A 288,358-nucleotide genomic window follows, 5' to 3' on the forward strand; every position below is an offset into this window, starting at 1 on the left:
TCTGTTGGCTTGGAAAGAGGGGGCCAGCCAAGCAGCATTCCTGAATGTGAAGAAGAGGGAGTATGCAGTGATGCGCAACTTCTTTGTCCCTCTGAATCTGAAGAGGCGAGTGGGCCAGTGCCTATGGTCAGCACACCTCAGTACGCATCAGATGATGACGAGACTCAGTTGCCACTTTCTGGTGCGTACGGTGCTGGCGAGACAACCCCGGAGAAGCAGCTGTTTGAAGAGGGGAGGGAAGATGATGAGGTCCTTGACCCATCATGGCGTGAGGAACAGGAAGGTGGTGGGAGCAGCTCGGAGGAAGAGATTCCCCTACCGGCCAAAACAGGAGGCAGAGGGAGGGGGAAGACCTGGTTGCCTGTACCCTCCACTTCGGCACCCGTTAGGAGCATTCCTCATTCCAAAGGCAAAACGTTCGCTCCCAAGAGTTGCAGTGCGTGGTCCTTTTTTGACACAGTTGCAGATGACATTTGCTTTGTCAAATGCAAGCTGTGTCATCAGATAGTCAAAAGAGGGAGAAATGTCAGCAACCTCAATACCACAAATATGTGGAAACATGTGCGCACCAAGCACGAGTTGGAGTTGCAGAGACACCCTGAAGACGTAGGCCAACGTACAGCACCACCTACCACCTCTTCAGTTCGTGTTGGGGCCTCTTCCTCCAGCTCACACACTGCTGGTTCGGCTTCCTCACAGGATTGCCAAGGAAGAACCTCTGCCACTGTTGTCAGGAGACCCTGTCAGATTCCACCCATAGCAGCACGTTCCCATCCATCACAGCCATCGGTAGCACAGGCATGGGATAAAAGGCGCCCTTATTCGGCAAACCATCCCCGAGCACAGTCTCTGAATGCTGGCATTGCCAAACTTCTGGCAGTTGAAATGCTGTCATTCAGGCTGGTGGACACTGACACCTTCCGGGACTTAATGGCATTGGCAGTCCCCCAATACAACGTGCCCAGCCGCTTTTATTTCAGCAGGCGAGCCGTCCTTGCCCTGCAGAAACATGTTGAGGGCAAAATAAAACATGCGCTACTAAACGCCGTTAGTAGCAAGGTCCACCTGACCACCGATGCGTGGACCAGTAACCATGGACAGGGACGATACCTTTCCCTCACTGCCCACTGGGTCAATGTTGTGGAGCCGGGTACAGATCTGGAGAGTGGCTCTGTACGTGTTCTTCCAATGCCACGGATTGCAGGACTCCAGTCTGTACACATAGACTCCTCCTCCTACTCAAGTTCCTCAGAAACAGCAGAGCAGGAGCCTGTTACGACCGATATGAGCACAGCCGTGGCCAAACGTCAACAGGCTGTACTCAAATTAATTTCTTTGGGGAATCGAAGCCACACAGCGCAGGAGCTCTGGAATGCTATCAAGCAGGAGAGCGATGTGTGGTTTGGGCCAGCGAATCTCCAGCCGGGCTTGGTAGTGTGTGACAATGGCCGAAATCTGGTGGCAGCTCTTGGCCTAGGCAACCTCACACACATCCCATGTCTGGCACATGTGCTTAACTTGGTCGTGCAGAGCTTTCTGAGGGACTATCCGGATCTTGATGCACTGTTGCACAAGGTCCGCATAGAGTGCGCTCACTTGCGGCGTTCCAGCACGGCAAGATCGCGCCTCGCTGCTCTGCAGCGACGATTTGGCCTTCCGGAACATCGCATCATATGTGACCTACCCACCCGGTGGAATTCAACGTTACATATGTTGGAGCGGTTGTGTGAGCAGCAGGCAGCAGTCATGGAGTACCAGCTGCATCAGGCGCAAACAAGTCGCACTGTGCGCCGTTCACACTTCAGCACCATTGAGTGGGCCTCTATGAAGGACATCTGCCTCGTTTTGCGTGCCTTCGATGAATCCACGCGGATGGCGAGTGCAGATGATGCACTAGTCAGCATGACTGTCCCCCTTATCTGCCTGCTTCAACAAACACTGCAAGCACTAAGGGATGAGGTTTCGGAAGAGGTGGAGGATGAGGAGTCCCAAATGCCATCTGCTTCTGGACAGTCTGCGCTTTGTGAGGAGGATGAGGAGGAGTCAATGGAGGAGGAAGACATCTCTCCAGAGGAGGGAGGTACACAAACCTCTACTCAGTATGTACAGCGAGGGTGGGGTGATGCAGAGCAGGCCGAGGTCACGCCTCAAACAGGGGACAGCGGTTCTTTGGCAGTTGGGAGTCTGCAGCACATGGTTGATTTCATGCTGCAGTGCCTGAGAAACGACCGCCGCATCGCCCACATTCTCATCTCGGCTGATTATTGGGTGTACACCCTCCTAGATCCTCGCTACCGGGACAGCGTACAAAGGCTCATACCAACGTTGAACCGGGAGCGTAAACTGCGGGAGTACGAAGAGTCACTGGTGCAGTCCATAATGTTTTCCATTCCACCTGACAGCATTGTTGCTAGTGCTTTACAAAGCAGCTCTGTGCGTCGAGGCAGTGGAGGAAACTCTGCACAAAGAGGGAGCAGAGGCAGCGCCACAGCACAAGGCAAGATCACTATGGCCCAAATGTGGCAAAGTTTTGTGTGTCCACCACAATTGTCTACACCATCAGCGACGCCTCGAGTCAGCAGGAGGCAACGCTTCCGTCAGATGGTGTCAGACTACATGTCTTGCCCTGTCACTGTACTCCCAGATGGCTCTTCCCCCTTCAAGTTTTGGGTCTCTAAGCTGGATACATGGCCAGAGCTTAGCCAGTACGCATTGGAGGTGATGGCTTGCCCTGCTGCCAGTGTATTATCGGAACGTGTCTTTAGTGCCGCAGGTGGTGTACTAACAGACCGTCGCACGCGACTATCTTCCGATAATGTTGAACGGCTGACTTTTCTGAAAATGAACAAGGCCTGGATCTCCAAAGACTTTGCCATTCCTCTTACACACTAAATTAGTGGTTGGCAACTGTATCCAGGTCTGCTGGTGTGTTCATTTTTCTACCACCTGAACTATAATCCCTGTGCTTCAACACAGCCAGTTGTCGCTCAGATGTGTCGTCTGCACAGAGAAACACACTAGCTCCTGTGTTAGTGGGGTTCAGTAACGCCAGCTGATCCCCTGCTGTGTGGACGGCAAAGTCACCAGCTCATCAACATTCAAACCACTACTGATTTTTAACCGTGCCCAACTTAGGTCTCTGGCTCCACTGTCTCTACTATTTCCCCTGACCTCCAACCCCGCCATCTACATCTCTGAAGTGGCGTCAGCACAATCTACACTTGTTCCTGTGTTCCTGTGGCTCAGTCCCATCAGTTTATCCCCTGATGTGTGTCCGGCAAGGTCTCCTGCTCTGTCCACATTCCCATAACCAGTAGTGGGAATGAGGACAGAGCTGGCGAACTTGCCGGACAAACATCAGTGGATCAACTGACGGGACTGAGCACCAGTAACACAGGAACAAGTGTCGATTGTGCTGACGCCACTTCAGAGATGTAGCTGGCGGGGTTGGAGGCCAGGGTAAATAGTAGAGACAGTGGAGCCAGAGGCCTAAGTGGAGCATGGTTAGAATCAGTAGTAGTCAACAACCTCCATAAAAACCGCTGCCCATTGGCCTCTGCATGCGGCATGCGTAATCCTGGGCTCCAACAGCGTCAGTTGGTGTTCAGAAGTGTCATCTCCACAGAGCCAAACACATTCGTTCAAGTGTTAGTGGGGTTCAGCACTGCCAGCTGTTCCCCTGCTGTGGAGATGGCAAGTCTCCTGCTGCCTACACCTGCCATAATCCAGTAGGCCCCAGCCTGCTCCACGCCTGATCCTGGGCTCCAACAGCGTCAGTTGGTGTTCAGAAGTGTCGTCTCCACAGAGCCAAACACATTCGTTCAAGTGTTAGTGGGGTTCAGCACTGCCAGCTGTTCCCCTGCTGTGGAGATGGCAAGTCTCCTGCTGCCTACACCTGCCAAAATCCAGTAGGCCCCAGCCTGCTCCACGCCTGATCCTGGGCTCCAACAGCGTCAGTTGGTGTTCAGAAGTGTCATCTCCACAGAGCCAAACACATTCGTTCAAGTGTTAGTGGGGTTCAGCACTGCCAGCTGTTCCCCTGCTGTGGAGATGGCAAGTCTCCTGCTGCCTACACCTGCCAAAATCCAGTAGGCCCCAGCCTGCTCCACGCCTGATCCTGGGCTCCAACAGCGTCAGTTGGTGTTCAGAAGTGTCATCTCCACAGAGCCAAACACATTCGTTCAAGTGTTAGTGGGGTTCAGCACTGCCAGCTGTTCCCCTGCTGTGGAGATGGCAAGTCTCCTGCTGCCTACACCTGCCAAAATCCATTAGGCCCCAGCCTGCTCCACGCCTGATCCTGGGCTCCAACAGCATCAGTTGGTGTTCAGAAGTGTCATCTCCACAGAGCCAAACACATTCATTCAAGTGTTAGTGGGGTTCAGCACTGCCAGCTGTTCCCCTGCTGTGGAGATGGCAAGTCTCCTGCTGCCTACACCTGCCAAAATCCAGTAGGCCCCAGCCTGCTCCACGCCTGATCCTGGGCTCCAACAGCGTCAGTTGGTGTTCAGAAGTGTCATCTCCACAGAGCCAAACACATTCGTTCAAGTGTTAGTGGGGTTCAGCACTGCCAGCTGTTCCCCTGCTGTGGAGATGGCAAGTCTCCTGCTGCCTACACCTGCCAAAATCCAGTAGGCCCCAGCCTGCTCCACGCCTGATCCTGGGCTCCAACAGCGTCAGTTGGTGTTCAGAAGTGTCATCTCCACAGAGCCAAACACATTCGTTCAAGTGTTAGTGGGGTTCAGCACTGCCAGCTGTTCCCCTGCTGTGGAGATGGCAAGTCTCCTGCTGCCTACACCTGCCAAAATCCAGTAGGCCCCAGCCTTCTCCACGCCTGATCCTGGGCTCCAACAGCGTCAGTTGGTGTTCAGAAGTGTCGTCTCCACAGTGCCAAACACATTCGTTCAAGTGTTAGTGGGGTTCAGCACTGCCAGCTGTTCCCCTGCTGTGGAGATGGCAAGTCTCCTGCTGCCTTCACCTGCCAAAAGCAACAGGCCCCAGCCTGCTCCTCGCCTAATCCTGGGCTCCAACAGCATCAGTTGGTGTTCAGAAGTGTCGTCTCCACAGAGCCAAACACATTCGTTCAAGTGTTAGTGGGGTTCAGCACTGCCAGCTGTTCCCCTGCTGTGGAGATGGCAAGTCTCCTGCTGCCTTCACCTGCCAAAAGCAACAGGCCCCAGCCTGCTCCTCGCCTAATTCTGGGCTCCAACAGCGTCAGTTGGTGTTCAGAAGTGTCGTCTCCACAGAGCCAAACACATTCGTTCAAGTGTTAGTGGGGTTCAGCACTGCCAGCTGTTCCCCTGCTGTGGAGATGGCAGTCTCTCCTGCTGTCTCCGCATTCCAAAGACAGTAGGCCTCTGCCTACACCCTCCTATTTCCTGGGCTTCAACACAGCCAGTTGTAGCTCGGAAGTGCCGTCCACATGGAAAGAGACACTTGCTCCCGTGTCTCAGTGGGGTTCACTAACGTCAGCTGATCCCCTGCTGTGTGGATGGCAGTCTCTCCTGCTGTATCCACATTCCAAATACAGTAGGCCTCTGCCTACACCCTCCTATTTCCTGGGCTTCAACACAGCCAGTTGTAGCTCGGAAGTGCCGTCCACACGGAAAGAGACACTTGCTCCCGTGTCTCAGTGGGGTTCAGTAACGTCAGCTGATCCCCTGCTGTGTGGATGGCAGTCTCTCCTGCTGTCTCCACATTCCAAATACAGTAGGCCTCTGCCTACACCCTCCTATTTCCTGGACTTCAACACAGCCAGTTGTAGCTCGGAAGTGCCGTCCACACGGAAAGAGACACTTGCTCCCGTGTCTCAGTGGGGTTCAGTAACGTCAGCTGATCCCCTGCTGTGTGGATGGCAGTCTCTCCTGCTGTCACCACATTCCAAATACAGTAGGCCTCTGCCTACACCCTCCTATTTCCTGGGCTTCAACACAGCCAGTTGTAGCTCGGAAGTGCCGTCCACACGGAAAGAGACACTTGCTCCCGTGTCTCAGTGGGGTTCAGTAACGTCAGCTAATCCCCTGCTGTGTGGATGGCAGTCTCTCCTGCTGTCTCCACATTCCAAATACAGTAGGCCTCTGCCTACACCCTCCTATTTCCTGGGCTTCAACACAGCCAGTTGTAGCTCGGAAGTGCCGTCCACACGGAAAGAGACACTTGCTCCCGTGTCTCAGTGGGGTTCAGTAACGTCAGCTGATCCCCTGCTGTGTGGATGGCAGTCTCTCCTGCTGTCACCACATTCCAAATACAGTAGGCCTCTGCCTACACCCTCCTATTTCCTGGGCTTCAACACAGCCAGTTGTAGCTCGGAAGTGCCGTCCACACGGAAAGAGACACTTGCTCCCGTGTCTCAGTGGGGTTCAGTAACGTCATCTGATCACCTGCTGTGTGGATGGCAGTCTCTCCTGCTGTCACCACATTCCAAATACAGTAGGCCTCTGCCTACACCCTCCTATTTCCTGGGCTTCAACACAGCCAGTTGTAGCTCGGAAGTGCCGTCCACATGGAAAGAGACACTTGCTCCCGTGTCTCAGTGGGGTTCAGTAACGTCAGCTGATCCCCTGCTGTGTGGATGGCAAAGTGTCCTGCTGCCTACACAGTCGTACTACTACTGATTTTTAACCGTGCTCCAATTAGGCCTGTGGCTCCACTGTCTCTCGTATTTCCCCTGTCCTCCAACCCTGCCAGTTACAGCTCCGAAGTGGCGTCTGCACAATCCACACTTGTTCCTGTGTTACAGGTGTTCAGTCCGGTCAGTTAATCCCCTGATGTGTGTCCGGCAATGTCGCCTGCTCTGTCCACATTCCCATAACTCCCATTGTGCAGACGCCACTTCGGAGCTGTAACTAGCGGGGTTGGAGGACAGGGGAAATACAAATATCAGTGAAGCCACAGGCCTAAGTGGAGCTTGGTTAAAATTAGTAGAAGTCTACAACCGATCTTAAAATTTCTTCAATGCAGCCTCAGCCTGCTCCGTGCTTGTCCCTGGGCTTAAACACAGCCAGTTGTTGCTCGGAAGTGCCGTCTTCACAGAGTAAAACACTAGCTCCTGTGTTTGTGGGGTTCAGTAACGTCAGCTGTTCCCCTGCTGTTTTGATGGCAATCTGTCCTGCTGCCTCCCAATTGACAGCACATCAGGCCTCAGCCTGCTAAGTGCTTGTCCCTGGGCTCCAACATCGCCAGTTGCTGCTCATAACTGACTTTGGCACGGGTACTCAGCCCAGCTTGGTTCCAGCCCTGCCTGCTGTTTCCGGGAAGTGTCAATGTCAGTTTGCCACCCCAAGTTGCCATGTCGTGTTGCGGTTGGGTTAGCTGAGGCTAGGGTGCCAGCAGTTTAGGTGCTTCCTATGTGGACTGCGGGTTCTGGTAAGAAAGGCTTGTTCCGTAGTGCCAGTAGGACAAGCACCCCCTGTAGGACTGTGTGATTCGGTAACTGCGGCCAGCTTGCGGCATGCCAACTTTGCTTTTCAGGGGTAACTTCAGCTGCCCCTCCGGGTTCCAGCACCATCAGCTGGTTCTCGTCAGAGCCTTTGGCCTAGGTGCCTCCATCTCGGTATCCGAGTTCCGGCAACGTCTGCTGGTCCTTGGTAGTGCTTTGTAGCACAGGTACCTCCTGCTTAGTAACCGGGTTCCAGCACCGTCAGCTGGTCCTCGGTTGTGCCATTGGCTCTTATTCCTTCTGCTGCCCCTCCGGGTGCCAGCACTGTCAGCTGGTCCTCGCTATTTCAATTTGCTCTTGCAGCTTATGCTACCCCTCCGGGTTCCAGCACCGTCAGCTGGTTCTCGTCAGAGCCTTTGGCCTAGGTGCCTCCATCTCGGTATCCGAGTTCCGGCAACGTCTGCTGGTCCTTGGTAGTGCTTTGTAGCACAGGTACCTCCTGCTTAGTAACCGGGTTCCAGCACCGTCAGCTGGTCCTCGGTTGTGCCATTGGCTCTTATTCCTTCTGCTGCCCCTCCGGTTGCCAGAACTGTCAGCTGGTCCTCGCTATTTCCATTTGCTCTTGCAGCTTATGCTACCCCTCCGGGTTCCAGCACCGTCAGCTGGTTCTCGTCAGAGCCTTTGGCCTAGGTGCCACCATCTCGGTATCCGAGTTCCGGCAACGTCTGCTGGTCCTTGGTAGTGCTTTGTAGCACAGGTACCTCCTGCTTAGTAACCGGGTTCCAGCACCGTCAGCTGGTCCTCGGTAGTGCCATTGGCTCTTGTTCCTTCTGCTGCCCCTCCGGGTGCCAGTACCGTCAGCTGGTTCAAGAGGACAAAGAACAGGAAGACAACCACCAAGATGCAGAACAACAAGAGAGAGAAGACAAAGAAGCATAAGAAAACAAAGCAGAAGAACATTAAGCATAAGACTAATACTCTGAGCAAATGATATTATCTTATTTATAAGCAGAAGAAGACTAAGCAGTGTATGGGGGTGAGTCCGTTCCTCCTCGTGGTGCCCCTGGAAAAGGCCTGCTGCTGCAGGCCAAACTGAACGCGGACAAATCCTGTTGTAAATCTTTTGTGACAGGCAGAACGGAAGGTGTAAACTTCTAACTTTTCTAGATAACAACTACAGGAATGCCTGACACAAACAAGAATATGATGAAGAAGATGAAGAAGTTGAATATGTAGAATAATAATTGTTGAATATGAAGAATGTAAGAAAAGGAAGAAGAATGTAAAAAAAGGAAGTAGAAGAATTTAAAAAAAGGAAGAAGAAGAAGAATGTAAAAAAAGGAATAAGAAGAAGAATGTAAAAAAAGGAAGTAGAAGAATGTAAAAAAAGGAAGAAGAAGAATGTAAAAAAAGGAATAATAATAATAAGAAGAAGAAGGTAAAAAAAGGAAGAAGAATAAGAAAGAAGAAGAAAGAAGAAGACATACATGTCTGGCAAAATATAAATGAGGCTAACATAGTCAATATCTTTGTAACTCCTAACGTCTTTAAAAAAAAAGTTTAATTCCTGCTATTCCATTTGATTGGGCTAAACCTCTATGGCTTTAATGTCTCCTCCACCTCCCACAATACATTCTACATTATTCTTAGTTGTTTTTCTTCATGTAGAATTAACCTACAAGGAAAGAAAGGTTTGTTTTTAATTCCGATATTTTGGCCCCATTGACTTGCATTGGTTCCCGGTATCGGAATCGGCGATACCGATACTTTTTTTTAAGATCGGCCGATCCATTCCGATCCGATATTTTCAAGTATCGGCTGGTATCGCTCAACTCTACAAATGACCCTATTTTGGAAACTAGACCTCTCTAAGAATGTAACTAGATGTGGGAGGGCACCTTGAATCCCCAGGTGCTTCACAGTCATTTATAAACTAGAGCTGTGAAAATAAAAAAAATCACATTTTTTTCTGCAAAAAATGTTCTTTTAGCCCAAAATTTTGCATTTTCACAAGGGTAATAAGAAAAAATTCACATTACAATTTACTGAACAATAACTCCTGAGGACACCAATACTCAATATCTGGAGCAAAACTACTGTTTAGGTGCACAGCAGAGCTTGGAAGGGAAAAGTGCATACATTTTTCTGTCTGTAAGGCTGTGTGCACACGCTGCGGATTTTGCTGTGGTTCCGCAGCAGTTTTGGCCGATGCGGACCCGCAGCAGTTTTTGCTGCGGTGTACAGTAGCATGATTCCCTATGGGAATCAAAAACCGCAATGCAGATGGTGCGGAATTTTCCGCGTGGATTATCTGCGCTTTTCAATCCGCAGAAAGAATTGACATGTCAATTCTTTCTGCGGATTCTGCTGCGGTTTGCCATCTCCTCCACTTAGGAGATGAAAAAACGCAGGGCAAAACCGCAGAGCAATCCGCAGGTAAAACCGCAGGTATTTTGACCTACGGTTTCACCTGCGGATTTTACAAAATGCGCGTGGATGAATCCGCACCTAATCCGCAGCATGTGCACACAGCCTTAGGGTAAGTGCACACGTAGTTTTTAGGTTGTGCGGATTTTGATGAAAAATCCGCAAGTCCTGCGGTTTATCTGCGGATTAGCCTGCGGTTTTGCCCTGCGGTTTCACACCTCATAATGGATAGGTGTGAAACCGCAGCGAAATCCGCACAAAGAATTGACATGCTGCGGATTGTAACCCGCAGCAAAACCGCGCGGAAAAATCTGCAGCATGTGCACTGCGCTTTTTTATTTCCATAGGAAATAAAGGTACTGTACAACGCAGCAGAATCTGCTGCGGACCCGCAGGGCCAAATCCGCTGCCGATCCGCAGCAGAATCTGCAGTGTGTGCACATACCCTTAAAGCATGGGACATGAAAAAAACCTTTTTTGCAAATATGCAGAGGCACCAATTAGGATACGAAGGGGTTGTAAGTAGAGTTGAGCAAATTTGTTTGGGTCTCAGCTTATTCGACAAGCTATAGTACTTACCGAATAAACTACAGCGGGAACCCGGATACATGGAGTGCGCCAGCTGATCAGCGCCGATCCGATGACTAACCAGCGCGCTCCATGTATCTGGGTTCCCGATGTAGCTTATTCGGTAAGCACTATAGCTTGCCGAAAGAGCGGGGACCCGAACAAATTTGCTTAACTCTAGTAGTAATAACCCATTTTAAATGTTTTTAAACATGATGGGCATGGTTTATAAGGTGTAAAACTAGTGACAGGTTCCTTTTATTCCTAGGAACCATCATTCATGGTCATTGATCATCGACCACTGTAAATTGAATAATGAATCGATGTGTTCCCTCCCAAGATCTGACTGGGTCCCGGCATCTGCTGTGTTAACCCAGTGTGCCGTCAGTGAGATTTACCATCCCTGCCCACAAGGACTTGTCCACGTGTGGTTAGGTGGACTTTCCCAGTAACTGCATTGTTGAGGGCACAGCTAACATTGTGGGACAGGTGCTTGTGTAATGTGGGGATGGCACACCTGGAGAAATAGTGGAGGTTAGAAACCAAGTACAGAGGTACGTCCGCCGTCATCAGGTTGTGGAAAGCTTCCATGTCCATGAGCCTGAAAGGCAACATTTCGAGCGCAAGCAGTCATGAAACATGGGAATTTAGTAGTGTGGCCTGTGGGCATTGGCTACGTATTTGCGCTTGCATTCCAAGGACTGGGGTATGGACAACTGAATGCTGTATTGGGACAAGTAAGTGGATGTGCTTGCTGATGGTGCTAGTTGAGTGTGTGCAACAAGTGCAGGGCAGGAAGCATCTTAGCATGCACCATGGACAGGGGATTGGCTTCCACGCACAACAGTAGAAGAAGCAGTGATGTCACCCACAGACACTGTTCGTGGACCCTGGGGTTTGGCCCACAGAATCGGGTGCTTTGCTGCCATGTACCTGATCATGCTGGTGGTGGTCAGGCTGGTAGGTTTGCTACCCCTGCTGATTCTGGCCTGGCAGTTGGTACAAATGGCCTTTTTGTGGTTATCGGCAGTGTCTTTAAAAAACAACAAGACTCAGGAAGCCCTAACATTTGTACTGGCAACTTCCGTTGCATTGGTGTTGAGAGGAACAGTTGCCTACCTTCTATCTGCAGCCACCACACTGCTTCTTCCTGCCTGCTGGGGTGCTATGTCTCCCTCCCCCTGCATGTTCTGCTGTCATCGCTCTGCATGTCCTCCTGCCAGGTTAAGTCAGTTACTATATCATCCACCACCTCGTTTTCCACTTCCACACTCTGATCCTCCTCCTGACTTTCTGGCAATTGTGTCTCATCATCGTCCATCTCTTGTGACACTTTCCCACTGTTGCTTTTGTGTGACCATAGCTGCTCAAATATTTGTGCATTTCTACATGCAAACTCGTCTTTGCAAACAAAAGAAAACGGGAGTACAAAAACCCATAAAAAATATAAATTTTATTTCATAATAGATACTCAATCCAAAATAGTAAAAATATTAAAAATTACCATATACATATTCCAAAGTGAAGGACTCATGACATGACCTTAAATCTGACACATTTACAGATTTTGTATAGACCTGGGATTCAGAGATTATAAAACTTTCATGTCAATATATTCCATATATATACCTATTATAACACTGTCATAGTGCTGGGCAATCAGAGAGATCACTATGGGTATTGTCAACTCCAATTTAATTATATCTCCATAAATATGACCCCATATACATCCTAATAGTTGCCATAAAGAGCACACCAAGCACATAAAAGAATCTCACCCAAATTGTTCCCGGTAAAAGGTCAGATGGTGCAGCCCCAACGTGCATTTCACGTGGACTTCCTCAGGGGGCTGTGCACAGGTTTGCGAATTCATCTCTCTATATATACCCCACACAGCTGTCCCTAATTGCGGACATAATGAACGGCGCATGTGGATGAAGCGTGCAGGGCCGGATGTGACTTCACCCCCTGGCCTCCTATGCGATGGGCGAATACAGGAGCCGCCACCATGGCAACCCCTATACACACCCACCGCACTACGGACACCACGAGGGACGATCCCGCCCATCCACATCATGGACATGCGCACATATCCGAAGAAAATCCGGCATCAAAACAAAATGAGTCACAGCGGGTCATGTGACCGGAAGTGACGTGTAACCCCAGTCTCCGCCGGGATGCGCTGAGAAGCCATTACCATAGTGACCTCAGCCCCAATGCGGCGTGATAAAGAGGCGTGGAAAAGGAGCACAGATAAACCATGTCATAGATATGCGCAGACATAACATATATCCACAATCGCCGCCGGGATAAGTTGAGAAGCCATCACCATGGCAACATCAGCGCCAACATATCACAATAAGGAAACATGGAAAAAGCACATAAATATTCCATATCATGGATATGCGCAATACCATATCAAAAACCAGGGTGGCAAACAATCGCATCAATGGATCAACTACTATTTATGTAACAAATGACTATGTGCAAAATAATTAAACTAAATAAGAACTCCAAAAATATGGAGTAATATAACACACATAAAGTGATAAGTGCAAACAATGAATAGTGTATATCAATAAGCACCATACAATTTGTTATAAAATAAACAGTTTACAGTGTAAATAATTACATAATGCAATATATAGTGAACAAAAATGTGAACAAAATTATATATAATATATAGAATAAATTTCATTATTCTTGATCCATGGAAACGATGATAGTCCAGTTTCAGTCCATTATGGGGCTGCACATCTGACCTTTTACCAGGACCAATTTGGGTGAGCTTCTTTTATGTGCTTGGTGTGCACTTTATGGCAACTTTTAGGATGTATATGCGGTCATATTTATGGAGATATAATTAAATTGGAGTTGACAATACCCATAGTGATCTCTCTGAGTGCCCAGCACTATGACAGTGTTATAATAGGTATATATATATATGGAATATATTGACATGAAAGTTTTATAATCTCTCAATCCCAGGTCTATACAAAATCTGTAAATGTGTCAGATTTAAGGTCATGTGTCCTTCACTTTGGAATATGTATATGGTAATTTTTAAAATTTTTACTATTTTGGATTGAGTATCTATTATGAAATAAAATTTATATTTTTTATGGGTTTTTGTACTCCCATTTTCTTTTGTTTGCATAGTTCTATTTGGAGTACACCTTTTTAGTGGTGAATTTTATTGATTTAACCCCTTTTTTTCTGGATTTTTATTCATGCAAACTCCTCTTGCCTCGCTTCAAGTGGACCGTGAGAGAGGTCTGAATCTATAAATGGAAAAATAAACATCTCTTCGGAGTGTCCAAGTGTGGGATCAGATGTCTCCAGGCACTCGGCATGGTGGGTGGAAGGAGGATCAGGGTGAGGAATATGCGGTCCAGACTCACGGCTACTGAGACTTGACTGTGTGGAAGACAGGGTGGTGGTGGTGGCAAAGTAACTGGAAGCATTATCCGCTATCCAACCAACAACCTTTTGACACTGCTCTGGGTTCAATAGTGGTATGCTGCGGTTCCCTAGAAATTGGGACAGGAACGTCAGGCAAGAAGATATAGGTGTTTGTTGTGGCACAATTTCATTTGGCCTCTGCCTCTGCATGCACTATCACCATTACCATGATGTCCACTTCCCTGTCCCTTGCCATGTGCCTTGGCTGTTTTAAATGAAGGACAATATTTTCCACGTTCACTACAAATGGTTTTATTTTGAGCAAAACTTTTATGTGATCCGTGAGATGGAAAACCACCGATTTAAATAACTGGCCTGTAGTTAACTTTTTAACAGTAAACTGATGTCAATAACTTCGCTAACACATTGCAACAAAATTTAAATGGAGGCCAGAAATGGCAGAATTTTGAGCGCACTTATATGTGATCCATGTGACGGACAAACCACAGTTTTAAATACATGGATTTCTAGTGCTATAATATGGAAAGGATCTTGCTTTATTCTGCAGTGCCAACAAGTAAATGGAGTGGAAAAACAGTGTTCTCTGGATTTGCTTTTATGCAAATAATCAGGATTATATATAAAAAAATATTCCTGTCCCCTGATACCTGGGGCTATGTCTAGAAATATCTGTAAAAGCAGCAGCAGCAGAGACACCTTGAATGGAACTTCTTGCTTTATGCAGTGCAGTCTGCCACATACAATGCCTGCCTAGCACTGAATTCTATGCAGCTGGATTGGTCCTCAGAATGACTGTTAGTTGAGATAGATATGTGTATAATATACTGTATTGTGGCATACCTACACTAACTTAGAAACAAGCAAATCTCTCCCTAGCTCTACAGCTACTCTTACTACACTGCCTAATTCCATAGTAGACTGTGACGATCATGGCGGTGTAAGGTCTGATAAAGACCTGATGATGCTTTGTGGCCAGCCGATCATTGTAATGCCACATGGCTGTGGCATTAAAGTGTGTGGCAGACAATCCTTGCATGTTCATTGGCTCTCTAAAGAGCACCAAACATGCAGGGAGGGGACCCAAACTCCCGCTGAGCAACCACGGAAATACTCGGCGAGCTCCAAGCATCTCGAGCAGTGAGATGCTCGGGCAAGTACTGAGTAGTGTTGAGCATGCTCGCTCATCAATACTGCTGATTTGACAGATGTCCAAAAGGCAGTCACTGACACATGCTACAAGAAGGGTGAGCCAGAAAAGGTCATTGCTAAAGAAGCTGGCTATTCACAGAGTGCTGTATCCAACTATTAATAAAAAGTTGACTGGAAGGAAAAAGTGTGGTATAAAAAGTTGCGCAAGCAACCGGGATAACCGCAGCTTTGAAAGGATTGTTAAGAAAATGCCATTAAAAAATTTAGTGAAGATTTACAAGGAGTGGACTGCAGCTGGAGTCATTGCTTCAAGAGCCACCACAAACAGATGTATTCAGGACATGGGCTACAAGTGTCGCATTCCTTGTGTCAAACCACTCATGACTGATATATAATGCCAGAAGCGTCTTACCTGGGCCAAGGAGAAAAAAAACTGGACTGTTGCTCAGTGGTCCAAGGTGTTGTTTTCAGATGAAAGTACATTTTGCATTTCATTTGGAAATCAAGGTCCCAGAGTTTGGAGGAAGAGTGGAAAGGCACACAATCCAAGCTGCATGAGGTCTTGTGTGAAGTTTCCACAATCAGTGATGGTTTGGGGAGCCATGTCATCTGCTGGTGTAGGTCCACTGTGTTTTATCAAGACCAAAGTCAGTGCAGCCATCTACTAGGAAATTTTAGAGCTTTTCATGTTTCCCTCTGCCGATAAGCTTTTTGGAGATGAAGATTTCATTCTCCAGCAGGACTTGGCATCTGTCCACACTGCCAAAAGTACCAGTACCTGGTTTAAAAACAACAGTATCACTATGATTGATTGGTCAGCAAACTCACCTTACCTTGACCCCAAAGAGAATCTTTGGGTTATTGTCAAGAGGAAAATGAGAGATACCAGACCCAAAAATGCAGACGAGCTGAAGGCTGCTATCAAAGCAACCTGGGCTTTCATAACACCTCAGCAGTGCCACAGGCTGATCGCCTCCATACCATGCTGCATTGATGCAGTAATTGACACATAAAGAGCTATAACCAAGTATTGAGTGCATTTACCGAACATACATTTCAGTAGGCTAACATTGTGGATTTTAAAATCATTTCTCAAGCTGGTGTTATAAAGTATACCAATTTACTGAGGTAATGACTTTTGGGTTATTATTGGCTGTAAGCCATAATCATCAGCATTTACATAAATAAACAATTGAAATAGTTCACTTTGATTGTCATGACTCTATATAATCTATGAGTTTCATTTTTGTATTGAAGAACTGAAAGAAATTAGTTTCTTGATGATATTCAAATTTTATGAGAAGCACCTGATTAATATATATACGCGTACAAACTGCATACCGCTATTTCCGGTGCCATACTTACATACTTACCAGACCGGGAGGAGCGTTGCCGCGGTGCTTCTCTTCAGCCAGAGACCGAGGAAGGAGTTCAAACGGAATTGCGCATGCGCATAGTGCGATCATGGCACCATTTTACTGAAGACACATTTGCAGTGTGTCTTCAGCAATATGGTGCCGGACAGTGCTATGGGCATGCGCGTACTCCGGCGCAACACTCTTTCCCCGGCCTCCAACAGAACGTGACAGCGCTGGAGCACAGAAAAGAAAGGTGAGTATAAATGTTTCTTTTTATGTGTGTAGTTTAATAGGGGTGAGGGGGACCATGCATATCAATCAATCAAATCAATCAAATTTATTATCGCCAAGTACATATTACATATATACAAGGAATTCTTTGTGGCAAAGAGGCAACATAATATATAACAACAGATACAACAAGTAACATGTAACAAGACAGATACAGTATATAGTCTACACATGACGATTTAATTGTTGAACAGAGAGTGGATAGAAGCTGTTCATATGGCGGTTGGTGCTGCATTTGGGGACTCTGAAGCGACGTCCTGAAGGGAGTAGTTGGAATGAGGAGTGTCCCAGGTGAGAGGGATCGGATGAAATTTTCAATGCATGGGATCGAATACTCTTATCATAAAGATCCTGGATTTTAGGCAGGGGGGAACCTATAATTCTCTCTGCTGTTCTGAAAGTCCTTTGTAAGCGGAGTTTGTCATGCGCAGTGGCTCCCCCATACCAGACTATCAGAGAGGAACAAATCACAGATCTGATGACAGCATTAAAGAATAAGATCAGCAGATTCTTAGACAAGCCATATCTTTTCAGCTGACGCAGGAAGAACTTCCTCTGTTGTGCTTTTCTTATAACAGCATCCACATTTTTCCCCCATTTAAGATCATGAGAGATGATAACACCAAGGAATTTGGTCTCTGTGACCCTAAGAACTACTTTGTCATGGATGTAGATTGGAAGTATCTCATGTTGATCTTTCCTAAAATCCACAACCATCTCAGCAGTTTTTTTTAGTGTTGAGTACAAGATTATTGGCTTTACACCAGTCACATATTCTTTTCACCTCACTCCGATACAAGTCTTCAGCATTTCCCCTGATGAGACCAATCAGTGTCATATCATCGGCAAATTTCAAGATTTTTACTGAGTCTGCTGAAGAGATGCAATCATTCGTATAGAGAGAAAACAGTAACGGGGACAAAACACACCCCTGAGGTGCCCCGATGTTTGTGACCAAGGTGTCCTAATTGAATGGTCCAACTTTTACACTCTGTATCCTGGCTGTCAGGAAGTTATAAATCCACAAGCATAAGTTGAGAGGGACTCCAAGAGCTACCATTTTCTTATGAAGTAAATTCGGATCAATGGTATTGAACGCTGAGCTAAAGTCCATGAAAAGAATCCGGACATATGAGTGCAGTTCATCTGTATGATCCAAAATGTACTTCAGTGCCAGATTGACAGTGTCGTTTGCCGAACGATTCTCCTTATAGGCAAACTGAAGCGGGTCCCATAGCTTCTGCGTGAATTTTATCAGGTGGGACAACATAATTCTTTCGAAGACTTTCATAGCTACAGATGTGAGTGCTACTGGTCTATAGTCGTTCAACTCAGAGGATCCCACTTTCTTGGAGACAGGGATAATTGTGGAACTTTTCCAACACTGAGGTACAACGCACTCTTTCAGTGACACATTGTATATATTTGTCAGTATAGGGGCAAGCTGGGTAGCACATACTTTCAGAAACATTGGAGATACACCATCAGGGCCAGGTGCCTTTTTGACCTTAAGTCCCTTCAGGATGCGTATCACCTCTGCCTCGGAGATCACTACTTGGGTGATCTCCGAGGGTGATATCCTATATCAGGATAAAGGGGGTGAGGGGACCATGCTTACCAGGAAAGGGGGGTGGGGGGAACCATGCATACAAGGATAGGGGGGTGAGGGAACCATGCATACCAGGATAGGGGGTGAGAGGACCATGTATACCAGGATTAGGGGATGAGGGGACCATGCATACCAGGATAGGGGGGTGAGGGGACAATGCATACCATGAAAGGGGGGGTGAGGGGACCATGCATACCAGGATAGGGGGTGAGGGGACCATGCATACCAGGATAGGGGGGTGAGGGGACCATGCATACCAGAATAGGGGGTGAGGGGACCATGCATACCACAAAAGGGGGGTGAGAGGACCATGTATACCACGAAAGGGGGGTGAGAGGACTATGCATACCATGAAAGGGGGTGAGGGGACCATACATACAACGAAAGAGGGGTGAGAGGACTATGCATACCACGAAGGGGATGAGAGGACCATGCATACTACGAAAGGGGAGTGAGGGGGCCATGCACACCACAAAATGGGGATGAGGGGACCATGCATACCATGAAAGGGGGGTGAGCGGACCATACATACAACGAAAGGGGGGTGAGAGGACCATGCATACCATGAAAGGGGATGAGAGGACCATACATACAACAAAAGGGGGGTGAGAGGACCATGCATACCACGAAAGGGGATGAGAGGACCATGCATACTACGAAAGGGGAGTGAGGGGACCATGCATACCAAGAAATTTGAGTAAGGGGACCATGCATAACACAAAAGGGGGGTGAGGGGACCATGCATACCAGGAAAGGGGAGAGAGAGGACCATCCATACCACAAAAGGGGAGTGGGGGGACCATGCATACCACAAGAAGGGGAGAGGGGACTATGCATTCCACGAAAGGGGCATGAGGGGACCATGTATACCATGAAAGGGGAGTGAGAGGACAATGCATACCACGAAAGGGGGTTGAGGGGACCATGCATACCACGAAAGGGGGGTGATAGAACCATGCATACCACGAAAGGTGGGTGATGGAACCATGCTTACCACAAAAAGGGGAGTGAGGGGACCATGCACACCACAAAATGGGGATGAGGGGACCATGCATACCACGAAAGGGGAGTGAGGGGACCATGCACACCACGAAAGGGTGGTGAAGGGACCATGCATACCACGAAAGGGGGGTGAGGGGATCATACATACCAGGAAAGGGGAGAGAGAGGACCATCCATACCACGAAAGGGGAGTGGGGGGACCATGCATATCACAAAAAGGGGTGAGGGAACTATGCATTCCACGAAAGGGAATGAGGGGACCATGTATACCATGAAAGGGGAGTGAGAGGACCATGCATACCACGAAAGGGGGTTGAGAGGACCATGCATACGACGAAAGGGGGGTGATGGAACCATGCATACCACAAAAAGGGGGTGAGGGGACCATGCATACCAGGACAGGGGGGTGAGGAGACCATGCATTCCAGGAAAGGGAAGTGAGGGGACCATGCATACCAGGAAAGGAGGTTGAGGGAGACCATGCATACCAGGATTGGGGGGTGAGAGGTAGCATGTATACCAGGATAGGAAGGTGAGAGCGCCATGCATACCAGGATAGGGGGTGAGGGGACCATGCAAACCAGGATTGGGGGGTGAGAGGACCATGCATACCAGGATTGGAGGGTGAGGGGTAGCATGCATACCAGGATTGGGGGGTGAGGGGACCATGCATACCAGGATTGGGGGATAAGAAGACCATGCGTGCCAGGATTGGGGGGTGAGAGGACCATGCATACCAGGATAGGGAGGTGAGAGGACCATGCATACCAGCATAGGGGGGTGTGAGTACCATGCATACCAGGATAGGGGAGGTGAGAGGACCATGCATACCAGGATTGGGGGGTGAGAGGACCATGCATACTAGGAAAAGGGGGGTGAGAGGACCATGCATACCAGGAATGGGGGTGAGGGGACCATGCATATCAGGATAGAGGGTGAGAGGACCATGCATACCAGGATAGGGGGGTGAGAGGACCATGCATACCAGGAAAGGGGGTGAGGGGACCATGCATACCAGGATTGGGGGTGAGGGGACCATGCAAACCAGGATAGAGGGGTGAGGGGACTATGCATACAAGGATAGGGGGATGAGGAAGCCATGCATACCAGGATAGGGGGTGAGAGGACCATGTATACCTGGATTAGGGGGTGAGGGGACCATGCATACCAGGATAGGGGGGTGAGGGAAAAATGCATACCATGAAAGGGGGGGTGAGGGGACCATGTATACCAGGATTAGAGGGTGAGGGGACCATGCATACCATGAAAGGGGGGTGAGGGGGCCATGCATACCAGGATAGGGGGGTTAGGGGACCATGCATACCAGGATAGGGGGGTGAGGGGACCATGCATACCACGAAAGGTGGGTGATGGAACCATGCTTACCACAAAAAGGGAAGTGAGGGGACCATGCACACCACAAAATGGGGATGAGGGGACCATGCATACCACGAAAGGGGAGTGAGGGGACCATGCACACCACGAAAGGGTGGTGAAGGGACCATGTATACCACGAAAGGGGGGTGAGGGGATCATGCATACCAGGAAAGGGGAGAGAGAGGACCATCCATACCACGAAAGGGGAGTGGGGGGACCATGCATATCACAAAAAGGGGTGAGGGAACTATGCATTCCACGAAAGGGGCATGAGGGGACCATGTATACCATGAAAGGGGAGTGAGAGGACCATGCATACCACGAAAGGGGGTTGCGAGGACCATGCATACGACGAAAGGGGGGTGATGGAACCATGCATACCACAAAAAGGGGGTGAGGGGACCATGCATACCAGGACAGGGGGGTGAGGAGACCATGCATTCCAGGAAAGGGAAGTGAGGGGACCATGCATACCAGGAAAGGAGGTTGAAGGAGACCATGCATACCAGGATTGGGGGGTGAGAGGTAGCATGTATACCAGGATAGGAAGGTGAGAGCGCCATGCATACCAGGATAGGGGGTGAGGGGACCATGCAAACCAGGATTGGGGGGTGAGAGGACCATGCATACCAGGATTGGAGGGTGAGGGGTAGCATGCATACCAGGATTGGGGGGTGAGGGGACCATGCATACGAGGATTGGGGGATAAGAAGACCATGCGTGCCAGGATTGGGGGGTGAGAGGACCATGCATACCAGGATAGGGAGGTGAGAGGACCATGCATACCAGGATAGGGGGGTGTGAGTACCATGCATACCAGGATAGGGGAGGTGAGAGGACCATGCATACCAGGATTGGGGGGTGAGAGGACCATGCATACTAGGAAAAGGGGGGTGAGAGGACCATGCATACCAGGAATGGGGGTGAGGGGACCATGCATATCAGGATAGAGGGTGAGAGGACCATGCATACCAGGATAGGGGGGTGAGAGGACCATGCATACCAGGAAAGGGGGTGAGGGGACCATGCATACCAGGATTGGGGGTGAGGGGACCATGCATACCAGGATTGGGGGGCGAGGGGACCATGCAAACCAGGATAGGGGGGTGAGGGGACTATGCATACAAGGATAGGGGGATGAGGAAGCCATGCATACCAGGATAGGGGGTGAGAGGACCATGTATACCTGGATTAGGGGGTGAGGGGACCATGCATACCAGGATAGGGGGGTGAGGGGAAAATGCATACCATGAAAGGGGGGGTGAGGGGACCATGTATGCCAGGATTAGAGGGTGAGGGGACCATGCATACCATGAAAGGGGGGTGAGGGGGCCATGCATACCAGGATAGGGGGGTTAGGGGACCATGCATACCAGGATAGGGGGGTGAGGGGACCATGCATACCAGGATGAGGAATAGGGTGCCATGCATACTAGAATTGGGGGGGTGAGGGTACCATGCATACCAGGATAGGGATGAGATGTGCAATGCATACGAGGATAGGAGGGGGGCAGCACATATCAGGATGGAAGACCATATACCAATAAAAATGCTCACCACCCGGCCATAGAACGGGTTCATAGCTAATATATATATATATATATATATATATATATATATATATATATATATATATATACAGTACAGACCAAAAGTTTGGACACACCTTCTCATTCAAAGAGTATTCTTTATTTTCATGGGAACTAAAAAGGATGCTGGATGCACTACAATATGATCACTAAAATTTACAAGGTGCCACCAAATGCATGGAAACAAACCTGGGGAACATATGCAAAAAAAGACCATGACATGCAATCAGTGCACACTGGAATATCCATAAACGTATGATTTTATTAACATCACAAAAAACACTCAAGGGTTAAAAACAATTAAAACAAACAATCCGTGCCCATGTCCACTAGGGGACAGCTGTGAACTATACTCTATGTGCAAACTATACATGTATACACATCTGATGAACACTTCTCAATTGAAGAATACCATAAACTTGACTTCTATGTGCAAACTATACATGTGTACAGATAGATAATCTATTGAACACCTCTCAAGTGCAAAAATATCATGTTGCTATACATGAATACAGACAGATGGCTGTCGAGGGCATCCCCAGAGACAGCAACACATTAATTAAAGAGGGAGTAATGTCTATAAGAGCGCTAAATGGTCCCCTACATTAATTCTCACTAGCAGACAAAAAACGGCTAAAATAGCCGGAAAATATGTAGAAGGTATAGAATATAGCTGTATGCAGGAGAATCCCCCCAGAAAATGTCCCAAGTGGGACAAGAAGATAGCAGCACAAGGATATGATTAACCCCGCGCAGTCCAGGCCAAAAATAATAGAGGAAAAAACCCCATATGAGTAAAGAGTCCTGAATGGGATTACCAAAGTGAAGTTATCGCTTGGAAGTACCGCCTGGTGGGGGCACGGGAGGTGGAGGAACAGGGCACAGGAGAGCCCCACACGTATCGCTGCCGCACTGCAGCTTCGTCAGGGGAAGCTGCAGTGCGGCAGCGATCTTCTTGATTATGTTCATTAGATTATGCACAGTATGTGTATACATGTATAGTTTGCACATAGAAGTCAAGTTTACAGTGTTCTTCAATTGAGAAGTGTTCATCAGATTGTGTATGTGTATACATGTATAGTTTGCACATAGAGTATAGTTCACAGCTGTCCCCTAGTGGACATGGGGACGAATTGGTGGTTTTAATTGTTTTTAACCCTTGAGTGTTTTTTGTGATGTTAATAAAATTATACGTTTATGGATATTCCAGTGTGCACTGATTGTATGTCATGGTCTTTTTTTGCATATGTTCTTTATTTTCATGACTATGAAAATTGTAGATTCACTCTGAAGGCATCAAAACTATGAATTAACACATGTGGAATTATATATTATATATATTAACAAAAAAAGTGTGAAACAACTGAAAATATGTCTTATATTCTACGTTCTTCAAAGTAGCCACCTTTTTCTTTGATTACTGCTTTGCTCACTCTTGGCACTCTCTTGATGAGCTTCAAGAGGTAGTCACCGGAAATGGTCTTCCAACAGTCTTGAAGGAGTTCCCAGAGATGCTTAGCACTTGTTGGTCCCCTTTTGCCTTCACTCTGCGGTTCAGCTCACCCCAAACCATCTTGATTGGGTTCAGGACTGGTGACTGTGGAGGCCAGGTCATCTGGCGTAGCACCCCATCACTCCTTCTTGGTCAAATAGCCCTTACACAGCCTTGAGGTGTGTTTGGGGTCATTGTCCTGTTGAAAAATAAAAGATGGTCCAACTAAATGCACACCTTTGAATGGGAAGGTGTGTCCAAACTTTTGGTCTGTACTATATATATATATATATATATATATATATATATATAGTATATGCATTCACATTGTAAACAATTGGTCTAACATTGAGACTCTAATGTTATTATGCGCATGTATTTATCCCATATTTATTTATCTATATATATCGTTTTGCGACCTTAACACCTATGCACCTCAAATTTCTATTCTGAATTATATTTCTGTACTTGGCAAACAGATGGAGGGCATAGATGGCACATGGGTGACAGATGGTGCACATGTACATGTGGATGTCCCACAAAAAGTCACACAGATAGTAAAAATTTACCCTCTCAAGCGTACTTTTTTATGCTGTAAAGAGCCTAAAGCTCGGTTTAACAGGCCACCATACCCTGAGATCATCTGATGACCTCATTGTACAATGGCAACTATCAGCACCCACAAATACGATCGCAGAAGGTCAATAGTGTTAAAGGGGATATTTTAATTGCCTTTTAACCGCTTATATGCTGCTTTCCAATTGCCAGTGGCATTTGAGGGGGTTTATCGGCCCTGATAGGTTCCAAAACTGGTCAGCATCAATATCACAATTTGATATAAAGCTGTCATTCGTGGGATTTTCACTTATTTCTCACCACCATTTTAAAATGGCGCTGAGGAATGAGGTCACTTAATAGCCGGCATTCGAATTGTAGCTGCCATTGTTAAGGAGTTAAGAGACCGTTTATTTCTGTGCAACTACAACGTGCATGCATATAATAATGTGGGAGGGGGTTAAAAGATGAATGCATCTCTTAGTACAAATAATAAATGCTAAACACATTTCTATGACCTGTAGGTATCACTGCATCTCTATGAAGTTATATTGCTTTATTATGCTCAGTTGATAAATAAGTCCTTGCAATATGAGGAAAAAGATAAAGGTGGAATACAAAGTCACTTGCTAATTAATACAAAATCACATTGTGGTATTTTATAGTATAATGCAGTGCTGTGGCGACAATAATCATCCTTACGCTGCATTGTATTTAATGTAAAGACAAGCAGAAAACTATTTATAATTTCCTTACCTCCAACCTAACACATTAATGAATAATAATGAAACCAGCATTTTCACATCCAAGGTTACATGCAGATGCCTACACTTCTTTTTTGGCAGTAAGTCTGGAATATGATGTATTTCTCAAATACTAAGAATATGTTGTATAACATCTTTGAATAATTTTGAGACTGCTACTCTATATTCAGTCTGAAAAATAATTCATTTTATTTCGATCTGAAGTAATACATGATTTGTTAACACTGTGCACAGCCTTCACTTCTATAACAGAGATGGAATATTATTGTAAATCATACCCTGGTATAATTAAATTGAATATTGATGTATTAATGGGTCTTGGCAAGGTATCAACAATAAAGAAAATCTTTTTTCCCCAAAAAATATTTACTAGATTTACTCAGTTTTATATTTAAGAAGAAAATGTAATATATTCTTACTACTAATTGATTCAAGACATGGCCACTGAAGCATACATCCTCTTCTTCCAAATCAGACATATCACTTTATGCAACAGTTAGGCTAGGGCTAGGAGGTGACAAATAAAACTGAACTTGCAGTGACACATAACATAGTAACATTGTCAGCAAGGCTGAAAAAAGACATTGATCCATCCAGTTCATCCTATATTCCATTAGAATAAATCCCCAGATCTATGTGCTTCTAAGGAACCTAATAACTGTAAGATACAATATTGTTACTCTCCAGGAAGACATCCAGGCCTCTCTTGAACCTCTCAGATGAGTTCACCATCACCACCTTCTCAGGCAAAGAATTCCAAATTCTCACTGCCCTAACAGTATAGAATCCTCTTCTATGTTGGTAGAAAAACCTTTTCTCCTCCAGATGCAGAGAATGTCCCCTTGTGACCATCACCTTCCTTGGTATAAACAGATCCTTGGAGAGATATTTGTATTGTCCCCTTATATACTTATACACAGTTATTAGATCGCCCCTCTGTTGTCTTTTTTCTAGACTAAATAATCCTAATTTTGCTAATCTCTCTGGGTATTGTAGTCCCCCATCCCCTTTACTAATTTTGTTGCCCTTCTTTGTACTCACTCTAGTTTCATTATATCCTTCCGGAGCACAAAACTGTACACAGTACTCCATGTGCGGTCTAACCAGGGATTTGTACAGAGGCAGTATAATGCTTTCATCATGTGTATCCAGACCTCTTTTAAAGCACCCCATGATCCTGTTTGCCTTGGCAGCTGCTGCCTGGCACTGGCTCTTCCAGGCAAGTTTATCATTAACTAGTATCCCCAATTAATTCTCCATTTCAGATTTACCCAGTGTATACCCATTCAGTGTGTAATAATGATATTGATTCCTTCTTCCCATGTGTATAACCTTACATTTATCATTGTTAAACCACATCTGCCACCTTTCAGCCCAAGTTTCCAGCTTATCCAGATCCATCTATAGCAGAATACTATCTTCTCTTGTATTGACTGCTTTACATAGCTTTGTATCAACTGAAAATATCGATATTTTACTGTGTAAACCTTCTAGTAGATCGTTAATAAATATTTTGAAGAGAATAGGTCCCAACACCGACAACTGCGGTACCCCACTGGTCACAGAGACCCAGTTAGAGAATATACCATTTATATCCACCCTCTGCTTTCTATCACCAAGCCAGTTATTTACCCATTTATACACATTTTCCCCCAGACCCAACAGTCTCATTTTTTGCACCAACCTCTTGCGTGGCACGGTATCAAACACTTTCGAAAAATCAAAACATACCACGCCCAATGACTCACATTGGTCAAGTCTATAGCTTACCTCCTCATAAAAGCTGATCAGTTTGGTTTGACAAGAGCGATTCCTCATAAACCCATGCTGTTATGGAGTTAAACATTGAGTTAATCCAGAATAACATCTGTCAGAAACCCTTCAAATATTTTCCGAACAATAGAGGTTTGACTTACTGGCCTATAAATTCAAGGTTCACTTTTAGAGCCCTTTTTGAATATTGGTACCATATTTGCTATGCGCCAGTCCTGTGGAACAGACCCCATCATCATAGAGTCCCTAATTATAAGAAATAATGGTTTGTCTTTTACATTACTTAGGCTGGTTTCACATTTGCGTTTTTTAGCGCTGGAAAAAAACGCATATGTGCGCATGCGTTTTTCCCCTATATTTAACATGGGTGCGCATACCTGCGCGCTTGTAAGCGCATGTATGCGATTTTCATGCGCTGCTTTTTTTGGGGTGTGCGTTTGTATTTTCCAGACGCAGCATGTTGCATTTTTTGGCCCTGCAAAAAAGCGCATGCGCACATATGCGCACGTTTTGCGTTAAAAATGGCCATTATAGCCTATGGATGCGCATATGTGCGCACTGGCATGCTCATGTATGCGTTTTTTTGCATATGCGTTTTTTTTTTTAACCATGGAATTTAGGGGTTTGGGTTAGAGTTAGGGTTAGTTAAGGGGGTTTAGGGTTAGGGTCAGGGTTAGGGTTGGGGTTTGGGTCAGGGTTAGGGTTAAGTATGGTTTTGGTTAAGGGTTAGGGTCAGGGTTAGGGTCAGGATTAGGGTTAAGTATGGTTTGGTTAAGGGTTAGGGTCAGGGTTAGGGTTAGGGTTAGGGTCAGGGTTAGGGTTAGGGTTAGGGTCAGGGTTAGGGTTAAGTATGGTTTTGTTAAGGGTTAGGGTCAGGGTTAGGGTTAGGGTTAGGGTTAGTTAGGGTTTAGGGTTTGGGTTAGGGTTAAGTATGATTTGGTTAAGGGTTAGGGTCAGGGTTAGGGTTAGGGTTAGGGTCAGGGTTAGGGTTAAGTATGGTTTTGTTAAGGGTTAGGGTCAAAGTTAGGGTCAGGATTAGGGTTAAGTATGGTTTGGTTAAGGGTTAGGGTCAGGGTTAGGGTTAGGGTTAGGGTTAGGGTCAGGGTTAGGGTTAGGGTTAGGGTTAGGGTCAGGGTTAGGGTTAAGTATGGTTTTGTTAAGGGTTAGGGTCAGGGTTAGGGTTAGGGTTAGGGTTAGTTAGGGTTTAGGGTTTGGGTTAGGGTTAAGTATGATTTGGTTAAGGGTTAGGGTCAGGGTTAGGGTTAGGGTTAGGGTTAGGGTCAGGGTTAGGGTTAGGGTTAGGGTCAGGGTTAGGGTTAGGGTTAGGGTTAGTTAGGGTTTAGGGTTTGGGTTAGGGTTAAGTATGATTTGGTTAAGGGTTAGGGTCAGGGTTAGGGTTAGGGTTAGGGTCAGGGTTAGGGTTAAGTATGGTTTTGTTAAGGGTTAGGGTCAAAGTTAGGGTCAGGATTAGGGTTAAGTATGGTTTGGTTAAGGGTTAGGTTCAGGGTTAGGGTTAGGGTTAGGGTCAGGGTTAGGGTTAGGGTTAGGGTCAGGGTTAGGGTTAAGTATGGTTTTGTTAAGGGTTAGGGTCAGGGTTAGGGTTAGGGTTAGTTAGGGTTTAGGGTTTGGGTTAGGGTTAAGTATGATTTGGTTAAGGGTTAGGGTCAGGGTTAGGGTTAGGGTTAGGGTTAGGGTCAGGGTTAGGGTTAGGGTTAGGGTCAGGGTTAGGGTTAGGGTTAGTTAGGGTTTAGGGTTTGGGTTAGGGTTAAGTATGATTTGGTTAAGGGTTAGGGTCAGGGTTAGGGTTAGGGTTAGGGTCAGGGTTAGGGTTAGGGTTAGGGTCAGGGTTAGGGTTAGTAAAGTCATGGTTTGGGTTAGTGTGAGGGGCCACCTAATGTTGGAAAAAAACGCAAACACGGTAAAAACGCACTAAAAACGCATACAAACGCATAAAAACGCTGCGTTTTTTTCATGCATGCTCATAAAAATGCTTGAAAAAAACGCAGCAGTTGTATGCTTTTGTATGCGTTTTTTCAATGCGTTTTTTTGCGGGAAAAACGCGCTGCAAAAAAAAGCAAGTGTGAAACTAGCCTTAGTTAGTTTAGTACTCCTTGGTGTATGCCATCTGGATCTGGAGATTTATCTATTTTAATCTTATTCAGACGATTTCACACTTCTTCTTGGATTAGATTGGTGACACTTAGAGTTGAACGAAACGGGTCGGTCATATTCAAAAGTCGCCGACTTTTGCTGAAGTTGGGTTTCATGAAACGAAACCTGACCATAGCGTGAGGTCGGCCATGAGGTCGGTGACCAGAGCACCAAAGTCGCGTTTCAAAACATGCTTCCAGCGCCCTTTTTCAGCCAATGATGGAGGATGCACACTGTTGGCAGAGCGATGACATAGGCATCGGTCACCACTATCTTTGAGAAGGGCATGCAAGTGATTGGCTGGCTTTGTGTGGCATCACAGGGGCTATAAAAGGGCGTGAACGCCAACCGCCATCTTACTTATGCCGATCTTAGCATAGGGAGAGCTGCTGCTGCTGATTCTGTAGGGAGAGCGTTAGGCAGGGAAGAAGAACCAAAAAAACTGCTTCTGCTGTTAGCGATTTCCACATACCACACAACACTTTGTGTACAGTGACAGGGGAGACTCTATTTTTGTGCATCAGCTCCCTGATAGCTGCATTGCTGTTTGCACACTGCTGTGCAAACTGCTTTTTTAAAAGCAAAAATACTTTTCTTCCTCTTTTCTGCACAGTTACCAAGCGTTCATTTTTCCACCCTTTTGTGTGCGCACTGTGCAGCAGTCCTGCTTATTAGGCTGCCTGCGTCCATACTTGGACTGAGAGCATCATTGTCAGCGTCCTCAAATCTATAGTGAGATTCAAAATCTCACCAATCCTATAGACACCCTCCACCTTGTCATTCACCATCCAATTTCAGCCTGTTACATTGAGGTGTAATCTCTACTGGGCCAGAGACAATAGTTTAGCGTCCTCAAATCTATGGTGAGATTCAAATTATCACCAATCCTATAAACACCCTCCACCTTGTCATACACCATCCAATTTCAGCCTGTTACATTGAGGTGTAATCTCTACTGGGCCAGAGACAATAGTTCAGCGTCCTCAAATCTATAGTGAGATTCAAAATCTCAACAATCCTATAGACACCCTCCACCTTGTCATTCACCATCCAATTTCAGCCTGTTACATTTAGGTGTAATCTCTACTGGGCCAGAGACAATAGTTCAGCGTCCTCAAAACAATAGTGAGATTCAAATTCTCACCAATCCTATAGACACCCTACACCTTGTCATACACCATCCAATTTCAGCCTGTTACATTGAGGTGTAATCTCTTCTACTGGGCCAGAGACAATAGTTCAGCACCCTGACATCTATAGTGAGATTCAAAATCTCAACAATCCTATAGACACCCTCCACCTTGTCATTCACCATCCAATTTCAGCCTGTTACATTTAGGTGTAATCTCTACTGGGCCAGAGACAATAGTTCAGCGTCCTCAAAACAATAGTGAGATTCAAATTCTCACCAATCCTATAGACACCCTCCACCTTGTCATTCACCATCCAATTTCAGCCTGTTACATTGACGTGTAATCTCTACTGGGCCAGAGACAATAGTTCAGCGATTATGCCTTGCAGATCCTAAAAAGGGACCCCCGCATTGCCAAAATGATGAACGATGATGACTACTGGTTGACAAATTCCAAAACATCATGCCACAGGAGAACCTAGAGCTAATAATGGCTAACAAACAAGCAACTCTGGCAAACCGGTTGGTTGAGGCATTCCCAGCACACAGCAGCAGTGATGTTTTTCCAGTGAGCTGTAGGGGCAACATGGAAGAGGTGTTCGTGGTGCACACAGCTGAAGTGGCGTTGGACACAGGGGTTTCATGACAATGTTGTGGACTGATTTTTCAAGTACTGCTCACACGACTGGTAATACTGCATCGATCGAAAGTGACATGAGACAGCAGTTGTCAACTATGGTAACAAACTACTTCTCCTCCCATATCGATGTTCTCCCTCACCGGTCATTCCCCTTTGACTATTGGGCCTGTAAACTTGATACCTGGCCTGATTTGGCACAATATTCCATACAGGAGCTTGCTTGCCCTGTGTTATCTGAACGAGTCTTCAGTGCTGCTGGATCAATCCTGACAGAAAAAAGGACCCGTCTGTCGACCCAAAATGTTGATGATCTAACATTCATTAAAATGAACCATGCATGGGTTTCAAAGGATTGTGTCCCACCCTCCCCTGCTGACACGTAGGTTGCCAGAAAAATGTCTTGCTTTTGTCCTCCTCTTCCGCGGACTTCTCCAATTACTCCATTTGCAGATGCTGAATGTCCAACATCAACATATGCCAATTTTTCCACCTCCCTATCTGGGCTGCCTCCCCCCACAGGGCTGGGGTCACCACCTGGCGCACGCACCCATCCGAGTGCCATTGCCCTGGACAGGTGGGTGGGCACACTCTTTGACAATGGCACTGGCACAAGGTCCCTCATAGTAGAATCAAGTGTCTCTGATGGTGGGGGTGCTCACCCGCTGTCAGGCACACCGGCATACTATGAGGGGCCCTGTGCCAGTGCCGTCGCCAACAAGTGGGCCCCCCCTGCTTGCTCAGGATCACAGCACTTGCAAAGTTGAAATACTTACCTCTCCCTGCTCCACCGCTGTGACGTCTTCCGTGTTTCCTGACAGTGAGATTCTGGTCAGAGAGCGCGATGACATCATGTCTGTACGCCCTCTGCCTAAACAGTTCAAGTGCAGTGAAGTGGAAGATGGGGACGACGAGGAGTCCAGACTAGTACAGGGATTCCCTAGCGAGGAGACTTATTTAATTATTTTCAATGTTGGGACAGCTATTTTTGGGGAGCACTATACTCTGGAGAATGATATATGAGGCCCAGCATACACTGGAGCATTCCAAAGGTGGACATCAGACACTGGAGCAGCATTTACAGGGCCCATTATGCACTGGAGCATTAAAAATGGGGCCCAATATATATGGAGCATTATTTGTGCCCATAACACAGTGGAGCTTCATCTATGGGGACCAACATATACTGTAGCATTATGTGGAGCTCATCATATACTGTTTCAAACATTACATGGGACCAATGATTCTGTATGGAGAAATATATCGGCGTCATTACTCTGTATAGCGCACTATGCGTGGCCATAATACTGTATGGAGTAATATACTGTCCGTTTTTGGAGCTATTGGAGAATTTAAAATGGATATCAGTCATGTGATGAAAGAAGTTAAGTATTTTTCATTGTACTATAGCGCTATTTCTCTGCCGTATCAGAGGATCATGAATTATGGCATGTGTTAAAGGAGCCCATTGACACTCTTTGGCCCTGGGCCCATGAAAATCTGGAGCCAGCCCTACCCCCCCACAACTTTAGCCAAATAACCCCCAGTTTTCAATGCCTAACTATTATTATAAAGTAAGTTAAGGTTGACGAGCTTAAGTAATAAGATTTGATGTTTTTGGCTTTAAAATGGGCACTGTAGGCGTGTTTCCTGTACTCCACTCCCTGCCGACCTTGGTTCCCCATTGACTTGCATTGGGTTTCGTGCTTCAGTCGGCCTTCGAATTTTCACGATAATCGGCCGATTTCGTTTGACCCGACTTTTGAGAAAGCCGGGTTTCATGAAACCCGACTCGACCTGAAAAAAGGCGAAGTCCCTCATCTCTAGTGACACTTAATACAATGTTTTCTTTGCCTCTCAGCATGTCACCTAGCATTTTATTTTCCAAAGTGAATACCATGGAGAAGAAGGTGTTTAATATTTTAGCTTTTTCCTCTTCATCTACAACCATTCTTTCCTCACAATTTTGTAAGGGGCCTACACTTTCACTTTTGATTCATTTACTATTCATATAGTTGAAGAACAGTTTGGGATTAGTTTGGCTCACCTTAGCAATGTGTTTCTCTGTTTCCTTTTTGGCAGCTTTAATTAATTTTCTAGATAAAGCATTTTTCTTCCTATAGTTTTTAGAGTTTCAATGGTACCATCTAGCTTTAGTTGTTTAAAATGCTTTCTTTTTACTGTTAATTGCCCCTCTTACTTCTTTGTATAGCCAAATTGGGTTTTTCCTATTCCTTGTCCTTTTATTCCCACAAGGTATAAACCGCTTACAGTGCCTATTTTGGATGTTCTTAAACATTTCCCATTTCTTATCTGTAATCTTATTTCTGAGGACATTGTCCCAGTCAACCAGATTAAGGGTATCGCTAAACTAGTCAAATTTTGCCTTACTAAAGCTCAGTGTTTTTCTGACTCCCTGACAAGTCTCCCCTAGCAAAGTACAAGTGAAAATGTACAATATTGTGATCGCTGTTTCCGAGATGACCAACGACCTGCAGATTTGCTATTCTGTCAGGTCTATTAGACAGTATTAGGTCTAAAATTGCTGCTCCTCTCAATGGATTCTGCACCAAATGTGAAAGATAATTTTCTTGGTTATTAGCAGAAACCTGTTGCCTTTATGGGTTTTGCAGGTCTCTGTTTCCCAGTTAATATCCGGTAGTTAAAGTCCCCCATAACATGGACATCATTATGGGTTGCAGCTTCAACTATCTGCCTCAGTAGTAGACTTACCATGATTTCTGTTATATTTGGGGGTTTGTAACAGACCCCAATTACTATTTTGCTACTATTTTCCTCTCCATGTATTTCAACCCATATGGACTAGACATCCTCATTCCATTTGGTAATATCCTCCCTTAAAGTGGACTTCATACAAGTAGGGATGAGCGATATTGCCCGATATTGTATCGGAATTCCGATTTCCGATATTGAAAAAATATTGGATATCGGAATTTCCGATATCAATGCAAGCCAATGGGAGAAAAAAATCAGAATTACAAAATGACCACTACAGTGCTATATAATGGATAAAATGGAGGGGAAACACCTCACGATAATGGGGCAGGAGTTTGCAGAGGCAGAGGAGCAAAAAAATCGCTAGAAAAATGCACAGAGCGAAAGCTGTAGCAGGAAAACATCTTATTAACAACTGTGTTTTTTCTTTGGGTTAGGATTAGTTGGGGTAGGGTTAGGGTTTATGGTTAGTAGGGTAAGGGTTAGGGTAAGGGTTAGGGGTTAGGGACAGTTAGGGTTAGTGATTTTACATTATTAAATTAAAACTGCTGGTAGTGGTGTCAATATGCCTTTTGATTGACATGTGTCCGCGTTCAGCTCACCTTGCTTTGCAGGGAGTTTCCAGGAGCACCACGTGGAGGAACGGATACACTCCCTTTAAACCATGCTTAGTCTTCTTCTGCTGATTATATTACTGTTATTCAGTAATTCTGCATATTGATATTCTGCTTTTGGTTCATGTACATCTGCTCCTACTGCTTCCTAAACCTCTGTCTATGGCTATCCTGCTATTGGCTGGTCGCAGCACAGGAACTTGAGAGAACCAGCTGGTGAGTCTGGAACCCGTATAGGCAGCAGAAATCAGCATAAGAGCCAATGGAACCAACAGGCACCAGCTGACGTTACCGGAGGCCGATAACTAAGCAGGAGGTAACCTGTGCCAGAATGCACTACCAAGGACCAGCAGACGTTACTGGAACGCGGATACCACAAAGGAGGGACCTAAGCCATTGACTCTACTGAGAACCAGCTGACGTTACTGGAACCCAGATAAGCAGCAGAAGGTAAAAGTGCCAGTAGCTGTACTGGGCAACGGCTGACATTACTGTAGCCCGGATACCACAATGTAGTAGTGACATAAGCCAAAAGCACTGTCGAGAAGCCCCAAAAAAACCCACAAAGACGAAAGTTCAAGAGCAAAAAGACAGGAGTCCGGGGACATCTCCATCTGTCTTCTTGTCTTGGGTCTTCTGCATCTGTCTTCCTGTCTTGGGTCTTCTGCATCTGTCTTCCTGTCTTGGGTCTTCTACCGGAGTAATGTCTTCTCAGCAGAAGGTGCAAGAGCCACATTTGCCCCCGCAACCCGTACACAGTCTTCTTACTCCGCAGTCGCAGCAGGGGAGGAGGAGGGCCTACTGGCACTGTCGAGACCAGCCTTGAGTGCCCGGTCCCGGAGTCCACGTAGGGGGCTCCTACACTGCCGACACCACGGATAACAGCAAACTGAGCTGGAATGATGTATGGCGGGGGCGTGGACCAGTGCAGCAGACACAAATATGTAATGGCGAGCGTTGTCGAAACACGGTTTGAAGCAGGAGGTACCCGTGCCCTTGGGCACTCCCTAGAACCAGCTGGCGATGCTGGAACTCGGTTTACCCAGGACGCACTGAGGTGCCTGCTAGTGCACGTGCATCACTGCTATGCGGTGGAAAAGAGTACATGAGTGAATTAACTAGTGCATCTTGGTACTCCTGCATTTTACGCGCCCAGTTCAATGGTGTAATTAGGCTTTGAAGGCTGTCCCGGTAACGTGGATCTAAGAGGGTGGCCACCCAGTAGTCATTTGTGTGGAGAATACGAGCCACGCGTGGGTCATTTCTCAGACACTGCAGCATGAAGTCACTCATGTGCTGAAGGCTGCCAACTGGCCATGCATCGCTGTCACCAGCTGGAGGAATGTGCTCTGGCTGCTCTGCATCACCTCATCCACGCTCTATCTAGTGACTACTAGTAGAGCGCTGTGTACTTTCCTCCTCTGGCTCATCCTCATAGTCCTCCTCATCCTCCTCGCTTGCTGTGTCCTGCCTGGACCTTTGTGAGGCACCCACAGAGCTTTGTACCAACCGGGCCGATGAAGATTGCCTGGTTGGTGCAAGTGTCTCATCACACTCCTCCTCCTCCTCCAGAGAAACCTCATCCCTTAGTCCTTTAAGTGATGATTCTATAAGGCATATAAGGGGAATAGTCAGGCTGAGTAGGGCAGAAACCGCGCTCACCATCAGAGTGGAGTCCTCAACGCACTTCAAAATGGTGCATATGTCCTTCATGGATGCCTACTCTGTGGTTGTAAAGTGGGAGGGCTGAGATGTGTGTCGCCTACTTTGCGCCTGCTGCCGCTGCAACTCCATAATTGCAGGTTGCTGCTCACACAACCTTCGCAGCATATGCAAAGTCAAATTCCACCTGGTGGGGAGGTCAACAATGATGCGGTGCTCGGGAAGGCCCAATCTGCGCTGCATGGCTGAAAGGCACGATGCAGCCATGCTTGAACGCCGCAAATGAGAGCACTCATATCTGACTTTGTGCAGCAGCTCCTCAAGGTCAGGATAGTTCCTAAGGAAACTCTGCACCACCAGGTTTAGGACATGGGCAAGGCATGGATTGTGAGTCAGACCACCTAGGCCCAGAGCCACGACCAGGTTTCGGCCGTTGTCACACACCACCATACCTGGCTGGAGGTTGAGCGGCGCAAGCCACATGTCGCTCTGCTCCTTGAGCGTGTTCCACAGCTCGGTTGTGGTGTGGCTAACATCACCCAGATAAACCAATTTCAACACGGCCTGTTGATGTTTGGCCGATGCAGTGCTGAATTCGGTTGTTGTGGTACGTCTGGGTGCAGACGAGTCTGACGAGGAGTATGAGGCGGAGTCAATTTGTATGGAGGAGAGGCCTGCAATCCGTGGAGGTGGCAGGACCTGGGCACTTGCACTGTCTACTTCAGTTCCAGGCTCAACTACATTTACCCAATGGGCGATGATGGAAATGTAGCGTCCCTGGCCATGCTGACTGGTCCACGCATCGGTGGTCAGGTGAACCTTGTTACTAACTGCATTTTGTAGTGCATGCTTAATTTTACGCTCCACATGCTGTTGCAGGGTGGGGATGGCTTGCCTGCTGAAGTAGAAGCGGCTGGGAACGCTGTATTGTGGGATTGCAAACCCCAACATATCGATAAGGGCTGGCTTGCTCACCAGCCAGAATGGTAGCATTTCCACTGCAAGCAGTTTGGCAATGCAAGAATTCATGCCCTGTGCTCGTGGGTGGTTTGCCGAGTACGGGTGCCTTTTCTCCCACACCTGTGTGACAGATGGCTGCACACTGGATTGGGAGGATGCCAGCAATTGGGATGCTGATGCTGACGAAGTACAGAAAGTGTGCCGCTGCACAACACTGCCTGCAGATGCACCCTGGCATTCTGGCGAGAAAGCGGGAGCAGCTGTTTGAGAGCTGGAGTAAGAGGTGGCCACTGTGGCTGAAGAGGTGGAAGGTGGGGAACCAGCTGCAGGTGGCGAATCATCTTGGATGTAATGCTGCCACTCCACAGGGTGCCTCTTCCTGACATGCATCAACATATTGGTGGTATTAAGGTTGCTGACATTCTTCCCTCTCCACACAGTTTGCCGACAAAGCTTGCATCTGACTACTGTAACGTCATCTGCAACTTGGTCGAAAAAGGCCCATGCACCACAACTCTTGGGCGCACCCCTTGTGTTCTTTAAAAGAGCCCTGCTCCTAACGGGTGCTGAAGTTGAGGAAGCTGACAACCAATTTTTCCCTCTTCCTCTCCCACGTGGATGGTCACGCTGCGCCACAGCTGCAAGCTCTTCCTCTGAGCTATCCCCACTTGCTTGCTGCCCCTCAGCATGCCATGATGGGTCAAGGACCTTGTCATCCAATACACTTTCATCAGCAGAAACTGGCAGCTGAGTTTCATCATCATCTGCTGACTGGGGTCTGGTCACTGTGGGCACTGGCCCACCCTCCACTTCTTCCTCAGACGGACACAGTGGTTGCGCATCTGTGCACACTACCTCTTCTTCAGCTGCAGGAATGCTGTCTGGATGGCACACAGATTCCAAGCCAACAGATTCTGAGAAGAGGATTAAGGTTGGCTCCTGACCCTCTGAATGTCTGGGCAAATTAGTGGGCGGTGAACAAGCAGATGGGTGCTGCTCTTCAGTGGCCTGACCCGATGTGGTGGAGAGGTCCTGGGAGGATGCTGTGCTCATTGAGGTGGATTCCTCAGCTGCCATCCAACCAACAACGGTTTCTACTTGATCCTCTACTTGATCAGCCTATGGCCCTGCGCTCCTAACAAGCTGCGCATAAATGCCTGCTGCCGGGTGAAAGTAGGTGCTGAGTGACTTGGGCCTGCTGCTTGCTCTGGATGTGCATCATGTCTAGCTGCTGATGCACCTCTTCCACGGCAGCCGCGGGGACATCCCTTAGCCTTCTTCATCTCTATCGATGGATTCAGAACGGCAAGAAAGTAATTATTAGGAATTAGTGTGCTTATTCCTGTAGGATTACAAACAGGTATAAGAAACACTAATGGCACTGTATGATGATGGTGTGTCTGCTACTCTTTATTTGAATCTAGTGTGGCATGCACAAAGAGTAACGTGTGTTTGTGGTATTGGTGTACACGTTATGGTCGGATGTCACAGCGCAGTAAATGACACTGCTGTGATACCAAAAAAAAAAAGGATTCTACGGGACTGGGCCAGGTGCTGTGTGGCACCAGCCACAGAGGTTGTTTGGGTCCCTCACAGCACAATCCCTATATAGTGTTTAACTTTTAGGAAAAAATAGGGGAAGGGGATTTAAGGGATGAAAAGAAAAGGCAGTGAGACACACACCACACAGTGCTGCAGCAAGAGGAGCTGCAGCAGCTGCAGTGAATGTGCTCTGCACTGTCTCACTAAGCACCTCACTGAGAGCCTGCACAGCTCAAAAAATGAAACTGAGCGGGGTGAGGAAAAAGACTGCTTCTGTAACACACAGGGGCTGCTACAGTCGCTGGAAAACAATTTGTATCGCTATTAGATCCGAGATCTCTCCCTATCTCCAACAGCAACCTATCCCAATCTGCTTTTCACAGTAGAGTGAGGTTAAAATGGCAGGCGCAGCCTTTTATACTGCCTGATCACACCATCCAGCCAGCCAATCGCAGCGCAGCCCCTAGCTAGCAAGTTTGGACGCCTCCTACCGAGCTTAGGGGAGTTACACAATGTTGTCAGCAATTCTTCAGCTCCTGATTGAGCGCTCCGTGGAGCCAGAGGCTGAAGGATTATGGGATTTCCGATTTCCGATGTGAAAAAAATATCGGAATCGGAAATCGGAATTCCGATATCGCAAATATCGGGCCGATTTCCGATATTTCAATATCGGAAAGCTCATCCCTACATACAAGACTTTACATAAATTCAAATCCTTCCTCCTCTCCAATTTTTATGATCCTTCATAACAGACTATAACCCTGTAAGTTAACTGCCCAGTGTTAGTTTTCATCCAACAATGCCTCGGTTATTCCCATTATGTCATAGTTACCTGTAGATATTTCTGCTTCTAGTTCTTCCATCTTGTTTGTCAGGCTTCTGGCATTTGTGAGCATGCAGTTTAGAGGATTTTGTTTTATTCCAATCTCCTCCCTGTGGATTGTTTTAGAAATTCTCTTACCTCCCTTCTGCATACGTTGTCTTGGGTCTTCTTTGCCGCACCTCATATCCTTCATCAGTATATTTTCTGGTTTCATGTTCTAGTCTAATGTTTTGCTTCCCGTCCCCTCTTCTTTTAGTTTAACACCCTCCTGATGAGTGTAGTGAGTGTTCTGGTGAATGTGTGTTTCCCCGGTTTGTTGAGGTGTAGTCCGTCTCTGGAGAGGAGTCAGTCATACAGTTAATTCACACCGTGGTCCATGAACCCAAATCCTTGTTGTCTGCACCATTGTCTTAGCCAGTTGTTTGCATCAAGGATCCTGTTCCAACTCCAGGTGCCATGCCCGTCTAATGGAATGATAGAAGAAAAAACTAATTGTGCATCCAGTTCTTTTACTTTCTTCTCCAACTCTTCAAAGTCCTTGCAGATTGTCAGTAGGTCCTTCCTTGCCATGTCATTGGTGCCAACATGTATCAGCAAAAATGGGTGGAGGTCCTTGGAACTGATGAGCTTTGGTATCCTATCAGTCCATCCTTGATCTTCACACCTGGGAGGCAGCATACTTCTGTTGCGATTATGTCCGGTCTGCAGATGGCTGCTTCTGTGGCTCTCAGTAGTGAGTCTCCCACCCCAACCACTCTTCTTCGCTTCTTGGCTGTTTTTGTTGTTACTTCTGGGTGTTGCTGTGTGCCCTTTTCTTCTTTGCTTGCTGGTAGTGCCTTATCCTTATGTGTGCCATCTTTGTCCTCCACAAGGTCTTTGTATTGGTTTCTCAGTTGTCTGGTTGGTGATGTCTCCATAGTCTCCTTACTTCTTTTGATCACATGCTTGTACTCGTCTGCTGTTGGAGGTTCTCTGACACTTTCTTCACCTTCTGTGACCAGAAGAGATGCTTTTGTTCTGTCTAGGAAGTCTTCATTTTCTTTTCTTCTAAAAGGGCCAGTAGTCTACACTTCTGGCAAGTGAAATTGGATTCTTCTTCTGGTTGATCTGTGAACATGTAGCACATGTTGCAGCTCACCATGTAGGTTGTCACATCTGCCATGTTGCTCCTAGACCCTGCTGACTTGCTGTGTGTCTTCCTTCCTTTCTAATCTGCTGTGTTTTTTTCTTTCTTATATAATCTACTCAATCAGCAAAGCTTTCTTGCAATAATGTCCTAAAAAGCAAAAAGTAAAACCGGCGTGCGGTTTGGCGATGCTTTCCAAGCAGCTTGTCCCGGCTGTACTCATTGATCTTCTTGCTGAGGCAGACTCTTCGCTTTTCCCAGAAGGCACCTAGAATATGCAAATTGTTCTCCTCAAGCTTCAATCCCATAGAATCATAGAATCGTAGAGTTGGAAGGGACCTCTTGGGCCATCTGGTCCAACCCCTTGCTCAAAGCAGGATTCACTAAATCATCCCAGACAGATATCTGTCCAGCCTCTATTTGAAGACTTCTATTGAAGAAGAACTCACCACCTCTCATGGCAGCCTGTTCCACTCATTGATCACTCTAACTGTCAAAAAGTTTTTTCTAATATCTTATCTGTGTCTCCTCCCATTCAGTTTCATCCCATTGCTTCCCATTGCTTTCCTTGTGCAAATGAGAATAAAGATGATCCTTCTGCAATGTGACAGCCCTTGAGATTTTTGTAGACAGTTATTAAGTCTCCTCTCAGTTTTCTCATTTGCAAGCTAAACATTCCCAAATCCTGCAACCTTTCCTCATAAGACAGGGCTTGCAGACCGGTCACCATTCTGGTCACTCTTTGCTGAAGTTGCTCCAGTTTGTTGATGTCTTTTTTAAAATGTGGCGCCCCAAACTGGACACAGTATTCCAGATGAGGTCTGACCAAAGAGGAGTAGAGGGCAATAATGACTTCACGTGATCTAGACTGTATGCTTCTGTTAATACATCCTAGAATTGCATTTGCCTTTTTTACTGCTGCATCGCACTGTTGACTCATATTCAGTCTGTGATCTATTAGTATACCCAAGTCTTTTTCACATCTGCTGTTGCTTAGCCCTATTCTTCCCATTCTGTATATGTTTTTTTCATTTTTATTGCCCAGATGTAGTACTTTGCATTTTTCCCTGTTAAAAACCATTCTGTTAGTTGCTGCCCACTGCTCCTGTTTATTTACATCTTTTTGAATCTTCTCTCTCTCTTCTCTAGTATTAGCTATCCCTCCTAGCTTTGTGTCATCAGCAAATTTAATCAGTTTACTCTCAATTCCTTCATCTAAATCATTGATAAAGATGTTGAACAATACAGGGCCCAGGACAGAGCCCTGTGGTACCCAATTTGAGACATTCTTCCAACTGGATGTGCAGCCATTTACGACCACTCTTTGGTTCCGATCACTAAGCCAGTTATGAATCCATCTAACAGTTGCCTTGTCCATTCCATACTTAGTAATTTTTTCAATAAGGATTGTGTGAGATACTTTGTCAAATGCTTTGCTGAAGTCAAGATATACTTTTGTCTACAGCATTTCCCTGATCCACCCAATCAGTGATTCTGTCATAGAAGGAAATTAAGGAATACAATTATTTACTATGGTGTCACATTGCAACCTACAACATTCAGAGACTGAGGCAAATAGTTGCATATTTTTCCAGTAGTGCAACCATAGAAGAGTTGCCTTGTCGTGTCTGTTGGGCACATGAATTGGCTTATTGTTGTGTCAAGTACCTTCATGTTATGAGTATATTTATAATGCAGTAATGTGAAATAAATTTCATATAGTCAATGTTTGCATACACTTTAGGTTATACAGAGTGCTGCAGCAATCTTTTGTTTGTTTGTTTCCAAATGTCATAGATTTTTTGTCGCTTGTTGCAAGGTTCACATTGTAATCATCGTGTACTTACAATTGCTTATTTTTCACCTTCTACCCAGCTAATTCTTCTATTTTCTCTGTATTATGTAGAAACAGGAAGTCCCTTGTTCCTGCATTTATCATTCCCATCTTTAACTCCTGACCCAGCAGCTCCTTCTTCCCACTGCCAGGGACTTTTGCAGTGAATTTTGACTCATACGGGGAAAATTGCTCTCCTGTTTCTATATAGAGCTGTTATGAATGAGTCACCGAGGAGGAAAAACAAAAACAAGCTAAGCCACAGAAAACCAGAGAGGTTGGTAACTAAGCGGATTGCAGACCCCTGATCCTATCCACACAACTAGCTGTAGCCGTGGAGCGTACCTACGATAATCCTAGATGCCGCGTCACAGCCGGAGAACTAAATAAGCCTAAAGCAAGAAAAGGGGAAATCTAAACTGCCCCGGAGCAGACCCCAAAGCGATAGACAGCCCCCAAACATGTATTGTCGGTGAGACAAGATGAAAACACAAACACAGATAGAAAAATAGGCTGAGCAAATGATGGGGCCCACACTAACTAGAAAGGACAGGAAAGGAAAGATGCTGTCTGCAATCATGCACAAAAGCTTGCCAAAAAATGTCCAACACTTTCTGATAACAAAAACACTGAAGTCGCTAGACTCAATTCCCTATTTCAGCACTCAGGTATATTCTGAAGAAAGAGCAAAAAGAGACCAATCTGATCAGGGACAAAAAGCAAACTTGCATAAACAGAGACATAAGAATGGAAATTCAGCACAGCCCCAGCAGGGGCTGGCTGACCACAAAATCTGAGTAAACCAGACCAAATCTCATGTGAAAAAATAGCAGAGCACACTTAGCTTGAGAAGGCAGGAACAGAAACTGGAAACCAGAACCTCAGGGCAGGAAAAAATCACCAGCACAAAATTAGGGAGTCGGCTGTCTTAAATACAGTCAGAGACTCCTGATATCCACTCACAGTCCTCCTCCTCAGGTGGCAGGGCTCTGCCATTTTGATCAGCTTCATTACCTACTGTCACCACTAGAGGGAGCCCGGATAGAGAACTCACGACTCCTCTGTCAACACAGCCAGCTCCACCACCCTCACCAGAAGCCAGAGGTAAACCAGAAAATGAGTTCACAACAGTACACCCCCTTGAGGAGGGGTCACCGAACCCTCATCCACACCACCAGACTGATCAGGATGGGCCTGGTGAAAAGCACGAACCAATCTATCGGCATGAATGTCAGAGGCAGAGACCCAAGAATTGTCCTCCTGGCCATAACCCTTCCACTTGACCAAATACTGGAGTCTCCATCTAGCCAGACGAGAATCCAGTATTTTCTCTTCCTCAAATTCCACATTACCTTCAACAAACACAGGGTCAGGAGGTGCCATCATAGGAACCACTGGCTCAACAAACCTCTTCAACAGAGACTTATGAAACACGTTATGGATCTTAAACGTAGCTGGAAGAGCCAATCGAAAAGAAACCAGGTTAAGAATCTCAAAATCCTTTAAGGTCCAATAACTCTTGGCTTGAACTTTGGAGCCGCAACCTTCATAGAGTTATTTTTTGATGATAACCAAACCATATCACCCACTTTAAACCGGGGACCAATGGTCCTATGCCGGTTGGAAAACCGCTGGGCCTTTTCTTGAGAGAGGGACAACTTATCCACCACTTGGTTCCATATCTGCTGCATTCTCTCTACCACAGTGTCAACACCTGGGCAGGCTTAAGATTCCACTTGCCCTGAAGAAAATCGAGGGTGAAACCCAAAGTTACAGAAAAAGGGCGACATCAATGTGGCAGAACTAGCTCTATTATTTAGGGTGAATTCGGCTAAGGGCAAAAATGAGACCGAATCATCCTGATCAGCAGATATAAAACATCTCAAATAGGACTCCAAAGTCTGGTTTGTTCTCTCAGTCTGCCCATTGGTCTGTGGGTGAAACGCAGAGGAGAAGGATAACTGAATTCCCAGCTTGGAACAAAAAGCTTTCCAAAATCTGGAGACAAACTGGACTCCTCTGTCCAACACAATGTTCTCAGGAATCCCATGCAACTGAACCACCTGTTGTAAAAACAAGGGCACCAACTCTGAGGAAGATGGCAGCTTTGGCAGTGGTACAAGATGGACCATCTTAGAAAATCTATCACAAATCACCCAGATAACAGTCATTCTCTGAGAGACAGGAAGATCAGAAATAAAATCCATTGAGATATGGGTCCATGGCCTCTTGGGCACCGACAAGGGCATCAACAACCCACTAGAACTAGAACAGGGTTTAGACCGGGAACAAGTCCCACAAGACTGCACAAAATTCCTGACATCACGATATAAGGCGGGCCACCAAAAAGACCGACTCATCAAATCTCTGGTACCAAAAATACCTGGATGACCAGCCAACGCGGAGCAATGAACTTCAGACATCACTCTCTTCCTCCACTGGTCAGGAACATACAATTTTCCCATAGGACAACGCTCAGGTTTGTCCTCCTGAAATTCTTCCAGGGCTCATCTCAAATCGGGCGAGATGGCAGAAAGAACTACCCCCTCACCTAGGATGGTAGTAGGTTTGGTCACAATAGGAGAATCAGCAAAGAAACTCCTAGAAAGGGCGTCTGCCTTAACATTCTTAGTGCCCGGAAGAAAGGAGACCACAAAATCAAAACGCGTGAAAAACAAGGCCCACCTAGCCTGTCTAGGATTCAAGCGTTTGGCCGACTTCAGGTAAATCAAATTCTTGTGGTCAGTGAGGACCACAACTTGATGTCTAGCTCCCTCCAACCAATGTCTCCACTCCTCGAATTCCCACTTCATGGCCAACAATTCCCGATTCCCCACATCATACTTGCGTTCAGATGGGGAGAACTTTTGGGAAAAGAAGGCACAGGGATTCATTTTAGAAGTCACTGGATCTTTTTGGGACAAAACAGCTCCTGCATCAATCTCAGAAGCATCTACCTCTACCTGAAATGGAAGAGAGACATCAGGTTGCCGTAAAACCGGAGCAGAAGTGAACCTCCGCTTCAGCTCCAGAAATGTCAAAACAGCCTCTGGAGACCAATTCAGCACATCAGCCCCCTTCTTGGTCAGGTCAGTCAGTGGTTTGGCAATACCAGAAAAATTAGCTATAAATTTACGATAAAAATTAGCAAAACCCAAAAACTTCTGGAGAGCCTTCAAAGAAGTGGGCTGAACCCAATCATAAATGGCCTGTACCTTGGCCGGGTCCTTTTCAATAGTTGACAGAGACAAAATAGATCCCAAAAATGAAATCCTCTGTACACCAAAAAGGCATTTCGATCCCTTAACATACAGGGAATTCTCCCTCAAAATCCGGAACACAGTCCGCACATGTTCCACATGAGACTCCCAATCACTGGAAAAGATCAGAATATCATCCAAATAGATGATCAAAAACTAATCCACAAAGTCCTGGAAAATATAATTCATGAAGGTTTGGAAGACAGAAGGGGCATTAGTGAGCCCAAAAGGCATCACCAGGTACTCAAAATGTCCCTCCGGAGTATTAAACGCCGTCTTCCATTCATCCCCATGCTAGATGCGAATAACATTATACGCCCCCTGAGGTCAAGTTTAGTAAACCAGCAGGCACCTTTAACTCTGGAGCATAAATCAGAAATCAGGGGTAAAGGATACTGATATTTAACAGTAATCTTGTTAAGGGAACGATAGTCAATACAAGGCCTTAATGAACCATCTTTCTTAGCTATGAAAAAAAAAACAGCACCTAAGGGTGAAGAGAATGGTCTAATATGACCCTTCTCCAATGACTCCTTAATATAAGATCGCATAGCCTCGTGTTCAGGTACAGATAAGTTGAAAAGCCGACCCTTGGGAAATTTACACCCTGGCCTCAACTCAATTGCACAGTCATAACACCTATGAGGAGGCAGGGATGCAGACTTACTCTCACTAAATACATCATAAAAATCAGCCAAATAGTCAGGAACATCATGAGACTGGGGAGAGGTGGAGAAAACAGGAGTGTCACCAAGAACACACCGACAGCCCCAACTCACCACAGACACAGATTTCCAATCCAAAACTGGATTATGGATTTGCAACCAGGGAAAACCCAGAACAATAGTATTATGCAAATTATGCAGTACCAAAAATCTGCAGTTTTTTTGGTGGTCTGGGGCGACCCGCATTATCACCTGGGTCCAAAACTGAGGTTTATTCTCCGCCAAAGGAGTAGCATCAATACCCCTCAAAGGAATAGGCGTCCGCAGGGGTATCATGGGAAAACCACAATGTTTAGCAAAATTTAACAGATTCAAAGCTACTCCTGAATCCACAAAAGCCTTGGCAGAAAATGTGGAAAAGGAGCAGATCAGAGTAATTGCCAAAAGAAACTTAGGTTGTACGTCACCCACTGCAAATGTGTGTGCAAAACGTTTCTCTCGTTTAGGGCAGACAGAAATAATATGAGAGGCATCTCCACAGAAAAAACACAGCTTATTACGCCTTCTATACTCCTGATGTTGCACTCTAAACAAAACTCTATCACATTGCATAGGTTCAGACATTTGTTAAAAAGGTGGCAACACCTCTCGTGTAGTTTTATGTTCATGTTAACGCCGATCAACTTGAATGGCTAATGACATAGAATCGTCAAGACCAGAGGGAATAGGAAATCCCACCATAACATCTTTTACGGTCTCTGATAAACCCTTCCAAAAGAGAGCTGCCCATGCACTATCATTCCATGTAGTAAGGACCGCCCACTTTCAGAATTTTTGACAGTATAACTGCAGAATCCTGGTTCAATGCCAATAGGGCTTTCTCAGCTTGATCAATAGCATTAGGTTCAGCATACAACAACCCCAAGGCTTGAAAAAATGCATCCAAATTAGTCAGAATAGGATTTTCAGGTGTCAAGGAAAGCGCCCCATCCAGGGGATCGCCGCGCAGCAAGGAGATGACAATTTTAACCTGCTGCGCAGAGCTCCCTGATGAGTTAGGCTTCAAGGCAAGAAATAATTTACAACTATTCTTAAAATTCAAAAATTTAGACCAATCCCCAGAAAACACATTAGGAGTAGGGGTCGTTGGTTCAACAGCATGTGATTGAGCGAGATAAGTGGAAATTCCCCGCACTTCAGGAGCGAGCTGCTCCACACGATCAGACAATTGCTTAATCTCCATTAAGGAAAAAAAAATCCTCCTACGGCCACAGAGAAAAAGAGGAAAAAATACAAATATAAAAAAAAATTCTGACACTTTTTTCTTTTTTTTAACAATTTTTTTTTCCTGCTTTTGAGTACCCAAGAATCTGCGGTATGGCTGGTGATTCTGCTATGAATGAGTCACCGAGGAGGAAAAACAAAAACAAGCTAAGCCACAGAAAACCAGAGAGTTTGGTAACTAAGCGGATTGCAGACCCCTGATCCTATCCACACAACTAGCAGTAGCCGTGGAGCGTACCTACGATGATCCTAGATGCCGCGTCACAGCCGGAGAGCTAAATAAGCCTAAAGCAAGAAAAGGGGAAATCTAAACTGCCCCAGAGCAGACCCCAAAGCGACAGACAGCCCCCAAGCATGTATTGTTGGTGAGACAAGATGAAAACACAAACACAGATAGAAAAATAGGCTGAGCAAATGATGGGGCCCACACTAACTAGAAAGGACAGGAAAGGAAAGATGCTGTCTGCAATCACGCAAAAAAGCCTGCCAAAAAATGTCCAACACTTTCTGATAACAAAAACACTGAAGTCGCTAGACTTCAATTCCCTATATCAGCACTCTGGTATATTCTGAAGACAGAGCAAAAAGAGACCAATCTGATCAGGGACAAAAAGCAAACTGGCATAAACAGAGCCATAAGAATGGAAATTCAGCACAGCCCCAGCAGGGGCTGGCTGACCCCAAAAACTGAGAAAACCAGACCAAATCTCATGTGAAAAAATAGCAGAGCACACTTAGCTTGAGAAGGCAGGAACAGAAACTGGAAACCAGAACCTCAGGGCAGGAAAAAATCACCAGCACAAAATTATGCAGTCGGCTGTCTTAAATCCAGTCAGAGACTCCTGATATCCACTCACAGTCCTCCTCCTCAGGTGGCAGGTCTCTGCCATTTAGATCAGCTTCATTACCTACTGTCACCACTAGAGGGAGCCTGGATAGAGAACTCACGACTCCTCTGTCAACACAGCCAGCTCCACCACCCTCACCAGAAGCCAGAGGTAAACCAGAAAATGAGTTCACAACATAGAGCTTAAAAGGAGTCATCTAGTCTGATTTTAATCACATGACATCATAGACTTAATAGAAAAGAGAAGAGTTAACTGGGTAGAAGAGCAAAATTAGTAGTTGTAAGTACACAGTGCTATATAATATGGTAATTGCAATATATTAAAAGGATAGACTTTTTGTTGGGGTTGCTTCTTTATCTTTAACTCACCCAAGTAATTCTGTTTTTCAATACATACTGAATTTTGTGAAATGTACTCTTAGAAGTTTCCTACAATTTTACATTAATGAACTGAAGACTGGATTAGGAAGAATCGAGACAGCAGGGTTTCAAAAGGAGGGCACCATGAATGTTGTCAATACGTTGTATATAGCCAAAGGTCTATAGTTTACAAAAGGAAGCCAGAAAATAAAAAAAATGCAACCAAATAAACCAAATGGGAGTCATTCCCTTTTCAGCACTGAATTATGCTAAAACAGTCATGGATTTGTCCTAATTATGGTAGAAGAATGTGCTTAAGCTATAGATTACACTAGGTAACAATTTTAAAATTTTTTTGTTGAGTTTGACTTTTCTTCTGATGTAGCCTAAAAGTGACATGCTGGTTTCAAAGCTGTGGTTAGGAATAATATCTACTGGAAATGCTGTATTACATTAATATAGATAAATATGCTATCACTGCTGCTAAAAGTCAATGTTCTAGCAGTCCAACAATTGATAATTCACTTGGGAGCAATTTTGAACATTTTTGTTGAGTTAAATTTTTATGCTTATTTAGACTATAAAAGAATGCTGATTTCAAAATTGTAGTTAGTTTTCTTCTATCACATCAGTTTTTTTCTAAAGTTTATCTCAATGCAATTACTATAGGCTGGATCGAGGGTAGTACTAGTGCTCTCCTATTGACTGGCAACAAAGGGTCTAAGGGCCTTTTACACATAGCAATATCGCTAAAGCGTTACGGATTTTGTGATGCAACAGTGATATCGCTAGCGATCTCACTACATGTGACACTTACCTCCGACCAGCCCCCCACTGGATATCGCTGATCACGCGAGAACGTCCTGGGCCGTTTTCTTCTCGCTGGCGTCCCACTGGTGCCGACAAGCGACGCATGGATGCAGGTGGAAGTCGTCATCATTGCTGCGTGTGACAGGTAAGTAACGAACGCCAAGCATCGCTGCGTCACTGGTGAGGTCTGCCTGTTTGGCAATGCACCAGAGATCCTGACCGGGTCGCATCGTTGTCGGGATCGCTGGTGCATCGCTAAATGTAAAGGGACCTATAGAGTGGGGAGAGGTTTTGGATGACCTTGGCGACCAGCAACAGGTTGTTATTTGTCCAGGTTAATTCAGTTACATGTAAGACAGTGTGGTGAGAGGTTGTGTACTGCTCTATACTGTGGAGCATAATTCAAAATTCTGTATAGAAATTATTATGCATATTTATTTTTTACTTTCACACATACTTTCTTTCCTTTCTTTCAGATCGTATCTAAACAGCCCTAATTCCTTTTGTTATGTCTAAGGCAGTATTGTCATTCCCAATTAAAGGAAGAACATCAGCACATTTGTCAAGCAAGCCAATTTTGCATATTTTAAAGTAAAACTTGGTGTTCAAGTTAAGTATTTTGCCCATAACAAAGTGTGCAACCATTGTGTCAAGAGTTTACGGATGTGGACCTGATAAGATGCAATTTGGTATACTTATGGTTTGGCAATACACATTCCAGTGACTGTTTCTTTGGTAAATTGAAAACTTCAGAATATCACAGGAAAAATAAATATAAAACAGAGTCTATCATCAGCTATATGACCAGCGCCTTGTTCAGTTGAAATCCCAGTTTCAGTTTTCCTTGAACAACCCTCTTTACAAGAACAGCATTATTGTGAAGAATAGAGGTGAGCGATCACTAAAATGCTCTGATGATCGTTACTCGAACCAAGCCATTCCCAATGCTCGAATGCTTGCTTTGAGTAACAAGTATAATTTGAGTCAATGGGAAATTAGGGTATTTTTACAGCAGACCCAACAAGGACGTCTGGGGGCAGTGAAAATGTTGAAATGAATGGAAAAATGGCTGAATTGAAGAACAATATGGGGAAGACCCATGGAAGCATCTCTGACTTCCAGATCACTGCTGAGAAAAATAATGTCACACTTTCACTTCACTTTAAGGACTGACAATAAATCATTCAAAATTGACTAGGAATTGGAGTTTACATAAAAAAAAATTTAAAAATTCTTTCCTGTATAATGACTTGCAAATTTGAAAAAGGATTTCAAAAAAATAATAATTTAAGTAAGCCAAAATTGAAATTTGTATTAAAACATTGGAAATTTTAGTGTTATTTCTGAAGGAAGCAATATGTACCAAAATATGATGGAAGAGGGACTCAGATACACCCTTATTAACAATAAAGGAGGGCCTCATACACATTCTGTTCAAAATGTCTTGTAGTGGTACTCTTAGACTTATAAAGGCTATACATGAAATGCAAAGCCTGCCAAAAATTACAAGCAGAGTCATCCATACACTCTTGAAGGCATTACCTGTAGTACCTCATTCAAATATTGTGACCAAAGCATACCTGTGGTAATGCTACACAAAAATTCTGCATTGTGCAAAGCCCACCAAAAGTTACAAGCAGTTTCATCCATACAACCTTGAAGGCACAAACTGGAGTGCCTCATAACAAAACTAAGAAAGTGTAGTTGGTAGTTTAGGCACTTCTATACTCACAAAGTCTCTGCACAAAGTGCAAAGCCATGAAAAAATGTCTAATAAAGTGATCCATAGATCCTTGAAGTCAACAACTTTTGGACCTCATAAAAATATTTTTAAAGTGTAGTTGATGTATTCCTACACTCCTAAAGGCTTTGCACAAACTGCAAAGCCAGGAAAAATTAGAAATACGGTCATCCAGTCATACATAGATCTTTAAAGGCAATAATTGACAGGCCTATTGAAGATTAAAACACTATATGTGCTGCTATCATCTGGTGGTGTGGAAAAATTGAGGCTAATCCAAGCTATGTTTATGTTTATCAGAGCGAACCTGTTAGCACTTTCTGTTGACAGACGAAAGCGCCTCTCTGTTCCTCCCCAGGGTGCACTAAAAACCCACACAGACAAGGCACTACCGGCAGAGCAGCACAACACCCCCAAGGCACAGACTGACAGCTCAAGCCACAGGTCCAACTTTGAGATCTAAAAGCAGAAGGTAGAAGGTCACAGAGGAATTAGAGAGAGTATTAGTTTTGTTGGCCAGGTATTGTTTCACCATATTTTAAAACGTTTCCCACCTTGTAAAAAAATACCCAGTCATCATGACCTGGACGCTGGGAAGGTTTCATTAAATTGTCCTAGGCTTTTGACAGTGTACTCCTGATGCTGCTGTACCTAGTGTGTATCTACCTCATCTCTCCTCCTTGGTTGGGCAAGGAAGCTTGCCCCTGTCCATGGGTTGCCTGAGAGAAAATGTTTCAACATAATTTCCACAGTAGTTTTCTGCTATAGCCCAATTTTGCAAATAAAGCCCAATTTTAGCAGACCTCTCCACCTAAAGAAATAAACATGCAAGGTTCTCCTTGTAGCATGATTTTAGCAGTGTGAACAACCAATACTCATTCTTAGCCAAGATGAATGTAACATGAGGGTATGGGAAAGGAAAGGCAGCAGTACATGTTATGTGGCAAGTTCCTTACATTCAACAGTTTCCAGTCTCCACCATGATGACTACTCTCCATCTCTTCCTCCTCATTCTCCTCCTCAGCCCATCCATGTAGGAGAGACTGCACAAAGCTTGTGTGAGTACTAGCCTCTTTTGCGCTCAGCCAGCTTCTGTTTCTCCTCCTCTTCCTCAGTCTCTACCTCCCCATTATTACCTAATCTGTGCTGAGCAGATGAGATGAGGCTGTGCTGGGTAGTCTCTCCCTGTCTTAGGTCTTCCTCCATCTCCACCTGGTCTGCACGCAAAGCTTCATGTTTAATTGTGAGCAGCAACTGTTAAAGCAGGCACAGAAGTGGGATTGTTGCATTGACTATGGAGTCATCGCTGCTCAACATCTTTGTGAAGTCCTTAGTCTTGGAGAACTGCGCAATTGTCAGATATCCATGCCCACTCTTTAGTTGTTATGTGTGGAGGCTGACCAGAATAGCAACAGATATGTTGGAGCTAGTATTCCACAACTGGCTTCTACTGCTTACAATGCCTTGCCAGCATGTGCATTGTGGAGTTCCAGTGTGTGGTGATGCCATAAACCAGTCAGTGAGCTGGCCCTTGCATGTGCTGCAGTATTGAAAGAGCAGCAGCAGCTGTAGATGACTTATGGAAATGGATACTGATACATTGATCAGTAGTTCTGGCAAATCTGGGTAGGTTTCAGAAAACACTGAACTACCAAGTTAAGCACATGGGCCAAGCATAAAATGTGTGTGAGATTGCCAAGTTTCACAGCAGCCATCATTTTAAGGCCATTATCAAACACTTCCATGCCTGGTTGGAGGTTCAGGAGCAAGAGCCACAGATCAGTATGGTCTGTTATTCCTTTTAATAACTGCTGCGGTGTGCAAATTGTCTCCTAGGCAAATTAACTTCAGCAGAGCCTGTTGCCACTTTGCTGAGGCAGTGCTGCAGAGCTTCCATCTGAGATGGAGGATGAGGATGAGCAGGAGAGGTGCAGGAACTAGTAGCGGAAGCCATGATAGAAGTAGGACCAGCAATCCTCGGCATTGGTAGCACATGTGCCGTGCCAAGGGTGGGACTCGACCCTGGCCTCTACAATTTTAATCCAGTGTGAAGTCAGGGAAATGTAGCATCCCTAGCCCCAAGGGCTTGCCCACATGTCAGTCTTGAAATGGATAAACTCAGAAACCATGTTGGTAAGGACACAGGTGATATTCCTGGACACTAGTGTGATTTAGAGATGATCTGCAAAGAGGAGTGGACCAAAATTTCTCCTGACATGTGCGCAAACCTCATCATCAACTACAAAAAATGTCTGACTGCTGTGCTTGCCAACAAGGGTTTTGCCACCAAGTATTAAGTCTTGTTTGCCAGAGGGATCAAGTATTTAATTCTCAGTGCAAATGCAAATAAATATATATAATTTATACATTGTGGTTTTCTGGATTTTATGTTTGATATCCTATTTCTCAATGTTAAAATTAACCTACCCTTAAAATTATGTCTTTGTCATTGGGCCAACTCACAAAATCAGCAAGGGATCAAATACTTATTTCCTCCACTGTACATGACAATAGTCAATTTTTGAACAACAAAATGTGTACACCTGCAGCAGGCCAATTTTACTTTTTTATTTTAAACCAACAAAATTTCACACAAAGAAGGTTATACAGTATGTATGAGCATAATCAACTTTTTGAACAACCAAATTTGTACATTTGCAGCAAGTCGATTTTGTTTTTTATTTCAAATCAATGAAGTTTCACACAAACTAATTTCTACAGTATATTTAACAATAGTAAATTTTTGAACAACCAAATTTGTACACCTGTAGCAGGCCAATTTTGTATTTATTATACATCAACAAAATTTCACACTAAGCAGATTTTACAGTATATATGACAATGGTCAATTTTTGGAACCAAAACATCTTGTGAACTGTACCAGTCCAAGCTGTTTTTAAAAGATGTAACACACCGTATTTTTACACAAAGCATGTTAAACTGTGTGGATGACTTATTGAATCCAGAAAAAATGTTGGAACTTTTTGTAGTTTTAACTACGACTGTAATGTAACAATAACCATGTTAAACTGTATGGCTGACTAATTGGCAAACCTTTTTAACTAATTTACCTTGACAACTATGAATGGCAGACTGATATTGTGGCATACTCCTGCATTTTGCTTTTTGTATAAGTGCCTACTTATCTAGTATTTTTTCTTACAAGTGCTGAATAATTTGGGTTGAAAAAATGGCAAAAAATAACTATAGTGTTAAAGAATATAAAATCTCTTACCATATCTAAAAATATACTGTTACACACTTAACATTATGTCTGGTCCATACAATCAGGGCAATTGTTACCACCCACCTTTCGTGTCCACCTTTTTCCTCATAGATTGTAAGCTTGCGAGCAGGGCCCTCATTCCTCTTGGTAGCTGTTATGATCTATGAGATTATTGTTATGCTGTAATGTCTATTGTCTGTACAAATCCCCTCCGAAATGTAAAATGCTGCGGAATGTGTTGGCACTATAGAAATAAAATGTATTATTATTATTATTATTATTATTATTATTAATGTGGGAGCCGTTAAAAACAACAGAACCACCACAGCCTGTTGCCGACAACGGTTGCCAGTTTTGCAGAACTGATACAAAATACAATGACATTACAGAACAACCTCTAGTTGCCCACAAAATACTTAGATATCGCTATGAGGTCTCTTAGGTGTGGATTGAATCTTTTTGGAGTGCCATAGTGCAAACAAAGCTTTTTTAAAATTCATATGAACTCAATCTTTCTTGCTAGGGGAAAGCGAACGGTAGTGCTTAACCATACCATATCATGCTAGACCATGTGTGTTCTCACTCAGTCAGCACAAAGAAGATGTGGGACTGGCATGGCTGTTCAATGGCAGAGGCAGATGCCGAAGCTGTGCACTAGAAAATTATGATGGGACATTCAAGTAGATGTCTGACAATTTAAGGCCATCAATGGCAGCACTGTCAGTAGCAGTGCAGTTTGACACTATAGAACACAGTGAGCAGCAAGGAGATGAGTAGCAAGCATTGCTTTCAGGCATGGTGGGAGCAGTAAAAGCAGAACAGAAGAGAATTAGGAAAGATCAGGTAAGGAGATATGTTGCAATGGGAGCCCTGGCAGCAGCAGTACAGTTTACAAAAAAAAACATAATGGCCAGTCAGAAGATGTATGGCTAGCATGGCTAAGCAATGAAAGTGCCAAAATCCTCATGGTAGAGAGTTACTATGGGCAGGCAAAATGTCTGACAGGGTAGAGATAGTAACAGCAGACTTTACAGCATCAGCATTGACTAGCATTGTAAAAAGAGTGGGAAATCAGAGGATGAGTGACTAGCATGGCTCTTTAGTGGCATTAAAAGCAGCAGAAATTGGTAGTCTAGAGCCAGTAGCGGCAGCCCTAGCAACAGCAGTAGGCATCCAGAGGATGTATAGCTAGCATGGCTCCATAGTGAAAGTGGCAGTAGCTGAAGATGCAAGGTAGAGAATTAGGACGGGGTAGACAATAAGATGTCTGACAATGTGGGGCCAGGAAAGGCAGTTGTGGCAGCAGCAGTACTACAGTATATATAACATGACAGAGAGAGAATAGATACGTGGCTGAGCATGAGCCACTTGCACTGGTGGCAGCAAAATGGTGCACAAAACAGACAACAGATAGTCAGGTGGACAAACTGTATATCCGATTAAAATATTGGCATCAGCCATACGTGAACAAAAGTCAGCACTGATGCATGATGATGTATGCAGGATTGATTTTGACAATTGTTGGGTTTTTCATGCTTCTGGTAGATAACCTGGTTCACTTGGGTGTGATGAATCCACTGCCAGCACTAAACACCCAGTCTGAGATTACACTGGAGGCTATACATGACAATATATCAATACCAAATTGGGCAACTTCTTGCCATTGATAAAATCTGTTGGCCCAGAAGTCCGTGGAAATGGGGCTCAAGGTATTTGCTTGAGATAAGACTGATACTGGCTGTTAAGCTGGTGCATTTCTGTTTGCTGACCTGCTTCTGTATTTTCCAATGGTTGTCACAACATATGGCCCATCATATCAAACATACCGTAGTTCATGAGGAACTTATTATCTAGCGAGTTTCAGCAAAATACTCAGCAGCAAGTCATCTGCCTTATGTATTTTCTTACTCTGGCTTTAACCCCTTCGCCCCCAAGGGTGGTTTGCACGTTCATGACCAGGCCAATTTTTACAATTCTGACCACTGTCCATTTATGAGGTCATAACTCTGGAATGCTTCCATGGATCCCGGTGATTCTGACACTGTTTTCTCGTGACATATTGTACTTCATGGTAGTGGTAAAATTCAAATAACTTGCATTTATTTGTGAAAAAAATGGAAATTTTGCAAAAATGTTGAAAATTTTGCAATTTTTCAAATTTGAATTTTTATGCCCTTAAATCACAGAGATACAGCACACAAAAAACTTGATAACTAACATTTCCCACATGTTTACTTTACATCAGCACAATTTTGGAACCAAAATTTTTTTTTGTTAGGAAGTTATAAGGGTTAAAAATTGACCAGCGATTTCTCATTTTTGCAACACCATTTTATTTTTACGGACCACATCACATTTGAAGCCACTTTGAGGGGTCCATATGATAGAAAATCCCCAAAGTGACACCATTCTAAAAACTGCACCCCCTAAGGTGCTCAAAACCACATTCAAGAAGTTTATTAACCCTTTAGGTGTGCCACAGGAATTTTTTGAATATTAAAAAAAAATGAACATCTAACTTTTTTTCACAAAAAAAATATTTCAGGTTCAATTTTTTTATTGTACCAAGGGTAACAGGAGAAATTGGACTGCAAAAGTTATTGTGCAATTTGTCCTGAGTACGCTGATACCTGATTTGTGGGGGGGAACGACTGTTTCGGCGCATGGCAGAGCTCAGAATGGAAGGAGCGCCGTTTGACTTTTTAAATGCAAAATTGGCTGGAATTCTGATCGGACGCCATGTCATGTTTGGAGAGCCCCTGATGTACCTAAACAGTGGAAACCCCCCACAAGTGACCCCATTTTGGAAAATAGACCCCCCAAGGAACTTACCTGGATATGTGGTGAGAACTTTGAACCCACAAGGGCTTCACAGAAGTTTATAAAGTACAGCGGTACAATTAAAAAATCATATTTTTTCCACAAAAATGATCTTTTCACCCCCAATTTTTATTTTCCTAAGAGTAACGGGACCCTAAAAGTTATTGTGCAATTTGTCCTGAGTATGCTGATACCCCACATGTGTGGGTAAACCACTATTTGGGTGCATGGCAGAGCTCGGAAGGGAAGCAGCGCCATTTGACGTTTTTGGCTGGAATTGAGATCGGACACCATGTCGCGTTTGGAAAACCCCTGATGTACCAAAACAGTGGAAACCCCCCACAAATGACACCATTTTGGAAACAAGACTCCCTAAGGAACTTATCTAGATATGTGGTGAGAACTTTGAACCCCCCAGTGCTTCACAGAAGTTTATAACGCCCGGGCGTGAAAATAAAAAATTCGTATTTTTTCCACAAACATGATCAATCAGTCCCCAATTTTTTTATTTTCCCAAGGGTAACAGGAGAAATTGAACCCCAAAAGCTGTTGTCCAATTTGTCCTGAGTACGCTGACACCCCATATGTGGGAGATAACTACTGTATGGGCAGACGTCGGGGCTCGGAAGGGAAGTAGTGATGTTTTGGAATGCAGACTTTGATAGAATGGTCTGCGGGTGTCATGTTGCCTTTGGAGAGCCCCTAATGTACCTAAACGGTGGAAACCCCCACAAATAACCCCATTTTGGAAACTAGACCCCCTAAGGAACTTATCTAGATGTGTGGTGAGCACTTTGAACCCCCAAAGGCTTCACAGAAGTTTATAATGCCCGGGCATGAAAATAAAAAAATCGTATTTTATCCACAAACATGATCAATTAGTCCCCAATTTTTTTATTTTCCCAATGGTAACAGGAGAAATTGGACCCCAAAAGTTGTTGTTCAATTTGTCCTGAGTACACTGATACCCCATATGTGGGAGAAAACTACTGTATGGACACATGTCGGGGCTCGGAAGGGAAGTAGTGATGTTTTGGAATGCAGACTTTGATGGAATGGTCTGCGGGTGTCATGTGCGTTTGGAGAGCCCCTGATGTACCTAAACTATTGAAACTCCCCACAAGTGTCCCATTTTGGACACTAGACCACCCACAGAACTTATCTAGATGTGTGGTGAGCACTTTGAACCCCCAAGTGCTTCACAGAAGTTTATAACGCCCGGGTGTGAAAATAAAAAAATCATTTTTTTCCACAAAAATGATATTTTTGCCCCCAATTTTTTATTTTCCTAAGGGTAACAGGAGAAATTGGACCACAAAAGTTGTTTTGCAATTTGTCCTGAGTAGGCTGATACCCTACATGTGGGGGTAAAACACTGTTTGGGCGCATGGCAGAGCTTGGAAGGGAAGGAGCACCATTTGACTTTTTCAACTTAGAATTGGCTGGAATTGAGATCAGACGCATTGTTGCATTTGGAGAGCATCTGATGTGCCCAAACAGTGGAAACCCCCAATTCTAACTCCAACTCTAGCCCCAGCACACCCCTAACCCTAATCTCAGCCCTAACCCTAGCCCTAACCCTAACCCTGGCCCTAACCCTAGCCCTACCCTAACCCTAGCCCTAGCCCTAGCCCTAACCCTAACCCTAGCCCTTGCCCTAACCCTAGCCCTAACCATAATGGGAAAATGGGGTTGATAACAGGGGGTTTGATTTACTATTTATAGCGGGTTTTTATGTTTGGCAGCTGTCATATGATAAAAGATGCTTTTTATTGTAAAAATAGTTTTTGCATCACCACATATTGAGAGCTATAATTTTTCCGTATTTTGACCCACCAAGTCATGTGAGGTCTTATTTTTTGCAGGACGAGTTGACGTTTTTACTGGTACCGTTTTTGGGCACGTGACATTTTTTGATCGCTTTTTATTCCGATTTTTGGGACGCAGAATGAACAAAAACCAGCGTTTCTTGAATTTCTTTTGGGGGGGTGCATTTACACCGTTCCGTGTGTGGTAAAATTGATAAAGCGGTTTTATTCTTCGGGTCAGAACGGTTACAGCGATACCTCATTTAGGTCTTTTTTTATGTTTTGTCGGTTTTATGCAATGAAAACTATTTTATATAAAAAATAATTATTTTTGCATCGCTTTATTCTGCGAGCTCTAACTTTTTTATTTTTTCGCTTATGATGCTGTATGGCAGCTCATTTTTTGCGGGACAAGATGTCGTTTTCAGCGGTACCATGGATATTTATTTGCGTCTTTTTGATTGCAGGTTATTGCGCTTTTTGTTTGGCGGTATGATAAATCATTATTTTTTGCTTCGTTTTTTATTTTTATTTTTTAAGAGGTTCGCTAAAGGGATTAACTAATGGGACAGTTTAATAGGGCAGGTCGTTACGGACGCGGCGATACCTAATATGTGTACTTTTATTGTTTTTTTTATTTCCAAAAAAATGAATTTATTGGGGGATTTTTTTTCTTTTTTTTCTAATTTATTTGGCGATTTTTTTAAAATTATTTTAATACTTTTTTTTAACTTTATTACATAGTCCCAGGTGAGACATCACTGTCCTGTGACAGATCGCTGATCTGTCACATCACAGATCATTGTGACAGATCAGCGATCTGTCACAGGCACTGCTGCAGACTTCCTCATGCCTGCGCTTTGCAGGCACTGAGGAAGTCAGCACCCTGCAGGCCCCCGTCACCATCTTGGATTCGGGGGCCTGCAGGGAAGGAGCCCCCCGCAGCAGCGCTGCACATTGTGCTGCCGTGGGGGGCTCAGGGAAGCACGGAGGGAGCCCCCTCCCTGCCGATGCATCCCTTTAACCCCCGGTACACCGCGATCATGTTTGATCGCAGTGTGCAAGGGGTTAACGTGTCGGGGGTGGTCCATAACCGCCCCTGACTAGTGTTGAGCATTCCGATACCGCAAGTATCGGGTATCGGCCGATATTAGCGGTATCGGAATTCCGATACTTAATTCCGATACTTTTGTCATATCGGATTCCGGAATCGGAATCGGAATAGGAAGTTCCCATCATGCTATGAGCCTGCTTGCTTTGATTAAGCCAATGGGAATCCTCCGAAGTGTGGGCACATCCTGTTAGGCATGTAGGCATGTTAACTATTGGCATGGCTGTGATTGGCTGCCGAAATGATGTCATGATGCACTATAAAAGCCACCGCAGCCGCCATTTCTGGTCACTCTGCTGTGAATTCAGTTAGGGACAGGCTGCTGTAGAAGACTGTGAGGGACAGTTAGAAATAGCGATTCCACCAAACATCTAGTGCTTTACCCAGGCTACATAAACCACCACTGTAGCCTTCTTTGCCCTAGCAGCAGTGTTCACAGCTGTCTGCAAGGGCTGTGTGAGTGCAGCTCACGCTGTGGAGTGGGTCCTGCAGCCACGTCAGGCTGTAGGCCACCCAGTGTGATCACTGCTGCCTCATACATCTTTTATTTTTTGAGCTGCATTTTTTACATAATTTCAATCTAGTGTGCTTCCATCCGTATCCATATATGTTGGTTGCAAACACTAGTGGTAGACAGCGGAGCCTTTCTGCAGCCTTTCAGTGCTAGTGTCCACTTTGCTGCACTGTTCACGGCTGTCTGAGAGGTCTCTGACTGTGTGTGAGTGCAGCTCACACTGAGTAGTGTGTCCTGCAGCTACGTCTGGCTGTAGGACGCTCAGCGTGCGTCAGTGCCTCACACATATTTTTATTTGAGTGCAGCTCATTTTTTCTTCTATTAGTGTGCATCCATCCGTCTCCATCTACGGTGGTTGCAAACACTATAAAGGAGTACACAGCGGAGCCTTTCTGCAGCCTGTCAGTGCCAGTGCCCACTTAGCTGCACTGTTGACGGCTGTCTGAGAGGCCTCTGACTGTGTGTGAGTGCAGCTCACGCTGAGAAGAGTGTCCTGCAGCTACGTCTGGTTGTAGGACGCTCAACGTGCGTCACTGCCTCACACATATTTGTCTTTGAGTGCAGCTCATTTTTTCTTCTCCTATTAGTGTGCATCCATCCGTATCCATCAACATTGGTTGGTTGCAAACACTATATAGGAGTAGATAGAGGAGCCTTTTTTTCTGGCTTGTGCCCTGCCGGCGCAGCCAGATTAGTATTACCCAATTTTTTTGGAGCCTCATCTTTTGCATTGTAGGTTACCTGCCTGCATTGTAATAGCTCCAAAAAGTTGGTGATACTATCAGTTTCAATTCTTTGTTCACATACTTTGAGTTTGTTTCCAACAAAGAAACCACAAAAAAAGTTCACCAAACACTACATTTGGAACTTGTGTAGGCCACATCAGCTCCTATTAAAGTCTAATCCACACACACACACACTTCATAAAATTAGTGTTTCTTGTACCTGTAACCAGCTGTTCAGGAATAAGCACACTAAGGCCCCCCTTTGTACTTTTTTGCCTATCTTAAGCAGTCTTGCAAGATGAAGAAGGCAGGGAGTAAGGCGCGTGGGCGTGGGCGTGGGCGTGGAGTTTCAGCAGGGAGAGGACGTGGGGATTCTGCAGGGAGAGGACGTGGGGATTCTACAGGTAGAGGACGTGGGGATTCTGGGCCTGCTGCGGGCACCAGTAGATCAGCATCCCCCAGTTTTAGCAGGCAACAGTCCTTTATGCGCAGCTTTGTAGGACCTCAACGTACCCCACTGCTGCGGGAGGAACAAATTGAAGCCGTTGTCGGATGGATGGCAGCTAACGCATCGACTTCAATTACTTCCGCATCCTCTCAGGGTCAGAGCACCGAAGAGCAACCATCTGTCTCTTCACCACCTGCCAAAGTGCCCAGGCAGTCAGAGAGACATGGACAGGAGCCATCACAGTCTCTACTTCTGTTCTCGGAATCTGTTGGCTTGGAAAGAGGGGGCCAGCCAAGCAGCATTCCTGAATGTGAAGAAGAGGGAGTATGCAGTGATGCGCAACTTCTTTGTCCCTCTGAATCTGAAGAGGCGAGTGGGCCAGTGCCTATGGTCAGCACACCTCAGTACGCATCAGATGATGACGAGACTCAGTTGCCACTTTCTGGTGCGTACGGTGCTGGCGAGACAACCCCGGATAAGCAGCTGTTTGAAGAGGGGAGGGAAGATGATGAGGTCCTTGACCCATCATGGCGTGAGCAACAGGAAGGTGGTGGGAGCAGCTCGGAGGAAGAGATTCCCCTACCGGCCAAAACAGGAGGCAGCGGGAGGGGGAAGACTTGGTTGCCTGTACCCTCCACTTCGGCACCCGTTAGGAGCATTCCTCCTTCCAAAGGCAAACCGGGCGCTCACAAGAGTTGCAGTGCGTGGTCCTTTTTTGACACAGTTGCAGATGACATTTGCTTTGTCAAATGCAAGCTGTGTCATCAGAGAGTCAAAAGAGGGAGAAATGTCAGCAACCTCAATACCACAAATATGTGGAAACATGTGCGCACCAAGCACGAGTTGGAGTTGCAGAGACACCCTGAAGACGTAGGCCAACGTACAGCACCACCTACCACCTCTTCAGTTCGTGTTGGGCCCTCTTCCTCCAGCTCACACACTGCTGGTTCGGCTTCCTCACAGGATCGCCAAGGAAGAACCTCTGCCACTGTTGTCCGGAGACCCTGTCAGATTACACCCATAGCAGCACGTTCCCATCCATCACAGCCATCGGTAGCACAGGCATGGGATAAAAGGCGCCCTTACTCGGCAAACCATCCCCGAGCACAGTCTCTGAATGCTGGCATTGCCAAACTTCTGGCAGTTGAAATGCTGTCATTCAGGCTGGTGGACACTGACACCTTCCGGGACTTAATGGCATTGGCAGTCCCCCAATACAACGTGCCCAGCCGCTTTTATTTCAGCAGGCGAGCCGTCCCTGCCCTGCAGAAACATGTTGAGGGCAAAATAAAACATGCGCTACTAAACGCCGTTAGTAGCAAGGTCCACCTGACCACCGATGCGTGGACCAGTAACCATGGACAGGGACGATACCTTTCCCTCACTGCCCACTGGGTCAATGTTGTGGAGCCGGGTACGGATCTGGAGAGTGGAGCTGTACGTGTTCTTCCAACGCCACGGATTGCAGGACTCCAGTCTGTACACATAGACTCCTCCTCCTACTCAAGTTCCTCAGAAACAGCAGAGCAGGAGCCTGTTACGACCGATATGAGCACAGCCGTGGCCAAACGTCAACAGGCTGTACTCAAATTAATTTCTTTGGGGAATCGAAGCCACACAGCGCAGGAGCTCTGGAATGCTATCAAGCTGGAGAGCGATGTGTGGTTTGGGCCAGCGAATCTCCAGCCGGGCTTGGTAGTGTGTGACAATGGCCGAAATCTGGTGGCAGCTCTTGGCCTAGGCAACCTCACACACATCCCATGTCTGGCACATGTTCTTAACTTGGTCGTGCAGAGCTTTCTGAGGGACTATCCGGATCTTGCTGCACTGTTGCACAAGGTCCGCATAGAGTGCGCTCACTTGCGACGTTCCAGCACGGCAAGATCGCGCCTCGCTGCTCTGCAGCGACGATTTGGCCTTCCGGAACATCGCATCATATGTGACCTACCCACCCGGTGGAATTCAACGTTACATATGTTGGAGCGGTTGTGTGAGCAGCAGGCAGCAGTCATGGAGTACCAGCTGCATCAGGCGCAAACAAGTCGCACTGTGCGCCGTTCACACTTCAGCACCATTGAGTGGGCCTCTATGAAGGACATCTGCCTCGTTTTGCGTGCCTTCGATGAATCCACGCGGATGGCGAGTGCAGATGATGCACTAGTCAGCATGACTGTCCCCCTTATCTGCCTGCTTCAACAAACACTGCAAGCACTAAGGGATGAGGTTTCAGAAGAGGTGGAGGATGAGGAGTCCCAAATGCCATCTGCTTCTGGACAGTCTGCGCTACGTGTTTCCTCACAAAGGCCTAGGCAGGGGACACTTTGTGAGGAGGATGAGGAGGAGTCGATGGAGGAGGAAGACATCTCTCCAGAGGAGGGAGGTACACAAACCTCTACTCAGTATGTACAGCGAGGGTGGGGTGATGCAGAGCAGGCCGAGGTCACGCCTCAAACAGGGGACAGCGGTTCTTTGGCAGTTGGGAGTCTGCAGCACATGGTTGATTTCATGCTGCAGTGCCTGAGAAACGACCGCCGCATCGCCCACATTCTCGTCTCGGCTGATTATTGGGTGTACACCCTCCTAGATCCTCGCTACCGGGACAGCGTACAAAGGCTCATACCAACGTTGAACCGGGAGCGTAAAATGCGGGAGTACGAAGAGTCACTGGTGCAGTCCATAATGTTTTCCATTCCACCCGACAGCATTGTTGCTAGTGCTTTACAAAGCAGCTCTGTGCGTCGAGGCAGTGGAGGAAACTCTGCACAAAGAGGGAGCAGAGGCAGCGCCGCAGCACAAGGCAAGACCACTATGGCCCAAATGTGGCAAAGTTTTGTGTGTCCACCACAATTGTCTACACCATCAGCGACGCCTCGAGTCAGCAGGAGGCAACGCTTCCGTCAGATGGTGTCAGACTACATGTCTTGCCCTGTCGCTGTACTCCCAGATGGCTCTTCCCCCTTCAAGTTTTGGGTCTCTAAGCTGGATACATGGCCAGAGCTTAGCCAGTATGCATTGGATGTGCTGGCTTGCCCTGCTGCCAGTGTATTATCGGAACGTGTCTTTAGTGCCGCAGGTGGTGTACTAACAGACCGTCGCACGCGACTATCTTCCGATAATGTTGACCGGCTGACTTTTCTGAAAATGAACAAGGCCTGGATCTCCAAAGACTTTGCCATTCCTCTTACAGACTAAATTAGTGGTTGGCAACTGTATCCAGGTCTGCTGGTGTGTTCATTTTTCTACCACCTGAACTATAATCCCTTTGCTTCAACACAGCCAGTTGTCGCTCAGATGTGTCGTCTGTACAGAGAAACACACTAGCTCCTGTGTTAGTGGGGTTCAGTAATGCCAGCTGATCCCCTGCTGTGTGGACGGCAAAGTCACCAGCTCCATCAACATTCAAACCACTACTGATTTTTAACCGTGCCCAACTTAGGTCTCTGGCTCCACTGTCTCTACTATTTCCCCTGACCTCCAACCCCGCCATCTACATCTCTGAAGTGGCGTCAGCACAATCTACACTTGTTCCTGTGTTCCTGTGGCTCAGTCCCATCAGTTTATCCCCTGATGTGTGTCCGGCAAGGTCTCCTGCTCTGTCCACATTCCCATAACCAGTAGTGGGAATGAGGACAGAGCTGGCGAACTTGCCGGACAAACATCAGGGGATCAACTGACGGGACTGAGCACCAGTAACACAGGAACAAGTGTAGATTGTGCTGACGCCACTTCAGAGATGTAGCTGGCGGGGTTGGAGGCCAGGGTAAATAGTAGAGACAGTGGAGCCAGAGGCCTAAGTGGAGCATGGTTAGAATCAGTAGTAGTCCACAACCTCCATAAAAACCGCTGCCCATTGGCCTCTGCATGCGGCATGCGTAATCCTGGGCTCCAACAGCTTCAGTTGGTGTTCAGAAGTGTCGTCTCCACAGAGCCAAACACATTCGTTAGAGTGTTAGTGGGGTTCAGCACTGCCAGCTGTTCCCCTGCTGTGGAGATGGCAAGTCTCCTGCTGCCTTCACCTGCCAAAATCCAGTAGGCCCCAGCCTGCTCCTAGCCTAATCCTGGGCTCCAACAGCGTCAGTTGGTGTTCAGAAGTGTCGTCTCCACAGAGCCAAACACCTTCGTTAGAGTGTTAGTGGGGTTCAGCACTGCCAGCTGTTCCCCTGCTGTGGAGATGGCAAGTCTCCTGCTGCCTTCACCTGCCAAAATCCAGTAGGCCCCAGCCAGCTCCTCGCCTAATCCTGGGCTCCAACAGCGTCAGTTGGTGTTCAGAAGTGTCGTCTCCACAGAGCCAAACACCTTCGTTAGAGTGTTAGTGGGGTTCAGCACTGCCAGCTGTTCCCCTGCTGTGGAGATGGCAAGTCTCCTGCTGCCTTCACGTGCCAAAATCCAGTAGGCCCCAGCCTGCTCCTCGCCTAATCCTGGGCTCCAACAGCGTCAGTTGGTGTTCAGAAGTGTCGTCTCCACAGAGCCAAACACCTTCGTTAGAGTGTTAGTGGGGTTCAGCACTGCCAGCTGTTCCCCTGCTGTGGAGATGGCAAGTCTCCTGCTGCCTTCACCTGCCAAAATCCAGTAGGCCACAGCCTGCTCCTCGCCTAATCCTGGGCTCCAACAGCGTCAGTTGGTGTTCAGAAGTGTCGTCTCCACAGAGCCAAACACCTTCGTTAGAGTGTTAGTGGGGTTCAGCACTGCCAGCTGTTCCCCTGCTGTGGAGATGGCAAGTCTCCTGCTGCCTTCACCTGCCAAAATCCAGTAGGCCCCAGCCAGCTCCTCGCCTAATCCTGGGCTCCAACAGCGTCAGTTGGTGCTCAGAAGTGTCGTCTCCACAGAGCCAAACACCTTCGTTAGAGTGTTAGTGGGGTTCAGCACTGCCAGCTGTTCCCCTGCTGTGGAGATGGCAAGTCTCCTGCTGCCTTCACCTGCCAAAATCCAGTAGGCCCCAGCCTGCTCCTCGCCTAATCCTGGGCTCCAACAGCGTCAGTTGGTGTTCAGAAGTGTCGTCTCCACAGAGCCAAACACCTTCGTTAGAGTGTTAGTGGGGTTCAGCACTGCCAGCTGTTCCCCTGCTGTGGAGATGGCAAGTCTCCTGCTGCCTTCACCTGCCAAAATCCAGTAGGCCCCAGCCTGCTCCTCGCCTAATCCTGGGCTCCAACAGCGTCAGTTGGTGTTCAGAAGTGTCGTCTCCACAGAGCCAAACACATTCGTTCAAGTGTTAGTGGGGTTCATCATTGCCAGCTGATCCCCTGCTGTGGAGATGGCAGTCTCTCCTGCTGTCTCCGCATTACAAAGACAGTAGGCCTCTGCCTACACCCTCCTATTTCCTGGGCTTCAACACAGCCAGTTGTAGTTCGGAAGTGCCGTCCACACGGAAAGAGATACTTGCTCCCGTGTCTCAGTGGGGTTCAGTAACGTCAGCTGATCCCCTGCTGTGTGGATGGCAGTCTCTCCTGCTGTCACCTCATTCAAAATACAGTAGGCCTCTGCCTACACCCTCCTATTTCCTGGGCTTCAACACAGCCAGTTGTAGTTCGGAAGTGCCGTCCACACGGAAAGAGATACTTGCTCCCGTGTCTCAGTGGGGTTCAGTAACGTCAGCTGATCCCCTGCTGTGTGGATGGCAGTCTCTCCTGCTGTCACCTCATTCAAAATACAGTAGGCCTCTGCCTACACCCTCCTATTTCCTGGGCTTCAACACAGCCAGTTGTAGTTCGGAAGTGCCGTCCACACGGAAAGAGATACTTGCTCCCGTGTCTCAGTGGGGTTCAGTAACGTCAGCTGATCCCCTGCTGTGTGGATGGCAGTCTCTCCTGCTGTAAACTCATTCAAAATACAGTAGGCCTCTGCCTACACCCTCCTATTTCCTGGGCTTCAACACAGCCAGTTGTAGTTCGGAAGTGCCGTCCACACGGAAAGAGATACTTGCTCCCGTGTCTCAGTGGGGTTCAGTAATGTCAGCTGATCCCCTGCTGTGTGGATGGCAGTCTCTCCTGCTGTCACCTCATTCAAAATACAGTAGGCCTCTGCCTACACCCTCCTATTTCCTGGGCTTCAACACAGCCAGTTGTAGTTCGGAAGTGCCGTCCACACGGAAAGAGATACTTGCTCCCGTGTCTCAGTGGGGTTCAGTAACGTCAGCTGATCCCCTGCTGTGTGGATGGCAGTCTCTCCTGCTGTCACCTCATTCAAAATACAGTAGGCCTCTGCCTACACCCTCCTATTTCCTGGGCTTCAACACAGCCAGTTGTAGTTCGGAAGTGCCGTCCACACGGAAAGAGATACTTGCTCCCGTGTCTCAGTGGGGTTCAGTAACGTCAGCTGATCCCCTGCTGTGTGGATGGCAGTCTCTCCTGCTGTAAACTCATTCAAAATACAGTAGGCCTCTGCCTACACCCTCCTATTTCCTGGGCTTCAACACAGCCAGTTGTAGTTCGGAAGTGCCGTCCACACGGAAAGAGATACTTGCTCCCGTGTCTCAGTGGGGTTCAGTAACGTCAGCTGATCCCCTGCTGTGTGGATGGCAGTCTCTCCTGCTGTCACCTCATTCAAAATACAGTAGGCCTCTGCCTACACCCTCCTATTTCCTGGGCTTCAACACAGCCAGTTGTAGTTCGGAAGTGCCGTCCACACTGAAAGAGATACTTGCTCCCGTGTCTCAGTGGGGTTCAGTAACGTCAGCTGATCCCCTGCTGTGTGGATGGCAGTCTCTCCTGCTGTCACCTCATTCAAAATACAGTAGGCCTCTGCCTACACCCTCCTATTTCCTGGGCTTCAACACAGCCAGTTGTAGTTCGGAAGTGCCGTCCACACGGAAAGAGATACTTGCTCCCGTGTCTCAGTGGGGTTCAGTAACGTCAGCTGATCCCCTGCTGTGTGGATGGCAGTCTCTCCTGCTGTAAACTCATTCAAAATACAGTAGGCCTCTGCCTACACCCTCCTATTTCCTGGGCTTCAACACAGCCAGTTGTAGTTCGGAAGTGCCGTCCACACGGAAAGAGATACTTGCTCCCGTGTCTCAGTGGGGTTCAGTAATGTCAGCTGATCCCCTGCTGTGTGGATGGCAGTCTCTCCTGCTGTCACCTCATTCAAAATACAGTAGGCCTCTGCCTACACCCTCCTATTTCCTGGGCTTCAACACAGCCAGTTGTAGTTCGGAAGTGCCGTCCACACGGAAAGAGATACTTGCTCCCGTGTCTCAGTGGGGTTCAGTAACGTCAGCTGATCCCCTGCTGTGTGGATGGCAGTCTCTCCTGCTGTCACCTCATTCAAAATACAGTAGGCCTCTGCCTACACCCTCCTATTTCCTGGGCTTCAACACAGCCAGTTGTAGTTCGGAAGTGCCGTCCACACGGAAAGAGATACTTGCTCCCGTGTCTCAGTGGGGTTCAGTAACGTCAGCTGATCCCCTGCTGTGTGGATGGCAGTCTCTCCTGCTGTAAACTCATTCAAAATACAGTAGGCCTCTGCCTACACCCTCCTATTTCCTGGGCTTCAACACAGCCAGTTGTAGTTCGGAAGTGCCGTCCACACGGAAAGAGATACTTGCTCCCGTGTCTCAGTGGGGTTCAGTAATGTCAGCTGATCCCCTGCTGTGTGGATGGCAGTCTCTCCTGCTGTCACCTCATTCAAAATACAGTAGGCCTCTGCCTACACCCTCCTATTTCCTGGGCTTCAACACAGCCAGTTGTAGTTCGGAAGTGCCGTCCACACGGAAAGAGATACTTGCTCCCGTGTCTCAGTGGGGTTCAGTAACGTCAGCTGATCCCCTGCTGTGTGGATGGCAGTCTCTCCTGCTGTAAACTCATTCAAAATACAGTAGGCCTCTGCCTACACCCTCCTATTTCCTGGGCTTCAACACAGCCAGTTGTAGTTCGGAGGTGCCGTCCACACGGAAAGAGATACTTGCTCCCGTGTCTCAGTGGGGTTCAGTAACATCAGCTGATCCCCTGCTGTGTGGATGGCAGTCTCTCCTGCTGTAAACTCATTCAAAATACAGTAGGCCTCTGCCTACACCCTCCTATTTCCTGGGCTTCAACACAGCCAGTTGTAGTTCAGAAGTGCCGTCCACACGGAAAGAGATACTTGCTCCCGTGTCTCAGTGGGGTTCAGTAATGTCAGCTGATCCCCTGCTGTGTGGATGGCAGTCTCTCCTGCTGTCACCTCATTCAAAATACAGTAGGCCTCTGCCTACACCCTCCTATTTCCTGGGCTTCAACACAGCCAGTTGTAGTTCGGAAGTGCCGTCCACACGGAAAGAGATACTTGCTCCCGTGTCTCAGTGGGGTTCAGTTAAGTCAGCTGATCCCCTGCTGTGTGGATGGCAGTCTCTCCTGCTGTAAACTCATTCAAAATACAGTAGGCCTCTGCCTACACCCTCCTATTTCCTGGGCTTCAACACAGCCAGTTGTAGTTCGGAAGTGCCGTCCACACGGAAAGAGATACTTGCTCCCGTGTCTCAGTGGGGTTCAGTAATGTCAGCTGATCCCCTGCTGTGTGGATGGCAGTCTCTCCTGCTGTCACCTCATTCAAAATACAGTAGGCCTCTGCCTACACCCTCCTATTTCCTGGGCTTCAACACAGCCAGTTGTAGTTCGGAAGTGCCGTCCACACGGAAAGAGATACTTGCTCCCGTGTCTCAGTGGGGTTCAGTAACGTCAGCTGATCCCCTGCTGTGTGGATGGCAGTCTCTCCTGCTGTCACCTCATTCAAAATACAGTAGGCCTCTGCCTACACCCTCCTATTTCCTGGGCTTCAACACAGCCAGTTGTAGTTCGGAAGTGCCGTCCACACGGAAAGAGATACTTGCTCCCGTGTCTCAGTGGGGTTCAGTAATGTCAGCTGATCCCCTGCTGTGTGGATGGCAAAGTCTCCTGCTGCCTACACAGTCGTACCACTACTGATTTTTAACCGTGCTCCAATTAGGCCTGTGGCTCCACTGTCTCTCGTATTTCCCCTGTCCTCCAACCCTGCCAGTTACAGCTCCGAAGTGGCGTCTGCACAATCCACACTTGTTCCTGTGTTACAGGTGTTCAGTCCGGTCAGTTAATCCCCTGATGTGTGTCCGGCAATGTCGCCTGCTCTGTCCACATTCCCATTATGGGAATGTGGACAGAGCAGGCGACATTGCCGGACACACATCAGGGGATTAACTGACCGGACTGAACACCTGTAACACAGGAACAAGTGTGGATTGTGCAGACGCCACTTCGGAGCTGTAACTGGCGGGGTTGGAGGACAGGGGAAATACGAAAATCAGTGAAGCCACAGGCCTAAGTGGAGCTTGGTTCAAATTAGTAGTCTACAACCGATCTTAAAATTTCTTCAATGCAGCCTAAGCCTGCTCCGTGCTTGTCCCTGGGCTTCAACACAGCCAGTTGTTGCTCGGAAGTGCTGTCTTCACAGAGTAAAACACTAGCTCCTGTGTTTGTGGGGTTCAGTAACGTCAGCTGTTCCCCTGCTGTTTTGATGGCAATCTGTCCTGCTGCCTCCCAATTGACAGCACATCAGGCCTCAGCCTGCTAAGTGCTTGTCCTGGGCTCCAACATCGCCAGTTGCTGCTCATAACTGACTTTGGCACGGGTACTCCCTCCTGCCCAGCTTGGTTCCAGCCCTGCCTGCTGTTTCTGGGAAGTGTCAATGTCAGTTTGCCACCCCAAGTTGCCATGTCGTGTTGCGGTTGGGTTAGCCGAGGCTAGGGTGCCAGCAGTTTAGGTGCTTCCTATGTGGACTGCGGGTTCTGGTAAGAAAGGTTTGTTCCATAGTGCCAGTAGGACAAGCACCCCCTGTAGGACTGTGTGATTCGGTAACTGCGGCCAGCTTGCGGCATGCCAACTTTGCTTTTCAGGGGTAACTTCTGATACCCCTCCGGGTTCCAGCACCGTCAGCTGGTTCTCATCAGAGCCTTTGGCCTAGGTGCCTCCATCTCGGTATCCGAGTTCCGGCAACGTCTGCTGGTCCTTGGTAGTGCTTTGTAGCACAGGTACCTCCTGCTTAGTAACCGGGTTCCAGCACCGTCAGCTGGTCCTCGGTTGTGCCATTGGCTCTTATTCCTTCTGCTGCCCCTCCGGGTGCCAGCACTGTCAGCTGGTCCTCGCTATTTCCATTTGCTCTTGCAGCTTATGCTACCCCTCCGGGTTCCAGCACCGTCAGCTGGTTCTCGTCAGAGCCTTTGGCCTAGGTGCCTCCATCTCGGTATCCGAGTTCCGGCAACGTCTGCTGGTCCTTGGTAGTGCTTTGTAGCACAGGTACCTCCTGCTTAGTAACCGGGTTCCAGCACCGTCAGCTGGTCCTCGGTTGTGCCATTGGCTCTTATTCCTTCTGCTGCCCCTCCGGGTGCCAGCACTGTCAGCTGGTCCTCGCTATTTCCATTTGCTCTTGCAGCTTATGCTACCCCTCCGGGTTCCAGCACCGTCAGCTGGTTCTCGTCAGAGCCTTTGGCCTAGGTGCCTCCATCTCGGTATCCGAGTTCCGGCAACGTCTGCTGGTCCTTGGTAGTGCTTTGTAGCACAGGTACCTCCTGCTTAGTAACCGGGTTCCAGCACCGTCAGCTGGTCCTCGGTTGTGCCATTGGCTCTTATTCCTTCTGCTGCCCCTCCGGGTGCCAGCACTGTCAGCTGGTCCTCGCTATTTCCATTTGCTCTTGCAGCTTATGCTACCCCTCCGGGTTCCAGCACCGTCAGCTGGTTCTCGTCAGAGCCTTTGGCCTAGGTGCCTCCATCTCGGTATCCGAGTTCCGGCAACGTCTGCTGGTCCTTGGTAGTGCTTTGTAGCACAGGTACCTCCTGCTTAGTAACCGGGTTCCAGCACCGTCAGCTGGTCCTCGGTAGTGCCATTGGCTCTTGTTCCTTCTGCTGCCCCTCCGGGTGCCAGTACCGTCAGCTGGTTCAAGAGGACAAAGAACAGGAAGACAACCACCAAGATGCAGAACAACAAGAGAGAGAAGACAAAGAAGCATAAAAAAAACAAAGCAGAAGAACATTAAGCATAAGACTAATACTCTGAGCAAATGATATTATCTTATTTATAAGCAGAAGATGACTAAGCAGTGTATGGGGGTGAGTCCGTTCCTCCTCGTGGTGCCCCTGGAAAAGGCCTGCTGCTGCAGGCCAAACTGAACGCGGACAAATCCTGTTGTAAATCTTTTGTGACAGGCAGAACGGAAGGTGTAAACTTCTAACTTTTCTAGATAACAACTACAGGAATGCCTGACACAAACAAGAATATGATGAAGAAGAATAGGAAGAAGATGAAGAAGCTGAATATGTAGAATAATAATTGTTGAATAAGAAGAATATGAAGAATGTAAGAAAAGGAAGAAGAAGAAGAAGAAGAAGAAGAAGAAGAAGAAGAAGAATGTAAAAAAAGGAAGTAGAAGAAGAAGAAGAAGAATGTAAAAAAAGGAATAAGAAGAAGAATGTAAAAAAAGGAAGTAGAAGAAGAAGAAGAAGAATGTAAAAAAAGGAAGTAGAAGAAGAAGAAGAAGAATGTAAAAAAAGGAAGTAGAAGAAGAAGAAGAAGAATGTAAAAAAAGGAAGTAGAAGAAGAAGACATACATGTCTGGCAAAATATAAATGAGGCTAACATAGTCAATATCTTTGTAACTCCTAACATCTTTAAAAAAAAAGTTTAATTCCTGCTATTCCATTTGATTGGGCTAAACCTCTATGGCTTTAATGTCTCCTCCACCTCCCACAATACATTCTACATTATTCTTAGTTGTTTTTCTTCATGTAGAATTAACCTACAAGGAAAGAAAGGGTTTTTTTTAATTCCGATATTTTGGCCCCATTGACTTGCATTGGTTCCCGGTATCGGAATCGGCGATACCGATACTTTTTTTTTAAGATCGGCCGATCCATTCCGATCCGATATTTTCAAGTATTGGCTGGTATCGCTCAACTCTACCCCTGACACATTGTGACGGGTGTCAGCTGTGATAATCAGCTGACACCCGGCCGCGATCAGCGGCGCTTACCACGTGGGCACCGCTGATCGCGCTAGACGTACTATCCCGTCCATGGGCATAGGGGCCCGGGTCCCATGGACGGGATAGTACGTCTGATATCAGAAAGGGGTTAAAGCAGTAAACAAAGCTGGGCATGGCTTTATCTTTCAGTAATAAAGAGAACAAGTCATGTCAGTTAAGATGAATCCAGAGGAGTTTTAGGTGGAGATAAATGTAAATGTGTAATGAAGAAGAATGTTTGTCAGAAAAGCGTCTGTGATTTCTGCATGCTTGGACTAAAATTGATCTCAATTAGGGATGAGAGGAAACATGGATATTCCGATTCATCAGGTTCAACCGTACTTTAGTGTAAAGTATCAGAACTCTCCGCAAACTTGGACTTGGCCTTTCTCAAGGTCAAAAAACCATATGAGCAGGGTACAGCATCTGCAAGCTTTGTAAAGGGGAATGAGGTGGAAGTAATAGAGAGAAATGCCCTTGAAGGAGGAAATTGGAAAAACAATAAAAAGTGAAGATACCAATATGGTGGGATAGTCAATAAAGAGAAGACGAAAAGAGCAGAAAGAAGAGAGGGAAAGTGAATGATTAGATCATGATTAAAGAAAAAGCGTGAAAAGAAAGTTTATGGAGAAAGTGGAAAATGTAAATGCTGTTTGCTTTTACAGGGCGTGCGTTGTAATTAAAATAAAATAATGAACAGTAAAGAAAAAGTGTTAAATAAAGTGATTGGAACTTCTCACCGGTTGGAAAAAAAAAAGATTGTGGGCAGTAGGCTAATACATGTAGCTAATTCAGAACTGGAGGTGAGATGAATGAGGGTGGAAAATTGGTGGAAAGTAAAAGGATAGAGAAAGTATGTGGGACCAGAGGGAAATTAAAAGAATAACTCCTATAGAGAAGGTGAAGTGGACAGCCAAGTGTGCTTGGAGGGCTGGCTTGGAGGTGTCAGTATGAGGTTTACTAAAAAATTGTGACTAGAGACAAGGGAAAGAATACAAAACAGAGAAAAAAATAGTTGGAATGTTAAATTAGGTGAAGGGAATAATTAATGGTGAAGAAAAAGAACAGCGATTAATTGAAGACAGGAATTTTTAGAATATTGGGAGTGATAGAATAAGAATATAAAACACTTATGAAAAGCAATAACTTTTTTACATTTTTATCACAAAAATATTACTTTGGTCAAATGTTTCCTCTTTTTTTTCAAAAATTATACAACACTAAAAATTATATTGTGAAGATGCTGCAAAATCCAGAAATATAGTTGTCGTGTATGATTTCCAAAGTGGATGTTTAAAACAGGCACGCAAAAATGAATCTGTGTCCTTTTTTAGATACTGTATTGTGTGGACTATAAGATGTACAGGACCAGAAAACACACCTTAAATTTTAGGAAGGAAATGAAGAAAAAAACGCTTTAAATAAAATGGTGGTGCATCTTATAGTCCGAATATACGGTAGCTTAATAAGGGGGCAGCTGCAGTGGAGAGGGTACACAGGAGGCCGAGTTGCTGCTGCAGGAGGCCAGCAGCGGCAGAAGTAGGGTGATACTGTGGGCCCCATGCTAGGTATAGAGGGTGTCCCGACGGTGTATGGCTGAATGCCCCAATCCTGCCACCACTGCAGGCCTCATGCAGTAGCGATTATGCCTCCTGTGACCCCGCTCAACACAGCAGCCCGAAAAGTTACATTCAAATTATAAGTTGCTCCCCAATTTTACTCCCAAATTTTGAAGGAAAAGCACATGTTATGATCCAAAAAATAAGGTGTATAACGAGAAAATTACAGCCAGAGTCATTCCCCATTTAAAAAATAAAAATAGCTTGGTGGATTCAAGTCCCTAGAGCAAGCACCTGTAACACGTCATAGCATTTGTGTTTAATATTGGATTATTACAATTGTGCAAAAAAATATTTTTTATAATGTGCATACTTTGCTAGGTAGACAGTTGCATTTGCATTTATAGAATGTTAGGATTGCCTTTACAAAAAGTATATACATTCTATAAAAAAAGAAAAGTATAATTAATGTACTATATCATGGATCAATCAATTCATATTCAAATAGACTCTGCATATGAAGAGTCTCCTTACTCTTGTAATGTGAGTAAGACTAAGACTATCACTCCCATTTTCTATGTAATATAGCACTGCGCTAGTAGACCAAACCCATATTTTTATATTCTAGCCTGACTGACTATACTAGACAAAGTGATATGATAGCTGCTAGGAATGATAGGTAACTACTTGCGGATGCACCTGATGTCATCTTAGCCAGCTCTCCAGCAATGCATGAGATGGTGATTTGTGTATCGAATTGCAAATTTGACTTTATTTTTAATCACAGAGAAATTTGCAATAATCTTGAATCATTAGGGTTGTACACTAAGATTAGCCTGCTCATCTTTTCAGGACTTTAACTCTACATCTCTAAATAGTGAATAGCAGTATCTACTAACTAATTTTTAATGCCATAGAACTAGAGGCGTAGCTAGGGTTTTTGTTCAGGGAGGAGGAACTTCTGAGTGGACTCCTAACCAGGTAACCTTCATTACAGCTATAGTGAAAAGAAAAGGGGGAGACAGGGCACTTCCAATGTCGGTCTGTATGGAAAGTAGATGAGTGCACAGCAAATGATAGGCTCACCTGATAGGGTTGTGAGAGTCACAACACCTATAATCGCATAAAACAGCTGCAGCAGTCTGCACGAGGTCCAAGGACTTGGTTCAAAGAGAAGGCTGGTAGTGCAATAAGAGACTGCGCTGCTGTGGTAGAATTCAAGATATCTTTATTGCCAACGCGTTTCCTGAGCCAGTCCCAGCTCACTTCATCTGGGCATGTTACGGAAGATCATTGCAGGGGTATATATACATAAAAAAAGGGGAGGTGCCAAGAATAGTGGGGTGACACGTCAGCATGGATACATATACATGAATCACACAAAACAATAAAACTTTATTACAACCATATTAAAAACGATGTTTAAAATGCCATAAAAAGAGTGTTGGTATAAAAAGCGTGATTAAAAAATAAAAAGACACGGGGGGATCACGAGGTAAAAGATTAAAAAATGGCTCTTGAGTCCTGGGGTGGATTAGAACTTGCCTCAGAGGATATAACTCATGGTATTAGTCCACTATGCTACATGTGAAACTGGAAAGTAAGGAGAAAATGGTTAAAATCATGTGTAAATAGCTAAAACTAGTCTCAAATATCTTTTTTCTAGGTGGAGAAAAGAGAAGAACAAGAAGAAACTCTCTGGAATAAGTGATATAAAAATGGTTAAAAATTGAGTGTTAAGACTTAATTAAAAAAAAAAAATTTAAAAAATTAAAAAAAAAAAAATTCATGGGTGAAAAAAAATGCATACAAAATTTTTTCTTTAAAAAACGAAGATGATGATATAAAGGAATTGAAAGGATAAGATATTAAAACACAGGGTCAAAATAAAATCAAAAAACAACATCATTGATGATATTAAGACCATTGGGCTCAATAGATTTGAGTTTGTAGATCCAAAAAACTTCCTTTCTGCATAATGATTGAAACCTATTGGGGATGTGGTCTGGTATGTCATCAATGGGAAAAATGGTGGCTTTACTGAAATCTCTGGAATGTGTGGTGTCAAAGTATCGTGAAAGTCCATGTTTTTGGAAGCCTATTTTGATATTGTGACGATGTGAATTCATGCGACAATGTAGTGCTTGTGTAGTGCGACCTACATACAATCTGGGACAAGGACAGGAAATGACATATATAACATGAGAGGAATGACAAGTGAGGTGGAATTTGAGGGGAAATTTTTCAAGTGTAACGGGGTGGACAAACACAGACGTGCAGTGTGAAATGGTATGACAGCAAACAATTAGGACGGTGACACTTATAAATCCCTGGTGATGAAATGGTATGGGTAGTAGGCTTCTGGGGTAGAAGTCTACTTGGAGCCAGAATATTCTTTAATGACCTGGCCTTTCGAAAGTTGATAGCAGGTTTGTCTGGAAGGACCCCATTAAGTATGGGATCCTTCTTAATGATGGGCCATAAATTATTTAGAACATCTCTTATCCTGTTCTGTTGTGAACTGAATGTTGTAATAAAATTTGTTCTAAAGAGTTCAGCATCATCTTTCTTTTGTTTAGTCAGAGATTTGCTGAGGAGAATATTCTGGTTAAAATTTTTAAAAACATTATCACATGTAGAACTAATGAGTTTTTTGGGATACCTCTGAGCAAGGAACCTTTCCCTCAGGACCTCGGATTGTGTGTTAAAATCCTCATCATTAGTGCAGTTCTTTCTTAGCCTTTGGAACTGATTGTGAGGAATATTAAAAAGCCATTTTTTGTAGTGTCCACTCTTAAAATGTACATAACTATTAGAATTCACCTCTTTAAAAAACGTTTTACTGCAAATCTTGGAATCCCTGATGAAAAATGTGATGTCTAAAAAATCCAAGGACTGATTATTAACATGTGGGGTAAAAGTCAAGCCTCATGGATTATTCTGGATGGAACAAATAAGAGCACCCACATCTAAAACGTCATTGTCCCAAATTAAAAACAGGTCATCAATGTATCTTCTGTATAAAATGATGCCTTTTTTAAAAATCTCATTGGTGATAAAATTTTGTTCAAAGACCCCCATAAAAAGATTTGCATACGTAGGTGCTACTCGTGATCCCATAGCATTCCCACGTGTCTGGTGATAAAATTCCCTCAGAAAAGTAAAAAAGTTATTATGCAAAATAAAATCCATCCCTTTGTAGATAAAAGCTTTTTGTGCAACAGATACACGAATGTCTGATAAAAGGAACCTGTTAAAACATTCAAGACCCAACTCATGTTCAGTGTTTGTATATAAAGCAGATACATCAAATGAAATAAAATAATAAGAGTCTTTCCATAACACATCATGAACCAGATTAATCAATTCAGTGGAGTCCTTCAGGTGGCTGGGTAACAAGAGAACATGATGTTGCATTATTCGGTCAATAAAAAAGGACAAGTTACTTGTAAGGGACCCTATGCCAGAAATTGTGGGTCTACCTGGGGGGTTGGTTGTAGATTTATGTATTTTAGGAAGATGATAAATGAAGGGTGTGGATGAATTTTTATTGACCAGAAATTTCTTCTCTTGATCATTGATGGTTCCTTTAGTAAAAGCTTCATTGATTAAAAGGTTATAAGCAATGGTGGCAGAAGGGATGGGATTGTGGGGGAGTTTTTCATAAAAATTGGTGTCAGATAAAATCCTGTAGGATTCCTGTACATAGTCTTTCCTGTCCTGTATTACAATACCACTGCCTTTATCAGCAGATTTGATGATAATATTGCGGTTTTCTCAAGCTTAGTCAATGCTGCCTGCTCCCATTAGTAAGATTTTTGTTGATAGAGGTATGCTCCTTATCTAGATCTTTCAACTGGTCTAGAAGTAGATCAGAGAAAGTTTCTAGATGGTGGCCTTTACTTTCCACAGGTTAAAAGGTGGATTTGCCTTTCACATCCAAGTGGTAGGAGGAATCAGTAGAATTAACCCCATTAGTGGGAGGAACAGATTTTTTTTATCTCAAAGTGTCTGAGGAGTGTGATTTTCCTGATAAATCTTTGGGTGTCCAAAAACAAATCAAATCCATCACTCCTGGACGTGGGGCAAAAAAACAAACCTTTATTCAGTAGACTGATTTCTTCAGAGGAAAGAACATGGGAGGAAGGGTTGAAGATATTAGATTTAGATTGTGTTAATGATCGTTTTTGCCTTTTTTTCTCAATTCCCTTTCCTCTGCATCCTCTAAAGGATTTTTTTGTTTTTGTTGGACCTTTTGAAAAAAATGGATTATGTTGTTCTTTTTGGGTGTTTTCTGTGCAGGATTCAGTGCTGCAGGTAAAAAAGAGACAGCAACTGAAGAGCCTGCAGTGGAGTTGTCTATTACAATTTTTTCAGGAATGGTAGAAGGTAAGGTCTCATCAGTGAGATGGATAGAGAGATCCAAGAGGTCTGGAGTGTCAGGAAAAACTTCAGGTTCCTGACAATCAAGGACTGTTAGAGCAGATGTGGTAGGGGTAGGAGAGGGACAGGGAGAATTAAAGAAGGGGTACATGAGCATGCTGAAATCAAATAGTCATTTTCTATCCCCTTGCTGTGTGCTCTGTGCTCCTATCCCTACACAGTACATGCATACAATGACATTCTTTGTCTAACCTCTGTATATTATACTGCCTGTGATAGCCCCCCTGATGGGCTGTGAGACACTATGTGATCAAATTGCTGTAAGTTATTATAGGGAAGCAAGCGATGCCTGACAGATGGCAATGGCTCATTCAATTAGCCATTGCGTGAAATATCGACGAGCATTAGTTTCTTGCCAATCCTTGCTAATTGAGTCTCAAATTCTTGGAATTTAAGGAGGACCATGGATTTCAGAAAATTCAGCTCAAAATTTTATCGTCTGTGTATATATCCACTCATCTCTACAATGTGGGGTTTAATACTGACCCTCCTTGCTTGCATTATGTAAAAAAATGCAGCTATCAAGGTGTTGTTATTGCTGTATATCGCAGATCTATTAATTCACAGTTACACTAAGTGAATATACAGTTATATCAGTTCCTTATATACCATTTGAATCTTTGGATTAGTATCCCCATGGTATTTATGTTATACAATCATCTTAATACCACACATTTTAATAAGACACAAAGTGAATTATGACTTTTAGAAAACTGCATTTTTCTTGTTTATAAACAATTAGAAAAATAAAAGATTAAACTTTTAGAAACCATAATATGTTCTTTATAATCTCCAAATCTTATCATATTTCAACAAAAGCTTTTCATTTTTGTAGACTTCTATTTCCAATTGCACTAAAAGGCATCATTCGGAGGTTCGTTGTTTCTTCAGTGATTTGGATCCAAGTTTCATCAGTGTTTGGTGATGGTTTCCAGTTTTAAGGTGTTCAATCAGGGATTTTAATGTATGATAAAAAAATTACTAAAATTGCAAAACTTTTCTTTACCATTGCTAAGTGCAGACAGCACATGAATAGCACATGGATGTCATTTGTGATTTTCATGAACCCATAGACTTGTATGAGTAATCTTGCCCATTTTTGATCAGAGTAATAGATCAAGTCTTCATCATTATGTTAGCAGATATACAGTTTGTATAAAAAAACAGACATATGAATTTCACCATAAACTTTTATGGTTATATGTTTTATTCACAAAAATCATGAATAGGGAACATTCATGAGAAACATACACCACAATAATGCATGAGATTAATATGATCTATTAATTAGCATATTGTGTGTATACTATTACAATTACCAAATATACAAACGAAAAAAAACAAAAGATAGGCACAAAATTATTCAATCTTTTAAAAGATGCATTTCAATAAAATTCCATAGGAATGATGTGGTAGGGGAAACGCTCTGATGTGTTTCTGGCACCAACTGAGCCCTTAGTCATAGAGTATGTATACTGAAGTGTTACAACAGCGTAGAAAAAGACCAAACCACATCTTATCACGTGCTAACTAATTAATTAATCCACATGAAGCAATCATGGAAACACCACCCATACTCATGGAAGAAGCACACAGGACACCTATAGAACCAAAAAGTGTATCAATAGTTACATGCATATCCTTCCTCTAGTGTTAGCTTTCTGTTACTCTTTCTTATGTCAACGGGTCGATTTTGACCCGTGTCTTAAATCACCCCTAGGATACCCTAAAAACAGTTATTTATGATCCAATTTGTTTCTTACCTCTTAGTTACCTTGTTAGGGTTTCTTATCCATGGAAGGATTGATTTTAATATTTTTGTTGTGGCCCCCTGGGCCTTTCATTTGAGAGCATACCCTTCATTTTCAATATGAAAATATTGTCAAATGAACCTCAAGAGAATAATATAAACTTAAAAAAGTTTGTTATATTACCTGACTATTACTGAAGGGTTTTAGAACACATTTCTTAAATGTAAAAAAAAATATACATATATATATTTTATATTATTAACTCTAGTAACATCTATGGTGTTACAGGTCAATTTTGACCCATACCTAACTACTTTATCAAAAAGGCAAAAAAAACAGATTTTTTTATAGAACTTTAATACAAATAAAAGATGAAAATTATATTAACATTAATAGCAATAATAATAATAAAAAGTAGCTTTTCTAGGTCAAACAAACAAACAACAATCAATCAAGCAAATCAAATCAACAGAAATCAAGTACTAGTTTTTAGATGCATTAGTATTTAGATGCATGTGTGGCAAAAAGTGACACTTTTTGTGTGTTCTTTGCAGAGGTATTTTTTGCAGGCGAAGCACGATGTGTTTGTCTTTCTGTCCTTATTGCTAGGGCAGACCTGACAAGTCTTTCTTTTAAAATCAGGTGGTCTCACTGGGGTTGTGGCTGTTGTGGTTGATGTTGAGGCAGGCCTGGTTGAGGAGGATGCTGGTGATGATGCTCTTTGTGTTGCTGTGGGTGTGGACGAAGCACTTGTTGAGCTCTGGAGTTGTCGGACCAAGGCTGCAGCGGCTGGGTCTCGGGGCACTCGTTCCCTTTGGTCAATGTGCGCCTTGACAAGGGATCTTCCTAGTTCCTCAAGAAACATCCTCCGCTTGTTTTTTTTCTTTGAATTCCATCCTTGGTGAATGTGGGTCCACAACACAAATGAATTGCATGCTGACACATCAAGGATGTTGTAAAATACAACCATTGGCCATCTCCTAGTCATTTGCTGGCAAGTGTAGGTGGCAGCCAGCTTGTCCAGGTTGTCCACTCCTCTGTTTTTGTTATAGTCCAGGAAGATTCTGGGCATTTTGTCACTTCCTGATGACACAGCTGCATCTTTGTGAAGTGTGGACATCAGTACCACATTCCATCGTTTTTTGGGGCAGTATGAAACAGCAGTGGTGGTGTCTGTAAAAACAAACTTTGAGGAAAGTGGAGCCCTGTCCTTCATCTGCAACAATTCAGCGGGCAGCTCAGGTTTGTTTTTTTTCACTGTGCCCACCATGGTGATTTTCCTCCTGAGAAGTTCTTGTCCAAGGTCATAGCTGGTAAAAAAATTGTCACAAGTAATGTTGTGACCCTGCAGTCCAGTAGTCATATCGAGGACTACACGTTTTCCTTGTTTTTTTTCAGGGATGCCGCTTGCAGACTTGCCTGTGTAAATCTGTAGATTCCATGCATAGCTAGTTTTTGCATCACAGGCTGCCTAGATTTTTATGCCGTATTTGCCTGGCTTACTTGGCATGTATTGCCGGAAGGGGCATTTTCCGCGGAAAGGGAGAAAACGTTCGTCTACTGTCACCTCTGGCCCTGGGTTGAACATCAGTGGAAGGAGCTGCAGCCATTTCTCCCAAACATCCCTGATGGGAGCAAGTTTGTCAGATTTTGTTCTGGTGTCTCTGTTGTCAAATCTGAGGACTCTTGATATTATTTGAAACTTTTAAAGTAACATTGTTGCCCGGAAAATATTCCTGCCTGTCGATGCGTCCCAGAGACTATCAGTGGCCTCATTGCAGGATTTGTACACTCCAGCAAAGAGAAGAACACCAATGTAGGCATCCAGGACATCATCATGAAGGTCATTCCACATGTTGCCGTGGACTTTTTTAACTTCAAGGTTTGACATAGCAATAATGACTTTTTTTTATTACAATGGCATAAACAGATCAAAACATGTCTTGATGTCACTTACTCTTGTCGCAGCAAACCTTGTGATCCCAGGGGTCATTTTTATGACATTTGCAGCATCTGCCCTGCCATGTACATCTGGAGGTACTGAGCTCCAACTGATCTTGCCACTTTTGGATTAGAATCTTTCAGCGGGAGCAGCTTCAGCACCAGTGACCTCCTCATCAGACTGATCAGAACTGTCTGTGTCTTCCGGTTGATACTCCACATCATCTTCCTCCTCAGAAACCTGTTCATCTGTATCAGTTTGCTGCTGTGTGTCCTCTGATTCATTATCATCTAAGATATAATCCAGAATTTGGCTTACATCAAATCTTCTCCTCATTGTTGCATGTGTAAACTGGAGATGTATACTCTGCAAAGTACCAACTCTAAGCTGATTTGGACATACATGCCTGGACATATCCCTAACTGAAGTTGTTGGAGGTAGAGCTGGCTGTGGGCTGTTGGTTTATATTGTGTTTATGAGTTCAGTTTTGGGACTTATATTGTTTTTTTACTCTTATATTAGACCTGGGTCGATATTGACCCCAACAACACAAATGTTATAATTTTAATAAGTAAAAGAAACAAAACAGGGTGCATCCACTGTGTGAAACCTTTAAAACACAATTGTAATGTTGAGGCAAGGAGAGACTCACCTGATAGGGTTGTGAAACGTCAGTCACAACACCTACAAACGCATGAAACAGCTGCTGCAGTCTGCACAGGGTCCAAGGACTTGTAAGTGAAGATGGCTTTAAGGTGCAATGATACACTGCGCTGCTGTAGGTATGATTCAAGGAAATTTTTTGGTGCCTACGCGTTTCCTGAGCTGTCCCAGCTCACTTCATCAGGGCATGATCTTGCCCTGATGAAGTGAGCTGGGACAGCTCAGAAAATGCGTAGGCACCAATAAATTTCCTTGAATCATACCTACAGCAGCGCAGTGTATCATTGCACCTTAAAGCCATCTTCACTTACAAATAATTTTAATAAGAGCATTTTACAATTTAGTAAAATAGTTTTATTTTATTGTATTTTATTTAAAAATAAGTTCCTGAAAAAGTCAAAAAATCTTGGTGCAATAAACAAATGTATGTAGATTTTGTATTCATTTAAAACCTAAAACGGGTCGGTCACGACCCTAACACTAGAGGAAGGTTAAATACTATTGCAACATGTTGGAGATATATAGAGATGTATACAGAGAATAATATATTACCATTATTACATTCACTTAATAAATGAACATTGCATTGCTTCTGTAGTTAATTCCCTTTGGTTACTTAGAATCTGTGGAAATAACCCAAAAAGTATTACGACTCTGTTGTTGGGGTTTTCTAGGGGCTCGATCATTGTCTCTAATGCTAGGGGCACCCTAGCTCACCCTGTTCCCTAGATTACCTCTGATGATGAAGACGTCAGGGCCACATATGTTGCCTTAGCTCATGAATCTGCTCTCAGTCTGTACCCTTCTCCCACCCAGGGAAAATGAGAGTAGAAGTGTACCGTAATACACTAACCAGACTTACAAGATAATACAAACAGGAGTAACAAAAAATACCAATTATGCAAATATACTCACATAAAGAACAGAGGAATTCATAGGGGAGTGGAGGATGGGGTTAAACCAACATAGGAGAGGAAACAGAATTATCACACACTCAAAAACTAGCAAGAGTCACAGATAAATCCATCAAACACTTCCTCCAATAACAACCACCAAGAATCCCCAGCCATGCAGCATAAGCTACTCTGACAATGACTGCTAGCCAAGTCCTAGTTTATTTAGGAGATGCGAGTGGGTAACAGCTGAGAACCTTAACAAAGGAAAGCTTCCAGGAACTCTCAACTGATCTGATTAACTCTTGCACTGCTAAAAGAAATTTACACCATTTAATATGAAGGTGAAGTGCTTCTAATCAGTGCAGGAGTAGGAGAAATCAGACATTGTAGTCTTCTAGCTCTTCTGGCAACCAAGGTGCGGTGCTCATAGCAATCTGGTAACCCATGACAAAAAGCTTCATTCACAAAAAATTTCTGCTACCAGTTACTGCCCCGATTTGGTTTTGTTACCTTTTCCAAACCAAAAAAGCTAAAACCATCTAAATTACCCTCATGCTTTTCCAAAAAATGTTGGTCTGCTCCTGAATATGTAATGTTGTTATTGCTAAAGTTATAAATATGTTCAGCGATCTACTTTTTTAAATTTGCGGTTTAGGCATCCTATAGATTTTATTTTTACAAATTTTACAACTTATACCATAAATAATGTGACTGGTTTCACAGTGAATTGAAAATGTAATATTAAAACTGTCATCTATGTTTAAAGTTTTTTGTGCAAAATGGCAAACATTGGATTAGTTTCCAAAACATTTATGAAATCCACTAGTAAAAAGCCACGTCTCACTATCAGTTTTTTATATAGACTAGGAGAGAGTGCATTTCTTATTAATTTACCTCTTTTAGCCACACATCTTTATCCTTTTACTGAGGATTTCATGAAAGGTTTCATTCTAATGCAATACAGGAATGTATTTCATGATAATATTATTTTATTGTATTGACAAATATTTGAAGTGATTAATGTAATAATTTGGTTATTGTTCTAAAAATGTTTGTCATTTTTAGTTTTAGTTTTTTTGCCATTTCTTTGTGATACACTGCCCAACATTTTTCTAATTTCCTTTGTTTGAGCCTGGATTTCATATTTATGGATTCTCTGGTAAAAAAAAATGCATCAGAGCATAATCTTCTGGCTCTAACAAATTCCACATAAGGTGACAATAGTGTGGAAGGGAAAACATTTATCGGCACATAGTGTGGCGCTTCCACTAATAGGCTTTCAATATGTGGACCACGTAATGTTTTTTTAACTCGTTATTACCACTGTGGTGCAGTGACCGCTGTGTCCACTGGGGGGCGCTGTGTGGGTGTCCCAGGACAGCCGTATAAGCATTTCCATTACCCTGATAGGTGTAGGATACTGAAAGATCATAATGATCAGCAGAGGTACTACTGAGTACTACATTCTGTTTCAATGTGTCAGGGAAGCCTGTGTGTGGCTGTGTGCAATAGGACCTTGGGTGAGGTCATAGTCATGTGATCACCTGTGGGTGTGGTTATGGACCATATAAGGTACCTGAGGTCTGGTCACAGGGGGTGAATGCTGGGACCTGTTTGGTCCAGTTTGGAAGGTCCCGTGAGGAGAAGGATCTCCTCACTAACAGCACGTGTGGACGCTGGGGCTAGTGGCGATGTGTGCCTGACCGTTCCCAGGGAGAGGGAAGGAACGTTTGCAGTGTAAAGCAGCATGCAAGGTAACCCGGAGATGGGACTGCTACTGAGAGACTGTATAGCCTGCTGGCTAGATGAAGCACAGCCTGTGTGACTAGGAGGGCTATAGGGGAGCAGAGCTCCAGTGTGAAGATACCCTGCTGTCTGCTATAAGACTGTTGCATGTTACTGCTGGAGGTTTATGAAGGATGAATAAACCTCATGGACTATGATTTGTTGGAAAATCCTGTGCTGGACGTGATTATTCGCTGCAAGTGAGTGTCCCCAACCCTGAATGACAGCGCTACCTCACAAATGGTGGAGAATTGCTAAGGGCAATATAGTAGCCTTGTTGCTGGGGGCAACAGAAAAGGACTGCCAAAAAAGGGTCAGTGTTGGGAGGTTCTGGGAGAGGAATCGGATCCCTGGAACACGTGATATGACCTTTGACCTGGTGAGGCCGGTGTGTTGGGAGACCCTGGGAGGAGGGTCAGCTCCCTGAATAGCACCCGGTGTGCCCTGTGTGTTGGACGGTCTCAGGCGGAGACGGTATGTCCTGAATAGCGCACAGACAGGATACGTGAGTTTTTTGGAGTTTTTTCGTGCATGTGTTTTTTCTTTTCCTCTGCAAAACCTGAAGGTGCTTGCTGTGGCTCAGTGGGGTCACGAAGGTCTCGCAGCACAGGGACCTGGTGTTTTTCCTTTTTTGGGATCTCCTCTTTGAGCATTGGTAGCAGACGCTGTCTGTCTACACCATCCTGCTGCAGCTTTATTGCATGTGACTAAGCGGATACAGCAGTTGTGGCTTTACACAACTATTAAGGGTGAGTACCCTGTATTATTTCTTTATACCCATTATACCTGCACTGGTAAGGCCCTATGGGTGCGCTTTTGTGGTTTCTTTTATCTTCGAGGGTGACAAGCAGCTTCCGGTAATCCGGCAGGGTTACGAAGGGGACAAGCGGCTTCTGGTGGATCAGCGGGTCCACAAAGACGGCGCAGCAGGAGCTGCAGTGACACCAGCAGCTGTGTGTGAACAGCAGCCGGTGGTGCCGGTGATCGGTGGCAGCAGGAGCTGTGGTGGTGCCAACAAAGACTTGTGTGCTATCGTAAGAGACACAAACTGTGTGGTGTGAACTGTGGTCTGAGAAGACCGGTATAACAGACATGGGGAGATCCCGAAAGGGGGTGGAGTCCCAAAAGGGGCGGTGACCCAAATCAGGGTAGTACGCCAAAAGGGGGTGGAGTCCCAAATTGGCGCGGTAACCCAAAAAGGGGTGGAGTTCTGGGAGGGGGCAGCAACCCAAAGTGGGGTGGTGGTCCAGAAAAGGGCCAAGTTTGAAGAAATGACAACACTAGATGACTCAGTGGGTATGTCTGGTGTACCACAGTGTGTGTGTATTACTTGGTCAGAATGTGGGATATCCTTTCCAGATAGTGACGATGGGCCGCAGGTGTGTACCGTGATGCTGCATCAGGAAGGAGTCCCTGGTAGGCTGGACTCAAGGAGTCAGGTGACTCTGACAGGAACGCCGCTCGTTTTATCTCTGGCTGAGAAAAACGTCAGAGTTCGCTGCATCCATGGGGTCGTTGTGAATTATAAGGTGGACAGAGTCCTAATTGAGATGACAAAGGGGGAATGCCAAGGTGGTAGTATGCCACCAAACCTAGTGCATACCTTTGAGAGGCTCCGGGACTTTGTCATGTTTAAAGATGTGGGGCAGGACGATAGAGACGTTTCTACGGTCATGCTAGCAGACACTGAGACGCTGACGCCTCCTAACGTGGACAGGCCAGACATAAGGGTGACCGGAGAAAGAATTGCGTCAGACGAATTTACTGACCTGACGTCACCTGAAGGGTACCACAGTGTGAATGAGAATGGTGTGGTAAACGAAAAGAACGGAGCTGACACACGGATAGAGAGTGTCTTGGGGGTTCACCTTACGATGTGGTGTGACTGTGACGTGTTGTTGCCAGTAGCCACCACTAGGACAGAATCTAATGCTGTGCTGACTGAAACTTGTGACAGGACTGGTGGTTACCTGATCGAGAAGATAACGGGAATAGAAACACAGTCAGAGGGTAACCGGGGGGTTCACTCGACTGATAGGACTGACTCAGTGGTACCCTTTGACGATATAATTAAAGAATTAGTGGTGCGACACGTGCTGGCCAAAAGAGAACAAGATCAGGAGATACAACTAATAAAAGAGACAGTGGAAGAACATGTCAAACAAGAAAGAATCTTGAGACAATTGGCCGAACACAAGGTGGAGGGGCTCGAGAAAGAAGTCTTGGAGCTCAGAGGTCACCTGTCCACCTGGCAAAGTGTGAACAAAAGCCTTAAGGAAGAGATGGAGGAAGTCAGAGGAGTAGTAGAAGGTCTTCGGCGGGAGAAGAGCTTCGACGGAGATGTGCAGCGGCTGGGTCCGAGTGATAACAAGACGGAACTGCCGGTACCTATCTAGGCAAAGGCTCGCGAGGAGATAAAATCTCCTGAAGTTGGTGAGCAAAGAGCCGAAGAAGACAGTCACCCGGTCGGGTCAACTGTAGTGAGGGAAGTGTCCGTGGTAAAGCCAGAGTCTTCTGTCCAGGAAGAGAGCAAGACCACGACCTTCAAATCTGTGATCGAGGTACCCGAAGATATGCAAGAAGTCTGTGCGGAGGAAGGTGTACATGAGGCTTTCAAAGAGGCGGTCAAAGCGTGTGAGGTGCACTGGGCACCTGAGACTCGGCAGTTGGTGATAGTATCAGCCAGGGAAGATACATCAAACCGAGTAGCTGTCCTGAAAGAGATGCATTTGCAGTGTCTATGTGTCAAACAATTGGTTAGGCAGAGTAATATGAAGGCTGCTCGACGCCTAGAGATAGCAAGAGAGGCTATGGATCGGTTGGGTTTGAGGAAAGATGTGGTTCTGGTACCCAAAGCTCTGATTGGGAGAATCATTGGAAGGTCCGGGAAGGTAATGCAAGACCTTGTGAATATCTCCGGTGTGGTGAGGGTGAGGATCCCTCCTGATGATGAAGACCAGGTATCCAGGGAAGTGGATAGGATTTCCATCATGGTGGTTGGCTCCGTGGAAAGCCTGAGAGACTTTCGGATGCTCGTGGAGTATCGAGTGGAGTACCTGCAAGAAATTGAGCAGTTGAGGCTGGACCGTCGGCAAATTAATAAAGAAATACAGAATACCAGGTGGCGGCCGCCTCCAACCCAAGATGTAAGGACCCGAATGGTTCCTCCAAGAAGTGACATGGCAGGTGGCAGAAGAGTGTCAGCAAGGGGTAGTTCGACTGGCAGGATGACGTTGAAAGACCATAGTTCCTGTGAGACGCTGACTGAGTCAGACTCAGACCATACAGCAGGCTCTACTAAGACTTATGACCGCACCAACCGAGAGAGACGGTCAGTGAGAGAAAGATCCGGTGATAAAGCGTACTGCAGACAGTTGGAGACTAGAGAGTGTCTGATGACGCAGACAAACCGTGACTGGAGAGTCAAAGACAATGAAAGGTAATATGACCGCTGGGAGCGGGGGAGGCCTAACGTAGAGATGAGGCCATATGACAAATGGAGACGGTTCTCTCGCCCTGGTGGGCAAGGTGTAGTGAATGCCCAGTCTCGAGAGCCAGGGGTTATGCTGTGTGTTCAACCCCACAGGTTTGAACATAGGGGGGAGGTATGTGGTGCAGTGACCGCTGTGTCCGCTGGGGGGCTCTGTGTGGGTGTCCCAGGACAGCCATATAAGCATTTCCATTACCCTGATAGGTGTAGGATACTGAAAGATCATAATGATCAGCAGAGGTACTGCTGAGTGCTACATTCCGTTTCAATGTGTCAGGGAAGCCTGTGTGTGGCTGTGTGCAATAGGACCTTGGGTGAGGTCATAGTCATGTGATCACCTGTGGGTGTGGTTATGGACCATATAAGGTACCTGAGGTCTGGTCACAGGGGGTGAATGCTGGGACCTGTTTGGTCCAGTTTGGAAGGTCCCGTGAGGAGAAGGATCTCCTCACTAACAGCACGTGTGGACGCTGGGGCTAGTGGCGATGTGTGCCTGACCGTTCCCAGGAAGAGGGAAGGAACGTTTGCAGTGTAAAGCAGCATGCAAGGTAACCCAGAGATGGGACTGCTACTGAGAGACTGTATAGCCTGCTGGCGAGATGAAGCACAGCCTGTGTGACTAGGAGGGCTATAGGGGAGCAGAGCTCCAGTGTGAAGATACCCTGCTGTCTGCTATAAGACTGTTGCATGTTACTGCTGGAGGTTTATGAAGGATGAATAAACCTCATGGACTATGATTTGTTGGAAAATCCTGTGCCGGACGTGATTATTCGCTGCAAGCGAGTGTCCCCCAACCCTGAATGACAGCGCTACCTCACACCACGTAGGGCAACATCCATGAACTCCACACTGTTGCCTGGACTAGAGAAAATAAAATAAAGATTCAAATAATTAAAATGAATATAATGAATAATATCTGGTATGGTTGCTATGTCCCCAGAACAATGGATGTGGATGTCATTGACACAGTGGCCACACCAGACAAATTGTGAATAAATGGATTATTAGTGGAAAAAAATTATTGTTCTTCCCACTAAGCGACAAATAAAATTGCCAAAAAGGGTGTGAACTATGACCCCATGTGAACTTCATTTGTTTGGAAAAAACTCATTATTAAACATAAAAAATGTTTTTTAACAGAAAATCAGTTGCCATAAAAATGAATTCCTTGAGTTTAAGGTCATATGTACTGCATCAATCAAGATGATATGAGGTAGATTGAATTGCTAAGTTATATGGAACACATAGGTATAGATTATATCACAAAACATAGAATGATACTCTTCATTCCATTCCATTTGATCAAACACCTGTAAAAGAGTGTTTCTGTCCTGTAGGAAACTTGGTAAGGGGAGTAAGATGCTGATCCATGTACTCAAACCTTCATAGAGAAAATTAATGCCTGATATAAAGAAGGGGGGATTTGCTTATGTAATTTTAGTAGCCCATGAATATGACCATAATAGGATGGTGTTTAATTAAGACTTTTTATTGTTTTCCTATCCAAAACCCCTCTATGTTCCCCAACCTGTACCAAATTACAGAGTTTGTACTTGCAAATAGCAGGGTCGGCAACCACTCTTTTATAAGTGTTATAAGTGCTGTTATCAACTAAAATCAAATAAGCTTGCCTTTCATATACTGCCGCATCTAGGACCAAGACACAACCACTCTTATCAGACTTTCTAATGATGATTTGGACCAAAGTTTCATCAATGTTTGGTCAGGGTTTTAGCTTTACAATCAGTGATCCATTACTGATTTTAATACAAAGACAGCACACGAACAGCACATGGATGTCATTTGTGATTTTCATGAACCCATAGACCGCTATGAGTAATGGACCAGTCTGTATGTTTTTTTCAGACATATGCTTTGCATAAGAAAGCAGACGTGAATTTCACCAAAAACTTTAATGTTTTTGTGTTTTATTCATGAAAATCATGAATAGAAAACATTCATGAATAACAGACATCAGAATAAGGCCTGATTCACATATTGTGTGTATCTTATTACGGTAGTTACCCCTTATAATTTGTATAAGTGTTGGGACTCATTAGTTGACATTCTGGCTGTAAGAACATGATCCCACTTGTCTGCGGTCAGTGGGCCAACATCCATTTCCCATTTTTCATTGCTTTGAATTGTGTATGAGTGTCAGTATTCTGCCAGTAAATACTTAAATAATAGAAATGGAAAGCAGAGTAACCGAAACGCAGGGGAGCGCAAAGGAAAGGGAGAAGCTTGAACTCCCCTGCGATCGGGTTACCCTGCTTCCCATGTTTATATCTTCTCTAGAGGCACCCGACAGGAGAAGCATCAGATTACCTTTACCAGCGCCCTGAGACCTGTCAGCCTGGCACTCCATATATCTGTCTCACTCTGACTATTTCATATAAGTAATAGAGAGAGCATAGCATCTTTATATACAACATGAGCTCCACATAGCCTCCCCAAATACAGCTTTAGCCCCACATAACCTACCTCTAAGCAGCATGATCCCCACATAGCCTCCTTATATACATCATGAGTCCAAAACATGCTTCATATATACAGAATGAGCTCCACATAGCCTCCCTATAAACACCATTAGACCCCAAAGCCTCCCCATATACAGCAAGAGCCCTCCATAGCCTCCCCATGTTGAACCTTTGACCCCCATAGTCTCCCCATGTCCAGCATCCCTATCTAAAGCAAAAGACCAACATAGCCTCCCTTTATACAGCTTGAGCCCCACATAGCCTTCCTAAAAAAGAGCATAAGCCCTACATAGCTTCCCCATATACAGCATGAGCCCCACATAGCCTACCCATATACATCATGAGACTCTCATATCAATCTCATGTCCAGCATGAGATGCCCATAGCCTCCCCATGTCCAACTTGAGACCCCCATAGCTTCCCCATGTCCAGCATGTGATCTCCATAGCCATCCCATGTCCAGCATGAGACCCCCATAGCCTCCACATGTCCAGCTTGAGAAACCCATAGCCTCCCCTCTCCATGTCGAACTTGAGACCCCTATAGCCTCCTCATGTCCAGCATTATGTGACCCCCAAAGCCTCTAAATGCCAAGCCAAACATCCCATACACATGAGAAGATCATCACATACTCACCTTGCTCCTGTTCCCCGGTGCTCTGCGCCTGTCTCTGATGCACTGACTCCCCGCAGTGCACAGCTGATGCATCTGCTGTTTCTCACATTAACTAGTGGAAAAAGGGGCTGGTAGCCCCTTTTCCACCAATGCATTCACTGCTCTATGCAGTCCAAGGATACAGATTGGGCTGACAGCAATGACAGAAGGTTGAGGAGGTCACAGTGCAGCTCGTGGGCCACTGTTTTCAGCCTCTTGACTTTCTCGGTCTGGGGGCAGGAATGGAACAGCCAGAGGGCCAGATGTGGCCTGTGAGTAATACTTTGCCCAGGTCTGCCTTATATTTATAACTGTGGAAGTTAAACCAGATTGATTCGTGAGACCCATAGAAAATATTTTTGCCAATATATTTATATCTGACATTAGAAGAAATATACGGTAGGTGTTATGAATGGGTCACCGAGGAGGAGAGAGGCCCAGGGTAAGCCACAGAAAACCAGAGAGGTTGGTAACTAAGCAGATTGCAGACCCCTGATCCTATCCACACAACTAGCAGTTGCCGTGGAGTGTACCTATGAAGAACTAGATGCCTTGGCACAGCCGGAGAGCTAACTAAGCCTAAAGCAAGAAAGGGGAAATCTACACTGCCCCAGAGCAGACCCCAAAGGAATAGATAGCCCCCAAACATATATTGTCGGTGAAACAAGATGAATACACAAATGCAGGCAGGAAAATAGACTGAGCAAATGATGGGGCCCGCACTGACTAGACAGGACAGGAAAGGAAAGACACTGTCATCAATCACGCAAAAAACCCTGCAAAAAGTCCAACACGGCTGATGCACAAAAACACTGAAGTCGCACGACTTTGCCCCCAACTATATCAGCACTCTGGTATATTCTGAAGCAGAGCAAAAAGAGACCAATCTAACAGGGTACAAAGCAAACTGGCACAAGCAGTAACATATGGGCGGTGATTCAGCACAGCCCCAGCCGGAGCTGGCTGACCCACACAAAACAGAGATAGACAAAACCAGATCAAATGCAAACAGAATAGCAAATGAACCACTTAGCTGAACATGCAGGGACAGAGCTGGAGACATCAGACCTCAGGAGTAACAGGAAGAAAATCACCAGCAGGGATAGAAGGAGTCGGCTGTCTTAAATCCCAATCTGAAACCCCAGATCTCCAATCGTCATCCTCATTATCAGGTGGCAAGCCTCTGTCTATCATATCAGCTCCATTACCTCCAGTAACCACCAGAGGGAGCCAAGAAAGAGAACTCGCAACCCCTCTGTCAATCTGACCAGCTCCACTACCTTCAGTAAAAACCAGAGGGAGGCCAGAAAGCGAATTCACAACAGGTAGGTCTAGAAGTCTCTGCAAATAGGGTATATTTTCCTGATTTTTGAAGGACCAAAATAGCCAATAACTACTTCTGTCATAAATTTTGGCTGGTAACTAGTGATGAGTGAGATTTCCCGAGCATGCTCGTATGATCTCCGAGTATTTGGATGTGCTTGGAGATTTCGCTTCTGCTGCTGAGCTGTATGATTTGCATCTGCTAGACAGCCTGAATATATGTGGGGATTTCCTAACAAACAGGGAATCCCCACATGTATTCAGGCTGACTAGCAGCCGCAAATCATGCAGCTACGGTGACAGATATAAAATTTTTGAGCACATTCAAATATTCGTAGATCACCTGAGCATGCTCGGAAAATCTCAAGTAACGAGTATACTCGCTTATAACCACTGGTAACCTATTTTCATTACTTCATTAAAGACTTCTGATAGAATGGACAAGTAAACTTCTCCCTGTTCTTTAAAAGGCACATGCAAACTGTCTGGAATATAGATAAAGCAAGTTCTAATTAATCAAGAGTCAGTGTTATCTAAAACCTTCCTTGCTTCACTGATAAAACAGATAGATCAAAATTGTTACAAACTGCAAGTCCTCCTCACACTTATACATTTTAGAGAAATAGAAATCAGCATAAAACCAGCAAAAAATCTCAACATTTTCATTAGCATTAGTAACTTGGTTAAGGGCATGGCTGAGCCTATGAAGACCAATAATACAAATAGTTTTTCCTGGATGTGCTATTGTGGCAAGTACTCTGTCCCCTTGCCCTATATAAAAATGATTGTTTAGTTAAAAATCTCTTCTGTTCTTTTCCTAACATACAATCTGTTAATGTCTGCCCTTAAAGCCAATGTCTAAACTTGTGATGAATGGTATGTTAATATCTTTTAACCAATTCATCTACATCCAACTTTAAGTCTCTAGTACTGATTTACCCCCTTGTTATATCCTTCAAAAGAAATGCTCTCACATAGAGATGAGCGACCTTGCCTTTTTTAGGGTCGAGTCGGGTTTCATGAAACCCGACTTTTTCAAAAGTCGAGTCGAACGAAATTGGCCGACTATAGGGAAAATTCAGAGATCCGACTGAAACACGAAACCCGATGCAAGTTAATGGGGAAGCAAAGTCGGCAGGGAGTGGAGGACAGTAAACACACCTACAGTGCCCATTTCAATGCCAACATCAATTCTTATTACTTAAGCTTGTCAACCTTAATTTACTTTATAATAATAGTTACGCATTGAAAACTGGGGGTTATTTGGCTAAAGTTGTGGGGGGTAGGGCTGGCCCCAGGTTTTCGTGTGCCTCGGGCCAAAGAGTGTCAGTGCGCCTCTTTAACACATACCACAATTCATAATGCTCCGATCCGGCACAGAAATATAGGTATAGTACAATGAAAAATATTTCACTTCTTACATGACATGACTGATATCTATTTTAAATTCTACAATAGCTCAAAAAACAGACAGTATATTACTCCATACAGTATTATGGCCACCACATGGTGTGCCATACAGAATAATGAGCCCCATATATTTCTCCATACAGAATAATTGGTCCCATATAGTGTTCCATACAGTATATGATGAGCTGCACATAATGCTACAGTATATGATGGTCTCCACGGATCATGCTCCAGTGTGTTAAGGGCCCAAATAATGCTCAGTATATAATGGGCCCCATTTCTAATGCTCCAGTGTATAATGGCCCCCATAGATGCTGCTCCAGTGTCTGATGTCCCCCATTTGGAATGCTCCAGTATATGATGGGCCTCATGGATGATGCTCCAGTGTCTTATGGGCCCAAATAATGCTTCATATATAATGTGCCCCATTTAGAATGAACCCTGGCATAGTATGTGAAAAGAGCTCCATGGAGTAATCTGAAGTGTGGGCTGCCTCATCCTTCACTTTTGGTGTGGGTGAAGGACCCAAGGAAAGGGGTTGCTCCTGACCAGAAGCCTGCACTGACGATTCAGTGTTTGCATTTTTTGAAACTTCAGAAAAGGAGGCGATAGAGCTGGAGGCTGTTTCAGTAATGTAAGTCAAGACCAGTTCCTGATGCCCCAGCGTTAAAAGCAGTTTACCTACTCCCAGAAAAGTGAGCCTTACAGGCCTTCCGGAGCCAGACGATGACGCAGGCTCAACACCTCCTGCCTTAGCTGCTATTGTGCTTTTAGCACTACCAGCAGATGCACCACCACCACCATCAGTACCAGGTTGCCCCCAACGCCCACATCCGTGGCCTCTTCCACCATACTTACTATTTTTTGTGAAAATGTACCCAAAATACCAGCAGTTATATGGTACTGTATCAGAAGCGCACAGCTCTATACAGCCTAGGGATAATTGTAAATCTCCGTATTTATTTCATGAGTCAAACACAGACGCTCACAGGCTCAGTATGGATTACACAATAATAAAAAAGTTGAAAAAGGGTACAGTATCACCAGATACAAGGTATATATAGTATAGTTTAAACATTCTGAATCTCCGCATATATTTCAAGAGGCAGACACAAACACTCTCAGGCCCAGTAAGGATTAGACAAGAATATTAAAAGCAGTAAATGGGTAATGTATCACAAGCGTACAGCTGTATACAGTGTTGGTGCAATCTTAAATCTCCAAATACATTTCCAGAGTAACAGACAGACGTTCACAGGCTCATTATGGATTACACCAGAATCAAAATAGCAAAAAAGGGTACTGTATCAGAAGCGTAGAGCTGTATACAGTGTTGGGCAAATTTGAAATCTCGGTATATATTTCCGGAGTCACCCTCAGACGCTCACTCAGTCTGGATTTGACCATAATACAACATGTGGAAAAAAGGTACTGGATAACAAGATAGCAAGTATATATGTTATAGGGTACAATTTAAATCTCCATATAGATATTCCTGTAGTCACCCTCAGACGCTCACTCAGTATGGATTTGACTGTAATACTAAATGTCGAACAAAGGTAATGTATAACAAGATAGAAGCTGTATATAGTATAGGGTAACATTTTTATCTCCGTATATATAGAAGTATGGATTATACCGTAATAAAAAATTTAGAACAAAGGTACTGTATCAGCAGATACCAGGTGTGTCCAGTCTAGGGGTAATTGTAAATTTCCGTCTATATTTCTGGAGTCAGACACAGACACTCACAGGATCAGTATGGATTACACCAGAATATAAAAAGTAGAAAAAGGGAAATGTATTCGAGGCATACACCAGTATACATTGTTGGAGTACTTTTAAATCTTCGTATATATTTCAGTCTCAGCAAGCCAGTCCAGACTCTCCGCTACTGGAAACTAGATGGATACAAGTACAGACGGAATGTCGAGTGTTTGCAGAAATTTGGGAATTACTAATCACGGGAAAACCTCCCGGTTAATTTCACGATACTGACCCTCAATTACTTTGTCTGTGGAGACAGCGAAAATGGTTATTTGTGAAGAAAGGATTTCTGTATCGCAGTAGCGTGGATCCCATCACCGTTACTCGTCTCCATCAAATTGTGATCACAGGGAGAGATGTAGACATGGTCCTCACTGCCTATCATGATGTGTCTGGTCATTTTGGAGTGCAAAAGACTGAAGCCACAGGCCGTAGGCGATTCTATTGGATCGGCATGAGAGGAGACATTGAAACATGGTGGCAGGAATGTCACACGTCTGTGACTAGGAAAACTGTGAAAGCTGATCATAAAGCATCACTGCATCCGATTGTGAGCTGACATCCATTACAAATGGTAGCCATTGATCATCTGAAGGTAGTGGCCAGCAGGACAGGAAATAGCTACATCTTAACCATCATCAATCAGTTCACAAAATTTGTATGGCCATCCCTGTGAAGGATTTAACTGCCCAGACTACACAGCAGTGGAGCAGGGAGAGATAAGTATTGCAACTTGCAATTGCTTTGGCCATCAACAAGCAGGGGGGGCTCACTCATGGGCGACGCTACTCGCACAGGGCCCCTAATAGTATGCCGGTGTGTCTGACAGCGAGTGGGATCCCCCACCATCAGAGACACTGTATTGTACTATGAGGGGTCCTGTGCCAGTGCTGTCGGCCAGGAGTGGGCCCACCCACCTGTGCAGAGCAACGGCACTTGCCCGGGTGCACCAGGTAGTGACCCCAGCCCTTGGGGGGCAGCCCACTTTGGGAGTTTTAAAAAATGGCATATGTTGATGTGTAGGCTGTGCAATCAGCAACTGCAAATGGAGGAATTTGACAAGTCCGAGGAAGAGGAGGACAAAAGCGAACCAAATTTCTGGCATCCTATGTGTCATCAGGGAAAGGTGGGACAAAATCCTTTGAAACCCATGCATGGTTCATTTTAATGAAGGTTAGAGCATCAACATGTTGGGTCGACAGAAGGGTCCTTTTTTCTGTCAGGATTGATCCACCAGCACTGAAGACTCTTTCAGATAGCACACTAGCAGCAGGGCAAGCTAGCTTCTGTAAGCCATATTGTGCCAATTCAGGCCAGGTGTCCCGTTTACAGACCCAATAGTCAAAAGGGAATGACCTGTGAGGGAGAACATCGATATGGGAGGAGAAGTAGTTTGTAACCATAGTTGACAACTGCTGTCTCCTGCCACTTGCAATCGATGCAGTATTACCAGTCGTGTGAGCGGTACTTGAGAAATCAGTCCACAACATGGTCATGAAACTCCTGTCTCCAATGCCACTTTGGCTGTGTGCACCACGAACACCTCTTCCATTTTGCCCACTTCGGCTCGTGGGAGAACCAGCACCGCTGGTATGTGCTGGGAATGCCTCAAATGGTTCGCCAGAGTTGCTTGTTTGTTAGCCAATATTATCTCTAGGTTCTCCTGTGGCATGATGTTGTGTAATTTGCCTTTATAGCTTGGATCGAGGATGCTGGCCAACCAGTAGTCGTCATTGTTCATCATTTTGGCAATGCGGGGGTCCCTTTTTAGGATCCGCAAGGCATAATCAGACATGTGGGCCAATGTTCCAGGTGTCAATGATGCACTGGCAGTGGTGGGTGGAGGAGCACTTTCTGGCAAATCCACATCCCTCCTGTCATGCACAAACCTTGTACTTGACCTTGCCATTCCAACATTTTCTCTTGCCCCAGAGAAGCAACCTCCTCCCAAAATAATCATCCCCCCTCATCCTCCTCCTCCTCTTTCTCTTCTTCCACTACCTCGTCCAGGACAGATCCCTGACCAGACAATGGCTGACTGTCATCAAGGCTTCCCTCCTCCTCCTCCTCCTGTTCCTCCTCCGCTGCAGATGCCTGATCCTTAATGTGCGTCAAACTTTGCATGAGCAGACGCATAAGTGGGATTCTCATGCTTATGATAGCGTCGTCTGCGCTTACCAGCTGTGTGCATTCCTCAAAACACTGAAGGACTTTACAGAGGTCTTTCAGCTTTGCCCACTGCACACCTGACAACTCCATGTCTGCCCTCAAACTGCCTGCCTATATATCCTCCCACAAATGCATTACAGCCTGCCTCTGTTTGCACAGCCTCTCAACCATGTGCAGGGTGTATTTTCACCTTGTTGCAACGTCTATGATTAGGTGGTGCTTGGGGACGTGGAGCAATCGCTGCAGCTTTTGCATACGACTGGAGTGTACGGGCGAGCAACGGATGTGTGAGCACAGTCTTCGCACCTTTTGGTGCAGGGTTGTTAACTCTGAAAAATTATTTAGGAAGCACTGCACCACCAGGTTCAAAGTGTGAGCCAGGCAAGGTATGTGTGAGTTTTGCAAGGGCTATGACTACCTTGCCTGGCTCAAGATGTAGATTGCCCAGCCATGACTCAGTTTGTCGCTGCAAGTAGTCGGCCAGTACCTCTGCGGTGTGTCTGTTGTCGCCCAAAGACATCATCTTTAAAACAGCCTGCTGCCGCTTACCACTAGCTTTTCGATAGTGGGACACCTTGTGTGCAACACTGGCAGCTGAGGATGGAGTGCTCATGCAACTGTGCTCTATTGACAAGCTTTTGCTTCTGGAGGAGGAGGAGGAGGGTCGAACACCTGCAGCCAACTGTTTCCTTTACTGTGGGCTAGGCAGCACTGTTCCACCACCGCTGTCCCCTGTGGAGCCAGCATCCACCACATTAACCCAGTGCGCAGTGATGGACACCTAACGGCCCTGGCCATGCCTACTAGACCATGCATCTGTTGTGAGGTGCACCTTTCCACTCGCTGATTGTTTGAGTGCATGGACAATGCGGTATTTCACATGCAGGTAGAGGGCAGGGATGGCTTTTTGAGAAAAGAAGTGCCGACTGGGTAGGTCATAGCATGGGACAGCGTAGGCCATGAGCTCTCAGAAAGCTTCGCTTTCAACCAAACAGAAGTGCCTCATCTCTAGATCAGTTTGGCAATGTAGGCGTTCAAAGCCAGTGTACGCGGATGAGAGGATGAGTACTTTCTTGTCCTACTCAGAGTGTCTGCTAGGGTGAGCTGGACTTGAGAGCTGCATATGGAGGAACTAGCGGTGGACGGACTGACTGAGAGGGGGTTGGTGATGGTGTTGTTGTTAATGGCCTAGATTCAGTGTTTCGTTGCAAAACCATTGTGATTCCCTGACTGCTTTGGCCTTGCGACGACATCTCAACATTTATTGCTGGTGGTGTGCTTACCAGTGGCGATGGTCTTACAGTGGGGGAAGCGATGGAGCGTTGCTGGCTACCTTCAGTCGGAGCAGGTGCACATGTGGTACCTGAGGATTTGTAGTCCATCCATGCTTGCAAGTGCATGGTGGTTAAATATCTAAGCATGCAACTGGTATTCAAATTTCTGAGATTTTTCCCTCGGCTAAAGGTCCTTCCGCATTTCTTACAGATAACCTTTACCTCATCAGTAGGATTTTGGACAAAGAAGTGCCACACTGCACTCTTCCTACTATGGTATAAATTTTCAGGGCTTGCACGCTGTGCTAATTTGACCATGTGGCCAAGCTGTCCTGCACCTCTTTTGGTTTTTGTTCCACGTTTTTGAACAGCTACGGGCCTGCCAGATAACCGCTGCTGCGATGTTGATGCCTGCTGCGGATCCTTCTCCTCATCTGAGCTATTGCCAGCGGCACCCTCTTCCCCAATGGATGCCAATCAGGGTCAACAACAGGGTCATCCATGATCTCCTCTTCAATTTGATCTGCACCTTCCTCTGTGTCACCGTGTAAGGTGGTATAGTATGCAGGAAGGGGCACCTGAGTTTCATCAAGGTCAGATTCTGGCTCAGTAGACTGCTGTGGGTCAATGTACCAGCAGAATCATCTAGCAGTGGCTGTGCATCAGTGCACTCCATGTCAGATTTATCTTGGACTGGGGAATTCAGGATTTGACTGGATAACCCAGGCATGGTAGATGAAAAGAGCTCTATGGAATAATCTGAAGTGTTGGCTGCGGAATCCTTCATTTTTGCTGGGGGTTGAAGGACACAAGGAAAGGTGTTTTTCCTGACCAGAACCCTGCACTGACGATTCAGTAATTGCAGGTTTTGAAAGTTCAGGAGAGGAGGCAATAGAGCTGGTGGCTGTTTCGGCAATGTAAGCCAAAACCTGTTCCTGATGCTCCGGCTTTAAAAGCGGTTTTCCTACTCCCAGGAAAGGGAACCATACAGGCCTTCTTGTGCCAGACAATGACGCAGGCTCAACACTTCCTGCCTTAGCTGCTATTGTGCTTTTGGCATAACCAGCAGATGCACCACCACCACCATCAGTACCAGCTGCCCCCCCGCCCACGTTTGCGGCCTCTTCCACCATACTTCCTGATGTTTCTAAAAATGTAACAAAAATACCAGCAGATATATGGTACTGTATGAGGAGCATACAGCTGTATAAGGTGTAGGTAAAAATTTAAATCTCTGTATATATTTCCTTAGTCACAGACGCTCTCCCAGTATGTATTTAACCATAATCCAACCAGCAGATATACGGTACTGTATCAGAAGTGGACAGCTCTATACGGTATATGTATGTAAAAATGAAAATCTCCGTCTATCTTTTTACGGAGTCTCACACAGATAGCATGTATTTGTCCGTGATACCAGCCGGTACACGGTAGTGTGTGAGGAGCGTACAGCTCTATACGGTGTATGTATGGAAAATTTTAAATCTCCAACTATTTTTTTACGGAGTCACACACACACGCTGTCTCTGCATAGATTTTACCATAATCAAACAGCAGATATACAATACTGTTTAAGAAGCGGACAGCTCTATACAGTGTATGGAAAAATTGAAATGTCCATATATGTTTTTACGGAATCTCACACACACAAGTCTTCTCTGTATAGATTTGACCGTCATACAAACAGCAGATATACAATACTGTTTGAGAAGCGGACAGCTCTATACGGTGTATGTATGGAAAATTTAAAAGCTCTGTCTTTTTTTTACGGAGTCAATCACAGATAGCATGTATATGTCCATGATACCAGCTGGTATACGGTAGTGTGTGAGGAGCGTACAGCTCTATACGGTGTGTGGAAAAAATGAACGCTCTGTAACTGTGCAGAAAATCAGAATAAAAGTTTTTGCTTTTAAAAAAGCAGTCTGCACAGCAGTGTGCACACAGCGATGCAGCTATCAGGTAGCCTTATAAGGCAGCCTAATAACCACCAGCGCTGCTGCACACACAAAAATCCTCCCCTGTCACTGCACACTAACTGTACAGTTGAAATCGCTATCAGAAGAAGCACAGTTTTTTTTCTTTGTTGCTTAACTCTCTCTCTATTGAGAATCAGCGGCAGCAACCTCTCCCTATGCTAAGATCGGCCAAAATAAAATGGCGGTCGGCGGTCAGGGCTTTTATAGTCACTGTGGCGCGACACAAAGCAAGCCAATCACACAAATGCCCTTCTCTAAGATGGTGGAGGCCGCTGCCAATGTCATCGAGTTGCCCACAGTGTGCGTCCTTGATGATTGGCTGAGAAAAGGCACTGGAAGCATTATGGGAAACGCGACTTTGGCACGCGAGTCGGCAACCTCATGACCGACCTCACGCTATGGTCGGGATTCAATCGGCAAAACCCGACTTTAGCAAAAGTCGACGACTTATGAATTTGATCAACCCGTTTCGCTCAACTCTACTCTCACATATATTTTTATAATGTCAAATACCATTAATGCTGAGACAGTACCCTCATTTACATTAAAGAACTCCTGCTGTTTTTCAGCTATAGTTGGAGCAATATTTAAAACTGGAAGCCTATGCAGGCTGAGTTTCTAAAGGGAGTTTCCACTACATATGTTGAAAAGTAAAAACACAAAAATTGAGCTGAAGTTTCAGTTGGTATATAAAGTATGCAACACAAAATCATGCTCACTAGAGTTGAGCGAAACGAGTCGAAAAAATTCAAAAGTCGCCGACTTTTGGCAAAGTCGGGTTTCAAGAAACGAAACCCGACCCTAGGATGAGGTCAGCCACGAGGTCGGCGACTTACGCGCCAAAGTCGCGTTTCAAAAGTTTGTTTTGCGCTCTTTTTCAGCCAATCAGGATCCACGGACACTGTGGGCAACGTGATGACATAGGCACGGGTCACCACCATCTTTCAGAAGAGCATGCAAGTGATTGGCTTGCTTTGGTGGGCGTCACAGGGGGTATAAAAGGGTGTGCATGCCGACCGCCATCTTACTTCTGCCGATCTTAGTATAGGGAGAGGTTGCTGCTGATTCTGTAGGGAGAGCGTTAGGCAGGGAAGAAGACAAAAAAACTGCTTCTGCTGCTAGCGATTTGGCCTGCACAACACACCAGTCACTGTGTGTGCAGTGCAAGGGGAGGCTATATAGTGGTGTATCAGTGGTGTTGGTTGTTGGGCTGCCTTCTAAGGCTTCCTGACAGGCTGGCATTGCTGTTTACCCACTGCTCCACAAACTGCTTTTTTAAAAGCAATCCAATCTCCCTTATCCTCTAGTCACTTTTGTCACAGCTGTGCCATCGAGCCTGTCACATAGCGCTCAGATATTCATTGGGCCTCACACAATCCAAAAGTGTCCAGTGTCCAAAAGTGTGTGCAGAGATTCAAAATCTCCCTTATCCTCTAGTCACTTTGGTCACAGCTGTGCCATCGAGCCTGTCACATAGCGCTCAGGTATCAGTGGGCCTCACACAATCCAAAAGTGTCCATCCAGTGTCCAAAAGTGTGTGCAGAGATTCAAAATCTCCCTTATCCTCTAGTCACTTTTGTCACAGCTGTGCCATCGAGCCTGTCACATAGCGCTCAGATATTCATTGGGCCTCACACAATCCAAAAGTGTCCAGTGTCCAAAAGTGTGTGCAGAGATTCAAAATCTCCCTTATCCTCTAGTCACTTTGGTCACAGCTGTGCCATCGAGCCTGTCACATAGCGCTCAGATATCAGTGGGCCTCACACAATCCAAAAGTGTCCATCCAGTGTCCAAAAGTGTGTGCAGAGATTCAAAATCTCCCTTATCCTCTAGTCACTTTTGTCACAGCTGTGCCATCGAGCCTGTCACATAGCGCTCAGATATCAGTGGGCCTCACACAATCCAAAAGTGTCCAGTGTCCAAAAGTGTGTGCAGAGATTCAAAATCTCCCTTATCCTCTAGTCACTTTGGTCACAGCTGTGCCATCGAGCCTGTCACATAGCGCTCAGATATCAGTGGGCCTCACACAATCCAAAAGTGTCCATCCAGTGTCCAAAAGTGTGTGCAGAGATTCAAAATCTCCCTTATCCTCTAGTCACTTTTGTCACAGCTGTGCCATCGAGCCTGTCACATAGCGCTCAGATATTCATTGGGCCTCACACAATCCAAAAGTGTCCAGTGTCCAAAAGTGTGTGCAGAGATTCAAAATCTCCCTTATCCTCTAGTCACTTTGGTCACAGCTGTGCCATCGAGCCTGTCACATAGCGCTCAGATATCAGTGGGCCTCACACAATCCAAAAGTGTCCATCCAGTGTCCAAAAGTGTGTGCAGAGATTCAAAATCTCCCTTATCCTCTAGTCACTTTGGTCACAGCTGTGCCATCGAGCCTGTCACATAGCGCTCAGATATCAGTGGGCCTCACACAATCCAAAAGTGTCCAGTGTCCAAAAGTGTGTGCAGAGATTCAAAATCTCCCTTATCCTCTAGTCACTTTGGTCACAGCTGTGCCATCGAGCCTGTCACATAGCGCTCAGATATTCATTGGGCCTCACACAATCCAAAAGTGTCCAGTGTCCAAAAGTGTGTGCAAAGATTCAAAATCTCCCTTATCCTCTAGTCACTTTGGTCACAGCTGTGCCATCGAGCCTGTCACATAGCGCTCAGATATCAGTGGGCCTCACACAATCCAAAAGTATCCATCCAGTGTCCAAAAGTGTGTGCAGAGATTCAAAATCTCCCTTATCCTCTAGTCACTTTTGTCACAGCTGTGCCATCGAGCCTGTCACATAGCGCTCAGATATCAGTGGGCCTCACACAATCCAAAAGTGTCCATCCAGTGTCCAAAAGTGTGTGCAGAGATTCAAAATCTCCCTTATCCGCTAGTCACTTTTGTCACAGCTGTGCCATCGAGCCTGTCACATAGCGCTCAGATATTCATTGGGCCTCACACAATCCAAAAGTGTCCAGTGTCCAAAAGTGTGTGCAGAGATTCAAAATCTCCCTTATCCTCTAGTCACTTTGGTCACAGCTGTGCCATCGAGCCTGTCACATAGCGCTCAGATATCAGTGGGCCTCACACAATCCAAAAGTGTCCATCCAGTGTCCAAAAGTGTGTGCAGAGATTCAAAATCTCCCTTATCCTCTAGTCACTTTTGTCACAGCTGTGCCATCGAGCCTGTCACATAGCGCTCAAATATCAGTGGGCCTCACACAATCCAAAAGTGTCCAGTGTCCAAAAGTGTGTGCAGAGATTCAAAATCTCCCTTATCCTCTAGTCACTTTGGTCACAGCTGTGCCATCGAGCCTGTCACATAGCGCTCAGATATCAGTGGGCCTCACACAATCCAAAAGTGTCCATCCAGTGTCCAAAAGTGTGTGCAGAGATTCAAAATCTCCCTTATCCTCTAGTCACTTTGGTCACAGCTGTGCCATCGAGCCTGTCACATAGCGCTCAGATATCAGTGGGCCTCACACAATCCAAAAGTATCCAGTGTCCAAAAGTGTGTGCAGAGATTCAAAATCTCCCTTATCCTCTAGTCACTTTGGTCACAGCTGTGCCATCGAGCCTGTCACATAGCGCTCAGATATCAGTGGGCCTCACACAATCCAAAAGTGTCCATCCAGTGTCCAAAAGTGTGTGCAGAGATTCAAAATCTCCCTTATCCTCTAGTCACTTTGGTCACAGATGTGCCATCGAGCCTGTCACATAGCGCTCAGATATTCATTGGGCCTCACACAATCCAAAAGTGTCCAGTGTCCAAAAGTGTGTGCAGAGATTCAAAATCTCCCTTATCCTCTAGTCACTTTGGTCACAGCTGTGCCATCGAGCCTGTCACATAGCGCTCAGATATCAGTGGGCCTCACACAATCCAAAAGTGTCCATCCAGTGTCCAAAAGTGTGTGCAGAGATTCAAAATCTCCCTTATCCTCTAGTCACTTTGGTCACAGCTGTGCCATCGAGCCTGTCACATAGCGCTCAGATATCAGTGGGCCTCACACAATCCAAAAGTGTCCATCCAGTGTCCAAAAGTGTATGCAGAGATTCAAAATCTCCCTTATCCTCTAGTCACTTTTGTCACAGCTGTGCCATCGAGCCTGTCACATAGCGCTCAGATATTCATTGGGCCTCACACAATCCAAAAGTGTCCAGTGTCCAAAAGTGTGTGCAGAGATTCAAAATCTCCCTTATCCTCTAGTCACTTTGGTCACAGCTGTGCCATTGAGCCTGTCACATAGCGCTCAGATATCAGTGGGCCTCACACAATCCAAAAGTGTCCATCCAGTGTCCAAAAGTGTGTGCAGAGATTCAAAATCTCCCTTATCCTCTAGTCACTTTTGTCACAGCTGTGCCATCGAGCCTGTCACATAGCGCTCAGATATTCATTGGGCCTCACACAATCCAAAAGTGTCCAGTGTCCAAAAGTGTGTGCAGAGATTCAAAATCTCCCTTATCCTCTAGTCACTTTGGTCACAGCTGTGCCATCGAGCCTGTCACATAGCGCTCAGATATCAGTGGGCCTCACACAATCCAAAAGTGTCCATCCAGTGTCCAAAAGTGTGTGCAGAGATTCAAAATCTCCCTTATCCTCTAGTCACTTTTGTCACAGCTGTGCCATCGAGCCTGTCACATAGCGCTCAGATATCAGTGGGCCTCACACAATCCAAAAGTGTCCAGTGTCCAAAAGTGTGTGCAGAGATTCAAAATCTCCCTTATCCTCTAGTCACTTTGGTCACAGCTGTGCCATCGAGCCTGTCACATAGCGCTCAGATATCAGTGGGCCTCACACAATCCAAAAGTGTCCATCCAGTGTCCAAAAGTGTGTGCAGAGATTCAAAATCTCCCTTATCCTCTAGTCACTTTTGTCACAGCTGTGCCATCGAGCCTGTCACATAGCGCTCAGATATTCATTGGGCCTCACACAATCCAAAAGTGTCCAGTGTCCAAAAGTGTGTGCAGAGATTCAAAATCTCCCTTATCCTCTAGTCACTTTGGTCACAGCTGTGCCATCGAGCCTGTCACATAGCGCTCAGATATCAGTGGGCCTCACACAATCCAAAAGTGTCCATCCAGTGTCCAAAAGTGTGTGCAGAGATTCAAAATCTCCCTTATCCTCTAGTCACTTTGGTCACAGCTGTGCCATCGAGCCTGTCACATAGCGCTCAGATATCAGTGGGCCTCACACAATCCAAAAGTGTCCAGTGTCCAAAAGTGTGTGCAGAGATTCAAAATCTCCCTTATCCTCTAGTCACTTTGGTCACAGCTGTGCCATCGAGCCTGTCACATAGCGCTCAGATATTCATTGGGCCTCACACAATCCAAAAGTGTCCAGTGTCCAAAAGTGTGTGCAAAGATTCAAAATCTCCCTTATCCTCTAGTCACTTTGGTCACAGCTGTGCCATCGAGCCTGTCACATAGCGCTCAGATATCAGTGGGCCTCACACAATCCAAAAGTATCCATCCAGTGTCCAAAAGTGTGTGCAGAGATTCAAAATCTCCCTTATCCTCTAGTCACTTTTGTCACAGCTGTGCCATCGAGCCTGTCACATAGCGCTCAGATATCAGTGGGCCTCACACAATCCAAAAGTGTCCATCCAGTGTCCAAAAGTGTGTGCAGAGATTCAAAATCTCCCTTATCCGCTAGTCACTTTTGTCACAGCTGTGCCATCGAGCCTGTCACATAGCGCTCAGATATTCATTGGGCCTCACACAATCCAAAAGTGTCCAGTGTCCAAAAGTGTGTGCAGAGATTCAAAATCTCCCTTATCCTCTAGTCACTTTGGTCACAGCTGTGCCATCGAGCCTGTCACATAGCGCTCAGATATCAGTGGGCCTCACACAATCCAAAAGTGTCCATCCAGTGTCCAAAAGTGTGTGCAGAGATTCAAAATCTCCCTTATCCTCTAGTCACTTTTGTCACAGCTGTGCCATCGAGCCTGTCACATAGCGCTCAGATATCAGTGGGCCTCACACAATCCAAAAGTGTCCAGTGTCCAAAAGTGTGTGCAGAGATTCAAAATCTCCCTTATCCTCTAGTCACTTTGGTCACAGCTGTGCCATCGAGCCTGTCACATAGCGCTCAGATATCAGTGGGCCTCACACAATCCAAAAGTGTCCATCCAGTGTCCAAAAGTGTGTGCAGAGATTCAAAATCTCCCTTATCCTCTAGTCACTTTGGTCACAGCTGTGCCATCGAGCCTGTCACATAGCGCTCAGATATCAGTGGGCCTCACACAATCCAAAAGTATCCAGTGTCCAAAAGTGTGTGCAGAGATTCAAAATCTCCCTTATCCTCTAGTCACTTTGGTCACAGCTGTGCCATCGAGCCTGTCACATAGCGCTCAGATATCAGTGGGCCTCACACAATCCAAAAGTGTCCATCCAGTGTCCAAAAGTGTGTGCAGAGATTCAAAATCTCCCTTATCCTCTAGTCACTTTGGTCACAGATGTGCCATCGAGCCTGTCACATAGCGCTCAGATATTCATTGGGCCTCACACAATCCAAAAGTGTCCAGTGTCCAAAAGTGTGTGCAGAGATTCAAAATCTCCCTTATCCTCTAGTCACTTTGGTCACAGCTGTGCCATCGAGCCTGTCACATAGCGCTCAGATATCAGTGGGCCTCACACAATCCAAAAGTGTCCATCCAGTGTCCAAAAGTGTGTGCAGAGATTCAAAATCTCCCTTATCCTCTAGTCACTTTGGTCACAGCTGTGCCATCGAGCCTGTCACATAGCGCTCAGATATCAGTGGGCCTCACACAATCCAAAAGTGTCCATCCAGTGTCCAAAAGTGTGTGCAGAGATTCAAAATCTCCCTTATCCTCTAGTCACTTTTGTCACAGCTGTGCCATCGAGCCTGTCACATAGCGCTCAGATATTCATTGGGCCTCACACAATCCAAAAGTGTCCAGTGTCCAAAAGTGTGTGCAGAGATTCAAAATCTCCCTTATCCTCTAGTCACTTTGGTCACAGCTGTGCCATTGAGCCTGTCACATAGCGCTCAGATATCAGTGGGCCTCACACAATCCAAAAGTGTCCATCCAGTGTCCAAAAGTGTGTGCAGAGATTCAAAATCTCCCTTATCCTCTAGTCACTTTGGTCACAGCTGTGCCATCGAGCCTGTCACATAGCGCTCAGATATCAGTGGGCCTCACACAATCCAAAAGTGTCCAGTGTCCACAAGTGTCTGCAGAAATTCAAAATCTCCCCTGTCCTATAGACACCTTGTACCTTGTTTTACATTACTATATAGTTTGTTGGATTTTGTCTACATTTCTACCAAAAATGAGGAAGGCTGGTGGAAGAGGCCGTGGAATTGGGCGGGGGTTGGCAGCTGGTAATGATGGTGTTGGTGGTGGATCTGATTGTGGTGGCAAGAGCAAAATAGGACCGAATGCAGGAGGTGCTGACCCTGCATCATCGTCTGGCTACATAAGGCCTCGAACGCTTAGTTTTCTAGGAGTTGGCAAACCGCTTTTATAGCCAGAGCATCAGGAAAAAGTTTTGTATTACATTGCTGACTCAGCCTCCAGCTCTATCGCCTCCTCTTCTTCAGTTGTAAAAAGTAAAAGCACTGAGTCGTCATTGGAGGGTCATGTTCATGAACCACACCTTTCCTTGTGTCCTTCACCCCAACCAAGATTGAAGGATGACACAGGCCATACTTCTGATTACTCCATGGAGCTGTTTTCACATACCATGCCTGGATTATCAAGTGAAATGGTGAATTACCCAGGCCAAGATGAATCTGACATGGAGTGCAGTGATGCACAGCCGCTGATGGATGATTCTGCTGGTACATTCACTCAGAGCACTACATTGTCCTCGCAGTGTACAGAGCCAGATTCTGACCCTGATGAGACTCAGGTGCCCCTTCCCGCACACTATACCACCATACACGGTGACACAGAGGAAGGTGCACATGACATAGAAGAGGAGGTGATGGATGACCCAGTTGTTGACCCAGATTGGCATCCATTGAGGGAAGAGGGTGCTGCTTCCAAGAGCTCAGATGAGGAGCATCCACAGCAGACATCAACATTGCAACAGCTGTTATCTGGCAGGCCAGGAGCACTCCAAAGACAGGTTCCAAACATCAAAAGAGTTGCTGGACAGCTTGTCCAGAGGGTCAAAAGAACACAGCGTGCTAGGCCGCAAAATGTCTGCCAAAGTAGGAAGAGTGCAGTGTGGCACTTTTTTGAACAAAATCCTCATGATCAGGCCAAGGTTATCTGTAAGAAGTGCGCAAAGACCTTTAGCCAAGGGAAAAATCTGAAAAATTTGAATACCAGTTGCATGCTTAGACATTTAACCAGCATGCACTTGCAAGCGTGGACACAACACCAAACCTCAAGTGCCACATGTGCAACTGATCACAACGAAGGTAGTCAGCAAGGCTACATTGTTTCCCCCACTGTAAGCCCACCGGTTAGCACAGCAGCAAATGTTGAGGTGTCGTTGCAAGACCACAACAGTCAGGGAATCCCACTGTTATATCAACGAAAGACTGATTCTAGGCCATCAGAAAGAACACCAACTCCATCACCATCATCAACCCTCTCTCAGTCCGCCCTGTCCACCGCTACTTCCACCATATGCAGCTCTCAAGTCCAGCTCACCCTCCCAGACACTATGAGTAGGTCAAGAAAGTACTCAGTCTCTCATCCGCGTACACTGGGTTTGAACGCCCACATTGCCAAACTAATCTCGTTTGAGATGATGCCCTTTCGGTTGGTGGAAAGCACAGCTTTCCACGAACTCATGGCCTATGCAGTACCACGCTATGACCTACCCAGTCGCCACTTCTTCTCTCGCAAAGCCATCCCAGCCCTCCACCATCATGTGAAAGACCGCATTGTCCATGCACTCAAGCAGTCAGTGAGCGGAAAGGTGCACCTCACAACTGATGCATGGTCCAGTCGGCATGGCCAGGGCCGTTACGTGTCCATCACTGCGCACTGGGTTAATGTGGTGGATGCAGGGTCCACAGGGGACAGCGGTGGTGGGACAGTGCTGCCTAGCCCACGGTATAGGAAACAGTTGGCTGTAGGCGTTCGACCCTCCTCCTCCTCCTCCTCCTCCAGAAGCGAAAGCTCGTCCACAGAGCGCAGTCGTATGAGCACTCCATCTGCAGCTGCCACTGTTGCACACGATGTGTCCCCCTATCGAGCAGCTAGTGGAAAGCGTCAGCAGGCTGTGTTGCAGATGATGTGTTTGGGCGACAGACACACCGCCGAGGTGCTGGCCGAGTACTTTCAGCGACAAACTGAGTCATGGCTGGGCAGTGTACATCTTGAGGCAGGCAAGGTAGTTAGTGATAATGGCCGTAATTTTGTGGCAGCCATAGCCCTTTCAAAACTCAGCCACATACCTTGCTTGGCTCACACCTTGAACCTGGTGGTGCAGTGCTTCCTCAAAAATTATCCGGAGTTAACAGCCCTGCTCCAGAAGGTGCGAAGACTGTGCGCGCACATCCGCCGGTCGCCTGTACACTCCGTTCGTATGCAGAAGCTGCAGCGATTGCTCCACCTTCCCAACCACCGCCTCATTATCGACATTGCAACAAGGTGGAACTCCACCCTGCACATGGTGGAGCGGCTGTGCGAGCAGAGGCAGGCCATAATGCATTTGTGGGAGGATACACGGCCAGGCACTTTGAGAGCAGACATGGAGTTGACAGGTGTGCAGTGGTCGAAGCTGAAAGACCTTTGTAAAGTCCTTCAGTGTTTTGAGGAATGCACACGGCTGGTAAGCGCAGACGACGCCATCCTAAGCATGAGCATCCCACTTATGCGTCTGCTCATGCAAACTTTGACGCACCTTAAGGAGCAGGCGTCTGCAGCCAATGTTGATGAGGAGGAAGAGGAGGAGGGAATCCTTGATGACATTCAGCCATTGTCTGCTCAGGGACCTCTCCTGGACGAGGTGGAGGAAGAAGAGGAGGAGGATGATGATGGAGATGATTAGTTAGGGGAGGAGGATGCATCTCGTGGGGCAAGTGAAAATGTTGGCGTGGCAAGGTCTGGTACAGGGTTTGTGCGTGACTGGAGGGATGTGGATTTGCCAGAAAGTGCTCCTCCACCCAGCACTCGCAGTGCATCATTGACACCGGGAACATTGGCCCACATGTCAGATTATGCCTTGCGGATCCTAAAAAGGGACCCCCGCATTGCCAAAATGATGAACGATGACGACTACTGGTTGGCCAGCATCCTGGATCCACGCTATAAAGGCAAATTACAAAACATCATGCCACAGGAGAACCTTGACCTAATATTGGCTAATAAACAAGCAACTCTGGTAAATCGGTTGCTTGAGGCATTCCCAGCACACAGCAGCGGTGATGGTTCTCACACGAGCCGTACGGGCCGGGGGCAGCTTGGCAGAGGTGTTCGTGGTGCACACAGCAGAAGTGGCGTTGGAGACAGGGGTCTCATGACAATGTTGTGGACTGATTTTTCAAATACCGCTCACACAACTGGTAATACTGCATCGATGGAAAGTGACAGGAGACAGCAGTTGTCAACTATGGTTACAAACTACTTTTCCTCCCATATCGATGTTCTCCCACACAGGTCATTCCCCTTTGACTATTGGGCCGCTAAACTGGACACCTGGCCTGAATTGGCCCAATATGCCTTACAGGAGCTCGCTTGCCCAGCTGCAAGTGTGCTATCGGAAAGAGTCTTCAGTGCAGCTGGATCAATCCTGACAGAAAAAAGGACCTGTCTGTCAACCCAAAATGTGGATGATCTAACCTTCATTAAAATGAACCACGCATGGGTTTCCAAGGATTTTGTCCCACCTTCCCCTGATGACACATAGGGTGACAGAAAAATGGCTTGCTTTGGTCCACCTCTTCCTGGTACTTCACCTATTTCGCCTTTTGCATCAGCTGAATGTCCAACATCAACATATGCCACTTTCTAAAACTCCCTAACTGTGCTGCCTCCCCCCCCATGGCCGGGGTCACCACCTAGCGCACGACACCGTGCGAGTGCCATTGCCCTGGACAGGTAGGTAGGCCGACTCTTGGGCGCGGGCACTGGCACAGGGTCCCTCATAGTGCAATCAAGTGTCTCTGACGGTGGTGGTGCACACCCGCCGTCAGACACACCGCTGTTCTATGAGGGGCCCAGTGCCAGTACCGACGCCCACGAGTGGGCCCCCCTTGCTTGGGCAGGGCCCCAGCATTTGCAATCTTTACCTCTCCCTGCTCCTCCGCTGTGTAATCTGGGCCGTCAAATCCATACTGTGCCTGACACCGTCTGAGCCTGCCTCCTGATGTATAGACATATATTTTGAATGTGTACGCTATCCATACATGTTATCCGTGGATACGGTACCCTTTCTAACCTTTGTGCAATCACGTGCAATCCATACTGGGCCTAACACCGTCTGAGCCTGCCTCCTGAGACATATATTTTGAATGTGTACGCTATCCATACATGTTATCCGGGCATACGGTACCCTTTCTAACCTTTGTGCAATCATGTGCAATCCACACTGGGCCTAACACCGTCTGAGCCTGCCTCCTGAGACATATATTTTGAATGTGTACGCTATCCATACATGTTATCCGGGGAAACAGTACCCTTTCTAACCTTTGTGCAATCACGTGCAATCCATACTGGGCCTAACACCGTCTGAGCCTGCCTCCTGAGACATATATTTTGAATGTGTACGCTATCCATACATGTTATCCGGGGAAACGGTACCCTTTCTAACCTTTGTGCAATCACGTGCAATCCATACTGGGCCTAACACCGTCTGAGCCTGCCTCCTGATGTATAGACATATATTTTGAATGTGTACGCTATCCATACATGTTATCTGGGGATACGGTACCCTTTCTAACCTTTGTGCAATCACGTGCAATCCATACTGGGTCTAACACCGTCTGAGCCTGCCTCCTGAGACATATATTTTGAATGTGTACGCTATCCATACATGTTATCCGGGGATACGGTACCCTTTCTAACCTTTGTGCAATCATGTGCAATCCATACTGGGCCTAACACCGTCTGAGCCTGCCTCCTGAGACATATATTTTGAATGTGTACGCTATCCATACATGTTATCCGGGGAAACGGTACCCTTTCTAACCTTTGTGCAATCACGTGCAATCCATACTGGGCCTAACACCGTCTGAGCCTGCCTCCTGAGACATATATTTTGAATGTGTACGCTATCCATACATGTTATCCGGGGAAACGGTACCCTTTCTAACCTTTGTGCAATCACGTGCAATCCATACTGGGCCTAACACCGTCTGAGCCTGCCTCCTGATGTATAGACATATATTTTGAATGTGTACGCTATCCATACATGTTATCTGGGGATACGGTACCCTTTCTAACCTTTGTGCAATCACGTGCAATCCATACTGGGCCTAGCACCGTCTGAGCCTGCCTCCTGAGACATATATTTTGAATGTGTACGCTATCCATACATGTTATCCGGGGATACGGTACCCTTTCTAACCTTTGTGCAATCACGTGCAATCCATACTGGGCCTAACACCGTCTGAGCCTGCCTCCTGATGTATAGACATATATTTTGAATGTGTACGCTATCCATACATGTTATCTGGGGATACGGTACCCTTTCTAACCTTTGTGCAATCACGTGCAATCCATACTGGGCCTAACACCGGCTGAGCCTGCCTCCTGAGACATATATTTTGAATGTGTACGCTATCCATACATGTTATCCGGGGATACGGTACCCTTTCTAATCTTTGTGCAATCACGTGCAATCCATACTGGGCCTAACACCGTCTGAGCCTGCCTCCTGAGACATATATTTTGAATGTGTACGCTATCCATACATGTTATCCGGGGATACGGTACCCTTTCTAACCTTTGTGCAATCACGTGCAATCCATACTGGGCCTAACACTGTCTGAGCCTGCCTCCTGATGTATAGACATATATTTTGAATGTGTACGCTATCCATACATGTTATCTGGGGATACGGTACCCTTTCTAACCTTTGTGCAATCACGTGCAATCCATACTGGGCCTAACACCGTCTGAGTCTGCCTCCTGAGACATATATTTTGAATGTGTACGCTATCCATACATGTTATCTGGGGATACGGTACCCTTTCTAACCTTTGTGCAATCACATGCAATCCATACTGGGCCTAACACCGTCTGAGCCTGCCTCCTGAGACATATATTTTGAATGTGTACGCTATCCATACATGTTATCTGGGGATATGGTACCCTTTCTAACCTTTGTGCAATCACGTGCAATCCATACTGGGCCTAACACCGTCTGAGAATGATAGATGGGGCCCACCATACACTGGAACATTCCAAAGGTGGACATCAGACACTGGAACAGCATTTACAGGGCCCATTATACACTAGAGCATTAGAAATGGGGCCCATTATGTTTGGAGCATTATTTGGGCCCATAAGACAGTAGAGCTTCATCCATGGGGACCAACATATACTGTAGCATTATGTGGAGCTAATCATATACTGTTTCAAACATTATATGGGACCAATGATTCTGTATGGAGAAATAGATGGGCCTCGTCATGAAATGTAAAAAGTGAGGTATTTTTCATTGTACTATACCGCTATTTCTCTGCCGTATCGGAGCATGATGAGTTGTGGTATGTGTTAAAGGGGCGCTCTTTCGCCCAGGGCACATGAAAACCTGGAGACAGCCCCCCCCCACAGTCTGTAGCCAAATAACCCCCATTTTTCAGTGCGTAACTTGTATTATGAAGTTAATTAAGGTTGATAAGCTTAAGTAAGAAGAATGGATGCTTTTGGCATTCAAATGGGCACTGTTGGTGTGTTTCCTGTCCTCCTCTCACTGCCGACTTTTATTCCCCATTGACTTACATTGGGTTTCGTGTTTCGGGACGACCCCGACTTTTCCCTATAATCGGACGATCTTGCTCGACTCGACTTTTGGAAAAGTCGGGTTTCACGAAACGAAACGCGACCCTAAAAAACCAAAAGTCGCTCAACTCTAATGCTCACATTGGTCATGAAACAGACGAAACCTACAAGAAACAAAGTGATCATAGACCCTCGAGTAACTAAATAAAAAAAGGCAAAAGTCCATTTAAATAACATAGGATTCTTAGTAAACACTGTTTTTGATTTAAAAAAAGCATAAAAACTATTCCACCAGCAGCAAAGTGACCCTTTTCTGGACTGACCTTCACTTTCTAATATTAAAACCTTACCTTGCACCAGATGTGACCTCATTGTGAATAATGGCAAACAAATGACTGGGTCATAAATTCTGAGAGCCTCAGCCTTGGGAAGCATTTTAAATGAAATGTCCAGCTCAAGGAAGGGAGGTCAGACCCTAACTGGCACAAAATGCAATAATTTTATTTCTTTTTGGTTTTATATGTTGAAAAGTATAGCTTAGGCTAGTTTCACACTAGCATATGGCTGAGGTACGGAGGGCTGCGGACGTCCTCTGTGAAGCTCTGCCCACGGCTGCACCTCCTCCGGTCAGCTCCGCCTACATTGGCATGTGGCGTGAGTACCCTATCTGTATCATTGGGTATGCAGGTCGTGCCAATGTATGTGGATGCCTCCGTCTGCGTCATTTTGACGGTGCAGCGACCGTACCAAAATGCAACACATTGCGTTCAGCTCAGGTCGCCGCACCATCAGAACGACGCATGCGAAGGCATCTGCATACATCGGCACAACCTGTGTACCCAATGTTACAGATAGGGTACGCATGCCAAGGTAGGCGGAGCTGATGGGAGGAGGTGCGGCCATGGGCGGAGCTTCACAGAGGAAGTCCGCAGCCCTCCGCACCTCAGCCATACGCTAGTGTGTAACTAGCCTTAACTACTTAACATTGGATTATGATCAGATAATCCTCTTTCTAGGTAATCTATATTAGAAATAAGCTGGCACATTGCCCAATTTCACAATGAGAGTGAAAGGCCAAATAACAAATAGTATTTCCTATCATCTGGGAATAACTGATTCCATAAATCTATCAACTGAACTTCTGGCAATATTTTTGCTAACACATAGGTTCTACTATGAGGAGACAGTATAAGTATGATACTTATCCGTATGATACTTGTGATATCAAACACATGTTCACATTGACATAAATGCATGTTATGATACTTATGAAATGTATGTCATGAAATGACAGGCATGAAACACATTAAATACTGGGAATTTATGTCTTCTGTCTTCTCCAGAACACAATAGCATACTACTTGGGGGGACAGAGATTGAAACTGCCCCAGGACAAGAGCTTTGAGGGACCCACCCAGTGCTATGCTACATTTAACTTAATCGGTGGGTGCAGAGCTATGGGACCCATGAGCAGGGAGGACCAGGCCCAGCATTGGGACCCCACTCTTCATTGTAATTTCAACTATGTTGGCAACCTAGATGCTGGTACAGTTGAAAGCAATGATGAAAAAGGGAGAATCAGCTGATGCATTATACTGTATGGACTATGGGGTGTATTATGCTATACAGAGGACCATGGGCTGTTCATTGTACTGTATGGACTATGGGGTGCATTATCCTATGCAAAGGACTGTAAGGTGCATTATACTGTATGGACTATGGGGTGCATTATACTAAATAGAAGACTATGGGCTTTGCATTGCACTGTATGGATCATAGTCCATACAGGGGTGTATTATACTATGCAGAGGACTATAGGGTGCATAAAACTGTATTGACTCTGGGGAGTGGATTACATTATATGGAAGACTATGGGGAGTGCATGATACTGTATGGAGTATGGGGTGCATTATTCTGTATGGAGCACTATAGGATGTGTTATACTGTTTGCATGCAATTCTACAGTGTGTAAGTTTGTGTGAGGTCCATCATAATTTGTGGAGGACTGTATGAGGGTCATTTTACAGTGTCGGAGGGCTGTATGGGGGTCACAGTTGGGGATCATAATGTATTGGGGCCACCATACTTTTTCTAGGGGAGTTGAGGGGTGGGGTGCATTAGGGTCATCTTACTTTTTGTTAGGGCTGGCAGAACACACCAAATAATAAAATAATAGTAAGGTGCGTTCGCAGCCCCGGGTCCACCGTGCAGAGGTGGTAAACTGCTGCTTAGTAATGGCGGCTGGATGTAACGGTATACAAAAGGTCACACGCAGGTTAACGTCACCCGGTGTGAACAGGAGCGGACTCTGTAATGTCACAGAGCCGCAGTACCACAGAACATAAATGCCAGAGCCTGTAAAGACACACAGCACTTGGCTAGAGAGCGCTCAGTAAATGGTCACAGATCTCAGCCCCAAGGACACGAGGTCTGAGTCCCTCTAGACCTACTGAGCTTACAGCGTCGCACCTGCAGATGCCTCTAATGAACACTGACCACCGAGGAGTGCAGACTAAGTGCACCGTGGCATACAGACAAAGCCACCGGTGGACCTCAGCCTGGGTGCTAACAGAGTAGGCTACACAACACATGTGTACCAAGGGTAGGGGTTTCATAATGAGTCATTCACCAAAGACATTCATACATGCATACAACACTCACTCCACATGGTCTAATTTTTTTCTATATTAGCGCACCTTTTATAGTTGCAGCCTTCCGGGACCTTCCTGGTGGTCCAATCGGAGCAGCAATAGGACCTGAGCATGTGACCTCCGACCTCCAATGAGAGGAGGTCCCATGGGCATGTTCAGTAGGAGAAAAGCAGGACTTAGTCCCAGGAGCGTCTGCTCGCCACTGACTCATGCATGATACAATAGCTGAGCCTGAGGGAGCAAGCAGACGCCTAGCATTAGCCTGGGCAAGACGCTGGGACCGACATCTCTGCTGAGCAGGAACCTCTGTGGCTGCAGAAGAATGGGAGACTGCAGAGGACATGGCTTGAGATTCCCCCTGTGCAGTGGCAAGAATTCGACGCCTAACACTTTTGCTTGTGGATGGTACTGAGGAGGAATTAACTTTGCAGGTATCTTACAGTGTTTGTAGGGCACTTTTGTTGACATCATACTTTATGAGTGAAATGAAACAGAGCTCTAGGTCTCCAGTAGGAGGAAAATTAGAGGGCACACAGTACCACACTGTAGGTTCAGTAATAGGGACACATACAGGAACAGCTACTCAGCATTGGGGTATCAGCAGGATAAGGTGTTTGTGCAGATAGGGGATAGATGGGGATGTTGCCTGAAATTTGAGAAGTTAGGTGTTTCTTTGTTGCAATCTCTGCAGCCGAGTCCTGGCTGGATAAGTTGTCATGTCGGTCTGGGCCAGATGGTAAAAGCGATAAAAGTAAATTATTTCTCCAGAAAGAACATCAGCTGTAAGTCACATCAATAATTGCACTGTAATCTCTATGTTCTGCAGTACTGGTATCTACCACTATATGATCACCATATGGTCTTTGCATAGAGATTTTTAGAGTAACAGCAGGGTCATCTGTTCAGGTTCTCCTACATCCACTATTAGGGTATGCCGCTCTTTGTAATCAGCATTACCTGGTTAGGAGCCTACTTAGAATTGACTATGCCTAGCTACGCCTCTGCCAGAACACCTACAATCCTCAAGTTTTTACATTTGAGTTTATTTTCTAGGGTGTCATGAGAATTATAATTTGTGATGAGAAATGTTTAATACCTTTGACCAATGGAAGTACCTGATGTTCTACCTCATCGACTCTCTCCTCCATGCAGGTACGGACTGGGACAGAAATTCAACCCTGGCATTTGAAATCACACAGGCTCATGCTGTCCCCGCACCTGAGCCTCAAATGGGATACATAACTTACCCTGGATGGAGTAAAGCAAGATTTACTACAAGACCATTATTCCTAATTATACGTGTGGTCTGCTGGGATAAGTGATGGAGCCCGCGACTTTGTGCTCCGTCACAACTCTTAACAGTATGGGTGTCTTCAGACATGGATTCTGTTAACAATGTAGCAGACAAAGCATCCCACAACCAAACAGGCCCTTCTGGCATTTGCCAGAATTGCCAGATAGCCAGTCTGGCCCTGCCTCCATGGCTGTAAGATACTCCTCCACCTTCTCCATTTCTTATCTAATACAATCTACATCCATTTTTTCTTTTCTCACATGTATGTTTAGAGTAGATAAGCCAGAGTTGCATTGTATAACTGCTTCAAAAACATCGTTCAATGTTGGTTCTGTGGTTGAATTACCAAACTGCCTGCTTTTACCTATTTTGCATAATGTGCATCTTTTAAAAATGTATTCAAACATTTACAGCTGCTCAAATCTCATTTCCATGAAAACCTGAAATGCATTCAGTGTCACAAAATATTATTGTATTTAAAAAAAGGAAGGCAGCATGTGTCGAAGGAAATTACATCAAAAAGATGCTTCTGTCCTTTAAAAACTTGTCATCAATTTAAAAAATCATCAAATCAACTATGGACCTGTATTTTCTTTTAATCTGCAGTTTTTAATTAATTTTCTTGATCATCCTTCATCACTATGGTACTGTGCAATGAAACATACCAGATCATTTCAGTGTGTGTGATTAGAGATCTTATTTTGCTTTCTTGCAGATAACTTATAACAATTACACTGGCATCAAAGGCATTTTTCTGCATTTTCCCTATGTTTATCAGCCTTAGTTGCATTTGTGTTTAGGATGCACTAGTTTCAAAAGACTCTGAAATAAATTTACATAAATAAAGAGGATGTGAATATTAATACTTGAAAAAAAAAATAGATTATTTGAAAGAACAAAAAAATAGCACGTGATTTAAATCAATACTCTTTAGGAAAAAATATTGCACACTATGCAATTCATAGCTATTCTAGACTTAGGTTTACTAATACTTAATTTAACCCTTTACTGATACTTCCAATAATCATCCCTTTCTTTCAAAATTTACATGCTTTATTTTTCTGCCTAGACAAATCAATTTCCTAAATAGTGTACTAAATAATGGGAAAAGAAATTCCAAGTGAGGTATAATGCTGAAAAACATTTACTTTGTTTAGTTAAAATTTACTTGCTAGCATGTTTCTCCAGGCTACTATTAACACACTGATTCCAAACTGGTCTGTATTTTTTTTAAACTTTTTATATATAAAGGCTAAATTCTCGCTAGGAGTTTTTGCAGCATTTTTTTAATGCAAATTTTCAGCTGCATTTTACAGCACCAGCAAAGCCTATGAGATTTCAGAAATCTCGTGCACATAGCTTTTTTTTTGTCATAAGGATTTCGTTTTTCGCATGATTTTTTTACACAATGGAGCATGTCACTTTCAGCATTTTTTCAGCCTTTTTCACCCATCAAAATGAATGGGTGGTGAAAAAACACACAAAAAAACACAGGTATCAGGTTTTGCTGCGTTTTTGTGCCAAAACCTGATTCTATAGAATAGGACTTTTTTTCAACGTGTAACTTTATCAGCATGCACAAGAGACAAATCTAGCATGCCAAAACCACAGCAAAAAAGCGCAAAAGAAACTGGCTTGCACTGAGATACTCGCTGCTGGGAGGAAATTAACTTTATCTACCCAGCGTGGTTTCAGTCACCACTCAATTCATAGTGACTGGTGGCTGTAACCATGCCCTGGCATTGTTTGATAGTGGACTCTAAGGCTGGAGTCACACTTAACATATAAAAAAAAAAAATCGGTCTGATTTTGATGGCCAAGAATTGCACAAATGTTTCCCGAACAGTGATCCGTATGTAATCCATTTGCAATGCGAGAATGTGATTTCCTCGCAACTAGTAACAGTGTGACATCCGTATGGCATCTGTATGCAATGCGATTTTATCATGAGCTTTTACATAACGCAGTTCTCTCTATGTAAAAGCTCATGTTAAAATCACATTGTAAAACACTAATCTCAACATCGTTTTAAGGCTAGATAGATAGATAGATAGATAGATAGATAGATTAAAAGCCGGCAGATGCCACGTACAGTATAGAATAGAATAGTTTAGAATAGAATAGATAGAATAGATATATACACATAGAATAGATGCGCATATATATATATATACTGTATATATTTATATAGTATGTCAGTGACACACGCACATATATATATATATATATATATATATATCTTTATATTTCATAGACAGATGGATAGCAGAATAGCCGATAATTAATTTGTCAGCTTCTGTGAAATCATTGCAGAAGCTGACAGGATAGAAGACAAAGTTTACATACAGCAAACTATTGCAGAACATTTTGATTTATATATGTCAGTGACTAAAACTGTTAGTAGTATGTGTGAGTGTAAAATTTGGGACCTGTATGTATTTAATAAAATAATGCTTTCACGGAAAAAAATGGCGTGGGCTCCTGAGCAATTTTTTGCACCAGAGCGGGAAAGCCAGTGATTGAAGGCAGATATTAATAGCCTACAGAGGGACCATAGTTATTGCCCCCCCTGGCTAAATACATCTGCCCCCAGTCACCCCAGAAAAGTTGCATTTTTAAGATGTGCCAATTCTGGTACTTAGCCTCTCTCTTCCCACTGCCCTGTAGCAGTGGCATATGAGGTAATAAATAATTAATGTCACCTTTGCATTGCAAGGTAACATTAAGCCTGGCTTAGTAATGGAGAGGTGTTAATAAGACACGTATCCATTAATAATCGTAAAGTTTGTAAAGGGTTAGATCAACACACACAAAGGCAGAACAAAGTATTTTAATGACATGAAAGACCAGACAGTTTTGCCATTTTTATTCTTCTGCTAATCCAAACACTGACTAGCGCTGACGTAACTGATGCTGTGCAGCCTCCCAGCCTGACCTGCGATGAACTCGGCAGCGTGGGAAAATGAACTGTCATTTTCCCATGCTCAAGAGTTCACCGCTGACCTCACTGATGCTGCTGCCGGCAGCTTCTCATTCATTCCACAGTGGCTTACAGCCGGGGCTGTAGCTTTAGCACCGCTCACGGTTGTAAACTTTTTAACCCCCATATATGGATTACGCTGTGGGATTAAATGCCGGACAGGTATGGTATATTGTTTTTTTTTCATTCTTAATTTATTACAGGCGATCGAGGGAATCGTTTCGATTAGCAGAAGAATAAATATGGCAAAACTGTGTGGTCTTTCATTTCATTAAAATACTTTGTTCTGCCTGTGTGTGCTAATTTAACCCTTTACAAACTTTAGGATTATTGAGACCTCTCCATTGCTAAACCAGGCTTAATTTCACCTTACAATACAAAGGTGACATTAACCCCTTAATACACCATATGCCACCGCTACAGGGCAGTGGGAAGAGGGAGGCTGAGTGCTAGAATTGGCGCATCTTACAGATGTGCCTTTTCTGGGGTGGCTGGGGGCAGATGTTTTTAGCAGGGGGCAATAACCATGGTCCCTCTCTAGGCTATTAATATCTGCCCTCAATCACTGGTTTCCCTCTCTGGCACAGAAAATTTTGCAGAGCCCACGCTAGTTTTTTCCATGAAAACATTATTTTCTTAAATACATATAGGTCCCAAATTTTACACACACATACTACTAACAGTATTAGTCACTGACATATATAAATTTAACTGTTCTGCAATTGTTTACTGTATGTAAACCTTGTCTCATATCCAGTCAGCTTCTGCAATGATTTTATAGAAGACGACACATGAATTATCAGCTATTCTGCTATCTGTCTATGAAATATAAAGATATATATATATATATATATATATATACACAGTGCCTTGCAAAAGTATTCGGCCCCCTGGAACTTTTCAACCTTTTCTCACATATCATGCTTCAAACATAAAGATACCAAATGTAAATTTTTGGTGAATAATCAACAACAATTTTAACACAATTGTGAAGTTGAACGGAATGTATTGGTTATTTTGGAAATTCAAAGACTGAAAAGTGGGGCGTGCAATACAATTCAGCTCCTTTACTTTCAGTGCAGCAAACTCACTCCAGAAGATCATTGTGGATCTCTGAATGATCCAATGTTGTTCTAAATGACTAATGATGATAAATATAATCCACCTGTGCGTAATCAAGTCTCCGTATAAATGCACCTGCTCTGTGATAATCTCAGGGTTCTGTTTGAAGCACAGAGAGCATCATGAAGACCAAAGAACACAACAAGCAGGTCCGTGATATTGTTGTGGAGAAGTTTAAAGCCGGATTTGGATACAAAATGATTTCCAAAACTTTAAACATCCCAAGGACCACTGTGCAAGCGATCATATTGAAATGTAAGGAGTGTCATACCACTGTAAATCTATCAAGACCCGGCCGTTCCTCTAAATTTTCATCTCAAACAAGGAGAAGACAGATCAGAGAAGCAGCCAAGAGGCCCATGATCACTCTGGATGAACTGCAGAGATCTACAGCTGAGGTGGGACAGTCTGTCCATAGGACAACGAGTCTTACACTGTACAAATGTACAAATCTGGCCTTTATGGAAGAGTGGCAAGAAGAAAGCCATTTCTCAAAGCATGGGCAACAAACAAGGAGAATTGGAACTACTAACACAGGAAAAGAAATATGATGTCATTGGAATCACTGAAACTTGGTGGGACAATACACATGATTGGAATACAAGACTAGAAGGATACAACTTATTTGCAAGAAACAGACTTGATAAACGAGGAGGGGGTGTTGCATTGTATGTTAGAAACGCGTATATCTGCACAGAGATTGAAGCTTCAGAGACTGGGAGTTCTGTGGAAACTGTTTGGGTAAGAATACAAGGACAGAACAATGGAAAGGACACCATTGTAGGCATTTACTACAGGCCGCCTGTGCAAGCTGAAGATATGGATGAGCTCTTTATGCATCAAATGGCCAAGTTCTCCAAAAAATATGACATAGTTGTCATGGGAGATTTCAACTATCCAGACATTTGTTGGGAATCTCTCTCAGGCAAAACTAACAGGTCAAGGAAATTCTTATCCTCTCTTGCTGACAACTTTATCTTCCAAAAGGTAGGGGAGAAAACAAGGGGAACTGCTACCTTGGATCTAATCCTTATAAACAGGGAGGAAATGGTTGAGGAGGTAAAAGTGGCTGGAACCCTAGGAAGGAGCGACCATGCTATTTTAGAATTTTGGATAACTAGAGGAGGAAGACCTGTGAAGACTCAGACGTCAAGGTTAGATTTCAGAAAGGCAGATTTTAAGGGATTCAGAAAGATAATTGGAGGGATCCAATGGCTGGATATCCTTAAAGACAAAAATGTCCAGGAAGTATGGGAAATCTTGAAAAATGAAATTCTCAAAGCACAGTTGTTAACAATTCCGAAAAGAGGGAAAAATAGGAAGCATTTAAGGAAACCAGGATGGGTGAACACAGAACTTAAGCACATGCTAAAAAGGAAGAAAAAAATGTTTATAAAATGGAAAGAGGGAGGCATATCTAAAGAAGAATATAATGCTGTCTGCAGAACCTGCAGGGCACAAATCAGATTAGCTAAAGCTGACAATGAATTGAGGCTTGCAAGAGATGTCAAAAGCAATAATAAAGGATTTTGGGGATATGTCAAAAGTAAAAGAAAAGTCAAAGATGCTATAGGATTTTTACAGGATGAAAATGATGAAATGGTAAGACAGGATGTTGAGATGGCTGAACTTTTAAATTCCTATTTTGCATCTGTTTTCTCTCAGAAAGGAAATGTAACATCAACTGTTATTCACTGTCCTATTAAGGGAATAGAATAATCCAGGATATCTATAAACAGAAAGATAGTGAGGAAACACTTAGCTAACCTTAATGAATTCAAGTCTCCAGGTCCAGATGAATTACACCCCAGAGTACTGAAGGAGATAGCAGAAGAAATTTTTGAACCCCTCTCCATAATCTTTGAAAATTCTTGGAGAACAGGAGAAGTGCCAGAAGACTGGAGAAGAGCAAATGTTGTTCCTATCTTCAAAAAGGGGAAGAAGGTGAACCCAGGCAACTATAGGCCGGTGAGTCTGACTTCTATACCAGGAAAGATCTTTGAACAAATTATTAAACAACATGTATGTCAATACCTGGATAAGAATGAAGTGATTAAACAGAGTCAGCATGGGTTTGTAACTAATAAGTCATGTCAGACTAACTTAATTTCCTTCTATGACGGTATCACTGATTGGGTGGATCAAGGAAATGCTGTAGATATAGTATATCCTGACTTCAGCAAAGCATTTGACAAAGTCTCTCATACAATCCTTATTGAAAAAATGACTAAGTATGGAATGGACAAGGCAACTGTTAGGTGGATTCATAACTGGCTTAGTGATCGGACCCAAAGTGTGGTCGTAAATGGCTGCACATCCAGTTGGAAGAATGTCTCAAGTGGGGTACCACAGGGCTCTGTCCTGGGCCCTGTATTGTTCAACATATTTATCAACGATTTAGATGAAGGAATTGAGGGTAAACTGATTAAATTTGCTGATGACACAAAGCTAGGAGGGATAGCTAATACTAGAGAAGAGAGAGAGAGGATTCAAAAAGATTTAAATAAACTGGAGAAGTGGGCAGCAACTAACAGAATGGTTTTTAACAGGGAGAAATGCAAAGTACTACATCTGGGCAATAAAAATGAAAAAAGCATATATAGAATGGGAGGAATAGGGCTAAGTGACAGCACTTGTGAAAAAGACTTGGGTATACTAATAGATCACAGACTGAATATGAGTCAACAGTGTGATGCAGCAGCAAAAAAGGCAAATGCAATTCTAGGATGTATTAACAGAAGCATACAGTCTAGATCACGTGAAGTCATTATTTCCCTCTACTCCTCTTTGGTCAGACCTCATCTGGAATATTGTGTCCAGTTTTGGGCACCACATTTTAAAAAAGACATCAACAAACTGGAGCAAGTTCAGAAAAGAGCGACCAGAATGGTGACCGGTCTGCAAACCCTGTCTTATGAGGAAAGGTTGCAGGATTTGGGAATGTTTAGTTTGCAAAAGAGAAGACTGAGAGGAAACTTAATAGCTGTCTACAAATATCTAAAGGGCTGTCACATTGTAGAAGGATCAACTTTATTCTCATTTGCACAAGGAAAGACTAGAAGCAATGGGATGAAACTGAATGGGAGGAGACACAGATTAGATATTAGAAAAAACTTTTTGACAGTTAGAGTGATCAATGAGTGGAACAGGCTGCCACGAGAAGTTGTGAGTTCTCCTTCAATGGAAGTCTTCAAACAGAGGCTGGACAGACATCTGACTGGGATGATTTAGCGAATCCTGCTTTGAGCAGGGGGTTGGACCAGATGGCCCAGGAGGTCCCTTCCAACTCTACGATTCTATGATTCTATCCATAAAAAGTGTTGTTTGAAGTTTGCAACCAGCCACCTGGGAGACACACCAAACATGTGGAAGAAGGTGCTCTGGTCAGATGAAACCACAATCAAACTTTTTGGCAACAATGCCAAATGATATGGTTGGCGTAAAGGCTACACAGCTCATCACCCTGAACACACCATCCCCACGGTCAAACATGGTGGTGGCAGCATCATGGTTTGGGGCTACTTTTCTTCAGCAGGGACAGGGAAGATGGTTAAAATTGATGGGAAGATGGATGGAGCCAAATAAAGGACCATTCTTGAAGAAAACCTGTTGGAGTCTGCAAAAGACCTCAGAGTGCGACGGAGATTTGTCTTCCAACAAGACAATAATCCCAAACATAAAGCAAAATCTTCAATGGAATGGTTCACAAAAAAAAGGTGTTAGAATGGCCAAGTCAAAGTCCAGACCTGAATCCAATCGAAAATCTGTGAAAAGAGCTGAAAACTGCTGTTCACAAAAGATCTCCATCAAACCTCACTGAGCTCGAGCTGTTTGCCAAGGAGGAATAGGCAAGAATTTCAGTCTCTCGATGTATAAAACTAATAGAGACATACCACAAGTGACTTACAGCTGTAATCGCAGCAAAAGGTGGCGCAGCAAAGTATTAAGATAAAGGGGTTGAATAATGTTGCATGCCCCACTTTTCAGTTTTTGAAGTTCCACAAAAATTTAAAATAACCAATAAACACAATTGTGATCCACTTGTTGTTGATTCTTCATCAAAAATTTACATTTGGTATCTTTATATTTGAAGCATGATATGTGAGAAAAGGTTGAAAAGTTCCAGGGGGCCGAATACCTTCGCAGGGCACTGTGTATATATATATATATATATATATATACCTATACTACGTGTATATATCTATTCTATTGTAAAGTGTCAGTGTGATTTTACTGTACACAGCACATGAATTGCCTGCTTTCAAGGGACACCGGTGCATGTTTCTTACCCATAGAAGTAAGAAACTTGGCACTCAACTTGGCACTCAACTTTTGATAAGGAAATCCAGATTTTTTATTTAGGCAGTCACAAAAACAGAGTATGTTTCGGTCCCAGTTGGACTTTCATCAGCCTGACAATATTATATACAAAAATTAAACAAATAAATCTTTAGAAACAGAATGCAAAATCCATCAAGGTTAAGAAGGAAAAACAACAGAAAAAATGCCATTATGCTATATTGAGATAAGAAGGTCTTTTAGCATAAAATTGGGAGGATAAGAGAATAAGAAAAAATAAGAAAAATAAGAAGGAATGAAGGAGATGGGTTCAGGTGCCTACCCAACTACTGTAGGAATGAGTAAGTATAGATACAGGGCTGCTTTTGGTCAGCTTTGACCTATACACTCCTTCTCAGAATTGCAGGTATGCTCCTATATTTATGTTTAAAGGGACACTACCACCATTCAATAGCCTCAATCCTACAGCAGTTGGGTAGGTACCTAAATAAAAAAATCTGGATTTCCTTATCATAAGTTGAGTGCCAAGTTTCTTACTTCTATCTGACTGGCTTGAGAACTTACTTGAGTACCTTCACAGTAGTGCTACGGTTTATTCTCTTTTCTCGCACCCATAAACTTGTATTGGCGAGTCTCGGCCGATATACAGTGCAAATTGCAGCATTCTGCGATTTCACTCGTATGTATAATACGGCCGAGAAAAAAAATGGTGATGGGAGCTGCCCCATAGATTAACATTGGTCCGAGTGCTATGCGTTTTTGTCTCGCATAGCACTCGTCTATATTCCTCTCTAATGTGACGCTGGCCAAATGCTGAGCTGGCTGTCAATCAGTGCCCAACATGATTACAGCTATCATTCAGTATGCACTCAGCTTTAGAATGCTATTAACCTGCTAATTATCCCCAGAATTGCAGGTGGAGTTTTTTAGCATGATAGGTTCCCTTTAATTCCTTCTTAGTGGACTTTTTAGATGAGGTGTGAAGATTAAAAAAAGAATATTTTAACAGTTAAATATTTCATTTTATTACAGTTACTTGATAGGTTAAAATATTTTAGAATTAGATATATTAGACTTTTATTGACCCGGCAATACCAAATATACCTTTTTTAATGGAGAGAAGTGGGGTGATTTGCTTTTTATGCTATTTTTTTAAACTTTTATTTTCCACTGTTTTTTTAATAGCACACTTAAATCTGTGATTGCCTAGTAACTGTTCTATGCTGCAATACTTATAAATCCATCTAATGCATCTCACATGAAACTCAAATGCTGTATGAACAGAAGCTTATGTTCTCATTCATGCTCGGAAACCCAAGCAAAATTTTATGAAATCGGTAAAAATCAGTAACATTCGGTAAAAGTGCTGGAAAATATTTTCATTGCCACAAAAATATTTTCAGCACTTTAGTAACGATTATGGTGGTGTATTATGAACGTTTGACACGTGTTTGATGAGGGAAGGGGGGTTTCAGAGCCCAGAGGCGCAGCATTCTTGTAAGCACAGCACAGCAGTCGTTTTTTTTCTAACTTTATGTGTGCACATAACAGCTAGACAATCAGGGCGCAGGAAACACCCACAATGTCCGGAAACAATGGCTTGTGTCACTGTCTGATGGAATCATACGTCCCCCTCCATATAAATAGCGGACATCTTGGTTTAGCACCATTTTGACACGGTAACAGAGCAGAGAAGCTGCTCCTGATGCTGGCACTGTTAGCAAGATTTTAGCTAGTTAGGCGGTTGTAGATCAGCCAGTGCAGCTAGCTAGCGACCAGTGTGGCTGTAAAATTTACCTTCCGGAAAAAATTTTTTGTGGGGACGTGGCATTACTGAGGTTCACAGATAAAGCCAGCAGGGCACATGTCCTACAAGTGTGTTTTACACAAGTGTGTTGTGTTGTGCTCCATGCACAAGTATAGCATTCTAAATAATATTTTCCACTAACTAAATGTGAAAAAGCCTGCTGTATCTCACATTTTAGATAGTTAGATAGTTGGTTGCATATCAGTCAGTTAGTGTAGCTAGATAGTGTCCAGTTTGGCTGTAAAATTTACCTTCCTTTTTTGTGGGGGGCCATTACTGAGATTCACAGACAAAGCCAGCAGGGCACATGTTCTACAAGTGTGTTCTGCACTGCTTCTATTGTGTTCCATGCACAAGTTTAGCATTCTAAATAATATTTTTTCAATAGCTAAATGTGAAAAAGCCTGCTGTGTCCCACCTTGTCATTTAGTGCTGTGGTGATATGAAACTGTCTGTAGACCTAAAAAGAAGTATTTTTTTATATTGATAATTGCTGAATGTGATACAGCCCGCCGTATCACACATTGTCATGCTGTGGTGGTGTTATGAACCTGTGTGCAGACCTAACATGCATTAAAAAAATTCTAATTTTTTCCTGTTGCTGAATGTGATAAAGCCCGTCGTATCCCACATTGTCATTTTGTGGCGGTGATATGAACCTGTCTGCAGACCTTATGCACATTAAAGAAAATTCAATTTTTTTTTCTGTTGCTGAATGTGATACAGCCCGTCTTATCCCATGCTATCATGTTGTGGTGGTGATATGAACCTGTCTGCAGACCTAACGCGCATTTAAAAAAAATTTTAATTTTTTTCTGTTGCTGAATGTGGTACAGCTGGCCATATCCCACATTGTCATTTTGTGGCGGTGATATGAAGCTGTCTGCTGATCTCAAGCACATTAAAATATTTATTTTTTGTTGATATATGTGTTAAACCTGCTATATCCAACTTTTTCATTTAGTGGCGTTGAAATTGTTCTGTGTGCAGAGCTGTTGCACATTAAAATTAATTTATTTTATATTTTAACAGCAGCTGAGTTCTAAATTTGAAATTGTTTTGAGCCTATCTTCTAGATTATGTGCTTCTTTGGCATTCAGTTTCTCATGGGCATCTTTTATACTTAGCTTGAGACGCGCATATGTTACAACTATTTTCTGATGAGCATGAATCGCTCTCTGGTGGTGTTTGGTAGATGTGTAATAGTTGTAGGCTGGATCCTGGATCTTGTACTTCCCATAGCCACCCTGTTATTAATCCTGTTGTCCATTCCGAATCCCGCCCAATAAAATTATTCTGTTACTAAAGTCATGTGAATTTTAAACTGTTTCAAGCATTGACTCAATCCTATACATGCCCCCAAAATGTCTTCTGTTACTAACGTCATACAGCAGCTGACATGTCACTTTTAAATTGTTTGGAGCATCCACTCAATCTTATACAGGCCTTATCGACAGGCCAGCAAAAAAAATCTTCTGTTACTAATGTCATGCAGCAGCTGACATGTCACTTTTAAATTGTTTGGAGCATCCACTTCATCTTATAAAGGCCTTATCGACGGGTCCAAAAAAAATCTTCTGTTACTAAAGTCATACAGCAGGGGACATGCCACTTTTAAATTGTTTGGAGCATCCTCTCAATCTTATACTGGCCTTGTCAACAGGCCCCCAAAAATTCTTCAGTAGTTAATGTCATACAGTAGGGGACATGTCACTTTTAAATTGCTTTGAGGCTATCTTCTAGATTATGTGCATCTTTGGCATCCAATTTTTTATGGGCATCTTTTATTACTAGCTTGAGCCACGCATCTGCTACACCTATTATCTGACGAGCATCTAACGCTCTCTGGTAAATGGTGTTGGGTAGATGAGTAATAGTTGTAGGCTGGATTGTGGATCTTGTACTTCCCATAGCCACCCTGTTATTGATCCTGTTGTATGTTCCCATTCCTGCCCAAAACAATTCTTCTGTTACTACTGTCATACAGTAGGGGACATGTGACTTTGAAATTACTTGGAGCATCTACTTAATCTTATACAGGCTTATCGATAGGCCCCCAAAGATTCTTCTGTTACTAACATTATACAGTAGGGGACATGTCACTTTTAAATTGTTTGGAGCAGCTATTCAATCTTATACAGGCTTTATCGACAGGCCTCAAAAAATTATTCAGTTACTAACTAATGAAAATTTTGGAGAAAGTACACCAAGATGACATTATTTCAAATACAGTCAGGAATGGTTTGTTACTTGAATTCCCCATAACTTCATGCCTGTATCTATTACAGTGCACAGGAACATGACATCACCATCTGGTCAAGCTATTGTGTCTGGAAATAGCAGTTTATGTGAGAACATTGGTAAATATTTAGATCAGTATCAAAAACCCATTGTTGAGATCCTGCCCCCTTATGTTCGAGAAACAAGTGATGTATTGAACAAAATTGATAATATGTTTCTAGAAGATGACATGTGGTTGGTAGCATTAGATATAGAATCTCTATATACCTCAATCAGATACCATGATGGTATTGAAGCCGTGAGGACTTTTTTGTCCATGACCAGTCTGGACTCTGAAATGATTTCTTTTCTACTCACTCCTTTGGATTTTGCTCTCAAGCATAATTATTTTTGGTTTAAGGATGTTCCTTACCTACAGCTCCAGGGGACTGTTATGGGGGCGGCGTTTGCGCCATCATATGCAAATGTCTTCCTGGGGCTGTAGGAGAGAATCATCTTTTCCACAAATCCAGTTGCCCAGATGGAAAAGGTTGTGTTTTGGATTAGGTATTTTGATGATATACTACTAGTTTGACAGGGTTCTGAGGATAGTTTTTTGGAGTTTGTAAAAGACCTCAATAGAAATGAACTGAATATTAGAATTACCTATAAAATGAGTCAGAATTCGATTGATTTCTTGGATACCCTTATTTCTAAAGGAGAAGATGGACTGATTACTACTCAAGTGTTTAGGAAAATAATGGCTGTAAATTTTTTGTTGCACGCATCTTCCTCACATCCATTCCCCCTTACTGACAACATACTAACTGTACAGTTCTTAAGAACACGGAGAATTTGCACTAATGATGAGTCTCTTCATTTACAGGCACAAGATTTGTCCTTAAAACTCAAAGAAAGGGGCTACTCCAATAGATGTATCAAAAGACTATTAAAGAGAGCTTCTTAATCAAACAGAATTGATTTACTACGATCAAAGAAGAAAAAAATGTTAATTGAATCTAAAGTGAGATTCATATTTACTTATAACAGCAGATGCCGCCAACTTAAGGAAGCATTACAGAGGTATTGGACAATTTTAAGTAATGACCCCACTATGGAAAATCCCACCTTGGAAATTTCATCAGTTACCTTTAGGAGATCTCCCAATTTGAAAGACCTCCTAGTTCATAGTAACTATAGTGGAGCAAAACCATTTTTTTATTTTCACAATTTTAAAAAGAGAAAATGAGCCGCAAAATTTGTTGTGCAATTTCTTCTGAATACGCCGATACCCCATATGTGGGGGGAAGCTACTGTTTGGGCGAACGGCAGAGCTCAGAAGGCAAGGATCGCCAGTTGACTTTTTCAATGAAGAATTGGCTGGAATTGAGATTGGAGGTCATGTTGTATTTGGAGAGGCCCCGATGTGCCTAAACAGTGGAAATACCCCACAAGTGACCGCATTTTGGATACTAGACCACACAAGGAACTTATCTAGATTTGTTGTGAGCACTTTGAACCCCCCAAGTGCTTTACAGAAGTTTATAACGTAGAGCCGTGAAAATAAAAAATCATGTTTTTTTTGCACAAAAATGATCTTTTTTCCCCAAAATTTTTATTTTCCCAAGGGTAACAGGAGAAATTAGACCCACAAAGTTGTTGTGCAATTTGTCCTGAGTATGCGATGCCTCATATGTGGGTGTAAACCACTGTTTGGGTGCACGGCAGAGCTCGGATGGGAAGGAGCACCATTTGACTTTTTCAATGCAAAATTGGCTGGAATTTTGACCGGATGTCATGTTGAATTTCTAGAGCTGCTGATGTACCTAAACAGTACCCCCAATTCGAACTCAAACCCTATCCCCAACACACCCCTAACCCTAATCCCAGCCCTAACCATAACCCTAACCCCAACGCACCCCTAATTCAAATCAAAAACACTAACCATAACCTTAAACACAATCGTAACCCCAACAAACCCCAACCCTAATCCCAACCCTAATCATAACCCTAACCACAACCCTAACCCCAACACACCCAAACCTAATCCAAACCCTAACCATAACTGTTATGAATGAGTCACCAGAGGAGGAAAAAACAAAAATACAAGCTAAGTCCAGAAAACCGGAGAGGTTGGTAGCTAGCGGATTGCAGACCCCTGATCCTATTCACAACAACTAACAGTAGCCGTGGGGTGTTCCTATGGTGGTCCTAGACACCTCGTTCACAGCCGGAGAACTAAATAAACCTAAAGAAAGGGGAAATCTAAACTTCCCCAGAGCAGACCCCAAAGCAATAGACAGCCCCCAACATGTATTGACGGTGAAAACAGATGAAAACACAAACACAGACAGAAAGACAGGCTGAGCAAATGATGGGGCCCTCACTAACTAGATAGGGCAGGAAAGAAAAGCAACTGTTTGCAATCACGCAAAAACCCTGCCAAAAATAATGTCCAACACGTCTGATAGAAAAGGCCCTGAAGTCACTAGCCTTCAAAATCACTATATCAGCACTCAGGTATATTCTGAAAACAGAGCAAAGAGATCAACTGATCAGAGACAAAAATGGAGTTCAGCCAGTCCCAACCAGGGCTGGCTGAACACAAACACTAAGTAAACAGACAAAATCTCATGGAACAATAGCAGAGCAAAAACTTAGCTTTAGTAGACAGGACTAAACTGGAGGCCAGAGCTCAGAGCAGAGAGGATCACCAGCAACCCAGCAGGGCTTCGGCGGCCTTATATCCACTCAGAGATTCCGGATGTCCAATCACATTCCACCTGTTCAGATGACAGGTTTTTCTCATCCAAATCAATTTCACTACCTCCTTTCACCAGCAGAGGGAGTTCATTGGACATCAAAGGTGAAGGAGAAAATGAGCGCATGACACATAACCCTAATTCTATTCCCAACTCTAGCCTCAAACCTATCCCAAAATTTTGCCCCAAACCTAACACTAACCCTAACTTTAGAACCAACCCTAACCCTAACTTTAGTCCCAACCCTAACCCTAACTTTAACCCCAACCCTAACTCTAGCTTTAGCCCCAACCCTAACCCTAACTTTAGCCCAACTCTAACCCTAATGGGAAAATGGAAATAATTTTTTTTATTGTATTATTTTCTCTAACTAAGGGGGTGATAAAGGGGGGGGTTGATTTACATTTTTTTTATTTTGATCACTGTGATAGGGTCTATCACAGTGACCAAAATGAACCAATAGGAAAAATCTCCCATTGTTGCCGGGTGCCGGACGGCAGATCTCAGCGGGCGCACTTCGCATGTGCCTGCCATTTTCTTCCCAGAAGATGAAACTAGCGGCCGTGGTGGAAGGCAGGAGGGCCCAGGGACACCAGGAAGTATCGGAAGGGAATCGGGGATACTATTTCTCCCTCCTCTGATGTGCGATCACAACAGAGGAGAGAGAAAGTAAATGGGAAATCTAACTTTTCTTTTTTGTGGTCACCATTATACCGTTAATAACAGCAATCGCAACACCGTGGTTGGTAAAAAAACAACCCTAATCATGTTCTATTGGGTCTCAGCTACCCCCTGCAGCTGAGACTCTGGAGAAATTCTGACATGGGGGGGCGCTATACACTTTTTTCTCAGCGCCGTTAATAGTGCTGTGGTTTAAGTATCCTTAACTGCCACTGCTCAAAGTGGTATCGGTGGTTGTTAAGTGGTTAAGGGTCCACTGTCACAAGTCCAAATCTGGTTAAATATATTTTCTGGTAACCCTGACTTAAGCACCACAGAAAATGTGATTTTTGTAAGCAATAACCTCCCTTGCCTGTCTGCGGACTTAAGGTTCGGATTGATGTTACTATAGCTTTATTCTTGACATCCGTCCCTTTTGATCTGCATTACAGATTCGGGACATCTTCCAGCATCATACTGCATTATTTCTACGTCTTAAGCACTTGGCACTTTTGAAATTTTGCACCTTAATTAGTATAATACTTCCTGAGATGTCTGGTATGATACCTGTCACCTATTGATATCAACTGCTGCTCTACAAGATATTGCTTGCATTAGGTGTTTACTTATTTCTCTTTGCACTTTATATCTAACAATACCTGTATGTACTGACTATTTATTCGCTTCCACAGTGTCTTTCATTTTATGTAGAGGAAGTGTTGCCATCTCCTTTGTCCTATGTTATTATGTTTTTAAATTATAATGGTAATTGAATAAAAATATTTATTATCTCGCTCTTGAAGGATCTTTGTTCTTTCTATTGGTTCTCAGTTTTCATGGTCCTCCATGTTACTAGATAGGGAACTATAGGCTCTCTTTCTTTTGATAAGTTCACTGCACGTCATTGCCATATTCTGGTTGTTCTGGATTATGTGACATGCTATTAATAAGTTATTTCCTGATCAGGGAATGCCCTTAATGTCAAAAGTTACAAAGGCAGTATGTAAACTGTTGAAGAAAACTCACTTGCACACCTTAGTTTATCAGCCACAAAGAGGTGGTTTAGTGGAGAGTTTTACCTTATTGTTTTGTTTGCTATATAGGAGATTCCTCAAGCATATACATAGTTTTCTCATCTTTGACTTGTAGGTTTAACGTCCAAGAGGATTTCAATATATTGCCAAAGGGTCCTAGGAGCAGAAGGTTAAATGAAATGTAAAATATAATTTAAAAATTGATGTCACTTTTGAATAAACACTTACAGCAAACCTGAGAGAATCAGGCCTAGGGTTACGATAGGTCTGCTATTATAAAAAAACTTCAACCCTATTCCCACAGTGCAATATAAATTTATGGCTAAATGGCAAGGGCATTATGAAATTATGAAGAATGTAGGATAGGTAAATTACAAGTAAAAAATGCACTACTGAATTCATTGATTCCATGTGTAAATCTAATAAAACCCTGGAAAGAGAAATAGGAGAGGAGAAAAAGCGCAAATAGAGTCTTAATTGGAGAACAATGTTATAAGATATGCACAACTGCGCTCATATGATTGAGTAGTGTGCATACAACCACTAGAAAATCTTAAGGCTGCTGCAGATCCACAAGGAGATAAAAAATGTAAACTGAAGAAACAAGTGGGTTAATCTGTGCTGCCACAGAAGAAAATGTGAAGCATGTAAAATCCAATTGTAGGATGCATGAGAGCACCAATCGCACTGTTGGCACTGTTCGCGGGCGTTTAAGCCCTGTGATGCCACTGTCAATAGTGACAGTGACATTGCAGGGCATCATAGTGATCTGTTAGTATAAAGCTTACCTATCAACTGTATCACACACAAAATGGCAAAAAAATAATAATAATTCATGAAAGGCTGGTTTTTGTTGATTCTGCCTCCTAAAAATAGCAATAGAAAGTGATAAAAAGTCATGTGCGCAAAAATGATACCAATAAAAACGTCAACTCATCCCACGGAAAACAAGCCCTCACATGACTATGTAAACCAAAATATGGAAAAATTATAGCTATCCAAATATGGCGAAGCAAAAACTAGTTTTTACAAAAAAAACATTTTATAGTGTGTCACAGCAGCCAAACATAAAAAGCTAAAAATCTGCTATCACTGTAATCGCACAGACCAAAAGGATGAAGTCATCGAATCACTCATATGGCACTAGGAATGGATTAAAAAAAATAAAACCAGCTCTTCACCTGCTGCTGATTGTTTTACTCTCCAAAGATCGCAGTAAGGTTCAGCTCACATTTATCCTGTGCTCTACGCTCATCGCTTATACCATGTAAATCTCTGAAAAGCATGATTCAGATAGAATCCTCAGCAGAAGATTCTCTAAAATTAGGCAGATGGAGGCATTGTGGATGCCGTGTTGCTGCCTGTGATCCGGCAGTGTCTGTCTTTTTAGGCATGAATAAAAGTGAAGTTTTGTGCACTTTTGAAAGGAAGGACATTGCTGGACAGACTGCGTAGACCTGTGTGTCTTAAACAATGCCTTTGTAAGGGGGTGGCATTGCTATGGACCATAGAGACAAGCTGCCACTTTAAGAGACAGCACCACCTTGGTTAGAGCAGTGGGACATTCTGCACTTCCCTGCTAAAAAGACTGTTTTGGTCTCTTCTGCCAGCACTGGAGAGGGGAGGGGCTGCTTTTCTGTGTGTGAAGAGAGAGCCGAGATTTCTGCAGGAACGACACGTGCCTGAGCTGTGAAGGAAAGACTTTGTAAACTCTTCTGTGAAAAACAAGGTGGCTTTCCTATGTTGCCGTGAGGAGCTATGAAGAAAAGACAAGAAAGGAATCCAGAGGAGGGAATTCACCATTTCTAGGAGCATCACTGGACCTGCACATAAGGAAAAGACCACGTTGCACAGAGCTTCCAGGAAGAAGTGCGCACCATCTTGCAAAGCTGCAGGGGCCCTGAGATTGGATTGAGATACCAACGCTACTGTGCACATGCTAGGGTTTAAGATAGGCTGCAATAGATAGAGCACAGCAGCTGTGTGGCCATGTTAGCAAAGGTCAGATAGGTTATAGTTAGTGTAGCATCATACATTCCTTTACTGTGTTGTCTTGCCAGTTGGATAAATACACTGAGCTGTTATAATTGGTGCTCCATGCTGTTTGATGGCCCAGCTAGAGAATATTATCCTTGTAAATTGTCTGTTTTCTTTGCATACCCCTGTTTCTGCATTTTCCTAAACACTGCATTCCTTGCCTGTAAATAAATTAACCCTTTGTTGTTTGCACCTCATCTTGTGTACCGTTGTCTCCCTGCATTGTGGTGGTCCCCTGGCCATCGCTTCACCTTCACCCCTCCCCCAATTCCAAAATGAAACACAGACAGGCCTAGGTGGGTTGAAACAGGTCAATCACAGTTTATTAACTACATAGGCAGAGAAAGGCAATTACACTTTGTAACTTCTCATCGCCGTAGGCCCTGTCCCCTACCGACATGCGAGACAGCCAATGAGCGGTCACAAACCTTTGCCTTACTCTGCAACTTACGCTGTGACTTAATATCATCAATTGTATTTATATATATATATATATATATATACACATTTTTTATTAACACAATATAAAAAACAGAGTTGAACCTATAAAGGAGGTAGGGTGGGACAACAGCTTCCAAGGGTCAGCCAGAGGAGGAAAGAGAAGGAACTGACCCTTGGCATCTGGATTTAACCCATGTAGGTGTTGTCAGATGCCCCTTCCCCTCTAATCCCATTGGTCAGTTAGGTGTCCCACTTAATGCATCACCTGGAAGAGTAGTGGGAGGGGGGAATTGGGCACTGAACTATATTCCCTCTAGCTTTACTTTCGAGGGGCTCCACAGTCAGCGGCATGTTCCTGAATTAGTACCATGCCTGCCAGACTGCGTAGACCCATGTGTCTTAAAACAGTGCCTTCCCCCTCAACCCAATCCCGCAATGAAACACAGACAGGCCTAGGTGGGTTGAAACAGGTCAGTCACAGTTTATTAATTACATAGGCAGAGAAAGGCAATTACACTTCGCAGCATCTCATCACCGTAGGCCCTGTCCCCTATCGACATGCGAGCCGGCCAATGAGCCATCACGAACCTTTGCCTCACTCTACAACTTCCGCCATGGAGGATCATGTGTATGACCTACATAGAACTCCCACCCCCACCCAACAGTCTTAGTGCCTGCTCGACTCCATCCTGTAAGCCGGATAAAAATATGTCGAGCACAATGTCCGTAAGGTGAATTCCGTCCGGTCTTAATAATGCCTCATTATCTCCTTCCAGCAGGTGGTGGCGAATCACAATGCCATATTTTCCCCTCATAAACTTTGCCATCATACACGTTGATCTTTCTTCTTGAACGCTCTATCGCTTTTGCGTCCCTTGCTCCTTGCCAGACGGCTCGTGGCACTATCTCCGACCACACCAATACCATATCTGATAACATGTAGGTAAAATGCTCTATGTCTGTTGACATCACTGTACTGAGTTCAGCACTTTTCCTTTTAACCAGATCATTTCCACCAGTGTGTTACACCAAAAAACTGTACCTTTGGCCGTCTTAACGATGTTTAACATTTCCGGCAAAATCTGTTACCATTGTAGCCCTCTGACACCTCTCCATTTGAACTCTATTTTTGAGTAGTATACGTAGGGTTGGTGTGTGTGGTGTAGTGTACATCAGGTTGGTGTGTGTGGTGTAGTGTAGGTCAGGTTGGTGTGTGGTGTAGTATACACCACACATACACACCAACCTGACTTACACTAGGCCACACACAACATCCTGATGTACACTACACCACAGACACCAACCTGACACACTACGTCAGGTTAGTGTGTGTGGTGTAGTGTACATCAGGTTGGTGTGTGGTGTAGTGTACGTCAGGTTGGTGTGTGTGGTGTAGTGTACAGCACACATACTCACCAACCTGACGTACACTAGTCCACACACACCAACCTGATGTACACTACACCACACACACCAATCTGACACACTACGTCAGGTTGGTGTGTGTGGTGTAGTGTACATCAGGTTGGTGTGTGGTGTAGTGTACGTCAGGTTGGTGTGTGTGGTGTAGTGTACAGCACACATACTCACCAACCTGACGTACACTAGGCCACACACACCAACCTGATGTACACTACACCACACACACCAACCTGACACACTACGTCAGGTTGGTGTGTGTGGTGTTGTGTACGTCAGGTTGGTGTGTGGTGGAGTGTACATCAGGTTGGTGTGTGTGGTGTAGTGTACCGCACACATACTCACCAGCCTGACGTACACTACGCCACACACACCAACCTGATGTACTCTACACCACACACACCAACCTGACACACTACGTCAGGTTGGTGTGTGTGGTGTAGTGTACATCAGGTTGGTGTGTGATGTAGTATATGTCAGGTTGGTGTGTGGTGTAGTGTACAGCACACATACTCACCAACCTGATATACACTAGTCCACACAAACCAACCTGATGTACACTACACCACACACACCAACCTAACACACTACGTCAGGTTGGTGTGTGTGGTGTAGTGTACATCAGGTTGGTGTGTGGTGTAGTGTACGTCAGGTTGGTGAGTGTGGTGTAGTGTACAGCACACATACTCACCAACCTGACGTACACTAGGCCACACACACCAACCTGATGTACACTACACCACACACACCAACCTGACACACTACGTCAGGTTGGCGTGTGTGGTGTAGTGTACGTCAGGTTGGTGTGTGGGGTGTAGTGGCCACCAAACATACACACCAACCTGACGTACACTAGGCCACACACACCAACCTGATGTACACTACACCACACACACCAACCTGACACACTACATCAGGTTGGTGTGTGGTGTAGTGTACGTCAGGTTGGTATGTGGTGTAGTGTACACCACACATACACACCAACCTGACGTACACTACCCCACACACACCAACCTGATGTACACTACACCACACACACCAACCTGACACACTACGTCAGGTTGGTGTGTGTGGTGTAGTGTACATCAGGTTGGCGTGTGGTGTAGTGTACGTCAGGTTGGTATGTGGTGTAGTGTACACCACACATACACACCAACCTGACTTACACTACGCCACACACACCAACCTGACACACTACGTCAGGTTGGTGTGTGGTGTAGTTTATGTCAGGTTGGCGTGTGGTGTAGTATAGTGTACGACAGGCTGGTGTGTGTTGTGTAGTATACACCACACACAGCAACCTGACATACACTACAACACACACACACCAACCTGACATACACTACACCACACACACCAACCTGACATAGCGTCAGGTTATTGTGTGTGGCGTAGTATACGTAGGGTTGGTGTGTGTGGTGTAGTGTATGTCAGGTTGGTGTGTGTGGCGTTGTGTATGTCAGCCTAGTGTGTGTGAGTTCTGTCGTGGAATGTCTGGATGTGTTTAGTCCATGGACGTGTGATGAATTCTGAAGCATTCATTCAAACACAGTCCAGGTTTGTCAGGACACGTTTCACTTTGGAAACGAGTCGTTTTTCTTGTCCCCCTTTTATAGCACACCCGGCACCTTTTTCTTCAGGTTGGTGAGTATGTGTGCTGTACACTACACTGTCCCTGAAATGGAGAAATTTATGAATAGCCTCAAAACGTTTACAAAACATAACCATGCCAAATACTGGAGTTTGATATAAAATATCGGTACTCCAGTATTGGCGAATTTCTGGTTTCTTCACAATCCCCATGTGAAGGACCAGTCCCTAAAATGTAATCATTTCTACAGAGTCCATGGGACTCCAAGTAGAGAATGAAGAAATTCGGTGTTCGGCCAAAAATTGCTGGGCATACAAGTTTGTTTGCTCCACCATGAGACTGACGATTGACTTCGAGAAAAAGACTTTGAAAAAGTCTATTTCCCTGAAGTTGGCAGCCTCAAACTGGATTCCTGATTGGGGAACGAAATCAGGAATCCGTGGAGCAAAATTTTCAGGGACGGGGTCCAGGAGGGAGCACTAGTGCTAGGTTGGGCGTGACTAGCACTAGGTTGGGGGAAACTCACACTTGACTGTGAGACTTCCTCCAAGGTACCCGACTCTTCCTCTAAGGCCTTTGACTCTTCCTCCCTGGGCTCCGGACAATTTCTCGCCCTGCGACATCTTGGTGGTGGCAAGTCTGTGTCACTGGAAGAGGAAGAGTGGGAGGAATAGAGAAAGGTGGGGTCGTCCTCCTCACTATCAGTTTCAGAGGCAATAATTTCATATGCCTCCTCAACTGAGTAGACCCTTTGTGACTGGGATGACTTGGATGAGCGGGACATTGTGTGTGGTGTGTGTGCGTGTGTAAAAAAGCTTTATTATAGTGTGCGTGGGTGTGTGTATGTGCGAGTGTTTGGTGAAAAACTTTCTACTGCAGGACGGGGCTGTCAGGCGTGGGCGGGGGGCTGTCAGGTGCGGACGGGGGCTGTCAGGTGTGGGCTGGGCAGGAAGGTGCTGAGAAGATAAAGCAGCAGATGGAGATGGAGCCGGCAGCAGGTGAACAAGGGGGTGATCAGCGGGGCAGGGGGTGATCAAGGGGGCAGGGGGTGGTCACGGGGGCAGGGGGTGATTGGAGTGATCACTGGGGGGTGATCACCAGGGGAAGATGGGGCTATCAGTCGTGGGGGGGCAGAAGGGGAGCCGAGGACCAGCTACAGATGGAGCCGGCAGCAGCAGGTGATCAGGGGGGCACGGGGTGATCAGGGGGCATGGGGTGATCAGGGGGCACGGGGTGGTTGGGGTGATCACTGGGGGCATGATCACCAGGGGAGGATGGAGCTGTCAGGCGCTGGGGGGCAGGAGGGGACCAGAGGATGAGCTTTTTATGGAGCCGGCAGCAGCAGCAGGTGATCAGGGGGTGATCAGGGAGTGATCAGGGGGGCACGGGGTGATCAGGGGGCATGGGGTGATCAGGGGGGAACGGGGTGATTGGGGTGATCACTGGGGGGTGATCATCAGAGGAGGCTGGGGCTGTCAGGTGCGGGGGAGGGCAGGGGGGTAGCAGAGGACCAGCTGTAGATGAAGCTGGCAGCAGGTGATCAGGGGGGCAGGGGGTGATCAGGAGGGCAGGGGGTGATCAGGGGGGCAGGAGGTGGGCAGGGGGTGATTGGAGTGATCACCAGGGGAGGATGGGGCTGTCGGGTGCAGTTGGGGGCAGTAGGGGAGCAGAGGACCAGCAGAAGATGCATATGGCAGCAGCTGTTGATTGGGGGCAGGGGGTGATTAGGGGGTGATCACTAGGGGGCTGATCACCAGGGGAGGAGGAGAGAAAATGGAGCTGTCAGGTGCAGGGGGGTAGGAGGGGAGCAAATGGAGGCTGCAGGAGGAGGTGAGCAAATGCAGTAGGTGATTAGGGGGGCAGAGGGTGATCACCCGTTCAGGTGGTGATCAGAGGGGTAGGGAGGAGGGAGCAGAGGCGGGGGAGTGGAGGACAGGAGGGGGAAGTACCTGTCCTGAGCACACAGCAGCGGTGGTGCTAGCAGCGGCAGGCGGCGGTGGCAGCGGCGGGCAGCGGCGGCGATCGCGGGCTCTGTGGGGCAGATCAGCGGTCAGGCACCTCACTTCTAGGCTTCCACAGATGGGATGAAGCTGAGGAGTGAGGCAGACATTGTTTTCCTCTGCCCCTCCACATCTGATTGGAGGGCTAGCATCACATGGACGCTAGCTCCAATCAGATCTGAGGGGAGTGACAAAAAGGTCACCAGGAGTGATAGTAGACCCGGGGGGCTAAGCCACCCCCCGGGGTCAAGTATAGGTCCCCCTGTACCTGCGGGCTGGGTGACCTTTCATTCACCCCCGTCACCCGGCCCACAGGAGGGCGATCATTCTGTGACACAGGTTGGATTGGCACCGACTTTCATGACGCATACACAGTGCGGGAAAATGTAAAATCTGTTGCTAAAACTAAATTTTAGTGGTAAAAATTTAAAGATTTTTTTATTCACTGCTCAATGGTATAAAATTTTGTGACAGACCTGTTGTGTTAATATGATCACTGCACCCCTAGATGAATTCAGTGAGAGGAATAGTTTGTAAAATGGGGTTCCTTCTCGGGGGTTTTGCTATTCAGGCTCTACCAATGTGACATGGCACCCTCAAATCAGTCCAGCAAATCTAAACTTCAATATGGAGATTCTTCCCTTCTGAGCTTTGCACTGTGCCTCAAAAGTAGATTTTGACCACATATAGCTTAGCCATGTGGGAGAAGAAATGGTGCATGCTGTAATCTTTAGCCCCTTGGGGGATAAGGATTACAATAAATCCTTGGGGGCTAAGGATTACAGTGAGCACCATTTCTTGTCCCACATGGGTAAGCACTATACATTTACCCATCTATTATGTTCTGTACTTGCTTTTCTATGTTTTTGCATGAATTTTGTAATTTTTTTTATATAAATTGATCTAAATCCTTATTTACACAGTTTATGGAGTGCTATACTCCAAATCTCTTTGTAGGATTCAACTTTTAACATGTAAAAATATATAGTAACTAGATGAGATGGAGGCCCAATGCTATTGCATCGGGAGGGCACAGTGCTCTGCATGCGGGATTTCCGTTATTCACCTTCCGATGGCCCCCGATCTCCTCTCCACGCTCCGGGCATCTTCCGGCCCCTGTAATACTTAGCGCGAAGGACTGGAGATGACGTCACTCTCACGAGAGCGCGACGTCATAGCGGTTTTTTGTGCAAAGCATTACTGGGACCGGAATATGCCAGGTGTGTGGTGAGAGGAGAGAAAGAGTCCTGGGGACGTTGGAAGGTGAGTGTATCACTATGTTTTATTTCAATTCTATTTTTTACAGATTTATGGTACCCAGGGCCTGGAGGAGAGTCTCCTTTCCTATGGACCATGGGTACCATCTGCACATTGAGCGCTGCGCCGGTCATCTCCTGGCTGTGTCACCGCTGACCTCCGTGTGGCAGGAGATGACCCACGGCAACCGTTGGGAGATCAGTGGCTAGCGCTGAAGATCTCCCAACGGTAGCGATGGCATGCGTCGTTCAAATTTGCGGCCGGAGTGCGTCTGTCGCTGATTGGTCGCGGCCGGGCCCGACCAATGAGCGACGCGGGATTTCCATTACAGATAGACAGAATTAGACGATTATATAGTAGATATGTCCATAAAATGTTACCTAGCATTGTAGTGAAAAAAAATCATACAGTGTTTCATGAATAGTAGCACCATTGTCATTACTAATAGGGCAATACATGCAAACTAAACTTCTCACATTGGAAACGTATTTACTGCATGTGTATGATCCTTTCTATAGTTATCTTACAGGTGATTGAAGGAAAGGGTTTAGCATGTGGAGGAGATATAATATTGCACTTCTCCTATTGAAGACATAGGATAGGATTTTCTGAAACGCAATTTTTACAGCCAAGTCTCTCTCCTGGAACAACTTTATTGTCCTACCTTAACTACTGGTATATTTTAGCATCTAGGACACAACTATAGCTCCACTAATTTACTTTCCAATGTATTAAATGCAATGTATCAAATAAATGTATACAAGTAACAAAAATAAATATGTTTATGTACAGTACTGATACTTTTTTAGGATTTTTATTAGTATGTAGTGCAATGTTTTGCTAATGTGCTGTTTCTGGATTCTTTGAAATTATATGCCAATATTTAATCTCATTAAACGTCATTTATCATTATAAAACTCTTGCCTATCCTATGAAAAACAATAAAGTTACATTGCAGAAAATATTTTGAAAACTTCATTCAGTGTTTGTTTGGATTCTTCAAATCTTTTTTCTTGCATTAGTCACAAATATTTTTCCTGTTCCCTGCAAATAGACAATGCATTGCAAGCAAATAAAAATTATTTTCCGCTATTCTTACCTTTTGCATACACATTTTAGTACCTTTAGGAGAACGAACCTTCACTCTAATATAATTTTGAACTCAGTACACAGATGGTGTTTATTTCTTGAAAAAGAATTTTGAAAAGTCTACTTCAAAGTGACCTATTGCATCTGTTCTCAGTATTCTAAGACTACTAATAATGTTTACTTATTCTTTGTAGATTTAATCATTTAAACACCAATATGCACATATTAAAAACTCATTGTATTTAGGGGGAAAATACATTTTCTTTAAGTTGCAGGTTATTACTATATACATTGTGTATGACCTTGTAAAATATAGGTTTTTTTGAAAGTTTTAAATGTTTTTAAATACTTATTATAATAATCCAGCATATCAACCATGACCATATTGCACCATGTTGCCACATTTTCGTTTACAGATGTAAACCCATGCATACCTACTTTACAATGAAGCATTTTTTAAATTACGATATATTTTCATTCAATGGGGGTGAAAATCGTAAAAAAAGGATAGGATTTTGCAAATTTTTTAATAGTCACATTTAACAACTATACAAATCAGAACAACATTGAGGGCTAAGTCCACAAACTACTTTCTTTGCCTGTCTCTTTCTGTGTGGAAAGGGAGGATAACAAAAAAAACAAATTAAGAAAAAAGTTAAGGTTTTAGCAGTCATAATAAAACAATATCGCTGTTGGCTGTTGCTGCAAATCGCTTACCATGCATGTACCTAACAAATAATGTAGAATTCTGGCTTTAGGGGGGTTTTGGCAAAGGAACACAATAGTGTTTTTAAAAAAAAATATAAGTAGAAATTTGAAAATAATACACATTTACATTGTGCTTACTTGTTTCCCTATTCTGATTTGGCAACCATATACCCCACAACTATATTGTGAGCTTTTATTGGATTTGAACACTTCAACAGTATAAGTGTGTTTTAGTCCACCTCTTTAAATTGTCAAATAAGACACATACACATTGCACTAATATTATGGACAGGCCAAAATAGACTGTAGGAATTATTTAAGCCTTGTCTTGGTTGTGTTAATCGCTTAATACAGATGAGTAAGTCTTTTGATATTCACATTTGCAGACTTCACAACATTTTCTCAAAAAATGTATTCACTGCAAATAAATTTTCATGAATTTCAATGCTGAAAAGCAGGCAATTGCTCATAAATTCACATAGGGAGAGAAGAAAGAGAGAACCTCGCTGACCAAAAGAGATTACACTTTGCAGGTGGGAATAAGACGAGCCCAATGACTATAATACCGCACAATTTATAGGCATGAGAGAGAGGACACCATTGTCCATAAGAGCTCGCAATCTACAGGAGAGAGAGAAGTTGCTGATCATAAGAGCTTACACTTTTCAGAAGAGAGAGAGAAGGAGGACACTGTTGACCATAAGAACCTACATTCTACAGAAACGATAGACTTACCCAGTGACTCTGGAGATTGAAAATGAATCTGTGACCCAAATTGTACTCTACTGGGAACTACTGATCTCTGATGTCCCAGTTTCTGACCACCACTATACAAGGTATTATAATCCATAAGATGTTATTATGTGGCATCCCATGCAGCAATACAAAATTATGTTTACCTGGTCTCTGATGGTTTAGCAGTGTGGAAAATAGTACTGGGCAAGTTTTTTTTGCAAACTGCTAATCGAATCTCGAAATTTTTGAATTCACAAATTTCATTAAATTCAACTTGAACTCATTCCTCCGTAAATAGTTTCTCTCATTTGTATTCATTAGTTTTACTGTGCTGGTTAATTGTAGCTGGCAACACATTTTTAATGGACATAAATGTCTTACTTGTGTCCAAAATATATGTTAAAATAAAATGTGGCGCTGGCAGCCTATATAGTACCATAAGAGAAAAAGCTACCTATACCACGGCAAAAAATACTGTATGTGAGCGGCAAGCAGTAGAACCATCTGCTCTGCTGGCAGTAACCGTCACAGTAGTGGTGTTAAACACAGATCACATATGGTCTACTTTACCTTTAGCAAACGTATCAATGAGGAGGCTGTGGAGGGCACAAAAGGAAAATCTAGTTCACAGTGCTCATCTCAGTTACAGCAGAATGATGTAGCCTTTGACAGTTGCACTGGTAATTTTAATCTGTATTTTGCACAGTCCACCACCTTTGCTGCTGTAACATTGAAAGATGTTCATAACAGACTTTCCATTCCATCACTAACACTTGTTTCCATTCTACCACTTTCTACTATAATTCACAGCTCATCATGGGCTAATGGAGGTATTGCACAAGAACAAATTAGTCCAGTTAATTTATTAGAAAAGATGAACAGTCAGACTTTGTTTTCAGAAGACATGTGGCCACAAGAGATAGGGACCAAATTATAATGTCAAGCAATGATACTGGTAGTGGTAATAGTAAACTGTCCCGGGCCAAATCTCAATGGTGGAAGTTGGGCAAATTTTATGCCATTCCCACATATAGATAGCTGTTATTGGATGACAATAATGATAATGATGCTGTGATGAACAAATCCTGGATCCAGATCGTGGAGCCAAAGAGATGATATAATGAGAGCAGGAGGGTGTTAGGCTTGGGGAAATACAATACAGGCGACATTCAGCTAAAAGATACTCTGTGGCAAAATCTGCTAGTTCTGTGGTTAGCTTCGGAATAGGTGATAGCACACATGCAGTTGGTGCAGGAGGCTCAACATTGCCTGAAAGATCTGTTTGTGATGATAGCTAGTGGTGCATGTTGGCATCTCATTTATGGAAGTTCTTTTACACTTATTGCTGCACATTGCTGTCATACAATTCTTTAGCATACTGAAGATTCTATTCTGAAAGAGGCAAATAGGCCTTTGATGGCTCACCATTGGCACAAAAATCAAAATGAAAATTATTGTTGTCTCCCCGCTTCTTGGCAATGTGGCACCCCTGAGGGTCCGGTCGCCACAGAGGTACTGCACCTAATCCAGAGGTGTGGTATCCCACCCTCAGATAAGGAGGGATCACCACCCAAGACTCCTAACACTGCACTCAACACACACACTAGCTAGTCAGGGCACCTGGGCGTACCCTTCGGGAGGATGGCGTCATCCCAGACTGGCTAGGAAAGGGTGTGGGGGGTTAGTGTGGAAGGTCGGTAGAGTGGGAGGAGCTTAGGTAGTGGAGTGATAGTTAGGCATCCTATCATAGTGAGAAAGGTAACAGTTGGTGGAAGGAGCTAGTTCTGAGGTAAAGAGATCCTTCCAGAAACTAGTCAGTCGGTGACAGGACCAGAGAGAGAGCAGGATTGCTGTAGATGATTGTGGGTGGAAAAGAGAGAAACATCTTAACCATGCTCCTCAACTGGGAAGAAGGGGTCCTAGGGGCACGGGTAGTGCGACTGGCCACCCGTGGGGCCCGCATCCTGGAAGGGAAGGACCCGGCCAGAACGAGGGAGCCGGCCCCTGAAGCTAGTGGAGGACTACAGGACTCAGCTGGGAAGCCGGAGGCTGAGGTAACTTTAAATATCTCAGCCACAGCCACAAGCACCCTCCAAAAGGCAGTGGTATGAGTAACAGACCCAGGGGCCTGACCCACGTTGACTAAGGAGATCCGTGGCTGCCAGCTGGGGGCACTACTTGTGAAGGCGCAGGGCAGGGAATGTAAGGAGAATTCAGCACAGACACACGGCCTTGAGAGAAGACACAAGGAGGAGTCCTGAAAGGTGTACCCAATCTGCCTGGGAGTTTGCCAGACCCCTCCCTTGGAGGACGCAGCAGTAAGTGGACCAACGTGTACACGAAACTTGTGAGTAAAAACCCAGAAACTGCACCTATCTGTGTCCTTGGAGTTATTTTACAACTGCCTGCCTCACACTGCACTGCATCACCGTCACCAGCTCAGCTGCCCTGAGACACAGCTCTACCCATGGAGAGCTTCACCATCCCCGCTGCCCTAACACCGTCCCAGTGAATCTGCACCGCAGCATCGGCTTAACACCTGTATTGCCAAATACTACGGGTCATGATTTCCCTTTTCCCCTACAACTATCCTACCATCTTTCCCTTCATCTGAACTTTCATCATTTACATTGGACTCCCAGGGCCACGGACCAGGTCACCATCACCACCGTGAAACACTTCCCCTCTGAAAGAGCCTGACTGACCCGGTAGCGAGTTCCCCCGGCCCTGGGGGATGTTCCACCAAACTTTCTGATAGCCAGAACATAGTCTAGCACCTAGCCAATGTTATTATCACCATCATTATTGTAATCCACCACTATTTCTTGTTGAAGTCAGAGCATTTCTTCTCCTTTTTCATTGCACCTGAAATTATCTATCACTGAATGTGTGTCAAGAAAACAAGTGTGCGCTCCCAGTCATTTCCTTATTTGGCAACTAAAGCTCTGAAAATTGGAGTTGCATCTGTTTCTAGGGCCAGGCGGTGGTTATTTGACTTCTAGCAAACCTCTTCCAGATCATGCTCAATAGACATGCATCCATCCTCAATAGTCACAGGGTACAGCATTGATGCCATAGAGTGGCTTTACTCATTTCAATAATGCTAGGTAAAGTGCTGCCAAAGTGATTTACCAGCTTGAAAGCCTGAGTGAGAAAAGCAATACAGCAGATGAGTAGCTGATGTCAATCAAGTGACAAATTCCATTCTGGCTGTCTCCCTGTGAACTATAACAGAGAGCTGTCATATGCAATAATGCCTGGGTCATTCTGGCTGCCTAACAGTTAGACAAAATATCTCCTCCTTGCACAGACCACATGCTGAACTTAATAGTACATCATTTCTTTCACAAAAATATCCATTGCTGAAGGGTGTTGGCTATGGCTAGGAAAGTATCAGCGCATTTCAACTCTTTGTATGTGGCATAGCACACTTTCCTGACTTTGCAGATGTTAATGCAACTGTATGATTGAATATATCATGCAGCATCTAAACTGGAGAATACAAGAGAGAATGGAGGAAGAACAACAACTAGCACATGTTCTTTGCTTCCCTGTGTCTAATGGGAACCCTACAGGTTTATGCTATATGTTGCAGGTGGAGCATGAGAAGAAACAAGTGGATGTGGAGGACGAAGAAAAAATTATCATGTGTTGGCAAAGACAATCAATCATCACAGCAGGGTGATGAAAATGAATTAATGGAGCCATCGATAATGCTGGCCAGCATTGCCGTTTTTGTGTTGCAATGATCTTAGGATAACAGACATACCGTGCTGTGCAAATTAATTGGGACAAAGCATTTTATTAAGTAAAATCGTAAGTTGGTTACCAGTCAGTGATTCAAACCAGTTTTAGCTGCTTTGAACAGGTGTGAGTGCCTGTTCAAAGCAGCTAAAGCTGGTTTGAATCACTGACTGGTAACCTACTTGCGATTTTACTTAAAAAATGCTTTGTCCCAATTAATTTGCACATCACTGTACTGTGGGGAAAAAAGTATTTAGTCAGCTACTAATTGTGCAAGTTCTCCCACTTAAAAAATGAGAGAGGCCTGTAATTGACATCATAGGTAGACCCCAAATATGAGAGTCAAAATGAGGAAACAAATCCAGAAAATCACCTTGTTTGGTCTGGTGGCAGAGAATGCCCCTTTGTGACCATCATCTTATTTGGTATGAACAGATCCTCAGAGAGATATTTGTATTGTTCCCTTATATACTTATACATGGTTATTAGATCGCCCCTCAGTCGTCTTTTTTCTAGACTAAATAATCCTAGTTTTTCTAGTCTCTATGGGTATTGCAGCTCCCTCATCCTCTTTATTAATTTTGTTACTCTCTTTTGTACTTGCTCTAGTTCCATTATATCCTTCCTGACCACCGGTGCAAAAAACTGTACACAGTACTCAATGTGCGGTCTAACCAGGGATTTGTACAGAGGCAGTATAATGCTCTCATCATGTGTATCCAGACCTCTTTTAATGCACCCCATGATCCTGCTTGCCTTGGCAGCTGCTGCCTGGCACTACCTGTTCCAGGTAAGTTTATCAATAGCTACGATCCCCAAGTCCTTCTCCATGTCATATTTACCCTGTGTTTTCCTGTTCAGTGTGTAATGGTGATATTGATTCCTTCTTCCCATATGCATAATCTTACATTTATCAATGTTAAACTGCATCTGCTACCTTTCAGTCCAAGTTTCCAACTTATCCAGATCCATCTGTGGCAGAATAATATCGTCTCTTGTATTGACTGCTTTACATAGTTTTGTATCATCTGCATATATTGATATTTTACTGTGTAAACCTTCTACCAGATCGTTAATAAATATGTTGAAGAGAATAGGTCCCAACACCGACCCCTGCGGTGCCCCACTGGTCACAGTGACCCAGTTAGAGAATATATCATTTATAACCACCCTCTGCTTTCTATCACTAAGTCAGTTACTTACCCATTTACACACATTTTCCTCCAGACCCAGCATTCTCATTTTGTGTACCAAACTCTTGTGTGGCACAGTATCAAATGCTTTGGAAAAATCACGTTCAATGACTCACCTTGGTCCAGTCTATAGTTTTCCTCTTCATAAAAGCTGATTAGATTGGTTTGACCGGAGCGATTCCTCATAAACCAATGCTGAAATGGAGTTAAACAGTTAGTCTCATTAAGATAATCCAGAATAACATCTGTCAGAAACCCTTCAAAAATGTTACCAAAAATAGAGGTTAGACTTACTGGCCTATAAATTCCAGTTCCCTTTTAGAGCCCTTTTTGAATATCGGTACCACATTTGTTATGCACCAGTCCTGTGGAACTGACCTCATTGCTATAGAGTCCCTAAATATAAGAAATAATGGTTTGTCTATTACATTAATTACTTCTCTTATTACTCATGGGTGTTTGCCATCTGCAACCAGAGGTTTATCTATTTTAATCTTATTTAGCCGGTTTTCACACCTCTTCTTGGGTTAGATTGGTGACCCTTAATATAGGATTTTCTTTGTCGCTCAGCATTTCACCTAGTATTTTATTTTCCACTGTGAATACTGTGGAGAAGAAGTTTTCTTAATATATTAACTTTTTCCTCGTCATCTACAACCATTCTTTCCTCACAATTTTTTAAGGGGCCTACACTTTCACATTTGATTCTCTTACTATTAATATAGCTGAAAAACAGTTTGGGATTAATCTTACTCTCCTTAGCAATGTGCTTCTCTGTTTCCTTTTTGGCAGCTTTATTTCATTTTTTAGATAAAGTATTTTTTCCCTATAGTTTTTTAGAGCTTTAACGGTGCCATCCTGCTTTAGTAGTTTAAATGCTTTCTTTTTACTGTTAATTGCCCCTCTTACTTCTTTGTTTAACCACATTGGGTTTTTCCTATTTCTTGTCCTTTTATTCCCACAAGCTATAAACCGCTTACAGTGCCTATTTAGAATGTTCCTAAATATTTCCCATTTATTATCTTTATTCGTATTTCTGAGGACCTTGTCCCAGTCAACCAGATTAAGGGCATCTCTAAGCTGGTCAAACTTTGCCTTCCTAAAGTTCAGTGTTTTTGTGACTCCCTGAAAAGTCTCCCTTGCGAAAGACAAGTGAAACTGCACAATATTGTGGTCGCTATTTCCTAAATGTCCGATGACCTGCAGATTTGTTAGGCTAGTTTCACACTAGCATTTGTGAGCGCAGCGACGGCCTGCGCACGGCCGCCGCTAAGCCCCGCCCCCTGCCGCGCCTCCGCCGGTAGCTCCGCCTACCGGCGCATGACGCTGCATGCGCCCTGCGTCCCCTATCTTTATCACTGGGGGTGCAGGCCGTGCGCAGTATGCGTTTGGCGGTGCATGCGTCCTTTTGACGGTGCGCTGACCTGCGCCAAACGCAACCTGCTGCAGTTTGGTTGCGCCGACGCACCGTCAAAAAGGCGCATGCGCCGCCAAACGCATACTGCGCACTGCCTGCGCCCCCAGTGATAAAGATAGGGGACGCAGGGCGCATGCAGCGTCATGCGCCGGTAGGCGGAGCTACCGGCGGAGGTGCGGCAGGGGGCGGGGCTTAGCGGCGGCCGTGCGCAGGCCGTCGCTGCGCTCACAAACGCTAGTGTGAAACTAGCCTTATTCTGTCAGGGCTATTAGATAGTATTAGGTCTAAAAGTGCTACTCCTCTAGTTGTATTCTGCACCATTTATTTAAAGATAATTATTCTTGGCTATTAGCAGAAACCTGTTGCCTTTATGGGTTTCGCAGGTCTCTGTTTCCCAATTAATATCAGGGTAGCTAAAGTCCCCCATAACAAGGACCTCATTATGGGTTGCAGCTTAATCTATCTGCCTTAATAGTAGACTTTCCATGATTTCTGTTATATTTGGGGGTTTGTAACAGACCCCAATAAGAATTTTACTATTTTTCCCACCATGTATTTCGACCCATATGGACTCAACATCCTCATTCCCTTCGCTAATATTCTCCCTTAAAGAGGACTTTAGACAAGACTTGATATAAAGACAAACCCTTCCTCCTCTCTGATTTTTACGATCCTTTCTAAACAGACTCCAGCCCTGTAAGTTAACTATACTAATGTTGTCCACAATTAATTATGATCTGGCAGTTCCAAGACATACAATATCAAACAGTTAACCGGACTAACATAATAACCTTGGCCGGCAAAAAATGAAGAGATCCAGAAAAAATAGTATTAAAATGATCAATTTATTAATTATTCATTAACACAGAAAAAAGAAAAAAATGTCCAGTAAAAGGCGCATACTGCCCTAACAGCAATCATATATGTACAGGTATTGCACAATATAATGTAGAAAAAGTGTTACAAATACACCAATTAGATCTCAAATAATTGAAAAAAATCATGTATAACACAGTGCATTCAAATGGTTAAATATAGCGGTGGCATGACAATGAAGTCTAAGTCCCCATATACATAAACCTAAATGAACCACTCCAATAAAAACTAAGGGTGGTGATAAAGTAAATATAATCTAAGAGAGGTGATAAAGTAAATATACCGTGATAGATAGATAATAACTGATCGCAAGTGGTTAAATATAGCGGCAGCATGACAATGAAGTCTAAGTCCCCATATAGATAAACCTAAATGAACCACTCCAATGTAAGCTAAGAGAGGTGATATAGTAACTATACCATAATAGATAATACCTGATCGCTGTAAGTGCAAATAGCTGTGGGCGCCGCAGCCTCCTCCACTTACTGCCTGTAAGATAACTGTCACAGCTTTCATCTAACCATGTCTCGGTTATTCCCGCTATGTCATAGTTACTCGAAGATATTTCTGCTTCTAGTTCTCCCATCTTATTTGTCAGGCTTCTGGCATTTGCGAGCATGCAATTTAGATGATTTTGTTTTGTTCCAATCTCCTCCCAGTGGATTTTAGAAATTTTCTTCCCTCCCATCAGACTATGTTGTCTCGGGTCTTTTTTGCTGCACCTCATATCCTTCATCGGTATATTTTCTGGATTCATGTTCGTGTCTAACATTTTTCTTCCAGTTCCCTCTTCTTCATATAACTTTTTTCACAAAAAATTTAATTAAGATCCACATTTTTTTCATTTTTGCAGGAGTAACAGGAAAAAATGGATACCAAAAGTTCTTGTGCGAGTTCTACAGAGTATGTCGATACCTCATATGTGGGGGAAAAAAACACTGATTGGGCACATGAAAGATCTCAGAAGGAAAGGAGTTCCATTTGACGTTTTGAATGTAAAATTTGCTGGAATAATTAGCGGTTGCCATATTGCAATTGCAGAGCCCCTGATATGCCTACACAGTGGAAACCACTCAGAAGTGACACCACTTTGGAAACTAGGCCACTCAGTGAACTTATCTAGATGCATGGTGAACACCATGAACCTCCAGGTGCTTGACAGAAGTTTATATCATTGAGCTGTGAAAAAAAAACATTTTTCACAAAAAAAGTTTATTTAGCCCCAAATTTTGCATTTTCTCAAAGGATAACAGAAGAAATTGCACTATACAATTTATTTTTCAATTTCTCTTGAGAATGCCGACACTTCATATGTGGGGATAAGCTAATGATTTGGAATACGGCAGGGCTCAGAATGGAAGGAGTGCCATTTGACTTTTTGAATGCAAAATTTGTTGCAATCACCTTGTTGCATTTGAAGAGCCCTTGATGTGCCTAAACATTGGAAAACTGACACAAGTGCCCTAATTTTGGAAAAAAGACCTGTCAAGTAACTTATCTAGTTGTGTGGTGAGCACCTTAAGCCCCCAGGTGCTTCGCAGAAGTTTGTTATGTTGAGCAGTGAAAATAAAAAATCACATTTTTCCAACAAAAATGATCTTTTAGCATATTTTTTTATTTTCACAAGGGTAACAGAAGAATACAATTTGTTGTGCAATTCCTCTTGAGTACGCCGATACCCAATATGAAGAGGAAAACTACTGTTGGTGTGCATGGCAGGGCTGGGAAAGGAAGGAGAACCATTTGCCTTTTTTAATGCAAAATTTGTGAGAATTATAAGCGGATGCCATGTCCAGTTTGAACAGCCCATGATGTGCCTAAAGAATGGAAACTCCCCACATTTGACCCCATTTTCGAAGCTAGACAACACAAGGAACTTATCAATATCTGTCGTGAGTACCTTGAACTTCCAGGTGCTTCATAGAAGTTTATAACGTTGAGCAGTGAAAATAAAAAAAAATCACATTTTTCACATAAAAATGTTTTTTTAGCCCCTTTTTTATTTTAAAACGAATAACAGGACAAAATGGACCCCAAGAAGTGTTGTGAATTCTCTCCTGAGTATGCAGGTACTTTATATGTGGGAGAAACTAATGTTTGTGCGCACAGCAGGACTTAGAAAGAATGGAATGACATTTTGTGACCCAGATTTTGATGGCATATTCTCCAGGTGTCATGTTTTTTTGGAGAGACCCTGTTGTGCCTAAACAGGGGAAATCCCTCACAAAAGACACTCTTTTGGAAATGAGATATATATCTAGCATTTGGTTAGCATCTTGAACCCCCAGGTGCTTCGCAGAAGTTAAAAACGTTGAGTCATGGGAAAAAAAATCAATATTTTTCCCACAAATTTCTTGTGCAATTTCTCAAAAATACTGAAAAATCGCTGAATGATGTGACATGCTCTGTGTCCAGAAAATCATGCAAAGCACAAAATACTGATGACATAAAAAACAATGTGTTTGCATGAGATTTATGAAATGTCATATGCTTTGCTGGTACTGTAAAACAGTACTGAAAATTAGCATAAAAAACACAGCAAAAATGTCTATTGTGAACTTAGCTTTAACCCCTTCACGACCTTTGACGCCATGTAGGCGTCATGAAAAGTCTTGACAATATGACCCATGACGCCTATGTGGCGTCATGAATTGATTGCCCCCCTGCGGGTCGGGTGACCGGGGTCACTGAAAGGTCACCCAACCCGCACACAAAGGACCCTTCAGAGTTAACACCAGGGGGCGTGGCTTAGCCCCCACATGCCTACGATCGCTCTGATTGGCTGTTAAAAGTGAAACTGCCAATCAGAGCGATTGTAATATTTCACCAATGAAAATTGGTGAAATATTACAATCCAGCCATGGCCGATGCTGAAATAGCATCGGACATGGCTGGAGACCGAGACCCGACCCCCCCACACACCGACTGACGGCACCGATCGGCTGTCGCCACCGTCTGACGGCACCGATCGGCAGCCGCCGTCATAATCTGCCCCCCCGCCTTCCGATCATCTGCTCTCACCCTCCGATCACTCCCTCTCGCCCTCCTTTGTGCCTCCGACCTCCCGCTATCCGTCCCGGTGTCCCGCCATCCAGCGTCATGGGCGCCGCCATCTTGGAAGATGGCGGGCGCATGCGCAGTGCGCCGAATCAAATCTGCAGCGCTGCAGATTCATTCATTTATTTTGATCACTATGATAAACTTTCATAGTGATCAAAATGAAAAAAAGTAAATCACCGCCCCCTTATCACCCCCATAGGTAGGGACAAATAATAAAATAAAAAAATATATATTTTTTTAATTTTTCCATTAGGGCTAGGGTTAGGGCTAGGGTTAGGGCTAGAGATAAGGCTAGGGTTAGGGTTAGGGCTAGGGTTAGGGTTAGGGCTAGGGCTAGGGTTAGGGCTAGGGTTGGAGTTAGGGTTAGGGTTAGAAATGGGGTTAGGGTTGGACTTAGGGTTAGGGTTGGAATTAGGGTTAGGGCTGGAATTAGGGATGGGATTAGGGTTAGGGTTGTAATTGGGTTTAGGGTTAGGGTAGGGTTGGGGTTGGGATTACGGTTAGGCTTGTGGCTAGGGTTAGAGTTGGGATTTCGTTAGGGGTGTGTTGGGATTAGGGTTGTGGTTAGGGTTATGATTAGGGTTAGGGGTGTGTTAGGGTTGGAGATAGAATTGAGGGGTTTCCACTGTTTAGGCACATCACGGGGTCTCCAAACGTGACATGGAGCCACCATTTATTCCAGCCAATTTTGCGTTCAAAAAGTCAAACGGTGCTCCCTCCATTTCGAGCCCCGACGTGTGCCCAAACAGTGGTGTACCCCCACTTATGGGGTATCAGCGTACTCAGGAAAAATTGCACAACATCTTTGGGGGTCTAATTTCTTTTGTTACCCTTGGGAAAATAAAAAATGTGGGCTAAAATAATTATTTTTGTGGAAAAAAAATGATTTTTTATTTTCATGGTTCTGCGTTATAAACTTCTGTGAAGCACTTGGGGGTTCAACATGCTCACCACACATCTAGATAAGTTCCTTGGGGGGTCTAGTTTCCACAATGGGGTCACTTGTGGTGGGTTTCCACTGTTTAGGTACATCAGGGGCTCTGCAAACGTAACATGACGCCCACAGACCATTCCATCAAGTCGGCATTTCAAAACGTCACTACTTCCATTCCGAGCCCCAACGTGTCCCCGAACAGTGGTTCCCCCCCACATATGGGGTACCAGCGTACTCAGGACAAACTGGACAACAACTTTTGGGGTCCAATTTATCCTGTTACCCTTGTGAAAATAAAAAATAGTGGACTAAAAATCATTTTTTGAGGAAAAAAAAATATTTTTTATTTTCACGGCTCTGCGTTATAAACTTCTGTGAAGCACTTGGGGGTTCAAAGTGCACACCTCACATCTAGATTAGTTCCTTGAGTGATCTAGTTTCCAAAATGGGGTCACTTGTGGGGGTTTCCACTGTTTAGGTACATCAGGGGCTCTGCAAACGTAACATGATGCCCACAGACCATTCCATCAAGTCGGCATTTCAAAACGTCACTACTTCCCTTCCGAGCCCCAACGTGTGCCCAAACAGTGGTCCCCCCCTACTTATGGGGTACCAGCGTACTGAGGACAAGCTGGACAACAACTTTTGGGGTCGAATTTATCCTGGTACTCTTGTGAAAATAAAAAATAGCAGGCTAAAAAAATATTTTTTGAGGAAAAAATGTTTTTTTATTTTCACGGCTCTGCGTTATAAACTTCTGTGAAGCACCTGGGGGTTCAAAGTGCTCACTATGCAACTAGATAAGTTCCTTAGGGGGTCTAGTTTCCAAAATGGGGTCATTTGTGGGGGAGCTCCAAAGTTTACGCACACAGGGGCTATGCAAACACGACATGGTGTCCGCTAATGATTGGAGCTAATTTTCCATTCAAAAAGTCAAATGAAGCTCCTTCCCTTCTGAGCCATGCCGTGCGCTCAAACAGTGGTTCCCCCCACATATGGGGTACCAGCGTACTCAGGACAAACTGGACAACAACTTTTGGGGTCCAATTTATCCTGTTACCCTTGGGAAAATAAAAAATAGCGGGCTAAAAAAATCATTTTTGAGGGAAAAAAAATATTTTTTTATTTTCATGGCTCTGCGTTTTTAAACTTCTGTGAAGCACTTGGGGATTCTAGTTTCCAAAATGGGGTCACTTGTGGGGGTTTCTACTGTTTAGGCACACAGGGGCTCTGCAAACGCAACATGACGCCCGCAGAACATTCCATCAAAGTCTGCATTCCAAAATGGCGCTCCTTCCCTTCTGAGCTCTCCCGTGCTCCCAAACAGTGGTTCCCCCCACCAGGGCCGGTTTTAGGCAAAGTGGGGCCCTAGGCAAAGATTAAAATGGGGCCCCAAAAGCTAACATATTGGACATCACACAGAAGCATTTCGGTTGTATTTATATGCGCTGAGTTCAGGCTGCTAAATGAGTGTGATCGACAATATTGAAGTCGTTCAACACTTGTTTACCGGCCTCTTTCCACCGTCTGAGAAAGAATAATGGGGACAGAACAATCACTAATGGATCACTAACAAATCACCATACAGTATCATGTTATCAGCAGCACATCTACAGTTTACACCCCATAGTCCTCCATATAATATAATCTGCCCCATAGTCCTCCATATAGTATAATAAACTCCTCAGTTCTCCATATTGCATAATTCACTCCCCATAGTCCTCCATATTTTATTATACACTCCCTATAGTCCTCCATATAATATAATGTACTCCATAGTCCTCCATATTGTATAATACACTCCTCAGTCCTCCTTTTAGTATAATACACTCCCCATAGTCCTCAATATAGTATAATACACTCCTCATAGCCCTCCATTAAAATACACTTAGTTCTCCATATAGTATAATACACTCCCCATAGTCCTCCATATATTAAAATGCACTGCTCAGTCCACCATATAGTATAATACACTCCTCATAGTGCTCCATATAGTATAATGCACCGCCATAGTCATCCATGTAGTACAATTCACTTCCCATAGTATAATGCACACCATAGTTCATCATATAATGTATTCCCCATAGTCCTCAATACAGTATAATGCAGCCCACATAGAGCATAATGCAGCCACCCCACAGAGTATAATGCAGCCCCACCATACAATATAATGTAATCCCCATAGAATATAATGCAGCCCCCCTCTTATAGTATAATGCAGCCACCCCTTAGAGCATAATGCAGCTACCCCTCAGAGTATAATGCAGCTATTCCACAGAATATAATGTAACCCCCCATAGAATATAATGCAGCCCCTCCATAGAATATATGGCAACCCCCTCATAGAGTATAATACAGCCCCTTATATAGTATAATGTAGCCCTTCTCATATAGTATAATGCAGCCCCCATAGAATATAATAAAGCCCCCATACAATATAATCTAGCCCCCACAGATAATGCCGCCCCCCATAGAATACAATGTAGCCTCCTCATATAGTATAATGTGGCCCCTCATAGAGTATGATGCAATCACCACCCATAGAATATAATAAATATAATACAGCCCCCCATAGAATATAATGTAGCCCCAAATAGAATAAAATACTGCCCACCTCCCCATAGAATATAATGTAAAATGTACCCCCTTGGTATATAACTCAGCTGCATAGTATAAAGCACAGCACCACCATGGTATATAGAACAGCCCACCATGGTATATAGCACAGTACCACATGGTATATAGCACAGCCCACCATGGTATATAGCCCAGCATGGTATGTAGCCCAGCACCACATGGTATATAGCCCATCATGGTATATAGCCCAGCACCACATGGTATATAGCCCAGCACAGTATACAGCCCAGCATAGTATACAGCCCAGCACAGTATACAGCCCAGCATAGTATATAGGCCAGCACAGTATAGAGCCCAGCATAGTATAGAGCCCAGCATAGTATACAGCCCAGCATAGTATATAGCCCAGCATAGTATATAGCCCAGCACAGTATACAGCCTAGCATAGTATACAGCCCAGCACAGTATATAGCCCAGCACAGTATATAGCCCAGCATAGTATACAGCCCAGCATAGTATACAGCCCAGCATAGTATATAGCCCAGCACAGTATACAGCCTAGCACAGTATACAGCCCAGCATAGTATATAGCCCAGCACAGTATACAGTCCAGCATGGTATATAGCCCAGCACAGTATACAGCCCAGCATAGTATATAGGCCAGCACAGTATAGAGCCCAGCATAGTATAGAGCCCAGCATAGTATGCAGCCCAGCATAGTATATAGCCCAGCATAGTATATAGCCCAGCACAGTATACAGCCTAGCATAGTATAGAGCCCAGCACAGTATATATTCCAGCACAGTATATAGCCCAGCATAGTATACAGCCCAGCATAGTATACAGCCCAGCATAGTATATAGCCCAGCACAGTATACAGCCTAGCACAGTATACAGCCCAGCATAGTATATAGGCCAGCACAGTATAGAGCCCAGCATAGTATAGAGCCCAGCATAGTATACAGCCCAGCATAGTATATAGCCCAGCATAGTATATAGCCCAGCACAGTATACAGCCTAGCATAGTATAGAGCCCAGCACAGTATATAGCCCAGCATAGTATACAGCCCAGCATAGTATACAGCCCAGCATAGTATATAGCCCAGCACAGTATACAGCCTAGCACAGTATACAGCCCAGCATAGTATATAGCCCAGCACAGTATACAGCCCAGCATGGTATATAGCCCAGCACAGTATACAGCCCAGCATTGTATATAGCCCAGCATAGTATATAGCCCACCATAGTATACAGCCCAGCATGGTATATAGCCCACCATAGTATACAGTCCAGCATGGTATATAGCCCAGCACAGTATACAGCCCAGCATGGTATATAGCCCAGCATAGTATACAGCCCACCATAGTTTATAGCCCAGCATGGTATATAGCCCACCAATGCCACAATAGTATATAGCCCAGCACAGTATACAGCCCAGCATGGTATAAAGTCCACCAATGCCACCATAGTATATAGCCCAGCACAGAGTATAGCCCAGCATAGCATATAGCCGCTCCCCCCAGAATGGCCCTACAGTCCAGTACTCACACTGATATATTAAAAAAAAACAAAAAAATATTCTCACCTTCTCCTTGTGCCCGCGCTGCTGGCTGCTCCTGTCTCCTGCTCTGCCGGCACACAGTGAGAGTGCGATGATGTCATCGCGCACCCGCTGTGTCAGTGGCAGAGTGGGGAATGATGGGAGAGGGAGCGTTGGCTGACGCTCTCTCCTCCATTATTGCTTTGAACTGTACTGGCAGTCGCCGGTATAGTTCAATGCGGCGGCGGGGGGAGTCGGCACTGGGGGAAAGCGGGCCCCCTGCTTCAAGGGGCCCTATAGCAGCTGTGTGATGTGCTGCTAGCTGGGGGCCCCTGGGGGAGCGGGGGCCCTAGGCAGCTGCCTGGTCTGCCTGCCCCTAACGCCGGCCCTGCCCCCCACATATGGGGTATCGGTGTACTCAGGACAAATTGCACAACAACTTTTGTGGTTCAATTTCTCCTGTTAGCCTTGTGAAAATAAAAAATAGCGGGCTAAAAGATCATTTTTGAGCAAAAACAAATGATTTTTTATTTTCACTGCTCTGCGTTATAAACTTCTGTGAAGCATTTGGGGGTTCAAAGTGCTCACCACACATTTAGATAAGTTCCTTTGGGGGTCTAGTTTCCAAAATGGGGTCACTTGTGGGAGGGCTCCAATGTTTAGGCACACAGGGGCTCGCCAAATGCAACATGGTGTCCGCTAACGATTGGAGCTAATTTTCCAATCAAAAAGTCAAATGGCGCTCCTTCCCTTCCGGGCCCTGCCGTGCGCCCAAACACTGGTTTATGACCACATATGAGATATCGATGTACTCAGGAGAAATTGCCCAACAAATTTTAGGATCCATTTTATCCTGTTGCCCATGTGAAAATGAAAAAACTGAGGCTAAATAAAATTTTTGTGAAAAAAAGTACTTTTTTTTTTTACGGATCAATTTGTGAAGCACCTGGGGGTTCAAAGTGCTCACTATGCATCTAGATAAGTTCCTTTGAGGGTCTAGTTTCCAAAATGGGGTCACTTGTGGGGGAGCTCCAATGTTTAGGTGCACAGTTGCTCTCCAAACGCGACATGGCAACCGCTAATTATTCAAGCATATTTTCCATTCAAAAAGTCAAATGGTGCTCCTTGCCTTCTGAGCCCTGCCGTGCGCCCAAACAGTGGTTTATGACCACATATGAGGTATCGGTGTACTCAGGAGAAATTGCCCAACAAATACTAGGATACATTTTATCCTGTTACCCATGTGAAAATGAAAAAACTGATGCTAAAAGAAAGTTTTGGTTGGAAAAATTAAAATGTCCATTTTTTCATTCCATGTTGCTTTAGCTCCTGTGAAGCACCTGAAGGGTTAATAATCTTCTTGAATGTAGTTTTGAGTAGCTTGAGGGGTGCAGTTTTTAGAATGGTGTCACTTTTGGGTATTTTCTACCATATAGACCCCTCAAAGTAACTTCAAATGTGAGGTGGTCCCTAAAAAAATGGTTTTGTAAATTTTGTTGTAAAAATGAGAAATCGCTGGTCAACTTTTAACCATTATAACTTCCTAACGAAAAAAAATGTTGTTTCCAAAACTGTGCTAATGTAAAGTAGACATGTGGGAAATGTTATTTATTAAACGCAAAAATTATTGACCTAAATTTACCACTAACATGAAACCCAATATGTCGCGAAAAAACAATCTCGGAATCGCTAGGATGCGTTGAAGCGTTCCTGAGTTATTACCTCATAAAGGGACACTGGTCAGAATTGCAAAAAATGGCCAGGTCATTAATGTCAAAATAGGCTGGGTCATGAAGGGGTTAAAATTCCTCATTTAGTTAGCTCAACTTCCTTTAGAACCAAGCTTAGTATTTTAAATGATGAGAATTTTTAGAATGCACATGTGCACAAATATACACACAATGGAAATAAAAAGTTAAAATGCAGGTTTTTGTCAAAAAAGTAAGACCAAAAAGTATAATTTCAGAACTTTTTCCACCTTATTTTCACCTATACTTTGTTAAACTACTCTTTGAATTTTTGACAGCATTCAGTATTGTGAGTAGGAGTCGACCAAGCATGGCATATTTTAAATGGGCAGTTTTTGTCTCCTATTCCTTGATGTAGCATTCCAAGTCTGTCAGATCATGATGACATTACTGTAAACTGCCCTTCTCACGTCAACACGCAGATGTTCAATTGGATTCAGGTCTTGGCTTTGGCTGAGCCATTTATAAACCTTGATGTTCGTCAGGGGAAGCTGTGGCAGCAACGATACCCGTGGGGCTTTCCCACGCACCTTTTGTCCCGGGACCTTGCCTTTCTTTAATGTTTACGTTCTGACTGCCTGACCTGTGCTAATTTTTTATGCCTCCTAGTCTAACACCTATATTTATTCAATAGCACTCTATACTATTCTCTGCAGCACCTTTTGTATTTAATCTGCTTTGGTGCCATCCCATATCATGCTATTAGCATAGCTTCTTTATTATACCTTGGTGGCCTGTTATTGTATTTGTTTTGCTGCACAAATTTTCTTGAGGACACACCTTTACCAGGCCTTATAGGGTTATTTTTAACCCCTTATGGTCATTTTCCAATCTTGGGGACACCCAGTTTTGGTGCTTTTTTTGTGCTAGCACAGACTCTATTTATTGGAGCTTGTTTGTGTGTCTATATTACTTGGTATACTACAAATTCTATATATACTGGTATTATTCAAATTCAGGATCAGGTTTATTACACAATTCGGGATACGTACGGTACCATTGGTGTTGTGTTTGTGTATTTGTTGTTTTAATGGTGTTTTATCATGTATCTGTCCTATTTTGGTCAACCAATTGAATACAATTATTTTTTGTTATATATTTTTCTATACTAAGGTGTGCGCTATTTTTATGCATTGGTCTTCTTTTCTCCTCTTGTCGGTAGCACAGATGATCAGACAATCAAAGCTGCAAGTCTCCTAAGGGAACTATTAAATACAGTAAAAATATAAATAATGTAAAAAATGATTAAAACATGCACATATTTTGTATCGCCGTATTCATAAATTTCCAATCTATCAAAATATAAAATAAATTAATCACATTGGTAAACGGCGTAACAAGAGAAAAAAAATCAAAATCACAGAATTAATTTTTTTTGGTTGCCACAGTATTGAAAGGAAATGCAATAAGAGGCAATCCAAACATTGCATTTACCCAAAATGGCATCATTAAAAATGTAAGCTCAAGGCACAAAAAATGAGCCCTTAACCAGCCCCAAATGCTTTAAATTGAGAAGGTTACAGGTCAGTGAAAATGGTGACAAAAGCAAAAAAAAATTATTTTTTGACAAATTTTAGTTTTTTTACGATTTGCAATACAAATACCTCCCCAAAATATACATGCTTGGCATTGACGCGCAAACCAGGGCCGTGGGGTACCCAGAATCACAATGGACAGTTTTATGGAGGAGGTCATGGGGCAGTGATCCATTTCCGTGGCCCTGGCCATGTCATAAAATAGAGGATAGTAATGTGGTGTTTAATTGTGGTTTTCAGCAATGGGTGGCTGACGCTGCGGTTTTGATCCACTGGGGCTGAGGGTGATGCAGCAAGATGGCTCAGCTCCCCACGGGTAGAGCGGGGCAAATATATTTGATTGTTCAGATGGTGGTGAACTTTGGGGTGCAGAGAATAAGTGAAGGACACAGAGAGGTGAAGCTTTCTTTACCTTTTACTTGAAAGTAGATGCAATCTGGGGTACCAATTACAGATGACGGATTGAGTCTGGCTTGCATGGAGGCATTTAGGGGATCCACCTAGCCAGGTGGGGTTGGGGACCTTCCTTCTGCACTCTCTTTTTGGGTCCCTGCTGCTTGTAGCTAAGCTGCAGCCTTCTCCTGCGTGATAATTTCTAACCTGTATGACAAACAGAGTGAGCCTATATCACGGGCACTATCCTTTTCACTGTCAGCCCCGGGCTCTTGGTCTCCTGTTGGACCTTCAGGTGTTCGGTATGGCCAGGAAGCTTGTAGTCCCCTGCCCTTCAGGTTCGGCTGTCAGGGCGTACAGCACCCACCCAGCCAAGGACTCTGGCATCCCTTTTTATCAGCGCTCCACTCTGGGGTCAGCTAAATGAAATTTTAGTTCCCCAGAGCCCTTGTCTCTGCTTCTGTTCCTTCCCTCTCCACAGACCAACTGCCAACTTTCCTCTCTCACTGTCCTGTCACGAGCTCCAGCTGGCTCCCATTTCCATGACAACTCCCCTTTTTACTCTCTCAACTGACTTCTTTCTGACTCACTAACCCCTCCTGCTGGCCAGAATTTATAAGGACGCTCCCCTTTCTGGCCTGGAGCAGGAATTGACATGTACATTGTGTTACCTGGCATGGGGACCCCCCATGCCTTCAGGCATGACATCACCCCTTAGAGGGAGGCAAGGTCACCATGGCAACCAGACTCTGGGGTGCCACAGCATCTACATACTCATACTTACTTGGGGAGTCATATTTCCAGATCAGTTTTACCATATAGCAAACATAGTAAATAAAAAACCTGTTTTTGCAATTTCACAGCACTTGTAATTGTTTTTTCCATTTTCAAGGATGCTATGTGTTAGACTGGGGGAACGCACCAAATAATAAAGATGATAATGAGGTGCATTCGCAGCCTGGGGTCCACCATGCAGAGATGTAGGACTGCTGCTCAGTAATGGCAGACACTGACTGGCGGTATAGCAAATACACACTGGTTAACTTCACCTGGTGAACTAGGAGGTGAACCCTGTTATCTCACAGGGCCGCAATACCACAGGATGAATGCTAGAGTTTGGTCACAGGAGCCTACCCCAATGGCATGGGGTTAGAGTCCATCTAGACCCCCTAGCATTTGGCACTGCAACAACGGTACCTGAGTAACCTAACTAAAGATAAAGCACTTGATGTGCATACAGCGCCATCCAAGCGGACGCCACTAACCACCCTAAGCTTTGGGTAGGAAAGTATTAAGTTACGTACCGGTAACGGTATTTTTCAGAAGCCCAAGACAGCACCACGAGAGAGGGGATCCGCCCTATAGGAACAGGAAACCTACAGATACAAAAGGGCGGCACCTCTCCCACGCATCAGTTGGATTACAGAGCTTGAGAGGCTACCATGGTTAGTACACAACATATAATATATACAACCTATCTACCCTATTTACCAGAATTATTTTACACCATCTCCCACATAAGGTAATTTTATGAACAATCTTCTAAAGGAGTGCACCCCTATACGTGAACAAGGGAGGGAACTAAGGGTGCTGTCATGGGCTTCCGAAAAATACCGTTATCGGTACGTAACTTAATACTTTATTCGGACTCCCATGACAGCACCACAAGAGAATTACAGAGATGTAAACTAACTTAGGGAGGGACTACGGCCTGCAGCACCCTTAGCCCGAAGGTGAGGTCTGAGGAGGCACCCATGTCTAACCGACAGTGGTTAAAAAAGGTGGAAGGAGATGACCAGGTGGCCGCCTTACATATCTGATCAATTGATACTCCAGATCTTTCTGCCCAGGATGATGCCATGGCCCGAGTGGAATGCGCCCTCAGATTCTGTGGAGCTGGGCCGCCACCTGCTGTGTAGGCAAGAGAGATAGCCTCCCTAATCCACCTTGCTAACGTGCATTTTGATACTCTGTATCCTTTTCTGGGACCTTGGAAGGATAGGAATAATGCGTTATCCTTCTTCGAAGGATCCGTGGCTGCTAAATATGTAAGTAAGCATCTCCTAATATCTAATGCCTGAAGTTTTTGCTCTTTAGGGTTGGTTGGATTAGGGAGGAAGGAAGGCAGAACTATCTCCTGTGTCCTGTGGAATTGTGTTGCTACCTTGGGAAGGTATGCTGGATCTGGCCTTAGGATTACTCTATCTTGCAAGAACTCTGTGTAAGGGGGCAATCTGGAAAGTGCCTGTATGTCGCTCACCCTACGTGCGGATGTTATCGCTACCAGAAATGCTGTCTTAAGAGATATAACCTTTAGTGAGGCAGAATCTAAAGGTTCAAACGGACTTTCCGTCATGGCTGTAAGGACTAAGTTTAAGTCCCACGGCACACATCTGTCTTTGTGTATAGGTCTCGATCAGGCCGCTGCTCTGATGAACCTTGCTACCCAATAATTTTTTGCAATATCACCTGCAAACAGGGCCCCTAAGGCTGAAACTTGTACTTTTAACGTACTTGTGGAGAGACCCAATTCGAAACCTTTCTGGAAAAATTCCAGAATATGTTTCGTGGGAATTCCGTCTCTGACGTCAAAGTGAAAGGTGGACAGGAATCGTTTCCAGGTCCTAGCATAGATGTTAGTGGTAGTTAATTTTCTGCTCTTTAGGAGGGTGTCAATTAAGGTCTTGGAGAACCCTCTATCCTTTAATAGTGACCTTTCAAACACCACGCCGTCAAATGAAGTCCCGCTACTTGTGGGTGGCTGACTGGCCCCTGGTAGAGGAGATCCGGAAGGTTCGGCAGTACCCAGCGATCGCATACCGACATGGTCCTCAACCATGCGAACCAGGTCCTCCTGGGCCAAAAGGGGGCAATTAGTATGACTTTTGCCCGATCCTCTCTGATCTTCCTGACTACCAGAGGAAGAAGATTCAATGGCGGGAAGGCGTATGCCAGAGAAAAGTCCCATCTTATCAGGAGGGCATCCACCGCCAGGGGATTTTCCCTGGGGTTCAGAGAGCAGAACGATTTTTCTTTTCTGTTTTCTCTGGTGGCAAAGAGGTCTACCTCTGGCTGACCCCATCTGCGGACAATCTGGTGGTAAATATCTTTGTTCAAAGCCCATTCTCCTTGCCTTAGAGCCTTGCGGCTAAGAAAGTCTGCTCTTACGTTGTCCTTTCCGCTGATGTGGAGCGCGGTTAAAGATAGAAAATTTCTCTCTGCTATCTGAAGGAGCCGTTCTGTTATCTGCATCAGAGCGCTGGAGCGGGTTCCACCTTGGTGGTTGACATATGCTACCGCTACCTGGTTGTCCGAGTGTATCCTCACGTGATGGCCCTGTAGGTACATAATGAGTTTCTTGACTGCCCGTTCTATCGCCAATAGCTCTCTCTGGTTGGATGAGATTTCAGAATCAGAATCCCAATGTCCCTGTACCACTATGTCCCCCATATGGGCTCCCCAACCGAAGGAACTAGCGTCTGTGGTTATAATACGGGTTATCTGTGTTATCCAGGGCACCCCTGATGCTAGGTTCTCGCTATCGAGCCACCATCTAAGCGATGTAACAGCTGAGGGGCTTAGCAACACTCGACCTTGTAAGGAGCCTTCCAAGGCCCTGCTATTAACCAGGACGTCGTTTTGAAGGGCTCTAGTATGGAATTGTGCCCGCCTGACTGCTGGGATGCATGAAGTTAGAGAGCCTAACAGGGACATGGCCTGTCTGAGGGTCATAGACGGATTATCAATTGCCCAAAGAACCTGCTCCTGTATCTTTTGCAATTTATCTAGTGGCAGCAGGCACTGCTGAGTTTCTGAATTTAGTAATAAGCCTAGAAACTTCTGTATTTTTAAGGGCTGGAGTCGGGATTTCTCGTAGTTTAAAATCCATCAGAGGTTTTCTAATCTGGATTTAGCTTTTTCTATCTGGGATCTACAATGACCCACTGATTTTCCCACAATCAAGAAATCATCTAAATATGGGATGATTAAGACGTCAACCTCCCGTAAATGAGCCATAACTTCGGCCACTATCTTTGTAAATACCCTGGGTGCTGCTGAGAGACCAAAGGGAAGGGCTCTATACTGATAATGACGCACTGTTCCACCTACTGAAACCGCCACTCTCAGGAACTGCTGGAAGTCTGTATGGATAGGTACATGATAGTACGCATCTTTCAAATCTATGACTGCCATAAAACAACCTTTAAACAATATTTTTATTGTTGTATTAATGGACTCCATCTTAAATGTACGATTAATCAAAAACTCGTTAAGGAAACGAAGGTTTATAATCGTTCTGAATGTCTTATCAGGTTTCTGGACTAGAAACAGGGGAGAGTAGAACCCTCTTCCTCTTTCAGCTTCTGGAACCTGTACCAGGACATTTTTCTGGCATAGGCTCAAGACTTCCGCTTCTAAAGCCGCTTGTTCGAGAGGAGAAGATCTTAAAGGGGTTAGTTTAAAGGTATCCCACGGGACCTGGGTAAACTCCAATCTAAGCCCGGTGGATATTACCTTGCGCACACAGTCACTATTTGTAATCTGTGACCATGCCGGGAAGAAGGATGACAGTCTACCCCCCACGGGAATTGCTAGTCATTGATTTGGACTCTTTTGATCTCTCGACGAGCGTGTGAACATATAGCCCGTACCTCTTCTCCTTCTGTCTTCCCATCTGGGGCGATCTCTAATAGGCGAAGAGTTGCGCCTTCTCCCCTGGCCGAATCTCCTTCTACCAAATGGACGACGGTAGGATGCAGACGAAAGGTTTGGGAATTTTTTCTTGTCGTCCCCCGCCTTCTCAAGCAGCTCGTCTAGGACAGCGCCGAACAAATATTCGCCCTCACATGGAATCGCACAGAGCTTTGCCCTGGACTGAATGTCTCCCTGCCAGCACTTTAGCCACAGGGCTCTACGAGCTGCATTAGAGAGACCTGCTGCTCTGGCGGCCATTCTCACTGCATCCGCTGAGGCATCTGCTAGGAAGGCTGCTCCCTCTTGGATGGTTGGTAGGGCCCCAAGAATTGTCTGTCTTGATGTACCCTGTTTTAATTGTGACTCCATCTGGTCCAACCAGACCATCATGGATCTGGCCGTGCACGTTGATGCCACTGCTGGTCTTAAGGACCCGGCCGCCATTTCCCAGGTGTTTTTAAGGAAAGTATCTGCCTTTCTGTCTAGGGGATCTTTAAGGGATCCCATGTCCTCAAAGGGTAGCGAGGATCTTTTCGATGCCTTTGCAATGGCTGCGTCTAATTTGGGGGCTCTGTCCCAAGTATTCACTGCCGGATCGTCGAAGGGGTATCTGCGTTTGAGGGCTGGTGGTAGCGACCCTCTTTTATCCGGTTTTTTCCACTCTCTGTGGATCAGATCCTGGATCTTTTGATTTAATGGGAAGACTCTCCGCTTCCTCTGTTCCAGCCCACAGAACATGACATCCTGCATGGATAATTGGGGCTTAGGCTCCTCTACCTCCATTGTCCCTCTGACTGCTTTGACCAGCTTGTCTACCCGGTCAAGAGGCAGACAAAATCGCCCCGAGTCCTCTTCTCCTGAGGAGGACGAGGGAGATGAAGCCTGGGAGTCTCTGCTTTTTCTCCACTCTACCGAGGAATCGGACTCTACCGGGACCTCGCCCCTTAGACTTTCCGGCTGCGACAAGGACTTTAGGGTTTCCCTCATTTCTGCCCTGACAATGTCCCTTAAACTCGCCGCTACTGCGGGCAACTCTTCTGCGACCGTCTGCTGAATACAGGGGGGGCACAATTTTTTGAGGCATGCGTCCGGTAATGGGCATGCACAGAGTACGCATTCCCTATGTTTAGTCTTACTTGTAGCCTTTTTCCCCTAGAAAAAAACACAGAAGGGGGGTCCCGTCACTGAGTGAACTTTCACGAAGATCACTTACCAGTGCCACAATCAAGTACCGGAGAATGAGGGGGATTTCTTTTGGTCGATGCTCCTGTCTGCCTGGAGGAGCTCTTACGAGTGGACTGGTCACTTCGTCCTGCCCGCTCATTACTGTCACGGGACACCTTCTTTTTCTGTTTGACCTGCCGAAGGTCATCCAGGGGCGGCAGTGATGCTTGCCGCTGCTGTCGCCCTTGCTTCTGCCGCATTACCACTGCTGCTGCTGTACGCTGCTGCTTGTAATAATGTGGCCAAGGCAAGGTACCCTGCCAGGGTCCTGCCTAAATACCCCTCCTCCGATCAGCAGTATCCATGCTGCGCCCCTCCCCCCCTAACACGGCTCCCTACCCCAGCTGGCGCCGCACCCGGTCCGAAAGCTGACGCTATTGGTGTTTCCGATGGGCGCCGCCATCTTGGATTCTTCGCGCATGCGCAGTGGCGCGCCGACCCGGAAGTGCATCTTCCGCCCGCCCCCTGACATCACCGCTACCCCGGGAAAGACCGGAAGTTACGCGGGACGCCCGGGAGCCCCGGAAGCAGCGCCACCCGGTCACAGCACCCTGCAGCCGTGCTGCCGCCTTACCTGCGCCGTCAGAGCCGGGAACCCCCGGGGGGAAAATACTCACCGGCGGCGGCCTAACCCCGGAGACGGACATCCTCTGGACGCCGCTCCCTGCTGAACATGCCACCGCCGTGCCACCCATCCTGGGCCACCGTGGCGTCCTCCAGGAGATCCACACCAGGCCGAGGTAGGAGACCCCCTCGCTACCTGTATCGGCTGGCCGGCCTGGGATCCAGTCTTCTGTAGGATCCCGTCCCCTCAGGAACAGGAAACCAACTGATGCGTGGGAGAGGTGCCGCCCTTTTGTATCTGTAGGTTTCCTGTTCCTATAGGGTGGATCCCCTCTCTCGTGGTGCTGTCATGGGAGTCCGAATAAACTGCACTATTTTGCGCATGGTGCCACTACTGGTGGACACTGCTGTCGACGCAGCACAATTCTGCCTTGGACACCGCATCTGGAGGCACGTTTGCCCCTCTCCTATATACTGACAAGCTCATTACCTTAGAGAGATCATTCTCCTCAATGCCTAAAGCACCATCGTCCTTTCTGATAGATGCCAATAAGCTCTACACAATCTATATACCACACGTAACTGAAGAAGGTCACATTGACCGAAACGTCTTTTTTCGTGTACTACAATAAACCGCCTTAGAAATACCTTTAAGTTGAGTGCTAGGTTCATATTTGTTGCTTTAACGGTTTGGGAACCTAACCTTAGCACCATCTTGAGTTGTGCTCACGGTGTTCTTTCTATATGGATGGCACAATATGGCGCTAAGTGTGATGCTGAGTCTTGGGAGCACAGTAGCTCAAGACAATGCCACTAGTAGGCTCTGACTCTTTACTCTAAACCATGCAAACAAGCACAACCAGAGGGAGGGAGTCTTAATGAATCAGTCACCAGTTTCAACCATCCATCATCACTCACACAACTAACCATAAGAGTCTATAGTAGCACATGGCCAAGCGGCCATGCAACTCTTTTATAGCGGCGTCCTTCTGGGACCTTCCCAGTGGACCAATTGAAGCAGGACCCAGACCTGTGCATGTGACCTCTGACCTCCAATGAGAGGTCGTCCCATGGGCATGTTTATTAGGCAAAAGACAGGACAGTCCCAGGAGCGTCTGCTCGCTGCTGACTCAAGCATGGTGTTATAGCAGAGCCTAAAGAAGCAACCAGATGCCTAGCATTCGCCTGTGCAAGGCGCCGGGATCGATGTCTCTGCTGAGCAGGAATCTCTGTGGCTGCAGAAGAATGGGAGACCGCAGAGGATGTGGCTTGAGATTACCCCTATGCAGTGGGGGGAAAATGACAACTAAGGCTGGATTCGCACATGCGTTTTTTTTGCACTGTATTTTAGCGCTAAAAAATGCATGCGCTTTTTTTCCCTATATTTTGCATGGGATGCGCTTATGTGTGCATACACATGCGTTTGTATGCGTTTTTACGTGCATGCTTTTTTTGTGGTGTGCGCTCGGGCGCACAAAATGCATCCTGTTGCATTTTTTGGGCGTCCGACTTGCCTCAAAAAAACGCATGTTCACGCAATGCGTTTTTTTACAGCAAGACACCCATTATAAGTCTATGGGTGTGCATATGTGCGCATTGGCATGCTCATGTATGCGTTTTTTTGCGCATGCGTTTTTTTGTTGACCATTAGTTAGACAATGGATATTAGGGGTTTGGGTTAGAGTTAGAGTTAGTTAAGGGGGTTTAGGGTTTGGGTTAGGGTTAGTATGGTTTGGTTAAGGGTTAGGGTTTAGGGTTAATTAGGGTTTAGGGTTAGGGTTTGGGTTAGGGTTAGTAGGGTTTGGTTAAGGGTTAGGGTTAGGGTTAGTATGGCTTGGTTAAGGATTAGGGTTAGGGTCAGGGTTAGGGTTAGGGTATGGTTTGGTTAAGGGTTAGGGTTAGTAAAGTCATGGTTTGGGTTAGTGTGAGGGGCCAACTAATGTTGGAAAAAAACGCAAACACGGTAAAAACGCACTAAAAACGCATACAAACGCATAAAAGCGCTGCATTTTTTTCATGCATGCTCATAAAAATGCTTGAAAAAAATGCAGCATTTGTATGCATTTGTATGCGTTTTTTCCATGCTTTTTTTGCTGGAAAAACGCGCTGCAAAACAAAGCAAGTTTGAAAGTAGCCTAACACTATGTGGCAGAATGAATGCTGTCATTAAAAGTACAACTCAAAACCTGTCATGGCTATATGGCTGGAAAATAGAAAAGTTATGGCTGTTTGAGCAAGGGGAGGAAAGTACAAAAACAGAAAATTTCCCAGAAGTGAATAGGTTACAGTTGTCATGCTGAAAAGGGAAATTCTTCATCTTCAGCTTTTAAGCACAGGCCTGAAGGATTTGATGCAAAATTGTCTGATATTTGACATTTTTATTACTCATTCACATTGACGAAAGTCCCAGATTTGCAGACTCAAAGCATAATGCTGCTTCAATCATGCTTCAATTAGAGTATGGTATTCTTTTGGTGAATTAAGGCCAAAAAGTTTAACCTAGGTCTTAACAGACAATCACATGTTTTTGCACATGCTTTTGCCTTAGGCTATGCGCGCACGTTGAGTATTTACTTGTAGAAATTTCTGCAAGGTTTCTGCATCTCTTGGCAGAAAAAATGCTATTTAGTAGCAGATGGTATAACCAGCTAGATCAGTAGTAATATAGCGTGTTGGAAAATATATTTAAAATCCATATACTCTATTAAAAAATTATTAAAATAGGAAAAAATGAAAAAAGGTGCACATGCAAAAAGACAAGCCACAGTTGAAATAGAATAACCGTATGCTGCCTAATCAGGCACAACACCACACTCAAATCCGGCATGGGATACTTTAGCACAACCATGACTATTAATAGTATCCTCATGTCATTATTTAATAAGAAACTATATTCATAGAATCTCAAAAAAATATAAGGTGTGGTTAGTGCCTATAAAAGCATTGGTATATAACAATAGACCGGTGGTAAAGCTCCCAACCATAAAAACAATACCCAGGTGGTAAAGCTCCCAACCAAATAATACCCAATACTCTTATTTCCCAGTGATCAAGATTACATAACTTGAATAGAACCCCTCATGAGGATACCAAACCAATTGATCAGCTGGTCATCAGCAGTACATAAATGATAATACATTTGTCACAGCGTTGAGACATGGAGAGGGTTTTTAGGACTTAAAAATCCATATCATTATCCACTGACCATATCAGAGTCCTCTTTTTACCCTTGCTTACCCCTCAACCTCATTTCATTTCAGATCCAGGTTCTTAGCATGAACATCATATAATCATTGTGATGGTCTTTTTTTTAACAAAGATCGGTCTCACCCAATAATCCAACGGTAATGGACCCAATTCTCATGATGACTACCCTTCTCCCCACACACTTTGCATTAGCTCATCAGGGGAGTGATCAGGGATTCAGTATAGCCATGTCGCTAGAAAAAATGCCACTATCCAGTCTGCTAGACAGTCTATCTTTATAACGTGCGACTCATGAAATTACTTCCAGTTCATGGGTGGGAAGTTCCTGTTGTTGGACCACAAAGGGTATGAATGTCTGGTCTGTGGACCGCAATGGACCGCAAGAGCGCACTCTGTGCATGCGTGTTCACAATAAAGACCATACCGATGCGCACATCAACCAAAAAGCCGAGCTAATTGCTCCGCCTACCGGTATGGCCATCAATCAAAAAGCAGAACCTTGCTTAATCACTAGTGGGAAAGGTAATCTATCCAGCGTATGTCAGGGGACGCTAAGAAAAACCACCATTTTTGTGGTACCATTGGATTATGTGCATATTCCTTGTCACGGCATACTCACGGGGGATTCAGGGAACGGGAATATTTCCATATAGGCTCAATAACTCAAAAAGAGAAAAATGAGGAGAATTGCTTTGCCAGTACACCACTGTGCACTTGATCTGCACTCAACGGTAGCCAGCGTCTATTAGTGGTGTTCGCAGATGTGACACCACACACTTAGTGGGTCAAAAAGGATTCTAATCCTGTGTCTTTGGGGCAGAGTCCTGTGACTGTACTCCAGCGCTCACTTTGCCGAGCTCTGTGAGCTTTAACAGGCTACTGCATTTATATTCCGCGGTAGTGCGGTTCTGTAAAGCAACAGAGTCCGCCTCTGTACACACTTGGTGACGTTAATCCACGTGTGTTCTTCTATTATACCACCATATAGCATCTGCCATTACCGGGCAGCAGGTGACACCTCTGCACGGTGGACTTCGGGCTGCGAATGCACTTTATTACTACCTCCTTATTATTTGGTGCATTCCGCCAGCCCTAACAGTGTGTGTGAGTGTGTGTGTGTGAGCGCTTGTGTGTTGTGCATACAGCGTATAGTGTGTAAGTGTATGTTTGTGGTGAATACGGCATATAGAGTGTGTGTGAGTGTGTGTGGTGCGTACGGTGTATAGATTGTGTGTGAGTGAGTGTGTATGTGAGTGTGTGTGGTGCGTACGGCGTATAGTGTGTGAGAGTGTGTGAGTGTGAGTGGTGCATACAGCATATAGAGTGTGTGTGTGTGTGAGTGAGTGTGTAAGTGTATGTGTGTGTGCATACGGCATAAAGTGTGTGTGAGTGTGAGAGGTGTATACTGCATATAGAGTGTGTGTGTGGTGCATATAGAGTGTGTGTTTGTGTGTGTGTGGTGTGACGGTGTTCCGCTGGGGTACTGCACAATAGGTTGGCACCAGCAGCAGTTTCCATATTGAGACATCCAATATGGCGGTCAGTGAACTTCCTCTGCTTGGAATTCTGGGATACGGTGACATCTGGACAGAACAGGAAATCAAAACAATACAAGGCAATTATATAAATAGATCCCGGAGCCCCGGCACATTCATCCCGGGCTTGTGTGCAGCACTTTTGCAGATGATTGGTGTTGCGGGGGCTCCACCGGCGTTTTGGGAAAGGCCAGAGCCCCCGCATTTCCATTGTTGTCATGAATCTGATGAGTTGATCTTCATGAAAATGGCCGCTGCCAGGGGTGCATGCGCAGAATGAGATCTCGGGAGACAAGACCTCGGCGAGATCTAAATTTGCTATACCACCATATCGGGCATATAGTGCTCATATACTGCCAAATAGTGCTCATGTACTGCCATATAGTGCTCAGATACCACCAAATAGTGCTCAAATACTGCCCATATACCATATTATAGTTCTCACATACTGCCATATAGTGCTCATATGCTGCCATATAATGCTCACATCCTGCCATATATTGCTCATATACTATCTTATATTGCTTACATACTGAGATGTAGAGTTTACATGTGGCAATATAGTGCTCATATACTGCCATATAGTGCTCATATACTGCCATATAGTGACCACATACCATCTTATAGTGCTCACATATTGCCACATAGCGCATATATACTGCCATATAGTGCTCACATACTGCCATATAGTGCTCACATACCATCTTATAGTGCATGAAACACAATATATTTATTTTATTAAAAAAAAAAATTGCGTGGGCTCCCGCCTAATTTTCTTAACCAGCAGAGGGAAAGCCAATGGCTGAGGGCTGATGTTAATATTCTGGGAAGTAGCCAATAGCCATAAAGGTTCCCAGTCTATTAATATCAGCTCACAGATGTTTGCTTAGCCTTTACTGGCTATTTTATGGGGGGACCTCAGAAAAATATTGACATGGGGTGAAACTATAAAAGCAAATCAGCAAAAGCTAGGCAGGCAGCTGCGATCTGATATTAATAGCCTGGGAAGGGGTTTTGTATGTTGGCCCCCCCAGGCTAAAAACATCAGCTCTCAGCTTCACCAGAAATGGCACATCTTATAGACGATGGAAGGGTCAAACAGAGAGATACTGGAGGCACAGAATCAGATGGCAACTATCAGAAACTTAAACAGACTGGATCACACACAAGCGAGCATTCAAGAGCAAACAGTATTCACAGATACAGGGGGTCAGTAACTCAGCCAAGTACAAAAGTATCACTGACAACAGACAGAGCCCAAAAGAGGCTACTTAAAGCCCTCTCACAGCCAGAGGCCAACAGCATTAACCCCTGAAGCACTAGACAAGAACAACAGACCATGACAGTCAGGTGACATCAAGCCCACAGCTGAGTAATGGAGAAGCATCAATAAGACACCTATCCATTAATAATCCTATAGGTACAATTGTGGCCAAAAGTATTGACACCCCTGCAATTCTGCCAGATAATACTCAGTTTCTTCCTGAAAATGATTGCAATCACAAATTCTTTGGTATTATTATCTTCATTTAATTTGTCTTAAATGAAAAAACACAAAAGAGAATGAAGCAAAAAGCAAAAATCATTTCACACAAAACTCCAAAAATGGGCCAGACAAAAGTATTGGCACCCTCAGCCTAATACTTGGTTGCACAACCTTTAACCAAAATAACTGCAACCAACCGCTTCTGGTAACCATCAATGAGTTTCTTGCAATGCTCTGCTGGAATTTTAGACCATTCTTCTTTGGCAAACTGCTCCAGGTCCCTGATATTTGAAGGGTGCCTTCTCCAAACTGCCATTTTTAGATCTCTCCACAGGTGTTCTATGGGATTCAGGCCTGTACTCATTGCTGGCCACCTACGAAGTCTCCAGTGCTTTCTCTCAAACCATTTTCTAGTGCTTTTGAAGTGTGTTTTGGGTCATTGTCCTGCTGGAAGACCCATGACCTCTGAGGGAGATCGAGCTTTCTCACACTGGGCCCTACATTATGCTGCAAAATTTGTTGGTAGTCTTCTGACTTCATAATGCCATGCACACGGTCAAGCAGTCCAGTGCCAGAGGCAGCAAAGCAACCCCAAAACATCAGGGAACTGCCGCTGTTATGATGAGTCACCGAAGGAGGAAAAAACAAAATACTAGCTAAGTCCAGAAAAACCAGAGAGGTTGGAAGCTATCGGATTGCAGACCCCTGAACCTATCCACAACAACTAGCAGAAGCCGTGGGGGGTTCCTACGGTGCCCTAGACCCCTCGATCACAGCCGGAGAACTACATAGCCTAAAGACAGAAAGGGGAAAAACTAAACTGCCCCAGAACAGACCCCAAAGCAATAGGCAGCCCCCAACATATAATGACGGTGAAGCAAGATGAAAACACTAACACAGATAGAAAGATAGGTTGAGCAAATGATGGGGCCCAAGCTAACTAAATAGGACAGGATAGGAAAGCCGCTGTCTGCCATCCGCAAAATCCCTATCCAAAATGTGCCAACCGACTGATAGGAAAAACAGGCCCTGAAGTCGCTAGGCTTCAAAAGACTATATCAGCACTCAGGTATATTCTGAAGACAGAGCAAAAGATCAACAGATCAGAGACAAAAATGGAATTCAGCTCACCCCCGGCCGGGGATGGCCGAACTCCCAAAAAACAAGGCAAAACAAAAACAAAACTGAAGTGTACAAAGCAGAGCAGAAAAACTTAGCTTTGAGACGCAGGAATCAGACTGGTCTCCAAGAATCCAGCAGGATCACCAGCAAGGCAGAAGGGCATCGGCTGCCTTATATCCAGTCCTCAATTCCAGCCACCCAGTCATCATCTAGCTGCCCAGGTGTTTGGTAATCAGCCTCACTACCTTCCTTCACCAGAGGAGGGAGTTCATCAGACCTCAACGGTGAAGGGAAAAATGAACTCACAACAGTACCTCCCCCTTGAGGAGGGGTCACCGAACCCTCATCCATGCCACCAGGGCGATCCGGGTGAGCCCGATGAAAGGCACGCACTAATCTTTCGGCATGAATATCAGAGGCAGAGACCCAGGAATTATCCTCCTGACCATAACCCTTCCACTTAACCAAATACTGGAGTCTCTGTCTAGCCAGACGGGAATCCAGTATCTTCTCTACCTCATATTCCATGTTACCTTCAACCAATACAGGGTCAGGAGGTGCCACCACAGGAACTACTGGTTCAACAAACCTCTTCAACAAGGACTTATGAAACACATTATGAATTTTAAATGTGACAGGAAGAGCCAACTGAAAAAAGACCGGATTAATAATCTCCAAAATCTTGTAAGGTCCAATAAATCTAGGCTTAAACTTAGGAGAAGCCACTTTCATAGCTATATTTTTTGATGACAACCAAACCATATCACCCACCTTAAACTGGGGACCAACGGTCCTACGCCAGTTGGAAAACCGCTGGGCCTTTTCCTGGGAGAGAGACAACTTATCCACTACTTAGTCCCAGATCTGGTGCATTCTCTCCACCACAGTGTCAACCCCTGGGCAGGCAGAAGGCTCCACCTGCCCTGAAGAAAATCGAGGGTGAAACCCAAAGTTACAAAAAAAAGGTGACATCAAAGTGGCAGAACTAGCTCTATTATTTAAAGCAAATTCGGCCAAGGGCAAAAATGAAACCCAATCATCCTGATCGGCAGAAATAAAACATCTCAAATACGACTCCAAAGTCTGGTTTGTTCTCTCCGTCTGCCCATTGGTCTGAGGGTGAAACGCAGAGGAGAAGGACAACTGAATTCCCAGCTTGGAACAGAAAGTCCTCCCAAATCTAGACACAAACTGAACTCCTCTGTCAGATACAATGTTCTCAGGAATCCCGTGCAAGCGAACCACCTGTTGCAAAAACAAGGGCACCAACTCAGAGGAAGATGGCAACTTAGGGAGTGGTACAAGATGGACCATCTTAGAGAATCTATCACAAATCACCCAAATAACAGTCATTCTCTGAGAGACAGGCATATCAGAGATAAAATCCTTTGAAATATGGGTCCATGGCATCCTGGGCACTGGCAAAGGCATCAACAAGCCACTAGAGCGAGAACAAGGTTTAGACCGGGAGCAAGTCCCACAGGACTGCACAAAATTCCTGACATCATGAGACAAGGCGGGCCACCAAAAAGACCGACTCACCAGATCTCTAGTACCAAAAATACCTGGATGACCAGCCAATGCAGAGCAATGAACTTCAGACATCACTCTCTTCCTTCACTGGTCAGGAACATACAACTTTCCACTGGGACAATGCTCAGGTTTGTCCTCCTGAAACTCTTCCAGAGCACGTCTCAAATCGGGCGAGATGGCAGAAAGAACTATCCCCTCGCCTAAGATGGTAGCAGGCTTAGTCACAACAGGAGAATCAGCAAGGAAACTCCTAGAGAGGGCGTCTGCCTTGACATTCTTAGTGCCCGGAAGAAAAGAGACCACAAAATCAAAACATGCGAAAAACAAGGCCCACCTAGCCTGTCTAGGATTCAAGCGCTTGGCCGACTCCAGGTAAATCAAATTCTTGTGGTCAGTAAGGACCACAACTTGGTGTTTGGCTCCCTCCAACCAATGTCTCTACTCCTCAAATGCCCATTTCATGGCCAACAGTTCCCGATTCCCCACATCATAGTTACGTTCGGATGGGGAGAACTTTCGGGAAAATAAAGCACAGGGATTCATTTTAGATGTCACAGGATCTTTTTGGGACAACACCGCTCCTGCACCAATCTCAGAAGTGTCCACCTCCACCTGAAACGGGAGTGAGACATCAGGTTGCCGCAAAACCGGAGCAGAAGTGAATCTTCGCTTCAGCTCCAGAAAGGAAGAAACAGCCTCCGGAGACCAATTCAGCACATCAGCACCCTTCCTAGTCAAATCAGTCAATGGCTTGGCAATACCAGAAAAATTAGCTATAAATTTCCTATAAAAATTAGCAAAACCCAAAAACTTCTGGAGGGCCTTCAAAGAGGTGGGCTGAACCCAATCATAAATGGCCTGTACCTTGGCTGGGTCCATTTCAATAGTTGACAGAGACAAAATAAATCCCAAAAATGAAATCCTCTGTACCCCAAAAAGGCATTTCGATCCCTTGACATACAGGGAATTCTCCCTCAAAATCCGGAACACAGTCCAAACATGTTCCACATGAGAGTCCCAATTCTTGGAGATCAAAATATCATCGAGATAGATAATCAAAAATTTATCCACAAAGTCTCGGAATATATCTTTCATGAAGCACTGGAAGACAGAAGGGGCATTAGTGAGCACAAAAGGCATCACCAGGTACTCAAAATGTCCCTCCGGAGTATTAAACGCCGTCTTCCATTCATCCCCATGCTTAATGTGAATAAGATTATACGCCCCCTGAGGTCAAGCTTGGTAAACCAGCAAGCACCTTTAACTCTGGAGAATAGATCAGAAATCAGGGGTAACGGATACTGATATTTAACAGTAATTATGTTGAGGGCACGATAGTCAATACAAGGCCTTAATGAACCATCCTTTTTAGCCACGAAAAAAAAACAGCACCTAAGGGTGAAGAGGATGGTCTAATATGACCCTTCTCGAACGACTCCTTAATATAGGATCGCATAGCCTCGTGCTCGTGTACAGATAGATTGAAAAGTCGACCCTTGGGGAATTTACACCCCGGGTTCAGCTCAATTGCACAGTCATAACTCCTATGAGGAGGCAAAGATGCAGACTCATTCTCACTAAATACATCATAAAAGTCAGCCAAATAGTCAGGAACATCATGCCACTGGGGAGAGGTGGAGAAAACAGGAGCATCACTAAGGGCACACCGACAACCCCAACTAACCACAGACAAAGATTTCCAATCCAGAACTAGATTATGGATTTGCAACCAGGGAAACCCCAGAACAATGGTATCATGCAAATTATGCAACACCAAAAATCTGCAATTTTCTTGATGGTCTGGGGCGACCGCATTACCACCTGGGTCCAAAACTGAGGTTTATTCTTTGCCAAAGGAGTAGCATCAATACCCCTCAAAGGGATAGGCGTCCGCAGAGGTGTCATAGGAAATCCACATCGTTTAGCAAAATCCTTGGCGGAAAATGTGGACAGGGAGCAGATCAGACTAATTGCCAGAAGAAACTTAGGTTGAACACCACCCACAGAAAACGTGTGTGCACAACGTTTCTCTCGTTTAGGGCAGACAGAAATAATATGCGAGGCATCTCCACAAAAAAACACAGCTTATTACGCCTTCTGAACTCCTGACGTTGCGCCCTAGACAAAACTTTATCACATTGCATAGGTTCAGACATTTGTTCAACAGGTGGCAAGATCTCTTGTGTAGTTTTGCATTCACGTAAACGCCGATCCACCTGAATGGCTAATGACATAGAATCGTCAAGACCAGAGGGAACAGGAAATCCCACCATAGCATCTTTTACAGTTTCTGACAAACCCTTCCGAAAGAGGGCTGCCAAGGCACAATCATTCTAGGTAGTAAGGACCGCCCACTTTCTGAATTTTTGACAGTACAACTCTGCCGAATCCCGACCCTGGCTTAATGCCAACAAGGTCTTTTCAGCCTGATCAATAGCATTAGGTTCATCATACAACAACCCCAAGGCTTGAAAAAATGCGTTCACATTATTCAGAATAGGATCATCAGGTTTCAAAGAAAACGCCCAAACCTGGGGATCGCCGCGCAGCAAAGAGATGACAATTTTAACCTGCTGCGCAGAGTTCCCCGACGAGTTAGGCTTCAAGGCAAAAAATAATTTACAATTATTCTTGAAATTCAAGAATTTAAACCGATCCCCAAAAGACACATCAGGAGTATGAATCTTTGGTTCAGCAGCATGTGAATGAGCAAGATAGGCGGAAATTCCCCGCACTTCAGCAGCGAGCTGCTCCACACGATCAGACAATTGCTTCATCTCCATTGAGAGAAAAATTCCCCCTACGGCCTCAGAGATATAGAGGAAAAAATATGCACAAAAAAAAAAAAAAATTCTGACACACTTTTTTTTTTCTTTTTCCTTTTACAATTCTCTCCTGCTATTGAGTACCCTAGGATCTGCGGTATGGCTGGTGATTCTGTTATGATGAGTCACCGAAGGAGGAAAAAACAAAATACTAGCTAAGTCCAGAAAAACCAGAGAGGTTGGAAGCTATCGGATTGCAGACCCCTGAACCTATCCACAACAACTAGCAGTAGCCGTGGGGGGTTCCTACGGTGCCCTAGACCCCTCGATCACAGCCGGAGAACTACATAACCTAAAGACAGAAAGGGGAAAAACTAAACTGCCCCAGAGCAGACCCCAAAGCAATAGGCAGCCCCCAACATATAATGACGGTGAAGCAAGATGAAAACACTAACACAGATAGAAAGATAGGTTGAGCAAATGATGGGGCCCAAGCTAACTAAATAGGACAGGATAGGAAAGCCGCTGTCTGCCATCTGCAAAAACCCTATCCAAAATGTGCCAACCGACTGATAGGAAAAACAGGCCCTGAAGTCGCTAGGCTTCAAAAGACTATATCAGCACTCAGGTATATTCTGAAGGCAGAGCAAAAGATCAACAGATCAGAGACAAAAATGGAATTCAGCTCACTCCCGGCCGGGGATGGCAGAACTCCCAAAAAACAAGGCAAAACAAAAACAAAACTGAAATGTACAAAGCAGAGCAGAAAAACATAGCTTTGAGACGCAGGAATCAGACTGGTCTCCAAGAATCCAGCAGGATCACCAGCAAGGCAGAAGGGCGTCGGCTGCCTTATATCCAGTCCTCAATTCCAGCCACCCAGTCATCATCTAGCTGCCCAGGTGTTTCGTAATGAGCCTCACTACCTTCCTTCACCAGAGGAGGGAGTTCTTCAGACCTCAACGGTGAAGGGAAAAATGAACTCACAACACTCCAATATGTTTGACTGTAGGGACCGTGTTCTTTTCTTTGAATGCCTCTTTTTTTCTCCTGTAAACTCTATGTTGATGCCTTTGCCCAAAAAGCTCTACTTTTGTCTCAGCTGATCAGAGAATATTCTTCCAAAACATTTTAGGCTTTTTCAGGTAAGCTTTGGCAAATTCCAGCCTGGCTTTTTTATGTCTCGGGGTAAGAAGTGGGGTCTTCCTGGGTCTCCTACCAAACAGTCCCTTTTCATTCAGATGCCAACGGATAGTACGGGTTGACACTGTTGTACCCTCGGACTGCAGGGCAGCTTGAACTTGTTTGGATGTTAGTCGAGGTTCTTTATCCAACATGCACACAATCTTGCGTTGAAATCTCTTGTCAATTTTTCTTTTCCGTCCACATCTAGGGAGGTTAGCCACAGTGCCATGGGCTTTAAACTTCTTGATGACACAGCGCACGGTAGACACAGGAACATTCAGGTCTTTGGAGATGGACTTGTAGCCTTGAGATTGCTCATGCTTCTTCACAATTTGGTTTCTCAAGTCCTCAGACAGTTCTTTGGTCTTCTTTCTTTTCTCCATGCTCAATGTGGTACACACAATGACACAGGACAGAGGTTGAGTCAACTTTAATCCATGTCAACTGGCTGCAAGTGTGATTTATATTGCCAACACTTGTTAGGTGCCACAGGTAAGTTACAGGTGCTGTTAATTACACAAATTAGAGAAGAATCACATAATTTTTTGAACAGTGCCAATACTTTTGTCCACCCTCTTTTTTATGTTTGGTGTGGAATTATATCCAATTTGGCTTTAGGACAATTCTTTTTGTGTTTTTTCATTTAAGACAAATTAAATGAAGATAATTATACCAAAGAATTTGTGTTTGCATTCATTTTCAGGAAGAAACTGAGTATTATCTGACAGAATTGCAGGGGTGTCAATACTTTTGGCCACAACTGTATATGGTAAAAATGACACAGCCAGAATAAAGTCCTTTATTAATCTTAATTAACCATACTTACTGCATCACCTAATCCCCCACTCCCTCATCTCCTGCAACAAAAATAAAATAATAAACCAACATATACTATCCTGTCTGCCGTTGTCCATTTACCAAGTGCCCACAACGATCTCACATGTGAACAGTCACATTGGGAGATGTGACCTCTCTACATAGCTCCGGAAATACACTGACAAGAGGTAATATCTCCAGCATTGTATCACTGAGCTGCCGTGAGAATTCACTGGAGTTCATCACCCCAGTACTCTCACTTTACGGCAGTACCGCTGTGTGAAAACTCAGGGTGCCGTTCAGCTGATACACTGCAGGGGCGAATATCTTCTGTCAGTGTATTGCCGGTTGGGTAGAGTGGTCACATCTCCCGATGTGACTATTCTACACATGAGATCGCCATGGGACAATCTGTGTTTCTTTGGACTACAGCGGACAGGGAGAATACATTGGTTTATGATTTTATGTTATTTCTAGCAGACAAAGATGTCTGGGGTTTTTGTGTGGATGAGTATAATGTGTTTTATTTCTATGTGAATATGTATATCTGATAAAATACAATAAATCCCTTATGAAGTCGGATAAGCAAAAAGGGAATCAAAGAGTATTTTAGGTTAAAATATCAAATTTTGTTAACAAAACATATTTAAATGAAAACAGAGCATCACTGCTAATGCAGATAACACAGGGCATAAGTACACAACAAAAAAAGCATCTTAAAGAATCTCGTTACCAATGGCATGTGTTATACCACAATAGCTCAATCATACATAAGCATAACCAACACCCTATTAGTTTAACCCAATATAGGAAAATTAACCTTCAGTGAGGAAACAAGGGATAAAGTACTAAAAGTATATTGCTGCTACTAATTAAAGTGCACAAGGTGCTTCAGTAAACGCAATAATAAAGTGCCAGTACCATGTAATAACTTACATTATGTGTGGAGTCACGCTGCCCAGGCCTGCCGCCCCTTCGCGCTTTGCACCGCGGCTTCTTTACCGCTGCAGGTCACAGTCAGCTGTGGAATCATGCTGACATCTGACAGCATGATCCAGCAATGCTGTGACCGAAAGTACCTGCGGTAGCGTTACAGCACACGCAGACACCCGCACACACCTGCAGGCACGCACACACACAGCCACACACACAGCCGCACACACACGCAGGCAGCCGCACACACACACAGACACCTCCACACACATATTGACACCTGCACACACAGACATCTGCACACACAGCCAAACACGCAGACACCCACACATACACACATACAATGGCACACAAACACACACAGACAGCCACAGACAGACACACATATTCTCCGCTAAATTTCAAACACAACATTATTCACAGCAGTGGTCTTCCCCATGATGTTCTCATGTCTTTTGAGCACTTTTCCCAGAAATTTCCAGTTTTTAGACCCTCCAAAGACCTCCGGGGGGTTGCGGCAAAAAAGAAAGCTCCCATAGACTTACATTGGGCTCGTTGCTTGGGTTGAGCACCCGATCATTCCAATTTGCTCAACCCGAGCAACGCGCACCCGGGCATTTTAGTGCTCATCACTAATTATAATAATAATTTCTATTAAAAATGGAACCAGGAGAGATATGCAGGTGTCCATCAGGATATACTGTGCTATCTTTGACTCCTAACCATCAAATATACCTAAAATCATAGTCATAAAGCACAAATATATTTTCTTCCTTCTTTTTTTTTCAACTATTAGTTCATTTAAATTGGCACAATAATTTAGCAAAATTGTTTGCTGCATATTTTGATAGCGCTTGCTGACTACATGCTAACATTACAAGAGTTTTGGAATCAATTGTGAAACATTAATAACAACTAATAAGTAGGAGTATTTGTAACATAATGCCTACATTGAAAAAGAAAAATTACACTAATAAATTATCAGGGTTTCATTTTAACTTCGGAATAATTGCAATGTTCACGTCATAAAAGTAAAAATCCAGTAGGTGTTAACTGACACATGTAACATCGAATAATGTTTTCTTTTTTCTGCAATATCAACTTAAATAGTTTTGCATGGAAAAATCCAATTAACAATATTTCTAAGCAAATATTATATTGCATCATGTATAAAATGCCTTACAGTGATGATATATATTTCCTGATTCATTTCTATTAAATCAAGTGACATAAATAAGTCAACAGTTATAGGAGATGAGTGGCACAAACTTCTAAAATTGTTGTGAAAAATCAAATATTTTTTTTCCAATGACAAATATATTTTAAATTAAATCAACTCGTAGGTAGGTAGAAGAAAATATTAAATTGATAAAATATTAAAACAGGCTATCTAGCCTAGACATTTTATATTGATTGTCATATGAAAATATAAAACTACATTAAAAAAGGTGTTATTAAATGTGCCATATAAAAAAGGAATTTGTTAACCATTTCAAATATGTTTCATTTCAACTGTACTGATGACGTAATATCATTAAAATAGCAAGTATTATTTAAATTATTTAAAAAATCTGAATAAAGAAAAGAAAATGTGTTATATTTGACAATTATATGAATAGTATTAATCAGATAAAATGTGTTTTCATTGAGTGACAAGGTGACATTGATAGCTTGTCCAAAGCAGAGATAAACAATATTCCATATACTGTATTATAAAGCGTAATTACATTATGCATTTTTAAATTAAAAATGAATGGTAATATTGTGCAGCATATATCATAATTTTTTTTTACAGGGTACAAGCTATTCACTCATGAATTGCCAAATTGAGTGTAGCCTAAGGCTGGTTTCACACAATTAACTTACATGGATTGTGTAAGGACCACAATGTCCCAAACTCAACAGCCTCACTTGGACCATGAAAGTCAGATATGAGAAATCAGATTTAGGGATTACATACATTTAAAGGAGTGTTCCAGTAAGTTAGCATGTCTAAGGGATAGGTAATAACTTCAAGTTTGGTCGAGGTCAGTCAACTGAGTTACCCATCTATTGCTAGAACAGGGCTTTTTCCAGTCTGCTGAATGGAGTGGAAATTGCACATGTTCATCTATATCTCTATTTTTTCTCAACAGCTCACACAGTTGTTAAAATGATAAAAACAAACAGAAAAAATCCTTACATCTAATAATACTGAAGCTATATTCCATATTAAATATTCATCTACAATCAAAAGTAGAACAATGCAAACTCTTCACAAACTCTTCACATGTATCAAATTTGCAAAATGGTTTCTTAAAAAGAATATGAATCCTCTGTATTGCAGAACATAGTAATTTTGAAAGCTTCACCATCTCTTCCCCTCACAACTGCTAGATTGATTGGATTCCCAAACATACTCCCAATAAATTGGATCTTTTTTTTTAAAAAAAAAAAAGGAAGTTGCTTTGGATTTATAAGTTCTTTACAAGTGAATGATTTAAATTAGACATTGCAACTCATTATGATTAATGTCATATGTGTAGCGTTATTGGATAAAGACCATTTTTTAGGCTGTGTACCCACTTAAGCGTCTTTTTCGCATTATTTAAGCGTTTTTACTGGCAAAAACACTTACAAAACGCTTACAAGAAGCATCCCATTCATTTTAATGAATTCCGCACTTTTTTGTGCATATTGATGCATTTTTTTCCAACGAAATAAACGCATCGCGGTAAAAAACGCTGCATGCTCATTCATTTTGTGGAAAAATCCGCATTTCTAACTATATTCTATGAGTAGGAGGATGCTCCTGTAAAAAAAGCATAAAAAAGCGCTTAAAACATGCAAAAATCGTGCAAAAAAACTCGCACATTTTTCCTGGAAGAAGTTTGTTTTTTTCTGCATGCGTGGGTACATAGAGTTGAACAGATCTTTTGAACATTTCAAATTCACCTACTGTGAATTCTGCATAAAATTTGATTTGTAAATATATGAAAATAACAATTCTGGAAAGCGTGTAGTTGCTCAGACAATATACTGTATGTCAGGGAGAAGATAGAAAGAGAAAACCTTGCTGTCCATAAGAACTTACACTCTACATGAGAGAGAGAAAAATAACCTGCTGACCATTAAAACTTATACTGTCCATGTGAAAGAGAGATAGGAATGCGCACCATAAGAGCTTTTTATTCTAGAAATAGAGATTTACCCAGTGACTCTGAAATGTGAACATTGACTTAGCCATACAAACTGTGCTTCACTGGGAACAAGGGATCTCAGATGGCCCAGGTAATGGCCAACATTGTACAGGTTATGATATTTCAAAATGTCCAAATTCACCTGAAATTGAGATTTTCAGGAAATTTGACTCAAACTCAATCCTCTGAGAATCAATCTGCTCATCTCTTTAATTTTTACAAGTCAGTTTTAATTGCATTAATTAATGTTTTGTTTTATTGCTGTATTTATAGCTATAGGGAGAACATGTTATCATGTACTCCCATATAATTATCTCTACTTTATATTTCTCATGGGTCTCATATTATTAGTAGACACATATTATGCAGTTCTTTCATGTATCTGAGGAGTAGCCTATTAAATATTCACAGTTGTTTCCATTTTTTTTCCACATCCTATGGCTTCATTCGTTACATGCTCTCAGTAAGACTACATGTCATATACTCATCTGATATTTCAGATAATATTACTTGATGCACACCTCTATATCCATACATTATGTGCCAGCTTCATGTCTCCTACTGTTATATTTTCTTGGGTGAGAAAGATGATTTCACTTTATGTGTACTATTCTCCATCATGTCTCAGCTTTCTACATACCTTGTCCATACAACCTACAAAATATTGACAATAAAGTCACTAGATATCCATCTTATACTTCGTGGCCTGTCTGTATCTTCTGACCACCCTTGAATTCACATGATTATAGATTATAAAATTCTTCAATTAACCCAACATCTTCGATTCCTATCAAAGCTGATCATTTATGCTTGTACCTGGGCACATATAATCAGGAGCCGCTGACGCAACACATTCCCTTGACCCATTTTTTTAAGTCACGCTTCCATAGACTGATCAGCATAATTTCTACATGCTATATTGTAGCGAGGTCATTACACTTTGCAACTTATGCAATATTGCATCTAATGGAGAGCTGATCTCATGCTCACTCAATTTTATTAGTTCAGGGCTCCAACCTACTTAACATAATAAGCGACACGTTCCATTATGAGTTGAAGGCAGAAATCTTGTTCTAATATATAGATGGTTTTATAGCACTATTCAAGTGTGATACATTATACTTTTTATATTTGAATACAATGTATGCATAAAGTACTTTAACATAGATCATATTTGGCGAAAATATGAAAAAGATGTTTTGTATGTAAACATGTATGGCAATGTTAATAAGACCACTTTATGAGTGGATTAGCTCTTTTTTGCAACGTTTATAGTTATTGTTCATGTATATGATGTTTTTCATCTTAATGAAGTATGACCCTGAAACCATCAATGTCTACATCATAAATGAAAGCTATGAAAGTACATTTCTTATACGTACAAAATTTCTTCTAATCACCAGCACAGTCTTTACTGCATTAGAATTTCTCTCATGTCTCCCATTTACTGTCCAGAATAAAATTAACTTGTCAACTATATTGCATGGTGAACACAGTAAAAAATGAAATGAAAAAACAATTCCAGATTTATTGTGCTTTTGTTCATCTATGCTTTCAGAAATTTGTATGTCACTGAAAACTACCTTGAAAAATAATGCCCTCGCAGTTGTGTTGACAGTAACATGTAAAACTTGTGACCATCAGAATACCATCAGAATATGGGTGCTGTAAAAAGAGATTACTTTATTTTCAAAGTTTATTCAATGTACAAAAGTTATAAAATAAAATATATAAACTTGGTATTGCCATAATTGTATATCCAAGTAGAAATTAGGTCACACTCAACGAGCTGGTGAAGATATTGCTTGATTTATTGGCACATGTTACACATGTAGGGCCGGGGGAGTGACATCAGGAGTGCAGAGGAGAGTGCGACCTCATTTCTACTTGGATATACAGAGCATTGTGAGTTCTCAGGTCTAGCACCCGAAGCTGCCCGTTACCAGCGCTCCGAATGCCGCACACCAGCTGAGGATATACGGTAATAGTGGTGCCGTCAGCGCTTTTTCTTTTATTTATTGCCATAATTGTACCAACCCATATACTGTAACTATAATTATTAGTATAACAACCCCCAGACTTATATTAACTGAAACCGGGTGAACACACACCCTATAAATGTACTAGCTACTCCACTGCAAATAGTAGGAAACCAGAGAACCACAGGAGTTTTCCATAAAATCAGTAAGCTTTATTAATACATACAACAAGTAAAATCTAGCACATATAGACAATTAGACAATGTATAAGGATAAACACCAAAAGACCAGGAAGTGTGGTGTCAGGCTATCTATAAATAGCCGCCAGGGTAACTTACCCCAAGTAAATTACCCCCATATCCGTACGAATGACACAGTAAAGTCCCACAATGGCAAAAACCCATGGCACAAAGAGAGGACCTGGCTAACCATATAGCCTCCACTGTCCAGCTTATAGTATAATCGGCACCATGTGAAAAGTCCACTGGAGGACGGAAAAGAGGGGGGGTAAAAATGGCGTGGTAAAGGGCAGCGAGTGAATACTCACATGGAGAGCACAGAAGCCACTTCCCAGGACACCCCGACACGCATTTCGCTAATCACCGTTAGCTTTATCCAGGGGAAATGTGGTGAGTACTGACACAGGACCTTATAACAACGTCATCATTAGGTCATGTGACCATCAGCTGATCCACTCACCCGATGCCATGTATAGACGGCGCATGCGCTGATCCCCGGCGTCCACAAGCCCTAAACACCCGGCGGAGCCCTGCCGGTAAGCGAGTGGGGACGGGACGTCCCCAGTCACAAACCGACCCAGGCCGTGCCGGATGGTCCGGGCCGGGAAGACCGGGCAAACAGCGCAGGTGCACAACAACAACGCGCAGGCACAATATGCAATAACAGAATAAAACACTGTCAGACAGCAATAAAAAACAGATTAAAAATAATGGTAGAAGGATCCTTTTCGGTCCCGATCTGCTGGGTACATTATTATAGTAGTTTTCTCAGCAATTTCGAATCATGATCTTCATTTACAAAGGGATCCGTCATCCCGACTGCATGTGTACCATTTATTTTTCATTCACAAAAAGATGAAAACTTAATCCCAAATGGCTAAATAAAAAAGAAAAAAACAGGTTAAAATTACAGAAAAACCACCACAAAAATAAAAATACAAAAATGGAAGAAATATATCAATGCAAATAGCATTATAAGAAAGGGCCAAAATTAAGGGAATCGTTCAGGCCAGCAGGTTTCATTGTACCCAACATAACAATCCATTTCAATTCTCGCTGAGCGAGCTGTTGACTTTACAGCGATATTGCTAGCGATATCGCAGTGTGTAACGGGGGCATAAAGCACAAGCGATTGCTCGTGTTTTCTTACTCGTGTTTTTTTTCAGAGTAAACCTGTCTTGACACTAATTAATCACCCACACACAAACATAGATTAAAAGAGTGAGGAGGCACTGCCAGTCCACTACTCTACAGACTGGAAAGCAGACTACAAGCTGTGCAGGGAAGAATCTCAACTTTTGACAATGTGAGTATTCAAATTGAATGTCTGCCTGCCTTTCCTTCTGTCTTTAGTATTAATTTCTGTCTTTTTTCTTGCAGCATTCACAGTATGTCTTCATCTTCTTCTGAGGAGCGCCCTGGCCCTGTACATGCTGGACATTAAAGTGAAGTGAGTACATTCCCTACTGATTGGTAAGTATAGTTTGTCACATATATACATGTGGCAAAATCTTTTTTTTTCCTTTTTTCAGAACAGTTCTTCCTCTGGAGCAGAGGCAGAGCAGGAGCAGTCATTACAAGGTTGGAAGGCAAGATGTCGTGTAAGTATACTGTGCAATTCTTGCCTGTATTTCTTCACTTTGCTTTTTTCTTCCCTTTTTTGTCTTTACTACTAATCTTTTTTTTTTCATGACTTTACTTATTCTTGCCTGCTTTTTTGCATCTCTCTTTTTCTTTCTTTTTCTTATCTTTACAATATTAATGTCTTTCTTTCTTTTCTAGGTTCCAGAACGGGAGGAAGATGTCATCGACAACGACCTCCTTATTACTCAGGTCCAGGAGCGATGCCCATTGTGGGACACCTGGATTTCAATGTTGTGTGCTGCAGCAGTGATCTTGGCCGTGATCACACAACTGTGTGTGATGCGATAAACTCCTGCAAGTTTCCCGCATCACACAGTTGTGTGATCCTGGCTGAAAGTGCATTGTCTAAACATTTCTTCTTTTTTTCACAGTGCAAAGTCAGAACACGTTGGCGTTCGATGAAGGATCACTTCAACAAGGACTTTCGTATTGCAAAAATACAAATACGACTGCATGCTGGCATTTTTGAGACTGGTCCTTGCCCAGAGAACGTATTTTTGTGGTGTATTGGATTGTGTTGTATTGCCTAATCTGTATTTTTCTATTCCACAGGAGTTGGCACTTTTACTATTGTAAATGTTTGGTAACAATGTTTTTCTTCTCTTTTTACAACACCTGGAGCAGCACCCTTGAGGCTGGTTCTGGATCAGTCCTTCATTGAACAGCCAAGGACCAGTCCCAGCCATCCACCAGCGAAGCAGCAAGTGGGCCGGCAACACAGACTGGAGACCAGGAAGCTGGTCAATCAGGTGTTCCCCTGTCCCTGGCCTCCTCCGCCTCTTTTTATGTTGGGTCTTCCCAACAGCAGCAGAAGGACTCGGACAGGACACTCATGCCCTAGTTCATGCACTTGATCTCGATCTTTCATGATGGGCCCAAGGCACTCGGAGACAGACTGGACAGTGGTTTGAGCCATATTAAGACACTTATCCAGGATGTCACCCAAAGCCTTGACTATTTGAAAGACGACCTCCAGGGGCCAGCACATTTTTTTTTTAATCAGATTGAAGGGGGCATGTCTAAATACCTTAGTCCTGATCTCCAGCTCAATGTGATGCAGGCCTGCAATGCTGCTTATGTGCAGGCAATGCAGCAGACTCGGTACTTGCAGCAGTCAGTCGTCCCAGCTCAACACCCCCCAGTTACTTCACTTTACCCAAGTTAGTTTTATTTGTTTGTTTTGTAAATAAATTTGTTTTGTTTGGCCCCTAATTCGGGTTGGTTATTTGGATATTTCGCCGCCGGCAACACACACTGTGCACCGAATAAACACACTGTGTCATACACTTTTTGTATTTGACACCTCATAGCTCATAGCTCCAGGAGTGAGAGAAATAGAACACTGCAGCTTTGCTTCTTGTGTTTGGTATGGAGCTATGAGTTGTCAAAAACAAATATGACATGTATTTTCTATAGCATCTCTTCAGTGTGCGTAATCTATAGTTAAGCAGACTGAAGAGACTATGGAGGTAATACAATGCATATCTATACTCACCTGTCCAGGTGTCTGAAATAGTGAATTCAGAATGCTGTGTTTTGTGCATCCTGAATTCACTATTTCTGAAACTTGGAACGGTGAGTATAGATATGCTTTGTATTACCTCTATATTCACTTCATTCTGCATGCAATTATGCAGACTGAAGAAGCGATGGATTGAATGAAGTAACCTACAACACCACTGACATAATAAGTGGATTTGAGATGAAATACATATGACACTCGGTACAGGGATGAATACAGGTTTTTTATTTACATCAAACATTAGGAACTTTTTAACATTACAGGTACTGACAAAAACACAACACAACATTTTATTAAATCATTTCATCTTGCAATGCAACATGTCCCATATCAGAAACAAAATAGACAGCAAATTGGTCCCTCATTTGGGCAACTTCAACTATTGACCTCAGAGGGTGATGATGGTAATCTGGCAATGGGTGTGAAACGGGTTCATCAAGTTCAATGTTTGGTTGTTCTTTAGCCATTATGTAGTTAAGCAGAACCACACAGGCTTTGACCACCTCATCGACTGTCTCCATTTTTAGATTAATGGCGGTTCCAAGAATGCACCATTTTGAGACTAGAATACCAAAAGTACACTCAACTGTTCTATGGGCCCTGGTCAGTCTGTAGTTAAAAATCTGTTTTGTGTGGCTCAAGTCCCTACTGGAGTAAGGTTTCAGTAGGTTTCATCCCCAACCATAACAAAGGGCATGGGAGGGTCTTGAGTGTTGGGAAGAGGTCGTGGCAGGGGGAAATTATAATTTTTCCCATACAAGCGTTGGCCCATATCAGAGTTTTTAAAAGTCTGGAAGTCATTGCCATGGCCAAAATCCTCAAAGTCCACGGCGATAAAGTGACAGTCCGCATCTGCTAACACCATGAGCACTACAGAAATATTTCATGTAGTTGAAGTACTCTGATCCAGTTCTGGCGGGTTTTGTAACACAAATGTTCTTTCCATCCACTGCTCCCAAACAGTTGGGGAAATTACACACTCACCAGAAATTTTCTGCAATTTCAAGCCACTTTTCCGCCGCGGGTAGGTGAATAAATTCATCCCGGAGAACGTTCCACAAAGTCCGGAAGGTGTCTGCAACTATTCCAGACAGGATGGAAATTCCTATTCTGTACCGAAAATGGAGCGATGATAAGCTTTCGCAGGTAGCCATGAATCTGCCAAAAAGAGAAAGAAAAAAGAACTATAATATGACGGGGTTTAGCTAAACACTGAAAGGAAAAAAAAAACAATACAAGGCAGAACAATAATAATTATGACAGGCATTTTGTTGTAAAAATATAACGTACCTTAATGTGACCAGGAGACGTTCCTAAGCAGGAATGCAGGCTCTGTGGAACTGGGTGTCCTGTCTCCTCATGGCTCCTTCGACATGGCCAAGCAAATCACGGAAGGTCTCTTGAGACATCCTGGTATACTTTGCAAATTTCTCTGGGTTGGCATTGAGCTCGCTGTATAGGGTGTAGTAGGCTCCACGACTCTCCCAGACTTCAATAATGAGGTGTTGCCAATAACATGGACGCTGTCTTCTCCGTCTTTCTCTGTTTCTTTGTTGCTCACAAGCAAAAGCAAACACAAGAAACATATTTATATCCAAATACAGGTTGAAATAAAAGTTCTCCATGCAAAGATCCATCGTGCATCAGGACACAGGATCAAAATCTGAAGTTTTCAGCTATCCAAGGGTCTATATAAAGATATCCCAAAAGACACGCCCACTGTTGTTCCATTGGTATTGTCTGTTTATCCAGATTTTTCTCCTGTATAATTTGCCACCATGCGCATAAAATATGCAAATGCATGAAAAATGAATGCAAAAGCATGGAAATGCTGCATTTTTTTGACCACATGCGTAAGCTAATGTGTCTTAAAAATGCAGCATTAACACCCGTTTGTGTTGTGAGTTCATTTTCCCCTCCGGCACTGAGGCCTGGTGAACTCCCTATTCTAGTGAAGGAAGGTAGTGAGCCTGATTATCAGACACCTGGGACTAATGAAGACGATTGGCTGAGTGGAGTCACTGACTGGATTTAAGGCAGCCTACGCCCTTTCTGCCCTGCAGGTGATTTCTCTGTGGACTCTTGGACACCAGTCTGATTCCTGCTCTCCTAAAGCTAAGTTTTCTGTTTTGCCTTTTTGCATCTAAGATTTGTTTTTGTTTTTCTTGCTTTTTGGATTCTGCCACTCCCTGCTGGAGTGTGCAGTGTTCCGTGAGCTCTGTCTTCTGAAGGTACCTGAGTGCTGATTTAGTTTTTGAAGCTTAGTTGCTTCAGGGCCATTTTTATATCAGCTTGTTGGCTTTTGTCTCTGATAGGGTTTTGGCAGATTGCAGACAGCAGCCTTCCTATCCGTTCCTATCTAGGTAGTTTTGGGCCCCGTCTTTGCTCAGCCTGTCTTTCCGTCTGTGTAAGTGTTTTCATCTTGCTTCACCGTCATTATATGTGGGGGGCTGCCTATTGCTTTGGGGTCTGCTCTGGGGCAGTTAGATTTCCCCTTTCCTTCTTTAGGCCTATGTATCTCTCCGGCTGTGATCGAGGGGTCTAGGTCATCGTAGGAACCCCCCACGGCTACTGCTAGTTGTGTTGATAGGTTCAGGGGTCTGCAATCTGGTAGTTGCCAACTTTTCTGGTTTTCAGGACTTAGCTAGCATTTCTGTTTTTGCCTCCTATGGTGACTCAATCATAACAGTATCACCCGCCCAACTGCAGATCCTGGGGTACTCAATAGCAGGAAAGAATTGTGTTTAAAAAAAAAAAAATAAATAAAAGGTGTGTGTATATTCTTTCCTCTATATCTCTGAGGCCGTAGGGGGAATTTTTTTTTTTTCTCTCAATGGAGATAAAGCAAGTGTCTGATCGTGTGGAGCAGCTCGCTGCGGAAGTGCGAGGAATTTCCGCCTATCTTGCTCATTCACATGCTGTTGAACCAAAGATCCCGACACCTGATGTATTTTTTGGGGATCAATCTAAATTTTTGAGTTTCAAAAATAATTGTAAATTATTTTTTGCTTTGAAGCCTAACTCGTCAGGGAGCCCCGCACAGCAGGTTAAAATTGTCATCTCTTTGCTGCACGGCGATCCCCAGGATTGGGCGTTTTCTTTGAAACCAGATGACCCTATTCTGACTAATGTGAACGCATTTTTTCAAGCCTTGGGGTTGCTGTACGACGAACCTAATGCTATTGATCAGGCTGAATAGACCCTGTTAGCATTGAACCAGGGTCGAGAATCTGCAGAGTTGTACTGTCAAAAGTTCCGAAAGTGGGCGGTCCTTACTACCTGGAATGATAGTTCCTTGGCTGCTCTCTTTCAGAAGGGTTTGTCAGAAGCCGTAAAAGATACTATGGTGGGATTTCCTGTTCCCTCTGGTCTGGACGATTTTATGTCTTTAGCCATTCAGGTTGATCGGCGTTTACGTGAACGCAGGATTACACGAGAGGTGTTGCCACCGGTTGAACAGACGTCTAAACCTATGCAATGTGATAGAGTTTTGTCTAAGGCGCAACGTCAGGAATTCAGAAGGCGTAATAAGCTGTGTTTTTTCTGTGGAGATGCCTCACATGTTATTTCTGTTTGTCCTAAACGTGAGAAACGCTTTGCACACACGTTTTCTGTTGGTGGGGTTCAGCCTAAGCTTCTTTTGGCGATTACTCTGATCTGTTCCCTGTCCACATTTTCCGCCAAGGCTTTTGTGGATTCGGGAGCAGCGCTAAACCTAATGGACTTGGATTTTGCTAAACGTTGTGGATTTCCGTTGACACCTCTGCAGACGCCTATCCCTTTGAGGGGGATTGATGCTACCCCTCTGGCTAAAAATAAACCTCAGTTTTGGACCCATTTGGTCATGCGGGTCGCCCCAGACCACCAAGAAAATTGCAGATTTTTGGTGTTGCATGGTCTGCATGATGCCGTTGTTCTGGGGTTTCCCTGGTTGCAGATTCATAATCAAGTTTTGGATTGGAAGTCTGTGTCTGTGGTGAGTTGGGGTTGCCGGTGTACCTTTAGTGAGGCTCCGTTTTTTTCCACCTCTCCTCAGTCGCATGAGGTTCCTGACTATTTGGCGGACTACTATGATGTATTTAGTGAGAATGAGTCTGCGTCCTTGCCTCCTCATAGGAGTTATGACTGTGCTATTGAACTAAACCTGGGGTGTAAATTTCCTAAGGGTCGGCTATTCAATTTATCTGTACCCGAGCACGAGGCTATGCGGTCCTATATTAAGGAGGCATTGGAGAAGGGTCATATTAGACCATCCTCTTCACCCTTAGGTGCCGTTTTTTTTTTTGTGGCCAAGAAGGATGGTTCTTTAAGGCCTTGTATTGATTATTGTGCCCTCAATAAAATTACTATTAAATATCAGTATCCGTTACCCCTGATTTCGGATCTATTCTCTAGAGTCAGAGGTGCTTGCTGGTTTACCAAGCTTGACCTCAGGGGGGCGTATAATCTTATCCGCATTAAGCAGGGGGATGAATGGAAGACGGCGTTTAATACTCCGGAGGGACATTTTGAGTACCTGGTGATGCCTTTTGGGCTCACTAATGCCCCTTCTGTCTTCCAGTGCTTCATGAACGATATTTTCCGAGACTTTGTCGATACATTTTTGATTATCTATCTGGATGATATTTTGATCTTCTCCAAGGATTGGGATTCTCATGTGGAACATGTTCGGACTGTGTTCCGGATCTTGAGAGAGAATTCTCTATATGTCAAAGGATCAAAATGCCTTTTTGGAGTACAGAGAATTTCTTTTTTGGGATTTATTTTGTCTTCGTCAACTATTGAAATGGACCCGGCCAAGGTACAGGCCATTTATGATTGGGTTCAGCCCACTTCTTTGAAGGCCCTCCAGAAGTTTTTGGGTTTTGCTAATTTTTATCGGAAATTTATAGCAAAATTTTCTAATATTTCCAAACCATTGACTGACCTGACCAGGAAGGGTGCGGATGTGTTGAATTGGTCTCCGGAGGCGGTTGCTTCCTTTCAGGAGCTGAAGCGTAGATTTACCTCCGCCCCGGTTCTGCGGCAACCTGATGTCTCACTCCCGTTCCAGGTAGAGGTGGATGCTTCTGAGATTGGTGCAGGAGCGGTGTTGTCCCAAAAGGATCCGGTAACATCTAAAATGAATCCCTGTGCTTTCTTTTCCCGTAAGTTCTCTTCATCTGAACGTAACTATGATGTGGGGAATCGGGAACTGTTGGCCATGAAATGGGCATTTGAGGAGTGGAGACATTGGTTGGAGGGAGCCAAACATCAAGTTGTGGTCCTCACTGACCACAAAAATTTGATTTACCTAGAGTCGGCTAAACGCTTGAACCCTAGACAGGCTAGGTGGGCCTTGTTTTTTACACGTTTTGATTTTGTGGTCTCTTTCCTTCCTGGAACTAAGAATGTCAAGGCAGACGCCCTCTCTAGGAGTTTCTTTGCTGATTCTCCTGTGGTGACCAAGCCTGCCACCATCTTAGGCGAGGGGGTAGTTCTTTCTGCCATCTCGCCCGATTTGAGACTTGCTCTGCAAGAGTTCCAGGAGGACAAACCTGAGCATTGCCCCAGTGGAAAGTTGTATGTTCCTGACCAGTGGAAGAAGAGAGTGATGTCTGAAGTTCATTGCTCTGCATTGGCTGGTCATCCAGGTATTTTTGGTACTAGAGATCTGGTGAGTCGCTCTTTTTGGTGGCCCACCTTGTCTCATGATGTCAGGAATTTTGTGCAGTCCTGTGGGACTTGCTCCCGGTCTAAATCTTGTTCTCGCTCTAGTGGGTTGTTGATGCCTTTGCCGGTCCCCAGGAGGCCATGGACCCATATTTCAATGGATTTCATCTCTGATATGCCGGTCTCTCAAAGAATGACTGTTATTTGGGTGATTTGTGATAGGTTATCTAAGATGGTTCATCTTGTACCACTCCCTAAGTTGCCATCTTCCTCTGAGTTGGTGCCTCTGTTTTTGCAACAGGTGGTCCGCTTGCACGGGATTCCTGAGAACATTGTATCTGACAGAGGAGTTCAATTTGTGTCTAAATTTTGGAGGACGTTCTGTTCCAAGTTGGGAATTCAGTTGTCCTTCTCCTCTGCTTTTCACCCTCAGACCAATGGGCAAACAGAGAGAACAAACCAGACCTTGGAGTCGTATTTGAGATGTTTTATTTCCGCTGATCAGGATGATTGGGTTTCATTTTTGCCCTTGGCCGAATTTGCTTTAAATAATAGAGCTAGTTCTGCCACTTTGATGTCACCTTTTTTTTGTAACTTTGGTTCTCACCCTCAATTTTCTTCAGGGCAGGTGGAGCCTTCTGCCTGCCCAGGTGTCGACACTGTGGTGGAGAGAATGCACCAGATCTGGGACCAAGTGGTGGATAAGTTATCTCTCTCCCAGGAAAAGGCCCAGCGGTTTTCCAATCGACATAGGACCATTGGTCCCCAGTTTAAGATTGGTGATATGGTGTGGTTATCATCAAAAAATATTGCTATGAAGGTGGCTTCTCCTAAGTTTAAGCCTAGATTTATTGGACCTTACAAGATTTTGGAGTTTATTAATCCGGTCTCTTTTCGTTTGGCTCTTCCTGTCACATTTAAGATCCATAATGTGTTCCATAAGTCCTTGTTGAAGAGGTTTGTTGAGCCAGTTGTGCCTGAGGTGGCACCTCCGGACCCTGTATTGGTTGAAGGTAACTTGGAATATGAGGTAGAGAAAATTCTGGATTCCCATCTGGCTAGACGGAGACTCCAGTATTTGGTTAAGTGGAAGGGTTATGGTCAGGAGGATAATTCCTGGGTCTCTGCCTCTGATATTCATGCCAAAAGATTGGTGCATGCCTTTCATCAGGCTCACCCTGATCGCCCTGGTAGCGTTGTTGAGGGTTCGGTGACCCCTCCTCAAGTTGGGGTACTGTTGTGAGTTCATTTTCCCCTCCGTCACTGAGGCCTGGTGAACTCCCTATTTTAGTGAAGTAGTGAAGGAAGGTAGTGAGCCTGATTATCAGACACCTGGGACTAATGAAGACGATTGGCTGAGTGCAGTCACTGACTGGATTTAAGGCAGCCTACGCCCTTTCTGTCCTGCGGGTGATTTCTCTGTGGACTCTTGGACACCAGTCTGATTCCTGCTCTCCTAAAGCTAAGTTTTCTGTTTTGCCTTTTTGCATCTAAGATTTGTTTTTGTTTTTCTTGCTTTTTGGATTCTGCCACTCCCTGCTGGAGTGTGCAGTGTTCCGTGAGCTCTGTCTTCTGAAGGTACCTGAGTGCTGATTTAGTTTTTGAAGCTTAGTTGCTTCAGGGCCATTTTTATATCAGCTTGTTGGCTTTTGTCTCTGATAGGGTTTTGGCAGATTGCAGACAGCAGCCTTCCTATTCGTTCCTATCTAGTTAGTTTTGGGCCCCGTCTTTGCTCAGCCTGTCTTTCCGTCTGTGTAAGTGTTTTCATCTTGCTTCACCGTCATTATATGTGGGGGGCTGCCTATTGCTTTGGGGTCTGCTCTGGGGCAGTTAGATTTCCCCTTTCCTTCTTTAGGCCTATGTATCTCTCCGGCTGTGATCGAGGGGTCTAGGTCATCGTAGGAACCCCCCACGGCTACTGCTAGTTGTGTTGATAGGTTCAGGGGTCTGCAATCTGATAGTTGCCAACTTTTCTGGTTTTCAGGACTTAGCTAGCATTTCTGTTTTTGCCTCCTACGGTGACTCAATCATAACACGTTTGCATGCGGTTTTTTGTGCGTTTGAGGTTGCGGAAGATATGCTGTGGATTCAACCGCAAACGTGAAACTAGCCTTAGGGGGTCAGATTCCTTGTAGGAGTGCTCGGACCTGACACTTATAATGTGGTGGTGCATCATTTTGCTGGAAAAACTCAGGGAACATACCATCTTCAGTGCAAATGAGGGCAACACATCATCATGTAGCAATTTCAGATATCCAGTGGCATTGAGGTTTCCATTGATGAAGAATGGCCCCACTATCTTTTTACCCCATATACCACTCCATACCATAAATTATGGGCTTCAGGTCCAAGCATTCCTATATGAACAGTTTCCTGGAAAGTGGATTGGTCGTCGTGGGCCAGTTGAATGGCCACCAAGGTCTACCAATCTGACCCCCCTATACTTTCATCTTTGGGGTCATCTGAAGGCAATTGTCTATGCTGTGAAGATACCAGATGTGCAGCATCTGAAACAATGAATACAGTGTGTCAAGAGAGGGAGAAGAGGGTTGCATTGACAATCCAACACAATGGGCAGCACTTTGAACACATTTTATAAGTGGTCAAAAACTAGTAAATAACTCATGAAAGAATAAAATTACGTTAAAACCAAGCACACCATTGTTTTTCTTGTGAAATTCTCAATAATTTTGATGTGTTACATGACCCTCTTCCCATTGGAAAAAATAAAGTTGGATCCAAAATGGCAGACTTCAAAATGGCCGCCATGGTCACCACGCATCTTGAAAAGTTTCCCCCTGCCACAAACAGGAAGTTGATATCACCAACCATTCCCATTTAATTTAGGTGTATCCATATAAATGGCCTACCCTTTACTTTAAGCACAATGAAAATTTCAAATGTAAATAAGTATGACATAGCATTTTTTTCTATTCCCTATCATATGCATTTAATAAAAATGAGTAAGTTATATGCTATTCAAATAGCTTAATGACCAACATTACTCATTTTACAGAAAATAAGAGTTAAAATATGGTATATTTGAAGTATTAGGGCTCATACTCACTGGTGCGAAAATTGGATGAGTGCAATCCGATTAAAAATCGGATTGCACTCTGACCAATGTTTTTCAATGGGTGACATCTCATTTGTGATTTTTTTCTCAGCCGAAATCGGACAGAGAAAAAAATCACAGCATGCTGTGATTTGCTGCGATTTTCCCTAGAAAATCGCCAATGCAAGTCAATGGGTGCGATAAAATATCGACAGCACTCTCACTATGCGCACCAGTGTCCTTTGAAAAAAGCCGGCAATTCATATGCGGCAACTGTATAATCACACTGACATGTTAGAATAGAATATATAGTATAGATATATACACATAGAATACACAGATATATATGTGTCTGTCACTGACATGTATATATCTATGTATTCTATGTGTATATATCTATTCTATCTATTCTTTTTTGAGCTGTCAGTGTGATTATAGCCGCATATGAATTGTCGGCTTATCTATCTATCTATCTATCTATCTATTTATCTATCTATCTATCTATCTACAGTTGTGGCCAAAAGTATTGACACCCCTGCCATTTGTCAGATAAGACTCAGTTTCTTCCTGAAAATGATTGCAAACACAAATTCTTTGGTATTATTATCTTCATTTAATTTGTCTTAAATGAAAAAACACAAAAGAGAATGAAGCAAAAAGCAAAACATTGATCATTTCACACAAAACTCCAAAAATGGGCCAGACAAAAGTATTGGCACCCTCAGCCTTATACTTGGGTGCACAACCTTTAGCCAAAATAACTGCGACCAACCACTTCCGGTAACCATCAATGAGTTTCTTACAATGCTCTGCTGGAATTTTAGACCATTCTTCTTTGGCAAACTTCTCCAGGTCCCTGATATTTGAAGGGTGCCTTCTCCAAACTACCATTTTTAGATCTCTCCACAGGTGTTCTATGGGATTCAGGTCTGGACTCATTGCTGGCCACTTTAGAAGTCTCAAACCATTTTCTAGTGCTTTTTGAAGCGTGTTTTGGGTCATTGTCCTGCTGGAAGACCCATGACCTCTGAGGGAGACCCAGCTTTCTCACACTGGGCCCTACATTTGTCTGCTTCTGTCAAAACACACTGACAGCTCACAAAACACTAGATATATTCACATAGAATACATACATACAGTTGTGGCCAAAAGTATTGACACCCCTGCAATTTTGTCAGTTAATACTCAGTTTCTTCCTGAAAATGATTGCAAACACAAATTCTTTGGTATTATTATCTTCATTTAATTTGTCTTAAATGAAAAAAACACAAAAAGAATTGTCCTAAAGCCAAATTGGATATAATTCCATACCAAACATAAAAAAGAGGGTGGACAAAAGTATTGGCATTGTTCGAAAAATCATGTGATGCTTCTCTAATTTGTGTAATTAACAGCACCTGTAACTTACCTGTGGCACCTAACAGGTGTTGGCAATAACTAAATAACACTTGCAGCCAGTTGACATGGATTAAAGTTGACTCAACCTCTGTCCTGTGCCCATATACCCATCATACATATCCTCCATCCCATAGTCGAGTGCACATATACCCATCACACATAATCCATCCCATAGTCCCATGTCCATATACCCATCACACATCCTTCATCCCATAGTCCCGTGCCCATATACCCGTCATACATATTCGCCATCCCATAGTCGAGTGCCCATATACCCATCACACATCCTCCATCCCATAGTCAACTATCATGACATCATAATGAGCATTTCATTTCTACATTTCTGCTTTTATTTCAGCCAAGATGAGATGCAGACTGTACATTAATGAAAAAAAGAACTTTTTTGAATTTACCAAATGGCTGCAATGAAACAAAATGTGAAAAATGTAATGGGGTCTGAAAACTTTCCATATTCACTGTATATATATAATTATTTTGTTTTTCTTTCAGAAATTAAATATTTTAACTGTTTTTATCATATTGATAGAGATTGGGCTACTGCAATTGAGTGACCGAGTGACAATCCTTTATACAATTTTTAATAAATAATGCTTTTTTGGGGGGTCTGTCTATCTGCAAAGACTATTCAGAATATTTTATAGATAAAGCTGTAATATAGTGCATTGGTATAGAAACCATCGTATATTACCTTTTTAAAAAAATCTTTAGCAGAGAAACATATCATATTTATCCCTCTGCTGAGAGTCATTTTGCAGCCATAACTCAAGAGTTCTTTCAGTCCAGCCAAGTTATGAATTTTCCAGTTTATGTGGATTTTGAACATATCTCACTGTACTAAGTGACAACTGTAACAGACTGTGGTAATTCACTGGAAACGAGAATCAAAACAAACAAAACTAGGAACAAACTGCAGTTCAGTTCTCAAGGAAAGAAAAGGAAAAAAATAGACTTTGTCAAAAACATGTAAAGTCAAAATTCAGAACAAAAGTGAAATTCCTTTGGGGAAGATCTAATTCTGCTGCCCATCTGTGTATGATGCAGCATATGGGTCCATCAAAATAATATTTCTACATACATAAGTAAATGCAACAAATTTAAAATGAAAGAAGAATGAATCATTTTCCATTAGTCATATTATTCTTATAAAACCAAGCACTGATCAACTACTATACCTACCATGTAAAAATACATACCTTTATATTGGTATCTAAAGTTGAAAGGCCGTAGTATTATATACAACACATTTGAAAATACTGTGATAAAAGCAGGTAAGAAAATTTGCGTATAAGTGTTCTTTGTTATGTTAACATAACATATGGCTGAAAATTAAGAACTCTTTCAGCAAAGAAATGTAAAGTCTTTTATATGCTAATGACAAAAATCATAAATTGTAATTATTTTCCCAAGGACAGATCTTCACGAGAGCGCCTCCATGAAAGCACCTGCTCTTTATTTTGCTATTTTCACTAGATGCTTATCAGTTTAGAAGGATATTAATTAGTGATGAGCGTACATGCTCAGATATCGTGTTATCCGAGCATGCTTGGGTATTGTCAAAGATTCTTGGGAATACTAGATTGATATATTCGAGTCCCCACGGCTGCATGTCTAATGGATTTTAGACAGCCGCAACACATGCAGGGATTGCTTGTTTGCTAGGCAATCTTCTCAAGTATTGTGGCTGTCTTACACGTAGCTGCAGGGACTCGAACATATTACTCGAGCACACCTGAGATACTCGGATAACACCCGATCATGCTCGGATGTCATGATATTCGAGCGCTTTTAATCACCGCTAATACCAATAGCATTTATATAATGCCAATATATTTTTCTAGTAATGCAGGGACGGTCAAGTAGATGGAGCGCCAGCCGTGCGCGGTTACAGGAATGCAGATCCAGCCGGGTACCTCTAGAGAGGAGAGTAGCAGTTCTGAATAAAAGCCCGGTCGGTGAGGAGTGCAATGAATGGAAGGAGTAATTAAAGGTCTTCTTATTATTTTATCCACAATGCGTTTCAACAGATGAATCTGTCTTCCTCAGGTGGCAGTACAGATCACATGGGGGGGCAGGTATTTAAAGGGACGACAGCCAATAGAAAATGGCTACTGGTTAATGCATCATGACAATATTAAAAACATAGTACATAAAATAGAAACAAAAAATAAATAGGAATGTATATAAAATTGCATAATAGGCACAATAAACAATTAATATAAGACAGAACAATAAATATAAAGGTAAAATGCATTAAAGCAGCACAATGGGTGTATTTAAAAAAGAGAGTGTTTTTCTAGTTATACATCTATCCATTCCACATTTACCTATATATCTGTCCATCTAGCTTATCTGATCGTTACACTGTGTGACAGATTTGACACATGATGGCAATTTTTTACACTTCTTCATTTTGGAAAACTTTCTCAATTCATCTAGTTGTTATTGAAAGATGTCTAGTGAGAGGAGAGGGATATGAATAGCACTCCGCTGTCACCAATCTGTGGCGGTGCTTACACAGTCGCATCTCTCTGGACCCCCTTTACCCTCAGGTAAGTCAGGGAACTGTTCCTAGGATAAGTAGTTGCCAGAGAAACTGCCCTGTCACGTACTGGTTATCGGGGCACTCTGCAGTGAGAGTGGTATATATATATATCACCAGCCCCAGATGGGAATATATGTAAACCTCTGATCCGTCACTGCCCGGATCCCCCAATAACACCAGAACGGTATGATGCCACCAACCAGTTCCTTGTTAGATATAATCCGGGTCCATTAACAAACTTATATTGGATTAGAAACCAACTCCAGGTAGCATATAAGTACTGGCCGGACTCACAGACGTAAGAAATCAGGTTTCGAGATAAAAGAGCATCCCAAAATTAATTGATGTTTTAATTGCCGAAAGATGCACTAGAAACTACAAATATATATAGATATTACAGAAAATACAGTCAGAGGCACAGGTAGGGAATAGCAGTTAGCTGTAGGTGTCAAGCTACCGTTTCTTGTAACATGTGGGCCCCAGGGTAGCGCTCAAGTCCTCAGGCACCTTCTTAGTTCCTGGTCCGTCTCCACACGTAAGGTGATGTGGCTTCCACGGCAGAACAAAATAAGGGGCTAAAAGTGTGTAGCTAGCTTTTAACCCTTAGTGTGCCCCCTCCCCTATTTGCCACCGCCCCTCTTGGTTGGACTGATTTCTCCTCCCTTGATATCCTGGCTGAAATAATTCCCAATATCTAGTTTGTGTCATATCTCCCTAGCGGGAGATCAAAACTGGTCGACTGACTTCTCAATGGGTTCGTTGGGGCTGGACCGATACAAAGAGTCCAAACTTGGGTCGGCTAAGTGGTTCTGGAGTGCCCGTCTCGATAGCTCGCATCCAGGACCGATAGAGCAATATAAGACACAGGGGGCTTCCAGAGTTCTGGTGATACATTGGAATGATACATTGGACTTAACCCTGAGATGCAAGGAACTTTCATAATCCATCTCTAGATGTCGGTGATTCTCCGTCTATCTTTCATAGTACTCTCATGATTCATCTCTAGGTGTCGGTGATGTTGTGTCTAAATTTTGCTTTTATGTTGGCTGCCTTGCACAAAAGACTGCAGGGGGTCCTAGCTCTGGTCCTCTTTGCCTTCACTAAAGGCCCCTTTACATTTAGCGATGCACCAGTGATCCCGACAATGATACGACCCGGTCAGGATCGCTGGTGCATCGCTAAATGATTGCTAGTGAGCTGCCACACAGGCAAATCTCACAGCGATGTAGCGACACAGCAGCGGTCGTTACTTACCTTTCAGACTCGGCGATCCTGACGTCCTCCCGCCCACGTCCACGCTTCTCTCGTCGGCACCAGCAGGAAGTGCCCAACGAGAAATGGAGTTGCACGATCTCGCGCGATCAGCGACAGACAGCGGGGGAGCCCGTCGGAGGTAAGTATCACACATAGCGATATCGCTAGCGATATCGCTGCTGCGTCACAAGATCGGTGACGCTTTAGCGATATCGCTAGCGATATCGCTATGTGTAAAGGCCCCTTAACACATGGCCTCTAATTCACTGCTCTTTTGGGAGCTGTGTACTTTTCCCAAAGGTGGGCTACATTTCAGGAGTGGATGGAGATCTGGATAATCTATGTGGCCTGAATTCATAAATCTAAAATGGAGTCTCCCTCATCCCTCACACTTGAGCATGCCCGAGATACTCGGATTACACCCGAGCATGCTCAGATATCATGATATTCGAGCGCTTTTGCTTATCACTATTACCAATATCATTTATATAGTGTCAATATATCTATGTATTTATGCATCTATTCATTCCATATTTACCTATGTGTCTTTCCAACTAGCTTATCTGATAGCTACACTGTGTGATAGATTTGATGCATGATGGCATTTTTTTACACCTCGTCTTCATTCAGGAAAACATTCTCAATTCATCAAACTTATCGAAAGATGTCTAGTGTAAAAACATGTTGAAAAGTCACAAAACTTTTCTTTAACTCAAACGTGCCAAAACTCTGCAACATTTGATATTTTTACACTGGTCATGGTCAAATTCATTAAAGTGCGTTAAGGATGGGAAGGACATGGCAAACCCACCTAAGCAATAATTTAAAATTTACCCCACTTTAGTATTGAAACTACTGCCAGAATGTATTCCACTCCCTGAATGAAATAATATTTCTGACAGGGCGAAATGGAGGTTCACGCCAGTGATAAGATATGTGTAAGACACTAAGGGTTGTGCCTATTCATAAATTGGGTGATTCATACTCCTGCATGCCTTTTATTATTAATAATGTAAGAAAAGTCAGTTTTAATAAGTAAAGTCCAAAATGTTTCCTCAAATTTCATGACGTTTGTGTAAACTATATTGTGAGATGTGAAACCTCTCTAGACTACATAATAAATCTGGCATCATTCCTCTATACCAGTTTGTTTTTGATTTTTGCTTTTTCTTAAACCACAAATCACACCAGAATTTTGAGACTGAATGAGCTGAAATAACTGATCTGTTTACACGTCCATTTGTCATATTTTTGTAATGGATCCGGCCTTAAAAATAAAACAAAAACTGGGTCCATTCAAAAGGAGCAAATAACTGATACCCTTTTTGTTTCTGATATGCATCCATTTTTTCTATTTGTAATGGATTTGTTTTTGTGCCTCTGAATATCTGTAGTTTTCCAGGCATGTGCAATTCCAAAAATAAGAGATGACAATGCATTACAATCGGTTTACATAGACTTTAACATTTAGGCTGAGTTCACGCGTAGCGCTTTTTTCGCGTTTCAGCGCGATTTTGTCGCAAAAACGCGAAAAATAAGCATCCCATGCATTCCTATGGGATTCCGCAATGCTGTGCTAATGCTGCGGTTTTTACCGCGGCGGAATCGCTTCGCGGTAAAAAACACAGCATGCTCATTAATTTGCGGAATCACGGCGATCCCGCACCCATAGGAATGCATTGTTCCGCTTATTTCCCGCATGTGGCTGTGCACACCATGCGGAAAGTAAGCAGAACAATTGCGAATGGTACCCATGGTCCGGAGGAGAGAAGACTGTCCTCCGGGCTTTGGGTACCATATCCCTGTAAAAAATAGCATTTAAAAATAAAAAATAGTGTTATTCTCACCCTCCGACATCACGCGCATCCGTTCCCAGTAATCCTTTGCGAAAATGCTTGCGGGATCGCGAAGTCTCGCGGTCATTCGCGTGACGTCATCGCGAATTACTGCGAGACGCCGCGATCCCGCGAGAACTGACGTCATCGCGGGCATTTTCGCAAAGGATTACTGGGAACGGATGCGCGGGACGTCGGAGGGTGAGAATAACACTATTTTTAATTTTTTTTTACATTCTATCTTTTACTACTGATGCCGCATGTTTGACGAGTGTGACCAACCTGTCAATCAGTTCTCCAAGCGATGCTACAGATCGCTTGGAAAACGCTTGCATTCTGCAAGCTAATTACGCTTGCAAAATGCTAGTTTTTCCGCGGGAAAATCGCGGGAATTTAAAATGCGATTTTCCCGCGGACTGGAATTCCGGAATTCTCGCGGTAATTTCTGTGAGAGTTCCGGTACGTGTGCACTTAGCCTAAAGAAATGGATCCAATTGTTATCCATTGTGCAGGTTATGTTGCAGAAGATGTTTTAGGACAAATGAATCGCATTTAGTGATAGGCGAGTAGCATCGTTGCTCAGGTGGTCTCCGAGTATTTTGGCGTGCTCGGAGATCTAGTTTTCTTCACCTCAGCTGCAAGATTTGTGGCTGCTAGACAAATTGAATACATGTGGGAATTCCCTAACAAACAGGCATTCCACACATGCATTCAGCCTGTCTAGCAGTCACAAATCATGGAGCTGAGACGACGAAAACTAAAGTTCTGAGCACGCCAAAATACTTGGAAACCTCCTGAGCATGCTCGCGAAACCTGAGCATTGACTATACTCGCTCATCACTAATAGCATTCATTTTAATAGATCAGGAACTGGATCTTTTGTTTCACTTTTTGTCATCCCAAAACAAATCCAAAAAACTTTAACTTTTGGACATGTGAACATGGCTTAACTGTCAGAATCAGCGAATATCTGACTCAAAAGCCTGAAAATCTTTTGGAGAGGAGATAAATAAATCATTTAAATTTAGAAAACCAAGAAAGCTATAAATAAGTAATCTAGAAAATATTACATGACAATGAAAGTAGAGGTTACCATGTACATTTCTTCATAATGCCTCTGAACATTTTAAAGGGAAGATGGAGAGAAGCAAAACACAGCCATGATTTGCACATTCATATTTTCTCAATTTATGTTAATTGCATGCTCCCACACTAGTAAGGGGCCAGTTACACATAGCGATATCGCTAGCAATATCGCTGTAAAGTCACCTATTTTGTGACGTAGCAGCGATATTGCTAGCGATATCGCTATGTCTGATACTTACCTCCGACCGGCTCCCCCGCTGATTATCGCTGATCGCGCGAGAACGTCCTGGACCATTATTCGTCAGGCGCTTCCTGCTGGGCTTCCTGCTGGCACCGACGAGCGACGCGTGGACACGGGCGGGAGGATGTCAGGATCGCCGCATCTGACAGGTAATTAGCGACCCCTGACCCCTGCTATGTCGCTGGTGAGATCTGCCTGTGTGGCAGCTCACTAGCGACCACTTAGCGATGCACCAGCTGTGGGAATCGCTGGTGCATCGCTAAGTGTAACGGTACCCTAAGAGCTAGAAAGAACTTCTAAATAAAGGAAAACATAAAAACACAGCAGCATATAAGAAAAGCTGCATATCCATTGAATAAACAAGGAGTGCTGTCCCATTTGTCTCCTTCCTTTGCTTAACACACTCATCCACTCATTTTTCCCAGGCAGGTTATAATTATAGCCAAGCTGGATCCTATCTCTTGACAAGTTTCTCTGAGGCCTGGTTGGCACAAGAAGAGGTGAATTAAAACATGTAGTTTCCATCCATTAGTTACGCCTTATCAGAATGTGTATAGTCTTTCTATCGATGGCTGATCTTAGAAAAATAATTTGATATGTTATTATATCAGTAGCACAGTAGTAGTAGGTTTGACAAAAGCTTGGTTACGTAAATGCGCAGTATAACGTTGATTGTGCTATAGTAGCTGGTTCAAGCATTGATCTGACATTTTCGTTCATGATTGGTTCACATTTCATCTTTTTATGCTCTTGAAGTGATATAGCATTTTAATAGTAATATTAAGTAATATATGAGGACATGAGACATTACTATTAGAAAAGAATATGATGCCTTTGGTTCAGGAATGCTTATGATTCAGTAATATAAATCTTAGGTACTCCACGTGTCACCATATAAATGCTCCATGGAAAAGACTTTGCTACATTGTGGAGACCAATAGTGTGAATACTATATAACAAAAAACAATTAACAACACCAGTTGCAGTAACCTGCCTGTTAGTGCTTTCATATTTTTTTTGCTTTTTGTAAAGTCCCGGATACGACTTTTAAGTTAATTAGGTTATTTTTGTTTTTTTCATTGCATTTTGAGTTCGCTTTATTGCATGCGTTGTTATCTCGTCTTTGATGCTGCATTTTTTGTCTCTTGTTGGTATGTCATACTTTAAACAAAGTTGCTTTGTTTTTGATTTTTGATGCTTACTGGTATTTTTGTTGATACAGCCATGTGCAAATTACATGCACTTTTGATTTGTTTCCACTGCAAAAACCGCTAAAATTACTTTTGCGTTATTTACCTGCAGATTTTCCCCATTTAGTGCAAGTTTAAGGGGAAAATCTGCACATAAAACTCAGCGTACCCACCGGAGAAATTGACATGCTACAGATATAAAACATGCACCACAGGTTAGTATATGCTGATTAAACATGAAGCATATGAAATTTTTGTAAATCCCATCCACTTTTCTGAACTTTTTTGATGCAGCTAAAATATGCAGTGTCAAAAGCTCACCAAAAATTCATCATGGGCATGCATCATTGGAGAGCACAAATACCTGTTATCAAGTCAAAGTGGCCAATTTTTTAATATTATGTCCTTCCCACTGTTCCTCTTTTCATTTAATGTGCAAAATGCTATTTTTGATAGTCCATGAATTAATCTTATGTAATTAGATGATTAAATATGACCAAACTTGGCATCAGTTATGGGACTTTCACTATAATTCAGTCAGAAGTAGCAATATACTGTATGACAGATTCTAGAGATGAGCAAAAAAAGATTTGCGGTGTCCAGATCCAACCTCTGGTTTTCTGGTTTGGTTATCTTTTGCAGCCAAAATTTACTCTTGAGTGACCCTATTTCTTTCTCAGCCATGCTATATTATGAGAGTATATGAGGTCTAGTCACATTATGCCATGGCTGTACAAGGCTTAGAAAGCAACAGAGGTGCTCAGAAAATTTTGGGCTGTGGATGTGAGAATTGAAGTCATGCTACAACAGAGAACCAAACCCGAAATGGGAACTTAAAATTGCAAACCTTTATGATTATCTCTATTGCATATGTGTTCTGGGTCAACAAACATGGCACAATCATAGGAAACCTGAAGAGGGCTAAAGGCAGAGTGATGATGCTTATTGAGGGTCTCACAATTACTTCATTGTGTATTCACAAGGTTGCATGTCTCTAGTTGATTGTGTCATACTGTTGATAAAATACAAGAGGACTCCGGCAATCTGTTTAGAAGGAATTTTTGAATTTTTTGTATTAAGTAGCTAATTTGTGTATGAGAAAAATGACGTTTCGGTCTCGGCGAACTTCATAAGACATATGCAAAAAGCATATTCATTCTGGTTATATAACCAAATTCACAGTGCATTGTAAAATTCATCCAATATGATGATGCAATGTGCATTCATCACCTGGAGACCTGTGCCCGCATCATCATTTTTCTCATACACAAATTATCTACTTCATCAGGGGCAGACACTGACAGCTTGGTGTCAAAATAATATATATATATATATATATATATACATCTATGTATATATATATATTTAGCAACACACACACACATACATATATATATATATATTAGACAGTCTCCTTTATTAAGTATATTGCTTTCCCTTACACAGTGCCCTCTCTTGTCATGTACAGTTCCGTCATTAACAAATTGGATTATATAGAGCCCTGTTTTTTTATTATATACCGCCCTTTATTGTTAGCTGTATAACGCAATGATGGCTGATGGAGCATGGGAAAGCTTCCTTTCTAATGGAGGAGCTGATGGACTGGTAGTCTGGCCAACGGCTCCTCAATCAGCAGTCATTTTATATCTAAAAAGAGAGGGGACTATGTAATAGAAGAGGGCCCTGTGAATAACAAAATCAACAAGAATACACTATGTAAAAGACAGCACTATACATAACAGCAGAGAAAGATATATTATAAGGGACAGAACCATATATAACTAGAGAGGATGGTACGTAATAAGAGACGGTGTTATACATAATAAAAGAGGAAACTATGTAACTAAGGATGGTGTTATACAGAATTAGTGAGTACACTATATGCTAAGAGACTGTGTTAGACATGATAAGCGATAATGTCTTCCTCCATCTCCCCCTGTTCCTAAGGCCATTATAAGTCCCCCTTCCTCCCATCCCAATCCCCCACCCCTCATTGTCCTCCTCCCCCCACATCCCATTATTGTCCTCTCCCCCACCCCATCATTGCATTTTTCACCACCTCCATCATTTTCTTCTCCCCACCAGTATCTTTGCTTTCTCCCCCACCACTCCCATCATTGCCCATTCTACCACCTCCATTTCCTCTTCCTCCACCACCCCCCACTATTGCCCTTTCCACCTCCCCCTGTTCCTAAGGCCATTATAAGTCCCCCTTCCTCCCATCCCAATCCCCCATCCCTCATTGTCCTCCTCCCCCCACATCCCATTACTGTCCTCTCCCCCACTCCATCATTGCATTCTTCACCACCTCCATCATTTTCTTCTCCCCACCACTATCTTTGCTTTCTCTCCCACCACTCCCATCATTGCCCATTCCACCACCTCCATTTCCTCTTCCTCCACCACCCCCACTATTGCCCTTTCCACCACCACCATCATTGCATTCTCCCCCACCACCCACATCATCATTTCTTTTTCCCCCACCACCCCATCATTGTCCTTTCCACCACCTCCATCATTGTCTTCTCCCCTACCACCCCATCATGGCCTTCTCACCATCTCCCCATCATGGCCTTCTCACCATCTCCCCATCATGGCCTTCTCATCATCACTCCATCATGGCCTTTCCCCCATCACACCATCATGGCCTTCTCCCCATTACCCCACAATTGCCTTCTCCTCCACCTACACACACACATACATACACATACACACACAGCACCTCTCACCTGTCCCCAGCATCACCGCTGTCTGCACTTTCTCGCTCTGGCACAGCGGTTAGCTGGCTGCTGAATGATGACATCATCCAGCGGCTCTGCACTCTGTGTCAGAGACAGGAAGTGCTGGCGCCACCACGCCCCCAACCACACCTATTTCACAACTAGTCACATCCATGTCCATGCCCCAACCACACCTATTTAGCACTGCTGATCACACTGATTGGTACTGAAGGCACAGTGGCTGGCATTATGGGCACAGTTGCTGGTACTGTGGGCACACTGAATGGTACTGAGGAAAAGAAGGAAAGAACAGAGAGAGAGAAAAAAGAAAACAGAGAAATGAAGGAGAGAGAGAAAGAAAGAACAGTGAGAGAAAAAAGAGGGGAAAAAAGAAAGAACAGAGAGAAAGAAAGAAACAGAGAAAGAAAGAAATTAAGAAAGAGGGGACAGAAAAAAAGAACAGAGAGAGAGGAACAAAGAAAGAGGGGAAAGAAAGAAAGAAAGAAAGAAGAGAGAGGGAGAGAGAAAGAAAGAGGGGAAAGAAAGAAAAGAGAAAGAGAAAGAAACAAAGAAATAAATAAATATTCTAATATATAAAGCTCAAAGTGTGTATGTATGTATGTGTGTATGTATGTGTATATGTATGTGTGTATGTCCGGGATAGGCATCTGCACCGTCGCAGCTACAGCCACAAAATTTGGCACAGTCACACGTCTGGACCCCGAAAGCGTCTTAAGCTATGTTGTGAGGTGAAATTTTAACCCCGTGCGTTCCAATTCACCAAACAATTTTGCCCCTATCTACATACTGGGGGAAAAAGTGTGTGCACATCAAGCCCCACCCCTCATTATGATGTCATAATGCCCCTATTTGCATACTGGGGAAGCAGTGTGTGCGTATCAAGCCCCGCCCCTCATTATGATGTCACAATGGTTGCCATGGCATCGCTGATGTCATCATAGGTTGCAAGCCCTGCCGCTGCTCATTATGATGTTATAATGGTTGACTATGGGATGGAGGATGTGTGATGGGTATATGGGCACTGGACTATGGGATGGAGGATATTTATGATGGGTATATGGGCACGGGACTATGGGATGGCGGATATGTATATGGGCACGGGACTATGGGATGGAGGATGTGTGATGGGTATATGGGCACTTGACTATGGGATGGAGGATATATTTGATGGGTATATTGGCGCGGGACTATGGGATGGCGGATATATATATGGGCACTGGACTATGGGATGGAGGATATGTATGATGGGTATATGGGCATGGGACTATGAGATGGCGGATATGTATGATGGGTATATGGGCACGGGACTATGGGATGGAGGATATGTATGATGGGTATATGGGCATGGGACTATGAGATGAAGGAAGTGTGATGGGTATATGGGCACTCGACTATGGGATCGCGAATATGTATGATGGGTATATGGGCATGGGACTATGGGATGGAGAATATGTATGATGGGTATATGGGCATGGGACTCTGGGATGGAGAATATGTATGATGGGTATATGGGCATGGGACTATGGGATGGAGGATGTGTGATGGGTATATGGGCACTCAACTATGGGATGGAGGATATGTATGATGGGTATATGGGCACAGGCCTATGGGATCGTGGATATGTATGATGGGTATATGGGCACAGGACTATGGGATGGAGGATAATTATAATTTGCTATAACTAACCACAGTTAGTTACTATGCCCAGGCAGCGCCGGGCTCTTCAGCTAGTATTCTATAAAGATACTCTAGCAGCCCGGCTCCCATTGTAGTGCCCACCTGAGCCTCCCGGTGCAGGACATAACATGATCTGCTCACATGGCCAGCATCTCCAAGTCCAAGGCGATCCCGCTGTCTGCGCTGTCGGAGGAGGACACAGTGATGGATCTGAAGCATTCCCTGAAGTGCCTCCTTGGTTCCGTCACAATCTCCTCCCGAAATTACCTCATTTCCAGTCAGCTTCTAGCACATCACTTCCGGTGGAACGTCAAGTGCAAATTTTAAAGTGCTCCTCGGTGCTCCGCCATGTACTCCTTTGTCTGTGGGAAAAGTAAGCTCCCGGCCGGGGCAGTGGGGCAGACTCTCTCTCAAATTCGGGACTGTCCCACTGGATCTGGGATGGTTGGGAGATATGAATGCTCCCCACCATACACCATGTACATGCATGGCTCAGCGCACCTCATGCACACAAGGTTCCACTTTGTATGCTTCGTACACACATGGCTCCACTCTGCAAACCTCTCCGCTCTGTTCAAGCATGGCTCTGTACATCTCATACACACGTGGCTCCGCTCCGTATACACACGGCTACGCTCTGTACACCTCATACATGCGCAGCTCCGCTCTGTACACCTCGTACCCGTGCGGCTCCACTCCCTACACCTCATACATGCGCGGCTTCGCTCCGTACACCTTGTACACACACAGCTCTGCTACATCCACCCTGTAAACCCCTCCTGACCCCACACATTAACTTCCCCACATCCAGCACCATGACAACCAGCAAAGTAGAGTCCTGCATACACCGAGGGCTGTGCGCACAGGTCCTGGGCGCACAGAACAGTCCAGCAACGTCATTGCTGGGATTTATCAGTAAGGGGCTGCGGTGGCCGGTGGGTCTCTCTGGGAGTTCGAGGATGGGTTCAGTGCATGGGGAGGCGTGCGGCTCAGTGCACTGCGGGAAAATTAAGCTCCCGCCCACGATGGTTGGGAGGTATGCATTAGCCCCCTTCAGGGCCCCCCTGGAGCCTCTGAGCCCCGATGCAGCCGCACCGGTTGAACCGGCGGTATGTCAATCCATGTACTTCATTCATTAACTTGCATCTAAAAATAGTGTCGGTTACCTCTTGTATTATATTTTGAATTTGGACCCTATCTGTGCACCTAACTAGTATGGAGTGATGTATTTCTTCCACTTTCTATAATATTAATAAAGTTAACTCGAAATTGAAACAAACATGACACCCAAAGGAAAGGAAACACAAGGAGAGCAATGATTGCCTCTCAGTCACAGTGTAACTAAATGTCTTAATGATGAGATGACATTGTATATAGAAACAGAATGTAAAGGTCTTTTTATACAGAACATTCAACTAAAAAATATAGTTGATAGAATAATTCACCCCACTGTAGAACATTTGGGAGTTGCAAGTCATTGTTTGCAAAAATAAGTATAAAAGCAATAGTTTGGGATATAGGGACAATGGTGAAAAAATAAAGTACAGTTTAACCTTTCCTGGTTCTTTATCATGTGGTCACTTGGGGGAAGGAAAGGAGCATTGTCTAAATAATTGTGCTGTAAAATATACCCAGTAAACAGATATATACACATACATGCATGTATACGTATGCACACTGTATAAACCCAGTAAAGATAGAATTAGTGATTGAAGCAAAACATTCATTTAACATGAAGTAACCAAAATAGGACAGTAAAATAAGTTTGAAAACTCAACAATAATAGCACACATTAAGATTTACAAGAGGAGCTACAGAGGAATCACTGCAAAGTTATAGCGAAAAGGGGGATTTACAATGGAAGTATAGAATATGGAGAATTTTGATATTAGATAGCATAAAGCAACAGTAGAAAACATTCATAATAATATTAAATATACAGAGAAAGTAAGCAGAAAATTGATATTCATATTGAAAAGTAAATGCAAAGTAAGAATAAACATGAACAGCTGGCATGACTTTGGTCAGACCTCATCTGGAAAACTGTGTCCAGTTTTGGGAACCACATTTTAAAAAAGACATCAACAAACTGGAGCAAGTTCAGAGAAGAGTTACCGGAATTATGACAGGTCTCCAGACTATGTTCTATGAGGAACGATTACAGGATTTGGGAATGTTTAGCTTGCAAAAAAGAAGACTGAGAGGAGACTTAATAGCTGTCTACAAATATCTCAAGGGCTGTCACATTGTAGAAGGATCATCTTTATTCTCATGTGCACAAGGAAAGACTAGAAGCAATGGGATGAAACTGAATGGGAGGAGACACAGATTAGAAAAAACGTTTTGACAGAGTGATCAATGAGTGGAACAAGCTGCCACCAGAGGTGGTAATGTCTCCTTCATTGGAACTCTTCAAACAGAGGCTGGACAGACATCTTTCTGGGATGATTTAGTCAATCCTGCTTTGAGCAGGGGGTTGGACAAGATGGCCCAGGAGGTCCCTTTCAACTCTACCATTCAATGTTTCTATGATTCTACGGTTCTATGATATGAGCACTGACCGGTGAAGTTTTACCAATCAGTGGTCATTTGAATGCATGTTAATACAGTCAGCCCAAAGTAAATGATTCACACTGAGTTATCACTCTGTACACAGATTTCCATGGCTTTTGGAAGTGTGAGTCCTGTTTATACATGTCAATGCACAGCCAAAAATCATTTGTACTGCACAAAACATGATTTCTCTCAGAGAGACAAGCATTTTCTTTGTTCCTCAAGTGATCGGCAGCATGTTTGCACTGCAAGATATTCATGAAAAAGAGCATTTGCAATAATGCTTGCTCAAAATTATTTTAGCCCCTTAAGTCTGAGTTCACATGAATGTATTTCATAGTCCTTATACTTAACCGCCATGCCCAGACTGACCACAGGTGCATGTCCCAAACTTATAGTTCTAAAATCACATATGAGGAGCTGTAAGTTTAGGTCAGGAGACTCATCACCAAACCAAACCTTGAGGTTGCCTAGAGACAAACAAAAAGGCAATGTTTTTATACATTGATTGCAGAGCAGTAGCCTTTCACCTTAACTTAGTGTGAAACCACGTTAAATTGCAAGTGGTTTTGCCACAGATATATAGGCAGTGCAGAAATAATTCAAACCACAAAAGCTATGTGAAAATCCAGATTAAGTTCTGCACCAGGACATTATTAACTGAGTACGAGGCATCAAATGACTTGTGTGCAGGTCACATGACTGAAATCATTTAGCTTTATTCAATTCCTCCACAGATAAATTTCACAGTACTAATCTGAGACATACAGTGGAGAAAATAAGTATTTGATGCACTGCCAATTTTGCAAGTTTTCTCACCTACAAATGGAGAGGTCTTTAATTTTTTTGTAGGTACATTTCAACTGTGAAAGAATCTTTAAAATTCCAGAAAATCACATTGTATGATATTTACATAGGTAATTGTTTAATCATTAAAAAAATTTTGAGAAAAACTTTAAGACAAACAGACATAGAAAATGCTGATCCTGTCTGTCACGATGACCCGTCCTGTGTGACGCGACCCGCAGGCTGGTAACTAAAACATCAAGATGCGGCACGTGATACTGTCCTATGTGACACGACCCGCAGGCCAGTAACTAAAACAACAAGACATGGGGAAAGGGGAAACAGTTACAATGGTGGGCCCTGCGATACGGAGAGGGGACGTGGAGACCTCCTGCACTCTCCTGAGTCAGTGTCCCAACCGCACATCAGGTTGATTACAAACAAGCCCGCTGGCCCTGGCAACGTTTCTGGAGGCACCACACATCTCCGAATCGCCGACCTGGGGACCGAGTTGTGTATGTGTATATTTGGTATGAGCTGGTAACACTCCACAACACACTTCCACTGGATGTTTTTTGGTGGCCACCCATACATGCTCGTTCACACACAGGTCCGGACCTGAATGTTTATTGCCACTCGTTCGTTTGTCACCATTTGGAGAACTCTTTCTGGGATTGACAACAGAGGCGTCCCCCTGTGTCACCACACTCACACCCCCACACTTCACCAATGGGCTCACCACACTCCAACCCCTTCCACCACAAGGTCTGTGCCTCCCAGGGTTGGCCAATGGCGAGGGTTGAGATTTGCCCCTACTCTCCTGCAGCACATCTGCTGCTCTCACCGGAGAGGAAGGGGTCCGTTGAAGAGATACGCAGAGACAGTAGTTCTTAGGCTGCAGCCCTCACACGAGAGCCCCCAGCTGACCACTTCCCTCGCCCGCCAATCTATTACCGGGTTGTGTCTTTTCAGCCAAGGGAGGCCTAAACAATAGGTACTGGCATTCCCTGCAAGACGTAGCATGACAAGGACTCCTCATGATGTCCTGTACGCAGATGGATATTCTCTACAACTTGGGTCAAGCTCTCCTGGCTCAGTGGAACAGAGTTTATGGCCTGGACGCTTATAGGCTGGGCTAACGTCCTACACCTCAGACCATGAGTCTGGACAAAGCGAGCATCCACCAGACTGACTCCTGCTCCACTGTCCACAAGCACCGGTATCACCTCCGGTACCCGCCAGCCAATACCTCTGCTGACATGGTACCTTGGGAGGGCAAAATGGAGGAAATGTATACTCCCTGGTCGCCTCCCTCCAAGCGACCAGGGGAATGCGGCTTCTCAGATGGCACAGATAATTTGGCATGCAATGGGCAAGCCTTCAGGACATGACCGGTCTGCCCACAGTACAAACATGCCGACACCACTCCTCGAACCGTAGGCAGCTCCAAATATAAACTAGCTCCTCCTTATTGCATAGGTTCGTCAGGAGACTTGGCATGAACTGGGCAAGCTCTCATAAAATGGCCAGGCTTCCCACAGGAAAAGCATACCCCCCACCACGATGAGCCGCAGACACCCCCTTTTTTGTATCAACACCGGGCTGTCGGGGTTCCTCCGTCCGCACTAGTGGGTCTTCCTCCCTAGTGAGGACATCAGGGGGCACTTTTTGTATATGTCTTTCCCTAAGGCGTCTATCCACCCGGATGGCAAGGGACATGGCGGCCTCCAGCGACCTGGGGGCAGCGTACTGCACCAGATTATCCTGCAACTTTGGAGACAAACCCTGCACAAATTGACTCCTAAGTGCAGGGTCATTCCACTGAGTGGTAGTGGCCCATCTCCTTATCTCTGAGCAGTACTCAGCAACCCGGGCTCCCTGTTTACACCTACGGATTTGGGACTCCGCCAGGGCGACGCCATCAGGATCCCTGTTGTGAGTTCATTTTCCCCTTCACTACTGAGGCCCGAGGAACTCCCTCTTCTGGTGAAGAAAGGTAGTGAGCCTGATTGTCAAACACCTGGGGCTGATGATGATGACTGGCTGAGTGGAGTTAATGACTGGATATAAGGCTGCCGACGCCCTTCTGGCCAGCGGGTGATTTCTCTGTGGACTTCTAGGAAACCAGTCTGATTCCTGCTCATCTAAAGCTAAGATTTCTGCTTTGCCTTTTTGCATTAGTGTTTTGTTTTCCTTGCTTTTCTGGATTCTGCCATTCCCTGCTGGGGTGAGCTGAATCTCCTTTTGCCTGTTGCTCTGTCTTCAGAATATTCCTGAGTACTGACATAGCTTTTTTGAAGCCTAGCGTCTTCAGGGCCTTTTTTACTGTCAGTTTGTTGGCTCTTATTTTCATAGGGTTTTTCACGGATTGCAGACAGCAGCCTTCCTGTCCTTTCCTATCTAAGCTAGCGTGGGCCCCATCTTTGCTCAGTCTATCTTTCTGTCTGTGTTTTGTTCTTTCTTCTTGCTTCACCGTCATTATATGTGGGGGGCTGCCTTTTACTTTGGGGTCTGCTCTGGGGCAGTTTAGATTTCCCTTTCTGTCTTTAGGCTATGTAGTCCTCCGGCTGTGATCGAGGGGCCTAGGGCATCGTAGGAGCCCCCCACGGCTACTGCTAGTTGTGTTGATAGGTTCAGGGGTCTGCAATCCGATAGCTGCCAACTTCTCTGGTTTTCTGGACTTAGCTAGCATTTCTATTTTTGCCTCCTACGGTGACTCAATCATAACAGAATCACCCGCCATACCGCAGATTCTAGGGTACTCAATAGCAGGAAAGAATTGTAAAAAAAAAAAAAAAAAGTGTATATTTTTTCCTCTATATCTCTGAGGCCGTAGGGGGAATTTTTTTTTCTCTCAATGGAGATAAAGCAATTGTCTGATCGTGTGGAGCAGCTCGCTGCGGAAGTGCGGGGAATTTCCGCCTACTTTGCTCATTCACATGCTGCTGAACCAAAGATTCCTACACCTGATGTATTTTTTGGGGATTGGTCTAAATTTTTGAATTTCAAAAATAATTGTAAATTATTTTTTGCCTTGAAGCCTAACTCGTCAGGGAGCTCCGCGCAGCAGGTTAAAATTGTCATCTCTTTGCAGCGTGGCCATCCCCAGGATTGGGCGTTTTCTTTGAAACCAGATGATCCTATTCTGACTAATGTGAACGCATTTTTTCAGGCCTTTGGGTTGTTGTATGACGAACCTAATGCCATTGATCAGGCTGAAAAGACCCTGCTGGCATTGAACCAGGGTCGTGATTCTGCAGAATTGTACTGTCAAAAATTCCGAAAGTGGGCAGTACTTACTACCTGGAATGATAATGCCTTGGCTGCTCTCTTTCGGAAGGGGTTGTCAGAAGCCGTAAAAGATACTATGGTGGGATTTCCTGTTCCCTCTGGTCTTGACGATTCTATGTCTTTAGCCATTCAGGTTGATCGGCGTTTACGCGAACGCAGAGCTGCACGAGAGGTGTTGCCACCTGTTGAACAGATGTCTGAACCTATGCAATGTGATAGAGTTTTTTCCAGAGAGCAGCGTCAGGAGTTCAGAAGGCGTAATAAGTTGTGTTTTTTCTGTGGAGATGCCTCGCATATTATTTCTGTCTGTCCTAAACGCGAGAAACGCTTTGCACACACGTTTTCTGTTGGTGGTATTCAACCTAAGTTTCTTCTGGCTATTACTCTGATCTGCTCCCTGTCCACATTTTCCGCCAAGGCTTTTGTGGATTCGGGAGCAGCTCTAAACCTAATGGACTTGGATTTTGCTAAACGTTGTGGATTTCCGATGACACCTCTGCAGACGCCTATCCCTTTGAGGGGGATTGATGCTACTCCTTTGGCTAAAAATAAACCTCAGTTTTGGACCCAGGTGGTAATGCGGGTCACCCCAGACCATCAAGAAAATTGCAGGTTTTTGGTGCTACATAATCTGCATGATGCTATTGTTCTGGGGTTTCCCTGGTTACAAATTCATAATACAGTTTTGGATTGGAAATCTTTGTCTGTGGTGAGTTGGGGTTGTCGGTGTGCCTTTAGTGAGGCTCCGGTGTTTTCCACCTCTCCTCAGTCGCACGATGTTCCTGATTATTTGGCGGACTTTTATGATGTATTTAGTGAGAATGAGTCTGCGTCTCTGCCTCCTCATAGGAGTTATGACTGTGCTATTGAACTGAGCCCGGGGTGTAAATTTCCCAAGGGTCGGCTCTTCAATTTATCTGTACCCGAGCATGACGCTATGCGATCCTATATTAAGGAGGCCTTGGAGAAGGGTCATATTAGACCATCCTCGTCACCCTTAGGTGCCAGTTTTTCTTTTGTAGCCAAAAAGGATGGATCATTAAGACCTTGTATTGATTATCGTGCTCTCAACAAAATTACTGTTAAATATCAGTATCCGTTACCCCTGATTTCTGATCTATTCTCCAGAGTTAAAGGTGCTTGCTGGTTTACCAAGCTTGACTTCGGGGGGGCGTATAATCTTATTCGCATTAAGAATGGGGATGAATGGAAGACGGCGTTTAATACTCCGGAGGGACATTTTGAGTACCTGGTGATGCCTTTTGGGCTCACTAATGCCCCTTCTGTCTTCCAGTGCTTCATGAACGATATTTTCCGAGATTTTGTCGATAAATTTTTGATTATCTATCTGGATGATATTTTGATCTTCTCCAAGGATTGGGATTCTCATGTGGAACATATTCGGACTGTGTTCCGGATCTTGAGGGAGAATTCCCTGTATGTCAAAGGATCTAAATGCCTTTTTGGAGTACAGAGGATTTCTTTTTTGGGATTTATTTTGTCCCCGTCAACTATTGAAATGGACCCGGCCAAGGTACAGGCCATTTATGATTGGGTTCAGCCCACTTCTTTGAAGGCCCTCCAGAAGTTTTTGGGTTTTGCTAATTTTTATCGGAAATTTATAGCAAAATTTTCTAGTATTGCCAAGCCATTGACTGATTTGACTAAGAAGGGTGCTGATGTGTTAAATTGGTCTCCAGAGGCTGTTTCTTCCTTTCAGGAGCTGAAGCGAAGATTCACCTCTGCCCCGGTTTTGCGGCAACCTGATGTCTCACTTCCGTTCCAGGTAGAGGTGGATGCTTCTGAGATTGGTGCAGAAGCTGTTTTGTCCCAAAAGGATCCTGTAACATCTAAAATGAATCCCTGTGCTTTCTTTTCCCGAAAGTTCTCTCCATCTGAACGTAACTATGATGTGGGGAATCGGGAACTGTTAGCCATGAAATGGGCATTTGAGGAGTGGAGACATTGGTTGGAGGGAGCTAAGCATCAAGTCGTGGTCCTCACTGACCACAAGAATTTGATTTACCTAGAGTCGGCTAAGCGCTTGAACCCTAGACAGGCTAGGTGGGCCTTGTTTTTTACACGTTTTGATTTTGTGGTTTCTTTTCTTCCTGGAACTAAGAATGTCAAGGCTGATGCCCTCTCTAGGAGCTTCTTTGCTGATTCTCCTGTGGTGACCAAGCCTGCTACCATCTTAGGCGAAGGGGTAGTTCTTTCTGCCATCTCGCCCGACTTGAGACGTGCTCTGGAAGAGTTCCAGGAGGACAAACCTGAGCGTTGTCCCAGTGGAAAGTTGTATGTTCCTGACCAGTGGAAGAAGAGAGTGATGTCTGAAGTTCATTGCTCTGCTCTGGCTGGTCATCCAGGTATTTTTGGTACTAGAGATCTGGTGAGTCGGTCTTTTTGGTGGCCCTCCTTGTCTCGTGATATCAGGAATTTTGTGCAGTCCTGTGGGACGTGCTCCCGGTCTAAATCGTGTTCTCGCTCTAGTGGGTTGTTGATGCCTTTGCCTGTCCCCAACAGGCCATGGACCCATATTTCAATGGATTTCATCTCTGATATGCCTGTCTCTCAAAGGATGACTGTTATTTGGGTGATTTGTGATAGGTTCTCTAAGATGGTTCATCTTGTACCACTTCCTAAGTTGCCGTCTTCCTCTGAATTGGTGCCCCTGTTTTTACAACAGGTGGTTCGCTTGCACGGGATTCCTGAGAACATTTTATCTGCCAGAGGAGTCCAGTTTGTGTCTAGATTTTGGAGAACTTTCTGTTCCAAGCTGGGAATTCAGTTGTCCTTCTCCTCTGCTTTTCACCCTCAGACCAATGGGCAGACAGAGAGAACAAACCAGACCTTGGAGTCATATTTGAGATGTTTTATTTCTGCTGATCAGGATGATTGGGTTTCATTTTTGCCCTTGGCCGAATTTGCTTTAAATAATAGAGCTAGTTCTGCCACTTTGATGTCTCCTTTTTTTTGTAACTTTGGGTTTCATCCTCGATTTTCTTCAGGGCAGGTGGAGCCCTCTGCCTGCCCAGGGGTTGACACTGTGGTGGAAAGAATGCACCAGATCTGGGACCAAGTGCTGGATAAGTTATCTCTCTCCCAGGAAAAGGCCCAGCGGTTTTCCAACCGACATAGGACCATTGGTCCCCAATTTAAGGTTGGTGATATGGTGTGGTTATCATCTAAAAATATTGCTATGAAGGTGGCTTCTCCTAAGTTTAAGCCTAGATTTATTGGACCTTACAAGATTTTGGAGATTATTAATCCGGTCTCTTTTCGTTTGGCTCTTCCTGTCACATTTAAAATCCATAATGTGTTCCATAAATCTTTGTTGAAGAGGTTTGTTGAACCTGTTGTTCCGGGGGTTGCACCTCCAGACCCTGTATTGGTTGAAGGTAACATGGAATATGAGGTAGAGAAAGTGCTGGATTCCCATCTGGCTAGACAGAGACTCCAGTATTTGGTTAAGTGGAGGGGTTATGATCAGGAGGATAATTCCTGGGTCTCTGCCTCTGATATTCATGCCAAAAGATTAGTGCGTGCCTTTCATCGGGCTCACCCTGATCGCCCTGGTGGCATGGTTGAGGGTTCGGTGACCCCTCCTCAAGGGGGAGGTACTGTTGTGAGTTCATTTTCCCCTTCACTACTGAGGCCCGAGGAACTCCCTCTTCTGGTGAAGAAAGGTAGTGAGCCTGATTGTCAAACACCTGGGGCTGATGATGATGACTGGCTGAGTGGAGTTAATGACTGGATATAAGGCTGCCGACGCCCTTCTGGCCTGCGGGTGATTTCTCTGTGGACTTCTAGGAAACCAGTCTGATTCCTGCTCATCTAAAGCTAAGATTTCTGCTTTGCCTTTTTTGCATTAGTGTTTTGTTTCCTTGCTTTTCTGGATTCTGCCATTCCCTGCTGGGGTGAGCTGAATCTCCTTTTGCCTGTTGCTCTGTCTTCAGAATATTCCTGAGTACTGACATAGCTTTTTTGAAGCCTAGCATCTTCAGGGCCTTTTTTACTGTCAGTTTGTTGGCTCTTATTTTCATAGGGTTTTTCACGGATTGCAGACAGCAGCCTTCCTGTCCTTTCCTATCTAAGCTAGCGTGGGCCCCATCTTTGCTCAGTCTATCTTTCTGTCTGTGTTTTGTTCTTTCTTCTTGCTTCACCGTCATTATATGTGGGGGGCTGCCTTTTACTTTGGGGTCTGCTCTGGGGCAGTTTAGATTTCCCTTTCTGTCTTTAGGCTATGTAGTCCTCCGGCTGTGATCGAGGGGCCTAGGGCATCGTAGAAGCCCCCCACGGCTACTGCTAGTTGTGTTGATAGGTTCAGGGGTCTGCAATCCGATAGCTGCCAACTTCTCTGGTTTTCTGGACTTAGCTAGCATTTCTATTTTTGCCTCCTACGGTGACTCAATCATAACAGATCCCCATACACAAGCGCCAGAGCCGCAAAAAACTCATCCATGTACACCAATGATGGAGAATCGTCCGGTAGGGAGAATGCCCAGGATTTGGGATCCCCTTTAAGAAGGGACATAATGATTCCCACCTGTTGCTCTTCACTCCCTGATGAACGAGGGCGCAGCCAGAAATACAATTTACAGGCTTGTTGAAACACCAAGAATTGATCTCTCCCTCCAGAAAATCTGTCAGGGAGAGATATCTTGGGTTCTGGCTGAGCCTGTTCCTGAGCCAAGCCCCTGGAGCCCACCAACAGCCGCAGCTGCCACACCAATCCTCCACGCAGACCGTAATCTCATTAGTAAGGGTCTGCAGCATTTGGGCAAAGGTCTGAACTAGGTCCATGGCTCAGCAGAAAAAAAAAGTTATTGGTTGGTGATAATGTCACGATGACCTGTCCTGTGTGACGCGACCCGCAGGCCGGTAACTAAAACAACAAGACGTGGCACGTGATACTGTCCTGTGTGACATGGCCCGCAGGCCGGCAACTAAAGCAACAAGACACGGGGAAAGGAGAAACAGTTACAAGTCAATGTCCCTAATGCTCCTAACGTTCCCTATGCCGGGTCTGCACTGGGCACCGATCAGGAATCTGTCGCCCTAGCACACCCTACACCTATCCCTTGCTAGGGAGCTGGGTGGCGCAGGCACTGGCCCCACCGCTGTACTAATGCACACTAAGGAAAAACACAAACAGGGAAACACCACTTAGCTTTACTCTGTTGCACTTGCTCCTGGCAACAGAGTCCACCACCAGAATGCAGCTCTCCTCCTGAATCGCTGCCACCAAGCTCTGTCAGAGCTACAAGGAAATCCCCTATGACTCCTTCCACACCAGGGCTAACACAGTGCTGCAAGGAACGCTCTCCAGCTCCTTCCTCCACCAAGGATGGTTGAAATGAACACTATCACCAACACTGATTGTAACACCTGTGACTCTTTTATAGCAGAGCAATCCCATGGATGGATCATGACACTGTCTAACCAAGCCACAAATAAAGAGTACAATGCCAGGTGGGGGATAACAACCTTTTTATCCCTATAGGGCCCTATAGCTCACCCCTACCTGACAGCGGAGGTTGGCATCCTCTTGAAACGCAAATGGCTTCCCCGCTCCATGGTGGCTCTCCCTAATGGCCCTGTTGACTCCTATATAAGAGACATCAAACGGGAGAACAACAGATGGCCGGGTACAAACATTTTACAATCACCAATAATAGGTATCCCGTGCCACAAACCACCACAAACAAAAAAATTGTGAAAAAATAGTAGCTGGATGAAACATTACTTATTGGCACATATATAGAAAGGGAAGATAGCTAAAAATCCCTATTTAATAATTTCCCTGCCTAACAGTGGAGCTTTTTCACCCTATGTTGCCCTGGTACCCCCGCTCCACGTAGACTGACCCTTACTGACCCCTACACTACTCACCTATACCAAGGGAGGGAGGTAATCAGAACATAGCAGGGCCTAAATAAAAGTGATATATACCTAGGAATTATTCTCACAAAAAATCCTCCCAAAATTAAATAATAATAATGTAAATGTACTCTTTATTTGTGGCTGGCTTGGTAAGACAGGATCTGCATTTTCTATGCCTGTTTGTCAAAAAGTTTTTCTCAAAATTTTTTTTAATGATTAAATAATAAAGTATCTTTTAAGGATTAATTTTTTGTATATGAGCTGCTAGATAATTAATCAAGTTAATAATTTGTTACATTATATAGGTAATTGGTTTAAATTTTATTGCATGAAATAAGTGTCATGATCCAGGACGGGATTTCGCTTTGACCCGTCCTGGTTAGAATAGGGGTTAATTGTGCTGCCTCTCTCTGGCAGCAGGAGGCTATTTAGTGCTCACTGGACCTGGGTCCGGTGTCAGTTATACTCCTGCCCTCGGCTGAGTTAAGTGACCTCTTGTATACGTGTGCCTTGTGCCTGATATCTTGCTTGTTTGTTCGGTTGTGATCTGGTTCTGTCCCTGTTACGAGTTCTGCCTGACCCTCTTGTACTGCGCTACCTCTCGTGTATGACTCTCTGCTTGTGACCCGACTTCTCTCTGCTCGTCCCCTTGGTACCACGTCGCCCTCTTGTGTATGACCTTTGGCTCTGTCTGACTACCCGTCTGTTCGTCCCTCCTGTACCTCGTTCGCCCGTACTGTGTGTGACCTCTGTTTTGCCTGACTCTGAGTTGTTGTATGGTGTCCTGTCCTATCTGAATACAGGACGCTAAGCCCCGCCCCCTTGCAGTCACATGACCATAGGTCCCGTGCACATTATTCAGTTTTAGTGTCCGCAGGTCCTTTGCCTCTTTACCTTCCAGCGCTGACTGGACCCTGACACTATTATCCTGAAGCACGCATGGTCACCTCTGCTGCACACTCCACAGGTATCTTTTAGCACTGCTTCTGTTCTCAGGACACACGCACTGGCTCTAGGAGCGAGTGTAGTGCGGTGTCTTTGACATTATAACTGACCCATACCATTTTTTTTTTCTCTGCTCCCATTCACCAGTGTGTGTGATGGATCCTGTGCACGCTCTTTCTGAGCAGGTAAAGCATCTGACGCAGATGTCTCAGAAACTCTTTGGAGAACAAAGAGTCCTGGCTCAGTCTCAGCAGCTGATCGCTGACACTGTGCAGGGGGTTCTTTCATTGGGGGATCGGGATGTTACATTAATTTCCCCTGAGTCTCCAGTGAAGTTACCAGATACCTTTTCTGGAGATAAAAATGACTTCAGAGTTTTCAAGGAGGGCTGTAAGCTTTTTTTTTCCTTAAGACCACACTCTTCTGGGGATGAAAGTCAGAGAGTGGGGGTCATTATGTCTCTGTTAAGGGGAGCCCCCCAAGCTTGGGCTTTCTCCCTTCCTACCACGGCCCCTGAGCGTATGACTGTGGATGCATTTTTTGAGGCCCTGGGGCATATTTATGATGAGCCTGATCGGGTGCGTATGGCTGAGGACAGGCTGATGAATGTTTGCCAGGGGAAACACTCAACCGAGTGGTTTTGCTCAGAGTTCAGACGCTGGGCTGCTGAGGTCTGCTGGAATGACGCTGCTCTCCGGGGGTTTTTCCGCAGAGGCCTGTCTGAGCATCTGAAAGACGCCTTGGCTCTCCACCCCCCACCTGATGCCCTGGAGGAAGCTATGACACAGGCCGTCCGAATGGATCGCAGGTTACGGGCAAGGGGAGTGATACAAACCGAGACATCATTATTCTCCCAAGGAAGGGGAGCCAGTTCTTCACTGAAAATCACGGCGATGGGAACCATCAACCGTAAGGAGGAAGAAAGGAGGCAACGGCACGTGAGAAAATGCTGTGTTCACAGTGGCGAGTCTGGACATGGGAAAAAGGATTGCCCCTCCCGGCCACTAACCAACAAACGACTGAGCCCGGGTGATTATCGTGGAGGTCACCCAGGCTCTCAGGTACCCTTTTCTGCATTTTCTAAAATGTCATTCCAAGTGGAACTTTGTTGTGGGGGTGTCTCCACATCCACAACTGCCTTCGTGGATTGCGGTTCATCATTGAACTTTATTGACTCTGACTTGGTGGCCAGGTGTAAGTTAGGGACAGTTAGGTTGGAGACTCCGATTCACCTTGTTGCTATTGACAAAACACCACTGGGTAAGAATGACATTGTGTTTTGTACTGAAGAGTTTCTCCTTAAAGTGAGTTCCTTACATCAGGAACGTATTTCATGTTTTGTAATGAACAACCTGCCTGCGGGACTGGTGTTGGGGTTCCCCTGGTTACAGCTGCATAATCCTGTGATTAATTGGGAATCTCGGGATATTGTTAAATGGGGTCCCTATTGCTCTGAGAAATGTCTTGTTTCTGTGTCTGTGTCGTCCGTGGGTCTAGAAGGCATTCCGGAGTGCCTGATAGATTATACTGACGTTTTCTCCGAAAAAGAGGCTGAGGTTTTACCACCACACCGCCCATTTGATTGTGCCATTGACCTGGTTCCAGGTGCTAAATTGCCCAAAGCCCGCCTGTATAACCTCTCGGGTCCGGAACGGGCTGCGATGAAGGAATATATTTCTGAGAGCCTCCGTAAGGGACATATTCGTCCTTCTGTTTCTCCTGTGGCGGCAGGGTTCTTTTTTGTAAAAAAAAAAGACGGTGGTTTGCGCCCATGCCTCGATTTTCGTGAGTTAAATAAAATAACTGTGAGGAATACTTATCCCCTTCCACTTATTCCTGATTTATACAATCAGTTGTCCGGAGCTAGTGGTTTTCGAAATTAGACCTACGGGGAGCGTATAACCTTATCCGAGTCCGGGATGGAGATGAATGGAAGACCGCCTTTCTCACTACTGAAGGGTTGTTTGAAAATTTGGTCATGCCCTTCGGCCTGACCAACGCTCCAGCGGTCTTCCAAAATTTCATAAATCATGTGTTCTCCGATTTGATTGGACGTTTTATGGTGGTGTATTTGGATGACATTTTAATCTACTCGCCTGATAAACAGACTCACATTGGTCATGTTCGGGCAGTTCTCCAAAGGCTCAGGGAGAACTGTCTGTTTGCTAAACTTGAAAAATGTTTATTTTTTGTTCAGGAACTGTCCTTTCTGGGGTTCATCGTGTCTGCTGAAGGGTATCGCATGGATCCTAATAAGGTGCAGGCCATTCTCGAGTGGGTTCAACCGTGTGATTTGAAGGGTCTGCAACGTTTCCTAGGGTTCGCTAATTATTATCGGAAATTTATAAGGGGGTTCTCACAGGTGGTTAAACCCCTCACAGACATGACTCAAAAGGGGGCCGATATCAAGAATTGGTCAACCGCAGCGGTAGCGGCATTTCAGTTTTTGAAAAAATGTTTCATGTCGGCCCCGGTTCTTATCCAACCGGACCCCTCTGAACCATTTATTGTTGAGGTAGACGCCTCAGAGGTGGGGGCGGTATTGTCCCAGGGACCCGCCACTTTGACCAATTTAAGACCTTGCGCCTTTTTCTCAAAGAAGTTCTCTCCGGCAGAGAGAAACTATGATGTGGGGAATCGGGAACTTCTGGCCGTAAAATTGGCTTTTGCAGAATGGAGGCATTTTTTGGAGGGGGCTGTCCATCCTATAACGGTAATCACGGACCACAAAAACCTAGCTTACATCGAGTCTGCTAAAAGGTTGACTCCCAGACAGGCTAGATGGTCACTTTTTTTTTCTCGATTCAACTTCTCGATCACTTTCCGACCAGGATCCAAGAATATCAGAGCGGATGCGTTGTCACGCAGTCTAGATCCGGTGTCCCCCCCGGAACCTCCATCCTCCATTCTTCAGCCTGGGGTGGTGGTGGCAGAGGTTTCTAATGTGTTGGAACGAGAGATTCGAGAAGCCCAGGCTCTTGCACCTCCAGCTAAGCCGGTGGATAAACTTTATGTGCCAGCTCAGTTTCGTTTCAAGGTCCTCCAGGAGTTCCATGACTCAGTTCTGGGTGGACATCCAGGGATCTCAGCGACCCGGAAGGCCATTGCTAGAATGTTCTGATGGTCTTCTTTAGCCTCTGATGTTGGGGAGTATGTGTCTGCGTGTGAGGTTTGTGCCCGTGCGAAAACTCCCCATAACCGGCCGGCCGGGGAATTGGTACCACTGCCAATTCCTGAGAGACCATGGACTCATCTGTCCATGGATTTCATCACCAACCTTCCCCCTTCCAAGGGTAATACCGTGGTCTGGGTCGTAGTGGACAGGTTTAGTAGGCAGGCACATTTTGTACCTTTGGCAGCTCTACCTAATGCCGAAACATTGTCCAGATTGTTTGTGGAGCATGTGGTGCGGTTGCATGGGGTACCCCTGAATGTGGTGTCTGATAGGGGAGTGCAATTTGTGTCCAGATTTTGGAAAGCTTTTTGTAGGAGGTTGGGTATTAGTCTGTCCTTTTCATCCGCCTACCATCCAGAGACTAATGGGCAGACTGAGCGGACCAATCAGTCTTTGGAGCAAATTCTGCATTGTTTGACCTCAGCCCGACAGGATGATTGGTGTTCTGTGTTACCATTGGCTGAGTTTGCTTTTAACAACCGCACTAACCAGTCTACGGGTACATCTCCTTTTTTTTGCAATTATGGGTTTCATCCTCATTTTGGAGAATTTTCCCACTTGAATTCTGGGTGTCCTGGGGCGGACGAGTCGATCCAGCGGTTGGGGGAGGTATGGCGGGAAGTCCAGAATAACATTACGAAGGCCCAGGACAAATTTAAATTTTTTGCGGACAAAAAATGATCCGTGGGTCCAGTGTTTCAGGTCGGGGATAAGGTATGGTTATCCACCAAAAATATAAGGCTCAAGGTCCCCTCTGCGAAGCTTGGACCCAAGTTTATAGGTCCCTATGTAATTACCGAAGCAGTTAACCCGGTGGCTTTTCGGTTGAGTCTTCCGCCATCTCTAAGGATCCCTAATGTTTTCCATAAGGCCCTTTTGAAACCTGTGAGGTCCAGTGGGGAGGGATCATCATCTTCCCCGACACCGGTTCTGGTAGATGGGCAGGCTGAGTATGAGGTGGAACGAATTGTCGACTCCAGGTAGGTCCGTCGCGCCCTTCAGTAGTTGATGCATTGGAAGGGCTACGGTCCTGAGGAACGCTCGTGGGTTCCTGCTCGATCAGCTCATGCGGATCGGTTGATCCGAGTCTTTCACGCCAAGTACCCTGAGAGACCTGGGGGTCCGGTGGCCCCCCATTGAGAGGAGGGTACTGTCATGATCCAGGACGGGATTTCGCTTTGACCCGTCCTGGTTAGACTAGGGGTTAATTGTGCTGCCTCTCTCTGGCAGCAGGAGGCTATTTAGTGCTCACTGGACCTGGGTCCGGTGTCAGTTATACTCCTGCCCTCGGCTGAGTTAAGTGACCTCTTGTATACGTGTGCCTTGTGCCTGATATCTTGCTTGTTTGTTCGGTTGTGATCTGATTCTGTCCCTGTTACGAGTTCTGCCTGACCCTCTTGTACTGCGCTACCTCTCGTGTATGACTCTCTGCTTGTGACCCGACTTCTCTCTGCTCGTCCCCTTGGTACCACGTCGCCCTCTTGTGTATGACCTTTGGCTCTGTCTGACTACCCGTCTGTTCGTCCCTCCTGTACCTCGTTCGCCCGTACTGTGTGTGACCTCTGTTTTGCCTGACTCTGAGTTGTTGTATGGTGTCCTGTCCTATCTGAATACAGGACGCTAAGCCCCGCCCCCTTGCAGTCACATGACCATAGGTCCCGTGCACATTATTCAGTTTTAGTGTCCGCAGGTCCTTTGCCTCTTTACCTTCCAGCGCTGACTGGACCCTGACACTATTATCCTGAAGCACGCATGGTCACCTCTGTTGCACACTCCACAGGTATCTTTTAGCACTGCTTCTGTTCTCAGGACACACGCACTGGCTCTAGGAGCGAGTGTAGTGCGGTGTCTCTGACAATATGTATTTGCTACAATAGGAAAACAGAACTCCTCCATAGAAATCTTTTCAAGTTCTTTCAGGTTTCAGGGCTGCTGCTAGGCAACATAGAGTTTCTGCTCCCTTCAAAAATGTTCTATTGGGTTCAGTCCTGAAGACTGGCTAGGCCACTCCAGGGCCTTGAAATGATTCTCACAGAGTCACTCCTTAAATGCCCAGACTGTGTGTTTCGGGTCATTGTCATGCCGGAAGACCCAGCCACGACCCATCTTAAATGCAATTACTCAGGAAAAAAGGTCATTGGACAAAATATGATAAACATGAGCTCATCCATCTTCCCTTCAATACGGTGCAGTCATCTTGTCCCCCTTGCAGGCAAACATCCCCAAAAAATGATGCTTCCCCACCATGCTTCACTGTTGGTACAGTGTTCTTAGGGTTGTACTCATCCTTTTTCTTCCTTCAAACACGGCACATTGAGATGATACCAAAAAAGTCTATTTTGGTCTCATATGACTACATGACTTTCTCCCATGCCTCCTCTGGATCATCCAGATGGTCATTGATGAACTTCAAACAGGCCTAGACAAGTGCTGGCGTGAGCAGGGGGACCTTGTATGCCCTCCACGATTTTAATCCATGATGGTGTAGTGTGATACTAATGGTAATGTTTGAGACAGTGGTATCAGCTCTCTTCACTTCATTGACTAGGTTCTTCCATGTAGTCCTGGGTTGATTCATGACCTTTCTCAGAATCATTCTAATCTCATGAGGTCAGATCTTGCATAAATCCCCAGAACAAGGAAGGTTGACAGTCATCTTGAAGAAGCTGGCGGTAAAACGTGCGTCGGGGTGAGGGGACACTGAGAACTCCTCCTGTTATGAATGAGTCACCGTAGGAGGCAAAAGCAGAAATACAAGCTAAGTCCAGAAAACCAGAGAAGTTGGCAACTATCAGATTGCAGACCCCTGAACCTATCAACACAACTAGCAGTAGCCGTGGGGGGTTCCTACGATGCCCTAGACCCCTCGATCACAGCCGGAGAATTAACTAGGCCTAAAGAAAGAAAGGGGAAATCTAAACTGCCCCAGAGCAGACCCCAAAGCAATAGGCAGCCCCCAACATATAATGACGGTGAAGCAAGATGAAAACACTAACACAGACAGAAAGATAGACTGAGCAAAGACGGGGCCCAAAACTACCTAGATAGGAAAGGACAGGAAGGCTGCTGTCTGCAATCTGCCAAAACCCTATCAAAGACAAAAGCCAACAAGCTGATATGAAAAAGGCCCTGAAGCATCTAGGCTTCAAAAACTAAATCAGCACTCAGGTATTTTCAGAAGACAGAGCTAAAGGAATTCAGCACACCCCAGCAGGGAATGGCAGAAATCCAGAAAAACAAAGCAAAACAAAGTCAAAGCAAAAATGCAAAAGGCCGAGCAGCAAACTTAGCTTTAGAGGAGCAGGAATTCAGACTGGTCTCCAAGGATCCCACAGAGATATCACCCGCAGGGCAGAAGGGCGTCGGCAGCCTTATATCCAGTCAGTAACTCCACTGAGCCAGTCATCATCATCAGCCTCAGGTGTTTGATAATCAGGCTCACTACCTTTCTTTACCAGAAGAGGGAGTTCCTCGGGCCTCAGTAATGAAGGGGAAAATGAACTCACAACAGTACCTCCCCCTTGAGGAGGGGTCACCGAACCCTCAACTATGCCACCTGGGCGAACAGGGTGAGCCCGATGAAAGGCACGCACCAATCTTTTGGCATGAATATCAGAGGCAGAGAACCAGGAATTATCCTCCTGACCATAACCCTTCCACTTAACCAAATACTGGAGTCTCCGTCTAGCCAGACGGGAATCCAGTACTTTCTCTACCTCATATTCCATGTTACCTTCAACCAATACAGGGTCTGGAGGTGCCACCCCCGGAACAACAGGTTCAACAAACCTCTTCAATAGAGTTGAGCGACTTTTGGTTTTTTAGGGTCGCGTTTCGTTTCGTGAAACCCGACTTTTCCAAAAGTCGGGTCGAGCAAGATCGTCCGATTATAGGGAAAAGTCGGGGTCGCCCCGAAACACGAAACCCAATGTAAGTCAATGGGGAATAAAAGTCGGCAGTGAGAGGAGGACAGGAAACACACCTACAGTGCCCATTTGAATGCCAAAAGCATCAATTCTTCTTACTTAAGCTTGTCAACCTTAATTAACTTCATAATACAAGTTACGCACTGAAAAATGGGGGTTATTTGGCTAAAGTTGTGGGGGGGGGAGGGCTGGCTGCAGGTTTTCATGTGCCCTGGGCGAAAGAGCTCCCCTTTAACACATACCACAACTCATCATGCTCCGATACGGCAGATAAATAGCGGTATAGTACAATGAAAAATACCTCACTTTTTACATCTCATGACGAGGCCCATCTATTTCTCCATACAGAATCATTGGTCCCATATAATGTTTGAAAGAGTATATGATGAGCTCCACATAATGCTACAGTATATGTTGGTCCCCATGGATGAAGCTCCACTGTCTTATGGGCCCAAATAATGCTCCAAACATAATGGGCCCCATTTCTAATGCTCTAGTGTATAATGGGCCCTGTAAATGCTGCTCCAGTGTCTGATGTCCACCTTTGGAATGTTCCAGTGTATGGTGGGCCCCATCTATCATTCTCCAGAGTATAGTGCTCCCCAAAAATTGCTGTCCCAACATTGAAAACAATCAAATAAGTCTCCTCGCTAGGGAATCCCTGTACTTGTCTGGACAGGTGCTGTAGCTTGCTTAACAGCTCGCCAGCCGTTCTCACGCCCAGTATGGATTGCACGTGATTGCACAAAGGTTAGAAAGGGTACCGTATCCCTGGATAACATGTATGGATAGCGTACACATTCAAAATATATGTCTCAGGAGGCAGGCTCAGACGGTGTCAGGCACAGTATGGATTGCACGTGATTGCACAAAGGTTAGAAAGGGTACCGTATCCCCGGATAACATGTATGGATAGCGTACACATTCAAAATATATGTCTCAGGAGGCAGGTTCAGACGGTGTTAGGCCCAGTATGGATTGCACGTGATTGCACAAAGGTTAGAAAGGGTACCGTATCCCTGGATAACATGTATGGATAGCGTACACATTCAAAATATATGTCTCAGGAGGCAGGCTCAGACGGTGTCAGGCCCAGTATGGATTGCACGTGATTGCACAAAGGTTAGAAAGGGTACCGTATCCCCGGATAACATGTATGGATAGCGTACACATTCAAAATATATGTCTCAGGAGGCAGGCTCAGACGGTGTCAGGCCCAGTATGGATTGCACGTGATTGCACAAAGGTTAGAAAGGGTACCGTATCCCCGGATAACATGTATGGATAGCGTACACATTCAAAATATATGTCTCAGGAGGCAGGCTCAGACGGTGTCAGGCCCAGTATGGATTGCACGTGATTGCACAAAGGTTAGAAAGGGTACCGTATCCCCGGATAACATGTATGGATAGCGTACACATTCAAAATATATGTCTCAGGAGGCAGGCTCAGACGGTGTCAGGCCCAGTATGGATTGCACGTGATTGCACAAAGGTTAGAAAGGGTACCGTATCCCTGGATAACATGTATGGATAGCGTACACATTCAAAATATATGTCTCAGGAGGCAGGCTCAGACGGTGTCAGGCCCAGTATGGATTGCACGTGATTGCACAAAGGTTAGAAAGGGTACCGTATCCCTGGATAACATGTATGGATAGCGTACACATTCAAAATATATGTCTCAGGAGGCAGGCTCAGACGGTGTCAGGCCCAGTATGGATTGCACGTGATTGCACAAAGGTTAGAAAGGGTACCGCATCCCTGGATAACATGTATGGATAGCGTACACATTCAAAATATATGTCTCAGGAGGCAGGCTCAGACAGTGTCAGGCCCAGTATGGATTGCACGTGATTGCACAAAGGTAAGAAAGGGTACTGTATCCCTGGATAACATGTATGGATAGCGTACACATTCAAAATATATGTCTCAGGAGGCAGGCTCAGACGGTGTCAGGCCCAGTATGGATTGCACGTGATTGCACAAAGGTTAGAAAGGGTACCATATCCCTGGATAACATGTATGGATAGCGTACACATTCAAAATATATGTCTCAGGAGGCAGGCTCAGACGGTGTCAGGCCCAGTATGGATTGCACGTGATTGCACAAAGGTTAGAAAGGGTACCGTATCCCCGGATAACATGTATGGATAGCGTACACATACAAAATATATGTCTTAGGAGGCAGGCTCAGACGGTGTCAGGCCCAGTATGGATTGCACGTGATTGCACAAAGGTTAGAAAGGGTACCGTATCCCCGGATAACATGTATGGATAGCGTACACATTCAAAATATATTTGTCTCAGGAGGCAGGCTCAGACGGTGTTAGGCCCAGTATGGATTGCACGTGATTGCACAAAGGTTAGAAAGGGTACCGTATCCCTGGATAACATGTATGGATAGCGTACACATTCAAAATATATGTCTCAGGAGGCAGGCTCAGACGGTGTCAGGCCCAGTATGGATTGCACGTGATTGCACAAAGGTTAGAAAGGGTACCGTATCCCCGGATAACATGTATGGATAGTGTACACATTCAAAATATATGTCTCAGGAGGCAGGCTCAGACGGTGTTAGGCCCAGTATGGATTGCACGTGATTGCACAAAGGTTAGAAAGGGTACCATATCCCCGGATAACATGTATTGATAGCGTACACATTCAAAATATATGTCTCAGGAGGCAGGCTCCGATGGTGTCAGGCCCAGTATGGATTGCACGTGATTGCACAAAGGTTAGAAAGGGTACCGTATCCCCGGATAACATGTATGGATAGCGTACACATTCAAAATATATGTCTCAGGAGGCAGGCTCAGACGGTGTTAGGCCCAGTATGGATTGCACGTGATTGCACAAAGGTTAGAAAGGGTACCGTATCCCCGGATAACATGTATGGATAGCGTACACATTCAAAATATATGTCTCAGGAGGCAGGCTCAGACGGTGTTAGGCCCAGTATGGATTGCACGTGATTGCACAAAGGTTAGAAGGGTACCGTATCCCTGGATAACATGTATGAATAGCGTACACATTCAAAATATATGTCTCAGGAGGCAGGCTCAGACGGTGTCAGGCCCAGTATGGATTGCACGTGATTGCACAAAGGTTAGAAAGGGTACCGTATCCCCGGATAACATGTATGGATAGCGTACACATTCAAAATATATGTCTCAGGAGGCAGGCTCAGACGGTGTTAGGCCCAGTATGGATTGCACGTGATTGCACAAAGGTTAGAAAGGGTACCGTATCCCCGGATAACATGTATGGATAGCGTACACATTCAAAATATATGTCTCAGGAGGAAGGCTCAGACGGTGTCAGGCCCAGTATGGATTGCACGTGATTGCACAAAGGTTAGAAAGGGTACCATATCCCTGGATAACATGTATGGATAGCGTACACATTCAAAATATATGTCTCAGGAGGCAGGCTCAGACGGTGTCAGGCACAGTATGGATTGCACGTGATTGCACAAAGGTTAGAAAGGGTACCGTATCCCCAGATAACATGTATGGATAGCGTACACATTCAAAATATATGTCTCAGGAGGCAGGCTCAGGCGGTGTTAGGCCCAGTATGAATTGCACGTGATTGCACAAAGGTTAGAAAGGGTACCGTATCCCCGGATAACATGTATGGATAGCGTACACATTCAAAATATATGTCTCAGGAGGCAGGCTCAGACGGTGTTAGGCCCAGTATGGATTGCACGTGATTGCACAAAGGTTAGAAAGGGTACCGTATCCCCGGATAACATGTATGGATAGCGTACACATTCAAAATATTTGTCTCAGGAGGCAGGCTCAGACGGTGTCAGGCACAGTATGGATTGCACGTGATTGCACAAAGGTTAGAAAGGGTACCGTATCCCCGGATAACATGTATGGATAGCGTACACATTCAAAATATATGTCTCAGGAGGCAGGCTCAGACGGTGTTAGGCCCAGTATGGATTGCACGTGATTGCACAAAGGTTAGAAAGGGTACCGTATCCCCGGATAACATGTATGGATAGCGTACACATTCAAAATATATGTCTCAGGAGGAAGGCTCAGATGGTGTCAGGCCCAGTATGGATTGCACGTGATTGCACAAAGGTTAGAAAGGGTACCATATCCCTGGATAACATGTATGGATAGCGTACACATTCAAAATATATGTCTCAGGAGGCAGGCTCAGACGGTGTCAGGCACAGTATGGATTGCACGTGATTGCACAAAGGTTAGAAAGGGTACCGTATCCCCGGATAACATGTATGGATAGCGTACACATTCAAAATATATGTCTCAGGAGGCAGGCTCAGACGGTGTTAGGCCCAGTATGAATTGCACGTGATTGCACAAAGGTTAGAAAGGGTACCGTATCCCCGGATAACATGTATGGATAGCGTACACATTCAAAATATATGTCTCAGGAGGTAGGCTCAGACGGTGTTAGGCCCAGTATGGATTGCACGTGATTGCACAAAGGTTAGAAAGGGTACCGTATCCCCGGATAACATGTATGGATAGCGTACACATTCAAAATATTTGTCTCAGGAGGCAGGCTCAGACGGTGTCAGGCACAGTATGGATTTGACGGCCCAGATTACACAGCGGAGGAGCAGGGAGAGGTAAAGATTGCAAATGCTGGGGCCCTGCCCAAGCAAGGGGGGCCCACTCGTGGGCGTCGGTACTGGCACTGGGCCCCTCATAGTACAGCGGTGTGTCTGACGGCGGGTGTGCACCACCGCCGTCAGAGACACTTGATTGCACTATGAGGGACCCTGTGCCAGTGCCCGCGCCCAAGAGTCGGCCTACCCACCTGTCCAGGGCAACGGCACTCGCACGGTGTCGTGCGGTAGGTGGTGACCCCGGCCATGGGGGGGAGGCAGCACAGTTAGGGAGTTTTAGAAAGTGTCATATGTTGATGTTGGACATTCAGCTGATGCAAAAGGCGAAATAGGTGAAGTACCAGGAAGAGGTGGACCAAAGCAAGCCATTTTTCTGTCACCCTATGTGTCATCAGGGGAAGGTGGGACAAAATCCTTGGAAACCCATGCGTGGTTCATTTTAATGAAGGTTAGATCATCCACATTTTGGGTTGACAGACGGGTCCTTTTTTCTGTCAGGATTGATCCAGCTGCACTGAAGACTCTTTCCGATAGCACACTTGCAGCTGGGCAAGCGAGCTCCTGTAAGGCATATTGGGCCAATTCAGGCCAGGTGTCCAGTTTAGCGGCCCAATAGTCAAAGGAGAATGACCTGTGTGGGAGAACATCGATATGGGAGGAAAAGTAGTTTGTAACCATAGTTGACAACTGCTGTCTCCTGTCACTTTCCATCGATGCAGTATTACCAGTTGTGTGAGCGGTATTTGAAAAATCAGTCCACAACATTGTCATGAAACCCCTGTCTCCAACGCCACTTCTGCTGTGTGCACCACGAACACCTCTGCCAAGCTGCCCCTGGCCCGTACGGCTCGTGTGAGAACCATCACCGCTGCTGTGTGCTGGGAATGCCTCAAGCAACCGATTTACCAGAGTTGCTTGTTTATTAGCCAATATTAGGTCAAGGTTCTCCTGTGGCATGATGTTTTGTAATTTGCCTTTATAGCGTGGATCCAGGATGCTGGCCAACCAGTAGTCGTCATCGTTCATCATTTTGGCAATGCGGGGGTCCCTTTTTAGGATCAGCAAGGCATAATCTGACATGTGGGCCAATGTTCCCGGTGTCAATGATGCACTGCGAGTGCTGGGTGGAGGAGCACTTTCTGGCAAATCCACATCCCTCCAGTCACGCACAAACCCTGTACCAGACCTTGCCACGCCAACATTTTCACTTGCCCCACGAGATGCATCCTCCTCCCCTAAGTAATCATCCCCATCATCCTCCTCCTCCTCCTCTTCTTCCTCCACCTCGTCCAGGAGAGGTCCCTGAGCAGACAATGGCTGAATGTCATCAAGGATTCCCTCCTCCTCTTCCTCCTCATCAACATTGGCTGCAGACGCCTGCTCCTTAAGGTGCGTCAAAGTTTGCATGAGCAGACGCATAAGTGGGATGCTCATGCTTAGGATGGCGTCGTCTGCGCTTACCAGCCGTGTGCATTCCTCAAAACACTGAAGGACTTTACAAAGGTCTTTCAGCTTCGACCACTACATGCCTGTCAACTCCATGTCTGCTCTCAAAGTGCCTGGCCGTGTATCCTCCCACAAATGCATTATGGCCTGCCTCTGCTCGCACAGCCGCTCCACCATGTGCAGGGTGGAGTTCCACCTTGTTGCAATGTCGATAATGAGGCGGTGGTTGGGAAGGTGGAGCAATCGCTGCAGCTTCTGCATACGAACGGAGTGTACAGGCGACCGGCGGATGTGCGCGCACAGTCTTCACACCTTCTGGAGCAGGGCTGTTAACTCCGGATAATTTTTGAGGAAGCACTGCACCACCAGGTTCAAGGTGTGAGCCAAGCAAGGTATGTGGCTGAGTTTTGAAAGGGCTATGGCTGCCACAAAATTACGGCCGTTATCACTAACTACCTTGCCTGCCTCAAGATGTACACTACCCAGCCATGACTCAGTTTGTCGCTTCAAGTACTCGGCCAGCACCTCGGCGGTGTGTCTGTCGCCCAAACACATCATCTGCAACACAGCCTGCTGACGCTTTCCACTAGCTGCTCGATAGGGGGACACATCGTGTGCAACAGTGGCAGCTGCAGATGGAGTGCTCGTACGACTGCGCTCTGTGGACGAGCTTTCGCTTCTGGAGGAGGAGGAGGAGGAGGAGGGTCGAACGCCTACAGCCAACTGTTTCCTATACCGTGGGCTAGGCAGCACTGTCCCACCACCGCTGTCCCCTGTGGACCCTGCATCCACCACATTAACCCAGTGCGCAGTGATGGACACGTAACGGCCCTGGCCATGCCGACTGGACCATGCATCAGTTGTGAGGTGCACCTTTCCGCTCACTGACTGCTTGAGTGCATGGACAATGCGGTCTTTCACATGATGGTGGAGGGCTGGGATGGCTTTGCGAGAGAAGAAGTGGCGACTGGGTAGGTCATAGCGTGGTACTGCATAGGCCATGAGTTCGCGGAAAGCTGTGCTTTCCACCAACCGAAAGGGCATCATCTCAAACGAGATTAGTTTGGCAATGTGGGCGTTCAAACCCAGTGTACGCGGATGAGAGACTGAGTACTTTCTTGACCTACTCATAGTGTCTGGGAGGGTGAGCTGGACTTGAGAGCTGCATATGGTGGAAGTAGCGGTGGACAGGGCGGACTGAGAGAGGGTTGATGATGGTAATGGAGTTGGTGTTCTTTCTGATGGCCTAGAATCAGTCTTTCGTTGATATAACAGTGGGATTCCCTGACTGCTGTGGCCTTGCAACGACACCTCAACATTTGCTGCTGTGCTAACCGGTGGGCTTACAGTGGGGGAAACAATGTAGCGTTGCTGACTACCTTCGTTGTGATCAGTTGCACATGTGGCACTTGAGGTTTGGTGTTGTGTCCACGCTTGCAAGTGCATGCTGGTTAAATGTCTAAGCATGCAACTGGTATTCAAATTTTTCTGATTTTTCCCTAGGCTAAAGGTCTTTGCGCACTTCTTACAGATAACCTTGGCCTGATCATGAGGATTTTGTTCAAAAAAGTGCCACACTGCACTCTTCCTACTTTGGCAGACATTTTGCGGCCTAGCACGCTGTGATCTTTTGACCCTCTGGACGAGCTGTCCAGCAACTCTTTTGATGTTTGGAACCTGTCTTTGGAGTGCTCCGGGCCTGCCAGATAACAGCTGTTGCGATGTCGATGTCTGCTGTGGATGCTCCTCATCTGAGCTATTGGAAGCAGCACCCTCTTCCCCCAATGGATGCCAATCTGGGTCAACAACTGGGTCATCCATCACCTCCTCTTCTATGTCATGTGCACCTTTCTCTGTGTCACCGTGTATGGTGGTATAGTGTGCGGGAAGGGGCACCTGAGTCTCATCAGGGTCAAAATCTGGCTCTGTACACTGCGAGGACAATGTAGTGCTCTGAGTGAATGTACCAGCAGAATCATCCATCAGCGGCTGTGCATCAGTGCACTCCATGTCAGATTCATCTTGGCCTGGGTAATTCACCATTTCACTTTATAATCCAGGCATGGTATGTGAAAACAGCTCCATGGAGTAATCAGTAGTATGGCCTGCGTCATCCTTCAATCTTGGTTGGGGTAAAGGACACAAGGAAAGGTGTGGTTCATGAACATAAGCCTCCAATGACGACCCAGTGCTTTTACTTTTTACAACTGAAGAAGAGGAGGCGATAGAGCTGGAGGCTGAGTCAGCAATGTAAGACAAAACTTTTTCCTGATGCTCTGCCTTTAAAAGCGGTTTGCCAACTCCTAGAAAACTAAGCGTTCGAGGCCTTATGTAGCCAGACGATGACGCAGGGTCAGCACCTCCTGCATTCGGTCCTATTTTGCTCTTGCCACTACCATCAGATCCACCACCAACACCATCATTACCAGCTGCCAACCCCCGCCCAATTCCACGGCCTCTTCCACCAGCCTTCCTCATTTTTGGTAGAAATGTAGACAAAATCCAACAAACTATATAGTAATGTAAAACAAGGTACAAGGTGTCTATAGGACAGGGGAGATTTAGAATTTCTGCACACACTTGTGGACAGTGGACACTTTTGGATTGTGTGAGGCCCACTGATATCTGAGCGCTATGTGACACGCTCGATGGCACAGCTGCCTGTGACCAAAGTGACGAGAGGATAATGGAGATTTTGAATCTCTGCGCACACTTTTGGACACTGGACACTTGTGGATTGTGTGAGGCCCACTGATATCTGAGCGCTATGTGACACGCTCGATGGCACAGCTGCCTGTGACCAAAGTGACGAGAGGATAATGGAGATTTTGAATCTCTGCGCACACTTTTGGACACTGGACACTTGTGGATTGTGTGAGGCCCACTGATATCTGAGCGCTATGTGACAGGCTCGATGGCACAGCTGCCTGTGACCAAAGTGACGAGAGGATAATGGAGATTTTGAATCTCTGCACACACTTTTGGACACTGGACACTTGTGGATTGTGTGAGGCCCACTGATATCTGAGCGCTATGTGACATGCTCGATGGTACAGCTGCCTGTGACCAAAGTGACGAGAGGATAATGGAGATTTTGAATCTCTGCGCACACTTTTGGACACTGGACACTTGTGGATTGTGTGAGGCCCACTGATATCTGAGCGCTATGTGACACGCTCGATGGCACAGCTGCCTGTGACCAAAGTGACGAGAGGATAATGGAGATTTTGAATCTCTGCGCACACTTTTGGACACTGGACACTTGTGGATTGTGTGAGGCCCACTGATATCTGAGCGCTATGTGACACGCTCGATGGCACAGCTGCCTGTGACCAAAGTGACGAGAGGATAATGGAGATTTTGAATCTCTGCGCACACTTTTGGACACTGGACACTTGTGGATTGTGTGAGGCCCACTGATATCTGAGCGCTATGTGACAGGCTCGATGGCACAGCTGCCTGTGACCAAAGTGACGAGAGGATAATGGAGATTTTAAATCTCTGCGCACACTTTTGGACACTGGACACTTGTGGATTGTGTGAGGCCCACTGATATCTGAGCGCTATGTGACACGCTCGATGGCACAGCTGCCTGTGACCAAAGTGACGAGAGGATAATGGAGATTTTGAATCTCTGCGCACACTTTTGGACACTGGACACTTGTGGATTGTGTGAGGCCCACTGATATCTGAGCGCTATGTGACACGCTCGATGGCACAGCTGCCTGTGACCAAAGTGACGAGAGGATAATGGAGATTTTGAATCTCTGCGCACACTTTTGGACACTGGACACTTGTGGATTGTGTGAAGCCCACTGATATCTGAGCGCTATGTGACACGCTCGATGGCACAGCTGCCTGTGACCAAAGTGACGAGAGGATAATGGAGATTTTGAATCTCTGCGCACACTTTTGGACACTGGACACTTGTGGATTGTGTGAGGCCCACTGATATCTGAGCGCTATGTGACAGGCTCGATGGCACAGCTGTGACAAAAGTGACTAGAGGATAAGGGAGATTGGATTGCTTTTAAAAAAGCAGTTTGCGGAGCAGTGGGTAAACAGCAATGCCAGCGTGTCAGGAAGCCTTAAAAGGCAGCCCAACAACCAACACCACTGATACACCACAATATAGCCTCCCCTTGCACTGCACACACAGTGACTTGTGTGTTGTGCAGGCCAAATCGCTAGCAGCAGAAGCAGTTTTTTTGTCTTCTTCCCTGCCTAACGCTCTCCCTACAGAATCAGCAGCAACCTCTCCCTATACTAAGATCGGCAGAAGTAAGATGGCGGTCGGCATGCACGCCCTTTTATACCCCCTGTGACGCCCACCAAAGCAAGCCAATCACTTGCATGCCCTTCTGAAAGATGGTGGTGACCCGTGCCTAGGTCATCACGTTGCCCACAGTGTCCGTGGATCCTGATTGGCTGAAAAAGAGCGCAAAACAAACTTTTGAAACGCGACTTTGGAGCGTAAGTCGCCGACCTCGTGACCGACCTCATCCTAGGGTCGGGTTTCGTTTCATGAAACCCGACTTTGCCAAAAGTCGGCGACTTTTGAATTTTTTCGACCCGTTTCGCTCAACTCTACTCTTCAACAAAGATTTATGGAACACATTATGGATTTTAAATGTGACAGGAAGAGCCAAACGAAAAGAGACCGGATTAATAATCTCCACAATTTTGTAAGGTCCAATAAATCTAGGCTTAAACTTAGGAGAAGCCACCTTCATAGCAATATTTTTTGATGATAACCACACCATATCACCAACCTTAAACTGGGGACCAATGGTCCTATGTCGGTTGGAAAACCGCTGGGCCTTTTCCTGGGAGAGAGATAACTTATCCACCACTTGGTCCCAGATCTGGTGCATTCTCTCCACCACAGTGTCAACACCTGGGCAGGCAGAGGGCTCCACCTGCCCTGAAGAAAATCGAGGATGAAACCCAAAGTTACAAAAAAAAGGTGACATCAAAGTGGCAGAACTAGCTCTATTATTTAAAGCTAATTCGGCCAAAGGCAAAAATGAAACCCAATCATCCTGATCAGCAGAAATAAAACATCTCAAATATGACTCCAAGGTCTGGTTTGTTCTCTCTGTCTGCCCATTGATCTGAGGGTGAAAAGCAGAGGAGAAGGACAACTGAATTCCCAGCCTGGAACAGAAAGTTCTCCAAAATCTAGACACAAACTGGACTCCTCTGTCAGATACAATGTTCTCAGGAATCCCGTGCAAACGAACCACCTGTTGTAAAAACAGGGGCACCAACTCAGAGGAAGACGGCAACTTAGGGAGTGGTACAAGATGAACCATCTTAGAGAACCTATCACAAATCACCCAAATAGCAGTCATCCTTTGAGAGACAGCCATATCAGAGATGAAATCCATTGAAATATGGGTCCATGGCCTCTTGGGGACAGGCAAAGGCATCAACAACCCACTAGAGCGAGAACACGATTTAGACCGGGAGCACGTCCCACAGGACTGCACAAAATTCCTGACATCACGAGACAACTAGGGCCACCAAAAAAAAACGACTCACGAGATCTCTAGTACCAAAAATACCTGGATGACCAGCCAAAGCAGAGCAATGAACTTCAGACATCACTCTCTTCTTCCACTGGTCAGGAACATACAACTTTCCACTGGGACAACGCTCAGGTTTGTCCTCCTGGAACTCTTCCAGAGCACGTCTCAAATCGGGCGAGATGGCTGAAAGAACTACCCCTTCGCCTAAGATGGTAGCAGGCTTGGTCACCACAGGAGAATCAACAAAGAAGCTCCTAGAGAGGGCGTCTGCATTGATAGTCTTCGTTCCAGGAAGAAAAGAAACCACAAAATCAAAACATGTAAAAAACAAGGCCCACCTAGCCTGTCTAGGGTTCAAGCGCTTAGCCGACTCTAGGTAAATCAAATTCTTGTGGTCAGTGAGGACCACGCCTTGATGCTTAGCTCCTTCCAACCAATGTCTCCACTCCTCAAATGCCCATTTCATGGCCAACAGTTCCCTATTCCCCACATCATAGTTACGTTCAGATGGAGAGAACTTTCGGGAAAAGAAAGCACAGGGATTCATTTTAGATGTTACAGGATCCTTTTGGGACAAAATAGCTCCTGCACCAATCTCAGAAGCATCCACCTCTACCTGGAATGGAAGTGAGACATCAGGTTGCTGCAAAACCGGGGCGGAGGTGAATCTTCGCTTCAGCTCCTGAAAGGAAGAAACAGCCTCTGGAGACCAATTTAACACATCAGCACCCTTCTTAGTCAAATCAGTCAATGGCTTGGCAATACTAGAAAATTTTGCTATAAATTTCCGATAAAAATTAGCAAAACCCAAAAACTTCTGGAGGGCCTTCAAAGAAGTGGGCTGAACTGAACCCAATCGTAAATGGCCTGTACCTTGGCCGGGTCCATTTCAATAGTTGACGGGGACAAAATAAATCCCAATAAAGAAATCCTCTGTACTCCAAAAAGGCATTTAGATCCTTTGACATACAGGGAATTCTCCCTCAAGATCCGGAACACAGTCCGAATATGTTCCACATGAGAATCCCAGTCCTTGGAGAAGATCAAAATATCATCCAGATAGATAATCAAAAATTTATCGACAAAATCTCGGAAAATATCGTTCATGAAGCACTGGAAGACAGAAAGGGCATTAGTGAGCCAAAAAGGCATCACCAGGTACTCAAAATGTCCCTCCGGAGTATTAAACGCCGTCTTCCATTCGTCCCCATGCTTAATGCGAATAAGATTATACGCCCCCCTGAGGTCAAGCTTGGTAAACCAGCAAGCACCTTTAACTCTGGAGAATAGATCAGAAATCAGGGGTAACGGATACTGATATTTAACAGTAATTTTGTTTAGGGCACGATAATCAATACAAGGTCTTAATGATCCATCCTTTTTGGCTACAAAAAAAAAACCGGCACCTAAGGGTGACGAGGATGGTCTAATATGACCCTTCTCCAACGCCTCCTTAATATAGGATTGCATAGCCTCGTGCTCAGGTACAGATAAATTGAAGAGCCGACCCTTGGGAAATTTACACCCCGGGCTCAGTTCAATAGCACAGTCATAACTCCTATGAGGAGGCAGAGACGCAGACTCATTCTCACTAAATACATCATAAAAGTCCGCCAAATAGTCAGGAACATCATGCGACTGAGGAGAGGTGGAAAACACCGGAGCCTCACTAAAGGCACACCGACAACCCCAACTCACCACAGACACAGATTTCCAATCCAAAACTGGATTATGAATTTGTAACCAGGGAAACCCCAGAACAATAGTATCATGCAGATTATGCAACACCAAAAATCTGCAATTTTCTTGATGGTCTGGGGTGACCCGCATTACCACCTGGGTCCAAAACTGAGGTGTATTTTTAGCCAAAGGAGTAGCATCAATCCCCCTCAAAGGGATAGGCGTCTGCAGAGGTGTCATCGGAAATCCACAACGTTTAGCAAAATCCAAGTCCATTAGGTTTAGGGCTGCTCCCGAATCCACAAAAGCCTTGGCGGAAAATGTGAACAGGGAGCAGATCAGAGTAATAGCCAGAAGAAACTTAGGTTGAACACCCCCAACAGAAAACGTGTGTGCAAAGCGTTTCTCTCGTTTAAGACAGACAGAAATAATATGCGAGGCATCTCCACAGAAAAAACACAACTTATTACGCCTTCTGAACTCCTGACGCTGCTCTCTGGTAAAAACTATCACATTGCATAGGTTCAGACATTTGATCAACAGGTGGCAACACATCTCGTGCAGCTTTGCGTTCGCGCAAACGCCGATCAACCTGAATGGCTAATGACATAGAATCGTCAAGACCAGAGGGAACAGGAAATCCCACCATAGTATCTTTTACGGCTTCTGACAAACACTTCCGAAAGAGAGCAGCCAAGGCATTATCATTCCAGGTAGTAAGTACTGCCCACTTTCGGAATTTTTGACAGTACAATTCTGCAGAATCACGACCCTGGTTCAATGCCAGCAGGGTCTTTTCAGCCTGATCAATGGCATTAGGTTCGTCATACAACAACCCCAAGGCCTGAAAAAATGTGTTCACATTAGTCAGAATAGGATCATCTGGTTTCAAAGAAAACGCCCAATCCTGGGGATCGCCACGCAGCAAAGAGATGACAATTTTAACCTGCTGCGCGGAGCTCCCTGACGAGTTAGGCTTCAAGGCAAAAAATAATTTACAATTATTTTTGAAATTCAAAAATTTAGACCGATCCCCAAAAAATACATCAGGTGTAGGAATCTTTGGTTCAGCAGCATGTGAATGAGCAAGGTAGGTGGAAATTCCCCGCACTTCCGCAGCGAGCTGCTCCACACGATCAGACAATTGCTTTATCTCCATTGAGAGAAAAAAAAATTCCCCCTACGGCCTCAGAGATATAGAGGAAAAAATATACACACTTTTTTTTTTTTTCTTTTTTTTTACAATTCTTTCCTGCTATTGAGTACCCTAGGATCTGCGGTATGGCGGGTGATTCTGTTATGAATGAGTCACCATAGGAGGCAAAAGCAGAAATACAAGCTAAGTCCAGAAAACCAGAGAAGTTGGCAACTATCAGATTTCAGACCCCTGAACCTATCAACACATCTAGCAGTAGCCGTGGGGGGTTCCTACGGTGCCCTAGACCCCTCGATCACAGCCGGAGAATTAACTAGGCCTAAAGAAAGAAAGGGGAAATCTAAACTGCCCCAGAGCAGACCCCAAAGCAATAGGCAGCCCCCAACATATAATGACGGTGAAGCAAGATGAAAACACTAACACAGACAGAAAGATAGACTGAGCAAAGACGGGGCCCAAAACTACCTAGATAGGAAAGGACAGGTAGGCTGCTGTCTGCAATCTGCCAAAACCCTATCAAAGACAAAAGCCAACAAGCTGATATGAAAAAGGCCCTGAAGCAGCTAGGCTTCAAAAACTAAATCAGCACTCAGGTATTTTCAGAAGACAGAGCTAAAGGAATTCAGCACACCCCAGCAGGGAATGGCAGAAATCCAGAAAAACAAAGCAAAACAAAGTCAAAGCAAAAATGCAAAAGGCCGAGCAGCAAACTTAGCTTTAGAGGAGCAGGAATTCAGACTGGTCTCCAAGGATCCCACAGAGAAATCACCCGCAGGGCAGAAGGGCGTCGGCAGCCTTATATCCAGTCAGTAACTCCACTCAGCCAGTCATCATCATCAGCCTCAGGTGTTTGATAATCAGGCTCACTACCTTTCTTTACCAGAAGAGGGAGTTCCTCGGGCCTCAGTAATGAAGGGGAAAATGAACTCACAACATCCTCCAGTGGCAGCTTTACTATTCAGGTAATAAGTATTTTCTATCATTTATACTCATTTCCTATATGGCTGTGTACCAGGAAGAGGTTATTGTCATGAGACAGATTTTTTATTAACAGCATTACTGATGGCTGATTTTATCATTGGTCTGCCTCTGTCTGCTGTTTTTGGTTTGTGATTTTTATCTTTGGACATATTTATTGCCAGTTATATCGCTGTATTATTCCTGTAATTTGGAGGTTTCATAATGATAAAGTGCATTATATATTGCAAGGGGGGCCACTGTAATGTTAATTGTTGAAAAGCCATTTATTTTACCCCTTGATTGTCCACTGTATTATTCATTATACATCCTTTGCTGGGTGTCCCCTATACAGCATTTCTGTTTTTCATTTTCTGTTTGATTTTTTTGGCTTTTAGTGGATCTAATAAATTACAATTGATGGATCTCTTCGTTTACCTTCAAATTATTTTTGTGTGGGTTATTTTCATAAGGATAAGAGGAGAAATTGCACTAAACCATTTGGTGAGCAATTTCTCCTGAGTACACCAAGACCTGATATGAGGGAGAAAATCACTGTTTGGTCACACGGCAGAGCTTAGAATGGGAATGTGCCTCTTTTGACTTTTTGAATGCAAAATTTGTTGGAAGAATTGGACAATGCCATGTCACATTTGGAGAGTCTCTGTTGTGCCTAAACAGTGAAAATCCCCCACAAGTGACACCATTTTGGAAACTAGACCCATCAGCAAACTGATCTGGATGTGTGGTGAGCACATTCAACCCTCAGGTGCTTCACAGAACCGTAAAAATAAAAAAATTCTAAATTTCCACACAAATGTGTTTTTAGCACAAAGTATTGTATTTTCCTAAGGGTAACTGGAGAAACTGCACCATACAATTTGTTGTGCAATTTCTCCTGAGTACACCAAAACCCCATTTGTGGGGGAATACTACTTTTGAGGCACAGTGCAAAACTAAGAAGTGAAAAGGTGTCATATTGGAGTTCAGATTTTTCTGGATTGGTTTGAGGGTGCCACGTCACATTGGCAAAGCCCCTGAGGTGCCAGAACAACAGAACCCCCTATATGTGATCTCATTTTACAAACTACATTCCCCAATGAATTCATCAAGGGGTGCAGTGATCATATTGTCACAACATGTGCCTCACAGAGTTTTATACCACTGAGCGGTGAAGAAAGATTAAATTACATTTCTACCACTAAAATGATGTTACAGACACAAGTTTTTAATTTTTCCAAGGGCTAATAGGATTTTTTTTTTACATCAAACTGAGGTCCATTTTTTCCTGAGTGTGCCAATACCCTACATATAATCGGGAAATATTTTTCAGGCACAGTGCAATGCTCAGAAGACAATGAGCGCCAGATTTTACTGTTATGGTTTGCAGGTGCCATGACCCACTTGGAGAGCCCATGAGGTGCCAAAATAACAGAATCCCTCATCCCATTTTCCAAACTACACCTCTCAATGAATTCATATAGGAATGCAGTGATCATATTGACACCGTGGCAGGTACGCGGGATGCAGTGACGAGACGCGAGACGGATTGAACTTTTGGTAGTAACTTTTATAGATTGATGCCGGTAGGGCTATCCTAAGCAACCAAACAAAATAACAGAAATTGTCCTCGCAGGGACCCAATGCAAGCAAACACTGGTTATGAGATCACGACTACTCCGGCAAAGGCCAGTCACTATAGGGCCGCGGTATAGCCCACTACGGTTCCTTAGTTATATTGTGTCACATATCCATCTTGACGTCCCTCGGCATCCTGGACGATGGTGCTTCGGCGTCGCAGCCGCTGGGCCCAGCTGCTGAGGATCTGGCATAGTCTTCGTTCGTTCTGATGCCCAGGCGAAGCAGGGGCACAAAAGGCCCTAGAAGAGTTCTTTGGTGGAGTGTCCCCCAGCAGAGGCAGCGGAATACCGCCCAGGAGCGGAATTGTCAAGGCCGCAGCCCTCGAACAGGGGCGGGCAGCAGCGGTACTGAGTGGCAGCTGGTAGGCCATCAGCGCAGCCAGCGGCTGCACTAGGGAACCCGCGGCAGGTGACGGCTCAGCCCTTGCCATGGACGGGAGCAGGGTGGTGGCGGCTGCGGGCGGCAGTAGACAAGCCGCAGCCGTGGTCGGGAGTGGAGCAGTAGCGGCTGCGGGCAGGAGCGGGCAGGCTGCAGCCACGAGATGGAGTGAGGCGGCAATGGCTGTGGGTGGCTGCGGGCAGGCTGCAGCCGCAAGCTGGAGTGAGGCGGCAATGGCCGCGGGCTGGAGTGAAGCAGCGGTCTTCTGTCGGTCGGCTTGGCGCCATCTCCCTGCAGTCCACCGTGAGTCTCCCTCATGTCGCTGTCCTCTCTGGTTACTGCTCGTAGTTCTGGCTCCCTGGTGCTCCCACGGTCTCCGGCTCCTTCTCTCCCGTTCTACTGACTCACCCTGACTGGGGTCCTCCACCACTTTTATATAGGCTCCTCCCCCAACCGTCCTGTCAGTCTCAGCGGTCCATCTCCTAACTCTGCTCCCTGGAAACAGACCCCCTAGGAACCTAGATGATGGTCCCCTTGGTTCCGGCCTGGACACTCGACGGGGGCCCTTCCTCCTACAGGTGTGTCACAAAATTTTATACCATTGAGGAGTGAAGACAAAATAGCTACGTTTTTACCACCAAAATGTTGGTTTAGCCCCAGATTTTACATTTTCAAACAAGAAGTGGGTAAAAATGACGTCAAAACTTGTTTCACAATTTCTACTGAATGTAGAAAAACCACATACGTGGCTGTACAGGACTACTTAGCATACAGAGATACTTGGGAGGAACGGAGCAGTATTTACCTCCTGGAGTGCAGATTTTCCTAAAACAGTTTACAGACTTCATATACAGAGCCTCTAATTGCTAGAAGAGCCAAACCCCTCCTCAAGTAACCCCATGGGGAAAGCTATAACCCTTGGGAAATTTATCTGCAGGTGTAGTGATGATTTTAACTCCATGGGTATTTTCCAGAAACAAGTAGCAATGAATGTTGCCAAGTGAAAATTGCAAACTGTCTCTGTAGTGATCAGTATGCTGTAGTGACCAATATGCTGTAGTGACCAGTACGTTGCAGTCACCAGTACTTTATGTCAAACCTGTGCTTCTGGAGGCATGCACCCTTAAGTTAGGCGGGCTCTCTTCAGAAATGCCAAACATGGAGGCAATAAGTGGTTCAGGTACACTGTGGGGCTCAGAAGGGAGGGGGCATTTGGATTTGCTGAATTTCTTTTGGTGGGAGAGGAGCCATTTTACTTTTCCAGAGCCTTTGTGCTATCAGTAATGTGGAAGCCCCTTATTTTACCATTTAGAGATGATGGACCTGAGCCAGAGCTTGCGTTATTTTTGGACTGAGTTGAAGCTTTTATTGCGAACATTTTACATAGCATTTGGTATTTCAATTTTCCTGCGCTCTATGCTGACCACTTAATTTAGTGTTTCCATCTTAGGCTTGGGTCACACTTGTGAGTGCAATGCGAGATACACGTGCATCAATACCCGGCACTGCTGCCGGCGGTTCGGACTAGAGCATTCAGCTGCATAGAAATACATGCAGTCGCACACTCCAGTCCTGAGTGCCATAGGCAGTGCCGGGTATTGACTCACGCAAATTTCTTGCATGGCACTTGCAAGTGTGATCCCGACCTTAATCTCAGAGTGACAGGATCCAGATGAAACCCCTAAGGGAGCCATTCACTATAATGAGGCAACAGAGTTATTCTGGACTCCGTCTGGCTTCTATTCAGCAGTGTCCTTCTTTTCATAAGTGCACAAAACTGGTCAATGGCACTTTTATGCAATCCTAAAACGATGGACAACTCTGGATCACAGATGAGACTGCATCCATAGTGCCTCCATCTGCCTCATTATAAGGAGCCTTCCACAAGAGGTTTTATCTGAATCACGTATTTCAGAGATTTACCATAAATGGAAACCCCAGTGTAAGAGCTCAACACAGTTGAGTCTTTTACAGAGGGGAAAAAAATATTTAGTGAGCCACTAGTTCTGCAAGTTCTTCCACTTAAAAAGATGAGAGAGGCGTGTAATTGACATCATAGGTAGACTACAGCTATGAGAGTCAAAATGAGAAAACAAATCCAGAAAATCACCTGGTTTGATTTGGCATGATTTATTTTTCAAATTATGGTGTAAAATAAGTATTTGGTCACCTAAAAACATGCAAGATTTCTGGCTCTCACAGACCTGTAACTTCTTCTTTAAGAGGCTCCTCTGGCCTCCACTCATTACCTGTAGTAATGGCACCTGTTTGAACTTGTTATCAGTATAAAAGACACCTGACCACAACCTCAAACACTCACACCCCAAACTCCACTATAATGAAGACCAAAGAGCTGTCAAAAGACACCAGAAACAAAATAGTAGCCCTGCATCAGGTTGGGAAGACTGAATCTGCAATAGGCAAACAGCTTGGTGTGATGAAATCAACTGTGGGAGCAATAATAAGAAAATGGAAGACATACAAGACCACTGATAATCTCCCTCGATCTGGTGCTCCACACAAGATCTCACCCCATGGGGTCAAAATGATCACAAGAACAGTGAACAAAAATCCCAGTACCACACGAGGGGACCTAGTGAATGACCTGCATAGAGCTGGGACCACCATGACGAAAGCTATCATCAGTAACACCCTACTCCGCCAGGGACTCAGATCCTGCAGTGCCAGATGTGTCCCCCTAATTAAGCCAGTACATTTCTGGGCCCATCTGAGTGCAAAATTTTTGAGTGCAAAAATTCCCTTCTATCAGCAAGGGAATTTTAAGATGAAACGTGGATGGGTCTTTCAGCAGAACCCAAACACATCACCAGGGCAATGAAGGAGTGGCTTCGTAAGAAGCATATGAAGGTCCTGGATTGGCCTAGCCAGTCTCCAGATCTCAACCACATAGAAAACCTTTGGAGGGATTTGAAAGTCCTTGTTGCCCAGCGACAGGCCCAAAACATCACTGCTCTAGAGGAGATCTGCATGGAGGAATGGGCCAACATACCACCAACTATGTGTGCCAACATTGAGAAGAAAAAAAAGCATAAAACAATTCCTCATTTGCTAGTTTTTGTTCATTCTCTCCCCCGAAAATTGGAATACAAAGCGATCAAAAAATGTCATGTGCCCAAAAATGGTACCAATGAAAACGTCAGCTCGTCCCACAAAAACACAAGCCGTAACATGACTCTGTGGGCCAAAATATGAAAAAAATGTAGCTCTCAAAATATGGTGATGCAAAAACTAGTTTTTGCAATAAAAGCGTCTTTTAGTGTGTAACAGATGTCAAACACAAAAACCCGATATAAATCTGGTATCGCTGTAATCACACCGACCTGATAAATAAAGTCGCCTAATCACTTATTAAGCATGAGTAATGGCATAAAAATAAATAAAACCAATTCTTCACCTGCTGTTGATTTTTTTCATTCTGCCTCCCAAAGATCGCAGTAAGGCTTGGTGCACATTTATCCTGCACTCTGCACTGAGCGCTTACACCAGGGTTTCTGTGTAAATCTCTAAAATACGTGATTCAAGCAGAACCCTGGCCGAATATTCCCTCTAATGAGGCAAATGGAGGCACTGTGGGTGCCATAGGACCTGTGATCTGGCTATCTTTTTAGGATTGAATAAAAGTGCCGACGGCCACAGTTTTGTGCACTTCTGAAAAGGACACTGCTGAACAGAGACCAGACGGAGTCCAGAGTAAATCTGCAGACTCATTATAGTGAATGGATCCCTCGGGAGTTTCATCTGTCACATCACTCAGAGATTTAGATGGAAGCTCTGATGTAAGATCGCCAGATAAATGTGATCCTATCGTTATGTAAAATGTTCCCAATAAAAGCTTCAACTCAATCAACAAAAAAAGCAAGTTCCCATTCAAGTCCATAATCTGCTGACGGAAATATAGGTGGCTTCCACGTTACTGGTAACACAAAGGCTCTGAAAGAGTTAAATGACTTCACGTTCCCCAAAAGAAATTCAGCAAATTCTGCCCTCCCAAATCCAAATGCCACCCTCCTTTCTGAGCCCCAGTGTGCCTAAACAACATTTAGCACCCACATGTTTGGCATTTCTGTTGTGATGGGAGCCTGCCTAATTTTTAGATGCATGTCTCCAGAAGCATAAGCTGGGCGTAATGTACTGGTCATTACAACGGCAGTTTGCAATTTTCACCCGGCAACATCCACTGCTGCCAGTTTCTGGAAAACACTCATGGAGTCAAAATTGTCACTACATCTATAGATAAATATCCAAAGGGATATAATTTCCAAAATGTGATCACTTGATGGGGGTTTCCACTGTTTAGGCACATCAGGGGCTATCCAAACGCTACTGGCATCCGCTAATTATTCCAGTAAATTTTAAATTCAAAAAGTAAAATGGCACTCCTTCCATTCCATGCCCTGCCGTGCACCCAAACAGTTGTTTTTTCCCACATATTGGGTAACTGCGCTCTCAGTAGAAATTGCACAATAATCTGTATGGAGCAATTTCTCTTGTTATGCTTATGAAAATGCAAAATTTGTTGCTAAAAAAATTTATCTGGGAAAAATGTGATTTTTTTTCACGGCTTAACGTTTTAAACTTCTGTGAAGCACCTGGGAGTTCAATGTGCTCAATACATATCTAGATAAGTTCCCTAAGGGGTCTACTATCAAAAATTATGTCAATTGTGGGGGGTTTCCACTGTTTAGGCACATCAGGGGCTCTTCAAATGAGACATAGTGAATGCTAATTAAGCCAGCAAATGTTATATTCAAAAAGTGAAATGGCGTTCCTTCTTTTCCGAGCCCTGCTGTGCGCACAAACAGTAGCATTTCCGAACATATGGGGTATCAGCATGCTCAGGAGAAATTGCACAACAAAATGTATGGTCCATTTTCTCTTGTTACCCTTGTGAATGTTAAAAAATTGGTCTAAAGATAAATATTTGTGAAAGAAAAGTAAATGTTTATTTTTTTCTTCCACATTCCAAAAATTCCTGTGAAGCATCTGAAGGGTTGATAAAAGTCTTTAATGTAGTTATGAGAACCTTGAGGGGGCATTTTTTAGAATGGTGTCATTTTTTGGTATTTTCTGTTATATAGGCCTCTCAAAGTCACTTCAAATCTGAGGTGGTCCCTAAACAAAATGGTTTTGCAAATTTTGCTGTAAAAATGAGAAATTGCTGGTCACCTTTTAACCCTTATAACTTCCTTGCAAAAAAAATGCTTCCAAAATTGTGCTGCAGTAAAGTAGACATGTTGGAAATGTTATTTATTAGCTATTTTGTGTGATATGACTCTCTGATTTTAGGGCATAAAAATTTAAAGTATTAAAATTGTGAAATTTTCAAAATTTTCTCCAAATTTCCTTTTTTTAACAAATAAATGCAAGTCATATTAAAGAAATTTTAACAATGTCATGAAGAACAATATGTCATGTGAAAACATTCTCAGAATCAGCAGGATCCGTTGAAGATTTCTAGAGTTATGAATTCATATACTGACAGTGGTCAGAATTGTAAAAATTGGCCTGGTTAGGAAGGTGAAAACAGACTTTCGGGTGAAATGGTTAAATTAAATTTACTTGCTTTTTTTGCACATTGTAGGCATGGTATTCCATATCCATATGTTTTATTTTTTGAAATGCGGTACATTTATTTCCAGAATTATACTCCTCTAGCTTACTGAAGTTCCTGTCTGAATTAATTTTTGTGGAGATGAAGACTAATATGCTACATTTTGAAGGAATTATATGATTTCTTGCTCTAAAGCATCACACATAGGTCAAGGACAAGAAACAAAGAGAATGTTTAATTCTCTTCATTTCATCAACCTGCGTGCAATATTTTTAATAATTTGTCTCAAAAACAGCAATGAATTCAACAAAACAAAAAGGAAAGTCAACTGAAAAAAATGCAAACGTATACGGACCTAATAGTTTATCTAAAAAATAAATCAATATAGAACATGCATTAATTTATCAAGGAAGGAGAAAGAACCATTAAGCACAAAACTCTTTGAAATTAAATGAAAGTTTACTTTTTACATCCTAATGGAGTCAGGCTAACAGAGAAGTTAGCATTTTTAAAGTCCAAAACTGTTAGCAAAAAAATCTTGAAAGAAAGTAAGGATGAAAGAAGAGGCTGATTATAATCATTATAACCTCTACATATACAAATGGGTATTTGCTGGTTTTATACAAAGATGTTTCCACCAAGTGGTTAACATTATCTTATATTTTTTTCCATTTTGAAATATTCTGAATCAAAATGATGTTTTTTTCTCTTTTTAAAATCAATAGTTTAAATACTTTTTTCAGAATAAGAAACAGGTAACAATCTTTATCTTGACATTTAACATTTTCCATGCCATGATTTAGCACACTATAATTTGACATTTTAGCTTGTGAGGTGTGAAATGTAAAGTTAAAACTTGCTGTTTCATGATTTGAACATTATAAGAGTATGTGCACACACTGTGAAAGTGCTGGAAACACGTAAAAAAGAAGTAGCATATGCATAACAAAATAGAAATTGCTTGCCACCCTAATATTCAGTCTTTTGTAACTTATTTTAACTGCTTCAGGGTTCGAAAGCTGTGAAGAAGCTAAAATAAGAGACGTTATCAAAGCCTCTACTATTTTAAAAGACATTTTCAGTGAAATAATAGACCTCAAAAGGGCACATACCCTTAAAATAAAAGCTAAATGGTCGCTGTTGTTTCAACCAATTTGCATTACTCAATAGTGAAAAAAATCTATAATTACTATCTAAGTTATCAGATAATTATACTTCTTCATACACTTATCTACTACTTCTCCTCCAATCTTACCTTCTAAACTCTTCATTCTCTCTTAAATACAGCTAAAATCAGTTTCAGGGATAAGTGGGACCAGCTCACCAAGCAGTGAAAATGCAGAAGAGAAGATAATTCAGATGAAAGGAGACCAGGAAGAATGAAAAGGAAGGAACGGTGCAGAGAGAAAAGAATCACAAAGACATTCAGAAATGCTGTTACTCTCTAAATAAGTGTTTTAGCTAAACCCAATTCTGCTTCCTCTGGGGGTGTTCAGGTGAGACTGAAAATTAGATAAAGAATATAAATTATAGATATAAAAAGCTATATAAGATTTATAATTTACATGATTGGTGCTAATACTCATGTACAAAGCATCATTTTAAAGTTCAACAGACAGGTATGCTTGAAAGTTTGCTATATCTATACTTTTTAATTTTAACTTAATTTTACCTTTTATTCACAAACTGTTTAATGTCAAAATACTAGGATGAATATTTTGGCCATATGGCTGTTTTTTATCTTCTGTCTGAGAACCACACAGTTTACCATAAGTTCTGGAAAAACATGGTGTGGCAGCAAAGCAAACTACCTCCTCATGACCAGAAAGTTTGATCCCAGTTTAAATGATGAAACAAAACATAAAACAATATCTCAAATTCTCATTTTTCAATACAATTTAAGTCCTTACAATTGTAATGAAGCAATAACAAAATCAGTATGTAATGGTAATTGTCTTGTTTCAAGAATTTTTGTTTTACACTAAAGAGTAACAAATTTTTATTTTTATCTCATAATTTCATTAGCACTTGTGAAAATATGAAACTTTGGAATACATCCCTCGCTATTCCCCAGCCTCTCCCCTCTGTCAATCCCTGCACTGGCTCCCCATTACCCAAAGACTCCAGTTCAAAGCCCAAATCATGACATACAAAGCCATCCACAACCTGTGTCCTCCATACATCTGTGACCTCGTCTACAGGTACTTATCTGCACGAAACCTACAATCCTCACAAGATCTCCTTCTATATTCCCCTCTTTTCTCCTCTTCCCACAATGGTATACAAGTTTTCTCTTGTGCATCACCCCTACTCTGGAAGTCTATCACAACATATCAGACTATCGCCTACCATGGAAACCTTCAGAAAGAACCTGAAGACCTACCTCTTCCGACAAGCCTACAACTTGCAGTAACCACCAATCAACCAAACCACTGCACAACCTGCTCTACCCTCACCTACTGAATTCTCACACATCCGTTGTAGATTGTGAGCCCTCGCGGGCAGGGTCCTGTCTCCTACTGTACCAGTCGTGACTTGTAATGTTTAAGATTACTGTACGTGTTTCTATTATGTAAACCGTTCCTCACATGTAAAGCACCATGGAATAATTGGCGCTCTAATAATAAATAATAATAATAATACATCTTATCAGAGAATTCAGCTTCTTTCTCCTCCTGGACTGATTGTTAATTCTCAAAATTTTCAATGAAAAGAAATATGTCACCTATTTTTTGTATATAAGATGTGGACACTGCCATCAGGGGCTTATCTACAGCATTCTGTGATGCTGTAGATAAGCCCCCGATGTAACCTGAAAGAGAAAAAAACGAGTTATATCATACTCACCCAGGGGAGGTCTGGGTACGGTACGGGTCCAGAGGGTGTAACGGTCCGGTCCGGCGCCTCCAATCTTCTAGCGTTGACATCCTATTCTTTGCTTATCGTCATGGCTCTGGCGCATGCGCTCTGCAGTACTCTGCTCTGCCCTCAACAGGGCAGAGCAGTGCGCCTGTGCCGGAGCCACGATGGGAAGCAAAGAAGAGGACATCATTGCTAGAAGATGGAAGGCACCGGACAGGACCGTGACATCCTACAGACCCGGACCGACTTCGACCGCCTCTGGGTGAGTATAATATAACTCGTTTTTCTTCTCTTTCAGGTTACAGCCCCTGATGGCTGTGGCCACATCTTATATATGGAAAAATAGGTGACAGATTCCCTTTAATGGACAAGATCTGTAATCAGTGAAGACAGATTTTTACATTACAGAGATAGGTAATAATTGTTTTTTATAAAATTGTATGTAGACAGAAGGAGGAAGATGAGGGAGCAGGTTTGATCTGCCTCTGGCTCCTCCCTCCTTCCTTCCCTAAAATCTTATCAGAATTAACTGATATCTACTATGTCAGTAATGTAAAAATATGACTTCACTGAATACAGATTTTACCCAGGGACTGAGATTTTTTTAAACAAAATAATTTAATATAATGTTATCAGTTCAGGAACAGAAGGAGCAGATTTCCCTGAAAAGACATATTTTCAAGTTGCCTATTTTCATATGCACTGTAAATTTATTAAATAAAAATTAAAACAATGGTTAAACTTTAATTCTGACTGTGCTCAAAAATCTGGCTAAAATACACATAACGAAAGTGTTGCAGCTATAAACTTTATACAAATCTATAGCGGTTATATTTTCACAACTGCATTATCGTCACCCAACTGTGACCTTAACTCTTGACCTAAACTGTTAGATTCTGATATGATATTAGATAAATGATGTGATATTAGACTATTTGGTTCACTAGGCTCGCAATTGGGACAGGACTTTTATGATTATTGGTATTAGCCCTCACAATGAGGCTTTATTTTACTTTACATACTTTTCCTTTTTATTTTTTCTGTGTCATCCATTCAGATACTTGAAGTTGGGCCGGAGTCACACTAGGGAGAAAATCGGACGAGTGCAATACGATAAAAAATCGCATTGCACTCGTCCCAATGTTAATCTATGGGGCAGCTCCCAGCATCCGATTTTTTCTCGCCCATTTAAAACGGGCTGAGAAATTCACAGCATGCTGCGATTGTCACAGATTCTCGGCTGAGACTCACCAATGCAAATCTATGGGTGCGAGAAAAAAATCGGATTACACACGGACCACAAGTGTGACTTGCGAGAAAATCGCACCCAGTGTCCTTTACCAAAAGCAGGCAATTCATTTTGCAATACAGCAAAATCATACTGACAGGTTTAATAAAGAAATGAAAGAATAGATATAGACACTTAGAATGCATATATACATGTATCATAGAGACATATATATATATATATATATATATTTTTTTTAATAGCCCATGTGGCTATGTGCCCATGCAGCAATGTTTCGGTTCAATGGGTGTGAACCTTTTTCAAGCACTGAGAGTCCCCGGCTGACCTGAAGTGAACTGATGAGCATGGGAAAAAAGTCAGAAACTTTCCCATGCTTATTAGTTCATCTCCAGGCAGCCAGGGAGGTTGCGCAGAGCTGAATTAATTCATTCTGAAGTAGTTAACAGTGGGGCTGGTTTCATTAGCACCAGTCCTCATTCTACACTATTTAACGAAGAAAGGAATGTCCAGCTCCACGATGTAGTGAAAACATAAAAATCCTTTTATTCACTTAATCCATTCAAAGGTGAGGTTAAAAGGCCAGCACAAATAACAAGGCTTGCGTTCTCAATGCGTTTCTGGTGACTTCGCACCCTTAGCCATGATACACAGCTTTGTTACAAACAGATCTTATATACTATATCCGGTCGGCACACCAGTAAAATAATTAGCACTAAAAAAAAGTGAAAACATGTGATACAGACAGACGAATCCTAAATTATACATGACAGGATGTACAATTCAACCATATACAGATGAATATTCATTTTTTATGAATTAAATTTCTGTTTAATTTCATCTTTTTGTGTCCTGTTTTTATTTTCATTATTATTTCGTTGTTTAACAAACCTATTTGTGTGTAACTGAGAAGGAAGAAGAAATAGGGAGTAATTACCATTTTATTCCTGTGCAAAAATAAATTTTTATGACATTAGTATGACATACAAACACCTGCGATTTTAGTAATAATATGTGGCAATCCACAGCAATATAAACTGCAACTATTTCAGATTTAACTTCCATAGAGAAAAACATTCATTTTAATAGTTTTTGCTTTTTTATTATCAGAGTCAAAAGTTGGCAAATAATTTGTTTTTCAACATTTTCAACAAACCCGTTAATTACATTTTTATACTCATACAGGTTTAAATAAATTCATAATAAAAAATATTGTAAATTCATAAAAGATCATAACTTGATTTTCCGAATTTTCCAAAGTAAACTGGCTTTGTTAAATTAGTAAAAAAGCATGATATCTTTTCTTTTATTTAAGCCACGTGGTATTCTAGTATTTAATTCAGAAATTCACCACGCTTCTCTGTTCCTGAGTATCGTTTCTATATCACCACCTCTGATCTGATTATGGATTTTTTCTATACCATATAATTTCAATGAATCTAATTTATCTTTATGAACTTCAGCAAAATGTTTCGATAACTGAGATATGTTTCTGTCTGTATTAGCGCTCTCTATGTCATGGATGTGCTCACTTATTCTTGTTTTTAAAGTGCGCTTTGTGCTGCCTACATATTTTAACTGGCAAACTGTGCACTCCATGACATAGACAACGTTCTTAGAGTTGCAGTTTATGAAGTCTTTTATTTCAATCAAGTTGTTGTCGCTAAAATCTCCAAATTTAGCACATCTTTTAGTTCATCTACACATTTACACTGATTAGCACCACACTTAAAAAACCCTTCATGTTTAACCAATTAGTTGTATGTTCCTGCGATGTACTGAGAAAACTTGGCGATAGACTCTGTTTTAGTGAAGGTGCTTTTCTATTCTTAATCCTTTTTTATTATTTCTTCAATGTCTGGATCTTCTTTGAGGATTGATAAATTATCCTGAGTAATACTTTTTATGCATGAGAATTGGTTACTAAACTGCAAAGCCAATGTTACAGGGTTCTCAATTATATTGTGTCGTTTTCTTAAACTATGTATTTTAGCCATAATTTTTTCAGCCCTATCTAGGCTCCATTGATTGTAGCCTCTTCTACTTAAACGCTGTTTTATGCTACAAACTTTTTTTTATAATCCTCGTGCCGGCTAAAGTTTCTTTTCGCACGTGTCATTTCACCCACAGGTATACTTTTATTTGTATGCCTCGGGTGATGGCTTTTAGCATGGAGTATTTCCAGCTGTGTCTTTTCTATAAGTGCGTATGACAACAGATTCATTAGGTATTCCCTTTAGATTTAAATCTAAAAAATCGATATTAGAAATTTCGTGTCGCACCAAGAATTTTAGATTCAAAGGATTACAATTTAGATACAGATTAAATTCATGCACAGTAGATACATCAGATTTCCAAATTATGACAATATCGTCTATATATCTCCCATAAAATTGAATGCAGTTAATGAAAGGATTGTCAGCATTATAGATGTACAACTCCTCCCACCAGCTCAAGACTAGATTAGCCAATGAGGGGGAGTATTTAGCCCCCATGGAAACACCATTTGTTTGCATGTAATAATTTTCATTAAATAAAAAATAATTGTTCGAAATTAACAAATGTGTAACATACAATATGTAATTTTGAAAATCGGGAGGAAAATTGCTGTATTTTTGTAAGTGAAACTGTAGCGCATAAATTGCTATTTTATGGGGTATTGATGTATACAGAGAAATGACATCTGTAGTTATCCTAGAAAAGTTAGTATCCCATATTAAACCATCCATCATATTCAGTACCTCAGTACTATCTCTGATAAATCCAGGAACCCTTTGGGCTAGGTGTTGTAAGAGAAGATCAAGCCATTCACCTAATCTTTCCCCCACTGATCCCATTCCAGACACAATTGATCTCATGGGTGGGAAGTTTTTTTTATGGGTTTTTGGTAGTGCGTAAAGTGTAGGTATAACTGGATTGAGAACCTTCAACTAGTCCTTTTGTTTCATGCTCAGAAAACCCATACTAAATCCTTCATCTATAATTTGAAAAATTCAATCTTTAATTTTCAAAGAAGGATTTTCAGATAACCGTTTATAAATCATAGGATCATCCAACATTTCCTCAACCCAGTTAATATAATCCCCTTTATTGATTAGAGCGATTGATCCACCTTTATCTGAATTTTTAGTTACAAGATTATCATTTTCCTTTAATTCTTGCAATGCTTTTCTTAGAGATGGTTTCAGATTGCTGTTGACTGCATCTATACTGTGCGTTTTTTCAGATAAATTTCTCAATTCATTTTCAACAGCATTCTGAAATCTATCCATTACTGGTTTCCTAGCCTTAACTGGATAATATTTTGGATTCGGAATATTCATGTTTTTTATTGGAGAAATGAGATTATCACTATTCTGCATATTTTCATTTTGCAAATCCTGTAGACTTACTCTTGACACTTGTTCCAAAAAGGAACAGTTACTATATGCACACTCAGAGACTTTATTAGTTTTTACAAAATTATCAGAACTTTCTTCAAAATGTAACCTCAAAGTGATATTTCTAATAAATCTATTAATATCACATATACTTGAAAAAAGATTAAAATTACAACTAGGAACAAAAGATAGTCCAAAAGTTAATAACTCACGTTGATCTGTTGTTAAGTTCAATGAAGAAAAATTAATCACATCAAAATCTTCTACTGTAGATTCCTCAGATGATATCTCTGTGCACCTTTGGTTACTCCTGTGCTTCCTTCCCTTCTTTCTTCTACTTTTCTTCTTTGTTGTTTATTATTTTTATAATATAAGTTTTTTGACTGCTTTGCAATTTCCATGTCAGAATCAGACGTAGCCCCATTCGAAGTTTCAGCATCAGATGAACTGAAGGTTACTTGTCTAGGAGCTTGATTTCCACTGGTGTGTCATTTGGGCCATCGCAGTATTGATCTGGGAGACTTGTTAGTATTCTCCCACCTACCCCATTCCTACACCTGCTCATTGAAATAATCATACAAATCACGCTCCAATTTTTCGATTTTTAGTTTCCATTATTTTCTCCTCCGCTTTATTGATTTTATTGGTACTATTTTGCAAGAAATCCTCAAAAACTTCTTTTGACAATTTACATTGTATTTTTGTTTCAAAGTGTCAATGCGTTTTTGTAGGTCTTGCAACAAAGCTTCCTCATTTCTTAGGATTAAGAAGATTAATTTCATTGAACAGTCCCATAAAATGCTATTCCTTTCTTGGACAAAAACATCTGAATACACCGTGCTGGGAATTTTTTAAATTCTCAATCCCCTTGGGATCACATTTTTGTCTCTGTAGTTCTTCAGAGAACTGACATTCCACCATAGGCAGTTCTCCTTTAGCATAGCAGCTAACAACTCCTCCAGGTCAGTGTTTGAATTTACTGACACATGTGCAGGCTCAGCGGTAGACACAGGAAAGCTTGGCAGCTTTATTCTGTCTTGTCTGGTTTTCCATGGTGAATTAACAAGCAGATAAACTTCACAGTGCTGGTACTTATTTTCAAGCCTCTTATACTTTAAAATAGATGCATCTGGGTGCACGGCGACACTCAATATGATAAATTCAATAGAAAAATACAGCTCACCAGAAATACCATCCTGGACATTGGAGCACGAGACCGCTGTGTCAAAGAGCTTGAATTGAGACAATGAAGAAAGGAATGTCCAGTTCCAAGATGTAGTGAAAACATAAAAATCCTTTCATTCACTTAATCCATTCAAAGGTGAGATAGTACTGAGGTACTGAATATGATGGATGGTTTAATATGGGATACTAACTTTTCTTGGATAACTACAGATGTCATTTCTCTGTATACATCAATACCCCATAAAATAGCAATTTATGCGCCACAGTTTCGCTTACAAAAATAAGCAATTTTCCTCCTGATTTTCAAAATTACATATTGGATGTTACACATTTGATAATTTCAAACAATTATTTTTTATTTAATGAAAATTATTATATGCAAACAAATGGTGTTTCCATGGGGGCTAATTACTCCCCCACATTGGATAATCTAGTCATGAGCTGGTGGGAGGAGTTGTACATCTATAATGCTGACAATCCTTTCATTAACTGCATTCAATTTTATGGGAGATATAAAGACGATATTGTCATAATTTGGAAATCTGATGTATCTACTGTGCGTGAATTTAATCTGTATCTAAATTGTAATCCTTTGAGTCTAAAATTCTTGGTGCGACATGAGACTTCTAATATCGATTTTTTAGATTTAAATCTAAACGGGAATACCTAATGAATCTGTTGTCACATGCACTTATAGAAAAGACACAGCTGGAAATACAATACTCCATGCTAAAAGCCATCATCTGAGGCATACAATTAAATGTACAGTATACCTGTGGGTGAAATGACTCGTGCGAAAAGAAACTAGCCTGCATGAGGATTATAAAAAAGAAGTTTGTAGCATAAAACAGCATTTAAGTAGAAGAGGCTACAATCAATGGAGCCTAGATAGGGCTGAAAAAATTGTGGCTAAAAAAACTCATTTTAAAAAACAAAACAATATAACTGAGAACCCTGTTAACCCTGTAACATTGGTTTTGCAGTTTAGTAACCAATTCTCATGCATAAAAAGAATTATTCAGGATAATTTATCAATCCTCAAAGAAGATCCAGACATTGAAGAAATAATAAAATAATGATTGAGTAGTCTCTAGAAGAGCACCTTCACTAAAACAGAGTCTATCGCCAAGTTTTCTCAGTACATCGCAGGAACATACAACTAGTTTTTTTTAAGTGTGGTGCTAATCAGTGTAAAATGTGAAACTGGGTCTGAGCAGAAAAAGTAAATTAATGTGCATGCAAAATGTAATTGCATTTGAACACATGACCTTTACACAGAGAAAAACAAAACAAAACACAAAACAAATATCCTGGAATAAAAAAGTAAAAAATATATTGCAAAAATTGCATGAAGGTAGTAATAATAGTAATAAGGGTATTTAGTTAACATAATTTTGATCAAAATAATGTAGAAGCCATCCCGCCACGTCACGGCAACCCTTGTGGGACAGTCCTAACTTTTGTATTTAAAACCTTTCCACTTGTCAAGTGACGTAAATGTGAACAAGGACAGAGGGACTGAACCACCAGTAATAGTATAGGCCAGACAGGATGGATTTTCCAACTCAGAAACAGGGCGGTCACACCCTTATGTGCACAGAATGCACAATGAAACAAAGGAGAAACTGGGTCTGAGCAGAAAAAGTAAATTAATGTGCATGCAAAATGTAATTGCATATGAACACATGACCTTTACACAGAGAAAAACAAAACACAAAACAAATATCCTGGAATAAAAAAGTAAAAAAATATATTGCAAAAATTGCATGAAGGTAGTAATAATAGTAATAAGGGTATTTAGTTAACATAATTTTGATCAAAATAATGTAGAAGCCATCCCGCCACATCACGGCAACCCTTGTGGGACAGTCCTAACTCTTGTATTTAAAACCTTTCCACTTGTCAAGTGACGTAAATGTGAACAAGGACAGAGGGACTGAACCACCAGAAATAGTATAGGTCAGACAGGATGGATTTTCCAACTCAGAAACAGGGCGGTCACACCCTTATATGCACAGAATGCACAATGAAACAAAGGAGAAACTGGGTCTGAGCAGAAAAAGTAAATTAATGTGCATGCAAAATGTAATTGCATATGAACACATGACCTTTACACAGAGAAAAACAAAAACAAAACACAAAACAAATATCCTGGAATAAAAAAGTAAAAAATATATTGCAAAAATTGCATGAAGGTAGTAATAATAGTAATAAGGGTATTTAGTTAACATAATTTTGATCAAAATAATGTAGAAGCCATCCCGCCACGTCACGGCAACCCTTGTGGGACAGTCCTAACTCTTGTATTTAAAACCTTTCCACTTGTCAAGTGACGTAAATGTGAACAAGGACAGAGGGACTGAACGACCAGTAATAGTATAGGCCAGACAGGATGGATTTTCCAAATCAGAAACAGGGCGGTCACACCCTTATATGCACAGAATGCACAATGAAACAAAGGAGAAACTGGGTCTGAGCAGAAAAAGTAAATTAATGTGCATGCAAAATGTAATTGCATATGAACACATGACCTTTACACAGAGAAAAACAAAAACAAATATCCTGGAATAAAAAAGTAAAAAAATATATTGCAAAAATTGCATGAAGGTAGTAATAATAGTAATAAGGGTATTTAGTTAACATAATTTTGATTATTCCAGGATATTTGTTTTGTGTTTTGTTTTTGTTTTTAACCGGGTAAAGGTCATGTGTTCATATGCAATTACATTTTGCATGCACATTAATTTACTTTTTCTGCTCAGACCCAGTTTCTCCTTTGTTTTATTGTGCATTCTGTGCATATAAGGGTGTGACCGCCCTGTTTCTGAGTTGGAAAATCCATCCTGTCTGGCCTATACTATTACTGGTGGTTCAGTCCCTCTGTCCTTGTTCACATTTACGTCACTTGACAAGTGGAAAGGTTTTAATTACAAGAGTTAGGACTGTCCCACAAGGGTTGCCGTGACGTGGCGGGATGGCTTCTACATTATTTTGATCAAAATTACGTTAACTAAATACCCTTATTACTATTATTACTACCTTCATGCAATTTTTGCAATATATTTTTTTACTTTTTTATTCCAGGATATTTGTTTTGTGTTTTGTTTTTGTTTTTCTCAGTGTAAAATGTGTAGATATACTAAAAAATGCACTCAATTTGGAGATTTTAGCGACAACAACTTGTTTGAAATAAAAGACTTCATAAACTGCAACTCTAAGAACGTTGTCTATGTCATGGAGTGCACAGTTTGCCAGTTAAAATATGTAGGCAGCACAAAGCACACTTTAAAAACAAGAATTAGGGAGCACATCCATGACATAGAGAGCGCTAATGCAGACAGAAACATATCTCAGTTATCGAAACATTTTGTTGAAGTTCATAAAAATAAATTGCATTCATTGAAAGTATATGGTATAGAAAAAATCCATAATCGGATCAGAGGTGGTGATATAGAAACGATACTCAGGAACAGAGAAGCGTGGTGGATTTCTAAATAAAATACTAGAATACCACGTGGCTTAAATAAAAGAAAAGATATCATGCTTTTTTACTAATTTAACAAAGCCAGTTTGCTTTGGAAAATTCGGAAAATCAAGTTACAATCTTGTATGAATTTAAAATATTTTTTATTACGAATTTATTTAAACCTGTATGAGTATAAAAAATGTAATTAACGGGTTTGTTCATAGTCAAATTATTTGCCAACTTTTGACTCTGATAATAAAAAAGCAAAAACTATTAAAATGAATGTTTTTTCTCTATAGATGTTAAATCTGAAATAGTTGCAGTTTATATTGCTGTGGATTGCCACATATTATTACTAAAATCGCAGGTGTTTGTATGTCATACTAATGTCATAAAAATTTCTTTTTGCACAGGAATAAAACGGTAATTACTCCTTATTCCTTCTTCCTTCTCAGTTTCACACAAACAGGTTTGCTAAACAACGAAATAATAATAAAATTAAAAACAAGACACAAAAAAATGAAATTAAACAGAAATTTAGTTTATAAAAAAAATGAATATTCATCTGTATATGGTTGAATTGTACATCCTGTCATGTATAATTTAGGATTCCGTCGATGATTTTAATTCTGTCTGTATCACATGTTTTCACTTTTTTTAGTGCTAATTATTTTACTGGTGTGCCGACCGGATATAGTATATAAGATCTGTTTGTAACAATGCTGTGTATCATGACTAAGGGTGCGAAGTCACCAGAAATGCATTGAGAACGCAAGCCTTGTTATTTGTGCTGGCCTTTTAACCCCTTCACGACCTTTGATGCCACGTAGGCATCATGAAAAGTCGTGACAATACGACCCATAAAGCCTATGTGGCGTCATGAATTGATTGCCCCCCTGCGGGTCGGGTGACCGGGGTCACTGAAAGGTCACCCGACCCGCACACAAAGGACCCTTCAGAGTTAACACCTAGGGGCATGGCTTAGCCCCCACGTGCCTACGATCGCTCTGATTGGCTGTTAAAAGTGAAACTGCCAATCAGAGCGATTGTAATATTTCACCAATGAAAATTGGTGAAATATTACAATCCAGCCATGGCCGATGCTGAAATAGCATCGGCCATGGCTGGAGACCGAGACTCGACCCCCCCACACACCGACTGATGGCACCGATCGGCCGCCACCACCGTCTGACGGCACCGATCGGCAGCCGCCATCATAATCTGCTCCCCCGCTTTCCGATCATCCCCTCTCACCCTCCGATCACTCCCTCTCACCCTCCTTTGTGCCTCCGACCTCCCGCTATCCGTCCCGATGTCCCACCGTCCAGCGTCATGGGCGCCGCCATCTTGGAAGATGGCGGGCGCATGCGCAGTGCGCCAAATCGAATCTGCAATGCTGCAGATTCATTCATTTATTTTGATCACTATGATAAACTTTCATAGTGATCAAAATAAAAAAAAGTAAATCACCGCCCCCCTTATCACCCCCATAGGTAGGGAAATAATAAAATAAAATATATATATTTTTTTTATTTTTCCATTAGGGCTAGGGTTAGGACTAGGGTTAGGGTTAGGGCTAGGGTTAGGGCTAGGGTTGGAATTAGGGTTAGGGTTAGAAATAGGGTTAGGTTTGGACTAAGGGTTAGGGTTGGACTTAGGGTTAGGGTTGGATTTAGGGTTAGGGTTGGACTTAGGGATGGGATTAGGGTTAGGGTTGTAATTGGGATTAGGGTTAGGGTTGGGTTGGGGTTGGGATTACAGTTAGGCTTGTGGTTAGGGTTAGAGTTGGGATTTCGTTAGGGGTGTTTTGGGATTAGGGTTGTGGTTAGGGTTATGATTAGGGTTGGGATTAGGGTTAGGGGTGTGTTAGGGTTGGAGATAGAATTGAGGGGTTTCCACTGTTTAGGCACATCATGGGGTCTCCAAACGTGACATGGAGCCACCATTTATTCCAGCCAATTTTGCGTTCAAAAAGTCAAACGGTGCTCCCTCCATTTCGAGCCCCGACGTGTGCCCAAACAGTGGTGTACCCCCACTTAAGGGGTATCAGCGTACTCAGGAAAAATTGCACAACAACTTTGGGGGTCTAATTTCTTTTGCTACCCTTGGGAAAATAAAAAATGGGGGCTAAAATAATTATTTTTGTGGAAAAAAATGATTTTTTATTTTCACTGCTCTGCGTTATAAACTTCTGTGAAGCACTTGGGGGATCAAAGTGCTCACCACACATCTAGATAAGTTCCTTTGGGGGTCTAGTTTCCAAAATGGGGTCACTTGTGGGGGAGCTCCAATGTTTAGGCACACAGGGGCTCGCCAAATGCGACATGGTGTCCTCTAACGATTGGAGCTAATTTTCCAATCAAAAAGTCAAATGGCCCTCCTTCCCTTCCGGGCCCTGCCGTGCGCCCAAACAGTGGTTTATGACCACATATGAGATATCGATGTACTCAGGAGAAATTGCCCAACAAATTTTAGGATCCATTTTATCCTGTTGCCCCTGTGAAAATGAAAAAATTGAGGCTAAATAAAATTTTTGGTAAAAAAAAAATACTTTTTTTTTTTACGGATCAATTTGTGAAGCACCTGGGGGTTCAAAGTGCTCACTATGCATCTAGATAAGTTCCTTGGAGGGTCTAGTTTCCAAAATGGGGTCACTTGTGGGGGAGCTCCAATGTTTATGCGCACAGTGGCTCTCCAAACGCAACATGGCATCCGCTAAATATTCAAGCATATTTTCCATTCAAAAAGTCAAATGGCGCGCCTTGCCTTCTGAGCCCTGCCGTGCGCCCAAACAGTGGTTTATGACCACATATGAGGTATCGGTGTACTCAGGAGAAATTGCCCAACAAATACTAGGATACATTTTATCCTGTTACCCATGTGAAAATGAAAAAACTGATGTTAAATGAAAATTTTGGTTGGAAAAATTAAAATGTCCATTTTTTCATTCCATGTTGCTTTAGCTCCTGTGAAGCACCTGAAGGGTTAATAATCTTCTTGAATGTAGTTTTGAGTAGCTTGAGGGGTGCAGTTTTTAGAATGGTGTCACTTTTGGATATTTTCTGCCATATAGACCCCTGAAAGTGACTTCAAATGTGAGGTAATCCCTAAAAAAGTGGTTTTGTAAATTTTGTTGTAAAAATGAGAAATCGCTGGTCAAATTTTAACCCTTATAACTTCCTAACGAAAAAAAACGTTGTTTCCAAAACTGTGCTAATGTAAAGTAGACATGTGGGAAATGTTATTTATTAACTATTTTGTGTCACATAACTCTCTGGTTTAACAGAATAAAAATTCAAAATTTGAAAATTGCAAAATTTTCAAAATTTTCACCAAATTTCCATTTTTTTCACAGATAAACGCAAATATTATCGACCTAAATTTACCACTAACATGAAGCCCAATATGTCATGAAAGAACAATCTCGGAATCGCTAGGATGCGTTGAAGCGTTCCTGAATTATTACCTCATAAATGGACATTGGTCAGAATTGCAATAAATGGCCAGGTCATTAAGGTCAAAATAGGCTGGGTCATGAAGGGGTTAACCTCACCTTTGAATGGATTAAGTGAATAAAAGGATTTATATGTTTTCACTACATCGTGGAGTTGGACATTCCTTTCTTGAGTGTATTAATTCAAGCGCTTTGACACAGCGGTCTCGTGCTCCGATGTCTAGGATGCTATTTCTGGTGAGCTGGATTTTTCTATTGAATTTATTAAACTATTTAACCCTTTGTTAAGGATTACAGCGTGGGACATGACTGAGCGATGGAGAGGTAAGGATATGGTTGCTTTTTCATGTAATTTTTTTTGCAGATCATGGTTTAATTTTGGAATAGCAGAGTAATAAAAATTGGTGAAAAACTTGGTGTCTTTATTTCATTAAAAGAACTTTTAATTAATGCTTGTGTGTGTTTTTTAACCCTTTCATAGTCTAGGGTTAATAATGGATCAGTGTCTTATTGACACCTTTCCATTATTAATACGCTTAATGTCATATTCCAATCGCAAGATGACATTAACCCTTAGCTTGTAACCCATTTGCCACCGCTACAGGGATAAGTAGCGGTGGCGAGGATAAGTGCCAGAAAAGGCACATCTTATAGATGTACCATTTCTGGGGTGTCTCGGGGTAGATTTTTGTAGCCAGGGTAGGGCCAAAAACAATGGTTCCTCTCAAGGCTAGTAAAATCTACCCTCACTCACCTGCTTTCCCTCTCTGATTGACAAATTACCACGGGAGTCCACACAATTATTTACAACAAATTAACCCCTTAAATTAACACCTACATCTCCCAAATTTTACACACAAACCCTCATCTAATTACTTATGAAAGACATATAAAAAAACATGAAATGAAATGGTTTACTGTATGTAACCATGTGTCATTTCATGTCAGGTTTTGCAATGATTTTACAGAAGCCGGCAATTGATTTAGCGGCTATTCTGCTTTGTGGAACTCTATGAAATGTAAATATATACACTATATGCATTCTATGTGTCTATATCTATTCTTTCGTTTGTGTTTAAAACCTGTCATTGGGCTCCATTATATGTCTTTTTTTGCAACCCAGCGATGAATTCTTGGCATACAGATGCCATACGGATGTCACGCGGATGCAGAGATGTGAGAAAATCACATCCTCGCATGACAATCGGATGACATATGGATCACTGTTCATGAAACATTTGTGCGATTTTGGTCTGTCAAAAACCGTCTGATTTTTTCATCGTTGTGTGTGACTCCAGCCTTAGATTGACAAAAGTATCAGGTCAACAAATTGTGTCTTAACAGGTAAAAGACCTGTTAAAATTTAACTTTTAATCCATAATGTCTTTAAGAAAATCCCAAAAATAGAAATTAGAACGGTGAACCCCAATAAGGGGAAAACAAAAAAAATAGACTAATATTGTATGTTGCACACTTTGGAGAAGACACTTCCTGTTATGGAGGTGCTTCTAATTCTCTATGCTAATATATGCACAAAGCCACCACAACAATCAAATGGTTTTATGCCCAAAGAATCAGTGTAAGATGTATACCTATTCTCTCTCTTACCCTAACAATTTCCTAAAGTGTGTCCCTTCCTTGCCGTGGAGGCTGGCTCCCTAATTGAACGTAAATTGGAGCCCTTGCTCACCGACGGTTGACCTTAGTAAATCCTGTTAATTGCTGTCCTTTATAAATAGAAATTAAAGGAAACTACAGGTCTTACATACTATTCTAATTAAACAGTACTGTAAATCATCAAACGGATAACATCAGGTATATTAAAGCCATATTGCAGATGACACCCCTCAAGGCAGGCAAACTGATTAAAAACAGTCGGATTCTAGGAACCAGATAGAGTTTAACAAACGCATGGGGTAATCACGTGAGAGAAGTAATAATGTGCACCACAAATTCACATATAATAAAAAAGGTAAATAAGTAAAAAAACAAATGACAGGGCATCCAGCTGTTTTACTCAACTACAGCCTCTGTCAAGACAGTCTCTATGTATACATACTACAAGAACAGATAATCAGCTTAATGCCAGAGGAAAAAAAATAAAAATGAACTTGTTTCCTCACTTACCCTAAACAATCCCTAAAGGATGTCCATTTCTTGCTGCGGAGGTCGGCACCCTATCTTGAACCTAAAGTGGTTCCTCCACTCGCCGATTATTATTTGCTATCCTTCTTAATTAATATGATAAAGGAAGCCAGGGGTCTTGTAGACCAATCAAGTTGGCATAACTAAAATCCATATCATCAATTAGGATTAAATATATTCAAGCCATAGAAAATATCAGAAAAAAACCACTACAGTTAAACCATGCTGCCCATGAGTGCTGCTTCCTGTTTGACTGAAGCTGTCACAAGAAATAACATTTTACCACAGGAAAGCAGGATGTGCCAAGACTAACCATGTTCTTCCCCCTAAATAGGGCAAAGAATGTTTGTATTATATGCTGGGTTAGTAATAGCACCATCTAGTGGTGGCTGAGTTTATAGCAGTGTCTTTGATAACATTTTTCAGTCTGTGATTTTAACAGAAGCAATGCACTATGGGATTGAAGTAATGCTTTGTGGGAAGGAAGCAATGTATTCTGGCATAAAGAAGGGCCATTTTGCTTCTGTGTAAATCATAGGATGCATGCGTTTACCTGTACTTCATTGTAACTTTCCAACTCGAGTTCGTTATCTGGGTAAAGCATATCTGGTATGCTTAATCTTTCTTACAATGCAGTGTGTGCAGAGAGTTTATCAGAGATGTAATTAGACACCTGTGTGTTTTCTATGTAGGTTGGATCACACTGAATGCTTCTGTATTTGTGTTAGCTGTGGTCATCTGCCAACACTAATGCATGTCATTTGTATTCTTACAGTTTTACCGCATGTTCTATACTCTTCACCAATAAACAAGTTAGACTACAGAGAACAGTCAGCTTATTTTGGAAGACAGAGCTGTGGTTTATGCTGTATGCGGGAGTGCACAACGTGTCAGCGTGTCAGCGTAATCCAGTTTTTTCTGTGCTTTTGCATGATTTGAGAGACCCACCCTTCTTTTGTGTGACATGCACATAAAGAGCTGGCTTACACCACGTGCCCAAACCAGGAAGCGCCTGTCTTCATCCTGTTCATTTAGACACTGTTCACATGTTCAGGTTTTAAATACATTAGATAGGGACTGCTTCAATTGGGGTTACCTTGATGCGGTGGAGCAGTTTGGTATGCATTTTTTTGCAAAAAAACATATCGACTAAATACCCTGTATTTGTTATCATCTTTTTATCAGCACTTGCTGACTACTGTTACGTGTTTTACTGCAGGATATTTTTGCATAATTGTCATTCTGTACTCCCTGTTTGTGTCTGGTCAGATAAGAGTAGTATTTGACTCAAGCACCAGATATGACGGTGTCTCGCTAAATGTCTTTTTGTCTTGCCCAGACCTCAACAACAGACTTCTAGGAGTACTTCTTTGCTTCCACAAAGATGCAGTGGCATTCATGGCTGACATACAACAGATGTTTCATTGCTTCCTTGTCAAAAAAGAACATAGAAACTATTTGAGGTTTTTCTGATACTGCGATAATGACCCCTACAAGTACATCGTGGAATATCGGATGAAAGTACACATCTTCGGGAATGACCCTTCCCCAGCTGTCACCATCAATGGTCTTAGACACTCAGCCAGAGAGGGTGAGGCAAATTATGGGTCGGATGTTAGATCATTTGTGGAGAAGGATTTCTACGTGGACGACTGCTTGAAATCCACACCCACAGACAAATCGGTGGTCAGTCTCCTAAAGAGGACACAGGAAATGCTCGCTTTGTCCAAATTGAGGCTGCACAAAATTGCTTCCAACAGCCAAAGAATGATGGCAGCTTTTCCCTCTCAAGATTACTCAACTGATCTAAAATACTTGGATTTGGACACAGACTCCCTTCCCATGCAACGGAGCCTTGGTTTGCTCTCGGATTTGAAGAGAGATGCATTTACCTTTCGGATCATCGAAGAAGAAAAACCTTTCACACGTAGAGGCATCCTAGCTGTGATAAACAGCCTGTACGATCCTCTAGGATTTGTAACCCCTGTAACTATCCAAGGTAAAATGATGTTGAGAGACTTCACCCAAGAGTTGTCTGAATGGGATGATCTGTAGGTAAGATGGAAGAAATCTTTAGAAGTCTTGTCAGATCTTTACGTGGCATGACCATACGCTTCAGTGCCATCAACAGAAGTCAACTCAAACGCTCTGTCTCTTCTTCGATGCCTCAACCAAAGCGATTGCAGCAGTAGCATATCTGAAAACTACTGACATCAGGGATAAATGCGTCGGAAAAAACTAGCGCCAGCCCAGGAGCACACAATACCCAGACTGGAACTTTGTGCGGCTGTGCTAGCAGTAGAGTTAGCTGAACTTATCTTGACAGAAATTGACGTGGAAATCAAGGACATTGAGTTCTACTCAGACAGCAAGGTAGTGCTTGGGTACATTTGCAATGAAACTCGATGCTTTTATGTTTACGTCAGCAATCGGGTGATAAGGATCAGGAGATCCACTTGCCTTAAACAGTGGCACTGTGTCCACACACCACAATCCTGATGACCACGCAACTAGATCCGTTGAATCTGGACACCTTAAGGACACAATCTGGTTAACGGGCCCTGCATTCTTATTCCGTTCAATGCCTTACAGTGACAAATCAGACACCTTTGAACTGGTAGATCCAGATGCAGATGAAGAAATCCATCCTCAGGTATCCACTCTAAGTACGGTGACTTCAGACAATTACCTCAAATCTCACCATTTCAGTGGGTTTTCAACCTGGAACTCGCTTGTTTGTGCCATTGCTTGTTTAATTCATGTGGCTCAGTCTTACAAGTCAACATCACCCACCAGTCAGAAGTCTTGTAAAGGTAGGCACCACTACAAGCACACCTTTACGGCTCCAAACCTGGAAAATGAAATGGCACTAGTTAATGCCAAGTGGGGAGTGTTCTGCCCTCTGAATAGGGCAAAGAATGTTTATATTATATGCTGGGTTACTTATAGCACCATCTAGTGGTGGCTGAATTTATAGCAGTGCCTTTGATAACATTTTTCAGTCTGTGACTTTAACAGAAGCAATGCACTATGGGATTGAAGCAATGCTTTGTGGGAAGGAAGCAATGTATTCTGGGATAAAGAAGGGCCATTTTGTTTCTGTGTATATCATAGGATGCATGCGTTTACCTGTCCTCCATGTTAACTCTCCAAATCGAGTTCGTTATGCAGGTAAAGCATATCTGGTAAGTTTAATCTGTCTTACAATGCAGTGTGTGCAGAGAATTTATCAGAGATGTAATTAGACACCTGTGTGTTTTCTATGTAGGATGCGTCACACTGAATGCTTTTGTATTTGTGTTAGCTGTGATCATCTGCCAATACTTGTGCATGTCATTTGTAATCTTACAGTTTTACCACATGTTCTATACTCTTCACCAATAAACAAGTTAGACTACAGAGAAAAGTCAGCTTATTTTGGAAGACAGAGCTGTGGTTTATGCTGTATGCTGGAGTGCACAACATGTCAGCATGCCTGAAGGCAGAACAAACCAGAATGCCAACACTAACAAGGAACAAATAATTTCTGCTAGAAACAGACAAATCAACAGCGGAGGTTCGTGTTTTCCCTTCATATTTATCCGGAAAATCCACAGGAAAAAAAAACATAGGGAAAAATGAACATACTATGAAGTTCTGAGCAGGTTATCTGTAGGATATCCTTAAATGGGTCAGTCTCTGTATTTTGGCTGCACCTGTAATGCCATGCTGACAGTTCACATCAGCTCAGTGAATGGCTGTAGTAGTGATGTGAACTATCAACATGTTGTCATTGCTGTAGCCAAAACAGCACCAGAGAGCCAGGGCTAGACCCGTGCAGAGTGAGTACTATCATATTTCATTATTTTATATTCAAGGAACAATTTTGGCCCTCTATTCTAAAAGTGAGAAGCCCCTTATATGTCTCAACATATTCTAAAGGTACATTCAGACAAGGAGGATCCACTGTGTGCTTAATATCCAATTTTTTTCTTTCACCTTGGAAGCAATGTGGGTAAGATTAAATCTCATCAACTTGCAGTGGAAATAAATCATTGATTAGAATTAATGATTCTAAAATACACAAAATATCAATGTTTGCACAAGAAGATCCGCAAAGAAATACATATGTGACTCACACATTTTACCTCATATTTCTGACAGATTTTTTTCTTGAAAAATGTATTGCCTCTGTGGACAAACCCTCAAACTTTTATTGATCCCACAAACTGTATAAATTATATTTGTATGGTGGATCAGTAGAAAACCTAACCTTAAAGGGTGGTCCAGCACCTAAATTGTGTTTTCTAACAATCTTACCTTCCACACTAATCAGTTTTCTAATTTCCTCTATTACACAATCGACTACACTTCTCCTTATCTAGCTAGTCCCTACATGTGTTTTATTTATTCTACTTCCACTGATGTTTCATTTCAGAGGTGTCACAGGAGGCTGGGGCTTCATTCACTCTCAACAGCTTCAATAATCCCTCCTACAATAGGATATTAGCAGGTGGAAGCTCTACAGTTACTCACTAATTTCTTTCATCACTGCTCTCACTGAAGACATCCTTGATCCTAGGTAATGGATTCTTTTGGCGTGCTGAATTGGCTAACTGATTCTATCACCGCCGAGGTCATAGCTTCTAACTGTGAAAGATATCAGCAATGGACAGAGATAGAAACTATGAGTGACATTAGTACTGCCCCACAACTTTTGGCACTTCCCACAAATGCATCATCATCAGTGGGAGATGCTTGTGTCACTTAGTGCCTCTGAAACTGCCTCCTGATAATGGCTATTATTAAGCCGATGCTAGAAGCCATGGGATGGCAAAATACATTAGAGATAAGGTGGATAGTTAGGAGTGTAGGAGATTTGGTAATAAAACTAATTGCAAAAGTGATTAGCGTGGAAAAGTAGAGACACTTAGAAAATACATTTTAGATGTCAAATCATATTTTTAATATATATGTTTTTAACATAAATATAACTATGAATGGCTTCTTTTCTTGAATGTTTGCAATTAAAATGTCAGTTACATCAGCCATTGATAAGGTATGATATAAAATGTGATGTAAACAAAGTTTATAAATTAGGGCCCCATCACACATAGCGATGCACCAGCGATCCCGACAATGATATGAACTTGTCAGGATCGCAGGTGTGTCTCTACATGATCACTGGAGAGCTGCCAAACAGGAACCTTCACCAGCGATCAGCACCAGCGACACACGGGTAACAAGCGACACACGTCGCTTAGTTACCCACTGTGTACCTTAGTTACCAGCGCGCCGGTGCAGGGAGCTGGTAACCAAGGTACACATCGGGTTTCTAAGCGACGCACGTCACTTAGAAAACCGACGTGTACCTTGGTTACCAAATCCCTGCACCAGCGCGCTGGTAACTAAGGTACACATCGGGTTTCTAAGTGCTGCGCATCGCTTAGAAACCCAATGTGTCCCTTAGTTACCAGCGCCAGCTTGCTGATCGCTGGTCTCCCGCCTGCCACACGCAGCGATGCGTGTTGGCTAGCGGGAGACCAGCAATCAAAAAAATGTCCTGGCCATTCCAGGACGATCAGCGATACCCAGCAGGGGGGCTGGTTGCTGTAAGTGTCACACACAGCGATCCCGCTGGTGAGATCGCTATCGCGTCACAAAACTTGTGACTCAGCAGCGATCTCGCTAGCGAGAGCGCTGTGTGTGATGGGGGCTTTAGATTGACTGAGCCCTGCTAGTTAGATAAAGCAATAAGTATGTAAGGGGATGAGAAAAATATGTTTATTTACTGTATCTTTATGCTGGTACTGCCACACCCTAGCAACGATACGACCTGGTAAGGATCACTGGTACGTCGCTACATGGTCTCTAGTAATCTCTCAAACAGACAGATCTACTCAATGACATAGCAACGATGCGGCAATCCGTATAATGACCCCAGTGTCAGCTATTCTGATGACTCAGACCTCGATAGCATGAGTTCTGAGTCGCCAATGAGGTTGCTTGTTGTTGTTATGGTGTCAAACACAATGATGCATGCTGGTTAATGGGACACCAGCGATCAAAAATGGCCCAGGACATTCGAGCATGATCAGCGTTATCACAGCGGGGGCCGGTCGCCGCTATGTGTCACACGTAGCGAGATCGCTGGCGAGGTCGCTGTTGCATCACAAAATCTGTGACTTTTCAGCGATCTTGCTAACAATCTTGCTATGTGAGACGGGGCCTTTAGGTGTATTACCAATGTCTAGCTGTGGTACTGCTACACGTCAAAGTGTATTACCAGTTCCTGTTAAATGTATAATGTATGACATGTATTTTGTTACACTAATGTTTACAAGGTTAGGGAAAGTGCAGTTGGCAGGGTTGGCCACAAGATGGGGGCATGTTAATGTCCACAGTTCCTAGATAGTGTAGGTAGTACAAACACATAGTTAATTGTAGGAAGGGCTGCTGCATGGTAAGTCAGTGTATAGTCTTAGAATGTGCAGAGGGCCAGAGGCACCTGAAGCGTCCACACGGGCTATAAGCCCAGGATGCGGCAGCAGTCACACAATGTTAAAAGTGAGAAGCCCAGCCATCGACCGCACTAGCACAGCACAACAACGAGCCAGTACAGCAGAATGTGGCAACTCATTGCTTGGGCACATACCCTTCGGACTGGGGTGAA

This window comes from Dendrobates tinctorius, unplaced genomic scaffold (genome assembly GCF_039654945.1).
Source record: "Dendrobates tinctorius isolate UK_male_01 unplaced genomic scaffold, ASM3965494v1 ptg000025l, whole genome shotgun sequence".
Classification (NCBI taxonomy): domain Eukaryota; kingdom Metazoa; phylum Chordata; class Amphibia; order Anura; family Dendrobatidae; genus Dendrobates; species Dendrobates tinctorius.